This window comes from Talpa occidentalis, unplaced genomic scaffold (genome assembly GCF_014898055.3).
Source record: "Talpa occidentalis isolate TD23 unplaced genomic scaffold, MPIMG_talOcc4v2.1 talOcc4.10, whole genome shotgun sequence".
Classification (NCBI taxonomy): domain Eukaryota; kingdom Metazoa; phylum Chordata; class Mammalia; order Eulipotyphla; family Talpidae; genus Talpa; species Talpa occidentalis.
In genome coordinates, this window is record NW_023600993.1 from 69016431 (window position 1) to 69304788 (window position 288358).

Consider the following 288358-nt stretch of genomic DNA (forward strand, 5'->3'; position numbering starts at 1 on the left):
AAATCCCTCTTCCTGCAATTTTGTTAGTTAAACCTGTCTTTTGATTCCATGAGGCAGTAACTTCTTTTTGCTAAGCCGGTTTGTGCTACATTCCTATCCCTTGCAAAGGAAAGACTACAAACAAATAGGGAACTGCACAGCTTTATATATCTCTGCTAAAATTGTTTTACATAAGAAAGATACAAAAATTGGAGATTTGGGCACTCAGAAAATGGTGGGGGTGTGTGGAAGGGGAGGTGTAAAGTAGAAAGGAGAATGAACCTGAAAGGTGTCTGGAGGATTATGGCTAAGGCTTGTGACACCCTTCCCAGCCGGTGTTTCCAGTAAAGTCTACCAGACTCAGGCTTGGGATGAGGTTTGTTGTAGAAATCAAAAAAGAGGGTGAGTCTCATGTTGGAATCGCTGTGGACAAGAACCACAGAGCTGGACAACATCACGGAGCTCAAGAAGCAAAAGAGATAGAGATTTTATAAGCATTGAAACTTAGCAGGATAAGTAAAATAAATCAGAAGTAGAAATACAAAAATCAGATGACTTCACTATGTGGAATATAAAGAAACAAAGCAAAGGAAGAAACAAAACCAAGCCAATACAAACCCTTGGAATCTTTCTACAGAACGGAGGTTGCTAGAGGGAGGATGTGGGTAGAGTAGGCAGCAGAGGGTAAAAGGGGCCCAATGGACTGTGGCAGTGGCTTATTGGTGCTTTGGTGTAGGCATGGTATGATGTGAACCCATACCCCTAAAACACCAACACTACCTCAATAAAAAAAATTAATTAAAAAGGTCTATTCAGATCTGCCTATTTTAAAACCAAATTGTTTATGTTTTTGCTATTGAGTTGTATGAATTATTTTAATTTTTGGAATATTGATCCCTTGTCAGATAATATGATTTGTAAATATTTCCTCCCATTCAGTAGGTTGCCTTTCAGTTTGTCAATGATTTCTTTTGCTGTGGGAGCTTTTTAATTTGATGTAGTATCACTTGTTTATTTTTGTTTTTCTTGCCTTTGTTTTTGGTGTCAGATTAAAAAAACCTTTGCCAAGACCAATGTCAAAGAGCTTTCTGGTTATGTTTCCTTATAGTATTTTATGGTTTCAAGTTTTACATTCAAGTCTTTAAGATATTTTTTTAAAGATTTATTTATTCATGCATAAAAGAACAGGGGTACAGGACAGATGTGTGGGAGGGTGAGAGGATTCACCAGAAACAGAGCAGGGAACACAACAGGTTAGACTGCTGAGGGGGGCAGTGGGTGAGACAGGAGAGGTCTGCTGCACCATGTGGGTAGTTCCCCAGCTGGCCGGGATCGAACCCACACTTCAGAGGCTGCAGACAGCCCCACAGTGCTGTGCTCAACCACCTGCACCACCAGGGAGGCCCCTTTAAGATATTTTGAATTAATTTTTGTGTCTTGTACAATATAGTGGTCCAGTTTCAGTCATTTATATGTGCCTGTTCTGTTTCCCCAATACTATTAATTGATGAGATTGCCTTCCCAATTGTATATTCTTGTAATAAATGCATGAATATATTTATTCATGATATATATTTATATATTATAGGCATATGTTTATATGTATTATATATGTATATGCATATCTATGTATATGTAACATCCTATAAGTTTGTTAGTCTGGAGAACCCTAATATGGTTGTTTCATTTACTTGTGAAGTGTCATGTGCACATTTGCTATTTCATGTGTGATAAGCTCCCGATTAATTTGCTTTCCACTCAAAATCTACTTTTCTTAGCTTTGGCACAGCAAAAGAGACATTAACCAAAACAGGGAGACACCCCACTGATTGGGAAAAAATCTTTGCACTCCAGTCAACTGATAAGGGCCTGATTGCAAATATATACAAAGAACTCACACAACTCAACAAAAACAAAATAAACAATCCAGTCAAGAAATGGGCAGAAGAACTTAAAAGACATTTGTCCAAAGAGGAAATGCAAATGGCCAATAGGCATATGAAAAAATGTTCAACATCCCTGATAATCAGGGAAATGCAAATTAAAACCACATTGAGATACCACCTTACACCAGTAAAAATGGCACATATCAAAAAAACAAGCAACAACAAATGTTGGCAAGGATGTGGTGACAAAGGAACTCTCCTACATTGCCGGTGGGAGTGCAAATTGGTCCAACGGCTATGGAAGCTGTCCGGAGGTTCCTCAGTCTACTAAAAATGGAGCTACCATACAAGCTGGCAATTCCACTCCTAGGGATCTACCCAAAGGACACAAAAACATTGATCCAAAAGAGCACCTGTACCCCTATGTTTATTGCAGCACTATTTACAATAGGTAAATCCTGGAAACAACCCAAATGCCCCAAAATAGATGACTGGATCAAGAAGATGTGGCATCTATACACAATGGAATATTATTCAGCAATCAAAAAAGATAAACTAATGCCATTTGCAGCAATGTGGATGGAGCTAGAAGGAATTATGCTCAGTGAAATAAGCCAGAAGGAAAAAGAAAAATATCGGATGGTTTCACTTATAGCAGAAATATAGCAGAACCCAGTAGGAATCAGTGTAAAAAATAATAACAGTACAAAACACAAGCAAAAATGGACAATCATAAATCATACTGCAGGGGAGGAGGAGGGAGAGACATCAGAGGGAGGGAGGGAGGAGCACAGGGGACTGAGGTGATGGCGCAGGAGTGCCATTGGTGAAGGAAACTATGGGGACTAGATCTGAGGGGGTGGGAGGAAGCAAATATTTTTTAAAAACAATGATGTAAAAAATAAAAAAAATATTAAAAATAAAATTTATCTACTTTTCTTGAGTTGAATGATTTTTTTTCCTTTGCAGAATTTTGTTTTTAATCCAAGTAAAACAAGTTTAGGACTTAGAAGTTAATGTATAGTTTGCTGGAGAAAGGATGTCATCTAAATTGAGAAATAAGCCTGATGAAGCTATAATAATTAAGACAATAGTGTATTTGGTGCAGCAAAACACAAAGGAACCTAGAGAAAATTAGCCCCCAAATAGACCTGCATATGTATGAACACTTGATAAATGACAGGAGTTGCACGGTAGAGAAGTGGAAGGAAGAACACTTTTTAAAAGTACTGATCGTAGAGTAATTCCTTATCAATAAGGAAAAAAAGAAATTGTATATCCTGCCTGAAACTAAAAGCAAAAAGCAGCTCTTGGGCCTCCCTGGTGGGGCAAGGGTTAAAGTCAGTGCTATCATGCTATTGACAGCCTCTGCAGCATGAGTTCAATCCCGAACCAGGGAGCTATCCACACGGCAAGGCAGACCTCTCTAATCTTGCCTGCTGTTCCCCTCAGCAGTGTATTTCGGTGGATTTGCCTGTTCTGCTCCCCACTCTGTCTCTGCTGTATCCTCTCACTCCTGCATCCCGCACCTCTGGCCGACACACCAGTTCTCGTATGCATAAATAAAAATAAATCTTTAAGAAAAAAGCAGCTCTTATTAGATTATTGTCCTAAATATGAAAAGCAAAAGTATGAAACGTTCAGAAGGTAATGTAGGAAAATATCTTTATGACATATGGATGGGAGAGAGATAAAAAAGCATTACCCATAAAGGAAAGACTGATAAAGTTAATGACACTATAATTAAGAATTCTGTACCACAAGGACATGACAAAGGCAATAAAAGGACAAGCCATCCACAAAGTTAGAAAAGATTATTGCAACACATATAACTGATAAAGGACTAATAGGCAAAATTCTTAAGGAAATCTTACGATCAATTAGCATAAGACTGAAAACTCAAATAACAATCAACTGAAGGTTTGAATAAGCTCTTCAGCCAAAAGTAAATCCAAATGACCCATAGTGCTTAATCAATGAAAATTGCTTAATCAGAGAAATGCAAATTAAAAACATGAGATCCCTTTATATATCCAACAGATTAGCAGAAATTAGAAAGGTGTGGAGCAATAAGAACTTTCGTCTATTGCTGATCGGAGTGTAAAGTGGTAAAATCTCTTTCAAAAACAATTTGATGTGATGTGCTAAAGTTGAAGATAGACATACTGTCCTACCCTACCATTTACTCCTGGAGAAATGCAAGACTATTCATAGCAATGTTCATATTCATAGTTCAGACTAGCCTAAACATGAACCCATTCTAACATCTTCAACAGTAGAACAGATAAATAAGTTGTAATTCCAAAGGTCAAATACTCTACAATAGTGAAAATGAATGAACTGGATCCACATAAAAATATGGATCCTTATTCTCTGTGCGGGTTCAGGCATGCACAACACAGTCTGTATGTTATTTGTCTTTTGCATTTTCCTTGGCACTTAAATAATTCAATCATTCCTTCAGTGAACATTTATTGAGCATCACCCGTGTGCCTTTGAGATGGCAAATATTTTCAACGAGAAAGAGAGGGAAAGAGGAAATTACATCCTCCAGACTACTTCTCCCAATTTTCCTTAGCCACCACTTTGCTCTTCCACAGTCATTCTTCTCAGCTTCCACATCTCCCTTCTCTACCTCCAGGGGGCTCATTTCAGGATAGCTGGGCCTGGACTTAGCTTCATCAAAAGGTTTACCAGGATACCAATTATGGGGGAATGTTTCCATCCTTTTGTATCAGCTACTTTGGAATCAGATATTTTAAAAGGAGTTTCCTTTTTGAGTCATGTTATGAATAGCCTAATGCTCTCTTACAATATTGGAGAAAAAAAGCTTCGAGAAAAATCCAGATTAAATGGTTTAACAAAAAAGAAATATTCTGTTTCAATTTTACCCTCTTAGGACTTCTGCAAGATACTGTTGAAGTGACCACAGTCACATCATTTTTCTCACCTCTTTACATTTTATTGACAAAATTTTGAATTTATGTGGTGTGCATTTCAGAAGAAAGCATCTTTGTACTTTTGGACCTATTAGGGAGCAGGACTCGACTCTTCTTTAACATTGCTGTTCATTGAATTTGAGTGATTTGCTGACATAGACTCAACTCAAATCTAAAATTAACCTTGGTCTGTTAAGGAGTTTTGTGGTATTGGAATCAGAGAAATTTGAAGTCTAGACCTAGGTTTCTTGGATGTGATGGTTAAAATTAGTTAACTTAGCCTGACCATGGTATTCAGATATTTGGTCAAATATTATCCTGGATATTTCTGTAAAGGTGTTTTTCACATGAGATGAACATTTAAACCTGTGGACATTGAGTAAAGAGGATTATCTTCCATAATGTGGGTAGGTCTGACCCAATCAGCTTAAAGCCTTATAGAACATAGGCTCTGTCAAGAATGAATTCTGCTAGCTGACTGCCTTTGGACTCAAACAGTAACTCATTCTTGAATCTCCAGCCTACCAACCTACCCCACCAATTTTATATTTGCCAAGCTCCTACAACCTTGTGAGTCAGTTCCTTAAGTAAATCAGCCAATCTCTATCAATCTGTCTACATGCATGCACACACACACAGAGTTGCTTCTCTGGTGGACTTTGACTAATATGTTGAGATAGATGCTTAACATCTTTATTTTATTTTTTTTTTTGATGCTTAACATCTTTAAACTTTGGTTTCTTCATCTGTAAAGCCAGGATTATACACTTCACAGGTTTGTTTTTGTTTTTGTTTTTTGTGGGACCCTCGCCAGTGGCCGGGATCTGGCGCTGCAGAGGCTGCCGGGAACCTCTCAGCCCAGCGCTCAACCGCTGCGCCCCCAGGGGAGGCCCTACACTTCACAGGTTTTCTGTGAAGATTCAGTGATATTGCACTCAGTGTACAGTCCAAAACACGATAAGCACCTTGCAAGTGTTAGTTGTTGGATTATTATCTGTTGAGTTCCACATTTTTGCCTTGATCACAATCTTATTAGCATGTTCCACTTAAGATTTTAGATAGTTTAATAATCTAGTGACCCCTCATTTTTCCAGTCCCCATCTAGTGTTAGCTTTCTGTCTTAACAGGCTTAACAATGTTAACAGGCTGTCTTCATTTTCTCCCTATGTTTCCCACTCATTACCACCTTACTGGATTTATACCAGTAGTCTTCCCACCACCTTTCCACCTATTCAAACTCTACTCATTCTCTCATGCCATCTCCATAAATCTCTCCCAGCAGCTCACTCCCAGCTGACTCCTGCCCTTTCTCATATTCCACAGCACTCCTCAACTCCTAACATACAGTATTGTATCTTAAATTATTTCTGATTTCATTTGTAAATATTCTCTTTCCTCTAACACATCAGGAAAAGTTAGGCTTTGCTATGATAATAAGTCATGTCTGAAATCTCACTAACTTCCCATATGTTTGGTTGAGCTACTCTCTAGGGCTCTCTTCTATGTGGTGACTCAGCCTCCAACTGCATTCAACTTAAAAGGCTCTGATCTGCCAGATCAGCCTTGGACCAACACCCTTGCCACCTGAAGGGGAGACAAGGCAGAAGGGCATCACTGGAACTTTTATAAGACCAAGTTTGGTGGCGACTTAAATTATTTCTACTCACATCCATTTGGACCAAACCCAGTCATATAGTCCCAGCCCACCTGCAGAGGAGATTGACAAAAAAAGTCTTCCTGAGTGTCCAAGAATTAGTTAAGGAAACAGAATTGGTGAATACATAGTATTATTGCTGCCACTCTCAATTACAATGCAAATAAAATTATTAAATATCTATTTAAGACCCACAATTTTACTATATAAATTGGGTACCATCAGCAAAAAGAGAGCCCACCATCAGTAGAAAGGCCCAAATACAACTACAAAAAAAAAAAAAATATATATATATATATATATATATATCTCAGTAAGTCTCACACTGCAGCAAATCTTTAAAATCCCAAGCTAATTGTTTTGACAATAATTACTAATGATATTTTAAAAAGATAGAAATCTAATCATCAGAGATGATAGGGAGGAAGTGTTACAGGGCCACCTAGCCAGGCCTTGCTGGTTGAATGGTAGGACATGCCAGCTTAATTGGTGCCATGCTGTGGGCCCTGTGGTACAAGATACTCTGCAAGTGGTTACAGTGGTGGCAGCTGTAGCAGCCGCAGCAGCAGCAGTGGTGGGCAGCGGGAGGCTCTGGCAGCAGAGACAAACCCCAAGAACCACAGCTCCTGGCACAGGGTTGCTTGAAGGAGTATTGGACTCCACTAGGGCAGCTCCCACACTGTGGATTTCTGAAGTCAATTATCTCACAAGCCTACCCTGCAGATCTCAGTGCAGGTCAGGTCTGGATAGAAGTGGAGCTTTTCCCTTTTGTATCGAGAGCCAGGATTGTAAATAGGCCAATCCAGTTCAAGCTCTCTGGCTGTCATTCAAACCTTAAGTTAATTACGTCAATTGAAAATGGAGTGACTTTGTTGCTTAAAGGCACCAATCAAATGCTTAAGATTAAAAATTGGTCTAATCATTATCACAAGTGAATTTGAAATTGTAGAGCAAATACACAAAATATGTTTGTTTATCTGCAGTCCTATATTTTCATTGAGCTTTACACTAGAGCTCAGAAATATAGATACATTTCAAACAGAAATGCAGGTAAGTCAAAATGCATTTTTAAAATTTATTTTTAATCATGCTTATTAAGAGGTAACACTATGTATTTTAGCAGTATAGGTTCACATCTCTACAGATGTCATCACACCAAACCCCCAATAGTTTTTAAGAATTCAATATGTACATGGTAAATATATTCAGAAAGGTTATTTATGTCCAGATTTCTCAGTTTACTCTCACACCTAAGATAACCAAATACATATAGCAATGAGTAGTGAACCCCAAAATGTGTGAGAAAGGGAATCTTTGATGAAATAATAGGGAAGCTTTGGGTTAAATTGAACTGAGCAGACTGCTTTTCTGGGGCCATCTTAGAACCTTTTTATATGCCCTGTCTCTAAATTTTTCTAGCCATGAAAACTTTTGTAATGCATTTAATAGGTCTTGTATCCCTTAGATACTCTGGGAAATGATGCTATATAATTGTAAATGTATACAGCTGCCCCTGATGTTTTAGAAGCTTTGGTTGTATGTACTTAGTGCTCAAAAAAAAAAAAAACAAACCAGGATTTGACCAAAACCACACATCTAAATCCATACTTGTTATTACATGGATTTAGATGACAAATCCCCATGCTCTAAACATAACCCCAAACAGTGAAAGCCTGCTGGAACATGATTCGTTTGTAAAGCAGGTAGAAGACATCCAAGATCCAGTGGCATGAAGGAGTCCTACTACATTTTATTCCCTAATATGACATTTGAGAAAATTCTGGCAGATTTCTGTTTAAGGTTGCAGGTTGTATTGTCTCCTAAAGCAAAAGACAGGAAGTTGACAGAAGGCACATGTGTCAAAGAGTTGAACTGTAATAATTCCCTCTGGGAGAATAAATGGAGGGAGCAGGATGGAAAAGACCTCGTTTAAAGGATAATAAAGTAGAAAGCACTCAGAAGTGTTGAAGGTAAGACCTCAACCCTAAAGCTGATAAGCAGGCCCAGACTTTTATTTATAGTGACATGAGTGACATTTATCTCCTTTCACTAAAACATCTAATCCACTTGTCAAGGTGTGTCTTAAACGGAGACCTGATTTCTGGCCAGAGTTGGCAGGCTTTGAATACAAATGTGAATGCCCTGGCTGAAATTCCTGATTGAAAAAAGAAATCATTGAGATATGAAACTATTTGGGTAAATATATCAACTCAATTTCAATTTGCTTCAAAGAAGACATTGTTTAAGAGGGTCTTGGCTTTGCTTTAGAAATTATAATCTATCAATTAAAGTAGAAGTAGAAATGAGCTACTGAGAGGTTCCCAAATCTCAATATCTCTCTATTTAGTCCCTGAGCACAATCATAATAGAATTGTACCTGCATCTTTCTTACCTCAAATTGTTAACACAGTCCACTTTTAGGAACCGAAAATAGGATGAATTAAGAATATCTATAGAAACTGCCCAGTTGCTACAGTCCAGTAACTATGGGAGATCTAGGGTACATTTGTCTATTAAGAAGCTTATTATAGACAATGAGATAAGGCCTAATAGCATTGAAAATTAAGTGGGTAAGAAATTTGAATACTAGTTCAAGGGAAAAAAAGACAATGGTATACTACCAAACTAACTGAACAGAATTTCATAGTTCAGAGGATAGAAAGAAGAAAAATTCCTGTGGGTAGGGAGTCAAGGAAGAATTATGAAGTGGGATTATGAAGTGGGAAAATATGTCTTGGAAGAGTGAGCTAAATGAGATCTTTACCAAAATTAAGTGTCATTAATTCCAGGCCATGGTGATACCCTCATGTCCCACACACACCTCACACACACATGAAACAGATCCCCTTCTTTACTACTTTGGTCACTTAAACATACTACCATCCACTGTTCTTTGTGTCATAGGGCTGCATCTTGTTTTCATATGAGATCACCAACACCATAGAGTAGTCTCTCCCATTTCCTCTCTGCCTTGATGATTATGGAAATCACCTCCATGTGCAGTATTGTCATTGCACAAAGCTTGGAAGCCTCCCTGATTTCTATAGAGTGGAGTTCATCCTCCTTAGTCTAACATCCTTGGTTCTCTACCGTCTGCCCTTATTTTGCTTTTCAGACTTTATCTTCCACCTCTCTGGCATGTGCTTCATTCATTCACTCACATACAGTGAGCTCCACTCATCCACAACTGAGCCACACATAGTGACAGTGCTGCCATGACTGCAAATGGATTTGTTCTAGTCCGTTCTCTTCCCCTTACCCCACATTGTCCATGTAAACAATGGCACATACTTACCTACCAAATGGTCAGGTTAAGGTGCAACAAGGTCAAGATCAGGCACCAAATTATACATGTGACTCACCATATTCTTAAGATGAATTTCACAGAAATTATTAATCTTGAAACTCATGTGGGTCTAAACAGGTCAAACATGTATTTAAGCTCTCAGAAATACTCTTTTTTGAAAGGCAGGGAAAGCAGAGGACATTCTCGCTTCACAGATTCAGTCTGCAAACGTTTAGTCAGCATCTACTATTCGTAAAGCTTTGTGGGAGATTCAAATAGGTAGTGTCTCTGTAAGATGGATGTGAGTCACTGCAGTGGTCTAAACAGGGGAAATAGCAGATGGCTCCTAGAGACTGAAGTAACTAAGTGGGCTGATGCGATTTTAACTGAAGCACAAACTGGAAAATTGGAATGTACAGTTCATGACAATTACAAAGAGGAAGAAGAGAGAAAAAGAAAAATGCAGCCTACCCTGTCTCATTATTCATTCATTGCTTAAGCAAATAAACTTAAATCATCCATTTGGGGATGCTGAATTTGAATGAAGTCTGTTGCTATTAGAATATTTGTCATGAGTGAGATCTGGCCCCATAACGTCTCTTGGGCTCAGCCTGTGGTTTCTACAAGGTAATGCTAAGCATGAAGATGAAAACAAAGAAGGAGGGGCAAAGAATCATGCATTTTAAAAATCACCATTGGCCAATTTTGCTTGTAAGATGATGATATCAATTTGAAGGGAAAAATACGTTAGTAATTTAGTGTGGAAAGCGTTCAGGCACCATTTCACAATTTTCTCTATTTTTAAAAAATCTGATTCGTGCTGTTCTCAGAATCCCCATGTTCTTTTCTGAAATGAATCTTCCACCAGGAGTAGTGCGTTTCTTTGTCCCAACACACATAGTTAAATAGAATCATTCAAAAACCTGAATAAGAACTAAAACACAGAATTGGATACTTAGGTTATGCAAAAACAAGTCATTATTTGGCTTGTGGCTGCACAATGTGGGGCTTGCTCCCACTCCAGAATCTAGTACAGCACAATGGAGAGATGTCTTAAATCCACCAACACTTTCAGAAATGTAACAAAGGTAAGAATCCAAAAGGTTTTGTAAGAATGAGTGGCAATAACCTGTTTCTATTTGACTATCATGGAATTATTTACTTAAGGAGAACAGGCTTAGAAATCTCTACCTTTTACAGAGAGTACTTTAGTGGATGATTGGGGATAGGGGTTGGGGTGGGGAGAATATTTTATGTCACCAAAGAACAGGAACAGTTTTCATGCCACTTATCCTACCACCTAAGATCAATCAAATGAGCTAAAACTTCAATGAAAGTGCATTTCCCTTTTGTAAGTAAACAGATATTCCACAATGGGTGGGCCTGACTATTATCGTCCAACTTATAGAATCAGTCTCACTTCTAAAACCTCATTCTTTTTGTCAAACCACTGTCAGGCTTGGAATACTCCTTTCCTAAAATATGTTGCACTAGAGAATGGGGCAGCCCTTCTCCAAAGGAATAAGACACCTGGAGCTTTAATTTTACCTAGTGACCCAAGCATGGGGTCTGGCTCCTAAGCCTGCAGCTGTGTGACCTTGAATGAGCCTCTGGCCACCTTGGAGTCCACTACTCTCACCTGCAAAACAGGAACTAAGCTGTGTCACTTCTAGGGATCCCTCCAATTCTAACAGTCCACGATTAGACACTGCTCCCGCCCCTGATGCCAGTGACATTTGTGATTTGCATTAAGGGTATTGATGTTCACAGCCCTATTGCCACTTGTTTTCAGTTGTGTGGGTCTTCACTTTCCTGCCTGGAGCCTTCAATACATCCAATAACATTTGACACATCTTGACTGAGCAGCTGCCAATTTCTAGATTCTATTGTAGGGGCTGAGTGTCTGAAAATCCTCTGGCACTATTCCCATATCTCCCTTCCCTTGAATTTTTTTTTTATAAAGATTTATTTATTTATTTATTTATTTATTTATTTATTTATTTATTTATTTATTTATACAGCACTGGGTACAGTCAGAAGCGCGGGAGGGTGAGAGAATTCACCAGAGTCAGAGCAGGGAGCAGAGCAGGCAGGAGGACCGAGGTACACTGCTGAGGGGAGCAGCGGGCAGCAGGGGAGGTCTGCGCGCCATGTGGGACCCTCCTCAGGTGGCTGCTCTGGTGACCGGGGAGCAGCCGGGATGGAGCCAGCGCTGCAGAGGCTGCGGGCAGCTCCGCAACCCAGCACTCAACCGCTGCGCCACCGGGGAGGCCCTCCTTCCCTTGAATTTGGACTGGTCTTAGGTACTTGATTCCAGTTCACAGAATGGAATGGTATGACATGGTGTGACTTCTGAGGCTAGGTTAGAAAAGTCAATACAGCCTCCACTGCCCGGCTCATGTGCTCTCTCTTTTCGTCCTCCCCATTACCCCACCCCATCAACCAAGCAGCCCCATGGAGGAACTATGTGTAAATGTTCTGGCCAAGAGCCCAGCTGAGGTTCCAGTCAACATCAACATCAATGACCAAATATATAAGTGAATGAACCTTCGGATAATTCCAGCCCCAGGCTTGAAGTTTTCTAGCTGAGGTGCCAGCCACCACAGAATAAAGTCTCCACTGTGGCCTGTTTAAATTCCTGTTTCACAGAAACTGAGAAATAATAGTTTTGTACAATTGAGTTTAGGAGCAGTTTGTTACTTGACAATATACTGCTACCTCCTGAGTTTGATCCCTAGTCAGGGAGCTAACCATGGTGCAGCAGACCTCTGCTGTTTTTAGCACTGCTCCACTTAGCAATGTATTTCAGGAGATCTTTTTGTTCTGTTCCCCACTCTGTCTCTGGTGAATCCTCTCACCTCCCATACCTCTGGCCTACACTCCATTTCTTCTATGCAAAAATAAATAAAATATTTTTAAAAAAGGAAGTCTGGAAGTTCTAGATTTTACAGTCTTTGACACAAGTGGCTAGGGAGACCTTCAGGAACTTCTCTTTTCCTTATCTTCTGAACAAAGTACAACTCAGAGTTGACACTGGTAGATCTGGGAGCTGGGCAGGCAAAAGGTAGAGATGGCATGTCAAAATGTGGTAAAAGAAATTGCATGTAGGTAGGATGAGTTGCCCCATAGCCTCTCTGAACAGGTGGACTAAATCATGGACTGGTGAGCCCTGTGCAAACTATTTGTCCCTCCACACTGACTGTGGAGCTCCATGCTAGACAAAAAGTCTTACACCCTGGCTAATGATTATCTCACAATTTCCTTTGGGGAGAAGGCTGACAGCAGGAATGTGCAGTTGGAGTATAACTGGTCTGCGCATGCCCAGGCATAGGCCAGCCCAGAACAAACTATGCTGCTGCTCTCCTCTCTTCCTTTCACCTTCGTATGGATTTATCCTGTAAATATCTTCTCCTAACTGCCTTGGAGGAGTCAGGTTAATTATCCTTTCTGGCATTAGTTCCTTCAAGCATGAGACCCTAATAAAGCCTTGCCTGGTTCAACCACACTTTGTTCTCCCTGGGAATTCTCTTTTGTGGGTAACAACAGGTCCAGGCTGGTAAGACAGGGTGGAAGCAGGAGAGGGTAGTGAAGTGTGCTGTGGCCAATGATGGAACCCAACAACTAAAGACCTTCAGGAGCAAATGCAAAGTCCAACAAAGTTAGCTTTGACAAGCAGCTTTGATAAGCAGGCTGCAACAAGAGAGAGCTTCAGGGGAATTACAGAGTCACTGGCAAAACAAAGGGAGAAATGGGAATATTCTAAAATTGGGGTAACAAGCAATATTTTGATAGGTTCAAAGTGAATTTGGATTTTGTAGGAAGGAGTTAGTATTTGGTCTGTATTGAGAAGAAGACCCAGGAGCCTATGTTCTCTTAAACTACAAAAGTAAGATAAATGGTGACATTGTATCCAGTGCAAATGGAGGGGTCCCCTGTCTGTGTCAAGGTGACCTGCAATGCTCATCTTGCAGGCCAGAGGCAGTTGCCACGTTCTGACTGATAAGGTTCAAAGAGTAGAATATCTGTTTTAACAAAAGAATGATTTTAGAGGTTTCTCAGCACCTAGTCCATTTTGTTGATTAGCAAAGCAGTTTTTTCAGGTTCTTTAAAAATTCTTTAACATAAAAATTCTTTTATCATAAAAATTCTTTAACAACCATTTGTTGGAATAGTATGGAGAAGAGAAGGCAGAATCTAGATCATCTCTGGTCTGCAACTATTAATGAGCATCCTGGTTGGAAAAGAATAAATGAAACTATCATTATTTGCAGATAATACTACCTGTAGGAAACCCTGGAGACTCCAAAAGGCTATTAGTAATAATTAGAGGGGTCTCCCTGGTGGCCTAGGGGTTAAGTCTTAGCACTATAACTGCTATGGCCTGAGTTCAATCTCCAACCAGTGGAGCTAACCCACATGGTGCAGCAGACCTCTCCTGTCTTGCCTGCTGCTCCTCTGAGCCGTGTATTTCAGTATATCTGACTGTTCTTCTCCCCATTCTGTCTTTAATGAATCCACTCACCCCTACATCTCTGGCCTACACCCCAGTTATTCTATGCATAAGTAATAAATAAATAAACCTTTTTTAAAAAAGAAATAATTGGTGAATATAGCAAAGTGGCAAGTTACAAAATCAACATACAAAAATTGCATTTTTATATGCAAATGATTATTAAAAAGAAAAAGAAATAAAACAAATAATTCCATGCATTTGGAATCAACCTAACCAAGGAGAAGTGGATTTATACAGTGAAAACTCTAAGATGTTATTAAAGGATTTTAAGGTGATAGAAAGGCATTCCATATTCAGGGGTGGGGAGAATCAATGCAGTCAAAATCCTATTATATCAAAAGCGATATATAACCTCAGTACAATTCCTATGAAATAGCAATAATATTCTTCAAAGGGATTGAATAAAAAAATGCTGAAATTTATTTTGAACCATACAAGATTTCAAACAATACAAGTAATCCTGAAAAAAAAAGGTGAGAAATGGTGGCACCATGCTATCTGAACTTAACCTATATATAAAACAATGTAATTAAACAGTTTAGTACTGAAATAAATATAGACACATGAATCAATGAAACAGATTAGAAAGTCCAGAAATAAATCCAGGTATATGTTAATGCTTTTTTCATGGTAAAGAAAGCACAAGCATACAATGAGAAAAGAAGTGTCTCTTTAAGAAATGATGTTAGAAAAACTGGACAGCCACATGTAAAGAATGCAGTTGAATTACTCTCAAACTCTATGCATGAAAAAAAATTCTAAACTGATTAAAGACTTAGCCATAAGACTTATGAGAATAAGATATGTAGAAGTTATTGGTTCCATGACATCAAAAATAAAGATGTTGTAGACTTCCCAATGGCAAGGGGGATAAGAGCAAAAATGAGCACTTGGTATTGCCTCAATCTAAAAAGCTTTCACACAGCAAAAGAAAATGCAAGAAGATTAAAATGACATTCTATTGAATGGCAGAAATATTTATGTACTACGCAAACAACACGTAATCCCCATCAATTGTATACCAAAATCTTAATCAATTTAACAATAAAAAAATGACCCAAATAATATATAGGCAACAGATCTGAACATATTATTTAGCAAAAGAATACCCAGAAGGCCAACAGATACATGAAAAAAATGTTCATCATCAATTTTAATAAGGAAAATGCAGGTCAAACCCACAATGAGATCATCTCATTCCCATGAGAATGGCACATATTAAAAAGATTCCCAACAGTAAGTGCTGGAGAGTCTTTTTAGAAAAGGATGCTCTATTAAGCTGTTGGTAGGAATGTAAACTTGTGTAGCCATTTTGGAAAGTGATCTGGCTTTACTTTAAAGTATTAAAAATGGAAATAATATATGACCCAGTAATTCCACTCTTGTGTATCACCCTGAAGAACAGGAACTACCAACTTAAAAAATTATATGCTCTTCAATGTTCATTATAGGATGTAATACACCTCCACACCCCCAACTCTGACTTCTCCAACCCTGGATTCTAATGGTCCTTGTTACATGTTAATTGATTGGAGAGCTTAGACTTTGTAGTGCAGAGGTCAGAGTGAGAACCAGAGAGTTTATTTGAGCTGTGTAAACAGAACATGAGGTCTAAGAACTAACCTTCCATTTGTTAAGACCTGGTTCCTAATCCAGGTCAAAGACCAAAAAAAGAAATCCGAGCAACTAGAAGGAAGTTTGCACTTCAAGCTAGAAAGATTCAAACAATGTCCTGGTGAAAAGCAAAGAAATTGCTAATCGGGGATACATTTATTCCATCTGGAAGTGAGGAGATGACACTTACACTGACCTATGAGCACAAGAAAGAGCTAATGGTGCCTACATTAGGAAAAAATAAAACCCATACTTTTATTTTTACTTTTTTATTGTATTATTTTCTTATTGATTTAATTTTGGTTTACAACACTGTGTATGATTCAAAGGTACAGGATCACACCTCTTCAGATGTATGTTACCAGACTATACCCACTATGAAGGCACCCCTAGGTCTCCACCCTAGTCCATTGGCCCCCTTCCCATTTACTCCCCACTCTCTCTGGTAGTTTCAGTTCCACAGTCAGATTTTTAGGGTTTGTTTGGTTTAGTTTTGTCTGTTTTTATTTTCATTTTCCTATATTTCACAAATAAGTGAAATCATCTGGTATTTGTCTTTCCCCTGCCTTATATTGCTTAGCATAATTCCCTTTAGTTCCCGCCATATTGTCACAATGACAAGATTTCTTTTCTTTCGGATTCTCACTTATTTTTTTTTTTTTGGAGATTTATTTATTTATACAAGAACCAGGGTACAGGCCAGATGTGCGGGAAGGTGAGAGGATTCACCAGAGACAGAGCGGAGAACAGAACAGGCAGACTGATGAAATACACTGCTGAGGGGAGCAGCGGGCGCGACAGGAGAGGTCTACTCACCATGTGGGTTCCTCCAAGGCCGATGGGGATTGAATGGGCACTGCAGAGGCTGCGGACAGCTTCACAGCGCTGAGCTCAATGGCCTGCACCACCATGGGGCCCTCTTTCTTTCTTTCTTTCTTTTTTTTTAACTGAGTAGTATTCCTTTGTGTTTATATACCACATCTTCTTAATCCACTCATCAGCTGTTGGGCACCTAGGCTGTTTCCATAATTGGGCTATTGTATATAGTACTTCAGTGAACATAGGAGTGCATCCATCCCTTCAAATTACTGGTTTTAAATTTTTTTTCAGGTAGATATCTAAGAGCAGAAAGTCTTGATCATATGGTGGATCTATTTTTTTTTAACAAGATTTTTTTAAAATTAATTTATTTATATATACAACCACTGGGTACAGTCAGAAGCACGGGAGAGTGAGAGAATTCACCAGAGCCAGAGCAGGGAGCAGAACAGTCAGAATGATGAAATACACTGCTGAGGGGAGCAGCGGGTGGCAGGAGAGGTCTGTCGTGCCATTTGGGACCCTTGCCAGTGGCTGGGGATCGAACCGGCGCTGCAGAGGCTGTGGGCAACTTCGCAGCCCAGCGCTCACCGCTGCACCACCAGGGGAGGCCTATGGAGGATCTTTTTTTAATATTTTGAGAAAACTCCATACTCTTTTCCATTGGGGCTGGACTAGTCTACATTCTTACCAACAGTGTACAAGCATTCTTTTTTCTCCACATTCCTGTCAATACTTGTTGCTCTTTTTGATATGGGTCATTTTCAGGTGTGAGGTGATATGTCATGGCACATTTGATTTGTGTGTCTGTGATAATGACCAATTTTCATGTTTCCATTGGATCTGTATGTCTTCTTTGGAGAAATGTCTATTTAGCTCTTCTGCCCATTTTTTTTGATTGGGTTATTTGTTTTCTTTTTGTTGATTTACATGAATTCTTTGTAGATCTTTTTATTAGCCCTGTATCAGATGTATGATGTACAAATACTTTCTCCCATTCATAAGGATGTTTTTTTTCATTATTTCCTTTTACTGCACAGATGTTTTTTTAGCTTGATGGAGTCCCATTTGTTTATTTTTGCTTTTTTTTCCCCTTCCTGTTGGAGTAGAGTCCCCAAAGAAATTCCTGAAGCCAATCTTGTGGAAAGTTTTGCCTGTTTTCTTTTATGCATTTTGTTTCTGGTCTTACATCGAAGTTTTTAATCCAGTTTAATTAATTTTTGTGTATGGTGTGAGAGTGGGCTAGTTTCATTCTTTTGCTGTCCTGTTTTTCCAACATCATGTGTTGAAAAGACTTTCCTTTCTCCATTATACTTTCTTGGCCCTTTTTTGTAGATTAATGTTCCATGTAAGTGTAAGTTTATTTCTGGACTCTTAATTCCATTCCATTTGTTGGTGGGTCTATTTTTATCCCCAAACCATGTTGTTTTGATTACTATAGCTTTGTAGTATGATTTGAAATCTGGGAGTGTGATACTTCGGGTTTTTTTGTTTTGTATTGTTTTGTTTTGTTTTGTTCAGGATTGCTTTGGCTATTTAAAAGCCCATGTATTAACTCAGATTCTAGACTTGCAAACATTTTGCCACATTTACTTTCTCTCTCTCTCTCAACCCCCCTCTCTTGCACACACACACACTTGTCTGAACTATTTGAGTAACTTACAGATCTCATGCTCTTTTCCCCCTCAATATCTCAGTGTATTTTCTGAAAATAAAAACATTCACTTACACAATGAGCAAAATCAGGAAAAGTATTTATTTATCCAATATTATTACTAAATAAACTTTCCTTGCTTGAATTTTGCCTTCTGTCCTAATCGTGTCATGTGTAGCAAATGTTTTTCAGTCCAGTATGTAATCTAGGATTGTACACCTGCATTTGTTGTCTTGATCCTTTAGGCTCCTTCAGTCTAGGGCTGATCCTTCTTTTGCATTTGTCATCTTAACCTTAACAGTTTTTAAAAGTACAAGCCAGTCCTTGTGTAGGATGTCCCTTATTGTGGTCTTGTCTGACATTTCCACAAGATTAGTTTTATTTTTTATTTATTTTTTTTTAAAGATTTATTTATTTTTTTTATTTTTTAAAGATTTATGTATTTATTTATACAAGCACTGGGTACAGTCAGAAGCTCAGGAGGGTGAGAGAATTCACCAGAGCCAGAGCGGGGAGCAGAGCAGGCAGAAGGACTGAAGTACACTGCTGAGGGGAGCAGCGGGCGGCAGGAGAGGTCTGCGTGCCATGTGGGACCCTCCTCCGGTGGCCGGAAGCAGCTGGGGATCGAACCGGTGCTGCAGAGGCTGCAGGCAGCTTCGTAACCCAGCGCTCAACCACCGCGCCACCGGGGAGGCCCCAAGATTAGTTTTTAGATTATACATTTTTTAGGAGGAGTAGTACAGAATTGACGCTGTTTTCTTTTCTTAGGCCTAAATAAGTCAAATTGCTGGTGACAGTAACATTGACCTCTGGTTTCTCCTTTGTAACATGACTATCTTTATCCTGTAATTAATAAGTAATTTAAGAGTGAATATTTTGATAATATGTATAAGTCTTATTTCTAATAGAATGTTCATGTCCTAGTTTTAGCATCCACTGATGATCCTTGCCTGACTCAATATTATGATGGCTGCAAAACTCCTAACTATGTCATTCCTTCTACATTTATAAGTTGACATTTTGTAGAGATATAAATGGAAGAGAAGGGGAAGCTCTACATCATAGTAGAATGCCAACTAATAACGTAAACTACTATGCAAAGGCACAAATACATATGATATACTAATAATGTATATGTATATATACTTCATTTCAGTAAAGTTTATACTATTGACACTAATATATTTTTCATATTCTATATGTACATTCATATACACTGTATATATGTAATAAACAAGCTGGTAAATTCTTATTAGTAGTTAAAATTTATTATTGTCATTATTCATTTTGATGCTTACATTGTCTCAAATTTGGTCAATGGGAATCCCTTCAAACTAACTCCTGCTTTCTTTGGATATGTTTCCATCATTTTTAGAGTATGTGCTTTCTTTGGCACAATAAGATGTCTCCAGTTCACCTTCAACTTTTCCTGCTTCAGTTCTGGAATCATCCTCTAAGGTACCCTGAAAGCTTACATGTTCTGAAATGAATCTGGGGATGATAAAGAGGCAGAGTTGTCAGTCTAATACTCTTGAAAGTTCCTCAAATGTTCCACTGTCATATCTAGTAATAGCCCCACCTTTTTGTAATAAAAACCATCCCTCAGCACTAACATTCCATATGAAGTTAAATTTTATCTCACTTAATTTTTTTTTATGTCATAATTATTTGTAGCACGACACTGAAATTCCTTTGCCTCTGTTTATCTATAATTACCTTTAATTAGAAACCAACTCAAGGCCCAGGAAGAGCAGTTGGTAGAAGTTTCATTTTAGCGTATGACTCAGTTTTGTATTCCTTTCCATATTCCAGGGGTCAGTTCAAACGAACTTCAGGGAGAAAAGCATTTTTACCATGTTACATGTTAGGGAGACATGATTTGCCCATAGTGCGTGGGTGTGCATGGAAAGCAAAGTAAGAGTATAAGCAGTGACACTACAGAGCTCTAATGGCAGTATCCATCTCCTGGGAACTGATAAGAAGTGAAGGTTCCCAGTTTCCACTTAGACCTCTCAACCTGAATCTCTGAAGGATTCTTATCTCTAACATACGTTCCAGGGGATTCTGATGCCACTCAAGTTTGGGAACCACTATTCTAAGAAAGGTGCACTGTCTAACAAAGCTAGCTGACTTCCCAGCAGGCCCAGGGAGCAGAAAAGGGAAGCATCTTATACTGGACAGTAGGTTTCCTGCAGTTCTGGCTCCAGCAACCACAAGTTTGTGCACAGCCAGGTGTCCAGAACCACAGGGGAAGCTACAGGTAGTGAGTCCACTATGTTCACTGAAAATTCACAACAGACAGTGTTAAAAACTAAACTGAGGCACAGTGAAAGTTTTAAGAGATTATTTGAGCAAAAATTGATTTCAATTGGCAGCACTGAACTGGAAATGGTTAGGAATACTCCATGACAAGAGCTAACGGAAAGACTTTCATAGAGTAGAGACAGAAGCAAAACAATTATTTGTTGGTTACAGCTTAAGCAGTTGCCTCATTTGGGAAAGCCTAGTTCATTTGGGTTGTCCTTAGGTTTCAATTTCTTAACATTGAGGCATTTCCAGCTTAGGTTTTGGTTTGCTTACGTAGGCTAATGAGGTATTAAAGTCACTTTAATCTAATGACCTCCTTGCTTAATTAATTTAACGATGGTAAGAGCAAAGATGTGCTTAATTTTTTTGGTCTCCAATAAGTCCTCATTCTATAGCTAATTCCATTTTTAGTGCAATCTTTTTTTTTTTTTTTTTTTTTTTTTTTTTAGTGCAATTTCGAATCTACCTAACAGGTGAGAACGTGGGAAATCTAAGACAGAACATTCATATGGCAAAAGGGTTGGGGGCCAGGGACTGAGGGCTGGTTAATGGAGACAAAGGTGGAGGGAGCTTCTCTTCACCCTTATGGTCTCATATCCGTTCCCACCCCATCCCTGAAATGGGACTGTGGTCAACCTAGGGTTACTATTCATGGCTACTGCGCTAGGGGAAATGGCCATGATCCCCAACTAAAGTTATTATAATATTTGACATTTATTTAAAATCTCAGAATATAGTTTTCTGCTGCCCTAGAAAAGTGACTGATTGTGTTTTGCAAATAAACATAGAGTTAGAGTGTTTAGAAGTGGTTACATAAAAGTTTTGTTTTAAACGACCTATGCAAACAGGAACCAGTGTGTTATTGTGGAATCATGTGGACCAACATCAGTCACCATCCACTTTCTGAGAGAATGGATCTAAAAATTAAGTCTTTTCAGGAAACTATAAAGCTAGGAGCTATGGCAGATGATTTTCTCAGCAGGGCAGTACCAACAGCATAAAGACTGAAATATTTCATAGTTAACAATGAGCGCTGGCCAAGAGTGGCCTCCAAGTGGAAAGCACTGAGTCCTTTTTCTGTTCACTCAGAACAGGGTTTGAGAGTCCTACTAGATTGAGAGGCTCTTCAAGGCTCTCAAGTTTGCCCAGCAAGGACAGTATTTGACCTTCCATTTTGTATCAACAAACAGTTCTCCCTCTGAGACTACACAAACAGGAGATTCAGTCTGTCCTTTCAGCTTCCTTTCTCTAAAGTCTTCTCCCAGTTCTTGCAGAGTTATTTCCTGTGAGAGAAAGAGGTGAACATTTATACATGACTTCCAAGGTCCTAGTTATAGCCTGTGGGGTTCCTGTAGCATTCTATTTTGGTAAGATTTCCTGGGGTAAAGTGTGAAGGAGGAAAACTATCTAAAGCAAACTTAAAACCTTTCTCTCCCAGCAGAGGTCTTACAGCAAAGGCAGTTTCACCTTACAAGACTGAGATCATGAATATATCTTCCAAAGTAAATAATGACTCCCCCACATGATGTAAAGCAAGGAACTTTAGAATTCTTCCATGAAATATCATCAAGAAACTTGGGGATTTTTTTGGCTTTATGGGAGGTAATGTGTAAACAAAGGATTACTACTGTGTGTATGTCTGGTTCTTCATTAAAAAAAAATTTTTTTTAAAGACGACTACAGTTGATTAACTCCCACAGCCTAGACTCCCCTCTTTTTCTGCAGTTGTCCTACCACCTCTGCTGCCAACAGATACAGGAAATCCCTGGTTTTACTTACTTTCATTCTCTTGACACTGTGCTCAAAAACTCTTTCCCCTGGAGTGAAACTTTTTTTTTAATTTTAATTTTATATTCCCCATACAATTGCAACCCCCTTATTTTGACCCCAATCACTTCTTTCCCCCCCCCCCATAGTGTGTCTCTGGTTCGTAGTTGTGTGTTGATTTTTATTTTTTCTTTCTTATAGTTATTCTTTTTCCTGTTCCTTTATTTAGGTTTTCTAGATTCCTGCTATGAGTGAGACCATCCAGTATTTTTCTTTTTCTTTCTGACTTATTTTGCTGAGCATGATCCCTTCCAGTGCCATCCATGTTGCTGCAAATTGCATGTGTTTATCTTTTTTGAATGCTGAGTAATATTCCATGGTGTATATGTACCACATCTTCTTGATCCAGTCATCTATTTTTGGTCATTTGGGTTGTTTCCAAAGCTTAGCTATTGTAAATAGTGCTGGAGTGAAACTTTTAAGAACCCCCTTCACAGTGATTCACCTTTGCTCAGAAAAGCTTTGTCAAAGTGAGCATGGAAGAGCTAGACATTCCCATGAGGGAAATATACAGCTTGGAATTACTATACAAGAAAATAATGACACATCAAGAAATACAGTAAGAGCATAGACAAGGCTCATGAAGAAATAAATACACCAAATAGCAAGGATCCCAAGTGGTGATGTATGAGTATAATTGAAAATTATACATGTGAAGTTCCTTTATAAGGACTAGTTTACAATAGTGTTGACCTCAAATAAATAATAATTCTTCCTGAAACATTACAACCTATGAAGTAGGTAGAATTGGTAATGTTTCCCACTCTGATAGAAGAAAAGAACTGCCCAGCTAATAGCCACATATTTTGAGACACAAATAGCTAAGTCAAAATAAGGACTATATATGGGATGGCATTATTGAATGAATGCTAATCACCTTAAATATGAAAACAGTATGGTGATTAGGTAAAAGATGCTTTTATTCTTCAAGCAGACTGGAGAGTTCAGGGCATCAGGAAAGAAGAGGAGACCCTGGAAGAGAGGAGAGTGAAGGTATTGGAACGTCTGGCTGGTCTGCTCAAGATCCCCCCAATCATATGGAAAAACACTGTTTTGAGTATCTATTGTTGCATAATAAAGCATCCCCAAACAAAGGCTTAAAACAATTGCTTATTTACCTCCAGTCTGTACTTTGGGAGTGCAGCTCATTTCCACTACATGTATCATCACCAATGGTGCTCAAAGGGTTGGGGGCTAAATGGAATAGTTTGCTGTTGGTCAGGATCTTTGGGTCTCCATTTGTCTCTTCACATTGTTAGCTTGGTATTTCTCACAGTTTGGTGGTCTCAGAGCATGTGGATTTCTTACATGGCAGTTGGTTTCCTTCAAAATGCAAAAGTAGAAGCTGCCAGATCTTCTTAAGGCTTAGATCTAGAACTGGTTCTGTGTTAATTCTGCTGCATTGGGCCAGGCTAGATTTAAGACTTAAATACCAGAATAAGAGGCTCACTGGGGACCACTAAATAAATAGTTTACCACACACAGGGATAAGGAGTTGTGTAGGCAACAACCACAGGAATGGGGTCTAATAGAGGGGACTGTGTTTCAAAAATCTTTAACTCTGATTGTACCAGGTCACCTGAGTTAAAAAGCAGTGGTCCAACTGTGCTATGAAAAAAGGAAAAACAAAGGTTTCTGGATTGCAGTACCTTTCCAAGAATTTAAGATGTTTGGATAAGTCGGGAGTATAACAGAAAGTGCTTTTCAAATCTATCTGGCCATGGTGCACAATTTTTAAAAGAATATCATTTGAGACATTGGGATTATAAGGATTCCAGTTTGGATTATTTTTTCTACTTCAATAATGCTTTATTAAATACATACAATGTGAAATAAAGTACATATAATATGAAATTTACCACTGTAACCATTTTTAAATGGACAGATCAGTGGTGTTCAACACTGAATTTGGCATTCGCATTGTTGTAGCACCATTACCACTGTCCATCTCCAATACTCTCCATCTTGTAAAACCAAAATTATCTACTCATTAAATAAACCCCTAGCAACAATCACTTTTATTTTCTGTCTATGAATTTTTGACTTTTCTGTGCCATGAATGGCATCATTCAGCATTTGTCAGTTTGTGACTGGCTTATTTATACTCACCCTAACTTTTTGGGTTACAACACGCATGAAATCTCTTTTTTCTGTATTTTTAACTTCAATCTATTTGTGAGTCTCTTGTACAGAGCATATGTTGAATCATGATTTTGAAATCCATTCTGTCAATCTCTGTATTTTGATTGCAGAGTTTAATCCATTTACATTTAAAGGAATTCCTTATAAGGAGGGACTTATGTCATTTTGCTATTTGTTTTCTACAAGATTTAGTTTTTTGTCTCCCATTTGCTGCAGTACTGTTTTCTGTGTTTAGTTGATTTTTTTTGCAGTGAAATATTTATTTCTCTTTTAATCTACTTTTGTGATAATTTGTAATGATTTTCTTTTTATTTACCATGAGGATTATGTTTAACATGCCAATATTATAACACTCCTTTTTGTCCGGAGCCGCCTGGAGCATGCGCCGTGTTGCGCAACACACGTGCCATTAATTAGTTTTCGCTTTACCGTTTTTGCCTGCTGAGAAACCACAGGTGTTTCCTATTAATCAAATGAGACTGGGAGGTAAGATGGGAGGAGCTACCAGGATATAAGAAGAGAACCACGAGAAGGTCGAGAGGTTATTGCAGGAATGATTGGGAGAGGTCATTGCGAGAGGTTATTGTGAGAGGTTATTGCGAGAGAGGTTATTGCGAGAGGAGCAGAAAGAAGGTCAGGGAAGTAAGAAAGTCAGGGAAAAGAAAGTTATGTAAAAGTAGTATAAGGAAAAATAAAGAAGTAAACGCTAGCGTCAAGTCGTCAAGCCCCTCATTTCAATCCTCAGCCCTTCTCTTCCCGTGCCTCTGAACCCCGCGGGCCGGGACACCTTTTGACTTCCACAATATACAAAAATTGCTCCTATAAAGCTTCATCCTCACCCCTTTCAGCTACTGATGTTACAAAATTAATCTTTATATAATGTTCAAAACCATAAACTAATAATTATTTTAATACATTTCTCTCTTAAGCTATATAGAAAACAAAATGTGGAATTACAAACCAAAGTTATAATAATGCTAGCTTTTAAACTAATTAAGTTTTTTAAATGTGTTAATCTCAAATCATATAGATTATAAAAATTGGAATTGTAAATCAAAGTTAAAATGATACTGACCTTTATAATTGTCCATGAACTTATTTTTACTGGGATTTTTTTTTTTTGAGATCTTTATTTTTTACTACAACTTCAAGTTATGATCTACTGTCCTTCCATTTCAATCTGCAGGAATTATTTAGCATTTCTTATAGGGCAGATCTAATGGTAGTCAACACCCTCAGCTTTGATTTATCAAGCAATGTCTACATTTTAGTTTCCTTTTAGGCTTCCTATTGAAATACCTTTATTGATATTTCCATCATTTTCACACATTTCTTTTTTGTGTCCCTTCATGTCTCCTTTTAGGTCTTTGTGTGTATTTATGCCAGTTGTTTTAAAGTCTTTATCTAGCAAGTTATCATCTGATCTTTCTCAGCAACTGTTTCTGTTGAAATTTTTTTCCTTTGAATGGGTAATACTTTCCTATATGACTGTGACTTTTTCTTTTGTGAAGCTTTGCTGAAAACCAGATATTTTATTTTATTTTTTTTTTTTTTTTCATGGTATGTTTTTTTTTTTTTTTAATAAATTTTATTGTTATATTCCCCATACAATTGCAGCCCCCCCATTCTGACCCAATCCCTCCCCTCCCACCCCCGCCCCCCTAAAAGTGTCTCTGGTTCATAGTTTTTTGTTGATTTTGATTTTCACTTTCTTATAGTTATTCATTTTCCTGGTCCCTTATTTAAGTTTTCTAGATTCCTGCTATGAGTGAGACCATCCGGTATTTTTCTTTTTCTTTTTGGCTTATTTCGCTGAGCATGATCCCTTCCAGTGCCATCCATGTTGGTGCAAATTGCATGTGTTTATCTTTTTTGAATGCTGAGTAATATTCCATGGTATATATGTACCACATCTTCTTGATCCAGTCATCTATTTTTGGGCATTTGGGTTGTTTCCAAAGCTTAGCTATTGTAAACAGTGCTGCTATAAACATAGGGGTGCAGGTGTTCTTTGGAATTGATGTTTCTGTGTCCTTTGGGTAAATACCTAGGAGTGGAATTGCTGGATCATATGGAAGCTCTATGTTTAGTAGGTCCAGAAATCTCCATACAGCTTTCCACAGTGGTTGGACCAGTTTGCACTCCCACCAACAGTGCAGAAGAGTTCCTTTTTCTCCACACCCTCGCCAACATTTGTTGTTGCTAGTTTTTTTAATATGTGCCATTCTCACTGGTGTAAGATGGTATCTCATGGTAGTTTTGATTTGCATTTCCCTGATGACAAGTGATGTTGAACATTTTTTCATATGCCTGTTGGCCATTTGCATTTCCTCTTCAGAGAAGTTTCTTTTAAGCTCTTCTGCCCATTTTTTGACTGGATTATTTTCTTTGTTGTTGTTGAGTCTCATCAGCTCTTTGCAGATTTTTGTGATCAGTCCTTTATCATTAGTGTTGGGTGCAAAAATGTTCTCCCAGTTGGTGGGGTTTCTCTTTGTTTTTGTTATTGTCTCTTTTGCTGTGCAAAAGCTCTTTAATTTGATGTAGTCCCAGCTGTTTATCTTTGCCTTCACTATCACTGCTTTGGGTGATGTGTCTGTAAAGATGTCTTTGATGTGCAAATCACGTAGTGTTTCGCCTATATTTCCTTCTATATATTTTATGGTTTCAGGTCTTATGTCTAGTTCTTTAATCCATTTTGAGTTGATTTTTGTGTATGGTGTGAGGTGGTGGTCAAGCTTCATTCTTTTGCATGTAGCGACCCAGTTTTCCCAGCACCATTTATTGAACAAACTTTCTTTGCTCCAATGCATATTCTTTGAAAACCAGATATTTTAATCTAAAAATGTAGTAGCTCTGAAACTCAGATTCTTTCTTCTTTCCACAGGGTTTGCTGATTTTTTTTTTTTGGTTGTTTAAGGTTGTATAAGGTATATATTAATGTATATATTAAAGTCTTGTCAGGTATATTTTAAGCTTGCATATTTTCATGAACCTGTATGGTGACTTGAAATTTGCCCACATATGTGGTTTCTTTTTAAGGTCCTAAAATTTTACATGTATTTCTCCCAAAAATGAAAAGAAGAAAAATGAAGGGAGGAAATGAAAAAGGAATGTCTTTTTAATCCTCCTGGAAGTTGCTTCATCTTGGAGGGAGGGGTTTGCATTGTGAAGAAGGGTGCTACAATGACCACCTGTCTTATGTTTCTGTACCTCCAAGATGAGAAGTAACAATCACAAATAGTCAGGTTTTGGAAAATAAGATCTTTATTATCACATAAGGGGTTAGAGGGGATTAGTATCCACTGCCATGCTAGGAGCCAAATTAGCTGACATTAGCAGTTTACTATCCAAGTATGCCCCCAGAAGTTTTTAACCTTAAGATAAACTCCAGAGTTCCAAAATAGGTGCACTAGCTAGATTCTGTCAGTACAATTATTTTCTTTGTGGGGAGACAGATTCCTGAGGCTTCCTGCTCTGCCATCTTCCCAGAATCTACGTTCTTCAGTCTAGATGCCTCTAGATGTGGAGATAGGGTTTTCATTGAATCCCAGTACAATGTCATATACATAGTAAGTATGCAGTAAATATAGCTGACAGAATTATTATTTGCTATTCCATGGAAATACATTCAAAGAATTAGACTACCTGTGCTTGTGTCCTATCAAGTTTTGTTTGATAAGGAGGCAATCTTTGGCTAAGGCTAAGTCTTTGACTTAGCCTGGCTTTTATGCTACCTGTCTCAGCATCAAAATGACACCTAATTCTCATAAAGTATATTGATAGTTTCTCTTCATCCATATTCTCCCAAGGGGATCTGCTTCAGTTCAGTGTTACCATGGAGTCAGGACGTGAGACTCAGTAGCCTAACAAGTTCCTTTGGTATGAGAAAATTCTAGTTGCCTACAAGTAAAAATGATTGTATGATCATGTACATCCCAGAATGACTGAAACCCTAGCTAGCCACTTGTTAAGACTTAGCCGAAGTCAAAGACTTAGCCTTAGCCAAAGGTTGCCTCCTTATCAAAACCTGATAGGACATAAGCGCAGGTAGTTTAATTCTTTCCATGGAATCGCAAATAATAATTCTGTTGGCTATATTTACTGCATACTTACTATGTATATGACATTGTGCTAAGTACTGGGATTCATATCTAATCTTGTGTGACTCTTGAATTTGGATGTTTAATCATTGCATGGGTCAGTCTCCTAGAGATATTCCTCCGTCAATATTTAGCATATACACTATGTGACAAAAACTGCCAGTTTTCTAGCAAAATTAATTTTCTTCTTCCTGGGAATATGGTTACCCAGGTGGATAATGTTTTCCAAATTACTCTTTGGCTAGGTTTGCCCAAGTTACTATTCACCAATGGAATGTGAGAAATACCAACATCACTACTAAGAAGGAAATCTCTTTCCTAGGAAATCCACTCTCTTCCTCCACTAGTGCTTACCACCCAGCTAGGCCATGCCCACCAAGATAACTCCCTGGAGATGCTGGAGGAACAAAATTAAAGGGACCTGGATTTCTGGATTCTGAATATAAGAGCAGAGCCCTTGCCAAACCTGGGGCTATTAATGACAGAGAAATAAGCTTCCATGTTCTCAAAGCCACTATATCTTGAAGCATGTTTGTTGTAGTAGCTAAAACAGTATACTAGACAGCTTGCATTTAGATGATCTGTTTCTTCCTTATTAGGGAGAGAAGTCCTTGAGGGCAGGGATCTTGCCAAATTCGTGTCCCTGGGTATTTCACCTGGCATAGAGGTTGGGATATAGCAGGTACTCTAGAATGAAAGCACTTGTTAAATAAATGTTAATTCCTATATTATTACAAAAAATGCCAATGAGAAATGTTGGAGCATCGAGCATGAATGCAGGCATATCTGAAAAAGGATAAAGAATTGGTCCTCAGCAAGAATTGGGACTAGGATGCAGGACTAAAGCATTCTCCTGGCACTGGAGGGATGTAGCTTCAGTTTGGTTGATTTCACACCAGAAGTGTTCTTGCAAAGGCTTAGCTAGTGGGACCCTGTGAAGGCCATTTCATAACTACCATGGTGATTAAACCACAGGATGCTGCAGAGTAGCTTCCTAGCTCTTTTCTCTATCATGTTTCCTTGGTCAAGATTCATCCGGCTTTAAATTTGGGAAGGCAGGAGATGGCAGTCCTACTGTCCATCAGTATCATCTGTCCCCATCTTAGAGCTGCCAGAGTGACAGCTGGGGAAAAGCAGGATCAAGTTGACTGGCAGAATGTTTTACATCTAATGAGTTTGTGCACAATAATAGTATAATAAATAAGGCTCTAGAGGAACTTGGTTATCGCTTGCATTCCAAAAGTGAGATATGGCCTTACCAGAAGCTCACAGAGCCATCTGTCATCAAATATTAGTCTTTGTGTCAATGGCTGGACTGGCCTGAGGAAATGGAAAACATCAGCAGAGGGAGGCAAATGACAACACCATGTCGTTCAAAAAGATTTAAAGGGAGCTACCTTAAAGAGTCAGAGATTTCCAGAAGATGTAGAAATATATAAAACCACTACCAAAAGCAGTTAGACTTGAAATCTTAGCTGCTGAATGCTGATGAGTCTTTCCATTGAATGAGTGCAGTTTCTGTCAGTCAGGGTAAGTTCTTGAGTAATATAATCCTTATCTGTTTGAATTTGGGGCTGGAATTATTGCAATCTTCTTTAATGTGTTTTTTGCCAGTTTGATACATCAAAATCTGATTGTCACTGAAGCACTCTGCTGATGACAGAACTGCTAGTGACAGGAATACTGAAAGTGGATGAAAGCTTGAGAATTGGATAAAAGTTGTTAGGATTTGTGGTTGTTTGACTTCCTCGTCTTTTGTTGAGGAAAAGAAGGGGAGAAATCACAAGCTGTCACAAATAGAGAATTGGGCCTAAACACAACTAAATGCTGAGTGTCTCAAACACCTGGTAATGGGGCAGAGTCTGGGAGGACACAGGCAATGGACCATTTAGAAATATGGGAATTAGAAAAGCAATACATGAGATGAAAATTTTAAGGATAGCCAGTCCCCAATGGGGACATGGAGATGTAGGTGGTTTTTGGTGCCGTATCTGCGTGTGGCCTCAGCTTACGTTGGGTTTATTCATGTGATTTACCATTGTTGATGGGAGGCCCTGGATTGGCCTCTTTTGGGAGTTATGAGGATGGTTTGCCAGAGACAGAGTTCAGGGAGGTTGACTTTTGATGGTTCAAACTCACAAAAATAACCTCCGGATTTAGAACAATTCTCTCCAAGTATATTCCAGGACAAGTAATGGTAGACGTCTACAGGTGATATGGTAGAATGAGGTCACCATCTACCCTAGCCCCTTGTTGTAGGCTTTGCTCTACTGCAGATTCTGGAAAGCTAATGTCTCTATTTTCTACATTCCCTTGCAGTAAGAGCCTATGGTGATTTAGTCGGTTCTAAAATCAGGTGTACTTGTGTTGATTTGGGGAGTTGGCTCATTAAAGTGGTCAGACATGGGGAGTTATTTTTAAATGGGTAGAGAGTTTCAGTTGTACAAAATGAAAAAAATTCTGGAGATGGGTGGTAATGATAGTTACAAACAATGTGATTGCAGCTAATGCTACCAAACTGTACTCTTAAAAATAGTTGAGAAGTTAAATTTTATGTTGTGTATTTTCGTTTGCACACATACAAAGGAAAATATGGCCAATAAAGTAACTTAATGCTTTCCTAAAACTCATTCACATATAACGTACCTCTTTATAAATCACTTTTAAAAAAAGATTTTTATTTATTTATGCATACAAGAACTGGGGTATAGGCCAGAGGTTTGGGAGGTGAGAGGATTCACCAGAGACAAATTGGGGAGCAGAACAGGCAGATTGACCGAAATACACTGCTGAGGGGAGCAGTGGGTGAGACAGGAGAGGTCTGCTGCACCATGTGGGTACCTCCCTGGCCAGCCAGGGATAGAACTCAAGCTGCAGAGGCTGCGGATAGCTTCATAGTGCTGTGCTTAACCGCTTGCACTACCAGAGAGGCCCTATTTCAGCTTTTTAATAAGTTTCAAAGTTGGGAATTGTGAGTATTCCAATTTTGTGTTTCTTTTCAAAGACTGTTTTGGGTATTCTGAATCCCTTGAATTTCTATATGAATTTTAGGATCACCATGTGAATTTCTACAAAGAAATTAGCTTGAATTTTAATGGGTGTTTTATTCACAACTTTGCTTTTTGATACACATAAAAAGGAAAATGCCAGGTAATAGTTAAATCATGAAATTTCACTTGAATAGCAAAGTGGTTTCAAATTTTCCTACTAAACAGAAGTCATAAAAGGATATGTTTATTTTGGACATCACATATGAACACCAGCTTTCAATTTGTTCAAAGTTTTTATTTCCAACAGACATTACAACTTGTTAGTCATAAAAATCATCAAAATCATCAGTGGATGTGTTATGGTTTCTAGGACGTAAAGCAGCTTCAATTTCTGAGTTACTGTCATCAGACTCACCCCAGAAGGCTGGAAGAGAAAACCAGACAGTTATTTAACATTTCTGCACTCTGATTAGTTTGGTTTAATCAGCAGACCTGGTTAATTGGAGTACTTGTGGGCAAAAGGTTACTAGGGACACCACATGATGTGTCTGATCAAATACATCTGCAATGCAGGTCCACAATACACCAATCTATACATTTCACAGTGTGCTCTGTACATTGTTAAAGAAAACACTTTGCAGAATACCTCCTTTTCCCTTCTATTGTGTCCTGCTCTTTATTATAGAATAGGGATTTAAAATCAGGATTAACACAGAGGTAGGGTTACCTGGGGGTGTTTAATCACCTCTGCTGCTCCTTCACTCTGACCTCCCTTGGTCTTTATAAGAGAGGGCCAAGACAACACGGTGGAGGGGTAGTAGTGAGGTTTATATTGAAACAGAGGCTCAGGTATACATGGTTTATTTGGGAAATGATTTTGAGGATGATGTGGAGGGGCTGGGAGAGTGATGCAAGGAGAAAGGAAGCCAGGAGAGGAGGTACTGAGTGGGCTGGCAGTGGCAGTGGGGCTCAGACATGTAGGGGTCCTCTGAGAGACATTAACTCTCTTCAGATTGTCTCTGAAGAATAAGGAACTCTCATTTCTCATTGGCTAAGGGTTTTTCTCAACCAGGGCATCAACTTTCTGGCACTTTGGGCTGCCCTGGGAGGGTGAGTATGTGCCATGTCTGCTGAAAGCGCTCAGGGAGAGGCCTGATGTAGAAGGCCATGGGCATGCCCATGAACTACACTGAGGTGACATTCAAGGTGATTCAATAAGATGTGGTGGGCACACTGTCTGTGACATTGACATCTCCATGATTACTGATAACAACATGGCAGGCTTTGTGATGACTTCTTATGTGTGACCCTATTTAATCCTTGTACCAACTTTTTAAGTTAGATAAGTATTAACTAATGTCCTTGTTTACTGAGCAGATCGAGGCTCAGAGGGGTAAGTGACTGCCCACAATCACAACATTAGGGGATGGCATCAAGTCAGGACCCACATCATCTGACTCACACCCACATTCTCAATTACAGTCCTTTGGAATGGGGTAGCATTTTCCCTGTGAGCTGGTGTTAAAGGAGCTCGCTGAGCAGAGGAAATAGGAAAGAAATGTGACAGCTCAGGAACAATAGGAGCTAAGGAATGGAGGTACAAGGGTGGTTTATCTGGAAAATGCTGTCTGTGTCTAGACCCAAAGAAAAGAATTTGGGAAGAACTGACTGGAAAGCAGGACAGGGCTAACCTATGAAGGGAGAAAGTTGTAAACTCTGTTTTATAGGTGGCAGGGAGACACTGGCAATTCTTAGATGGGTAAGAAAGTCAAATGATATTTTATTTATTTATTTTTAAATTTTTTTTAATTATTATTATTTTTTTAATAGAGGCATGTTTTATTTATTTATTTATTTGTTTGTGTTTGTTTTGTTTATACATGCACTGGGTACAGTCAGAAGCACGGGAGGGTGAGAGAATTCACCAGAGCCAGAGCGGGGAGCAGAGCAGGCAGAAGGACCGAAGTACACTGCTGAGGGGAGCAGCGGGCGGCAGGAGAGGTCTGCGCGCCATGCGGGACCCTCCTCCAGTGGCCGGGGAGCAGCCGGGGATCGAATCGGCGCCGCAGAGGCCGCGGGCAGCTTCGCAACCCAGCGCTCAACCGCTGCGCCACCGGGGAGGCCCTCAAATGATATTTTAGATGTTGGTGTCCAGGTGGAAGCCAGTCAGGTGTTGGAGAGTGGTTGCTGGTAAGGAAACTGGTTTGCGTCCACTACGAGAGCTCTGTCACTTCTGAGGATGGGGACAGAGGCAGGAAACACTTCATAGGTAGAATATACTAGTGCTGGGAATCAGTTGGCCACAGAGGCCAGGAATCCTTGAAAATTCAAATGCTCTGCCACTCTGGTCTACAGTGTTCATGTGTTCTCAGTTTGCAGCTCTGTCACTGAAGAATGGGGCCTCAGAAGCCCCCAGAACCCTGCAGATACTACAGGCCCTAGGGGAATAGCAAGGGGTGCCCTGTAAGCACAGCATACTGCATATCTCGGGTGTGGCAAAGACATGTCACTGATTATTCTTAGTTAAAACACAAACATCTGGTCTCCAGTTATTTCTCTTACCTTTAGACTTTAAATTGGCAGTCAGTTTCTTTTTGTTTTCATGCCTGTAAAATAAAGAAACAGACTAAGTCCAATATATATTTTACAATGAGTGTATATGAGGAAAGAGACCTGGGTTAGTCACTGAAAGGCCAGGAAATTTATACTTACTCCCTAAATTTTAGCAGCATAAAGAAAATGTAAGAACACTGTGGCCAGAGGTATTTGCTTAATCTTTGGTGGGGGTCTCCCTACTGAGACAGCATTACCATAATCCTTGAGTTTCTAAATCAGACCCAGCCCTGCCCTCAGCGTAACATATGGCATGGCTGGACTGTGAGGGCATAGCAGTGAGGCAGAAGACCAAATTTAAAGATTTATTTATTTATGCATACAAGAACTGGGGTATAAGCCAGAGGTGTGGGGGTGAGAGGAGTCACCAGAGACAGAGAGGGGAGAAGCACAGGCAGATTAACTGAAATACACTGCTGAGGGGAGCAGCGGGAGAGACAGGAGAGGTCTGCTGTGCCATGTGGGGTAGCTCCTTGGCCAGGGATCAAACTCATGTTGCAGTGGCTGGAGATAGCTTGACAGTGCTGTGTCTTTAACCCCTGCACCACCAGGGAGGCCTGGAGGACCAAATTTAGACAAGCTACAGGTGAAATACCTAAAGCAGAGAATTTAAGAAGGTAGAATGCAAAAAGAAGTTGATAAGGTAGTTAAAATAGCAACTGTAGTCAAGCCAGTGATACCAATACTTAATGATTTAACCAAGAAGCTCAAAATTAACTCAGTTTTTGTACTTAAAAATATTAATATGCAGTAAAAGAATAAAGCTAATACCCTGGGCACCAAGTGTAGATTTTTGGGTACCACTCACAGACACTGAAATTTAAAATTCATAATTTCATGTGTCACGCAACACTATTCTTTGTATATCTTCCAGCCTTTTAAAAACACACAAACCACTCTCAACTGCTGGTTTGCACAGAACCAGGCTGGGCTTGGCCCCAGGGCTGTTGTTTGCCAAGCCTGTTACAAAGCATGGCCTTCACACACTGCACAAACAGCAAACCAAAGAACCTGCCTTTCCCTGCATGGTCTTTCACAGATAACTCTTGGAACCTCAAAGAGCAGACTTGGTATTCTTTCCCTGTAAGTATACAACTAGACTTGGTATTCTTTCCCTGTAGTAATTTTGAGAATCTACTTCAAAATTAATCATTTTAAGTAAGACACCATGGATATTTGATTTGATTAAAATGTGACCATATTCTATTGGTCTTATTATAACAGGACAATGATCTCTGCAGAACTTCCCAGGAGATTTGGTTTTCTTTTCTCCCGGATGTACAGTGAACACCATAGTCTCACCAGGGAGATGCTCAATTGCAAACATTTTGCCATTCCTGCTTTATCTCATATTTTCTTTGTCTACCCATTAAGTTGTCTTATTTCTTGGTGCATTTAGGCAGTTGTTGATAAAGTCTCCTGTTATTGACAAACCAGATCAGTACAATTCTGATTGGGGTTGCTTTTGTTCTCATCCTTGCAAATTTTTAGATGTTATAGACAGCCAGGGTCTTATCAGAGGAGTTACATTCTAAGCATGTAGCAGAGTGAACACCCTATGTACGCCAACATGATGACCCCAGAGCACTAAAGGAACAGTGGGAATTATGCGTGTCAGTTGTTCATCTTATATGAGCAAAGGCTAATGTAGCTAGAAACAAAACATAAATACAAAATTAAATGGGAAGAACTTTTGCAAGTGTGGAAGCAGCAAGTGGCCACAAAAATGATACGTGGAAATATTAATTAGAGCAGAGCATTTTACAGATTAACAGTTCAGTGTCTTTACTGTATGGGTAGTAGAGCCTAGAGTGGCTGATTGTCCCAAGACACACAGCCAGTGGCAGAGGGGAGGCAGCAGAAGTGAAACAAAATGCTCTTCCAGACACACTGATACAAAATGCAAAGAGCTGTCTCTACCAGGCCTTGTGAGAAGCAGTAAAACAGCAGGGCAGGGGAAACTTGGATCTCAAGACAACTGGTCCCTGTCAAGACAGTGTTAGCTCCAGGGACAGAGAGACTTTACCCCCTTGCTCAACTCTTCCCATTATATGGCCCTGAGTAATTTCTTTACCTCTCTAAGCATCTGTTTTCTTGTCTGTAAAATGGGTCGACACCCCTTCCCTCAAGTGTTTTAAGCTCAGAGGAAATCCTGCTTGAGGTTGTACACTGCAAGTTACAGGAAGCCCAGCCAGGGTATTGGGATGAATAAGGGCACATGCTTGGTTAGGTGACATGTGATCGTGGGTTCTAAGGAGCGATGATAACTACTCAGTGACGAGGACCAGGATAGGTACAGATAGAGAGGACACAGGCCTGACATGCATGGAGTTCCCTCCTTGAGGAGGCTGATGGGCAGGAACACTCAAGGAAACTGCATCCCCAAGACCTTCCACAGGCAGGGGGCAGAACATCTTGTCTGCAGTGTTTCTTTCATTCACTCATTTCTTTTCTTACCCATTCCTTCAGCATATACCTTAGAGGTAACACTATAAAGCATCAGGCTCTGCTGGGGCTGCAACAACTAGCAAGAAAAGCTTGCTTTCTCTTCCTGGGGCTCTCAGGCTCCAGCAGGGAGACAGACAGCAAAACAGCTGTGCCACAGGTCAGAAAGACACTTGTGGAGTGGGCTGGGAATTGACAGCAATGGAACTGGGCATAACATCTTACAGCCCTTATATGTCAAAGGTCCACAGACCCTCGTCAAGTTCATGACCAGGAGCAAGACACCCTTTCACCAGCAGACAGGATGGGAAGGACCCCCCTGAGACACTGTAAGCGTGCCTGCCAGGGCCTGACTTTCTACAAATGAATGCAGAATGCACGAGCAGACCGTGAGAGACTCTTTGAAAATATATATATGCATGTGCCTCCCTGTCCAATACACTCATGCAGAGGACTTTATGGAAAACAGGATTCTCTGCAGGTCAAGTATGCCATGCCAATAGAGAAGGAAGGTCACTCGTGCAACTGATTTTTATAAAGAAAAATGCCTGAGGGTCTCCCCGGTGGCGCAGCGGTTGAGCACTGGGTTGCGAAGCTGCCCACAGCCTCTGCAGCGCTGGTTCGATCCCCAGCCGCCAGGCGAGGGTCCCACATGGCGCGCAGACCTCTCCTGCCACCTGCTGCTCTCCTTAGCAGTGTATTTCGTCAGTCTGCCTGCTCTGCTCTCCCCTCTGGCTCTGGTGAATTCTCTCACCCTCCCACGCTTCTGACTGTACCCAGTGCTTGTATAAATAAATAAATAAATAAATAAATAAATAAATAAATAAATAAATAAATAAATGAATGAATAAATAAGAAAAATGCCTGAGTGGTACAGCTGTGGATTGATGGCTCCTCACCCAGAAAGCCCAATGGTTACTGAACACTGGACATGGAGAAAAGCCCCCCACCAGACCACAGGGAGGAGTTCACAGTAGGGAGGGGGTACCTGTAAATAATGTCCACCCCTGTGCTATAGATGATAGATATAGCCACAGACCATCGAAGGGTTATCTTGTATGGCCAGGTTCTCTGGTTAGGAAATGTTTAGAAAGTTAAGAGATAAGCTTTGACAATCTGGTAGGCATAAGGCAGGTGAAAGACGGGGTAAGAAGTATTCCAGTCAAACAACAGGAATAAGAGCCAGGGCACATGACATCACATTGTATGAGGGCATGACATACATGGCTATGCAGTGAGCACAGGGATGTGGGGAGCAGGCTGAAAGGCACTGCAGAGTGTAGGCCTTGCAGTACCTTAAGGCAGGTGACACAACAGGATCTCAAAAGAGTCTCACAGCTGCAGAGGTGAAATAGTTGTTGGGTTGCAGATACTCATGGCACTTGGAGAGGAATTATTTGGAAACAAGTAGACCTGAAGTTAGTAACACATTGACTTTTCAATTTCATAGTCAATTTCCATAGCTCATTAACACAAATACCCAGGTTACTGTGATTTTGAGGCCATGTCAGTTGAGTTTGGCAATGAGACTCTGAGGGTCCTCCGAAGAACATGGTCTATGGTGTTGGGGACAGTGGGGAAGCGTTCCCAGAGAGACATATCTTTCCAGTTCTATGGTATTATTATAAGCCTTAAAAATAATGAGCTTAGGAGAAGCTGTGGTCTCAACTAAATTCTGTAATTTCTAATGATTTTTGACTGCTAGCTAAAAATCAGTAGTAAAATGTCTCATGCAGCATCTTCAACTAGAATTTTTCTCAAAACATACATATGTATTTCTGGGAAAAAGAAGGCAAAATCAATCCAGAAGTTAAAAATCCAATGAATGTGTGAACAAATTTCTGAATACACTGATTTTAAGTTTTAAAGGCAGACCAGTCTTTTAATTTGACAAAGTCTGAGCGCCCCCTGATGGTTAATTAGGGGCTCTGCAGCCCATGATATTTTTTAGTTTCCTAAGATCAACTTAACTCCTTCCCTGCAACTAATTAAGCAAATGATTGTTCTTTCGTGCTGTCTAGAAAAAATAAAGTATTTGAGCTTACAATGAGAAACAGTGAATATTTAGGAAGCTGCTAACTCAACAGAATTTAAGGAGAGTACAGATTTTCTAAGGCAGAGAAAGATGGGTGTTTTTTTAATGAGAACCTAAAAATTTCCAGGAAAATCTTATTTTTATCTCACTGGACTATTGGTTTCTTGGGGAAATTGCACAGTGACTAGGCAAGGAGAGACGCCACAGCCCCCACCTGAGCATCAGTTGTAGCCTGGCGCCCTCCGCTGTCCATTCCCATGGCTGCAGAGAGGACACAATGCCACCCACAGCGGCCTCGCCAGGGTGCGATGGCTGGGTGACTTCTGTTACCTTTCCCCTGAGCAATTATGTCGCAAGCACACATCCTTTTCTTTTGGCAAAATGTTATCTCCATCCTAGCAGTAAACTGAAGTTACACTGCAGGCTGTTAAAATATACTCTCCATTGAATAAATGATCCTGGAGAGTGGAAACAGCTTCCTGGGGAAGGTAAAGGAGACAATGTTTGCAGAGGAGAGGAAGCTGTGGCATGCACCCCCGAACAAAAGGGAACAAGTGGTCTTTACTCGGAGAACGGCTTCGCATTAGGACTCACTCCTTCATACATTATGCCTTTCATCCCCACTCAACCACAAAATGATTTTGCTGAAGCAAATACAATGGTAGAAAAAGATTTACACTGAAAGAATCTTTAATAATAAACTGTTGCCGATCTGCCTACTTGCCCGTGATTTATAATACAATAAACATCGGATTCTATTACCACTCATACACTGAAAAACAGAATATATGAAAGCACCCGAACCCTACCACCATCACAATGAAATGAGCAAGTATAAATGTGCTAAGAGTATCTCTTTGCATCTTTTATAGCTTGTGTGTATTAATCTGTAACGCTTATTAAGAAAGTCATTGCTATGCAAAGCAGCACCCAATCCCTTTCTCTGGCTTTTCAACAGAGTGCACTGTTTAGCCAATAGGACGGACCCTCTGGCCCTCATTCTGCATTCATCACAGGCAACATTTGCACAATGTATCTCTCAAAGGCGGCTGAAAAGAAGGCCTTAATACTCATGTAAACAACTGCAAACCAATTACTTAATGAATCAGGCCCACACATAATGAGGTGCAGACAAAGAGCTATAAATGCATTTTTGCGCCCAAGCCGCTGCTTTAAAGTAAAATCCCTCAGCTGTAGTTTGGGCTTAACTAGCACATCATAATTATTGTCTCTAGGACATCAGAGGAAGCCATTTTTTTTTTTAGGTCCAGAAGGATCTTTTTTTTTTTTTTTTTTTTTTTTTTGAGGTTGCTCATCAGCTCACTGACAAAACAGAGCAAAGAAGAATTTTTAAAAGTGCTACAGCAGCACTGCACTGTTATGTTTATTCTCAAGTACTGGGTTTCGAGACCACTTGTAAAAGCAATAAAGCACGAGGAGTGACTGCAGTAAGTGGGATCCTTAAATGTAAGCCTCTAAGAAATTTCAGTGAATCCAGGCACAAACAGCAAAACCAGAGCTCTCCAAAGTCCAGGGTGGCGTATTAACAACACCAAACCCAGCACAAGAACCAAACCGTGACAAACAGCACGCCAAACCCACACACTCGACACCCAGACCTTTTCAGCACTGGATTATTATCAAGTGTCTAGAACCAATGGTTTCTTGAAGACCTGGGTTTTTTTTTTTTTTTTTCCCTTAAAGGGGGTGATGAGGTTTCTTGTAATTTATTTAGAAAATTAATTTCATATGGGAACAAGAGTAATAAAAGGCTCCCCTGCCTCAAATTGAAGGAGAAATTTTTTATTTTAATTTAGTAAGATATGGATGAAAGACATGAAATTATCAGGCTGAGAAAACGTTCCATATAATCCAATGACCTTCTGAATGTACTTAAAAATTGACTTAAGAGAATATTGTGTGTGTGCACAAAAGTTTAAGAAGATTGGGCTTTTTAAATGCCTCTTAAATATAATGGAAACAAGCACTTCTAATGTTTAAAAACTAAAGGGATGTATTACTAAGCAACATGGTCACACTAAGCCCTGAAAACTACCAGTTGGATAGATGGTCTCTTAAAATTTCTTTTAGAAGACCTAAAACTTGAATTTATACTCTAATTATAAAACAATCATACTCTTAAACTTTTTTTATCCCATAATTCATTATCTCCCATTTCATTGAAAAACAGGGATGAAAACCCAGGGATTAAAGATATTAATTTCTAAATATTAAATAATTCCCTAAAAGTTAATTTGTCAGTTTTCAAAAAGAAAGAATTTTAGAAAACCCCATTTTAATACTGAATTCCAGGTCTTAAAATTATCGTGAGGTTTTCCAAAATATATATGAAAATGGAATTTTTTGATTTACAAAAATATTACATTTCTACATCAAATCATTTTGTTTTGTAGGACATTATATGTTAGAAATGTAGAGTTTCCTGTTTAAAATTTCATCAGGGCAAGCAGTTAATTTATATGTAATGCAATCATCTAAAGGACATCTTTTAAATGAGAAATATTATAAAAAAGACACTTTTGTGTTGTTTTAAATGCAGTTAGCCTAAAATAAAGGCTAAAATAAAGGTAGATATTTAATCAGATCACTGCTTCTATTCCAATCTGTATATTTCTAAGTGACTAAATGCCACTGCATAATTAGTATTTTATGTTGATGACAAATATAGCATACAACTCACTTATTATTGCTTGGAAAAACTTGCAAGAAGTGCTACTGTTTAACAAATGTGAAAAGATAAATTTTGTTCTTTATGGAAAATAAGCAAAAAAGTATGAGAAAAGATAAGCATCAACAGGCCCAAATACTTGGTAAAAAGGGGGAATATGAAAACAAATATCCAGCAATTGCTAGTATATATATCAGCCCTCTCAGAAAGAAAAAACAGGCCACCTTATTTCTTTTAGGGCCTGATGTTTTCTCTCTGCCCTTTTCCGACACCCTCCATTGTGTGGTCTCTAAGCAGCCCTACTGAGAGCAGCTGTAGACGCTAATTTGTGGTTCACTGAGGTGTCAATTGAGTCTTACACCAAGGAAACAACAGCTGCAAAACAATACTTGGCTCTGGTGCAAATATTTTCAAAGGTAGACTAAAGATTCAACTGTTATTTTAGATAAACAAAAACCCAAACCATAACCTTCCATCAAGTCACACAAAATAATCTGTGGCCAGAGCTGAATTCATTGCATAGTGACATTTCTTATCTTGTTGTCACTATTTAGAAAGGCTTCCACAACTTTACCTTGACAAAGGACTTCCTTCACTAGATGAAAAACTAGTTTCCGAAGTGATTTTGTTAGTTGTCTTTGTCTTGGATGTACCGCTGCCAATATTCAAACCTGTGATAAGTGCAAACACAGAGTGAGCATTAGCTGTCACACAGCAATAAAATGTCATGAATGAAGAAGCGGCCTCACAATAACTTTGGCAAAACAAACATCAACACATAAAGATGCTGTTCAAGCCAAAGAAGGCAAGGGAGCTTCTGAGGCAAGGACAAGTATGTTGGTAGAAAAATGGAAGGAGTAGGGGGCAGGTCTCCTGTGATACTTATAGAGAAAACACAAAAAGTAAAAAATAAAATCAAAGAACTATTTTAAATGACCAAGATGCACTTGTGGGCACATGGGTCTGTACTATGGCACTAAGCACTGGATAATTCACATTATTATAAGACACAGGCAATGACAGATTACTAAGAGAGTGGATATTGGGAACCAGGTTTCAGAAATAACTGACACTCCTGGATGACTGTTAGCCAGCCACCCACCCATCTTTAAGTTCTCTGCCAAATCCTTCCATTTTTCTACCTTCTAAAGGAGAATGAATCTCCACTGAAAAACCCTCAAGGCCACTCTTCAACCATTCTGAAAAGGCTGAAGGGGAAAATGCACAATCCACTTCTTTCCCTGGAGCTGGGGAACTGACTATGCCCTCAGTACTCCCAGCCTGCAGGGCAATCCCTGCCCTCTGTCTCCTGGGTGTCATCGACCTTGGGTGTTTTTGCTACAAGCTGTTTTTTAACTTGTTGAATAGTGACAAGAAGTCACTCGAGATCATAGACAGAGTGCCTGGGCATCTCTGCAAAAGGCATTTGCTGAGTTTCTAACCTGTAACCTGCTTGCCTTGCAATTAACCTCCACAGCAAAGCAATCTCTTGACAGTGTGTCCAACCCAAAGAGGGTCTCCATGTGCTGAACAGGACCAGGCCTTTTTCACACATGAAAATGAAGGCACAGGTTTAAGTGACTGGTCTATAGACAGAGACGGAAGATATCTGACACATAAAGGAACTGAAACATGAACTGCTTCTTCCATAGTTAGATTTGGGGGTGACTCCTGAGTTCAGAGCTCGCATTGCCATTAACAGTGATGTAAGTTTAACATGGGGTACGTGACATCCTGTCCCTTCTGCCTTGCCGGTCCACTTCCTGCTTTGCTTTGGAGCTCAAAAAAAGTCCTAGGATCAGAGTGAGAGTAAGAGTGAAAAAGTAATGTGTGACCACATTAAAATAAATACCAGAGGGATCTAATTACAATGACAGTCAAGACCAGCAGAAGCACTCCTATGATCTCAGTATAGTGTAAGTCTGAGTGTAGAGTGAGGGGATGGAATCTATGGGTGCTTAACAGCAGAACCTATAAAGTCTCACATTAATTATGAATAAATTAATAGACGAATATGTAAATTATTAGTATATTAATAGTTCCATAATTTTGGATACACATAAAGGGGACAAATTTACTCACCCTTTGAAGTTGTACAATTAACTATCCAGAATATACTTACCAAACCAGATTTATGGAGTCACCTTCCAAACTGTATGCTAACCAGCTGTGATGCTCTGAGAGAAGCGTTATTCTCTTGGGGCCTCATTTGTAAAAAGAGAGGATAGATAACTAAGACATCTCTGAATGCTAACTCTGTGACTCAAATGTGAAGTCAGTGATGAAGAATAGTTAAGGGCTCACAAGTGCCGTGTCTTTCCCAAAGTGATGAAGACTGCTAGCAGGACAGAGGCCCTGTTTTCTACTTCACAAAGTATAACACCTTGTATTTCTGGAGATAAATCACTATCACCACCACAGCCAGCCCTCTCTAAGCACTTTTCTCTAACAGGCACTGTGCTGGGTATTTAACCTTCTGTGACTCACTGAGGCCTCTAAACAACCAAAATAACTGAATTGGGTAGCAACTGATCTCAATATTATCTAGAAAATGGTTCTTCAAAGACAGACCAGCTAAGTGCGATGCACTGGCTGCCACCTTGGGCAACCTGGACACTGCCTTCCAGTGTTGAATCTGCCTTGCTTACCTGACAGTTGTGATGCAGAAGCATCCCCCTTGTGGAATCTGTCTTCAGCTGGATTTGTATTATCCTGAAGAGTAGACTGCTTCAGCAACTGGTAGGCTTTTGTTTCTACAGATTACAAAACAGCATTGGTAACTGGATAGTCACATGCAAAAGAATGAAGATGGACCCTTATCTTATGCTATATAAAAACATCTACCGAAAATAGATTAAAATGTAAAACTATTAAATTCCTACAAGAAAACAGAATAAAGTCATCAAGATACTGGGTTTGGCAATGATTTCTTAGATATGACATCAAAAGTATAATCAACAAAATAAAAAATAGATGATTGGAACTACATCAAACAATGACAGAAAATAATTGATATCATATACTTGATAGGGAATAAATATCTAAAATATATAAGGAGTTTCTACAACCTGTCAACATCAAAATAATCTGATTAAAAAATGGGCAAAAAACTTGAATAGACGTTTCTCCAAAAAAGATAAATAACTGTAATAAACACATAAAAAGAGGTCAAAATTACCATTCATTAGAGAAATGTAAATCAAAACCACAATGAGATACCGCCTCATACCCATAAGGATGGCCACTATCAAAAGAACAGAAAATAACTAGTGTTGGCAAGGATATAGATATTTTGGAATGCTTATGCACTGCTGGTGGGAATATGAAATGGTCAGCATAGAAAATGGTATGGTGCTTCCTCCATACTTAAAAATACCATATAAAATTATAAACAAAATACAAACTACCACACCATATATAAACACACACACATATATACACATATAAATTGAAAACAGGATTTTGTAGAAATACTGGTACACTGGCATTCATTACAGCATTATCTGCAATAGCCAAGAGATAGAAGAAACCTGAATTTCCATCAATAGTTGAATGGATAAATAAAATGTGGTACATACACACAATGGAATACTATACAGCTTTAAAAAGGAACTCCTGTCACATACTACAGCATAGATGAACCCTGAGGACATTATGCTAAGGGATATGTCAGTCACAGAAAATAATGTATGATTCCACTCACATGAAAAACTGAAAGTCAGTCAAAATCATAGAAAAAGAAAAGTGGAAAGGCTAATAGCAGGGAAGAATGAAGAAAGGGCACTATGATTTATTTGGTATAGTGTTCTAAAGATCTGTTGTATAACAATGTGAATATACTTAACACTATTGAATTAAACACTTAAAAATGGTTAAGATGGTAAATTAAAAGCATGTATTTTTTTAAAACTACAATTTAAAAAAAAAAAGGAGAGTGACCAGACATCCCAATTTGTTTATGACAAATTTCTCTTTACTTCAGACCTTGCAGAAGCCACTACAGGACTAAATCAAAAGAGACAGACTTAATCAAAAGAGACAGATTTCTCGATCTATCACATGGTCACTCTGGAACACTCCCTGCTTTGGCTGAGGCTCAGGTTCTTATATTTCAGTGTGGGGACTCTGGCTAAGTGGGCAGCCAGGAGGGTGAGGAAGGTAAGTAGCAGCAGGATGAACTTAGAGACCCACTGCTGAGAAAACTGAACTGAAGCTTCTTATGGGGACTGTAAAAGAGCGTCTGTAAGGAGCAAAGCCAAATGCCCCAGAGGGATGAACAGCAGCTTGGGCCTGGCTAGAGCCCACAGGATGCCTTTGGCTCTGCAGGGCTTTTGTTTACAGAAAGTTAAAGTGGGGAAGATTGTTGGAAAAAAACAGTAAGATCACATAAAGGGCCCAAGTGATACAACCTTTCCCATTATCTCAAGTCTCAAGGATACCTGGATGGGATAGAGGATGGAGAATTAGAGCTTTAGCACAGACCTAACAAAATAGCATGGATACCCACATTTTCAAAGTGGCCACAAATAAAAGGATTCCTGCTGTCAGTATCAGGAACTGGCAATCAAGTTGCATTCCTGCTTTTGCTGACTCAATTGAAGAACTTAACCAGGAGTCCCTTATTATGGGATTAAACTACTATTACCTTAAGAATAAAAACGAAACTTGTTTTGCCCTTTTGAGAATCAATCAAGATAAAAAAGTATTTAAAACAACCATCATATTTAGGAATTAAATGCTATATAATTAAAATACATACCTATTAGGGACTCTTAACTTTGAAAATAATAAATCCTAAGGCAAAATTTTAAAAAATTTGCTGGTGCATTGGAACCAGTATTTTAAAAAACTATTAGGAAAACACCAGGTGTAGTGCATGCAGAAGGAGAAAGCCACATTTGCATGTATGTTGACCTGAAATAGAAAGGGTTTCTTGTAGGTTGGTCCCTAATATCCTAGAGTCCCAATGGATGTCACAATAACATTCTCCAACTAATCTTAATGTCCATATTACTTCAGATTTGTAAGGTAATTTTGGGTGGGGGAGTTATTAATAAAATCAAAGACAGAGCATGTGAATTTTTAAAAGGTAAAAATGCTCTGCTGTTTTGTTTTTCTTTTAACAAGATCAACCAAAAAGTTTTCTATCATTTAGGATACAAATTCAGATAAAAACAACCACATGCTATTTCTGTATTCAATTAAATGTTATCTGGTCAAGGAAAAGCATTTTCTTTAAAGTGAAGGAAAGAAAAGGTAGCTTCTTGATAAACAACAACTCTTGTTGGTTGGAACCTGGATTTGGGGGTTCTGGATTTGGGGGCCCATCTGTTGTTTTAAGATAAATCATTTCATTGTGGGACAGCAAGCACTGAGGGTCCTTGGTGCCTTACAAAAAAAGAATTTCAGGAAGCAACAATAATAAAGCAAGTGACAAGCGTTTATCTGAGAGTGAAAAGTACAAGATACCACAGCAGGTCCTCTCTGAAAACTTGAGGTGTGCCCACAGACTCTAGAGTAGCTGGACTTCGACGCTTCTTTTTGTCTCGGGTTGGGTGGGGTCCCTGATGATTATGCTTACCTTGTTCCCATCATTCCTCTCAATCCCTAGATTTGAACTCACCCCCTCCCTTTCTCTTTTTGGGTGGAGAGAGAGAGAGAGAGAGAGAGAGAGAGAGAGAGAGAGAGAGAGAGAGAGAGAGAGAGAGAGAGAGAGAGAGAGAGAGAGAGAGAGAGAGAGAGAGAGAGAATGAGAGAGAGAGAGAGAATGAGAGCGCCATAATGGAGATGGAAGTTTTTTAATGCTGAATGTCAAAACCACAAGATTTGTTGCGTAGTTAGTTGTTGTTAAAAAAAAAAAAAAAAAGGCTGTGAAAAGGATAACTGTGCCAACCTGCAATAATTGTTTTTCTTAGCAATAGACCAGGGCTACTTGATGGGATAAATGCAGATGCTTCCTGGGCTCCCAGACCTGTCAGTTTATCTTGAAGTGAGATGATAGTGCCAGCCAGAATGTGGGAATGAAGGACTGTGGGAGTACTCCTCTGGGGGAGTGTGTTAAAAGGGGTCTCCTCTCTATCCCTAACAATTTGACTGTGAAACTAGGGGGTGAAATGTGCTGATTTTCAGGAACGGATTTTTCTGAAAAATATCAAGCTAGAAGTTGTGAAGTAATTTATGATTGGGGGGGATTAAGAATCCTGTACAAATATAAGACAGTACTGATTACTACTGGTCTGAGTATAACAGAGGAAGAATGTGAAGAGAATTCATTCTTAGCAGTACCATGGGAGTACTCTCATCACCATTTTACTGTGGGAAAAGACAGTCTATTTCCATGTTCCACACACTTTCCATTCTGGTCTCCTCCCTTTCTTCTTGAAGGACTTGGACTCTAGCTGAATGGTGGGCTTTCAAGGCTGTCCTGAGTCTCTTTCAACTGTACAACAGTTTTGAAGGGACATATATTATCTTCCTTGTCTTATTCAACCAGAACCCATGGTATCTTACTGGCATTTTATCTTTAATCCTTCTGTGGCCCTTTTCTTAAGGGAGAGTTGCTGAAATTCACCTGGACAATTTTTGTCTGGGATGAGGCTGCCCAGACTTGAATAACAAAGGACTGGTGAACTCAAGTTGACTGTTGTTGGACACATGGCTTTTCCTGGGCCCTGATATATGCTTCCTACAACGGGCATAGTAAAGTCTCAAAGGCAAAAGGATTAAGTGCATTCACTTGCAGGAATAAACACTGATATAGGACTGAGACACCAAACCAGCCAGAGTAGTTAGAACAGATGGCAGGAGCTGCTTGTCTAACCCCAGGAGATCTGTGTTGGAGATCTGATGCTGACAACTGGGAACATCTCCCATAGCATATATCATACTCTTATTCACCCTTCTTTTGGTCAGAAGAGCTGCACAAAGCAATATATGGAGACCTGGAGAAGACCCAAAGAATAAAAAAATTAAGGATTAAAAGACAAAATCATGAAAGGTTACAGGCTGCACTCTTGCATAAAAACAGGGGAAGAAGGGCTCAAGTACATAGATGCTACAAATAGACTAGAAGAACAAGAATGTAAATGCAGGCACTTTCTGGGTCCAAGCAGGGGCCCACATACAGCTGGTTGGGTGGGAGCAGTGGAAGGGGCTCCAAGTGGCAGGCTGGAGAACAAATGCCTTCCCTAGAGGGGACAGCTGTTTTCCTAGATACAGCCAATGGCTGCATGGCAGGAAAGTGGACCTAGTCTACCTTAAAAAGCAACAGAGTCAGGGCCTCCCTGGTGGCCTAAGGGTTAAGTCTCAACACTACCACAATGGCCTGAGTTCGATCCCTGGCCAGGGAGCTAATCCACATGGCACAGCAAACCTCTCCTGTCTCTCACTGCTCCCCTTAGCAGTATATTTACTGTGTATTTCAGTAGATCTGCTTGTTCTGCTCTCCAATCTGTCTCTGGTGAATTCCTTCACCCACCACTGGCCCCCCGCCCCCCACCACTGGCCTACAAAGAAGAACCCAGTTCTTCTATGCAAAATAAATAAAATCTTAAAAAAAAAATCCCAACAGGGCCTCCTTGGTGGCACAAAGGGTTAAGCACAGCACTGTGAAGTGATCCACAGCCTTTGCAGCATGAGTTCGATCCCTGGCCAGCCAGGTAGCTACCCACATGGCGCAGCCGACCTCTCTTGTCTTGCCCACTGCTCCCCTTAGCAGTGTATATGAGTAGATCTGCCTGTTCTGTTCCCCACTCTGTCTCTGGTGAACCCTCTCACCCCCCATACCTCTGACCTATACCCCAGTTCTTGTATGCATAAATAACTAAATTTCTTTTTTTTTAAAGATTTATTTATTTATACAAGAACTGGGGTACAGTCAGAGGTGTGGGAGGGTGAGAGAATTCACCAGAGACAGAGTGGGGAGCAGAACAGGCAGACGGACCAAAGACACTGCTGAGGGGAGCTGCAGGCGCGGCAGGAGAGGTCTGCTGTGCCATGTGGGATTCTCGCCGGCCAGCTGAGATCGAATCCGCACTGCAGAGGCTGCGGACAGCCTCATAGCACGGCGTTCAACCCGCTGCACCACTGGGGTGGCCCGAATAACTAAATTAAAAAAAAAAAAAACCCTAACACATTCAACACAATCCTAATAAAAATATCAATGGCATTTTTTTTTACAGAACTGGAGCAAACACTAATGAATTTCATATGGAATTACAAAAGACCCTGAACAGCAAAAGCAATCCTAATAAAAAAGAAAGAGAATGGTGGTATCACACTTCCAGACCTCAAATTATATTATAAAGCCATAATAATTAAAATAGCCTGGCACTGGAACAAAAACAGACACACTAACCAATGGAATAGAATTGAGAACCCAGAAATAAACCCACACTTTTATGGACAGTTAATCTATGACAAAGATGCCAAGAAAATATACTGAAACAAGGATAGCCTCTTCAATAAATGGTGTTGGAAAAACTGGACAGCAACATACAAAAGAATGAAACTAGTCCACTGTCTCACATCAGACACAAACACATAAATAAAAATATAGGCAAAACATTTCATGACATAAGCTTTAGTGAAGCCTTTAGGGATTCATCTCTCACAGCAAGGAAAATAAGAGAGAATATAAGACTGCCTCAAACTAAAAAGCTGCTGCACAATGGAAGAAACCATAAATAAATTGTAATGGGAGAACATATTTGCATACTATGCATTTGACAAGGAGTGATATTAAAAAGAGCTCATAAAACTACAAAAACAAAACAAATAACCCAATTTAAAAAATGGCAATAGAACTAGACAGATATGTCTCCAAAGAAGACATTCATACTACAAACAGGCACATGGAAAAATGTTCACCATCACTTATCACAGAAATGCAAATCAAGACCACAGTGAGATACTCTCACACCAGTGAGAACAGCCCTGATTGAAAAAACCAAAAACAGGGCCCTCCCTGGTGGTGCAGTGGTTAAGCGCTGGGCTGTGAAGCTGCCCGCAGCCTCTGCAGCGTCGGTTCCATCCTAGGCCCCGGCGAGGGCCCCACATGGTGCAGCAGACCTCTCCTGCCACGCCTGCTGCTCCCCTCAGCAGTGTATTTCGTCAGTCTGCCTGTTCTGTTCCCCACTCTGGCTCTGGTGAATTCTCTTACCTGCCTGTGCTTCTGACTGTACCCAGTGCTTGTATAAATAAATAAATCTAAAAAAAAAAAAAAAAAAAAAAAAAGAAAAAAAAAGAAAGAAAGAAAAGACCAAAAACAAGTACTGGCGGGGATGTAAGCAGTGTAAGGGAACGCTCTTACACTGCTGGTGGGAATGCAGACTGGTCCAGCTCTTTTGGAAAGCTGTGTGCAAGTGTCTCAAAACATTACAAATGGATCTGTCATTCAACCTGGTAATTCTACTCCTAGGCATCCACTCAAAAAAATTAAAAAGATTAATTTGAAAGGCAACTTGCACTTTCATGTTTATTGAAGTGCTATTTACTATAGCTAAATTATGAAAATAAGTGCCCTAGAACAGATAAGTGTGCCTTAGAACAGATAAGTGGATTATGAAGATGTGGTATATATATATATATATATATATATATATATATATATATATATATACACATACACACAGTGTAATACCATTCAGTGATCAAAAAAGAAATTCATGCCATTTGTGGCAACATGGTGGGGCTGGAAGGGATAATGCTAAGTGAAATAAGTCAAAAGGAGAAAGATAAATATAGGATGGTATCACTAATACAGGGAATATACAATAACTAAACTAGAAGTCAGATAAAGGCAAGTTAAAAACTAACCCTTGATAGCTGATTAAAGAACTGAAGCTCCAAGGCTGGGAGGGAGGAAGTGAGGGGTAAAAACAAAGAGGGAGGGAAGCACAACAGACTATGGTGGTAGGCTATGACTAATTTGGTGGTGGATGCACTGTAGTGGTAATACCTGGGGGTATTCAATATTACCACAACTAAAAATAAGTATATAAATTTATATAAAAATAAAATAAAAGCAGAGACGGGCAATAAAAGGGGTAAAAGAGGCACAGGCCAAACAGAAATTAGATGGTGATGAGCAATTTTCAGAGTTTTTACTAAAAGTAGCACAAGAACACTTGAAAAACTTCAGCCAAAGGATATAGGCTGGATGTCAGGAAAAGCTTTCTCAGTTGAAAAAGTTGAAACAATGGAGGCTGCAACAGCTGTATGGAGATTTTCAAGGAGCTGTCTGTAACAAATGAACTAGCTTTCAGACTCTTTGGAGGCTAGAGTATACTTTTTGCCAGGAAGTGCGCAAACTAAACATCCTTCTGGAACAGCATAGAAGACTTGCCCAGAACACCAACTTTATAAAGCAGGGTCAAAGCTACATACTGAGGTTTGTGGCAACTCACGCTCAGGGGTTTTGGGAAGGAAGAAAGAAAAGAATCAAATGGTGAAAAGTTATACTATGTCACCCTACAAATTCATAATTATTAAATGAAAGAAGCAAAAGCAACAAATCCAGAGATTCAAATTAGCCTGTTATAAGCAAGGTGGGGGCAAGGTTCACGTAATTCCAAGGAGGAAGGATTTTCCAGTCTTCCAAATAAATTCTGCAAATACCAGGAGTGGGTGGCCCCTGAAGTCTTCACTTTCTAGCCTGGTAACTTAAGACTCCAGGAAAACACTTCCTCTCATCAGCAATGTCAAAACTCTCAGGAAACTTATTAAGTAGTGAAAACAGCTAGACAAAACAAATATTGTAAAGAATACAATTATTTCCAAACAGAATATTTTTGTACACACAGAAACAAATACACATATACACTCAAGTTTCCATTTCTGGATCTTTCAGTCAAGAATCTGTTATATACTCAAATCTCTGTCAAGATTAAATTTAAAAAATAGAAAAACATTGCAGTTTAAAACATAAAGGCAAGGGGTTCAGGGGCTTAAAAATCTATCCTCATCTATTAATTCCAGACTGATGACACAATGAGATAGAGGCTTTCTGAAACCGGTCATCTATCTTCTTGCAAAGTGGTGAAGGATCACTGAAATTGTTTTTTTCTTTTTGATATGTATTTTGTGTCTAGAAAATGGAAACAGAGAGAAAGTGAAAACATGTTGAATAAAGGGGGATAGGAAAGATGAAGAGGGGAGGAGAAATAAAAAGCCTCAATTTCTTATCTTTTATTCTCTTTTATATGCAAATGTACACCTGCTAAAATACTTCTAAATCTACAAATAAAAAGAAAATATCTGATGAACAAGTGCTTTTAACAACCCATTACAAGAGTCAGATAAATGCGTGGTTCACCAGCCTCTAAGGGGTGTCTCCAAGGCAGAGAATCTGCCCATGGCTTTTGCAGAAATCCCTAATGAAAAAAAAAAAAAAAAAGGAGTTGGGCCTAGAAAAGGAATAACAAAGGGAGATGCAAACAATACTATCCCAACAGAAAGAAAAAAATGACCTTGAACCAACAAAGAACTGGGCATACTTGAGTAAGGAAGGATAATTATTAATCCTATACGTAATGTGTTGAAATTTTAAAATTTAATTTGAAAAATATTTTTTATCCACTGAGTTTCCCAGCATTGTTATTTTTCACATATTTCTACAACCATGAACCACCCCCCCCCATATTGCGTTAGATGTATTGCTGATGTAACAAACCTAGTTGTTTTTACAATGTAAAATAAAAATTGTGGGATAGGCTGCTAAAATAAATTCCAAAGATAAATATCATCACTTAAAATCCAAAAATCATTTGTTCAGTAATCTGCTCAAATGAAAATAAGAAAATATTAGGATATGGGCATCTTTACAATTCTGAAAATACAGAAAACTCACACTTAAGTGTCTTTTTCAAAGGCATGAATCTAAATGAATGTGAGATATACATGTTGAATACATAGAAACCATAACCAGAATCACTTTTCATGTCCAAACTTTCTGTCATAAACTCTACACCCACAGTAGTCCTGGGCCTATAAATCTATTGATCAGGTTTCTCTCTGATACATAAGAGAAAAGAAAGTGCTAATTTATATAACTTGACCAGGGTTGCCTCAGAAAAGGGTTATTTACATCACATTCTTATTTTCTATGGAGCAATTCACAATTATACCTGAAAATAAATGCCAGGCTTGTAACTGACCTGTAGTGAACATTCCAAAATGGAACATACTGTTGGCATTACATCATACCTAAATTTACAAACACAGTGCCTGCCACCTATCATTGTTCAAACCATGGGAAGTGAATTCTTAGCTTTCAAGGTCACTGAATTTTACTTTTCAAAGTCTGAGAAATCCTGACCAAGAAACATACTTCATTGATAACTAATTTTAAAATCACTATTTATAGCAACTTACATTCTCTCTCTCGCTCACTCTCTATCTCTCTAAATATATATATATATATATATATAGTAAGAAGAACAAGAAATATAGACAAGAATATTAATATTATAATTATCATCATTTATAAGGGCTAGAAGTAACAACTGTATAAGCTGAACTGAATGCTAGAAATGTAAAATGTGAAGTTTACCCTCCTATAGTGAGTTGAATAATGTCTCCCTCAAATTTCATGTTAATCCAGAACCTCAGAACTTTCCATTCTTTGCAGATGTACTTAAGAATCTCAAGATGAAATCATTCTAGATATATGTTGCACCCTAAGTCCAATGACTGATCTCCTGATAGGAAAAGGAATGGATATAGAAACACAAGAAGGAAGGCAAAGGCAGAGACAGAGACTAGAGTTATGATTCCACAACCAGGAACCAGCAGAAACTGAACTGACAAGGAAGGATTCTCCCTTAGAGCCTTTAGAGGGAGTACAGCCCACTGACCCTTGGTCTTTATACTTACAGCATCCAGAACTTTGAGATAATACATTTTTGTTCCTTTAAGTTTGTGGTACTTTGTTATAGTAGCCCTAAGAAAACAATATACTCCCTGATCCTTGATTAAAAAAAATTATAATCCAATTTCTTCTCTCTCTCTGTTTGAGCGTTTCACAATATGACTTGTCAGGGCTATTCCAGCTTTGAGACCCCCACGCTCCATGGTTGGTCCTCAAACCTGGTTACTCACCTGGGTGTTATAAAAGACTGATGCCTGGGTCTCGATCCTAGAGGTTGTGATGTGGCTGGTCAAGGGTAGGGCTGAGGGATGGGTGTGTTTTCAAATTCTACATAGAGTCTACTGTGCAACCACTGAGGAGAATTTCTCTTGGGTACATTTCTTTGAACACAGGAGCATCCAATAAAGAACACACTTCAGAAAAGTGCCTTTTATTCTTTCATGACTATTAAAGAAATAGCAATCTCCTGAAATAATCACGAGTGAAGAATGTTGTTGCTGCACTGAGCAGTGGGAAGCAGACTCCACGGGTAAAACCCTGGCAGCCTGACCCTGCCATGTGGAATCCAGCAGCTTACAGTGGTTCCTTGGTTTTGCACAAGTCAGGGGCTCCCTGCCTGAGTTGCAGCGAGTATTATGTCTCAGCTGATTCTCATGTATTTCTGGGGTAGCACTGGTGAGGCACATTCTTAGTAAAGTCCTGGGAGTGAAGGTATTATGCCACTACACTCTGGCCGTTCAGAGTTGTCACTAGTCTTTCTCCCAGAATAAATTTAGTTGCCAATGACAAGATGGCCATTGTCTATTTCTAGCCCTTTTCTAATTTGATGTAAAACTCACGGAATAATGCTTTGGGAAACACTGCTCAAAACCCCAGGTAGCACCCTTCACATCTATGCTGACCTCCCACAAAGCTTCTAAATGGACATACCTTAGGATGGCCCTGAATATTTCAGCTTGCTGAAGAATATCAGTGAGAAATGGCACAGTCAGGCAACCACTTTCAACACAGCTTGACCAAGAGAATTGGTGTCAAAAGAATGAGAGGCTGAATGGACATTCTTAGAGGCTTAATCCTCTTGAGATAAAAGCTGAGAGCCCTTTTCACATGGAGCTTAAGGAGATGAGTTTTGCCAGGATGGGCACGTGGGGTGGGAAAAGTACTGCTGGAGTGAATGACTGAAAGAGATAGTATTCTGGCCTGAATCAACAAGCATTTAAGGAAACTCCTTAAAACTCTCATTTTTATTCATTCTTTTGACATAATAAATGCCAGATACTGTGTTAGGTGATGAGTTCTATGATGATTAGTATAAGTAACATTAACTGCTATAACTAAAACTCACTTAACTTTCAAGGGCAAATCTAGTGTGACTACAAGTAAAATTGCCAAGGTTGGAAATTGCACTTTGGGGACATACATAGTTCAGAGGAGATTTTTTTCTCATAATCTAGATGAGCTATTCTTTAATCCTGGCATAAGCATTTCAGGGATACTGACCTGAGTATCTATCTGACTACCTGCACATTATCTCATCTATGTATATTCAGGAATGCTCTACTTTATAAAAAAGGCATTATCTCTGGGTACAATCTGCACTCCAAAATCCTTTCAAGCTGTCTACCTCTCTAGATGTAACATGAGGGATAAGAAGGTATGGTGCTGTTCATCAGTGCTTTCAAAGCATCCTTATGGAGTTCACCTTTTGTTGTGAGAAACACTGATCTAGACATCAAATGAAGTTACCTCTCTTGCAAACCAAAAGAGGCAGGGTGGTAGAAAGGAAGGAATCAGGGTTTATATCCTTAAGGCTGAGTTTGATTCAAGAGCGAACACACTAGCTATATGGCCTTGAGCAGACTGATAACCTTTCTACGTTTCCACTGGACCATTGTAGAATGAGTTACTAATATTTACCCCACAGGACTGTTGTGAAGATTAGAGATGATGGGCACGAGGACAGGCACCCAGTCTTGAGCTGCCCCTGGATTTAACCCAAGTAGACGTATAATATACATGTGCAATATACATGCAAAGGATGCAGTATTTATTATATACAGAAAACCACAAAGTCTTCATACATGTGTATATGTTTCTGCATATGTGTGTGTGTGTGTGTATATATATATATATATATATATATATATCTCCACAGATATCAAAATTAATCTTTGCTTTCTACCTGGAGTCTTCAATTGATTAAACTTTTCATTTTCTTACACGTTATTCATTTTTGTGTAGTATTTGATTTTTCCACTTAGGTGTAGTCCCCATAAATCTCCCACTACATCATCTGTGAACTGTTACCATAGTCAAGATGCTCTTCCCCCCCGTTTTGACCCCTCTCCCTCTCCTGCTGTATGCCTCAGATCTATAGTGTGCCTGCAAATTTTGTCTTTTTTTGGCCCTTTGTTCAGTTTCCCTATATTCCTCTTAAGTGAAACCATCTGATATATTTCTTTTTCCTTCTGACTTATTTCACTGAGCATAAACCCTTCCAGCTCCATCCATGTTGCTCGGAATGGCATGAGTTTATCTTTTTTGATTGCTGAACAGTATTCCATTGTGTATATATTCCACATCTTCTTGATTCAGTCATCTGTTTGGGGCATTTTGGTTGTTTCCATATCTTAGATATTATAAATAGTGTAGCAATAAATATAGCAATGCATGTTTCCTTTCAAATTAATGTTTTTGTGTCCTCTGAGTAGATTCTTAGGAGTGGAATCACTGGGTCATATGGTAGATTCATTTTTAGTAATTTGAGGAACCTCCACACAGCTTTCCATATTTCTACCTGCATTCTTAGCATAAACAATTAGACTAATATATCACACAGGCTATAGGAATACTTACTCTGGTTGTGTGTGTGTTAGAATTTGTAGGGAACAGATTCTACATAAATCTTAGTACATATTGCAGGAGCTAGAGATATAAAATACACTCTCCATAATGATGATTAGCAAAGCAGATACTTTTCAGATGACAGCAAATTTCTTAAGGATAAGTCCCTCTGCTAAGAAGACCTATGTCTGGTTGGCGGGGGTAAGGGGAGGAGATAAGCAAATCAGAAAAGGAAAAAATAGAAATGAGAATGTTGGCATATTTGGTTCCTTTAATATGGAATGAGAAACACTGTCTCTCAGCATTAGAAGGAATGTCAGAGTTTGAAGATACATGATTTCTTCTGGAGTATTCTCCTGAGCACAGGTTCCCACCAGGGTTTAAGCACCCAGATAGAAACTCATACCTGGAAGATACTCAGTTTGATTTTGCTGAAATGAAGAGTCAGAAAGTTTTCTGTTATTGAGCTGTGAATTCCTTTCCTGCAAAATTCAGACAAAAAGGGCCCCCTGAACTATACTCTGTAAATGTGCTTGATAAAAGATATGCCTTGTATATGCCAGTCCTGCATAAAGATACCTTTTGTGCCCTTCTCAGGTTAAACTTCTCCAAGGCCCTCATCGTTATGAAAATGGTGCAATTCAGAACTTCCCATCATCCTGCCCAATACCCTATGTCTGAGATTTCACCTTGGCTTCTTTCTCTTCTATATGCCTTCTAAGGTAGCCTTAAAGCAATAAAGTAATGAAGGCCCATGCTGAAGAAGAGTGTTTCTTGACAGTCAAATATTACTATTGTAACCTGTAGGTCATCTGCTCAGTGAGCAGCTTTAACAAGTAATTTTCAATCCATAACAACATCTGGAGTTTAGTTACACATAAATATCTCAAAGTTTCATTATAGAGTAATCTCATCTACAAGGGAGGTTCCACATAAAGGAATCATAGGAAACATTAACAATAATTTTAGTTTAATGAGAAAACTGGGGCCCTTTTTAGACTTAAGTTTTTAAAAAATGTTCTATGTCTGTGTGCTGATTTCCCAAAATTTCTGCCAAGAAAATTCTGTTAGCTATTTATAGGAAGGATACCATTTTTCAAATAGAAAATGTTATTTTTTGACTATAGGTTCACACTGTTAAATGGTTCATTGACTGAAAATATTTTCAAAGTCTTCAATGAGCTCCTGTATGTTGGGCAATCCACAGAGGGAAAGAGAAATTGTGCAGGGATTGGCCACAAAATATGTATTCCTTGAAATATTTTCTTGGGTGGAATATTGCATAAACACACTTGAGGAAATGTTTGTTAGCCCATCAACACCTCAGGGGTCCTGCAGTGTACTCCCCTGTGAGCACCTACGTACAACAAACAGGATCTCACAGGCAGGGATGGTCTGGCTTTTACCATAAGATCCCCAGGGGCCAATCAGCTTTTTATGACTCTTTCTCTTAGGGTTTCTTCATGGCACTAGTCAGGCATTCCAAAGTATCATGAAATGCTTCAAGATTCCTTTTTGATAAGGTAAATAGCTTTCTTGATTAAAATCATCAGCTGAGTTCTAAGTGGAAATTTCTTTTTTTTTTTTTTTTTTTTTTTTTTTAAATAGAGGCATGTTTTATTTATTTATTTGTTTGTTTGTTTATTTTGTTTATACATGCACTGGGTACAGTCAGAAGCGCGGGAGGGTGAGAGAATTCACCAGAGCCAGAGCGGGGAGCAGAGCAGGCAGAAGGACCGAAGTACACTGCTGAGGGGAGCAGCGGGCAGCAGGAGAGGTCTGCGCGCCATGTGGGACCCTCCTCTGGTGGCCGGGGAGCAGCCGGGGATCGAACCGGCACCGCAGAGGCGGCGGGCAGCTTCGCAACCCAGCGCTCAACCGCTGCGCCACCGGGGAGGCCCTAAGTGGAAATTTCTTGCAGAAACTAATTTAGCTGTAATGTCAGGAAGTGCTTCCTATGAGGAATTATGGCAGCACAGGGCCTTGGGTGGTTCTTGGTCCCAAGTGGATATGGCAACTCAGGAAGGCCAGCAGCTGCCAGAATAATTGGTAGAGAGGGTCAGATTCCCTTCTAGGACCCACCTGAGGATTATTCTTTCTGTGGCACCACACCCCACTTCCTGCCTCTTTTCTTCTTTTGAGTTTGCTTTGTGAAATTCCTTTTATCTAGGTGTCACTGGTTTGAAAATGTTTGGGATTGTGGACTAGTGCAAATGCTCAATACTGCTATTAACACTCACTTGAATATAATTATAACAAGTGACAGATAACATGTATCAAGTGTCTGGCATATGCTTGGCACTTTTCACACACATGATTATTATTTAAACTTTAAGACTATTTTGCCAGGTAGTCTATTTCTGTCCTAACACAGAAGCTCAGAGAGGAAGACAAATAGGGCAGGGAATAAAGATATAGAGCATGCTGGATGATGCCAAAGCCTAGGCTCAACTGCCACATATCAGCTCTTAGGGATAGCCTTTGGGATATTTGGTTTCTTTGGAATATTCATGAAGGAATGCAGCCCATACAAGCAGGAAAGCCTCAACAAAACTATTATAAAAGAAAAGGCAGACCCTTTCTTAACTCAAAGTAGACAGATGCCTTATTCTACTAAAGGCCAAATCTCCAGATAATTATGCCAAATGATATAAAAATTTAATAAAGAGATGATGGTCAAAAACTTAGAGACAGGGCCTCCCTGGTGGCGCAGTGGTTGAGCACTGGGTTGCAAAGCTGCCTGCAGCCTCTGCAGCGCCGGTTCGATCTCCGGCTGCTCCCCGGCCACCAGTGGAGGGTCCCACATGGCCCGCAGACCTCTCCTGCCGCCTGATGCTCCCCTCAGCAGTGTACTTCGGTTCTTCTGCCTGCTCTGCTCCCCGCTCTGGCTCTGGTGAGTTCTCTCACCCTCCCGCGCTTCTGACTGTACCCAGTGCATGTATAAACAAATAAATAAATCTTAAAAAAAAAAAAAAAAACAAACTTAGAGACAATGATAGACACAAAAGTATTAAGTAGAGGCAAGGTGCATGTGGCCCTCAAACATTAACTCCATGGAAGGTACAGTGGATGGGGAGCAAAGAAGAGAGAGGATGGGGTGGTTAAGGACAGGATAGCAAAACTTGAATGAAGTCAATGGTTTTGAATGTTAAGTTCCAAAATCATACAGCAGGCACAAAGCATATTGTTCTTAAATTGTCCACTGCTGATGGACTGATAACAGGTTATTGGAATTATAATTTCTTTAAAAATCTTAATGGCAATAGCACTATTATTTCATGGTAAATCGTATCTCTTTCAACATAAAAAGAAGATTTGAAACTCTATTACTTAACTATTTCTTCTCTTATAAAAAGAAACATTTGCACTAATTCAGAGGGTAATCTCTTACACCTAACAAGGGATGATTGGAAACAATACTCAAAAGAGAAGAACAGGCAACTAAGTCATTTACTGTTTTCTCATCAGAATGCCTTTATAATTTTAAATAAATTCAGAGGTCATTAGATACTTCTGCATTTAAACATGAATAGAAAAGCATTCAAATGACTTCTTAGTTATTGCAGCTTGAGATCATCTACATTGCTCCTACTAATAAAAAAAAAATAAAGAGTCTATCAGTTTTTTCAAAATGAAGATAAAATTGCAATAAATATATCACTGATAAATGTTTAAAAGAAGAGAAAAACCTCCATTTTGGAGTGAAATACTATCTGATGCAGAAAATACACAATAATTGCTCTACAATAAACTCCTTTCTCAAAACCAGAGTTCATCACAGAAGCATGGGTTTAAAAAATTAATCATACAGTCATGAATTGTATTGTCATAAGAGAAAGCTATTCTTTTCTGCTTATAAACAACAAAACTATCACATATGCAGATGCATGCCTTTGTAGCTTAGTGCAATCGAGTATTTACTTGTATAAATATTTAAAGCCAGACCTTTGAATTTATAATGAAGTAGTATACCACTTTACAAAATATTAGGTACTAGTAAATTTAGATGTATGACAAATAGAACTCTGTTCAGAATACTAATTCCTGCTGTTGATATTCTAAAACTAAAAATCATAATGATATTCAGACTCCATCTAAACAAGCTTAATATATGTGTAGAAATTTTAATAGGTCTTGATGAAACCATATGGTTAACATTTTTAAATTGTCAGATAGGCTTAGTAACTGAGACACAAATAAGTTTCCTGTCTGGCACTTTTTTCTGCTCTTATTTTAATGATACACATTCAATTATCACAGGAAAGAAAAGAGTAAAATCAGAAACATCTGTAGTTTGCCATATAATGACTGGGTGTTCCAGGAGACTGTTCCATGGAGACTGACCTTTTAACACAGACGCAGGTGCTGAAAGGCTACGTGATGGGGGATGCTCACATGTGTAAATGGATAACATGATTATGAAGAATTCAATAGAAATGCTTATTTTCCATCTTAGTTTATATTAACAGAAGCTCACATATTATGCTCTTATGATTAATCTCCTGCTCCAGCATACAGTAGTTGAATATACTTGCTTTCAGCAAAGTCCTCAAACCACTAGCCAAAATGCTCTGATAATATAAGGTTAAATCTTGTGTTTGAAACTCTTAGGCAACCATTACTTTACCTGTGATTGGAATCTTTGCTGCCAGGCTTTCTTCCTTGCTCACATTTCCACAGCTACTTGAAACTTCTAAAAATTGAACACATGATAATAAAAATGCATTTCAAGGTTATATTTATGGACAGGTGTTTATCTGACTTTCAACTGTTATTCCTTTTATTTTTACTGCTTCCCTCTTTATTTTTTTGTTTCATTTTACTACCTCCCTCTTTTTTTTGCTTGCTTTGGTTGGTTTATTTCTTGTCTGAAATGATACTACTATTTCTAAAAGGAAACCTATTAAAAAACTAAGGTATCTTGATGTTGCTTTAATGAAAATATAGTCTGCCATTTGCCAAATTTGGGTGGAGTTAAAAATCAATGAATCTCAAAATCTGTTTGTGTAGATCAACTTATAAATACATCCTCACAGCTGTTTTGGTGATACTATAATAGCGGTTTACTGGTGTGTTTTAACAGTAAGGCTAAAATAGTCATAATTTCTGGATATTAAAAACTGGTTATTAAATCTGGGAAGGCATAATTTCATTCTTAATCATCTGTTTAGGCTTTTAAGAATTTCTACTATAAGAATGTTTATAAATTATTAGTAAATTCTATTATGTGCTATAAAAAACTGTAATTCTTTATTGAATCATGTTTATCTTTATGGGGATGATCAAAATTGTCTACTGCCAACTGATTAGCTTTGTTAGGATTTCATTACTTACAATAACTTATTTTACTGGGAATTAAATGTTTTTCTAAACAAAAATACATATATTATTGGAAAATGTTATGAAATATATAACACATTATACATATTTAAACCAGAAGTATTTACTAGTCCACTTTATTTTATAGGTATACCTTGAGAAAGAGGGTGTTGTCTTGACTCTGAATGCATTTTTGCTGTGACAGAACCTTTAACAATAGTTACCTTGTTCCCTTGTAAGAACACTGTTGAGCCACAGAGCGGGTTCTGCTTCCTTTATTCGACTATTGTCATTCAGAATAGATGGCAAGCTGCAAGATGATTCATTACTGTGAATAGCTGACCTATCCACACACTCTTCTGTAAGGGCTTTTTTCAATAAAGCTGTTGCCTACAGTGTTTAAAAGCAAGCACAAAGAAATAAAAACAAACTAGCCACATTCCCCTTGGTTTCAAAGACCCAGTCTTTAAATATGATTTTAGGTTAAGCTTTACTTAGGATTTAATTTGCTTCCGATATTTAACTGAAGTTAAAATATCTTCAAGACAAAATAACATCTGATTATTTTCCAGCATAATTTAATTCTTCTCAACTTACATTTATAATAACATGTTTTTGAGGAATGAATCTTAGGCAATGCAGAAATGTTTTTCTATTTGTGAAGTTTGTGTACGAGATGTGATTACCTCTATTAATCTAAGCTAGTTTATCCAAGATTTACACTTTCATTGTATGAATCCTGTTTTGTGCGTGGTAGACAGTGGATTTGGATTGAGAAAGATCTGGAAAAATGTCACCTGACCCCTGAACTGCAGTAAAACTGGGTGGCTGGGGAGGGTACACTAAGCAAAAAGAGAACTGACCTAATTCTAAATGATAATCTTCAATCAGGCATAAAGATATGCACTGCTTTGTCTCTAAATCTGCTGGGGAGATCAGGGAAATTCACTCACCACATTGCCCATCTGTTTTTAAAAGGTACTAAGTTGTCTTACATATGATCTCAGGTGTTCTATGAAGGGTGGTAAGCACAGATTTTATAAGGACCAACTTGAGAGGTAGAGAAAAAATGGCAATTAAAACCTACATTTCTAATTTCCAGGTCAGCACTCTTACCCCAACGAGTAAAAATATACTAGGAACAAAGTGAAACAACTAATGATGACATCATCCATCAGCCAGAATGTGTATTTCTTTCTCACTTTCTACTTGGAAGTGCTGATTTGATCAGGTGGTTGAGAGAGAAAAACTTGGTGGTGATGCTGACCTTTCACTGATATCTGACAACAGTAGTAAATAAAGGACCATGTTCAACCCAGCCTGTGGGAAATGGACATAAAGAGTGAAACTGGACAAAGTCTTCTATGTTATCTTAAGCACAAGAGCGAAGCAGTAACAACACAATTATCTAGTGAACACGGGGAAAGATAGTAATCTTTCCTTGTGATTAACATGAAAGGTGAAGACGCCCTGACAGGAAGAATCACTGAGGCAGAACACAGGAGACGCAGCCCTAAGAATTTGGCTTTGAATACCCTTTGAGGCTACTGATATCTACCTTGACATCCCTGCAAAGCTCTTCCCCTCTGCATATCCCTAACATTGGCTGGCCTGCAGTTCCTATGGCCTATCCTAGGGGCTGGAACAACTGATTTTAGGGAATGTAAAGGAGTTCTATTCTCCTTGGCCAAAAGAATTGGTATCACGTTAGCCTTGCTGCTAGGACCTGTTTGTGGTTCAGTTCTAATATCCAGGAGCTTTTCCTCTCTATATCTTTTGTATAAAGTAGCCCTGGATTTTACTTGAGTTGTGCTCTCTGTTGGGTGACCTACATAGAAGCCCTGATCTGCAGATTGGGTTTCTGGTATAGTGTCCTGGCCATGAAGCTCAGTTCAGAACTAGGACTCATCACTAATGGCTGCCATGGCACTCCTATCCCAGCTGCCGACAACAGCCCACTAGTCTATATTGCCTCCAGAATCTGTCGGGGAAGAGAAGTGTGAAGAGTAAATCCACCTCTTGAACTGCCGCCTGTCAGTGTGCTCCCTAGATTATCTTGGCATATCTCATTTTTAGATCTCTACCCATCCTAATCTAGTTTGTTTCCACAGAGGGCTAAGCTTTTATTCTGTGTGCCCAATAACCCTAGATGTATCAAATATTTAAGATATGAACTGGCCCACATTCTGTACTGAAAACTATACTTTTCTTTTTTCTGATATTTAAAATAATCCAAACATTCTAACAGGGCCCTCTTTCTCTCTCTCTCTCTCTCTGTGTGTGTGTGTGTGTGTGTGTGTGTATACACACATATATATCTTCCTCATATTCCCTTACACAATAGCTGTTACTAATAATTTATTGGCATGATTTTATAATAGCAACTGACTTAAAACACATTTTAAGAATAAAATTATTAAAGGACCATAGAAAATTTCTACATGCAGGATTTTCAAACAAAGGAAATTGTTTTTAGATGGTCTGTGACTCATATTACTTCTCACTAGTCCTTCAATAATGACACACAATTTATCTTGTCATTTTGCATATCTTCTTCATAGAAGACCCTCTTGTGTTTAGTTGTGTTCTAAATGGGCTTCAGAAGAATGCTATAAAATGCTATAATAATTTTGCAAATGTTTTTCTAATAAATCCTTATATGCTTGATAAAAATATTACCACTGGCACCATTTCTATCCTGAGCCCTCTTTTTTTTTCTTTTGCCCCAGTGATGTTAGGAAGGCAGTGGGAATACTGCAGGTTTTCATTTATTTCATATATCTTATCTCATTTATCTTTACTACTCAATACTCGTACCTATAAGGTGTGTGTGTGTTTTTTTACTTTTTAAATAGAGATATTATAAAAGGATTCATCTTATAAGATAACTCTGTAGGTATCTTCTCAAATATGCGTATTTTGTATCTATAAGGGTTTCTAGGGATGGCCAAACAATAACGAGAATGGTTGGCTTGACTCTATTGGATCATGGAGGGGAGAGAGGAGTGCAGGGGGTTGGGAGGGAAAGAGAAAGGGCAGATCTGTCAAAGTGTCATCTGTAAAGGATACATAGTATAAAATGCCTAACAAGCAGGGAATAACAATAAACAGGGGCAGAAACAAAAGTGAGCCTTAGGCAAGGAATGGTTAGGCAATTTCTTGTCAAAAACTTCTGCCGACTCAGGAAAAACATCTATACTATATTCACAAGATACACTGCTTGCAGATCTTATAGGGAGGCATTTTTCTAAGAAAGCACTCAATTTGAAGGAACTGGTAGTCTGAAGTTGACAATACTACCCATACCTGCAAAGGAACAAAAGCCCTGGAAAAAGTGAAGAAGCTGCCTTACCTCATGCTGGGACTGAATGGGCTCTAAAAATTGGAGCTCTGTTTCTAAAAAATGCCACCAGACAGCAAATTTTCCAAGGGCTTTTGATGCTATTTATGAATGGACTATGCAAGGGTTTCAACTTATCTGTTAGCCAATAAAAGCTCTCTCTCATTTTATATATTTGAAGACTAGAAAGGAAGACTGGAGACCATTGCATAGTTCTCAGCAGCCAGAAGCCTAAATCAATACAAAACAAATGAGTCCCTGACTTCTTTGCTGAAGACTTAAATAATTCAATGCCAACGCATACACTATTTACAGAATGACTGATAGTGACACCTCCATATTTCAAATCTTAAATCATCCTATGAACTACACCTAACAGAATATGTAGAATTATTGGCTCAATTGTACTAGAATTTTTCTCCAAGTTCAGTTTAAATATGGATCCTACAATGTCTAGAACCCCAAGTTACCAAGGCTAACTCTTAATTTATATTTACAAACTTACCAATTGTGATATTTAAAAGCATAAATAGATAAATAAAGGTATCAATGGAAAAGACTTTGTGTCTAAAACACCACTAAGGAAAATGAAAGGTGAAAATTAAATTGCTCAAAATGTTACACCAATTGTACAAATCTACTATTTAGTTTATGAAAGACTCCTTACAAGTCAATAAGAAACACATATTACTAACCTAATAGAAAGATGAACAAAGAACATGAGCCAGCAAATTATAAAAGAAGAAATATAAATGGATAACAAATAGGTAGGGTAAAAATTTGACTTCAATTGTATTACAAAGGTCAAATGAACAAAAAAAAATTAGATGTCATTTTCACTTCTCAATTTAGTACTCCAAAAATGTTGATAGTATCCAGTTTCATAAATAGCCCAGAGAAATGACATTTCATCTCTCTGGCACTCTCCTGACCCTTCCAGAGTGAGATATGGCAGAGCAGAGCAAAAGCCTGACAGGTATAAACACTTTGTGACCTAACAATTCTACATCTAGGAATCTATTTGAAGGAAATAGCATTATATTTGTAAAAACTGAATTGCTCAGCTGTTCTTTGAAAATTTTTACTATATGAAACATTATAAACAGGGGCCTCCCTGGTGGCACAGCGGTTGTGTGCTGAGTTGCGAAGCTGCCCGCAGCCTATGCAGCGCTGGTTCATTCCCCGGCCACTGGGCGAGGGTCCCACATGGCATGCAGTCCTCTCCTGTCTTGCCCGCTGCTCCCCTCAGCAGTGTATTTCATCAGTCTGCCTGTTCTGTTCCCTGCTCTGGCTCTGGTGAATTCTCTCACCCTCCCTTGCTTCTGACTGTACCCAGTGCTTGTATAAACAAACAAACAAACAAATAAATAAATATTTTTTAAAAAGAGAAAAATTATAAACAACTTAAATATTCAACAATGGGAGACTGGTTAAAGAGACTGTGGATGATCCATGCCAGGGTGTTTGTTACAGACACCTGAAATGAGTAGAAAACAGGAAATGGTATGAGAAAACAGGTAATGTCTTACTTATGACAAGTGAGAAAAACACCCATGCACACAAAAAGCACAACCTTGTTTGTCAATATATTAAATATTAAAAACCACACACCATACGGTCAAAGAGGGTTACATGTATGGAAAGTAGGATCACAGGCAAATTCTTTTCTTTTTCTTTACCTTAATACTCCAAATCTACTCCCATATTTATGCCCTCGGTAGTTTCCTCAAAGAAGACATGCTAGCTCTACAAGAATCTGATCTCTATGATGGGTGGTGCAAATACAAAGAAAAACTGAGTGGAAAAGTATTTAGTAAAACTAAATTTCCTTCTATATGTAAATCAATGTTATAAATGCAGATATAGAAAAAGCAAGAGAATTAAAAACCAGGGATGTAGATATAATATTTTCTCCAAATATAGATATTCAATTGACTCTTCCTTGAGAACTAACTTTCCTCTTTCACGCTAGAAGTAACTTTCAGTCATTTTTTTAAAGCATTATCACTTATGTTATATCTATGTAAATGATAGGAGAAAGGGTTTTATCTATGTAGCAATGATAAGAAAGTGACTATATTAGCCAGCAAATGCCTATTCAAAAGATTAAAACAAGAAATCAGCACACTGTTTAGGGAGAGGTGAAGGGATTTCCATGACCAGTCACGTCCTTAGGGGGGTGGAGAGGGGAAGGCACCCCCGGCAACCAACATGGTGTGTGGTAAGGGACAGGACCAACATACTCTGTGAGTAAAACCAGCAAGCTGCTCCACTTTGCATGGAGAAGTTCTTCTGTGTAGAAACAGACTTCACTTAAGAGAAAAGGAGTATTAAGGCACTTTGTCTTTTTTTTTTTTAAGATTTATTATTTATTTATTTATGCATACTAGAGCTGGGGTATAGGCCAGAGGTGTGGAGGGTGAGAGGATTCACCAGAGACAGAGTGGGGGGGGGGCAGAACAGGCAGACTGACGAAATACACTGCTGAGGGGAGCAGTGGGAGAGACAGGGGAGGTCTGCTGCACCATGTGGGTTAGCTCCCTGGCCATGTGGATCAAACTTGTGCTACAGTGGCTGCAGAAAGCTTCATAGTGCTGAGACTTAACTCCTTGTGCCACTAGGGAGGCCCAAGGCACTTTGTATTTTAATGAAGCACCCAACTAATTTTTTTTTTCATATCAAGTAATTATAAGTTTTTCTGATTTAAAAGCATGTAGCTCAATTATGTAATTGCCTAGTAGGTTATTCGGGTGCTAAGGATCTTATCTGGTCTCGAGGGGACATAATATGAGTTTCTGTGGCTCTAATGATATATTTACTCAAGAGACAGGATTGACTGACAGCTAGGGGACCCACAGGTAAACATCATTTACATGTGGCTGTTTAATTAGTCATTTACCCACAAGATCAAAGTAAATATTTCTGAGCTTCATTCAACTCTTAATCAAATAACTTCTAGTAGAGCTTTCTTAAATTTTGAAAATCTCTTCCTTTTAAGATTTTATCTACAGAAAAATAGTTAACCGATATTACATATTAAATGGTATATTTTTTCTACAGGGAAACAATTAAAATATACTTTGTTTTGCTAAGTATAAATGGATGATGCATAAACTAAAATAGCCCAGAAGCAACAAAAGCATTTTGTCCTAAAGTGTGCAAGGGTTGCCCTGCCTTTTAGTAAAACATTGTCCTTTAGGGCTATACATCTCTTCATTCTCAACCCAACTGAGACACTGCCTGCTTATTTTCATTTTTAAGGAGAGATTTTGTCATTAATTTATTGGTAATGTTTATGACTGTCACTTAGATGAGATCATTATGATTTAAAAGGGAACAACAAAACTACAAGGGGATGCAGAATATTATTTGATCCAGAAGTTATTAACTGGGCAGCTGCCTACTTGTTAGTAATGGAGTTATTATTTGAAAATTATGAGTAGATTGGTTGTCCGCAACACGGAATATGTTTTCTAATATAAACAATCCCTTTAAAAAAATGATTAGACAGCAAAGAGAATTAACCAACACCTATTTTACCCTTGACATGGCTGATACACTGCACTTGCAGTGAACAAGAATGGAAAACAATTTTGCAAGATAGTAATAAATGAAATAGACAATAGAACCTAAAAACAAAATCCTTCTTAAGACTCACATATATCAACAAATATTGAATGGATCTAAAAAAATCACAGGTTCTGCTTTTCTTTTATTTTTTGTAAGATTTATTTAATTTATTTTTTTAAATAAATTTTATTTTTATATTCCCCATACAATTGCAACCCCCTTATTTTGACTCCAATCCCTCCCCTCCCCACCCCCACCCCCTATTGAGTGTCACTGGTTCATAGTTTTTTGTTGATTTCGATTTTCACTTTCTTATAGTTATTCATTTTCCTGGTCCCTTATTTAAGTTTTCTAGATTCCTGCTATGAGTGAGACTACCTGGTATTTTTCTTTTTCTTTCTGGCTTATTTCGCTGAGCATGATCCCTTCCAGCGCCATCCATGTTGCTGCAAATGGCATGTGTTTATCTTTTTTGACTGCTGAGTAATATTCCATAGTGTATATGTACCACATCTTCTTGATGCAGTCATCTATTTTTGGGCATTTGGATTGTTTCCAAAGCTTAGCTATTGTAAATAGTGCTGCTATAAACATAGGGGTGCAGGTGCTCTTTGGAATTGATGTTTCTGTGTCCTTTGGGTAAATACCTAGGAGTAGAATTGCTGGATCATATGGAAGCTCTATGTTTAGTAGGTCCAGAAATCTCCACACAGCTCTCCATAGTGGTTGGACCAGTTTGCACTCCCACCAACAGTGCAGGAGAGTTCCTTTTTCTCCACACCCTCGCCAACATTTGTTGTTGCTAGTTTTTTTAATATGTGCCATTCTCACTGGTGTAAGATGGTATCTCATGGTACTTTTGATTTGCATTTCCCTGATTACAAGTGATGTTGAACATTTCTTCATAAGCCTGTTGGCCATTTGCATTTCCTCTTCAGAGAAGTTTCTTTTTAGCTCTTCTGCCCATTTTTTGACTGGATTATTTTCTTTGTTGTTGTTGAGTCTCATCAGCTCTTTGCAGATTTTTGTGATCAGTCCTTTATCATTAGTGTTGTGTGCAAAAGTGTTCTCCCAGTCGGTGGGGTTTCTCTTTGTTTTTTGTTATTGTCTCTTTTTCTGTGCAGAAGCTCTTTAATTTGATGTAGTCCCAGCTGTTTATCTTTGCCTTCACTATCACTGCTTTGGGTGAGGTGTCTGTAAAGATGTCTTTGATGTGCATATCACATAGTGTTTCGCCTATATTTCCTTCTATGTATTTTATGGTTTCAGGTCTTATGTCTAGTTCTTTAATCCATTTTGAGTTGATTTTTGTGTATGGTGTGAGGTAGTGGTCAAGCTTCATTCTTTTGCATGTAGCAACCCAGTTTTCCCAGCACCATTTATTGAACAAACTTTCTTTGCTCCAATGCATATTCTTTGCTCCTTTGTCAAAGATTAGTTGACCATAAAGCTGTGGGTTTATTTCTGGATTTTCTATTCAATTCCATTGGTCTGAGTGTCTGTTCTTGTTCCAATACCATGCAGTTTTGATGATTATGGCTTTGTAGTATAGTTTGAAGTCTGGGAGTGTGATGCCTCCATTCCCTTCTTTTTTTTTCAGGAGAGCTTTGGCTCTTCGGGGTTTTTGGTGATTCCATATGAATTTCATCAATAATTGTTCTATTTCTTTGAAGAATGACATTAAAATTTTTACTGGAATAGCACTGAATCTGCATATTGCTTTTGGTAGGATGGCCATTTTAATAATGTTTATTCTTCCAATCCAAGATTTATTTTATTTATACAAGAGCCAGGACACAGGCCAGATGTGCAGGAGGGTGAGAGGATTCACCAGAGACAGAGCAGGGAACAGCACAGGCAGACTGATGAAATATACTCCTAAGGGGAGCAGCGGACGAGACAGGAGAGGTCTGCCCACCATGTGGGTTGCTCTGAGGCCAGCGATCAAACAGGGATCAAACCAGCATTGCAGAGGCTGCGGACAGCCTCACAGTGCTGCACTCAACCACCTGCACCACCAGGGAGGACCCAGGTTCTGTTTTTCTTAAAGAATATTGTTTTCTTCTTAAAGAATATTCACACAAATAGTATCGTACATCAAACAAAACAAAACTGTAACGTTATTTATTGGGTCACATATAATGTAGTTAAATGAAAATGTATGTGGGAAGAATACACACAAGACATCTCTGAAAAGGGGCATGGGATCCATGAGAGGCACGGGGGCCCCCTATCTGTGTCTACAATAACTTATTTCAGAAGAAGGAAGAAGAGGAGGTGTTTAGAAGGGGAGAACAGGGAGAAAGGACAGAAAGCGGAAATTGTGAGTAAAAGGAAAAGAGAGAAGATGAGATAGGGATTTGAGGTGAGAAGAGGTGGGGTACAGAAATGGGGCAAAAAGGAAGAGGGGATAAAGAGGGAGGTTTGATACAAATGTGGTATGAAGGTAACAGCAGGTGTGAATTTAGGTTGGTGGGTGTAGGATTGGTGGGCTCATTATATCACTGTATGTATGTATGTTTGAAATGCTTTCTAAAATGTCCTTTTCTCTTTTAATTAAGGGGACAAGGAAAAGTGGGGATATGGCATGCTCTAGAAGGACCAAAGTGACTCCAGAAATGATTGAGGGGTGAGTGGACTGCAGAGGTGTCTGATTTTGATACAGAGGTGGTAAGGCTTGCCTCCAGGTGGGGCACACGTAGAATCCTTGGACTATGTCCATGATAAAAATTAAAAACTTAAAAAGGATCAAAGCCAGAAAACTCATATTGCATTTAAGGATTAAAAACATACTGTGAAACCAGACAAATTCCTAAAATACTAAATGTTGGAGAAGTAAGTTCATCACTCTGAATATTAAGACTTTTCCAAGGAATCACTAAGGCTAGATAGACCTGGGCTTCTTGGTTCTTCCCCATTCGCTCTCCTTGGGAATTGGTTCCATCAGTTTCTATTTTCTGTTCAGCACCTTCACACTCTGAGGACTGGTTCCTGAGTCAGGCCCCTCCTTGCTTTGTCTGAACTTATGCAGGGCTCTCTCCACTTCAGTCTCCTTGCCAATCTAAGCAGGTAAATTTCCCTTAGGTGCTGCAGGAATCCTATGGTAACCCTGCTCAAAAAGCTCCACTGGCTTTCCAGAATCTACTAAGCTAAATACATACCAGCTTGCCTACACTGGATCCTGCACAACAGGGCTAGTAACTACTTTTAACTTTTTTGCCACCTTCCTGGCCTGGCTCCAACATGGTAACCACAGTGGATGGCTCGGTTTCCTGCACACTGTTGGCTTTCCAGGTCTGCTTTTCATTTCATAACAACACTTCCATGTTGGCCCTGTCCTCCTCCACCTTCCACCCCACTCATAGTTTTTGCTGCCAAAATGTTGTCTGTCTTTTAAGGTTCACTTCATATCCTATTTACTCCTTCTATCACAAAGTCTGCCCTCATTGCCTCTCCAAATACAATAGCTTTGCTTACTTTTCTAAGAATACATATCCTTTGCCATTTTCTTCTTACACAGTTCCCACTATGCCATTCCCCAGAAATGATGGGGGGGGGCACATTTTATTTATTTCCTTACCTCCAGTGGATCTGGGCTGGTGCCTGTGTAGAGAAATGGATCAATATATATCTGCTAAATTGACATGAATGACATTATATAGAGTGGAGAGAAAAAACCAAAATGCTACAAGAAGCTTCTAAGTTCCTCAGAAAATGCTGTGGTAGACATAATTAATTTGGTTACTCTATGGCCTGATTTAATTTTATATAAGAAGTTAAGACTCTTATTTATAACACTAAGAGATCGGTAAATCGAAGCAAACAAACCACAAAGTCTCACTTATCATTTTTTTCAAATATGTTCATCATTGTTAAGAATCTGTTTCCACAGATGAATAACTTATACATCTTGAAACTTACTTAAGAAAAATAAAAATTACTAACCATTGTGCCCTGGTCCTTGTTTTCTGGAGTAACTTCAGACAGCTTAGCTACCTCTTCTTGGATATAATTATCATGTTCTTTTAAGGTGGCAACATGCTGACCCAATTTTTCCCTCAATAAGCCTGAGGATGGAGCTTGTTCAGATCTACAAAATACAAACAGAAGATACACTAGAGTTTGTAGTGCTTGGTAACTCGTGATATTTCCACATTTTAATTTGTTTTTAAAGATTGATTTATTTTTATACAAGAACCGGGGCACAGGCCAGATGCGCGAGAGGGTGAGAAGATTCACCAGAGACAGAGAGGGGAACAGAACAGGCAGACTGGCGAAACACACTACTAAGGGGAGCAGCGGGTGAGACAGGGGAGGTCTGCTTCGCCATGTGGGATTCTCGCCAGCCAGCCGTGATCGAATCCAGGATGGAACCCGCGCTGCAGAGGCTGCAGACAGCTTCACAGTGGGGCGCTCAACCGCCTGCGCTACCAGGGAGGCCCTTTCACATTTTTAAATCAAGTTTGTAGAGGACAGATTATCCAGAAAAGTCTAGAACCTATTATATTCTGGACAAAGGAACTTTCCAGAGTCCAGGTATTTTCCCCCCAATTTTTATTTTATTTCAATTATGAGTTCATCACTAGGTAAAAATTCTTTTTTTTTTTAAAAGATTTATTTATTTATGCCTAAGAGCGGGGGTACAGGCCAGAGATGTGGGGGGTGAGAGGATCCACCAGAGACAGAGTGGGGAGCAGAACAGGCAGACTGACTGAAATACACTGCTGAGGGGAGCAGCGGGTGAGACAGGAGAGGTCTGCCTCGCCATGTGGGTTTCTCCCTAGCCAGCTGGGGATCGAATTTGTGCTGCAGAGGCTGTGGATTGCTTCATAGTGCGGTGCTTAACCCCTTGCATCACCAGGAAGGCCCACTAGGTAAAAATTCTTAACTTTGGCTACATACTGGGACACCCTAGGGTGGTTTGTAAAATTTAGATGGCTTGTGCCTTCCCCACAGAGCCTAGTAAAACTGCTCTGTGAACAATCTTACCAGTCATCAAGAATTTTTAAATCTCACACACTGATTCTAATATGTAGTCATGGTTTTGAATCACTGCATAGATGGTCAGGTTTTTCTTAAATGTGATTAACAGAAATAGATCACATGTCTACCTCGATGGTTCATTCCTGTTATAATCTTACCACTGTCTACTTATAATTAAAATAGAAATTCCAAAATATAATGAAGCTCAGTAGAAAAAATTCCAAAATATAATGAAAACCAAGGTCTTAAAAAGGAAGTAAATCTTATCACATGCTACAATATGGATGAATCTTAAGGACATTATGCTAAGTGAAGGAAGTCAGTCACAAAAAGAAATATTACATAATTCCACATATATAAAGATACCTACAATAGTCAAATTCATATAAAGAGAAAGTAGAGTGGGATTTCCACTCTAGGGCTAGGAGGAGGGAGAAATGGAGAGATGAATGGCTATAGTACAATGATGTGAATGTGTTCAATGCTACTAAATTGTACACTTAAAAATGGATAATTTTTGAGTTATCTATTTTGTTTTTGCCACAATTAAAACACAAACCTTTAAGACTACAAAGGGCAACAACTTGGTATTCTGAAAATTATTAGGTAAAGATGCTAGAATTAAGGATTTATTCTGCCTTGATGGAATTAAATGGATTTCAGTTACCAAGTATTTGACAGGAGAAGTTCTTCCAAATAATAAATGAAAAAGAAATGAAGGAATTAGAAAGTGAACATTTTGTTAAGTCTAAATTAACAAATACATCTAGAAAATGATCATGATTCTGTGAAAACTGCATTTGAAACTTTATGTTAGAGGCATCAGTCTTAGTATCACTAACCATGGGGTAATCAGATGTCATGTGATGCCTGAGGAGGGATGATAAGTACAAGCACCACCAAGATACCCTCTTGCTAAAATGCCTGGCCTAGAATGTAATCACATATCTGGAGTGAGCCACCAGTTTACAGATAATATCATTTGAATCCTGATTCCAACAAAGCAAATGTAAAAGACTTTTGAGATAAGGCAAACTGACAAAAACAAGGTGTTAGACAAAGTAAAGAATTTTGTTAAGTAGTAATGTATTAAATCCTTGTAAGCTAGGTATCTGGGTAGTTATAAGTATTTGTGAATGAAACATATTGCGTATTTTAAACTACTCAAGAAGAAAGCATAAGTGTGGGAAAAGAGATAAAACAAGATTGGAAAAATGCTGACAATTGGTGAATCTCAGTAATGATTACATGGGACTTCATTATACTGGTATATCTGCTTTGTGAATGCTTTAAAAATTTCCAAGTAAAAATTTTTTAAGGGTAATAATGCATTAAAAAAAAAGTGTACAGGGCCTCCCCGGTGGCGCAGGCGGTTGAGCGCAGCACTGTGAAGCTGTCCATAGCCTCTGCAGCGCGAGTTCGATTCCCGGCTGGCCAGGGAGATATACATATGGCACGGCAGACCTCTCCTACCTCTCCCACTGCTCCCCTCAGCAGTGTATTTCCGTCAGTCTGCCTGTTCTGTTCTCCCCACTCTGTCTCTGGTGAATCCTCTTACCCTCCCACATCTCTGGCCTGTACCTCGGTTCTTGTATAAATAAATAAGCCTTAAAAAAAAGTGTACAAAGCACTAAACAAAAGAGATTGAGACTAAAGGTGAATGGAAGAACATAGAGATGCATTTATATGCTAAGGAGAGAAATAAAATGCTAAGGAGAGAATCTGGGTGGATGTCGTATGGATGTTCACTATACAGTTCCTTCTTTACCAAAGTTTAGTTGTTAAAACATTAGCCAGACCTAACCCTTGTCTGCCCCAAGACTTGAATAAAGTCAGATACTTCATTGGAATCCTTGAATTTATTTAAAAACTTCCCAGAATGATTCCAAGGTTCATGACTGGTTTCCTAGAAGCCCCAAACACTTTCTTTTCTTAGTTACATGCAGACTTCACTGATGTCAAAAAACCACCCTATTCCTTTGTTCTGATTCTATGTCAATGAAGCAACCTTTGTGCCTGCGTTTGGCTCACAGATCTTCTGACAGAGAAAATACACTATACATGAAAGCATCTATAGTTAGGTTCAATTAAAGTTAGAAACAAGTTTCATCAGGATGAATTAAATCAGTTGTTAGTTGGGAGAGAACAAATGACTAGAGACGAGTCTCTCTACAAACCCAAGGCAAGACTAGTTTTTAATACCGCAGCCAACTGTAACCATGCCTTGGGTCATGGCATGAAAGAATTAACTAAGGTTTCCTATCATTATAATACTTACTTCACAAAAGGACAAAACCCATTAATTGACTTGCATGAGGTCAAACAGCAAATGAGCTATTGAAGGAGGTATAGCATCAAGTTGTGATCTGAACAGCTAAGCCAACACTTTAAGCACAAAATCAGGCTTTCTTACAGATTGATTTCAAGATGGATTGGGCCAGGAATACACGAGCCATGGTTGTCCTGCATGGAGCCTTGCCCATGTTCTACATAAACACACTGAATCAGAAAATTTGCAAAGTGACTTGGAGGATTTTTTTTTCTCTTTTGTCCACTTTACATTGGAAATTTATAACATCATGCCACACAGGGGGGAAAAAGTTTCGTATCAGCTAATTTATATACTCCTCCAACTGAAAATATTTTAAAAATACACTTTAAATAGTCTATAATTTATCTCATATACTTGGACTGGCTTCCAATCAGAAAACTGCAATTTAAACAAATGTACCAGCATTTCCTAACTACAACTGATTAACAACAGAATGGTAATTAGACCAAAGTTTTAAATGCAAAGAAAGTAATAAACACCTGAATTTTATTCATGGCATAGGCAGGATAAAATAAAGAGGCTTTTACATATTATAACACAAACAATATAAAGCTGACTCAATATTTCAGCTTGAGTTTGAGAGCACAATTGGGCAATTGAATCTGAAAGTAGCCATAACAGAAACAATCAGTTGCACCTGGAAATAAATAAAATAATAAGTAGTTTCATTATGGCTTTCAGATAAATAGAACTGCTTACTAAGTAATCACTCTTATGTTACCATGTTTTCCAGAAGGCAATAATGAACATAATTATCCATCAATTAGTCTAAATGACATGAATCATTTTAATAATTCATTATAAGTTAAAAAGACTTGGTTCTCTACCTAGTAATAGTAAACCTTTCATATGAAGGTCTTTGAACATGTAATCCTTGATAGAGCAGAAAAACAATAATGATGGTAAGAATGGTTTTGTTCTTTTTTCTTTTAATATGTTCTGTTTTGGAGGCCTCCCCGGTGGCGCAGCGGTTGAGCACTGGGTTGCAAAGCTGCCCACAGCCTCTGCAGCACCGGCTCGATCCCTAGCCGCTGGGCGAGGGTCCCACATGGCTCGCAGACCTCTCCTGCCGCCTGCTGCTCCCCTCAGCAGTGTATTTCGTCAGTCTGCCTGTTGGGCTCTCGGCTCTGGCTCTGGGGAATTCTCTCAATCTCCCCCGCTTCTGACTGCACCCAGTGCTTGTATAGATAAATAAATAAATCTTAAAAAAAATGTTCTGTTTTGTGATCAGAAATGCAGATGTCTTCACTCTTTTTAGGGTATGCTATGGGACACGTACCCCATTTTACAGATGAGATTAAAGTAAAAGAGACATGTTGACTGCCATTGCTTGGTCAGGACCTCTATTCAATAAGCTTTAAGGAGTTCATAACCTGTTGAAGCCTTGCCACTCTGCTTAGTTCAGAATTATATGACATTAGAGTCTTTACCAAATAAAGAAGAAAGGTAGATAATTCTTTGCAAAACTGTATTTCTGGGATGGTTTATCAAACTGACCAGAGAATTGCTTCCATCCAAGGGAAATCACAAAGCAGACAGGAATGTTTCACCTAAGGGAACACTCAGAAATAACACTGGATATTGAGGGACAAAAGGGATGGTTAGGGCAAGGAGGGTGGGGGGAGCTTGATGCCCTGATAAAAAGAATCTATAAAGACCTGACTGCTTGTCTCTCAAAGGTCCTATAAATATGTGGCATGTTTCCAAGGCTAAAGATGAACCAGTGACAATCAACATACATTAAATAGCAGCCCTAGTCACAACACACAGGGCAAATCTAAATGTAACAGAACATAACACTGCATTAGTAACTATTCCTGACTTTTTTATCTGGCTTTAAAAAATGATTGTGGCAAAGAGACAGTCTTGAAGGCTCCAGATATTAATTTTAAAATTTGTGTTGGTCATAAAGAAGGATCATTTCTTATGAAAGGCTGATTTATAATGACTGTAGATCAATAGCCACGCAAAATGCAACCTTTCATGATGGAAATCAATGCTCTATTATGTGTGTTGAGAAACTACAAGGAACGTTAGTCTAGAAGGTGTAGATATCATATCTTATCACCCACAGTTTGGCAGCCTAGGTTAAGAGAGTCACATAATGAATTATTTAGTCTAACAAGTCAGCTTGCACAGAGCATTATAAATATATATAAGCTTTCTATGCCACACACTACAACTGTGGTTTATGCCAAACAGTATATCAATAGATATAAAAGGCAAGGAGAAAGAAAGGGGGATCTGATTAAAGAGCCTTACAACCCATAATTACCAAGTGACCTAGAGAGCTCAGAAAGACTCCTCCCAAGCTTGCTTCTTCTACCACCGTACAAAGGAGTATGTTAAGATGACATTTTTTATTTCATAAAGTAAGATTTTCTTGCATTGTCTTAGGCTGAAAAGCGACTGACCAGGAAGATTGTTTCCAGCATTTTCTATGGCTTTGAGATCATTATTATAGATACATCAACACATTCAGGACTTGTGAACCTCATCATGTGACCTATAAAATGGTAGCATATGATTGAACTAGTTTTCCTGTGACAAGGTCCTTCTAAAGACCATTATCCTGTCTTCTCCTAGGCCTTGATGGGGTCCAATATACACAGGATTTATGCTGAATTCTACTCTAAAGAAAGTCATTACATAAAATAGCCCACATGGCATGTTAAAGGTAGAAAATATGAGGTTGGATATAAGATAATCAGACCTAAAGCCCCTCTCACTCTCTCAGCCAAGTAAGGTCCTTTCAGGTGGGCTTTCACATATACTCATCTGCTGACCATTTGTCCTCCGCTAGTAAATAGTGGGGACATATTTTAATAAAAGGAAATATAGTCAGTACCCAAAATAAAAGCCAGGGTTAGGATACTGATAATATTTATGCAATATGAACTAGGTACCTACCAGGTACCAGAACTGGATAAATTAATATACATATTACACATTTGTAATTTATATATTCAGTAAGTAGTCCAGATGTCACAAAGTTCCTAGGCCATGGAAAGAAACTCAGACTGCCTAAGGTGGGCTGAGAGTATAAAATATATTTCTAATTTATAGTTAGGAAGGATGTACCAGAATCATGGTTCACATGTCCCAACTACTCTACAATTAACCTTTTCTGTTGTCCCAGCTTTATGGTCATTTGAGGCATATCCTTGGAGTGATGGCTTTCAAACTTGGGGAGCCAGAGCACTTTTAAGGGCTCATTAAAACCCAGATGGCTGGATCACACCTTCAGATTCTTGATTCAGTGAGTCCTGAGTGTTTCTAACAAGCTCCTAATTCTTATTGGTGCTGTTGGCGTGAGAAGTATACATCCTATATCTTTTAGATTGGAGGGCCTGTAGCATTTACATAACCTTGGAAATTAGGAAATAATCTGGGGTTTGAACCACCAAGGACATCCCTCTAGGTGATGGCTACCCCTGGATTGTATACTGGGTTGTTCTCTAAGATATGCTATTAGACAAAGTCTACCCACATTCCCTTCCTCCCAGTAATTCCTTAAAATACTGCTACAAGAAGGGGCTGAATGAATATATCCAATTAACAATCAGAAACAAGTATACTTACAAAGAAGCAGATGGTGAAGTTCATAAAAAAGTTAAAGTGATGACTACAAATGACTACTAGTGTTGACTGTGGACTAGTGTTTTGCAACTCTGTGACCCTTTTCATTTGGAAGTGTCTGGGAACAAGAACAGCCATCCCAACTTGCATCCCAAGCAGCAATTTCATGACAGTAATACCTGATTTGTTTTTCACTGCTTCCAACTCCAGGGAAGAGTCTCGGAAGCTGGTGAAGGACAGCTGCTCTGCAGGCTTCAAGGTCTTCTTTCAGAATGTCACTGTGATTATAGAACCTATAAAATAAAACAGGTGCTGCATGAAATGTTTATTTAAGCACAGACGGTCAGCTTCTAGAATCTACGGCAGTTCTTTGGAGTTTATTGAAATGTATCTGTAATATAATCTAGACATAAAAATGCAGCAACTAGACTGTCTCTTGACAAAGATGTAAAAGGGGGCAGTTTGAAAAACTTATGTGTATGTGGCAGTTTAAAATCCATCAGAGGAAGTAACTTTTAACCCTTTAAAGACTTTAATGATGCTCAAATCCACAGCTGTACAATCTCATTCCACATTCCACCTGATAGGAATGCTAGATAATCTTAACAGCAGGAAAGACTAATTTTATATTGTCAATCATAACAAAGTTAGATCTCCACAACTCATATGAAATTTACTTAAATTGTCACTGCTAAGAAATTGAAAACTGCTGGCTGAAGTATAGGTTACGTCCTCTATTTCTGAATGCAGAAAAAATGACTATTATTTCTCTATTCGAATCCCACCACAATAAAATTTTCTTTATTATTAATAAGAACAGGAAGACATGAATACATGGATTTAAAGTTTGTTATCTGTTGCCAGGCTACTGAGGGACTGGTAAAGGCTACAATCTGGCCACTATTTAAGCTTAGGTCCATCATGGTATCACAGTAGCCTCTAAAGAGACTGTTTAGTCACTACCTTAAAAAAAAGATGTCTATCTGGAGAAAAGGATGATTCTAAAAAACTATGGGAGATGATATAAAAAACCAAACAGTATTTCTACTTTAAAGGAGTTGATCACTCATTATAGTCAGGAATATGTAATACATACCCCCAAAAGAAAATGAAGGTTATTTACAAAGCAATTTATAAAATACGTTAATTAGCAAAGTATTATTCCATAATTGGTATGAAAACTTGTTAAGTTACTGGATCAAGCTGATGGTATGTGTCTGCTCTTTCAGTGGTGCAGGAAACATGCTCTGTCCATTTATTGGAGGGTTAGTGACAACCATAGGCTCAAGCTCCACCCACTCTGAAGCAGGCTGTTACCCTAAGCAGGGAATAAATGGTTCCCCCAAATTCAAGCCTTCTTCTGGACTCTGGGGCACCTTCTGGGTACTCTAACTCCTTTCCAAGTCCCTGCCAAGTCCCAAGCTCTTATCTAAATTCTGAATCTGGATTCTTAGTCCCTGCTGGCTGGCTTTAGTCTCTACTTCTCAGCTCTGCTGCTAAAAACCTTCCAGATTCCTGACCTATGCACACCTTTTTTTTTTCTCCCTCAAACAAAATTTGGGCCCTAATTCTGCCTGGAAGGCTCTATCTTTTCATGACTTAATTCACAGAATAATACCTGCCCTCAAGTGGAGGAAGATAAGGAAAGAGTAATATGGCAGCAGAGGGAAGGTGCCAGGCTCTCCCCCCTCTACATACTCACAGCTAAGATTGCAGCAGAACACAGCCAACAACTCCCGAAGGAAAAATGGATGATAACAGCACACGCTAGGTGCAGTGTTCCCTGTAGGGAGGCCCTCACCTCACCTCAATGATAAGCACAGCAGTGGAACTTAACAGACACTCCCTAATGCTGGTGTACAACGGTAGGGTGAGGGGGTGCCACTGTGGCACTGCTTTTCTCCACAGGAAGACTATTTTATTTCCACCATTTTTAGGAATTGTGATAAGGGAAAGCAGGTGAGTTTCAGGGGCTAACTATTATTTATAATTTCTCTGTAGAATATCCTGCATCTGCATCCTTCCTGTTCCACCATAAGACTATATTTATTAACACCTGAATGTCTAGTTGAGACAAATGTTCTTGTCCAGTATGATCAACCCACATGTCAGGCTTACTTAGACTAGCTCATCTCACAATTGTTTAGAAGCTTCTCTATCTCATTCATAGGAATATTTCTTCCTTTAGCACATACAGATCTGACAATCTTTAACACAAATGCAGACAACTCCTACAAGATTCTGTGCTCTAGTTATTTCATCCTTGCCTAGACTTCACAAGACCAAAACTCACTGAGAACAGCAACTGAATGTCTACATTTTTATCTTAGAGTCTAAGCTTCTCCAAGCACTCAGCACAAAGCTGAAAACACACCTAACAACACTATGACCCTATGTGTTGAACAACAGACCAAAATTTAAGCCTAGATTAGAGAAATTCACGACACCTATTTTTACAGTATCTGTTGAAATGGTTGTTATACCAGTCCAGAGCTTCAAGGGCTTGGCAATGAATGATGAATAAGATGGCCTTACAGAGCTTATGGTTTCCTTAGAAAATTCTCTGGTTAAAACATCAGTTCTGTGCTGAGGGTTTCTAAAAGTTATTTCCCCACATGATACTAGGCTTTAGTTTGCAAAATATCCATCAGTCTTTTGCTGAACACACCATTATAGAATGCAAAACTTCAATTTCTTTCATGTTTTCTACTTGCATTCCTACCCAAATCATTTCAGGTCGAGGGGCATTGGTCTGACAAGCACATGTCCAGTGTTCAAGACTGTGTGGATTGGCTTGGTACCAACAATGCCAGGTCCAACCATAGGCTTGTTCCCTGTGAAGCCCGGCAAGTGGACAAACCTACTGGATGACAGACAAGTAATTCTTAGAAATACCAATGGCACTTTAAGGAGGCATGTTTTATTTTACCTAACAAATAAGGAGTAGAATACATATTTGGGGGGGGGGGAACTGCTAGTAGATGCTTCATTTTCATCTTTCAGTCACACAGAATTTAGGAGATAATTTAAAAGAAAAAACTCCACTCCAGACTAATGTGAGGACTCAAATTAAATTACTTTTTCTTTTTTTTTAAGTACAGAAGAGAGAAAAAGTGCTATGCTTTTTCTTTCAGTATCACAAACTAAGAATTACTTTTCAGCAAAAATAACCCTATATGAGGGCTATAGAAAATAAACTTTTCTTTACCAGATAACTTTCACACGTTCCTGTGGGTATTACCCTCTGGGGAACTGGGAATTTATATTTCAGTTGCAGTACTATAGGCTTGACCTTCAGGTTTTATTTTCTTTAGGGAACAAAGGTCTCAAAATGTGTGGTAATCAGTGACCATAAATAGTAATGAGTTTACTTAATTTATATAATGTGTTACTTCTAAAACACTTTATAAAATATGTTTACTATATTTTTAATGAGACTGAAAAATCATAAAGCACCATAGCTGGTCACATACAAAAAAATTTTGGAAGGAAATTGTATTTTAAAATGAGCAACAACAAAAAGACATTATTTGTAGAGATGGTCCATTAATTTGTGATGAACATGTGATTTAGGAATAGCACATGTACAGGAAGGTGGGAAATTGGCTTTTGTTTCCAAGTCTAGTGCCCATAGAAACACTGGTTGAAAAACTCAATTTCTGGGCCTCCCCCGTGGCGCAGCGGTTGAGCTCTGGGTTGCGAAGCTGCCTGCAGCCTCTGCAGTGCTGGTTCGATTCCCAGCTGCTCCCCAGCCACCGGAGGAGGGTCCCACATAGCGCGCAGACCTTTCCTTCTGCCTGCTCTGCTCCCTGCTCTGGCTCTGGTGAATTCTCTCACCCTCCCACGCTTCTGACTGTACCCAGTGCTTGTATAAATAAATAAATCTTAAAAAAAAAAAAAAGAAAGAAAAACTCAACTTCTTCCTCTTCAGGTTTGACCCTGCCTTTCTTCCAAAACATAAGAAGGCTTTGATCTTTAAGGGAAGGACACATGACCAGGATAGAAAATACTGCTTTTAAAACTATCACTTTAGGGCCTCCCTGGTGGCGCAGGGGTTAAAGACAGCGCCATCAAGCTACTGCCAGCCACTACAGCACAAGTTGCATCCCCAGCAGGTCAGGGAGCAACCCACATGGCGCAGCAGCAGACCTTTCCTGTCTTGCCTGCTGCTCTCCTCAGCAGTGCATTTCAGTACATCTGCCTGCTCTGTTCCCCACTCTGTCTGGTGAATCCTTTCACCTCCCTCACCTCTGGCTTACACCCCAGTTCTTGTATGCATAAATAAATAAATCTTTAAAAAAAATAAAACTATAGCTTTATCAAGTTCTAGTTCTGGATTTTTACATTTAATTCCCAAGGAAATGAATTGATTATAACTAACATTTAAAGTCCTCCAAAGATTTATGAGGGTTCTTAAGTGTGAAGAAGTAACAATGCATTCATGTACCAAACACTCAAAGCCAACAACTGCTAAAAAATATCACTAACAGACCAAAGCTGACTGATGTCAGTCAAAACCTGAGATTCAAATTCAATTTGTGTAGTTTGCTTGTCATCCCGAAGCCATTTAGCACCTTCATCAATAAAAGAAAACCTCCAATGACCTCCCATCAACAGGTACACAAACACAAGGAGAAGCAGAGAGGTCTATAGTAGCCCTACCTCCATAAAGATGCAAATTAAGATTTAAACAGTGTAACAATTGGCTAGCGCTAATCCTTTTACAGAGGTGTAAATGGCTATTGAGAACTGAATTCCGGGCTGCTAGCTTTTGTGAAGTAGCATTATAGACAAACTTCACCCAAGAGCAATGCCAAACCACCAACTCTGAGGACTGTTACCAAAATAGTTTAACAAAACCTGTGTGATTTGCTTGCTTTGATATCAAATTTCCTGACCATAAATCCAAAAGTGTAAATATAAACCACATCAAGAATCAGAGCCCTGGGAAAATAAACTGGAAGCAACTAATTCAAGCCTGACACCCTATGGCAGGAACAGCTGTATGTGCAGCCACAGCGAAGTTTGTATATGGGGTTTTGTTTGCCACACAAAACAGTTGTAGAAAGGACAAACACATACATAGTTAAACAGTATTTTCCTTTTAACAGGCTGTCTAACAAGACCTATGTTTTGGTGGCTACCTCAGTGCCCATTGTGCAGCCCCCTGGGTGGTCCTTTCCAGGGGGCCACTTGAAGGGAGCACAATGCCAAAAAGGAGGGAAGGAGGGGACCGGGACACAAAGGCCAACAGAGCAGGGCGGTCTGCGGCAGGCTGCAGACCAGGGGTCAGCAAACAAGGCTCCTTCTCTTTACCCAGGAAACAAGGGCTCCTTCTCCCTACCTGGAAACAGTGTGATTAAGCTGACAGCTTGAATTATGGGCTACATTTTGCAGGGGACCGTCTGTCTGTGTTAAGGTTCTTTATTGTAGCAGAGGCCACTCAAGCAAAACCCTTGCCTTTCCTCCCTCTTTGGCCTCAAAACAGACCTCATCATTCTGTTCCATTTTAATTCTCAGACCTATTCCCTCTCCCATACCACCTTTTTAAAAAGTTCCTTAATGAGGCGCTGTGAGGCCTAGAGAATTTATAATAGGTGTTTCCCTTCACTGTTAAATAGAGGTAACCAACCTGAACCCATAAATTATGAGGAGCCAGGAATCCTTAGTGACGGGTAGATGTCTTGTATGAAATGGTTTAAGTATCATTTGTCCATTTTTCCTTGATAACCTACTTAATATCTATGTTGGTGAAGTTGCCGAGGGGGTTAAGACTGGAAACATCTGCTCTTGCTACCTAGGTTTTATTTTAAATCAGCACTGACAGGTCACCAAAAGGGTGCCATCATTAGAGTGCACTTAATAGAGGCAACAGATTTATGGAGCCAGTTCCCTAAAGTGACCTTTAAATATCCTCTGCATAAAAGAACATGGAAGGTAAATTCTTGTTATCATCTAGTCCTTTCAAAATATAATATAGTCAGGCCCTATATTGTGGAAAAAACTTTTTTTTTTTTTAAATATGTGAACACGGTGTTACAGGACAGGGAGAGGGGCAGCCCAAACCCTGTAAACCTGCCTATTCTAAATGGGTTCTGCCATCTGCCGCATCAACACAAAACATATGAGACTTTAATGGGAAGGAACTTTAATAAAACCAGGAAACAATACAGGAAAGGCAAAGAATTTAGTTTCTAAATCAAGAACCCAAAGTTACCCGTCCCCTCTTGGGTAAAACTCCATCCATATGGGATTGGCCCAGAGCAAGGCCCCAAAGCCTGCCACAAGTCTAAAGCATCTTCCAGTGGGGACCCACAGAAAAGGGTCAGAAACAACCAGACAAGCCTGGAAGGAAAAGAGCAAAATCAACATCAAGATAAAAGCTGCCATTGTCACCTCCCCACGGGTCACACCCACATCTGTGTCACCCAGTCCACGACCAAAAGACAAGCGCAGTTTCTTCACGTGTCTCTAGGCTCCATGTGCCTCCTCCAGGTCTCCTTCTGGCTCCATCCTGGGTTAAGTACATCACTTTAGAGCCCAATTAACTCTGATGAATGCTTATGGAAACCAAAGAAAAGTCATCCTTCACTAAGAGGGAGCTCAGATGACTAGGACAGATCCTTCCCAGGGTGTCAAGGAAATAGGAGTGGCTTGAAAAGGAAGTGGATCCCAGGGAGGGAACCTGCCAGAAAGAGATTAAAACACTTGGCTGTGGGGCCTCCCCGGTGGTGCAGCAGTTGAGTGCTGAGTTGCGAAGCTGCCCACAGCCTCTGCAGTGCCGGTTCAATCCCTGACCACTGGGCGAGGGTCCCACATGACGCGCAGACCTCTCCTGCCGCCCACTGCTCCCCTCAGCAGTGTACTTTGTCAGTCTGCCTGTTCTGCTTTCCGCTCTGGCTCTGGTGAATTCTCTAACCCTCCCGCACTTCTGACTATACCCAGTGCTTGTATAAATAAATAAATAGTTCTTTAAAAAAAAAAAAAATACTTGGCTGTGATCATTTGCCACCTGCTGTTTGAGTATGGTAGAAATCAAATGTAGGACTGCTGAAAACACTGCTGGTTTGCCAATGGGCCCTTTAGAGGGTCACTATTGTATTAAAAATAAGTTGGATCAACTTATCATTCAAATACTCACTTACCTAAGAACTGCTAAAAGGAAGTCCAAGACAAAAAGAAGGAAGAAATAAAAAAGTGGACAATACCAAATCATTATGGATAAAGAGATTAACTGTGGCAGAGAGGCAGGCTGGATGAAAGCACATCTGAGGCTGAGCTGGACGACTTCAGGCTCTGCTGGGTACTCACTGCAGCACCTACACATGGCCTCTCCCTGAGGCTTATTTGCTGTTAGTCACATTTTTGGAAACCTGAGTTTGTTCCAATCTCCCCTACCTTATTTGGGTCTTAAACAACCAGGTATACCTCCCAGAGTCTCCTCTCCAACTTCTGAAACCAGGAATAAATTTGTTCCACTCAGAATAAATTACTTTTTGATCCAAAATTTGTTCTGAAAGATGTAGTTTAACTACACTCCTAACCGGATTTGACCTGACCATTGGCCCCTTCCAGGGCATAGGCACAGGTCTGCTGTTCTCACTGGCCTCCCGAGTCTTCCTCCCCTGACCCCTGTCCCTCTCAACCCTTTCTTCTTCTTCCTCTCCCACTCTATCTCTTGTTCTGCTCCCAGAGTGCTGGATGGGACACTTAACATTCCACTGGAAGAAATCCCCCCAAAGGTGTAATTTACTTAAATATCAAATGGCAAAAAGAAGTTTAGGGAAACAGTGGTAGCACAGTCTATCTATTTCTTTTTATTCTTTCTGAATTCCCTTACTTAAAGAGAGAGTGCACAACTAGGAAAACAATCCAAAAACTCATAGATAATATCTATTACAAAATTAGGTAGGACAAACTACTGATACCAACCAAATCCATCTGCAGTTGTATAGAAGGAAGTAGAGATGCTGCAAAAAGACAAAGGATATTCCTGAGAATGCGAGAACAGCCAAATCATCAAGTGTTACTCACTCAAAAGACTGGCAAGCCTAGGTGAGAGCAGCTCCCTTGGGAGGGGGCCTGCAGGCCATTTCAAGGGTGAGAACAAAGACCGCAGCAGGCTGCAGGATCAATCTTACAATTTGCCAGTCTATGTGCTCTTTCAGCAGAGTTCTGCACTCTGTCTGAGACTGCTGGGAGTAAACTCTAAATTGAGTTGAACTGAGACTATAAGAAAGAACCTTTCCACTTAACTCGGAAGAGGAACAAGAGCTAAGAGATGTAAGGGAGTAAGAGGCTACACATGTAAACATTCTGAGAGAACAACAGAAGAGGGAGCTCCGGAGCCATAAAACTAGGAAATCAAGCCTGGCCTACCTGCCCCTCCAGAGTGCAGAACACTTCAAGTCTCACTTGAAGGTAACCCCAGAGAAGATTCTAGGTACTCTTATTAGCAATATGTAGGTAGTGACACCTTGCTGCATAGAGTTGCCGTAGTAAATGAGATAATGTGCGTAAAGTGGCTGGCACAGCATCTGGTACACAGTAAGCACTCAAAGATATTAGAAATATGTGCCATTATTATAAGTATTAGCATATCAACTTTAAATAATAACCACAAGCCTAATCCTAACAAAATATTAAAGATTTCAGGTAGACAAGGGTAAAGTATGATAAATCAACACTGTCCCACTCCAGAAAAAGTCTCTCAAGTTGTCCACCCCTGGACTCAGTGCCTTTCTCCCAAGGTCTGTATTGGATGCTTAACTACTCGCTTCTGCCTACCTTTCTAGTTCCTGGGCTGCAGGTTCACCTTGCTCATACACTCACATGCATATACCTTGCTTCAGGGAGTCTTCACAGCTGACTGATAAGTCTGTGGTGTTACTTTATGATAAAGTTCCAACTCTGGTCATCTTACTTCCGGAAAATAACTCAATTTTTAGGAATACTTTTTTTTAAAGATTTATTTATTTATTTATACAAGCACTGGGTACAGTCAGACATGCAGGAGGGTGAGAGAATTTACCAGAGCCAGAACGGGGAACAGAACAGGCAGAATGACGAAATACACTGCTGAGGGGAGCAGCGGGCACGGCAGGAGAGGTCTGTCGCGCCATGTGGGATCCTTGCCTGGCGGCCCAGATCAAACTAGCGCTATAGAGGCTGCGGGCAGCTTCGCAGCCCAGCGCTCAACCACTGCGCCACCAGCTGAGGCCCAGGAATATTTTTGATCATACCCATTTAGATGATGATTTCCTGGTTGAACTTGCAAAATTCTGATGCCTCACTAGTGATCTGATATACTTATGTTAAGTACAAGTTATTCTTAAAGCCTATCATACCCAGCATTTCTCAATAAAAAGGTAAGTAAAACAAAATTCGCTTTTTGTCATCATTCTACTATGCTAGGAATTAAATTTATCAAATTGCCAAAAATCTGAAGAAGGGAGTATATTTCTGATTAAAAAAAATTGATTATTCCTGTTTCACCTCATATATATAACTACATCTTGACTTCTAGAAGCACCATTTCAGGTTACCATTAACTGATTACTGTATGCCAGCTACTATATCAGGTGACTGAGCTGAAAAAATGAATATGATGAAGGTGGTAAATAAGAACTTAGAAGTCAAGTTCAGTTAGTCAACTGTGATACCAGCCAAAGGGAAATTCAGGATCATAATCACAAAAGGTAACAGCTCTGCCATCTTGCTAATTTTACATGTCTGGAACAAGAAGAAAACAAGAGAACATTTCAAACCAAACAAGTAAGTTCCTGACTTCTTTCTAGATAAAGTAAGGGAGTTAGTAAGGAGTAGGGTTAGCCTGACATAAGAGATAAAAGAAAGGGAAATGGGTCATAATCTGGATTGTTTCCCAAAAAGTGTATATAACATCATGGAAGAGCATATTTTACATGTCAGTTCCACAGTCATGAGTTTGGAAGCTTTCTAGTAATCACATATAAGAAAACAAGAAAATAATGTATACAATCTACAGAGACATTGTTACACATTTTGAAATGTAAGGAAAGAAAATCTATTCCACAATAGATTTAACAGGTAAAAGGAAAACCAAATTAAAAATGAGTTGGCCAAGAGCAATAAGACAAGAGAAAGACATCCAAGGAATCCAAATAGGAAAAGAAGAAGTCAAACTATCACTATTTGCAGATGATATGATAATATACATAGAGAACCCCAAAAACTCCACAGAAAAACTAATTCAACTCATCAATCAGTTCAGTAAAGTGGCAGGATACAAAATCAACACGCAAAAGTAAGTAGCCTTCCTATACACAAACAAAAAATCTGAAGAAGAAGAAATCAAAAAAACCATCCCTTTTTTTATTGAAACAAAAAAAATAAAATATTTGGGAATAAATCTAACAAAAGAGGTAAAGGACCTATACAAAGAAAACTATAAAACACTGTTAAAAGAAATAGAAGAAGACACAAAGAAATGGAAAGACATCCCCTGCTCATGGATTGGAAGAATAAACATTATTAAAATGGCCATCCTACCAAAAGCAATAAACAGATTCAATGCTATTCCAATCAAAATTTCAATGTCATTCTTCAAAGAAATAGAACAATTATTGATGAAATTCATATGGAATCACAAAAAACCTCGAATAGCCAAAGCTCTCCTGAAAAAAAAAGAAGGGAATGGAGGCATCACACTCCCAGACTTCAAACTATACTACAAAGCCATAATCATCAAAACTGCATGGTATTGGAATAAGAACACACATACAGACCAATGGAATTGAATAGAAAATCCAGAAATAAACCCACAGATTTATGGTCAACTAATCTTTGACAAAGGAGCAAAAACTATGCATTGGAGCAAAGAGAGTTTGTTCAATAAATGGTGCTGGGAAAACTGGGTCGCTACATGCAAAAGAATGAAGCTTGACCACTACCTCACACCATACACAAAAATCAACTCAAAATGGATTAAAGAACTAGACATAAGACCTGAAACCATAAAATATATAGAAGGAAATATAGGCGAAACGCTACGTGATTTGCACATAAAAGACATCTTTACAGACACATCACCCAAAGCAGTGAGAGTGAAGGCAAAGATAAACAGCTGGGACTACATCAAATTAAAGAGCTTCTGCACAGCAAAAGAGACAATAACAAAAACAAAGAGAAACCCCACCAACTGGGAGAACATTTTTGCACCCAACACTAATGATAAAGGACTGATCACAAAAATCTGCAAAGAGCTGATGAGACTTAACAACAACAAAGAAAATAATCCAGTCAAAAAATGGGCAGAAGAGCTAAAAAGAAACTTCTCTGAAGAGGAAATGCGAATGGCCAACAGGCATATGAAAAAATGTTCAACATCACTTGTCATCAGGGAAATGCAAATCAAAACTACCATGAGATACCATCTCACACCAGTGAGAATGGCACATATTAAAAAAACTAGCAACAACAAATGTTGGCGAGGGTGTGGAGAAAAAGGAACTCTTCTGCACTGTTGGTGGGAGTGCAAACTGGTCCAACCACTATGGAGAGCTGTGTGGAGATTTCTGGGCCTACTAAACATAGAGCTTCCATATGATCCAGCAATTCCACTCCTAGGTATTTACCCAAAGGACACAGAAACATCAATTCCAAAGAACACCTGCACCCCTATGTTTATAGCAGCACTGTTTACAATAGCTAAGCTTTGGAAACAGCCCTAATGCCCAAAAATAGATGATTGGATCAAGAAGATGTGGTACATATATACCATGGAATATTACTCAGCATTCAAAAAAGATAAACACATGCAATTTGCAGCAACATGGATGGCGCTGGAAGGGATCATGCTCAGCGAAATAAGCCAAAAAGAAAAAGAAAAATACCGGATGGTCTCACTCATAGCAGGAATCTAGAAAACTTAAATAAGGGACCAGGAAAATGAATAACTATAAGAAAGTGAAAATCAAAATCAACAAAAAACTATGAACCAGAGACACTTTTTGGGGGGCGAGGGTGGGAGGGGAGGGATTGGGGTCAAAATGGGGGGCTGCAATTGTATGGGGAATATAAAAATAAAATTTATTATTTAAAAAAAAATAAAAAAAAAAAAAAGAAGGAAAACCAGTCAAACTCAACATGTAGAGAAAATCATTTTTGAGCACCCAGAAAAGGGATCTGGGTTCAGGTCCTGCTAAAAATGTAAAAATAAATAAATAAATAAATAAATAAATAAATAAATAAAATAAATAAAAATGAGTTGGCCAATGGGGCCTCCCTGGTGGGCAAGGGGTTATGCTATGAAGCTTACTGCAGCCACTACAGCACAAGTTCGATCCCCGGCCAGGGAGGTGACCCCCATGATGCAGCAGACCTCTCCTGACTCGCCCACTGCTCCCCTCAGCAGTGTATTTCAGTCGATCTGTTCTGTTCCCCACTCTGTCCCTGGTGAATCCTCTCACCCCCCACATCTCTGGCCTGTACCCCAGTTCTTGTATGTATAAATAAATAAATCTTAAAAAAAAAATGAGATGGCCAAAGCTATGCATTTCCAATTAAAAATGAAAGAAGCCAAATGATATGTTTTCCTTGTTCTTCAGAAAGGAAGCAGTAGCCAGGTGGAAGTGATCAAGAGGGAGAAGGAAGGAAGAGGCACATGGCATCCTTCAAGGTGCTGATAATATTTTTTGACTGAATAGGGATTACTGGATGTGTTTATTCTTTAATTAGTCAAGGTATACGCACATGATTTGCTATAATTCAATAATAAAATTTATTTGGAAAACAACATAAAGAGGATTTCAGATTCTCATAATTACACACGAGGGGATGCCAATCTTTGCACTAAGACCAACAAAAAATATAAAAGATATCTCCTCTTTGATAGCACTAGAGAGATAATGTGATAAAGAATTATGGGATGAAACTCAGGAGAGAAGGAAATTCAGAGATGAGCCTGACACTTGGAGCAACTTTTCTTTGTTGGGGTAGATAAAAATGACCAAAAAAGGCAGCTGAGAGTTTAAAAAGTTAAGCAGAACTTTGGACAACCTCACAGAGTTGGAGAATAAAAATTGAAGTCTAAGTCAACCAAGGAAGGAGAATCTCAATAAATCACTCATCTTTTGAACTGGAACCTCAAGGAACTACTTCCTACATATAAAGGGGAAACAGAAAGAGTCTAGCCCTCACTGGGAACAAACCTCATATCTGAATGATGCAGGACTGCTTCTGCCCCAAACACCTGCTAAAAGCAAATGCTTATTCACCTAGGAGGAGAACTTCTGAGGTCTCAACATCATTCTTTTTTTTTTTTTTTTTTTTTTTAAATATTAAATTTTATTTTTATATTCCCCCATACAATTGCAAACGCCCCATTCTACAACATCATTCTGAGACTACAATACTCATTAAAAAATGACTAGAGATTTGAGAAAAATAAGACAGAGTGATTACAAACCAAGGGAAATAAAATAGAAGGAGAGCCACAAAGAGTAAATGGAGGGCCTCCCCTGGTGGCGCAGCAGTTGAGCGCTGGGTTGCGAGGCTGCCCACAGACTCTGCAGCTCCAGTTTGATCCCCGGCCACCGGCAAGGGTCCCACAAAAAAAAAAAAAGAGTAAATGGAGATATACAGTTTAAAGTACTTATATTGTCCAGAAGAATAGAAAAATACTAATTAACAACATTTGGAACAAAAAATAAGAAAATATACAAATGATTACTATTTAATTAATAAGCTTGAGGTAATGGAGACATTGAATAACCCTATACTAACAAAGACTAAATATACATTCTTTTCAAGCATAGATGGGCTTTTATGAAAATTGACCACTGTGATGACCAATCAACAGAGCTCAAAGCACAGATCTTGTGAACAGCACATTCTTTGTATGACATTCTCTGCACAAAATGTGATAAAATAAGAAAGCCATAGGAGAAATTTAGTCCCTTTCCCCCCCCAATATGTTTAAAACCTTTAAAAATATTTCTAAATAATGCCTGTCAAAGAAAGTATAATATTTATAAACATGCTGATAATTAAAGTATCTAAAATCGAATGACAGCCATAGCGTTACTTGTCAAAACCAGCGGGGTGCAAGTCAAGCAGTACTTAAAGGAAATTTAAAGACTTAATAGCCTGTGCTCAAATATGAGAAAGATTGAAAATTAGGCACCCAATTCAAGTTAGAAAAAGAACCACAATGTTAAACCAATGAAAGCAAAAAAAGGAAATAATAAAGATATGAACAGAAACAGAAGATATTTTTAAAAAGGCCCAAATGAAGAAATTAACAAAATAGAAAGGATTAATGAAGGTAATATGGCAGATATAAAATTACGAATGAAAAAAGGGAACATAGTTATTAACATAGCAGAAATCCTAAAATATAGCTATGCCTACAAAGTTTCAAAACTTTAAAAAATCAGTAATTTTCTAGTTCACCAAATATTTTCGAAATTGGCTCAAGATGAATAAAAACTTGGAGATATATATGAGCATTTGTGAACTGGAATAGGTAAACAAAAACTGAAGGTAAACCTGTTTTACCAGAAATGTTAAAAAAGTTCTTTAGGTTGTAACCTTCACAAGTACTTCTCAGTCTACCCCACCCCTGCCTTTGTTCCAGGTCATCCAGGGATTCTGACCTACAGTGAGATAGTTGGCAAAGTTTGGGGAACCAGGTTCAAGCTGACCAATAGAAACTTCTTTTAATATTTCCTTTCAAGGTCGCAGGACTATTGCACTCTTGGAAACCTATCTGTGGACTTCTGAAAATCTAAACCAAAGTAAAGATTAAAATATAATGAGCTAACAAAAGAGGCATAGGCAAGGTGGGGAATCAAGTGCCAGGTCGAACACAAAGGGGATATAATGATGGCACCAGCTGCTGGCACTAGGTTATTTTTTCAGAAAGTATAATACACAACTACCCTTTAGGAACAAGGACTAGAATTGTTGGGTAGGAAGTGTGGAACCAAGCTTAGCCGAGGTTTCGCCATTTTGTATATCCTCCACCTTGCTATGTTAGTCCTTGTCCAGCCGCATTCCGGAGATAGTTTCAGCAGTCACAACCCTCACTCCACTTGGTGACGAAAAAGCAGACCACCCCAGCCACCAATGAGGGCAGTCCTATCCATAAATGGGACAGCATCTCTAACTGTCCAATGAGTTTGAAACTAACCGCGCGTGCCAAAATGCCTTTGTAGTAGCCAATGAGTAATTGCCAGCTTCTTGCAAAGTTCGCGTCACTCGCGACCCAATAAGATACCCCTGCTTCCTCTGTTCGGGGCTCTCGACCTCTGCCGTTGCATCGGTGCGTGTCGAGGGCCCGGTCTCGAGCCCGTAATAAACTCCCTTTTGCGTTTGCATCAGCTGTCTTTGGATTCTTGGAGGCTATGCTCGCCGAGTCTGCTGATCTTGGGCACAACATTTGGGGGCTCGTCCGGGATCGGCTAGCACAGACCCCAACCACCAAACGGCTGAAGGGAGCCATTAAAGCGCACAGGTGAGTGGTGAAGTTTGAGTCTGCAGACCTGTAGTATTGAGTACCTGTATTTGTATTTTTTGTGCTCAGTACCTGTAAAATTGTTTGCAAACCTGTAAAAGTACTGAGTACCTGTATTTGTATTTTTTGTGCTCAGTACCTGTAAAATTGTTTGCAAACCTGTAGAAGTACTGAGTACCTGTATTTGTATTTTTTGTGCTCAGTACCTGTGGAATTGTTTGCAAACCTGTAATTTTGGTAGCCAGACGCTTAAGTGGATGCGCTGGTAGGTGTCTTGGTGTGGACCAGGGGAGACGTCCCCGGACCACCTGAATGGCTATCCCCTGTGGGGCAGCACTGGGGTAGCATTTGTATGGGGCCCGTTTGAAAAATTTGTTTTTTGGTTCGTTTAGTGTGTTTGTTCTTAAAACTTTGGTGTTTGTCTCTACCCAGGGACCTCTAATTGGTTATCCGTACCCCTTGTGGGGCAGCACTGGGGCAGGTCCCCCTTTTGGGAAAAGTTCAAAAAAAAAAAAAAAAAACTAATTTTGTTTTATTCCTGGTGTTTGTTGTCTTTGTTGCGTTTGTGTGTTCGTAACCATGGGTCAGGCAATGCCTACTCCACTGTCTTTGGACACAGTCAAGGCAAAAAGTAAAATACTGGGGACTAAAAAGTCACAACAGCTGGCTGGTAAGAAACGCTGCCTCTGATCTCAACAAGCAGCTGCCTGGACATTTTCTCCAGTGTTGAGATCACTGGTATATCTCTGCTGCCTTCCAGCTGTGGGAAAATTAGTCTGTCCCTTTGTCCACCTTAAAAAAAAAAAAAAAAAAAAAAAAACTGAAGTTTACTAAATTGTAGTTTCTCAGTGTTTTTGCAAATATCGGTAAAAATAACTGTTTCTTAAAATTAGTGCATGTGGCAAAAAAAAAAAAAAAAAATTCAAATAAAAATTAAGAAATCTCTTTGTTCTTGATTTTTGCCTCCGGAAAATTAATTGTAAATGGCGCCTATAAAAAAAAAAAAAAATCCTAAATTTTGAAATTGCGATCTAAAATTGTAGTAAACAAAAGCTAATTCAAAATTTAATGGTTTAAAGCATACATGCCTTAAGGTTTAAGTGTTAAAAAAAAAATTGGTACTTTGCTTTGTTTAAATATGTTTACTTGTGCTGTACGAAAAAAATAATAATTAACCTGGCCTATGCTAACAAACAAACTTACTTCTAGGCTTTTATCTAAACTTCTCTTGATAAGATCTTGTTCCAGGAAGACTGATCTACTTGTCTTTTCCCTTGGAAAAAAACAATATATTCTCCCAGTAAAGGACTAGACTTCTTTGCAAAATTCAAGGTAACATCTAAAGCCATATGGACAAGTTACTGAAAAAAATGTATATAGTATTAGGTGTCTATTTTTTTTCCTTTTCTTTCTTGCTTTTGTCAATCTATCTGTAACAGGGTGGTCCCCAGGAAAGGGGGAAATTCCAGGTTCCCTGCCCCACCCAAGAAAGGGAGGAAAAAAGCAGAATTAAAAAAAAAAAATCCAGGAGACCTGGAGGAGGCCCATGGAGCCTAGAGACACATGAAAAAAACTGCGCTTGCCTTTTGGTTGTGGACTAGGTAACACAGATGTGGGTGAGACCCGTGGGGAGGAGACAATGGCAACTTTTATCTTGATTTTAATTTTGCTCTTTTCCTTCCGAGCTTGTCTGGTTGTTTCTAACCCTTTCCTGTGGGTCCTCACTGGAAGAGGCCTTAAACTTGTGGCAGGCTTTGGGGCCTGGCTTGGGCCAATCCCATTTGGACGGAGTTTTACCCACGAGGGGACAGAGTTTTACCCACTTTGGGTGCTTAATTTAAAAACTAAATTATTTGCCTTTCCTGTATTGTCTCCTAATTGTATTAAAGTTCCTTCCCATTAAAGTCTTGTATGTTTTGTGTTGATGCAGCTGATGGCAGAACCTATTTAGAACAGGCAGGTTTGGGGGTCTGGGCTGCCCCTCTCCCTGCCCTGTAACATATCTAGTGCTTGCCTAAGGAAAAAGACTTGGTATATAAAATTGTTACAGTGGCAACTCTGAAGTTGACTTAAAATTCCAGTTCTAAGGAAAAACTAAAACTAAACTAAGGTTTTGCTAAGTTTAATAATAAAAATTTGCTAACCATTTACTGAACTTTCAGGTTTACATTTTGTTCCTTATTGTAAGGAGACTAAAGTTTAATGTCATCTCAACTAAAAAAAAAATTTTTTTTAATTAAAAATGTGTCTAAATTGTGCATTCTAAAGAGATAATAAACAGCTATTATGGTGTCTTACATGCAGAGATTAAAAACTAAAATGTAATAATTCTAAATACAAGTAAAGTGAAGGTAGTACCTTATACTGTTGTGCGTGTTTTAACTTCTTTTCCCAGGAGTCCTGTATCTCTGTATTTTGGCCTTGACTCTATAAACTGTATAATGTTATAATTGTTTTTAATAGTCTGGACTCTGGTTAAAAATTAGTATAAAAATTTTAGCTTCTTAAGTAAATCTAAAAATTTCAGTTTTGTATTTTATGAAATCCCTTGCCTTTTTGGTAATGCATTGCTGGATTTTGGCAATTGCCTATTCATTGCTTGGTTGAAAAAAACCAACTATTTTATCCCATGTGCCCCTGGCAAAGAGGTGTTATATGCAAAAATGTGTATGTAAAAAATAATAACATTTTAGACACAGGACAGGTAAACAAGGTAAAGTAAAATAATTTATATCAACCACCTGTTTTATAGTTAATGACAGAAATGGTAAAAAACTAGTTAGCTTCTTCACAAGAGAGGCAGCATCATAACTTTTGTGTTTCCTGTATTTTTCTCTCCAGTATTATATGTAGACACTATATAAAAAAAAATATAATGTTTAATTATTCAAAATTGAGAAAATATTATTCACTGTTTTGGTGTCACTTAATATCCAAGTGGTCTCTAGTCTCTATTTTATAAAAATTGTATAAAACATATAAAAATGTGTAATTAAAATATATATCTTTCAGCCATCCTTGTTCTGACATCAGGTGCAGGCTCCGAAGACTAAATCAAGGGCCTAAAATCCTTTTAACACTTTTATTAGACATAGCCTTCAAGGCCTACAGTAATATGGAGGGGACTTACTAAAAAAAAAAAAAAAAAAAAAAAAAGGGAGAGAGGCAAGAAAAGGGCCCAGTAGATGGCAGTTGCCATCACAGTATTCTGCCACCTCAGACTCACCCAAGGCCCCATGCGCCCTAGGGCATTCGGGACCTCAACCTCTCAATGGGCTGCCAGCTTGCATCCACTGCCAGCAACCAGGATACCTCAGCTGCAAAAAGCTGTCCCCAGGGCCATGCCTTCAGTGCCATCATACAAGGCTCTGAAAAGGGGGACTGTCCCACTCTCCAGAGAGGGAGGGGGCCAGCCCAAACCACGGGCCAGGATGGGAGGACAGGCTTGACGGTCAGCTGCCTCTGATGAAGAATCCAGTGCAGGAGAAGACCTCTGAAGAAGCCCAGAGGTGAGACAAGCTCCCCTGTTTACTGTTTATATGGATAAGCCTCGGGTGACCCTAGAAGTGGCAGACAAAAAGATCATCTTTTTGGTAAATAAGGGGCCACTTGCTCTGCCTTACTCCAATTCTTTGGATTGACCTACTGGTCGATTGTCTCCCTCACTAGTAAAGATAGCCAGACTGAGCCAAGACACTTTACAGCACTGCTACCTTGCTCGCTACGAGGCTACTTGTTTGTACATTCTCAGTGGTTAAATAAAATAAAAAAATAACATTGTGTTTCTTTGTCATTGACAAAGTTGCACCAAAAATGTTTATGAAAGTATTTCTTTAAGACCGTTTTATAAAACATAAAAATATAATTGTGAAAATTTTTGTTTGCATGATCATGGTTGGCCAGGTCTCATTGTGCATTGATGTTGAGCATCAATTCAAAGGAACTGTTCATTGCAGATTTTGATTGGTACCGGTGAGTCTGTGATTTTGCAACTTGTCTGTTCACATTTAAAAAAAAATTATCATGTAAAATTTCCATTTTTCTGTAAAAATAGGTGCAATAATAATCAAAGTTTTGATGTCCTGAGTCTTCATCTTGGAGAATTACCTTATTCTGTTTAAACTTAACATTTTATGCACTAACATTTAGAGGGCCTCATTTTGATAACTGCAGTAACATTAAGTATGTATAAAACCCTAAAGCCCTAGAGCTGTTAATGGCTAAAGTTAAAAAAAAAAAAAAAATTTGTAACCTCCTTACTCTTGAACTGAAATCTTTTGTTTTTGTTTTTCTCTTGCTTGGGCCTTACATCCTCAATGCCTTCATCGAGGTCATTTCTCGCCTGGAGACCATCGAACTATGAAGCCTCCACTGTCCTTTCGAGGTCCCTTAGATCATCGCCCTGCAGTGGAGCCCTGACTGTTTCCCCTCATCGCCCACTTTCAGCAGGAAGCAGTTACTGATCAGAACGACGCCCCTTTTCCTAACTGCAGTTAGGGGCTCCATTAGCAGAAGGGGAGGAATAAGACATAGGACAAGTTAGGGTAATTAGGCAGTTTTAGGGACAGTGCAGGAGGGGACCTCTGAAGAGTTTAGGAAGGCTTCAGAGATAACAACTAAAGAAATGTGTTAACGTTGGCCTTGGTTTCCTTCAAGTGATAACAGAGAGTGTTTTAATTGGAGCAACAGACTCATTTATGCAAGGAGAAAATAAAAAGGGGTTAGTATTAAAACTGGTGGGCAGCAACCTGTTTTATTCAATAGCTGATGTTTAGTGACCAAATGAATAACTCTGTGACTGGCTAACTGGAGAGAGATCCCTTGTTTGAGCAGAGTAATTCTCATTTGTTACTGAAGATAATACCTCTTGCTGACTAGATAGATGGTTTAGAGTCTGATTTTCAGAGGTCATGGTCTGAGATGACCCAGAAAAAGTCAGTGTTTTGTATAAAGATGGCAATTTTAAATTTTCCTGTACCTATAAACCTGTGAACACATTATGTGGCTGAACATAACCATAATTCTGAGACTGACTAACGGATAAAAGGCTTGGTAGCTGTTGTTTTCTTAGCTGACTAGCCGTTTTTCAGAAAAAAAAAAAAAAAAAAAAAAGGGGGGAATGTGGAACCAAGCTTAGCCGAGGTTTCGCCATTTTGTATATCCTCCACCTTGCTATGTTAGTCCTTGTCCAGCCGCATTCCGGAGATAGTTTCAGCAGTCACAACCCTCACTCCACTTGGTGACGAAAAAGCAGACCACCCCAGCCACCAATGAGGGCAGTCCTATCCATAAATGGGACAGCATCTCTAACCGTCCAATGAGTTTGAAACTAACCGCGCGTGCCAAAATGCCTTTGTAGTAGCCAATGAGTAATTGCCAGCTTCTTGCAAAGTTCGCGTCACTCGCGACCCAATAAGATACCCCTGCTTCCTCTGTTCGGGGCTCTCGACCTCTGCCGTTGCATCGGTGCGTGTCGAGGGCCCGGTCTCGAGCCCGTAATAAACTCCCTTTTGCGTTTGCATCAGCTGTCTTTGGATTCTTGGAGGCTATGCTCGCCGAGTCTGCTGATCTTGGGCACAACAGGAAGAAAAAGCTCAGTGGATCATCTGTGTTGCAGAGCAAAGGTCTTGTCTAGGAAAGACAAGTTACAGTGGTGTGGGAAAAAAGAGCTGAGAAGAGACATCTGAAAGTATGATCACATAGAAAGAAACACTAAGTTTATAAATACGCTTCTAGCTCCTCTTAAAGTGAATTCAGGTAAACTCCAAAAGAACACAGTTGTAACTTATTTCAGGCAATCTGATTTCAAGTAGCAAATCTTTCTCAAATGCAAGAACTTCCCACACTTGACTTTGAAGAGGGACTAAATTAAAATTGCTAGATTGAGATTCAATCTATGTGGTCACATTTTTATGTGAAAAACTAAGCTGGACTTAGCTTTAAAAGCAGCATTATGTTTTGTTTTCAGTCATACTCCAGGAGGAGAAAGAACAAAGCAACTTTGCTCAAGCTTGAAGAAAGGCACATAACACTTCATATACTAGATGGCACAAAAATCAATATGGACAGAGCAAAAGGTCAAATTGCCATCACTTAGCTTTCTCCTCTTTTCCTAATTAAAGAATATAATTTTCTTCTTGAGTTTCCTTATTCAACCTTATGAAATTTTATCCTTGAGGACACTCTAGTTACACAGTAAGTAGAGAGCAACTGGGAGACAGGCCAGGATACCAGTTAAGAATGCAGACTCTGGGCCTCCCCTGGTGGCGCGGCGGTTAAGCGCTGGGCCTCTGCGGTGCTGGTTCGATCTCTGGCCGCTGGTGAGGGTCCCACATGGTGTGGCAGACCTCTCCTGCCATGCCCGCTGCTCTCCTCAGCAGTGTGTTTCGTCGGTCTGCCTGTTCTGTCCCCCGCTCTGGCTCTGGTGAGTTCTCTCGCCCTCCCGTGCTTCTGACTGTAGCCAGTGCTTGCATAAATAAATAAATAGGTTTAAAAAAAAAAAAAAAAGAATGCAGACTCTGGACCCAGAAGGTGAAATTCAAAGTGCACTGAGCCACTTTGTGACTCTGAACATAAATTCTGTCTCAGCTTCTTTCTCTGTAAAATGGTGATAATAGCAATACATGGATTATAATAAATTAAGATCTTAGAACAGTATCTGGCACAGGTTTGTGGGTTGGTGCTACTGAAAGGTAAATCACCATAATAATTGTGATTTTTGTGATAGAGCATAGAAATTAAGAGCATGAATTCTGGTATCCAACTGTCAGTATAGATGTTAGCTACATCTTTGATGAGCTTTGTTTAACCAGTTTATTTAATCTTTCAAAATCCTTCTACTTACTCTACTTGACATCTGTAGCCCAATTCCTTCTTGCTTTTCTCTTTCTTCCCTTCAATCTCTTCTCTGACTCCTTCCCCTGATTCCTTCTGACCTTTCTAACTTCAGCTGTGGAGTCAGGTCTTGGGCTATTTTTTCTACTAAAACTTACTTCTTAATAGTCTTTTCAGGTTCCTTGACTTTAAAAATGCAGTCAGGTTAGAGCATGTGAAATCAATACACAAAAATTAGTTGCATTTCTATATAACAAATAACCCAAAAAGAAAATTACAAAAATATTCCACTTACAATAGCATCAAAAAGAATACTTCAAAATAGGGCCTCTCCTGATGGCGCAGCGGTTGAGCGCTGGACTGCAGAGCTGCCCGTAGCCTCTGCAGCACCGGTTCGATCCCCGGCCGCCGGCGAGGGTCCCACATGGTGTGACAGACCTCTCCTGCCACGCCTGCTGCTCCCCTCAGCAGTGTATTTCATCAGTCTGCCTGTTCTGTTCCCTGCTGTGGCTCTGGTGAATTCTCTCACCCTCCTGCACTTCTGACTGTACCCAGTGCTTGTATAAATAAATAAATAAATCTCTAAAAAAAAAGAATACTTCAAAATAAACAAAATAACAATATAAGCAATTAAAGAAGATGCAAATAAGTGGAAAAATACAGTGTTCATGATTTGGAAGATTAATGATGCTAAAATGTCCATTCTACCCCAAGTGATCTACAGATTCAATTCAAACCTTATCAAAATCCCAATGTTTTTTTTTCAAATAAACAGAATTGCTAAATTTCATATGGAACAACAAAGGATTCTGATTAGCTAAAATTATATTGAGAAAAAAATAACAAAGCTGAAGAACCTGAATTCTCTGATTTCAAAACACACTACAAAAGTAAGTAATCAAGACAATGGGGTATTGGCACAAACACAGACATATAGACAAATGGAACAGAAAAGAATTCAGAAATAAACCCAAGCATATACAGTCAATGGATCTTCAACAAAAGTGTCAAGAATATTCAAAGGAGAAATGTAGTCTTTTCAACAAATGGTGTTGGGGAAAATGGATAGCCACATGCAAGAAAATAAAATTGGACCCTTGTCTTACACAATACACAAAAATCAACTCAAAATGAATTAAAGACTTAAAAGTTAAGACTGAAAATGTAAAACTCCTAGAAGAAGAGAACAAAGGAAAAGTTGCCTAATACTGATTTACCAATGATATATTGGATATGACACCAAAGGCGTAAGAAACAAAAGCCAAACTAGACAAGTGGGACTAGATCAAATTAAAACATTTCTACACAGCTAAGACAACCAGAGAGAAAGGGGAGAAAATATCTGCAAACCACATACCTTATAAGGATTTAATGTAAAAAAAAAAAAATAAGGAACTCCTACAACTAAATTTAAAAAAAAAAAAGGTTGTGATTAAAATATGGTGAAAGGACTTAAAAAGATATTTCTCAAATAGAAGAAGATACAAAGAAATGGAAAGACATCCCCTGCTCATGGATTGGAAGAATAAACATTATTAAAATGGCCATACTACCAAAAGCAATATACAGATTCAATGCTATTCCAATCAAAATTTCAATGTCATTCTTCAAAGAAAAAGAACAATTACTGATGAAATTCATATAGAATCACCCAAAACCCCGAAGAGCCAAAGCTCTCCTGAAAAAAAAAAGAAGGGAATGGAGGCATCACACTCCCAGACTTCAAACTATACTACAAAGCCATAATCACCAAAACTGCATGGTACTGGAACAAGAACAGACACACAGACCAATGGAATCGAATAGAAAATCCAGAAATAAACCCACAGATTTATGGTCAACTAATCTTTGACAAAGGAGCAAAGACTATGCATTGGAGCAAAGAAAGTTTGTTCAATAAATGGTGCTGGGAAAACTGGGTCGCTACATGCAAAAGAATGAAGCTTGACCACTACCTCACACCATACACAAAAATCAAATCAAAATGGATTAAAGAACTAGACATAAGACCTGAAACCATAAAATACATAGAAGGAAATATAGGCGAAACACTATATGATATGCACATCACAGACATCTTTACAGACACATCACCCAAAGCAGTGATAGTGAAGGCAAAGATCAACAGGTGGGACTACATCAAATTAAAGAGCTTCTGCACAGCAAAAGAGACAATAACCAAAACAAAGAGAAACCCCACCAACTGGGTGAACATTTTTGCACCCAACACTAATGATAAAGGACTGATCACAAAAATCTGCAAAGAGCTGATGAGACTCAACAACAACAAAGAAAATAATCCAGTCAAAAAAATGGGCAGAAGAGCTAAAAAGAAACTTCTGTGAGGAGGAAATGCAAATGGCCAACAGGCATATGAAGAAATGTTCAACATCACTTGTAATCAGGGAAATGCAAATCAAAAGTACCATGAGATACCATCTTACACCAGTGAGAATGGCACATATTAAAAAAACTAGCAACAACAAATGTTGGCGAGGGTGTGGAGAAAAAGGAACTCTCCTGCACTGTTGGTGGGAGTGCAAACTGGTCCAACCACTATGGAGAGCTGTGTGGAGATTTCTGGACTTACTAAAGATAGAGCTTCCATATAATCCAGCAATTCCACTCCTAGGTATTTACCCAAAGGACACAGAAACATCAATTCCAAAGAGCACCTGCACCCCTATGTTTATAGCAGCACTGTTTATAATAGCTAAGCTTTGGAAACAACCCAAATGCCCAAAAATAGATGACTGGATCAAGAAGATGTGGTACATATACACCATGGAATATTACTCAACATTCAAAAAAGATATACACATGCAATTTGCAGCAACATGGATGGCGCTGGAAGGGATCATGCTCAGCGAAATAAGCCAGAAAGAAAAAGAAAAACATAGGATGGTCTCACTCATAGCAGGAATCTAGAAAACTTAAATAAGGGACCAGGAAAATGAATAACTATAAGAAAGTGAAAATCAAAATCAACAAAAACTATGAACTGGAGATACTCAATGAGGGATGGGGGGCGGGGAGGGGAGGGATTGGGGTCAAAATAAGGGAGTTGTAATTGTATGGGGAATATAAAAATAAAATTTATATAAATTAAAAAAAAAGATATTTCTCAAATGAAGACATACAAATGGATGAATAGGCATATGAAAAGATGCCCAATACCATTTATCGCCAGAGAAATTCAAATCAAAAGCTCAATGAGATATCATTTTATATTATTAGAATAGACAGTAGAAAAACACCAACAACAACCACCTCACTGGGCCCCCCTCCAAAAAAAAAAAAGGAGAGAGAAAATAAGTGTTAGGGAGAATACTGAGAGACTGAAACCCTTGTACATTATTGGTGGAGACTATAAAATGTTACAACTACTATGGAAAACAATATGGAGGTTCCTCAAAACATTAAAAATAAAAGTACCATCTGATCTAGTAAACCCAGTTCTGGGTATTTACCCAAAGAGTTGAAATCAAGATCTCATAAAGATAACTGCACTCTCACATGAAGAGCAGCACTGTTTACAATAGTCAAGAGGTGGAAACAAACTATATGTCCCTTGATGAATGAATGAGTACAGAAAATGTAGCATATACATATAATGGAATATCATTCAGCCATAAAAGAAGGATATCCTGTCAGATGCTACAAAATGGATAAATCTTTAGCACATTATGCTACATGAAATAAGCCAATCAAAGAACAGACACTGAAGGATTCTATTTATGTGAGATCAGTAAAGAAGTCAAACTCAGAGAAGAGAAAGTAGAACTGTTGCCAGAGGCCAAGGTAGAGGTGTACTGGGACTTGTTATTGAATGACTGTGATGTTTTAGTCATTCCGGATGAGTAAGTTCTAGAAATATGCTATACAACATTGTGCTTATAATTAGCAATACTGTATTGTACACTTAAAAGTATTACATTTTCAACAAATGGTTTTGGAGTAATTGAACATCTACTTGACCAAAAAAAAGAAGTAAAAGAAAAAGAAAAAGAAAAGGAATCAAGGAACAGATCTTATGTCATTCACTAAAATTAACTCAACATAGATTATAAACAGATGTAAAACACAAAATTATAAGATTCCGAGATGATAATACAAGAGAAAACACAGGTGATCTTGGGAATGGCCAACTTTTTAGATACAATCGCACAGGTGTGATCCATGATATAAATAACTGATAAGCAAGACTTCATTAAAATTAAAAACTTGTGTTCTTATGTACAAACTACGTACAGTGAACTCAAGCCTCAACAAATAAGAAAATTAAGAACCAGATTAATAAACCAAAGATTTTGACACTTGACCAAAGAAGATACATGGCAAATAAAATATGAAAAGATGTTCCACACCATATGTTATCAAGGAAATGCATATGAAAACAACAATAAGATGCCACAGCCCACCTATTAGAGTGGCCAAAATCCAGAACACGTTGGTAACACCAAATACTGGTGAAGATATCGAGCAATGAGAACTCTCATCCATTGCCCATGGGAATGCAAAATGGCACAGTAACTTTGGAAGACAGTTTGAAAGTTTCTTACAAAACTAAATGTATGTGCATGTTACCCACCATTTGCACACCTTACTTAGTATTTCCTGAAGTGAGTTGAAAACATTCAGCTACACAAAAACCTGTACATGGATGACTATAGCAACTTAATTCATAATAGCTAAAATGTACAAGCAACCAAGATGTCCCTCATAAGTGAATGAATAAACTGTGGTACATCCAGACAACAGCATTAAAAATAAATGAGCAGTCAAGTCACATAGAACTAAATATATATTACTAAGTGAAAGCAGCCACTATCAAAAGTCTGCATACTGTATTATTCCAAGTATAAGACATTGTAAAAAGGCAAACTATGGAGACAGTAAATTTATCAGTGGTTACCAGGGGGTGGGGAGAGAACATGATCAGGTGGCACACTTAAAATTTTTAAGACAGTGCAAATACTCTACAAAACCACAAAGTACATACATATCATTTATTACACACTGTTCAAACCTTTAGAGTACAATACCAAGAGTGAACTGTAAGGTGAACTATGCACTTTGGATGATTATGATGCACGGTGGTCCATGAATTGTAAAAAACATACCACTTTGGGTTCAGGATATTGATAATGGGGGAGCCTATGTATGTGAGTGGTCAGGGGGTATATGGGAACTCTCCAAATCTACCTTCAGTTTTGTAGTGAACCCAAAACTACTCTAAAAATGTTTAGTCATGAGTGACAGTGGCACTCTGAACATTGAGTGGTCCTACAAAGTCCTTCCCCAGAAACTACTTAGCTATGTTTGAAACTGTCTGGTTCCATTGAGGAAAAAACATGAATATTTATTTATAAAAATAGTATTGATATACTAATCAAGGTGATATTGCCTTGTTTTGTTTTTGTTTGATTATAAATCTGAATGGTAATATTCAAAATTTTAAAAAGGAGGAAAGTTCTTATAATGTATAATATAGTCAAACCTTGAAAACATGCTAAACACTAAAGGACAAATATTGTAAAAATGTCACTAAAATAGACAAATTTATAGAGTCACAAAGTGGAGTAGAAGCTACTAGGGCCTGGGGAATGGGAAGAGTGCAGTTACCACTTAATGGCTATGAAGGTATATATGGGTTGATGGAAAACTTTTGGAAATAGTGGTAATGGTTGCATAATATCACAAATGTAATTAAAATCACTAAATTGTACATTTAAAGATGGCAAATGTTTAGTATATATTTTAACATTTTATTTATTTTTTTAAAGATTTATTTATTTAGGCATACAAGAGCTGGGGTGCAGGCCAGAGGCGTGGGGGGTGACAGGATTCACCAGAGACAGAGTGGGGAACAGAACAGGCAGATCGACCAAAGTACACTGTCAAGGGGAGCAGCAGGTGAGTCAGGAGAGGTCCTCTGTGCCGTGTGGGTAGCTCCCGGGCCAGGATTGAACTCGTGCTGCAGTGGCTGTGGATAGCTTCATAAGTTGCATCTTAACCCCTTGTGCCACCAGGGAGGCTCTATTTTAACATTTTAAAAACAACTAACAATACACCAAAACTCCCTGAATTGTACATTTTAAATGGGTGGGTTGTATGGTTCATGATATATATCTCACAAAACAATAGCCAAACAACATCCTCCACTTCACTTTTCTCCTCATATAGAAATTATGCACCTTCACTGCTTGAAGCTTAAGACCAAGTTTTGTGTTAAGCACAGCAACTCAGCTGGCACACTGACATGCAAAAACACAATAGCTATCATCATCATTCTCATCAAATCAGAAGTTCCAGTTTCCTGTCAATATCATTCTGTGTCTTCCTCTGTCCCACCTCTTCATCTTTGTTAACTAAATTCATTCAGCTGACTCTTCTCCAGGTCCCTGGAAGACTCTAAACTTAGATAATGAAATTTTGAGGTCATAGTGTTAGCTCCAAAAACATGATACTATAGCCTCAGATTAAAATTTCACCCTCAGAGCAGAGAAGAGCTCGTGCTAAAGAATATAAATAAGGTAAAGTAGGGCTTCAGAGGCAGTGGAATGTCACAATCACCCAAAACTACCTTTAACCTATTTTTAGGGAGCACTTTTTAACCACAGAAAATCAATAGATTCACACTGCAACAAGGAAAGCCTCTTCAATAAATGGTGTTGAGAAAACTGGACTGCCACATGCAAATGAATGAAACTAGACTACTCTCTCACACCATACACAGACACTGACTCAAAATGGATAAAGACTTGAATGTTAAGATCAGAAACAATAAAATATATAGGGGAAAAAATAGGCAAAACACTCCATGACATAAAGGTCAGAAATATCTTTGAGGGTCCTCCCTGGTGGCACAAGGGGTCAAGACGTAGCCTATGAAGCTGTCCGCAGCCAATGCAGCACAGGTTTGATCCGCAGCCAGGGAGGTACCTAAATGGCACAGCAGACCTCTCCTGACTCGTCCGCTGCTCCCCTCAGCAGTGTATTTCAGTCGATCTGCCTGTTCTGTTCCCCACGCTCTCTCTGGTGAGTCCTTCCCCACCCACCTCTGACCAGTACCCCAGGTCTTGTATGCATGAATAATTAAATCTTTATAAAAACAAAAGAAGATGTGGCACATATAAATAATGGAACACTACTCAGCTATCAAAGAAGATAAACTCACGCTATTTGCGGCAACATGTATGGCTAGAAGGGATTATGCTAAGTGAAATAAGTCAGAAGGAAACAAATAAATATTGGATGGTTTCACTTATATGTGGAATATAGAGAAACTGAACAAAGGGTCAGGAAAAAGGTAAAACTTGCAAGCTGACCATAGATCTGAGGCATCCAGCAGGGGAGGGAAAGGGAGGGAGTTCAAAAGAGGGGAGGGAAGAGCATAGGGGATGCAGTGATGGATAACAGGTGCTGTGGTGGTGGAAGAACTACAGGGGCTACAGCTGAGGGCAGAAATCAAATACTGTACAAAAATGAACGATGTAAAAAAATAAATTGAATAAAAAATAAAAGTGAAAGCTATTTTAAAAAGAATAATAAAATAAAGAAAATCAATAGGCTCAGATTTGTTAACAGACACAGAAAAGAATTATTGCTGATTAACCTTTCATTCTGTGGGTATTCTGTGAAGATAAACATATAATGATTCTACATATTTCCCAGTAAAATTTTAGAAAACCATATCCTTAGATTACCAGAAGTTTGGCTTTAAAGTTAGGAAAAAGTGACTGCATAGAAGGATGGGAGACAGAACATTCCTAATAATACATAGCTATTCAACTTCTTTCATCTCAGAAAAAGACTAAGTCCTGGTTAAAGTACATTGGAGCCTCTTAGTCTACTAGAGTACTTAACTTGTCCAATTATTTGCTATAAAAAAATACAAAACCCAAATGCACACATTCTATCTCTGGTAATAAAGTTTGTGATGATGTAGTATGTAAAAACTGTGTTCCTTTGATGAGAGAGAAGTGTTATTACTAGAAGAATGAATTTGGCTTGTTTCTGCAATAAATCAAATTTTCTATAAGTCTATTAGTTCCTCTGTTCACAGTGCAAGTACTTTGTACTTGGATGTGATTTTAATAAATACTTCTTGAACATCAGTTTGCAATCATTTAGATTATTAAACTTTTCACCATAAGTGGACAATGAACAGTAAGAGGCAATATGTTAAAAGGTACAATGGCACTCTAAGAGAATATATACTTGCATATACAAGAATGCCCACTGGCTTCTCACTGTCTCCAGGATTGCTGGAAAGACTTACAGTATCAGAGTTTAACAGAAAATTCTGGAAGGCAGGCTGTATGGAGGGCTTGCCCCAATGGCCTATGTGTCACTCCTATGATCCTGGCCTTGGTATCCTCATTTTTAAAAGGTGACCTTAGTTTGTTTACTTAGGTTCTCCCTATCCCTAAAAGAGAACTGATGCCATTCTGTTGTTTTTCTTTGCAGAATTGGTTTTCAATAGTTTCCATGTTTTCTATACAATTCCTACCTAGTATTTCAACCAACAGTAAAAAAAAAAAGTAAGTTTTATAAGTTGGATATTATAAGTACTCAAAATATATAACATTGATGTTCCTATTTAACATGTAATATTCCAATGCCCTCATATTTATATTTAGAAAAGGAAAACTGACTTAACACATAGAATAACTTATTAACTCATATTTCAGCATATAACAAAAATAAAACTGTTGTAGGCATGTAAAAAGTAAACAAATTAATTAGATGCAAAGTTTGTAGTTTCTCAAATTGAATCCCTACTAAGTTTAACTGTTTGTCACCTTCTGTGTTACCAAGACTTCAAAATCATTTATTTTATTAAAATATGGAGGGTAGGAGGGTGATGGGGTTTGACCTATGAATTAACCAGGGAATGTCTGGACAAAGTTTTAAACTGTTATTTAACATGATTCAATTATATCAAGACTTTAAAAGCTATTTTGTAAAAAAACAAACAAAAAAAAAAACCCAAAAAACAAAACTGAACCTTATCTGAAAGACTATGAGACTTAAGAAACTTACAAATTCATGGCTGAGTGTTCAATAATACATTCCCAATAGAATGGTCTCAAAAAATGTCTATAACTAAAAACAGAATAGTAAAAATATTGAATGGCTTACTGTCTTGTTGGTGAGTTAGTGGAGGATTCCTTTTTTGAATCAGGAGAGCTTAGAGTTTGCAAAATACAATTATGTTTTTCAGTGGATAAGGCATCTTTTTCCTGCTCAGAGTGGATTAATTTTAAGGCCTCCATTCCATCTTCTCCCTCCATCTTGTCACCCGGATTTGGCTGTGGTTCTGGACTCTTGAAAATCAGATCATCTTCACTTAAAGAAACTGTGAGGTCACTACTGCTGCACAAACTTTCCTCCTCCTGCTCTTCCTGCATTTTTCTGAAGGGCTTCTGTGACTCTAGGTCCCCTTGAAGAGCATGATCTGTAAGATGGGATATGAATAAATTACTGATCAATAACTTTAGGAGGGGCGAGTTACGATGTTCCACTTCACAGAGCAGAAACTAACTCACCAGCTAAACAATGGAGAAACAATCTGAAGTCATTACAGAGTTTAAAAAAAGCATTACAATATTTAATAAATGCAACACAAGGTTTAAAAATCAGAGAATTCACTTGCAAAAATATCTGCATGTATATATTTAAAACCTATTAAATAGAATTTATTGGTAAAGTCACTACTTTGCTTTTTTGAGAAAGAGAAAATGAGAGAGTATATTTATTCTTACATAAGACCACAACCACCCAGAAAAACCAAATACTAACAAAAATCAGCAAACAATCTCAGCCTCTCACCATACCTGAGAAACCTTCCCAAGTAGAATGCTTCTCTTGAGAACACTTCTTTTCAGATGTACAGTAGTCTGTGACTGATATGGGAGAGACTGGCGGTCTGGCTCTTTCTTCCTTGACTTCTATATGTTCCTGTGTCAGTATTTCTCCCTCTGATCCCTCTGATCTGCTGGAACTGTCATGCTTTAAATCAGTGGTTCTGTTCTCTGGACTTAATCTTTCCAGTAACGGGGAATGGAGTTCAGCAGACTTTTTAACTTCAGATAAATTACTCCTGCCATGATGCGTTCTACTTCCTATCTCCAAGCAGTGAGTTTGTTCCTCCTCAGACAATACAGTGACTGTGACTGGCATTTTCTCACCAATCTGAAGAGTTGTCTTTCCATCTATTTTGTCAGACTTATTTAAGAACTGTGTGTCACTATTAGTTTGTACTACATAGCTGTCTGTCACATTACTGCTCGGGGCTGTCTGTTGGTGTGAATGTGGGTCAGGAATTGAAAAGTTCTTCGTGGGTTGGGGAGATTTCCGCTCTGTACTGAAATCTCCAATGCTTGAGACTGCTGACATTTGGCGGCCCATAAAGATTGTGGCTGGTTGATACAGTCCTCTTGACATGGCTGTCCCAGAGTTAATTTCTGCCTGCATTGCAACCTGCAGTACCAAAAGAGATGCGTGTATGTACAATTAGGTTCATCAGCTGTTCGTCAGAAATGCAATGAGGTAAAAGAAGCATGACCATTGAAATCAGTGCCGACCATGTTTTATTAAACTCAAGGCTTCTACAAAACAAGCAAAAAAAAAGTACAGCCCTATTTAGTTTTAATAACAATGTTGTTTATGAAGCAAATATTGTCAAAGAATTGTGGAGTCTATGTTTTTCAAAAAGAAAAGCATACATTGCACAACTATATGAATGAAGTCACCTAATTCTACTAGTTGCACACTGAAACATAGTCGAAATGGTAGATTTTATGTTACATATATTATAGCACAATTAAAAGGAAAAAGTAGTGAATGAGATGTTCATAGTAGGCTTTGAAAATAGCACATTTTCCGGGCGTTCTACTTCAGATTAGTGAGTTCTAACAACTTACAATAGAGAATTTTGTATTTGATGGAGCTAGGAAGGTACTCAAAAAAAGAGAGAGATTGAGATTCATACAAGGGACTATTAGAAGTTTCAAAACTTATTTTTAGTATTATGTATAATATAAAAAAATTCCAATAATTACATTTAGGATTGCATAAAAATATACTTCATATGTGTAAAATAATCTTAACTTCTGGTCAAATTACAAATAACAACAGCAGTTTTTCCTGAACATATTCAAGTAATTTTAAAGACATTTAAAACTATTTAAATTCATCAGCATGTCTATGTAGAGAAAAGTGAGGGATAAAAGGAAAGGGGAAAAGGGAAACAGAAGCAATTGGTTTATAGGCTTGATCAAGGGCATACAGTGGGAAGCAGAACCAGAACTAACAATATGAAGTCTTGAGGAAGATAAGTGTTTTTCTTCCAAAGGTACCAAAGCATGTCCATATACATCAGCATTCAGTGTGTAAGTCCTATATAGTAGATGTGGGAAGAAGTTCTTTCATCCATCCTTTGAAGATGGAAAAACTGATATCTAAATTTTAAGAGTGAAAATGCCATACATATGATTGAAACAATCCAGATCTAGTTTACCTTAAAATACATTAAGATATTTTTTTGAAAATAAAAGACAACTTTGAAGGTAAAAATAAATGATCAATGATGCCTGAGAAAATGGTGGAATAAGGACCTCTCAAACTCTCTGCTCTATAAAAAAAACTAATAACACTAGAAACCATCTTTAGAAGAATTTTTTTCTGAACTTTGGAAATTAATCAATGTCTTGTGACAATTTGGGAAGCATTTGTTCAAGAAAAATAACTGAATCTCTGTGTGAACAGTGCACTTTTTGTGTTTTAACTTGTTCTATTCCCATTTGTCCTCTCCTCGAGTCTGTAGTAACCTTGAAAACCAACATGTTATAATCACAACCTGTAAACCAGCAGACTAACAGTCAGAAAGGAGTAAAAAAGGGGATGAAATTCTTTCAAAGCCCCATTCCCAGAGAATGACCATTTTTTTGGCCTGCTTGGTATTTCCCTAGAAGACCACACTCATAAGACTGTCTTTATTTGATCTGACTTGGATCTTTTCTTCTGAGGACATTTGTTGAAAATAATTAGAGACAACTGTTTCTGGCTACATAAGTCAGTAGATAACTGCTGGGCAAACAATAGATTAGCCAAAAACAAACAAACAAAAAAATTTAAAAATAAAAGCTAGGGAATGAGATTTCCACAGGATGCTTTCAAAATCTATTGCTTTCAAAACCTTTTCCTGGAGATCTAGATGACCAAGTGTATGCCCAGGGTTGTGTGCATACTCAGCAAAAGTTCTGAGAAGAGCCAAAACTTTTACTTCAGGTTTGTTTAACCTTCAGGCTATTTGCAAGCAGAAAGAGAAGGCAAATGTGGAGTTATAAACTATTTGGATGAGTGTTGAAGGTGTGCTTAACATACATCCAAAGCCCCTTGGTAAAAAGATTGTGAGAATTAGTGGTTTCAGGTATAAAGAGAGTCCTATCTAATTATTCTTTTTTTTTTAATTTTTTTTTTAATAGAGGCATGTATTATTTATTTATTTATTTGATTGTTTTGTTTATACATGCACTGGGTACAGTCAGAAGCACGGGAGGGTGAGAGAATTCACCAGAGCCAGAGCGGGGAGCAGAGCAGGCAGAAGGACCGAAGTACACTGCTGAGGGGAGCAGCGGGCGGCAGGAGAGGTCTGTGCGCCATGTGGGACCCTCCTCCGGTGGCCGGGGAGCAGCCGCGGATTGAACCGGCGCCACAGAGGCCGCGGGCAGCTTCGCAACCCAGAGCTCAACCGCTGCGCCACGGGGGAGGCCCTCTAATTACTTCTTGATCATTAAAGTAGCTAACCAGAAATAAATTCTAGTGACCACATATGATAAAGTATATAGGTTTTACTAATTAGTTCAGGAAGTCACTAAATAAAAGTAACAACAAATTCTGGCAGGAGGATAATCTGATGCACAGAGTTGCCACACCTTCTTCTTTTAAAAGTTCAAATTTTAACAAAAACTTATGACACACAAAAAAGCAATCAAGATACTGTATTTACAATAAAATAGACAAACCCCTAGCCAGGCTCACAAGGGAAAAAAGGGAGAAAGCACAAATAAACAGGATCATAATGAAAGAGGAGAAATCACAACGGACACAGCAGAAATCAAAAGAATAATCAGTAACTACTATGAATAGTTATATGGAAACAAGTTCAACAATCTAGAGGAGATGGACAAATTCCTACAACTCTACAATCACCCAAAGCTAGATAAAGAAGAAATAGAACACCTAAACAGACCAATTACAAGCAGCGAAATTGAAATGGTAATCAAAAAACTCCCTAAAAACAAAAGCCCAGGACCTGATGGATTTACAAATGAATTCTACCAAACATTCAGAGACGAATTAGTGCCTATCCTTCACAAACTCTTCCAAAAAATTGAGAAGGAAGGGACAATACCAAACACGTTCTATGAAGCCAACATTACACTAATACCAAAACTGAACAAGGACAACACAAAAAAGAAAAACTACAGGCCAATCTCCCTAATGAACACTGATGCAAAAATCCTCAATAAAATTTTAGCTATCAGAATCCAACAATGTATCTATAAGAAAATTCACCACGACCAAGTAGGATTCATGCCAGGGACACAAGGATGGTTCAACATCCAAAAATCAATCAACGTTATCCAACACATCAACAAAAAGAAATATAAAAACATATGATAATATCAATAGATGCTGAGAAAGCTTTCGACAAAGTGAAACACCCATTCATGATAAAAGCCCTTGAAATTCTTGGGATGCAAGAAACATACCTCAACATCATAAAGGCCATATATGACAAGCCAACAGCCAGTATCATTCTCAATGGTGAAAAGCTGAAAGCAATTCCATTAAGATCTGGAACAAGACAAGGATGTCCACTCTCACCACTGCTCTTCAATATAATACTGGAAGTCCTAGCCAGAGCAATAAGACAAGAGAAAGACATACAAGGAATCCAAATAGGGAAAGAAGAAGTCAAACTATCACTATTTGCAGACGATATGATAATATACATAGAGAACCCCAAAAACTCCACAGAAAAACTAATTCCACTCATCAATCAGTTCAGTAAAGTGGCAGGATACAAAATCAACACGCAAAAGTCAGTAGCCTTCCTATACACAAACAATAAATCTGAAGAAGAAGAAATTTAAAAAAAATCCCTTTTATTATCAAAACAAAAAAAATCAAATATTTGGGAATAAATCTAACAAAAGAGGTAAAGGACCTATACAAAGAAAACTATAAAACACTGTTAAAAGAAATAGAAGAAGACACAAAGAAATGGAAAGACATCCCCTGCTCATGGATTGGAAGAATAAACATTATTAAAATGGCCATCCTACCAAAAGCAATATACAGATTCAATGCTATTCCAATCAAAATTTCAATGTCATTCTTCAAAGAAATAGAACAATTATTGATGCAATTCATATGGAATCACCAAAAACCCCAAAGAGCCAAAGCTCTCCTGAAAAACAAAAGAAGGGAATGGAGGCATCACACTCCCAGACTTCAAACTATACTACAAAGCCATAATCATCAAAACTGCATGGTATTGGAACAAGAACAGACACACAGACCAATGGAATCGAATAGAAAATCCAGAAATAAACCCACAGATTTATGGTCAACTAATCTTTGACAAAGGAGCAAAGACTATGCATTGGAGCAAAGAAAGTTTGTTCAATAAATGGTGCTGGGAAAACTGGGCCGCTACATGCAAAAGAATGAAGCTTGACTACTACCTCACGCCATACACAAAAATCAACTCAAAATGGATTAAAGAACTAGACATAAGACCTGAAACCATAAAATACATAGAAGGAAATATAGGCGAAACACTACGTGATATGCACACCAAAGACATCTTTACAGACACATCACCCAAAGCAGTGAGAGTGAAGGCAAAGATAAACAGCTGGGACTACATCAAATTAAAGAGCTTCTGCACAGCAAAAGAGACAATAACAAAAACAAAGAGAAACCCCACCAACTGGGAGAACATTTTTGCACACAACACTAATGATAAAGGACTGATCACAAAAATCTGCAAAGAGCTGATGAGACTCAACAACAACAAAGAAAATAATCCAGTCAAAAAATGGGCAGAAGAGCTAAAAAGAAATTTCTCTAAAGAGGAAATGCAAATGGCCAACAGGCATGTGAAAAAATGTTCAACATCACTTGTAATCAGGGCAATGCAAATCAAAACTACCATGAGATACCATCTTACACCAGTGAGAATGGCACATATTAAAAAAAACTAGCAACAACAAATGTTGGCGTGGTGTGGAGAAAAAGGAACTCTTCTGCACTGTTGGTGTGAGTGCAAACTGGTCCAACCACTACGGAGAGCTGTGTGGAGATTTCTGAACCTACTAAACATAGAGCTTCCATATGATCCAGCAATTCTACTCCTAAGTATTTACCCAAAGGACACAGAAACATCAATTCCAAAGAACACCTGCACCCCTGTGTTTATAGCAGCACTGTTTATAATAGCTAAGCTTTGGAAACAGCCCAAATGCCCAAAAATAGATGACTGCATCAAGAAGATGTGGTACATATATACCATGGAATATTACTCAGCATTCAAAAAAGATAAACACATGCAATTTGCAGCAACATGGATGGCGCTGGAAGGGATCATGCTCAGCAAAATAAGCCAGAAAGAAAAAGAAAAATACCGGATGGTCTCACTCACAGCAGGAATCTAGAAAACTTAAATAAGGGACCAGGAAAATGAATAACTATAAGAAAGTGAAAATCAAAATCAACAAAAAACTATGAACCAGAGACACTTTTTGGCGGTTGGGGGGCGGGAGGGGAGGGATTGGGGTCAGAATTGGGGGGTTGCAATTTTATGGGGAATATAAAAATAAAATTTATTATTTAAAAAAAATAAATTATAGCTAAATGAATGCAGTATCTCTCAAATTTTATTACTGTATCTAATGTTTTCAGAATGCTGTTGACTACAGGTAGTTAAACCACAGGTAAGGGGGGACCATTGTACAATGTGTCCACACCTTTTATAATTGAAAAGTTTACATAATAACAAGAACAACTATGAAATAGGTAAAAATCACCTACAACCACTAGTATAATTTAACAACTACTTTCAGTTTTCCCTTTCTCAAGAAATGACATTATTTAAACAGATGGTCCAAAATGATGGGCTACTATGGAGAGCTTCAGTTGGCTACATACTGAGGACTCAGAGTAGAAACATAATAATGGTAATTTAGTGAAAACCTGAAGCAAATCCGTGATCAGACTTACGAGCCTAGGAGGTCTTTTATTCTTTATTTTTAAATCCAATTCAGGGAGGAGTATTAATGAACTAATTATTGACCCAGCATAGAGAGTATACAGCAGTCCTAAGTAACTCTCTCTCTGTTGATAGGCATGTGTCAGATAGGAAAACAATCTGGGAAGGATCAAATTTCACTGAGTTACTTCTTTTAGCCAGTAATTCTCAAATCTATCTGACCCATTGAGAGAGGCAGGCCTATTACTACTGGACAAAGAACTCAGAAACAACCACCATCAAATGGTATCCTGCACAATCAACAAAAGTACCAGCAACCAGGATTTAACTTATAGTAAATGCTTCCTCACTTTCAGGAAGTGCAAACAAATGACTAATTTTAACCCTAGTAACAAGGGGGTACTTCCTAAAAACAGGAAGTTACAATTCTCTGTTATAGCAAGTCAATATATTAAGTGCCAATTTTGTCAAGCATCCACACTAAAAAAAAAAAAAAAAAAAAAAAACCAGAATTCTGTAATACACTGAGATCATTACATTTTAGTGACCAGTAATAAATCAGGAGTTAGGAAAACGTAGTCCTTAATTATGCATAAAAATAAAAATCTATGAACTGGTATATCATTCACCTATAAGGATTAAGATAGGCAGCATGCATTTGAGAATCCACTGATTCTAGTAGGAAGCTTTTTCTGCTATAAGACTAGCTGACTTTTTTTCTTGAGGGGGAAGGGTACTTTTTATTTTGATATCATTTTAAAATTACAGAAAAATCACAAGAATCATTTAAGAAACTCCCCTAACACCCTCTGCTAGATTTCCCAATTTTTTATAGCTTGCCCCATTTGCTTTATCACTATTTCCCTCTACATATGAATATACATAGGTTTATGTGCACGCTATTTTTCCCTGAACTGTCTGAGGGGAAATCAAGTCACCCTGTTTCTTTCCCTGCAGCACTTCAGTGTGTATTTCCAAAGCACAGGGACATTCTCTTTCATGAACTGAGTAAAATGATTAAAGTCAGAAAATATAACATCAATACAATTTTATTTTTTAATCCCACAGTTCACATTTAAATTTTGTCAACTGACTCAATAATATCCTTTTTTCCCAATTTAAGATCCAGTCTAGAGTGACGTTTCTAGAATCTCCTTTAATTGGGAACAACTTCTCAGTGATTGTCTTTTTTTTTTTTAAGATTTTTCTTTTTTTTTTTTTTTAAAACATTTATTTATTTATTTATACAAGCACTGGGTGTAGTCAGAAGCGCGGGAGGGTGAGAGAATTCACCAGAGCTAGAGCAGGGAGCAGAGCAGGCAGAAGGACCGAAGTACACTGCTGAGGGGAGCAGCGGGCAGCAGGAGAGGTCTGAGCGCCATGTGGGACCCTCCTCCGGTGGCCGGGGAGCAGCCGGGGATCGAACTGGCGCTGCAGAGGCTGCGGGCAGCTTCGCAACCCAGTGCTCAACCACTGAGCCACAAGGGAGGCCCCATTGTCATTCTTGACTTTGACTTTTTAAAAAGAATACAGGTTGGTTACTTAGTAGAGGGTCAATGTTTGTCTGATGTTTCCTCATGATTACATTCAGGTTGTACATTTTTAGCCGGAAAACCACAGAAGTGCTTCCAGTTTTTAAGAAACAAGGATAATATTTTGACAAGGTAAGATTCTTGGGAAGGAAATTAACTCCCAATTTCACCACTACGAAACTAAATATTTAGAAATAGTCCCTTTAAAACTTGGCTTCTAAAAAAAGGGGGGGGGACAAGATTGACAATAATGTAATATCCATTGCATTAAATTTAAAAGAATTAAAATAGTGGCACTCAATCCCAGATTGGATTCTGGAACAGAAAAATAGCATTATTGAAAAACACTAGTGAAATATGAATAAAGTCTGGAGTTCAGTTAATTGAAATACCTATGTTAGTTTCTTAGATTTGACATGCTTGGCACTGTAATAAATGACGGAAACTGAGTGAGGGATCCAAGAGAATTCTCTGTAGTATATCAGCAACTTTTTTTGAAAATCTTAAGATTATTCTAGAATAAAAAACTTATTTAAAAATAATTCCCAGGGAAAGTGGAGGATAGGACAGAGAGTGTTTAAGGATGCAAACTTGCAAAAAGTAATAAATAAGTTCTGGACATCTAAGGCACAGTAGAGTGAGTATGGACTACAAAACTGAATTAGAATCATCAAATTTGCTAAGAGACTAGAACTCCATTTTACCAACTACTAACAAGAAATGATAACTGTGTAACCAATAGAGGTTGGAAATCTACAATGGCAATCATAATATGTAAGGTATCAAATTAACACGTTGTACACCTTAAATTTATACAATGTTATATGCCAAATATATTTCCATTAAAAATAATAAAAATAATAATAAAAATGAAAACATGTAATCCCCAGTGTTGATGAAGGGTGAACAGAAAATTTCTCTGTTATTGGCAGAATAAACAGGCCGAATTCTCTTGGAAAAGAATCTGGCATCAAGAATCCTAAACATCTTATTGTCTTTGGGTCTCTAATTCTCCATGAAGTAGCTTAAGTCAGTCAGTGCAACAAGAAAAAAAAAAAAAACTATATAGACAAACAAGTTTATTTGAAGCAATATTTATATCATGAAAAGTTGAAGGCTTTTGCATATATTCAAGGTTTATGCATATTGTAGGAGATACAAATATTTCCTTAATGAGTGAATAAAATGCCATTGCATGGATTTACTATCTTTTGTGTATACTCATCAGATGATACACATTTGAGTTGTTTTTGTTTTCAGGCTAATATGAATACTGCTCCTATAGCATCTGTGTACATGATTTTGTGTGGACATGTTTTCACTGCTCTTGAGTATACAACTAGGGTGGAAATGTTGGGTCATCTAAGTCAGAATAGTTAACATTCTGAGAAACTGTCAACCTACTTTCCAAACTGGCTATATCATTTTACATTCCCACCAGCAATTATTTAAACTTTTATAACAAAAATATGTATAAGAAATCTGTAAAACTTAACTGCTGCTCACTGTAAGGCAATACTAAACTTGAATTGGCTCAACATTTGCAAAGTATAATATTTGTTCCAGTAGAATACAAGCTGGGTTTCTGCAGGTTGGCAGCTTTCCCATTTGCTGAGATCAGACACTAACATAGGTGTCTCTTTTCTTTTTTAAAATAGTCTATCATTTTGTTCACTTAGCAACAGGGAATTCTGAACATTACTAGTATCTTCTCAAGGTGATTTCTAAGCCAGAGATGCTGAGAAGAAAATGCACGTTACACACTATTGTTGACATTGGAATATCAGAAACTGAAAAATTTTTGAGAGAAGGATGTTATTGCCAAAAGATGGAGTGTCTTCCTATCATTTTCTGTAGCTGAGTGCTTGAGGTAAATTTATAATCCAATATTTCAGTTCAGTTCTTCCTTTTCCTGTCAGTTACTCATCCTAACAAATATTGGGAGTTGGGGAAAATGCTAACAAAGCAAATGAAAATGACTGAAAATGTTTATTAGTGAACAGAGGGTAACTTAAAATCAGGAGTTCATCGTCACTAGAGAAAAGGAGAGATATAAAGAGATAACAGCAAGTTTGAAATTACTGTAATGATGTCTTAGCTAATAAATCCTAAGTACAATTTTCAAAGCAGGCGGATCTTGACTATTACCGTACCTTGAAAATATATATATATTTATATCAATTGCTATTTTATTCATTCATTCATTCATTCATTCATTCATTCATTCATTCATTCATTCATTCATTTATACATGCACTGGGTACAGTCAGAAGCGCGGGAGGGTGAGAGAATTCACCAGAGCCAGAGCGGGGAACAGAACAGACAGACTTGACGAAGTACACTGCTGAGAGGAGCAGCGGGCGGCAGGAGAGGTCTGCGCACCATGTGGGACCCTCGCCCGGCAGCCGGGGATCTACCGATGCTGCAGAGGCTGCGGGCAGCTTCGCAACCCAGCGCTCAACGGCTGTGCCACCGGGGAGGCCCCCTTGAAAAAATATATTTATGTTATACTTCATGTTCTGTGACATGCTTAGGAAATTTTTACTTTCTCTCTTTTTTTTTTTTAGATTTTTATTTATTTATTTATTTATTTATTTATTTATTTATTTATTTATTTATTTATTTATTTATACAAGTACTGGGTATAGTCAGAAGCGCGGGAGGGTGAGAGGATTCACCAGAGTCAGAGCGGGGAGCAGAACAGGCAAAAGAACTGAAGTACACTGCTGCGGGGAGCAGCCGGCAGCAAGGAGAGGTCTGCGCACCATGTGGGACCCTCGCCCGGCAGCCGGATGGAACCAGCGCTTCAGAGGCTGCGCGCTGCTTCGCCACCCATCGCTAAACCGCTGTGCCACCGGGGAGGCCCCAGTCTTTATTCTCTCTTAACGTCATTTTCACAGACAAGAGAATGGAGCTGTCAGACCAAATTTTGTAACTATCACTTTTACTTTCTATGTAAATTTATATGTAAGCAGGTCCTTAAGAAGATTATATTGACATACAATTATTCAGAATTATTTCACCTTACCATGTTATGAAAAATTGGTTGTGTCTACAATATATCACAGTGACAAAAATGAAAGAAGAGTGAAAAATAACACACCCCAAAACTCAATTCTTATGTTGAAGCTGTAATCCCCAATGTGACTATCTTTGAAGATAGGACCTTTAAGGAGGTAATAAAGATTAAATAAGGTGATACAGGTAGAGTCTTAATTGGAAAGTACTGGTGTCCTTACAAAAGGAAGACACAAGAGATCCGGCTCTGTCCATACACATGCACAGAGAAGAGGCCACATGAGGACACACCTGCCAAGGGGACAGGTCTCACCAGAAACCAATCCTGCGGGCACTTCGAATTTGGACTTCCAGCTTCCATAACTGTGAGAAAATACACTGTCATTGTGATATTTTGTTTGACAACTAAGAAAACATGCCAGTGTTATTTTTTACTCTTCTTTAATTTTGTCACTGTGATATATTTTAGCACAACCAATTTTTTACAACAGAGATGACGAAGAGACGTCTCTGTCATTAAATCTGAAAGTTGCTGGAACTATGTAAATTTTAAAATGGAGTCATTAAATTTAGACTTCAAAGATATGTTCTGTAAGTTATTTTATAGGATTAATCATGATAAAAATTTATCTATTGTTGAATCGTCACCACCATCTGGCTTTACCTCTCATTTCTCTAATTCATAGGTAGCTACTCTATCTCCACAGCTGCCTCTCCACTATCCTAGAGAAGCAGCAAGAAGCCAGGATCAATGCACATCTATCTTAATGGAGAACAAAGATGGTAATCACAGTGATGGTGGTGAGAATGGAGGTAAGATTGGTGAACATTTATCAAGCAATTACCAGATGCAAAGTAATTTATTGTCATTATCTTTTTTAATCCTCAAAGCAACAATTACTATACTTAGTCTTTTTTTATTATTTTATTTCATAAAGGTATTTAATTTTATTAAATATTTCTTTTGTTCTTTTTAATTTTTTTATTTTTTATATTCCCCTTACAATTGCAACCCCCTTGTTTTGACCCCAATCCCTCCTTTCCCTGCCCGCCCCCCATAGTGTGTCTCTGGTTCATAGTTGTTTGCTGATTTTGATTTTTTCTTTCTTATAGTTATTCTTTTTCCTGGTCCCTTATTTAGGTTTTCTAGATTCCTGCTATGAGTGAGACCATCCGATATTTTTCTTTTTCTTTCTGGCTTATTTCGCTGAGCATAATCCCTTCCAGCTCCATCCATGTTGCTGCAAATGGCATGTGTTTATCTTTTTTGAAGGCTGAGTAATATTCCATTGTGTATATGTACCACATCTTCTTGATGCAGTCATCTATTTTTGGGCATTTGGGTTGTTTCCATAGCTTAGCTATTGTAAATTGTGCTGCTATAAACATAGGGGTGCAGGTGCTCTTTGGAATTAATGTTTCTGTGTCCTTTGGGTAAATACCTAGGAGTGGAATTGCTGGATCATATGCAAGCTCTATCTTTAGTAGGTTGAGGAATCTCCACACAGCTTTCCATAGTGGTTGGACCAGTTTGCACTCCCACCAGCAGTGCAGGAGAGTTCCTTTCTCTCCACATCCTCACCAACATTTGTTGTTGCTAGTTTTTTTAATATGTGCCATTCTCACTGGTGTGAGATGGTATCTCATGGTAGTTTTGATCTGCATTTCCCTGACTGCAAGTGACGTTGAACATTTTTTCATATGCCTGTTGGCCATTTGCATTTCCTCTTCAGAGAAGTTTCTTTTTAGCTCTTCTGCCCATTTTTTGACTGGATTATTTTCTTTGTTGTTGTTGAGTCTCATCAGCTCTTTGTAGATTTTTGTGATCAGTCCTTTATCATTAGTGTTGTGTGAAAAAATGTTCTCCCAGTCGGTGGGGTTTCTCTTTGTTTTGGTTAGTGTCTCTTTTGCTGTGCAGAAGCTCTTTAATTTGATGTAGTCCCAGCGGTTGATCTTTGCCTTCACTAACTGCTTTGGGTGATGTGTCTGTAAATATGTCTTTGAGGTGCATGTCATGTAGAGTTTCGCCTATATTTCCTTCTATATATTTTGTGGTTTCAGGTCTTATGTCTAGTTCTTTAATCCATTTTGAGTTGGTTTTTCTGCATGGTGTGAGGTAGTAGTCAAGCTTCATTCTTTTGCATGTAGCGACCCAGTTTTCCCAGCACCATTTATTGAACAAACTTTCTTTGCTCCAGTGCATATTCTTTGCTCCTTTGTCAAAGATTAGTTGACCATAGATCTGTGGGCTTATTTCTGGATTTTCTATTCGATTCCATTGGTCTGTGTGTCTGTTCTGGTTCCAATACCATGCAGTTTTACTATCTTTACTCTTAAAGGACTTAGCAAGGTTGAACAATTTGTTCAGGTTACATAGCCAGGATTCAAACCCACATACCAAGGCTCTGTGTTCATCTTTTATGCTACAATATTCAAAACTGATTCATTCCAACTCAAATTGTGTTACTGAACCACAGTTTTGAAAACAATATATATATATATATATATATAAATTCTGATTAATGAATCTGAAGTATGTGTCTAATTTCTTACTAAATTCAACCAGTACAAAATCAAATCTTTTAATATAGCTCTTGTACTCGATAAACAAAACCATGTAGGTTAAATAGGAATGGTAGTATAAGTTTCAAGAGACATGCAGTATTCCTAAAATTGTACCAGTTAATGACTTTTTTTTAAAAAGATTTATTTATTTATTTATACAAGCACTGGGTACAGTCAGAAGCGTGGGAGGGTGAGAAAATTCACCAGAGCCAGAGCAGGGAGCAGAGCAGGCAGAAGGACCGAAGTACACTGCTGAGGGGAGCAGCGGGTGGCAGGAGAGGTCTGCGCGCCATGCAGGACTCTCCTCTGGTGGCCGGGGAGCAGCCGGGGATCGAACTGGCACTGCAGAGGCTGAGGGCAGCTTCGCAACCCAGCGCTCAACCGCTGTGCCACCAGGGAGGCACAGTTAATGACTTTTACAAAACAAATCACCTACACACGTAAGTCTAAGCAAATACTTTGATGAAAACAATACAAAAGTAAGTTATAGTTTCCAAGTGAGCACAGTAGTTTAACAAGTGTGTGAGAATACCAAGGCAACAGGCTCATATCATTTTATTACAATTCAATATGTCCTCTATATGCTTCACAATTCCCAAATAGGGTGACCAAGGATATGACTGTGTCTGTTAGTTTCCTGTTCACCAAAGAAATGCTCTAAAGAAGTGTTCAAAACTACATCAGGGAGATAAAATGCTGCCTCTACTGGCTAATTCTGAGACACATGAGTAAGAACAAAAGCAACCATACCCTACCCGTAATAAAAACAACAATCTCATCCACAGGCCAACTCCTTCTTCCCAAAACAGGTTAACCACCTGCCCATAACTTTCTCATAAATGTAATTTTTAAAATTCATCAACATTTTAAAATTAGGAATAAAACACAGAAATAGAACTTTTACATCTAAACCATAGATTACCAAAAGTTGGACTGCTGAGATAAAGTATATGTGTATATTTGTGATAGTTATTGCCAGATTTCTTTTTCCAAAAAGTATAGGCACGAACACATCTTTTTTTCCCATACTGCATGAAGAAGACTGTTCTTTTCTAAGAATACGGTATTTCAGCAAATATAAGTATATTAAGTTTAGGAAGTCTTATTTGTTCAATCAGTATTTGTTCTCCTGTGGAGGCTTCTTAATCCCTTGCAGTATCAAAAAGTAGACAAGAGGAGCAAAGAAAGTTTGTTCAATAAATGGTGCTGGGAAAACTGGGTCGCTACATGCAAAAGAATGAAGCTTGACTACTACCTCACACCATGCACAAAAACCAACTCAAAATGGATTAAAGAACTAGATATAAGACCTGAAACCACAAAATATATAGAAGGAAATATAGGCGAAACTCTACATGACATGCACCTCAAAGACATATTTACAGACACATCACCCAAAGCAGTGATAGTGAAGGCAAAGATCAACAGCTGGGACTACATCAAATTAAAGAGCTTCTGCACAGCAAAAGAGACACTAACCAAAACAAAGAGAAACCCCACCGACTGGGAGAACATTTTTTCACACAACACTAATGATAAAGGACTGATCACAAAAATCTGCAAAGAGCTGATGAGACTCAACAACAACAAAGAAAATAATCCAGTCAAAAAATGGGCAGAAGAGCTAAAAAGAAACTTCTCCAAAGAAGAAATACAAATGGCCAACAGGCATATGAAAAATGTTCAACGTCACTTGCAGTCAGGGAAATGCAGATCAAAACTACCATGAGATACCATCTCACACCAGTGAGAAAGGCACATATTAAAAAAACTAGCAACAACAAATGTTGGTGAGGATGTGGAGAGAAAGGAACTCTCCTGCACTGCTGGTGGGAGTGCAAACTGGTCCAACCACTATGGAAAGCTGTGTGGAGATTCCTCAACCTACTAAAGATAGAGCTTGCATATGATCCAGCAATTCCACTCCTAGGTATTTACCCAAAGGACACAGAAACATTAATTCCAAAGAGCACCTGCACCCCTATGTTTATAGCAGCACAATTTACAATAGCTAAGCTATGGAAACAACCCAAATGCCCAAAAATAGATGACTGCATCAAGAAGATGTGGTACATATACACAATGGAATATTATTCAGCCTTCAAAAAAGATAAACACATGCCATTTGCAGCAACATGGATGGAGCTGGAAGGGATTATGCTCAGCGAAATAAGCCAGAAAGAAAAAGAAAAATATCAGATGGTCTCACTCATAGCAGGAATCTAGAAAACCTAAATAAGGGACCAGGAAAAAGAATAACTATAAGAAAGAAAAAATCAAAATCAGCAAACAACTATGAACCAGAGACACACTATGGGGGGCGGGCAGGGAAAGGAGGGATTGGGGTCAAAACAAGGGGGTTGCAATTGTAAGGGGAATATAAAAAATAAAATTTAAAAGAAAAAAGTAGACAAGAAACAGTGTTTCCTACAAAATTTGTCTTCCTCTTTCTAAATCAACTCGTTTCCTGTCCCCATTGTCATTCACTTTTCCTAACTTCCCCATCATTTCATTACAAGATGTGCACCTACCAAAATGAACTCAATTTTCTCACCTGTTAAAAGCGTTTGACACAGATCACACTTGTCACATAATTCACCATAAACAAGAGTAAAGGAATGATGATAATTGGGTAGCCAAACGTCTCCACAAAGAGGAGGTTAAAGAAAATTGTTATATTCAATCTTGACTATATGAGAGAGGCTAAATTCTTAGCTTCCTCCCACTATTTTCCAAAATGAAAACCTTTTTAAACAGTAACTGAGAAGTAAGTTGGTATATTTATTAAGGCCCTGCACCAGTATGCTGGGATTTGAGTTCCAGCTCTACCACAGACCAGATGTATGATCTGGGGACAAGTGACTTAACTTCTTTAGGACTCCATTTCCTGAACTGAAAATGGGGATAAAAACTGACCTTACTTTTTATTTTATTTTATATATTTTTACATCATTTTTCATTTTTGCACTACGTATGCATTTTCATCTTGGTTATAGTCCCCATACAATTCCCACCGCCCTTGTTTTGATCCTACTCCCTACTCCCCTTCCCCCAATAGTGTGTCTCTAGTTTATAGTTGCTTGTTGATTTTGAGTTTTACTTTATTATAATTAGTCTTTTTCCTGGTCTTGTAATGAGTGCATGTGTATATTTAAATATATTTATACAAATATATTTACTTGCACTTGCATACTTATATGCATAAGTACATATATGTATATCATGATATAAAGTTTTTACCTGAGACAGAGTAAGACCAATGTGTTAGCAGTTAATCAGAGTCACATTCTCCATTACCCCCAAAAGAACGCACTCCCAAAAGAAAGCTGGATATGTACAGTTCAAACTTCATCTGTGTTTTAATCACATGAAATGGGACACATGGCTGGCTCAAAGAAAGCAGCTCTCTCCTCTTCCTCTTTGTAGGGTGGCAGGCTGCTATCACTCTCCAGGTGTAGCAGGGAAAAGGCCCTGTCCTGAGAGGCTCATGATCTAATGAGAAGAGTATATTCTACCCTCTCCTGAAAAAATATATGCAGATCTAGTTTTAGGACCAGGACTTGAAAAACTATGTGGAATTCAGTTTGATTTCTAATTGTTTTCTTAATAGGAACACATTTAATTAAGTTAAGATAAAGGAGAGATCTGGCTGAATGCAGAGGTTAAGTTGTCACAACATTGAGGATAGCAGAGCTCAGGGTCACCAGGCCTGTGAAGGTACAACAGCTCATTATTAGAAACCTCGACAACTGCTCAGAGTTCTACTTTAGGGAGATTCTTACACTGTTTATAATTGAGAAGTGATTCAAGGAGATTTTTGGTGAAGGAACAAAGTAAGTATAAGAAACTGGGTGGTATATAGGTAACTTTAGTACTAACCCACCCCTTCACAAACCACCCACCCCACCCCTACACACACAAATACTGTTCTTTCCTATAGCAGGTATGACAGGGCCAGGCTCATATCCCTAGGGGCCTTACCACCTCACTACAAGCCCCTGCAAGCAGCTATGCCTCCTAGCCTGAGTGATTTCCTCGCTGCTGTGCAGCAGTCAGAAGTGGAGCCAGATGCAACAGTCAGTGACAGAGGGGCAGTGAAGGGTTAATACCTCCTTCCCCCCTCCTAAGCACAGTAACAGCATAAGGCATTTTCTGCAGCCTTTCTTGGGGGCAAGGGATTGAACTCTAGCTGATCACAGTGGTGACCTACCTAGTCACACACTGTTTACTGGCCATGACACTTTCCTCTTCCCTCTACCTAGGCTTCATGGGACCACCTCCCAAATAAACTACTTAACTCAAATCATTAACTTAGGATCTGTTTCCTGATTTACTTCCTCTTTAAATATGAACACTTCAGGATAATCTTATGATTCCTTTCCCCTTGCTGCCAAGTTTATTTCAGTGTTCCCTCCATAGCGCAGGTTGCTTCACCCCCTGGAGGTGAGCTTGGGCCCAAGCAACAGTCTGCCCTTTGCATACAGCTCAGGTCCTGGTAGTTGCAGTCTGTTCTCTGGGAAGGGGTTACTTCCACTTTGTTAACACTGGGATGTCTTCTTCTCAGTCAGCTGTCTCTCCTGCAGCAGATTTGCTCCTGATCACAGCTCTGCCACTTCCTCTGACACAGCTCAAACCCATTGTTGAAATCATTGCACACCAACCACACACTTGTCTTCTCACTTCAAGCTCCTCTTCAGTTGAGTTTTTATGGTATTTTTTGCCCAACAAAGGCAGAAACTCAAGGGGACTCAAATAGATGTTCCCTTCATTACAAACATGAACAGGCTCTCTGCTTCCTACAGCTCACTTGATTCAGCTGTAATATTACAGTAACAAAAGTGACCATTGTACTTTCTTCCCAAGATTAGGTAAAAATGCAAAATCTAAATGAACAATTGAAATGTTCTGGAGGCTATAGCCAGGAATCTGTCCCAATTTTTGAAGAACATTTCACTCATACTAGCTTAGAAGGCAGTGCAGCAAGATTGCTAATGCATGAATGCTGAAGTCAAGTGGACTCGGCTTGAATTTTGGTTCTGCCTAGCTGTGTAGTCTTGAGCAGGTTAACTGACCTCTCAGAGGTTTCCTATCAAATGAGGATAACAATAGTATCTACTTGTAGGATTGCTGAGAGGATTAAATGAGTTGATGAATATGAAGTGCTTAATGTAGCATCTGGCACAGAGAAGGTATACAACAATCATTACCCACTGTTAGTATTAGTATTAGAAATTAATAACTTTATGGCCATTCTCCACATGATCCTTGTAGGAAGGGTGACAACAGGGGAAGCAGAAGTCCCACCTAACCTTAGCACTCAGATGAGATTCCATGGCCCCCAGCCCTGGCAAAAAAATCACCTTGCCAATAAGTATTCAGTTTACTTCCACTTTAAGTAGAATTTATTTTTCAGCACAAACTTCAGAGAAACTTCACAACCCTACCCCAAAATTTACACTCACACTCATAAATATCTCCATGTTTTGGGGTAAATTTTGATGACTCTTATGTATAGTCTCCAGTTACCGCTCATACAAAAAACTGAGCAACTAGAAAAATATGCCTAGAGACCAAAAGAACCAGAGTTTACCCCAAAATAAAAAATGACAATACATGCTAGAGTGGGGAAGGATTGAGTAAAATCTGTGAGGATTTCAAGTGGGGCCTGACCTTTTTCGTATCTGTTAATAACAAAAAAATGTTGACTCAGTAAATTAATACTAGAAATAACCTTGGGGGATGAGAAGATCAATTATTAATTATCTTAAGTTAACACATGACTCTGAAAAGCAGCCACTGGATGCATGAAAACACTGTATGTTTCACTATAAAACTGAGCTAGTTTTATATAGAAAAAACAGACAACCACTACTTAATGACTTCTCTTAGTAAAGCATCCAAGTTACTACTATGGTTGAAAGTTGCACAAACACTTTTTTAAAATAATTCAGAATTAGCATTAATTTGACAGATCCTCTGTCCTCATTAGTGTTTTTCTATTTCAATGGCCATCCCCAATTCAGGTCCTTGGTTTATTCCTTCTTCTGAATCAACCCTTATTTCCTCAGTCTTATGCACTTCTTTCCCCAACTCATCCTGCATAGCAATGTTAATCTCAGCTTACTACAGCTGCACACTGAGATATAAGTACTCCATTCACATGTGTTTCTTCCTACACTTGCTGCAACACACACACACACACACACACACACACACACACACACACACACACACACACTATTCCTGGAGGAAATATCAAGTCTTGAGCCTGGTACTCAAGAATATGATGTACCTTTTCAAGCTTAATGTATACCACTTTGCTACAAGAATGTCAGACTGTAGCCAGACTGGACAACTACCCACTGGCTTCCCTCCCTCTATTCCTTCACTCATCACATCTCTTAATCCTAGAACATCTATCAGATCTACACTGACTAACATCCTACTCCTTCTTCACACCAGCTCAAACCCCACCTCCTCCTCTCAGTCTTTGGTTACATACTTCAGAGGAAGCATATTCTCTTTTTCCATGTAGCTCATGCCTGCCTATGTAACAGGCACTTATCACATACTATCAAGTGCCTTGGAAAGAAGATCAACTTGCAGGAAGCACCTCAAAGGCAAGAACTGTGTCATTTGTAGGGGGACCTGCTGTAGTTTCTCAAACAAAACACTTGATGGATAACCATTTATTGAATTCAACTAGTGAGATGACACTGTGCTTGAGGCCTGTACCTGGAGATCAGTAACTCTGGGCACAGAGGCTAATTCACATGACTGTCTAAAGATCAGGAGCATGGATTTCCAGTGGTAAATATAATATAGCGCACATAATAAGAAATTGTTCCTGAATTAGTATATAATAAGATTAACTAATTCATGAGTTTGCTGAAATGTATTTAACTTTTAATTGATAACCATCAATGAAAAAGGCAAGATTTAAATTCTTCAAAACATACATAATTGATTCTTACACATAGCCAATAGTCAAACCTTTTAAAGAGAAAACATTTTTTCAGTGTAAAGGAAACACTTCTTTCCTAGTTATTACAGATAATATTTTAAGGGACTGTCAGTTGTATATCTTTTGCCTTAATTTTAAACATGGCTTAAAAGGAGACTATATTACTGCATGTAAGGTAAGGAATCAGTAGTCCAAATAGGAAAACAAGTCTCCTGTTTTACGTAAGTACCACTGATACTGCTGTCCTGAGAATGTGCCTATCAGGAATGGCATAGAAAGAACAAACTAGTTTACAGATTAAAAAACATGTCAATTATTTCATGACCAAATGTCAAACAGAAAAACTGCCTAAATGATTTAGAAGACTATCACATCATACCACATTTTGTGTACATTTAATGGTACAGAAATCATTTATCATTAAAGGCCTTTTTATATAGGTCAAGGTTACTGGGCCTGGTGTTTCATATCTTACAGGTTGAAGAATGCTCTAAATTTTAGGGTTTTTTTTTAACTTTTTAATCTTTGAGAAGGAAAACTAAAACTTCCTATAAACTCAGATTAATGCCTGCTAATGCACAGAAAAAAGAAAAACTAAAACCTTCCTCCTACTATAAAAACAAAATAGTGTGGCCTCTGTTTCTTTTCTGATAAGAGTCTTAAATACCAAACAGTTAACTGCATAATAACATTTACTGGCAGCCAGGCAGCCTGCTTAGCAGATATATAAAGCAGGTAAAAGGAGAAAAAGTTAATTTCTTGGCTGAATGATTCCATCGGTAGCTATAGGGCAAACCTGAAAGTCTTTTAGTAAAGTAGCAGTTGATTCTTCTATCAATCTGTAGCACACATACTCTTCCAAGGAAAGCATTAAATATGAAAATCATATCCCGTTATCATCTGTTTCCAGCTTTCAGCCCAGTAAGCTTTTCTTAATGAATGCTGCAGCCTAAGGAACAAGCACGCTGTTGGCTTTTCTGAATAATGGAGTGATGCTACCATTTTTGCTTATTACAATATCGACTGGCTGAGGGGGTTTCACACATAGTCACAAGTGACTACTCTTGCCAGCATGCTCCAAGTTATTACAAGATGTTTTTAGACATTTCATCTAAAAGAGCTTTACTGCTTTTAGTGAAGAAAACATCTATGGTCTTGAACAGAATCATTTATATGGAGATAGGCAGGAGGATTAGAAGCCTGCATTACAGCAGATACATGGCAGAATTTATTTAAGTATTCCTTGCCTGTCTTTTTGTCTGTTGCTTAGATATGCAATCTTTTCTTTCCACTTTCTCTAAGAAAGGTTAAAATGTACAAAATTATATATATAAAAAAGTGAATCAAAATGCCACATTTTGTTTACTTTTCATTTTAAACATTTCTGGACTATGAAAATGTAGTCACAAAGCATTATTTAGCAATTTCACCTACTAAAAACACTGTATTTTTCTGTAGGATCTCCCTCTTTTAAAGCCACAGTGACTGCCTTTCTACAAATTTAATTGAATTAGACATTAAAACTATACTCTATTAGCAAAAGTCTTTAATCATTTAAAGTTTATAAAAAATATTTGGATCAAGATGGCTTTATATAAAATACTATCTTAAAAGATGAACACTCCAGAAACCCTCTGTTAACAGAAAGCTTATCATTTCATTACCTTTTCTCTATCTTCATCTTTCAGTTCATCTTTCATTCCCAGGCTGTCTTTTGAGAGTAGCTGCATCTTCTTAATTTGAGTCTCATATTCACTCTAAATATAATCAAAGTTTGATATTGTGGTTGATATTATTACAAAGAGACCTGCCCATATATTTTAGTCTATATACTATAAAAGAAACAGTTTTTACACCATAGAAGGAAGAAGTAAAAAGTAAAAGCTGATCTACTCAAGTAAACTTAGTAAACAATTTCACAAATAACATATATCAAAAGCAAAATTCCACAAAGACTTCTATATGTTTTAAGTATAAGAATATTTTAAGGATTTTTACTTGGTCTGTCATCAATTTAGGGAATAAAATCTTGATATAAGAAGCTACTGTGAAAATCCAGTTATGCTATTATGAAAGTAACCATTGGGCACTGTTTTCTCTGAAAAGTTTTATCCTAAACAAAGGGTAAAGAAATCAATTCTAGTGACTTATCTGTATGGTATCTATGTACATAATATTATGGTTCTATTAGTTACAGTTATCAAATATATTATTTGCTAGATTATCAACTTAAAATGAATTTCATTTTCTATGAATAAAAATATGCTGCAGTCATCAATGATTAGCACCATAGGAATCAAGTTTGCTCCAACACTAATAACTACATAGAGATGTCTGCATCATTATCACACTATACTTGATGAAAGTGATTCCACCATAAAATGATTTTTTTCTTAAAAGCAAGCATAAAAAGCACTTTGATTCACTATGTTAGTAATTAAAGCCTCAAAAAGTCATTGATGGTGTCCCATCACAGATAAGCATCTGAACACTCACTAAATTAGACAGTGAGGCAGTGCAATTAGAAATACACCCATGAGATCATGATGCTAGAAAATGGTTCCCTTTTTATTTTCAGCTTTGTTTTGATATACGAAAAATGGACATACAATAATAACCAAAATGAACTTGTTTTCCTTAAAATATCTTAAAAGGTGTTATATACTTTCCCATTTTTAGTAACAATTAAGGTGGGCTTTTCCCCCCCTCTATATTAGAACCATATTAATAAGACAGATGGCAGTAAAGATCTGAATAGATGCATAGTTAAATAAAAATTTTATATGGTCAGTAAAAATGATGAAAAAGAAACCAGATAAAGAAGTAAGGTAAACAAACAATTTATATTTGCTTGCTTTGTATCTATTCCTTTGAACTAAGATATATTTAATTTTTATTTCCAAGAGATTTAAACAGGCATACTTTACAGATCACAAGGGAACGTATCTTCAAGAAGATATAGAGGGTGGATTATTAAATTAACAAAAAAAAAAAAAAACATAGAGGTTAATTAAATAATTAGAAGCCACACAAAAAAGCCTTTGTTCTTGTGGCTGAAAATGTAGTCCTATGCTCTTTGAGATTAGTTCAAGTGTGCAATGGGCATTGTACAAGCTTTCCTCACTATGGAATCATTTCAGAGCTATATCTGCCAAAGACAGAGCACTTTCACATAGAAACAAGAGAGTTTTATTCAATCCATTTTAATGAATTAAAAAGTACATTTTGTAAAGAAACACAAAGACTTATATATAAAGAAAACCTACTTTTTAATAATAAAGAAAACCTACTTGTAAAGTAAGAAAGTATCGTAAACAGTCCAAGTTCTCAATGTATCTGAAAAATCTACTGAATTGCAGGTACTCCTTTAAATTAATGATGTAAATAAAAAATACAATGTATTTGAAGTAAAAAAGCTACTGTAATAAATTGATAATTTGATACAAACCATAACTGTTTCACTTAGGACCATGGATTTCACTTAAAATTGCTTTGGTCTCCTATGCATTTATTTATACATATGACATGTAGTCATTATCCATTAAATCCACCTCTGAAACATTGGAGAGTAGGGGTATTCCACTATGCCTTACAATTATTATGAAGCTCCCTAGATCCACTTCCTTGTCTATCTGCATTTAAACAAAGGGTTCTACTATGTTTTAAAGTCTTTTTTTAAAGTTTGTAAAACATCATATAGATAAATCTTTCCAAGACTTTCCCAGATGAAATGTCTAATGAAATAGCACATATCCTTCTGTGCATCTGCTTCTCTAAACATCAGTCTTTCCAGTTTTATTCCCAATTTCTTTTAGGATCAGATCCCATGTGTGTCTTCAATTTCCACAGTATATCAGGGCTTGCACAGTACATCAGAGAGGAAGTACTCCTTCCTGTCTGGTATAAACTTGAGCCCCTTGTTCCCTACTTGCCATGTATCCCAGATGCTTCAGTCATAACTGCTGCTTAAGGGGCCAAATTATTTATGTCCCAGTAGTATCTGCTGGTCCAGAGCTTCTCTAAGGAATGAAAAAGAGCTCCTCCCCCAATTTCCCTAAGAAAATGTTTCAATAAGCCCAAGAGCACTGAACTAACCCATCAAGTGACTTGTCCTCTTTGTTACTGTACTGCGAAGAGGACTGTTGATGGTCTGGTGTTCTGGGAAGAGGAGGAGTTTCTGAGAATTCTCTCAGGTCTCTCTCGTGCTTATAACACATCTCATTTTCCATTATGTTTCATTTTATTTTTCTGTATTCTCAAATTCTTTCAATTTCTTCTCATCACATTACCACTTGCCTGAAACATACCACCCCTATCTTGTTTTTCACAGACTTCTTTTTTCTATTAGTACTTGGGATTGTACAGTAATTCTCAGTTATATAACTGAATAGAGATTCTTAAGACTGGCTCAGCCTCTACACATTAGTGTGGAAGAAATGGGAGTAAAGATACATAAATTGCCTGATTTGATTGTTGGATGAATATGAGAGATGGGACTAAGATTCAGTCTTTTGTTTTCTCTTCTTCCATTTTTTCCTAGTACATGTGCTTCCTCTTATATTTGTTAACAGGCAAGAAACTACCATCAGAAAGAAAATAAAGGGGGGGATTTGTTACAGATTGTGTCCTCTAGGACTCTAAAGATCATGTCCCGTTCACTGTGGCTGTTAAAAGATTTAGAAGGAACTGAATGAGACCTCAGAAAATTTGTTCTCCTCAAAACATTTTCCTCAAATTTTATACCCTATAATCATCAGTAACCTTGGCTGAATTTTCAACAAGAATTACATCTTTTGTATTTATAATTCTCAATCCATGATTTGTTGTTCAAATGCATGGATAAGAAATATCCTCCTGACTTTTTGAAGAACATCTTTATATAAGCCAATAAATTGAATAACTTAGAATACAGATGAATTCTTAAAATCATACAATGTTCTGAGACTGAATAAAGAAGAAATAGAAAACCTGAATAGACCAATTACAAGCAAGGAAACTGAAACAGTAATAAAACTGTCCCCTAAAAACAAAAGCCTAGGACCAGATAGTTAGACCAATATTCCTTATTAAAGTAGATGCATAGGGTCTCCCCTGGTGGTGCAGTGGTTGAGCGCTGGGCTATGAAGCTGCCAGCCTCTGCAGCGCCAGTTCCATCCCTGGCCACCGGCGAGGGTCCCACGTGGCACGCAGACCTCTCCTGCTGCCCGCTGCTCCCCTCAGCAGTGTATTTAGGTCCATCTGCCTGTTCTGCTCCCTGCTCTGGCTCTGGTGAATTCTCTCACCCTCCCGTGCTTCTGACTGTACCCAGTGCTCGTATAAATAAATAAATAAATAAATAAATAAATAAATAAATAAATAAATAAATCTTAAAAAAAAAATAAAATAAAATGGATGCATAAACCCTCAACAAAATCTTAGAAAGCAAATAGAGCAATACGTTGAAAAGTTCCTACACTGTGGCCAAGTGGGATTTATTCCAGGGATGTAAGAATGGCTCAATATCCACAAATCATTCAGTGGAATTCTTTACATCAACAACAGGAAAGGAAAAAATCTTATGATCAGATAAATAGATGCAGAGAAGGCATTTGACAAGATTCAGCACTCATTTATGATTTAAAAAAACCACCCAATAAAAAGGTGATAGTAGAAACACACCTCAACATAATAAAGGATATACAGCAAAGCTATAAAGGCTATATGCCAAGCTCAAAGCTCCACAACTAATGTCATACTCAGTGTGAAAAACTGAAAGCTTTTCCTCTAAGAACAGATACAAGACAAGGATGTTTCATTTTAACCACTACTATTCAACATAATATTGGAAGTCCTAGCTAGAAATAGGCAAAAGAAAGATATAAAAGGACTCCAAATTGAAAAAGAAGTAAAGCTATTGCTATTTACAGAAGACATGATAACATACATTAAAAAAAACCCAAAGACTCCACAAAAAACCTATTAAAAGTAATAAATTAGTACAGTGAAGTGGCACATTACAAAATCAATATACAAAAATCTTTTGTATTTCTATATGGAAACAATGAACTAGAAGAGAAACAAATCAAGAAAACAATCCCATTCACAATCACATCAAAAAGAATTACATCCCTAGTAATAAACCTAACAAGGAGGTAAAAACCTGTACAATGAAAACTATGACATTGCTGAAAGAAAGCGAAGACACATATAAATAAAAAGATATTCCTTGCACATGGCCTGGAAGAATTGTTAAAATATCAGTCTTACTCAAAGCAATACACATTCAATGCAATCACTATCAAAGGTTCAACAGCATTAAACATTACTGAAATTCACATGGAATCATAAAGGACCACAAACATACAAAGTAATTCTGGCAAAAAAAAAAAAAAATAATGGCAGCATCATATGCTCAGACTTCAGGTTATACTACAAAGCTATAGCAATCAAAACAGTATGGTATTTCACTAAAACAGACACAGATCAATGGAATACAATTGAAAGTCCAGAAATAAACCTACACTTACATGGACAGTTAAACTACAACAAAGGGGACAAGCTGTACAATGGAGAAAGTATTTTCAATAACAGGACAGTCACATGCAAAAGAAAGAAAGTAGTGTTGCCAGTCTCTCACACCATACACAAGTTGGATTAAAAAGTTGGATATAGGGCCTTCCTGGTGGTGCAGGCAGTTGAGCACAGTACTGTGAAGCTATCTGCATCCTCTGCAGTGCAGGTTTGATCCTAGCTGGCCATGAGGATACCCACATGGCGTGGTGGACATCTCCTGTCTTGCCCGCTGCTCCCCTCGGCAGTGTATTTCAGTCAGTCTGCCTTTTCTGTTCCCTGCTCTGTCTCTAGTGAAGCCTCTCATCCCCACCCCCGCACACCTGGGCTGTACCCCGGTTCTTATATAAATAAATCTTAAAAAAAAAAAAACTTGGATATAAGACCAAAAACCATAAAATACATAGAATAAAACATTCCATGACACTGGCTTCAAAGATGTCTCATTTCAAGAGTAAGGAAAACAAAAGCAAAAATAAACAAATGGAACTATATCAAACTAAAAAGCTTTCTTACAGCAAAAGCATCATGAAAATGAAAATTCTACTGAAAGGGAGAAAATATTTGTATAGCATACATACAACAAGGGGCTAATATTCATGATATACTCATATAACCCAATAAACAGGAAAAAAATAAAAAATGGGTAGAAGAGTTAAATAGACACTTCTCCAAATAAGACATACAGATGACAATAGGCACATGAAAAAAAGGGTCATCATCACTTATCCTCAGGGAAATGCAAATCAAAACCACAGAGACACTGTCTCATACCCATGAGAATGGCCCATATCAAAAACACCAGAAACAACAGGTGTTAGGATGGGGGAGAAAAGAAATCCTCAAACACTGTTGATGGGAATGTAAACTGGTCCAGTTCCTATGGAAGACAGTGTGAAGGTTTCTCAAAAGACTAAAAATAGATTAGCTATATTATTCAACAGTTCCACCCCTCAATATCTACCCAAAGAATACAAAAACACTAATTCAAAGAGATACATGCATTCCGTTCATTGTAGCACTATTTGCAACAGTCAATTATAGAAAAAACCTAAGTGCCCAACAACATATGAGTGGATTAAGAAGAAATGGCATATTGTGCATACACAATGAAACACTATTCTGCTATAAAAAGATGAAATCTTGACATTTGCAACAACATGGGTGGAACTGGAAGTGATTATGCCAAGTGAAATATGTCAGAAGGAGAAAGACAAATACTAGACGATTTCAGTGAAATGTGGAACATAAAGAAACAAAACAAAGAAACTGACAAAACCAAACCAAAATGAGCCCTTGAAATCTGTCTGCACATTTGAGGCCAAGAGAAGGGGGGAATGCAGGTTGGGACAGTCCCCAAAAGGATGATGGGTACTTTGGTGGTATGTGTAGTGTGTTAACATACAGCTGAAGAAGTGTGATCTATGTACCTACATTATACACAGTGCTGTATACCAATACTACCTCAATTAAAAAAAAAAAAAGGATACAGGGCCTCCCTGATGGTGCAAGGGATTAAGACGCAACCTATGAAGCTATCCACAGCCACTGCAGCAAAAGTTTGATCCCCAGGCAGGGAGCTACCCACATGGCGCAGCAGACCTCTCCTATCTTTCCCATTGCTCTCCTCAGCAGTATATTTCAGTCAATCTGCCTGTTCTGTTCCCCCCTGTCTCTGGTGAATCCTCACACCTCCCACACCTCTGGCCTGTACCGCAGTTCTTGTACGCATAAATAAATATTAAAAAAAAAAAAAGATACACTCCAGAAAAGAATGATTAGCAGAGGAGCCAAATTTGCCACAGGTTTTTATATACTTCATCTTCATCTTTAAATTCTGGTTTTGCAACAGGATGACCAGGTTTTCCTGATTCTCTTGGAGATGTTTACAGGGGTCATGTCTAGGGTAAGTACCACAGCAAATATTGGTGGTGCCAGGAATCTGCCTTTTATTTGGAAATTGGTGATTGAACAGTGGCTCCTGGAGAGCCTTATGAAAGGAATGTTGCTCTATTACAACTTTCCCAGGTCAGTGTACTCTCACAGGGTTCAATGTTTAGAACATAAAATATAGTACTTTCTTAATGGGGATACTACTATTGAGAGAATGAAAATAAGCAACACACAGCAGTGCTAGTTGCTACAATGTCCATTCTTCTATTTCTTTCCTAGACACAAAACCTCTGATTTTCAGGCGGTCACATTGTGGCCCAGTACAAAGACCACTTTCCCAGGCTTCTTTGTGGCTATTGATGGCTGTATGATTAGATTCAGATGAATGGGATGTTAGCAAGATTAATGTATACTTTAAACGAAGGGGCAGGACCACTACTTCCTATTTCCGTTTTCCTGGCAGAAATATTGATGTGATAGCTGGATCTTGAATAGCTCTCTGAGACTATGAGGAAAAAACTAGAGGTTGAGAATAATATTGCAGGAATATAGAAGGAGGCTGAAACCATAATGATGGTAGTGCCACCATTCTGCCTGGGACTCAGATTTAACATCTCAAAGAAACTTCTAAGTTGTTTAGGCCTATAAATCTGGGGGACTGGGGTCTCCCTGGTGGTACAGGGGTTAAAGTCTCAACACTATCAAGCTATCACTAGCCACTGCGACATGGTGTAGCAGACCTCTCCTGTTTTGCTCTCTGCTCCTTCAGCAGTGTATTTCAGTGGATCTGCCTGTTATGCTCCCTACTCTGTCTCTGGTCAATCCTCTCACACACCCCCACACCTCTGGCCTAAACCCCAGTTCTTGTATGCATAAATAAGTAAAAATAAATCTTAAAAAAAATAAAATCTGGGGACCATTTTGAGATGGCATCAGGATACTTATATGTGTATGTGTATGTTTTTCTATATGTACACATGTATGCACACTCACAGTGCACACTCACAGTCACACAGAAAGAAGATGGGAAAAATATATACCAAAATGTTTGTTTTCTTCTTGACACGTTGCTATACTCAAAACTTTTTACTGAGCATGTGTTATTTCGAAACTCAGCAAAAATAAAGTCTAAGGAAAAAAAAGTTCCAGAAGTCAGTAGTCAGAATACATACATTTTTGATGTAAATATTAATAATTACATTTTTAACTAATTAATACAAAGTAAAAATAAAAATCAACAAGCAACTATAAACCAGAGACACACTACAGTGCGTGGGGGGAGGGGAGGGGAGAGGAAGGACTAGGGTCAAAATAAGGGGGGGGGGTGCAATTGTATGGGGAATATAACCAAAATGAAAATGCATACATTGTGCAAAAGTGAAAAATGATGTAAGAATTATATAAAATAAAATATTAATTAAAAAAAATTTAAAAAGAATACACACACACACAAAATAAAAACATTTGATTTCTCTCCCCCCCCAAAAAAAATTGCATCTTTAAATAACAGCATCTTCAAAATGTCTCTGCTATTAAACACAAATATTTCTGGGAAGGTAGACCATAAGGTATAATTAATACCACAGTAGTTTCCACATGGCTATTCATGATGCAAAGAAAACAAGACAAAAAATATGGAAGAGTTAATTTTCAGGGATGTCTTAATGCTTAGTGAGTGCTTATTATGTACCACATTAAAGATCAGATACTGTGCGCATTGAAATAATAAGACAAGGAGCTCATGGTGAGGTGGGAAAATAGACACATAAACAAAATACCATAAAGGACGTGTTTACTGAGATAAACACACATCTAAAGCTGGACAGAGGGAGAGGGGTCTTCTAAATGAAGGACCCAGGAGACAGTGTGGTGCTTTCAAGGAAATACAAATTAATCAACATGTTCATAATGTGGTGGTACATGTGAGTGAGTGAATGAATTGTGTGTGTGTAAGAGAACACAAATGTGTGGGAGATAAAGATACACAGAGACAAAGGAAGACATGGGAGTGGAGAGAGTAGAAGGGAAGAGATGGTGAATCTGGAGGAGACTGTGGTAGGAAGATCTGAGGGTAGGAGCAAGAGAAACAGCAACAGAGGAGCAAGGAGAGATGAAGAAGAGATGGGGACAGAGGGATAAGGTGGAAGGGGACACACTGGGGAGAGAAAATGTGCATACATCTGTACTTGTGTGAGAGACTGTGTACGAGTGTATTGGAGAGAGTGGGGGTGTGAGTGGGTCATAAAGCTGAAGCATCAAGGTTGTATACAGGCCAGCATCTGGGCTTTATTTTGATAAGGCTGAGCAAGCACTCAAGGATTTCAAGCAGAAGAGAGATAAGACTATCCTTTCCCACTTGAGGACCTTCCTTGACGTCCCTGATATGCTAACCCCATGCCTGACCCTTCAACGTGGGAGGTTAAAGCAGACATCATGTAAATCTTATGAGAAAGGTATTTTGTTTTTTGTTTTTTTTGTTTTTTTATAATAAATTTTATTTTTATATTCCCCATACAATTGCAACCCCCTTATTTTGACCCCAATCCCTCCCCTCCCCGCCCCCCACCCCCCATAGAGTGTCTCTGGTTCATAGTTCTTTGTTGATTTTGATTTTCACTTTCTTATAGTTATTCAATTTCCTGGTCCCTTATTTAAGTTTTCTAGATTCCTGCTATGAGTGAGACCATCCAGTATTTTTCTTTTTCTTTCTGGCTTATTTTGCTGAGCATGATCCCTTCCAGCGCCATCCATGTTGCTGCAAATTGCATGTGTTTATCTTTTTTGAATGCTGAGTAATATTCCATGGTGAATATGTACCACATCTTCTTGATGCAGTCATCTATTTTTGGGCATTTGGGTTGTTTCCAAAGCTTAGCTATTGTAAATTGTGCTGCTATAAACATAGGGGTGCAGGTGCTCTTTGGAATTGATGTTTCTGTGTCCTTTGGGTAAATACCTAGGAGTGGAATTGCTGGATCATATGGAAGCTCTATGTTTAGTAGGTCCAGAAATCTCCACACAGCTCTCCATAGTGGTTGGACCAGTTTGCACTCCCACCAACAGTGCAGGAGAGTTCCGAGAAAGGTATTTTGAATGATGATGTTCATAGCATATCATCAATGGATTCTAAGATCACTAGGTAAAAGACTATTGAGGAACAATTACGCAATGCTGGTCTACACCAAATCCCCAGTTTACAGGATTACAGGGGATGCTATACAATTTAATGATACCTCAGAGAAATAACCAGTTAAATTCAGAATGTGAGTCATTCTATATGGTTGGACTGCCTTCTTCAAAAGAGGAAGACTATGGGATACTAAAGTTTGAGTAAGAGATTTAAAAAGACACAATAACCAAATGTAATATGCAAATGCTAGTTGACTCCTGGTCAGGAAAAATAAAGGGACTTTTTGGGAGAACTGGAAAAATTAAAATATCAGCTAGATATCAAATGATATTATGGAGTTGTTACTAATTTTCCTAGGTGTGATACAGTATAATGATTATATAGGAGACTATCCTTGTTCTTAAGAGATATATACTCAAGTATTTAAAGGGAAAAACGTGATGGTGTCTGTAACATACTTGTAATGCTTCAGGAAAACACACATACGCACACACAGGGCAAATACAGCAAAGTAGTACAACTATTACATGTGGGTAGAAAGTATATAAATTGTATTAGTCCATTTGAGCTGCTCTAACAAAACATCACTGAATGGGTGGCTTATAAACAGAAGTGTATTGTCCATAGTTTTAGACTGAAAGTAAATGAGTGTGTGTGTATATATCTCAAGGCAGCAGCATGGTCACCTTCTGGTGAGATCTTTTTTCCTGGTTCATAGTTGGCACCTTCTCACTGTCTTTTTTTTTTTTTTTTAAGATTTATTTATTTATAAAAGCACTGGGTACAGTCAGAGGCACAGGAGGGTGAGAGAATTCACCAGAGCCAGAGCGGAGAGCAGAACAGGCAGACTGATGAAGTACACTGCTGAGGGGAGCAGAGGGCGGCAGGAGAGGTCTGCGCACCATGTGGGACTCTTGCCCAGCAGCCGGGGATGGAACTGGCACTGTAGAGGCTTCCGGCAGCTTCCCACCCCAGTGCTCAACCACTGCATCACCAGGGAGGCCCCGTCTTCTCACTGTCTTAACATGGTAGACAGGGGTAGGGATTCTTCTCAAGGCCCTTTTGTAATTCCATTCATGAGAACTTTATCTCCCAAGGATCCCACCTACTAATACCATTACCTTTAGGAGTTAGGATTTTGCATATTAATGGGGGATGGGGTGGAGAATGGGAGGAATACAAACATTCAGACCATAGCATGAATGTTCATTATAATAATTCTTTTAATTTTTCTGTATACTTGAAATTTTTACAATAAAGGCAGGGAGTAAACTACTAGTGTTAAAAAAAAAAAAAGTTGGGTTTTGTTCATTCATTTTACTTATTTACCACACATTAGTGAAAACAAGCTCTTTGACTGCCAAGAACAAAACAGTGGTTACCAGAAGGGAAGATGCAGTTGGGGGGGGAGGGGGGAGTAAACTGGGTAAAAAGGGTCAATTCTATGGTGATGGATGAGAACCAGACTTAGATGATGAGCATAATGTAGTATATACTGATGTTGAAATACATGTCTGTACATCTAAAACCTCTATGTTATAAATCAATGATATGTCAATATTAATTAACAGAATTTATTAAAATTCTGATAACAGAAAAAAACGAGAGGGGTGGGGGCTAGAGCCAACTCCTTAGTAATCAGTATTCAGTTTATTCAGTTGGGTTAGCTTGGGCAGCAACCCCTGACCAGTGCAAATGGTGGAACCAAAAAAAGGCCTGGCTCTTCATACTTGGTATGGTTTATGAAGCAAAAGGTTGCCAAGTGCCTTAATGGAATGGCGTGCCAGAATCAGAGAGGGCTGTAAAACTGAGGAGCAGGAAGACTAACTAGTTGGAGCCAGTTCTATTCCCCCAACATACTGCATGACCAGGGCACAGGAGCCCAGGCCACAGAAAGAGGCTATTTTAATGAAGGCAGGAAGTCTAATGTTGCTCAAACTCAATCACAGACAATAAATACTACATGCTTAGTGCTAAGCCAGGTACTGGTTAGTGACAATGCTTATTTTAAGTTAATTCTGCATCTGGTAAAAGTATAGATATTCCAACAATTCCTCAACTCAAGTAGCTATCTGAGAAAATACAATTTCATGTTCTCTTATCAAAATTTGGCCATGTGGTAATTGGTGTTGAAAACTCTCAGTTAATCTTATAGAAGAACAACTGAACATTAGTGATTGCTAGTGATCTGAACCTTACTGCCCACTGTTTCCCATTTTAACAACAACAATGAAAAAGATTTTTAAAAAGTACAAAACAGGATGTCACCTTCAGTTTTTGAAGCTTCTCTGTATTTGTGGTAAAGTGTCCAACATGAGCTTGGAAACGCTCAAACCGCTTCAAATATTCCTGATTTCGAATACGTGCCTTCTTTTCTGAATCACTTATTTCCTTCAGGTATTTCTTTAGTTTCACATACTTCAGTTTAATTCTAGAAAAATAAAAGTAGATTATTATGCAGTGAGGTTAGACTTTGACAAAGCTAAGGAGAATTTTCTATAACAAAATTGTTAATGAGATGATGTATTCTAAAATACTTTACCCAAACACTGACTGAAAGCTAAAGGATAAAACATATACATATGTTTTAGAGAGAAAATTAATGCAACATCACCGAGGTATCATATCTAGGGATAACTCTCCTGAAAAATGTATACAAGATCACATTATAACATTCACATAGTAGAGATTTAGATGGATTTCTTTCTCAAAATTAAATTAATTTCAAGAGCAGAGTCTATGTGGGCATGTTCAGGTGAGTAGCAGATTAGCATTATTTTATATCACAGGCAATTTCAAAACTTCCTGTTCATAATGAAATAGAAACAAACCATAAACCATAATGCACAACACTAAGAAATTTTGAAATTTAAAATACCAAAGCAGCTCTTATTTAGATAGTATAAAACTTTTTTCTAGAAATTGCAACAACATAATAAATTATTAACATCTTTTATAATAATATATGGACTATATACTTCCATTTAAATTGTGAAAAATCTTTAGACACTCTCTTCCAAAGTGTAAGATTAAAAGACACAGTGGATAATTCCTCCATTCTTCTCATGGAACCAACACTAATTCTAGCTCTACCTTTACAAGTATTTAAATAATAAAAGGGTACCAGGTATGTATGATTTCCATTATTGGCCCAATAAATATTTTGACTTTTTTTATCAAGCAAAAATAAATTAAAAATCACAAAAATCTTCACCCTCAAAAACAAATTTGCAAAAGGTACCAGAAATGTTAAAAAATAATCAACAACAGGCCTTAAATTCTACCCTTAAGATGATAATTTAAAAAAAAATCTTCCTTTGGGAAAAATCAGATTGACACAGCCATGTTAGAAAATCCTGTCTTCAGGAAACAAGAGGCTAAGAAAGGGAACCAAACTGGTAGTTTCTTTTCTTACTCCCACCCTTACCACAACCACGTGCCAGGAAGCGTACAAAAACAGTTGCAGGAAAAGTCTAAACTGTCTTCTGGCCCTTTAGCTATATACTAGAAAAATGGAAACTGCCATGGAGCCTCTCAGACTTGGACCCAAGGCTAGGGCATCATAACACTGCTAGTTCTTCTACCATATCAGTGGCTCCTCTAGTCTCTTCCAGAGTTATTAAAGACATATGGCTATCTGCCCTGACTGATAACTATGGAATCACAAATCTTAAAGTCAAAAAATAATTTTAAAGGTAAGTGGATGTGATGGGGGATATAGTTTTAAAGTATTCTTGGCTTCTTTCTCTTCTGGATGAGATAGTCTCATTTCTCACTCATATTATGATTGTGGATAAATCACAATTTAATGCTATCATAGCCAGACAGTTTTCATGTGAATAACATTGGAAGTAACACTATAAATTTAACTTAAAGATATTGATAAGTTCTCATAAAACAAAATTAAAGACATTAAAAAGTTAGATTTTAATGTTAAAGTAAGTAATCAAAAAGGATAACATGCATATTATCCACCCATCATAATCACATTAGTAGTCATTGTCATATATCCAAGAATAAATAAGACACCACATAACTTTCTACAATTTGTGAAAGGTCAGTTCCTTTAATTATGCTTTAATTGCTCCATAGGTTCCATGTGTTTAAGCTGTGGCCAAAAAGAGAAGACTTTAATGTATCTTACACCTAAGAGATTAAGCAGAATAGATTCCTAAAATAACATAAATATCAATAATAAGAGAATTTTTCTTATACTAATTTTTACCAAATTTATTCTTACATTTGATAGTAATAATATTAAATTACAGTGTTGCAAAATAAGAGGCACATTAGAAATAAGAAAATGGTAAAAATATTGTAATTATGGTATTTATAATACAAATTAGGGTTAAGTTTTTATTAACATGCAAATTAGCTTTGAAATGGTTGTCACCATTGTCATCTCTTACCTACATACATCAGACTGCTTATATTCATAAAGTTTCTTTTCCAGGTCCAATCTCTTCTTTTCACTGTAATACAGAAAGAAAATATTGTATGTATAATTGCACTGATAAGAAATAGGCAGTCAGATTTAGAACACGATCTCCTTTGAAATCACAACTTTGTGAGAATATTTCTTTAGTCTAAGAAACAGAAAATGCCAGCTGCATTTGAATCTCAAGATACAAAAATACTTGGCAGTCACCAGGGCAGTCTAAAAAGCAAAAAAAGATACTGATAGGAAACAAAAAACCCAAGATACTCAAAGTAAATAGAGAAATGCAGAAAGGAAAGACTGGAAAAAAGGTTTATTCATTCAGAAAGTATTTCTTTCTTTCTTTTTTTTTTTTTTTTTGTGGGACCCTCGCCTCGCAGCCCAGCGCTCAACCGCTGCACCAGCAGGGGAGGCCCCAGAAAGTATTTCTTGAGTGCCAAGAACTATTGGAGGACTTGAGACTAATCTGGTGAACAAGCCAGCCAAGGACTCCACTTGTCAGGGTAATATTCTAAGAAAAAGGGCAGATGATTAAAAAGAAATACAGGCAGAAGAGAGATGGTCAGGTTTCTCTGAGTTGCTGGAATTTTGAGCAATGGGTGTTCCACCAAGTCTAGACACAAATCTACCTTGAATTGAAGCCTAGTGGCTTGTTCTGTTCCCAATGGGACAGACTGGTTGGAAGGAGGTAGTATGATCCAGGTAGGAAGAGCCATGTAGGAAGAGGTATCTGAACAGTAGATCTAGCCTCATTCACAATTAGTGAAGACCAGAGGTCCCCTAACACAGTCATTTTAAATTTGGGGGAATTCCTTTATACAACTTTATAACAGCTAGATTTGTCACTGACTGCTATTCCCTGAAGCTACTACCAATAAAGAAAGTCTATGATGCTTAGGTAAGTGTCAGCAGTAAGCTGGACGTCAAAGCTTACTCAGCTCACCCAGCTGCCTCAGCAACAGGTAGAGGAAACTGGGGATCAGAGGATGTAGCAGCAAACCAATGGGCTAGAAGGTTAAACTACTGAATAGGAAGCCATGCCAAACCCCAAAAAACAGTCCTTGGGAAATTTAACCACAGAATGCTCTACTTGGCCACCATAAAACCAGTAGCCTCAATCCTCTCTAACTGAAGCCAAATTGCTAATACAAATTAATAAAGGCCAGATGAGGTAACAATGTGTGAGAGAAAATTGCTAAAATAAAGCAAAAACTGTGAATCAAAGGCAAGGAATCCAATAGAAGGTAAGCTCAGGTTGGCCTCCTATGGGAAAAGGACTGAGGCCACATTCTACTTGGGAGCTCTTAGTATTTTCTATTTTCCTTCATATATATTTTTCCCTTTATGAAAAAATTCAAAAAGTTATTCTATTAATTACATCACAGGTTAAGTTTCTTTACTTATCATAATCTAGAATGGAAGCACCATTTAACCAAAATTCTTTTAATGGAAAATGGGGCCCAAATCCAAACACCAAATCTTTGCTTGGGGAACACTATCTCTTCATTGGCTGGGGTATGTCTATGTTAAAAATGCAAAAAAAAAAAAAAGGAAAAATGATATATAAACAAAAAATGTTAATACCTTCACACAGGTATTTCTCATTAATAAGGCTGAATTTAGAAGTAAAGGGAATAAGGCATAATTGCTCCCATGTTAGAAATTTTTATTAATCACATTTCCCCCTTTCAAGGTTTCATGATCAATTGTCTACTCAGTCCACGAAAAATGAAATATGCACAATTTGTCATTAGATTATAAGGGAAGACAGACCCTTAAGCGCAAATGACCTTACGCCCTGATGTCATTCTTGCTAAGAAAGCAAGACCAAAGTCTGGCCATGAGTAACCATCAGATGAACCCAGCTAGAGAATAACTGCTAGGAACAGGAGAGAGACAGAGAAAGACAGAGGAATAATTCCAGACTGGGAGATACTGAAGAGACAACGGCAACCCCATGCAACATGGGTTCACAGATGGAATTCTGGACCAGAAAAGGAAAAAGATAGTACGACAGGTGGTGGAACTTGATTGGGGTCTGCGGACTGGTATATCAATGTGGACTTCCTAGTTTGGAAAGTTCCATGGTGATCATGTAAGAGAATATCCTTGGTCTTTGGAACTACACACTAGGAGTGATGGTGCATACCTGCATTCTCAAATGTTTCGGAAAAGACAAATAACTTTAGATAGCTAGGATGATAGATAGAAAGAGAAAAAATAAAATGTAATGAAAAGTTAAGAGCTGAGGAATCTGGGTAAGGAGAATATTAGAGATCTTTGTCCTATACTTAAAACTTAAAGTTTGAAATTATTTCAAAATAATTTCTAAAACTCACCTATGACTCATAGTGAAAGGGACCACAGTCACTTTGGGAATCTACTGCCTTCTATAAGCAGCAAGTTCTCTTAAATAATAAAAATAAATTTTCCTTGTTTTTGCTCTCCCTTCAATAGGTACAGATCCATTGGTCACATTTCTTCACTATCAAGATGCTTTATACAATGAAAACCCAGAATCAAATACCCCCTGGCATTCCATTCCAGGGGAAATAATGTTAATTTCATTAACTTCATTTCAAGCCCAATTTCTAACCTCTTCCACATGGTGCCTCATCCACATGGTGCCTCTTTCACATCTGTTTTAAATTTAATACTTAACACCAGATATTTATCCTAATAAAAAGCCACAGAAGGATCACCTTGCAGTTCTTACATATTAAAACTCTATTTCAGATTTGAAATATCTACCTCAAGGATGTGTACTCATAGTCTAAGGTTTCAGTCCCCTGACCCTCTTTCAAAGTTTTACACAGCTGGACAGTAGTTATGGGGTTAGGTTTTTCCTTTTAAGCCACTTATTCTGTTTTTGCCTCAATATCATCTTCACCTTTACTCAATATATTAACGTCGATTTCTGGACTATTTTTCCACCCCGAATTAATACTGGCATTGAAAAAACTGGAGCTGGTTAATGGGCCTTTTAAAGGGATGTTTTTATATAATTGCAAGTGTCAATTCTACTTAAATGTTTCTGCCATGCTTGTGGCACTATGCACACCTGAACAAACCATTCCATCAGGCTCTCTTAGATTCACTGACCACAATTCAGTGAACCATTGTAATCATATTGAGGATATAAAATTATATCCTACAACAACTTGAACAAGAAACATACCAGTTACAAGGGAAAAATCATTAGACTAGCTAACAGTTTAAAGACCCTCCTCTAAGAAGGCCAGGAAAGGCAAGTGTTATGATATCTTTCACTCTCTGGTAATTTCTGGACTGATAAGGCAGCTGTGACTACTCAGAGCAGCAGTCTTTGAAGTGACTCTGGAATTTTAGGGGAAAATGGTCCTTGTGGTCACTGGAATTGGTTGGAAAAAACCAAATACCTTCAAATAGGACAATGATATTCATTACTTGTTACTTTGCAAAACTACAACAGTCAATGTTTTTATACCTTGAGACTCATTACTACAGAAGCAAAGAAACAAAAATTTGTGGACTTACTTTACATATTAGTCAAGGCCCCTCATTTCTGGTAAAGAACCAAGGTTTAGAGAAGCTGAACAACCTGCACAGGGTCACACAACTGTTCCTGGACTAGAAGCCAAGTTTCCACATCTCTACTACAGTTTTCTCTGTATCCAAAGTTATTTGCTTCTATATTTACTAGCAATGCACTAGAGTTAGTTATGGACTTTTTAAGTGAAAAATGAATACACACAGCAAAGATTTATACTGATTTAAAAGCAAAACTAACTTTCAAATGCAGAACCATGATGAATAGGCTATAAAATTTGGTTCAAATTCCTTACATAATTTCAACAGCTTCATCTTGCTTTATAATTAAAGCAATAAGTATTAAATATAAAGTGAGTAATAATCATTACACAGTTATTATACCATAAGGACTATAAAACAGCCAGGTGTTGCCCACACAGTAAGCAAATATGCTAACTCACAATTAACTTAGGTCAAAAAAGAATGCCATTTGAACCAGTTAACATTTTTAAATCAGTGCTTGAGCTAAAAGATACAAATAACTTAAAGGCCTGGGAGTAACTAAGAATAAGCTACTCTTCTAACAGAACAGAGTCAAAACTTGAACTATACTGATGCACAGAGCAAAGTCTGTCTTTTAATTATCAGATATGCATGGATATTTAATACCATCTTTGAAATATCACACTATCCACTTTTCCTGGTTTCTGGAAAATGGTCATTATTAAGGGACAGTGTATGACTACTAGGTTCTATATAAGAAATTAATAAATTCTGCAAAATGCTGGTTGACTTTGGGATTTTTTTTTCCAGTCATTCAACCAACATTTATCAAACACCTCCTCCACTTCAGACATCCTATTAAGAGATTAAGAACCAACTAAATGTGGTTCCTTTCCCATAGGAATCCTCAGTCTAGGCAGGGAACAAGTAACTTACCATTAGAGTGCTGTAAGAATGCTGAGGTAGCTTAAGTTAAGGAATGGGTTGAACAATACTTGAAGACACAGCAAAGGCACCACAGGAAGTAATTATTTTTTTAAAGTTGGAGGTAGGAATTCACTGGGTTAGGTGAGTGGTGGTATGTCAAAAAAAAAAAAAAGATGTATAAAAGAATTAAGGGGTAAAGTATGATGAGGACAATTGAGGTCTGTTGTAGATATTTTTTAAATATTTGACAAGAATTAAATCTGGCATAAGATGAAAATAATTCCTTTTCAAAACCATTCACTTCTGCCTTTCCCTTAATGTTACTTTTGAATTGTCACATATATAGCTGTCCCCTTCACTAAAATGATTTTGTAACTTTTAACACTCACTAAATGTGTCGTTTATCAAGAGATCCAAAAATCTATTTCCGAAAATCTATTTCAACAAATGAGATTTCCAATTCCACCTAGTTTAGCGGCTAAATAATAGTTTCAACAACTCAGCTTTCCTGTGATTATAGTAAATAGCGTTATAATTTTCTCTATGTTTCTTAGATCTAGCTGTTTTCAGTGGTTCTCATATTTCATATCTTAATCAAGGCATTATGAACCCTGTGGAAGCTGAACTCCGGCTAGAAATGTCAACTCTTCGTTGGCAATCTGGCCCCCCCAAAGTCTCCTGCATTTAAATAGGGACATATGTTTGACATTTTCTCTCTCTCTCTCTCTCTCAGTACCTTGCACTGTAACTGTCAGGTGGGATGACAAATGATAATTTTAAGAGACTGGGGAGGAGGCGTGTAAAACGCACTAGAGAAATTCACCAGGCTTGATTGAAAGTGACAGGCTGGAAGGCAAATTCAGTGATGCGGGCCCCATCCTCCAGCTGGAGGCTTCCAATCAGCCAGGAGTCTATGGTAACCTGTGGTCGAGGCCCCAGCGGGAGCCTGGGCACCTGGCGAGACAACGCGGCCCACAGGAGAAGTAACAGGGGTAAGGCACCAGCAAACCCGCGTCGCGGGCCGACTCCCGTCCCCGCCCCGGGTAGGCCGTACCTGTCCCTCAGCCCTTGCTGGAGGTGGCCCAGCCTCTCGTAGTAGTCGGGACTCGTCTGGGGCACGGACGTTGCGGCGGCTGGGTGCATGCCGCCGCCCGGCTGGCTACGCTCTACCTCCGGACTTCAGCGGGACCGAGTTGTCCAAGGCGACCGCCCCACCATGCACCGCGGGTAAACACGGCAGCAGCCGCAAGCAAGGGGCGGGGCGGGGGCGGGGCGCCGCGAGTGGGCGGGGCGGGAGGCAGTAAAGGGGCGGGGCGCCGTGGAGGGGCGGGGCGGGAAGGGACGCCAGTCATCCCAAGAGGGCAGAACGAAGCACCTCTGCGGTGCTGGGCTGCCCTTGCTCTAGGCTCGGCGCGGGTCGTCTCCTGCCTGACTCTTCCGGCTCCCTTCGCCTCATCCTTCGGAATTCACACTGGAGACGCTCTAGCCCGCCAGCAGACAGGCACTTCTCACGGAAAAGTCAGAAGTCGGTTTCTTATCGCCCCACCCCCCCCTTTTGGGTAGAGGATGGAGCTTGACTGAGCAATTCACGTGATCATTTTCTCCTTCAGTCTCAAACAGCATTAATTTTACAAAGTGTATTCTTTCCTTTCATCTCACCACCTCTTGGCCCCTGTCTCCCCAGGTTTCGCTGAGTGCCAGGCACTGTGCTAAGCTTTTATTTCCTTACCAGCACTTCAAAACAAAACACCACAGAAAGACAAAACCCAAAACACTAAGCAGCTATGCTTAACCCTGTCTGTAGAACAACCCATTACTGGAAAATCTCTGGTGACTTTAACTCTGCGGTTAATGCTGCAGGTCACATTACTGTTGGAGACCCCAGGAACCTGCAGTCCTGAAACAAGAAGGCCATTGAGATTGTGGGAATGCTGGTCAGCATGGGCCAGAAAGCTGACCCGTGTGCAGACCATGATGTCCGTCCTTGGATCAGCGAAACTGAGCGTGAGAAAAGAGCAATTTGATTATGCAGACCCTTGACCGTGAATGTGTGTCAGAACAGTGCTGAATACTAAGAAATAAGAAAATAAATCATTGTTCTGTAGTTCTGCTTATCCTGTATCTTACTTTCTAACTTTGTTGTTTCTGCTAATAAAAGCTGTGGTGGGCTGAGGAGGACAGAGGAGATCTTGAATCTCTCTCCCCAGCCGCCCTTTCAAACATCTCAAGACAAGACTCAGGCCCTCATCCTTTTGCCTTGGCTATCGGTGACACATTACTGATTGGTGAAAAGGGAACGTTGCTAACTATTTGTTTATGAAGCAGATACTTGTTTGTGCGGACATAGCTCAGTGGACAAACACTGTGTAGAAACTTTCAGCAGGGATTCTGGCGTTTGACTGCCTGGACTCAAATGTTCTTGTCTTCTGCCTCCTCTGTGATCCTGAGCAAGTCACCCCTCCAGAAGCTTGGGGTTCTTCATATGTAAAAATGGGGAGGCTGCTAGGACTCATCAGCGCCATTTTTCAATCATTACATTAATTATGTGTGTAAGTGTTTATAAGAGGGTCCAACACATAATAAGCATCAGTTTTCTTCTTCATCGTTATCATCATCACCCTAACTTGGGAGGAAAGTTTGCTGAAGAAAGACAACCATGTTCTAAAACCCAAAGGGCAGGAAAGGAAACAAACAAGCAAACAAAAAAGCAACTATAATGTTTCTTTAGTCTCTTATTCTTCTATGGTTTCTTGTCTCAGTCATTAATTGCATTTACTTATGTGCAAGGTGTTATTTAAACTTAATAAATTGATCATTTGCAGGAGAGATGCACCACTCAATGGTCAACAATATAAAATTATGGTATTACTCAGTCTTTCCTCCACTTTGCCAGGTCCAGGACAAGAGTACAAATGGAGACCCTCATACCATCTTTCAAAAGTATTTAAAAACTATAAATCAAAATGACAAACTTTAGATAAAAATAGGTAATCTTATCCTATCTTGTCCAAAGTACCTTCATAAGAACCTGGAAAGCCAGTCAGTTCAGTTCTCTCTCTTCTTCTCAGTGCACCAAATTATTTCCCACTCAGCCAACACCTCAGACTTCTACACTGAAAATGGGAATATGTCTCCCCGCAGTCTACAAGTCCCACCTCTGTCCTCATCACCATCTTAGCCTCCTTTTCACCATGCCTCAGGCCTAAAGGTGAGTGCACTTATGTACTTTGGAAAGGCGCTTGGGTCCTTCTGAGCAGGGAATGTCAGTGTGGTGGGTATACTAGAGGAGATGTGTGTGAGTCTGGAAGTGGACTAGAAGACAACAATGTCCCCTGGCCCTGGGGCTGCCTTGGCTTGTGTTAAGTGACATTACCAGAAAAGCCTCTATGATGATGTACAGAAGCCAGAGAAAGAGCCTTCCTGCTGTGGACTAAGGGTAGTACTGATGATACTTTTATTTAGTCATTATGACAAATAATTATAAGAAATTGGTTCCATGATAGCATACAAAGGTTTGCCTTATTGATTTTAATGCAAACACCATTTTGCTACTACTCTGGCTAAAAGAAATGTATATTTTGGGATATTTTATTTAGGTTCATTCTCACCCAGATTAATTTTTTAAGGGAGAAGAAATCTTCCAAAGAATTAATTTAACTAATTATTTTCAGCAAATACACAGAGTAAGCAGATGAAGCAGTCATTTAGAATTTCAAATTTTTATTATGCTATTTTAGGAGAGTCTAAAATTAAAAATAATTAAACAGTAAATAGATAACTTATAATAATTATAATCTGCATTATGTGGTTGATTTATTAATGACATATGACAAATCTAGATGGAGGACACCCTTTATTAACAGTAACACAGAGCAAACTAAATGAATGTTTCAAGAGTATTTATGCTAAAATTATGCATTCTAAATGGTGACAGACTTTCAACAAATGCAGTTTTTTCACTTTGAATATATAATTTTCTGGGACACTCACTTTTAATATTGCCCTTAAATATATGGGCAGAACTGATTTCTGTAAGCAGCATTGCTTTTAACATGTCTGGACCATGGGCCATAAAGTCTGATTAGATGGACGGGTGTCCTATTAGAAGGCATATAGGCTTATTTTTTAGAGGAGAAAAGGTTCAGGGCATGTATGGGACTTGGCCAAGGCATAAAGCTGGTAACCTATGTAATATTAATTAATCTACATCCAGAGATGGGTCACTAATGAAGCAAACAGCAATAAAAGCTAGTAGTTATATGGATCTTAGGATGAACCATATGGAATTGCTGTTTTTGTAACTCAAAAACAGTTGAATCACTAAATGAATAATTTGTATTGGAAATTTGCTGAAATTAGAATTTTACATTTTAAATGTAAGCACCATACAATTTTAAAATGAAATCTAGTATATTTGAGTTGACAGTTGCTTGGATATCATGTTGGTTTGCTAGGATTGTCATATTAAAGTACCACAAACTGGGTGACTTAAGCAATACCCAGGTTTGAATCAATGTGTTAGCTTAGTTGGTTTGTTTGAAGGGCTGTAGGGAGAATCTGTTCTAGGTTCTCCCCTAGCTCCTGGTAGTTTGCTGGCAATTTTTGGCCTTTCTTGGCCTATGTGCACGCATCCCCAAATTTTCCTTGATGTGAGGACACCAGTCATGTTGAATTAAGAGTCTCCCTTCCTCTAGTATGACATCAACTTAACTAATTACATCTGCAGTGACCTTATTTCCAAATAAGATCACATTCTGAGGGACTATGTGACTGGGGCCTGTGTTTGTGTATAGAACTCAACTCTTAACAGATATGAACACGGGAAAGAATTTCATTTTGCAATAACTCTGGAAAAATATTATACAATTTACTCTCTGCTATTAGAAAATTTGGTTGGTAGGTAGACTCAAAGTAGAAGGTAGGGGGAAAGTCTGCAATGATGTCATGTGCATATATGATATAACCCCTCCTGTCACTGAGCATTTGCACTGATGTAAGATTTATTGCCTCATTTATACCCTGCAACAATTCCTGAGGACACCACAAGTTCAAGCATCTTTCCTAAGATTATACTACCAGCATGTTTGTTGGCCAGCTAATGGTAGCACTGGAATTTGAACACAGATATGTTCTAATTCCAAATTCCATCCTTTTTTAAAAAAGATTTATTTATTTATTTATACAAGAACTGGGGTACAGGCCAGAGGTGCAGGAGGGCAAGAGAATTCACCAGAGACAGAGCGGGGAGCAGAATAGGCAGACAGACTGAAAACACTGCTGAGGGGAGCAGCAGGCAAGGCAGGAGAGGTCTGCCTCACCATGTGGGTATCTCCCTGGCTCACTGGGAATCGAACCCTTGCTGCAGAGGCTGCAGACAGTTTCACGGTGCTTCACTCAAACTGCTGCGCCACTGGGGAGGCCCTCCATCCTTTTTTTTTTTTTTCTTTAAAGAGGCATGTATTTTTATTTATTTATTTATTTATTTGTTTGTTTGTTTGTTTGTACATGCACTGGGTAGTCAGAAGCGCGAGAGGGTGAGAGAATTCACCAGAGCCAGAGCGGGGAGCAGAGCAGGCAGAAGGACCGAAGTACACTGCTGAGGGGAGCAGCGGGCAGCAGGAGAGGTCTGCAAGCCATGTGGGACCCTCCTCTGGTGGCCAGGGAGCAGCCGGGGATCCAATCGGCGGCCGCAGAGGCCGCGGGCAGCTTTGCAACCCAGCACTCAACCGCTTCGCCATCGGGCAGGCCCCCTCCATCCTTTTTTAACATCCATTCTCTATAGTCTTGAAACTCATCATTTGGAAGCCACTGATATTTTTTTATTTTCCTTGTATGAGATGTATAAAATATATATCTAAATATATATTATTATATACTGTATATAATATACATCTAAATAATATACATTTAAAAACCAGATGGGTTTTTAAATATACATGGTTCTGGGTAAAGTATTCATTAACAAAGAGTGCCTTTTTCTACATGATGTGTTATAGTAGTAAGTATTTGCCATTCTGTAACTCTCCCCCCACACACCCATTCTGTTAACCCCCACCCACCCATCCACCCCCAGTACTCAGAAAGATTATCCTTTCTAGCAGTTAGATGGGGCTGTATGACCATTCTGGTCAATGACATATGAGCAGAAGTGAAACAGCCACTTCCAGGCCTGGCTTCAAAATATCCTATACTCTCTTCCCAATTTTTCATTAGTTGCCCAACTAGATGTGGAGGATCCAGTGAAAACTTGGAGACCCTGGAAGATGAGTGAATGACTACAAACAGCAGAGACCTGTGAATGGGGTCAGAAATAAGTCTTTCCACATCAGTGTGAAAAATAATAACAATACAAAGCACAACAAAGCAAAAATAGACAATTATAAATCAGAGACATCCTGCAGGGGAGGAGGAGGGAGAGGGATCAGAGGGAGGGAGGGAGGAGCACAGGGGACCGAGGTGATGGTGCACGGGTGCCTTGGGGAAGGAAATTCTATGGGACTACACCTGGGGTGGGGGGAAGGAAATATTGTTTAAAAATGAATAATGATGTAAAAAATTTAAAAAAGAATTAAAAAAATAAAAAAAGAATTAAGTCTTTACAGACAGCAGGGATATGGAGAGAGAAATGTCAAAACAGGGAAGGGAAGAGTACAAGGGATGGGGGAAATAGATTATGGGTGCTATGATGGTGGGGGAACTATGGGGACTACCCCTGAGGGGAGAAATCAAATACTATCCAAAAATGAACAACAATGTAAGAAAATAATTGAATCATTTTTTAAAAATAAATAAAAATATAATTCACTTTATGATTTAATATTCACATTATGATTGCACTGATTGTTAAAAATTTTGTTATTGAAAGATATTCTAACCTGATATAAAATAACTAATCTGAAATAAATTAGAATTAAAAAGTGAACTGAATTTCAAAAAAAAGAAATAAGCCTTTATTATATCAATCTACTGTTTCTTAAAGTTGTTTATTTCAGCAGCTGGTGTTACTTATCCTAATATACAAACATTCCATGCAACAATTACACACATGCATCAAAACATTCTTGGTAATGATGTATGTGTTTATCCAGATAATCAAGGAGACTGCAAATGTGGAACTCTGAGATTAAGAGTCAATGTCTGAGGAGAGAGGCCTAAAGAGTAAAGACAAAGTTTGTTTGTTTGTTTGTTTATACATGCACTGGGTACAGTCAGAAGCGCGGGAGGGTGAGAGAACTCACCAGAGCCAGAGCGGGGAGCAGAGCAGGCAGAAGGACCGAAGTACACTGCTGAGGGGAGCAGCGGGCGGCAGGAGAGGTCTGTGCGCCATGTGGGACCCTCCTCTGGTGGCCGGGGAGCAGCCAGCAGCTGGGGATTGAACTGGCGCCACAGAGGCCGCAGGCAGCTTCGCAACCCAGCGCTCAACCGCTGCACCACCGGGGAGGCCCAAACAAACAAACAAATAAATAAAACATGCCTCTATTAAAAAAAAAAAAAAAGAGTAAAGACAAAGACAGTGGAGAACCAGCTGAGGGCCTCCCCTGGTGGCGCAGGCGGTTGAGCACAGCGCTGTGAAGCTGTCCGCAGCCTCTGCAGTGCGGGTTCATTCCCGGCCGGCCAGAGGGAGAGGATCCCACATGGCGCGCAGTCCTCTCCTGTCTTGCCCGCTGCTCCCCTCAGCAGTGTATTTCGTCAGTCTGCCCGTTCTGTTCCCTGCTCTGCCTCTGGTGAATCCTCTCACCCTCCCGCGCATCTGGCCTGTACCCTGTTCTTGTATAAATAAATAAATCTTAAAAAAAAAAAAAGATCCAGGTGTTAAAGAACCATCTGGAGCTGATGTGCCCAACTGGTCTTTCTGTGATGATGGAAATGTTCTGTTCTGTGCTGTCCAATATGGTAGCTACTAGCCACATGGAGTATTGAGCAATTGAACATGGCTAGTGCAGTTGAAGAATTAAATTTTTAATTTAATTTAATTTTAATAAATGTTTATATTTTAGAGTCATATGTATCTAGTGGCTACTGTTGGGCAGTACCAACCTAGAAATAAAGTAGAAAGATGGATAAGCATCCACCATGGGGAAGAGAGGGAGATCACCATTCATAAGTTACAGGAAAGTGGAAAGGTAGGAACTAGAAGGTGAGCTGCTAGCCATGGTGGAAGGTGATGGTGGTTAAGAGGAAGATATTATCATTAATTTTATGTGTCAACTTGACTAAGTCACTGTGCACAGTTGTTTGGTCAAATACCAGTCTGGATTTGCTGTGATTTTTTTTTTTACATATAATTAACATTTAAATCAGTAGACTTTGAGTAAAGCTGATTGCCTTCTGTAACATGGGTGGCCTCTTCCAACAAGTTGAGGGCTTAAAGAGAGAAAACAGATCTCCAAGAGGAATTCAGACCTAAGACTGCAACATCAAACTCTTGCTGAAATGTCCAGCCTGCAGTCATGTCTCATGGACTTTGAACTCCCAAGCCCCTATAATTACATAAGCCAATTCCTTAAAATCAATCTCCCCTCCTCTCATCTTTCAGATATAGATAAAGACAGATATACCTACCTTAACTATTGATGGGTCTGTTTGTCTGGAGAATCTTGACTGATACAGGAGGGCATGAGATTATTAAGAGCATTTTGCATTAATTGAAACAATAATTTTGCATTTATAGTTTGTAATTAATTTTGCATTAATTGTTTGAAATTAATTTTGCATTAATTGAAATAATTTTGCATTATTGAAACAATAGGAATTAGGGGCAAATTGTAATGAATAAAATGAAACCATAGATTCCTTCATTTATTTTCATGTCTTGTAAACCAATAACTAATGTCTGGGCCTCTAAAATATTCAAGTTCTAAGAAAGCTAACTAACCAAAAAATAGGATAACAGAATAGTTGAATGGTATTAACTACAGACTCACTATTTAATGAGATGTACTCACTCTGCCTCACAGCTCTTACATGCCTGTGATTTCCACTGAAGTCTTTGAATTTACACTTCCAGGAGGTTTCCAGGATTATCCCTTTGTTGACAAAGACGAATCCACAGAGTTGAAAGATTTAAAGCACCAAATCTTGTGTTCCTTTTTCCCTGCAGGACTGATGGTGACTTGGTTCTGCCTGGCAGGGACTGTTCCACAGCCGCAGAACCCTGGGTCCATGAGCAGCAACCTGCATCCCTGCAGGTGTTGATGTTACATTCGAATAATCTTTGAAGGCTAACAGTCTCCTCAAAACTCATTTGATGGATTTCATAATTGTTTGCCACTTGGATGTACTTCTCATCAGGGTTCAACAAGTACTCCTAACTACAAGGATTGGAAACAAAAGGATGCTTTAGGCTTGCTCTTATAACTCTCAGGCAGATTGAAAGGATTTTGTGTAATAAATACCATTTAATTTGACTGCTACGTGTTTATGTTTACAAGGTGACAGGGCAATGGGTGTAGAATGCTCCACTTCTCAACGCCTGCAATTATGTATGGCATGTCTTTGTAGAAATGTTGGTTTCATTCATTCCTAGGGCACCATGGATGGTGACTGCCACACTGAATACCCTTGCTGCTCCACAAACACCTGCCATTGTGTCCTAGAGAAGTGGCGTACTACAGAGATTGAGAATTTTGGCTCAGTTCCCCCTCTGCATGGCATTCTACCTCTCCCTCTTACAAGCTGTGTGACCTTGGACAGATTACTACACCTTGTTGTGCCTTAAATTCCTTGTCTGTAATATGGTGAAAGTAGAAGTGCCTTCCTCTCAGGCTTACCGAGCATGAAATGTGGTAGGATGTGTGATACCCTTAGAATCATGCATGGTAAGCTAGCCTTCAGTAAACATAAGCTAGTATTACTTCTTCGGAAGGCAAGAAGAATATCATTTTGGGAAGCAGAGAGGGTTGTCAGAGAAAAGAGGCTAAGTTCTGCTTCTTACTACGTGTCCCTTTCACATAAAGGCATTTCTGAAGCTGCTTCTCCATCCTCCTGTATCAGCCCTCCTGGCCTTGACTCAGCTGGTAACCATCAGTGGGGGGAACCTCACTGTGTGATTCAATTTCAGTCTTAGTTCCAATTCTGGCAGTTGGAGGGATCCCAGTCCATCACCCCTAAGGTATAGAAGTCAGGGTCATGAAGGGGGCACACAGCACCATGTTGTCAAAAGATCACCTTTGGAATCAGAAGAACTAAGTTCAGATCCTGGCTCTTCCCCATACCTGCTGTGTGCCTCTGAGCACATTTGTGAACATGTTGAATGCCTCAATTTTCTCATTTCTTTTTTTAAAAAGATTTATTTATTTATGCATGCAAGAATGGGGTTACAGGCCAGAGGTATGGGGAATGAGAGGATTTACCAGAGACAGAGGGGAGCCAAACAGGCAGATTGACCAAAATACATTGCTGAGGAGAGCAGCAGGTGAGTCAGGAGAGATCTGCTGTGCCATGTGAGTTGCTGTCTGGCCTGGGATTGAACACGTGCTGCAGTGGCTGCCTTCAGCTTCATAGGTTGTGTCTTAACCCCTTGCGGCACAGGGAGGCCCCAATTTGCTCATTTCTAAAATGGGAGTAGTGATAACTTTTTATGGCATTATTGTGAAGTGTGAATGAATTAACATTTGAGAAGATCTTAGCAGAAGTCTGCCTTATAGAGTGCAAGTGGTGCCAACTTTTACCTGATGACAAGAAGCAATATTTCCTAGGATTTGAAAATGTAACCACAGAGGACTGGTGACTGGTTCATTCTGCTAATGGTTCTGTGTGCTCACAAACATGCACCAATACATTCATCAATTAGCTAATTTTAATTAAGTTTTACTTTTTTCTAACTCTTTATATGTATTATCCCTAGTTTCCTGATGAGGGATTTGGGGTACATCAAGTTTGAGCATTCAAAAAAGATAAGCACATGCAATTTGCAGCAACATGGATGGCGCTGGAAGGGATCATGCTCAGCGAAATAAGCCAAAAAGAAAAAGAAAAATACCGGATGGTCTCACTCATAGCAGGAATCTAGAAAACTTAAATAAGGGACTGGGAAAAAGAATAACTGTAAGTAAGAAAATATCAAAATCAACAAATAACTATGAACAAGAGACACTCTATGGGGGGTGGGGGGCGGGGAAAGGAGGGGTTGGGGTAAAAATAAGGGGCTTGTAATTGTATGGGGAATATAAAAATAAAATTTAAATTAAAAACAAAAAAACAATATGTGCTTCTCCCAGCCCCTCAGGTGTAGTCCCCAAGGAGTTTCCTTTACCAACGCACCCATGCACTGTCACCTCAGTCCCCTGTGCTCCTCCCTCCCTCCTTCTGATCCCTCTCCCTCCTCCTCCCCTGCAGGATGTCTCTGATTTATAATTGTCCATTTTTGCCTTGTTGTGTTTTGTACTGTTACTATTTTTTCACACTGATGTCTTACTTGGTTTCACTACAAGACATAAATCGCAATAACACTTTTAAACGTTAACCTAAAGCAGTGATAGTGAAGGAAAAGATAAACACCTGGGATTATATCAAATTGAAAAGCTTCTGCACAGCAAAAGAGACATAAACCAAAACAGAGAGAAACCTCACTGATTGGGAAAAAATCTTTGCACTCCTGCCAACTAATAAGGGACTGATCACAAAGATATACAAAGAACTCACACAGCTCAACAAAAACAAAATAAACAATCCAGTCAAGAAATGGGCAGAAGAACTTAAAATTTTGACATTTGTCCAAAGAGGAAATGCAAATGGACAACAGGTATATGAAAAATGTTCAACATCCCTCATCATCAGGGAAATGCAAATTAAAACCACACTGAAATACCACCTTACACCAGTAAGAATGGAACATATAAAAAAAACAAGCAACAACAAATGTTGGCGAGGATGTGGTGAAAAAAGAACACTCCTACATTGCTGGTGGGAGTGCAAACTGGTCCAACCATTATGGAAAGCTTTCTGGAGTTTCCTCAGTCTACTAAAAATGGAACTACCATATGACCTGGCAATTCCACTCCTAGGGATCTATCCAAAGGACACAAAAACATTGATTCAAAGGAACACCTGTACACTTACGTTTATTGAAGCACTATTTACAACAGGTAAAACCTGGAAACACCCCAATTGCCCAAAAATAGATGACTGGATCAAGAAGATGTGGCATATATACACAATGGAATATTATTCAACAATCAAAAAAGATAAACCCATGCCATTTGCAGCAACGTGGATGGAACTAGAAGGAACTATGGTCAGTGAAATAAGCCAGAAGGAAAAAGATAAATATCGCATGGTTTCACTTATAGCAGGAATATAGGGAAATTTTTTAGCTATTTAATGATTGAATGTATTTTGAAGCTGTATCTCACTACCATAACTCAGTTGTTAGTCTTCTGCCAGGTGGTGTTCTTCAACCCAGCTCCGGGCCCAGAACATAGCCTACAGGACCGCTTATCAATACTGGTTGATGGGTCAATGTAGTTATTGAAGAAAACTGAGGCTTAGTTCATAAATTATAAAAGTCATTCTTTTAGAGTCAGCAGTTCTGTGGTTTTCATATTCACAAAGTTGTGCAACCGCTACCATTATCTAAATCCTGACCATTTTTATCACCCCCAAAAGAAATCTTATGCCCATTAGCAGTCCTCCCCATTTCCCTGGGCCTCCAGCTCCAGCTATGTCTGATCTACTTTTGGTGTTTATGGTGTTTATGGATATACTTTTTTTTTTTTTAAAGACATGGATTTTTTTTTAAAGATTGATTGATTGATTGATTGATTTACACAAGCACTGGGTACAGTCAGAAGCGCGGGAGGGTGAGAGAATTCACCAGAGCCAGAGCGGGGAGCAGAGCAGGCAGAAGAACCGAAGTACACTGCTGAGGGGAGCAGCGGGCTGCAGGAGAGGTCTGCGCAACATGTGGGACCCTCCTCTGGTGGCCGGGGAGGAGCCGGGGATTGAACCGGCGCTGCAGAGGCTGCGGGCAGCTTCGCAACCCAGCGCTCAACCGCTGCGCCACCCGGGAGGCCCTGGATATACTTTTTGGGAAAGTTTCATAAAAAGGGAATTATACAAGATGTGTAATTCTCTCTGAGAAGCCATAATTTAAAAAATGCAATAAGATGATTAGCATAGACTACCTTCCACAATGGCCTGCATTAGTTAGTTTAGGCTGCCATAACAAAGTACCATAAGCTGGATCGCAGAACCACCAAAATAAATTTTCTCACAGTTCTAGAGGCTAGAACCCCAAGATGAAAACTTCAGTAGGGCCGGTTTATTCTGGGACTTCTTGTCTTGGTTTGTAGCTGGCTTCTTCTCTCTGTCTTCAAATGGTCTTCTCTCTGTGTGTTTGTGTCCTAATCTCTTTCCCCCTTAATTGGCCTGATAAAATGCAGAGCAAGCAATCACACTGAGACTTACCTAATCCCAAAGACCAATTACAAACTTCTGGTATTCTACCCCATAATAGGAAAATTCCATTTGTAGATTTCCAATGTTACAGCCTTGCATCATATTTTGTCTTCCTATAGTTACAATGTTTCTGAGTATCATAAAAATATCCTTTCTGGGCCTCCCCTGGTGGGCAGGCAATTAAGCGCAGCACTGTGAAGCTGTCTTCAGCCTCTGCAGTGTGGGTTCAATCCTGGCCGGCCAGCAAGATACCCACATGGCTTGTCAGACTTCTCCAGTCTCACCTGATGTTCCCCTCAGCAGTGTATTTCAGTAGATCTGTCTGTTCTGTTCCCTTCTCTGTTTCTGATGACTCCTCTCACCCTCCCACGCCTCTGGCCTGTCCCCCAGCTCTTGTCTAAATAAAATAAATATTTAAAAATAAATCCTTTCTAAGACAACATATAGTAGTCATAAGTTTCATAATAAATTTACTTTACTTGTACCCTATTAATCCAGATCAGATATTATATGAAGCCAGAAGTCCTAATATAGTGGAAAGAAGTCAACTTCGGGTGGTCTTTGCTGCTCATTCTCAACAATTTAAAGAAGCATTTCTGCTTATCGGAAGCTGTCTCTATAGTAATACCTATTTACAGAAGTATCATTCCCATAGTTATGCTTTAGATTTCTGATGAGTTTTTACTAATGTTAGCATAAAGATTTTTTAATGTTATGTATGACGTTCTAACTAATGTTATGTATAAAGTTATGTATAAAGATTTTTTTAACTCAAAATTAAAGAAAAAAATTTTTCTCAGTAGTTTATTCTCCCTTCCCCCCAGCTATCCCTGATATTCCTTTGACACTTCCCCCTCTCCTTCTCTCCCTTAACCTCAGAAACCTCACTTTATTTACTAGTGCCCAATAGTTTTTATAAGTATTTTGCTTTGTCAATCACCTGCTATATAAATGTCCAGTATTTGTCTTTGTTATTCTGGCCTGCTTTACTACATGCAATTTCCTAAAATTCTTTCTATTTTGCTGTATGTAACACTTTCTTTCCTTATGGCTGAATAATATTCCATCCATGGATATGTCATATCTGCTTGACCCAGTCCTTTATCAGTGGGCACTTAGGTTGTTTTCAAATCTGAATGATTGTAAACAATAATACAATAAACATTGTAGAGCATGTAATACTGCATTGCTGGTTTCAAGCTCTTTGACTCGATGCCCAAGAGCAGACTTGCTGGGTTATACAGTATTTCCATTTTTAATTTTTAAGGTAAATCCAAAGTGGCTGCACCAGTTTATATTCTCAGCGGTAATACAATAGGTTCATATTCTTTGCATCCTCTCCACCACTTGTTGTAGGGGGTCTTTTAAAATTGTGCTATTCTCACTGGTGTGAGATGATATTTCATTATGGTTTTGATATGCCTCTCCCTTTTCAAAAATGATGATGGCCTTTTTTCTGTGTTCTATTGGCTTTCTGAATATCCTCTTTGGTGAATTGTTTATTACTATCTGCTTCTCACTTATTAATTTTTTTAAATTATTAAATTGAATAAGATTTTAAAAATATATTAGATATTAACCCCTTGTTGATTGGGTAGTGTGTGAATATTTTCTTCTATTCAGTAAGATGTCTTTTTAATCTACCCATATTTTCTTTCAGTGTGTAAAAGTTTTTTTAATTTGAGTTAATCCAAATTGTTTATTTTTGCTTTATTTCCCTTGCTGGAGGGGTCAAGTCTCTAAAAACACATCATCGATGTCATGAAATGTATCACCAATATTTTCTCCTATGTGCTTTATTGTTGTAGGTCTTAATATCTAAGTCTTTAATCCATTTGAAATTGATTTTTGTGCATGAAATTCAAGGATGATCCAACTTCATTTTTTACAAATGGACATCAAGTTTTTTCCATATCATTTGTTAAAGAGACTCTCTCCCTTGAACAGTCATGGTTCCTTTAGCATGAATTAAGTATTGATGTATATCTAATCTCCTCTTTTAATAAGGATACCCTTTATATTAGATAGCCACACTGTAATGACCTCATTTTAGTTTAATTATCTCTTTAAAGGTCCCATCTCTAAATACAATCACAGTCAGGGTAATAGGGGTTAGGGCTTCAACTTATCAATTTTGAGGAATAAAATCCATAAAAGCCCCCCACTCATTCCCTCCCACCACAAATCCATGCCCTTGTATAGTTCCCTCCCACACTGAGTCAGAGCTAAACCTGGTTGATGGTGTGTGACGTCCAAGGATGGCCCCCTTCCAGGTAACCAGCCACCGCATTGTGAGGACACCTACGCAGTCATGAGGGAGGGACCACTTCAAGAATATCTAAGGCTTCCCATTAGGTATGGATGGGGGAATGGGAGTAGATCCTCCAGTCCCATCCAACCTCCAGCTGACCAGAGCTCTAGCCAACACCTGATTGCAATCTCAGGATCGACCTCAAGAGAGAGCTGACCAGTCATCTATATTTGGGCATTTGGGTTGTTTCCATAGCTTAGCTATTGTAAATAGTGCTGCTGTAAACATAGGGGTGCAGGTGTCCTTTTGAATTAATGTTTCTGTGTCCTTTGGGTAAATGCCTAGGAGTGGAATTTCTGGATCATATGGAAGCTCCATCTTTAGCAGGTTGAGGATTAAGAAGATGTGGTACATATACAAAATAGAATATTACTCAGCAATCAAAAAAGTTAAACTCATGCAATTTGCAGCAACATGGATGGAGCTGGAAGGGATCATGCCCAGCGAAATAAATGAGAAAGAAAAAGAAAAACACTGTATGATTTCGCTCATAGCAGGAATTTCGAAAACCTAAATAAGGGACCAGGAAAAAGACTAACTATAATAAAGTAAAAATCAAAATCAACAAGCAACTATAAATCAGAGGCACACTACAGGAGGGCAGGAGGGTAGACGGGATTACGGTCAAAATAAGGGGGATGGGAATTGTATAGGGACTATAACCAAGATGAAAATGCATACATTGTGCAAAAATGAAAAATGATGTTAAAAAATATATAGATAGAAAAAGAGAGAGAGCTGACTAGTCAAGCTGCTCTTGAATTCTGACCCATCAAAACCCTGAGATAAAGTTTCTTGTTATCTTAAGCCATTAACTTTTGTGATTGTTTCTTATACAGCATTATATAATAGATATAGCAGAGATGGACAGTAGAGGTTGAAGAAGTCAATGATTAGTATGTTATTATATACATACAGCTCAGTCATAGAGTCATATGTGAGCATCCTCTTCAAGGCTCACAAGAGCTCTATAAAATGTGTTATTGTTGTTTCTTTGAGGAACTTGCTGAAGATTTAAATTGATATGCTTTCCATTATAGTTTCTCTGTATGGTTACTTTAAGATACCATCACTCGGGACTGGGGTTGTGTACACATTTAACTACTTGCTATTATTTAGCAGCAGTAAGAGTGACTCAAAATATGTCTCATACTTACTTTGGGATTCTACCTTGAAAAAGTCATTTTTGCATTGAATATTTCCTTCTTTTTTTTTTCTTTTTCTATTTCTCTCTTTTCTTTGTGTGTTCATGTCTCTGTGTGTGCAGGCACTGTATTTTCAAACAAAATTATTTTTCATAAATCTGTGGGCTAGCTGGAATGAACTTGGCCTGGGTTACATGTTAGGCTGCATTCAGCTGGTACCTCACTGAGCCTGAAAAGTTCAAGATGTCTTCATTCATATCTGGGCCTTGGAACAGCTATTGACAGGACCTCTCTTTCCACATGGTCCTGGATCATTTAATGAGCTAACTTTTTTCTGCAGGGGATGATCTCCAAGAAACTTACATATCATGTTTTTTATTTAAAAGCAACACATGATGCAGAATTCAATTGAAATGATGTACAGTAAAAGCTATCCCTTTAATCCTGCCTAGTTTCTCTTATCAGAATCAACTGCTTGCCACTTTCTTAAATAAACTTCTTGAGTTATTCTGAGCATGTAGTTATGTCTATGTGTATATGCGTGTATGTTTATATACATAGAGGTATATTATCACTAAAAATATAAATTATAGGGGCCTCCACTGTGGAGCAGCAGGTTGAGTGCAGTGCTGTGAAGCTGTCTGCAGCCTCTGTAGCACTGATTCGATTCCCAGCCAGCCAGGGAGATGCCCACATGGTGCAACAGAACTCTCCTGTCTTACCCTCTGGTCCCCTCAGCAGTGTTTTTGGTCTGTCTGCCTGTTCTGCACCCCCCTCTGTCTCCGGTGAATTCTCTCACCCTCCCACACCTCTGGCCTGTACCCCAGTTCTTGTATAAATAAATTTTAAAAATATATATAATGATAGTATTATTTAGATGTTTTTGCATCTTATGTTTAGCTTAATATATCTTGGAGAGCTTTCTATATCAGCAATATATCTACTTCATTCTTTTTTATTGTTATATAATATTTCATTATGTAGATAGTACATGAATAAATGTACCTAGTCAGTCCTCTCTTGATGGACTTATTTTTATTTCATATATAGGCATACTTTGGAGATATTGTAGGTTCAGTTCCAGACCACCTCAATAGAGTGAGTTGCACAATTTTTTTTTGGATTCCCAATGCATATATATACTTACAACATACTCTAGTCTGTTACGTTTGTAATAACATTGTCTTAAAAAAACACAATGTACATATGTTAATTAAAATTAGCAAAATGTGACACAGAGACATGAAGTGACTATGTATATAGATATTTTTTCCAGATACTTTTGAAAAGATGGCACCTGTAAGCTATTAAATGCTAGGTTGCCACAAGTCTTCCATTTGTAAAAACTGTGCAATAAAGTGAAACAATAAAATGAGGTATGCTTGTACTGTGATAGTGGTAGTGGTAGCATGTAATATAATACACCTATTTAATTGTTTAAGTGACAATAACAGCATGGTTGTGGACATCTTTCTGATACATCACAGCACTATCCTACTGTGGCACAACTACTGGGGCATTTGTCAAATGTGTACCTCTGCTAGCCCCATGTTTATGGAAACAGGTGGTACAGGAAATGCTGCTGACCAATATCTATGGACTTTTTAAAAGTTGCATCATTCACACTTTGTAGATATGCTTTAGACCCTTCTCCATTTTCATTATATTTTTAAATATTCCTGCACCACTACTATTTCATTATGTTAGAGAAGTTATCCCTTCTTGACTTTGGTGACCACTCTCTAAGTCCCTCCTTCAATCATTAACTGTTTCTATTGCTACTTGAAATCACACATAGTCAAATCTGTACTTAGTAATACCAGTCTTTGGACACAAGAATAGCAAAGTGAGTAATGCAATATTAGTGTCTAATTAAATGCCATTCAACATTCAGTTCTCATTGTTTCAAGTATGTTATGCTCCTAGCCAGTAAGATTAAAGACTATATTCTAGAGCCAGATTTGATTTTTTTTTTAATTTTTAAATTTAATTTTATTTTATATATTTTACATCATTTTTCATTTTTGCACAATGTATGCATTTTCATCTTGGTTATATCCTCTATACATGTCCCACCCCCCCTCATTTTGATCCCAAGCCCTCCTTCCCTCTCCCCCCTGTAGTGTGTCTCTGGTTTATAGTTGCTTGTTGATTTTGATTTTTACTTTACTATAATTAGCCTTTTTTGATGGAGCTTCCATATGATCCAGCAATTCCACTCCTGGGTATTTACCCAGAGGATACAGAATCATTAATTCAAAAGGGCACCTGCACCCCTGTGTTTATAGCAGCACTATTTACAGTAGCTAAGCTATGGAAACAACCCAAATGCCCAAAAATAGATGACTGGATCAAGAAGATGTGTTACATATACACAATGGAATATTACTCGGCAATCAAAAAAGATAGTCATGCAATTTGCAACAACATGGATGGAGCTGAAAGGGGTCATGCTCAGGGAAATAAGCCAGAAAGAAAAAAAATACTGGGTGATCTCACTCATAGCAGGAATTTAGAAAACCTAAATAAGGGACCAGGAAAAAGACGTTTGGGTTTTAACTCTAGCTCTGATACTATCTAGCTTGATCATTCATTGAATGACCTGTCATGGTTCAGTTGCTAAAAGCAACTGAATGATTTGGGGCACAATTAGCTTATCTAGGAGGTGATCCCAGGAAGTGGTTGAGAAGGAGGGCATGTGAGACAGAGAAGGAAGAAAATATCAGGTGCCTTAACAAGCAGTTTACCACTGTGGCTCAATTTAACTGGGACCTCTAAAGGACTAATCAGAATAGAACAAAATCATTCTGATTAAGAGATGAAAGAGTCAGGTTTTATTATCTACCCACTCCTGTCACTCACTGGTAGAGAGTTTCTCCCAGGTTATTAACTCCCTTGGTACTTCTATTCTCCATGCACTCACCCAAGCACCAGAAAACATCCTCAGGCAGAAAGATGGATGTCCTTGGCTATACAGAAACTATGAAGACAACTTCTGGGTTGGGCCAAGGGGAAATGGTTTTTTTTTTTTTTTAAAATAATAAATTTTATTTTTATATTCCCTCATACAATTGCAAATGCCCCATTCTGACCCCAATCCCTCCCCTCCCACCCCCCACCCCCAAAAAGTGTCTCTGGTTCATAGTTTTTTGTTGATTTTGATTTTCACTTTCTTATATTCATTTTCCTGGTCCCTTATTTAAGTTTTCTAGATTCCTGCTATGAGTGAGACCATCCGGTATTTTTCTTTTTCTTTTTGGCTTATTTCGCTGAGCATGATCCCTTCCAACGCCATCCATGTTGCTGCAAATTGCATATGTTTATCTTTTTTGAATGCTGAGTAATATTCCATGGTATATATGTACCACATCTTCTTGATCCAGTCATCTATTTTTGGGCATTTGGGCTGTTTCCAAAGCTTAGCTATTGTAAATAGTGCTGCTATAAACATAGGGGTGCAGGTGTTCTTTGGAATTGATGTTTCTGTGTCCTTTGGGTAAATACCTAGGAGTGGAATTGCTGGATCATATGGAAGCTCTATGTTTAGTAGGTCCAGAAATCTCCACACAGCTCTCCATAGTGGTTGGACCAGTTGCACTCCCACCAACAGTGCAGAAGAGTTCCTTTTTCTCCACACCCTCGCCAACATTTGTTGTTGCTAGTTTTTTTAATATGTGCCATTCTCACTGGTGTGAGATGGTATCTCATGGTAGTTTTGATTTGCATTAAGGGGAAATGGTTTTTGACAGAATCTTTTATATTTAGAAACACCATGTCCTTTAGTGAAGAAACTGGCCTTTGGCTCCTTAACAAAGTATTTCATGGTAGGTCAACAAGAAAGAACTTTTTGAGCATTTACTCTGGGTGTACAGGGTACTTAACATTTGGAGGCACAAGAGAAATTTCCATAGGGAGCTTGGATTATAAGACAATGAGCACTGACATGTATTGAGTGTTTGCCCTGGATGGACCTTTAACATATAAGATTCCATCAGTTGTGGCAAGGTAAGCATTATTACCAGAGGTGCATAGAGGTCTATTCTCTTGTTCATCATCCCACACAGAGAGAAATAGAGAAATAGAGGCCAACCCACAGTCATCTACATGACAAACATCCTCCCAGCTGGTTAAAGTTGAGCAGAGAGAATAGGCTGTGTCTGGTCTCTGATTTCTTCTTCCTTGCTGTAGGGTAAAGAAAATATCAGGCTTTTCTGCCCTTCCGCCATCAGGATAGATGATGGATCCTTGTCCTGAATGCATGCCTGATGGTGGGCACCTGGAATAGGGTGTGGGCATAGGTAGATGGGATTCAGCTGAGCTAAGACTGTGCTTTTAAGGGCGGCGTCACGGGGGGACGCCAGCAGCACCAGCACCAGCAGCAGCCGCAGCCGAAGCCGAGAAGCAGCAGAACGAACGCTAGAGAGCCCAGATAGAGTGAGGACTTGCTGGGGGCTGGGAGGCCTGCCAGCCTCCCAGCCCCCCAGCCAGCACCCCTGCCTGCCATATGCCTGGTGAACCCCAAATAAAAAACCTGCAAAACTACTGAGGACTCTGACTCCTCCTTTACCCGATCTGCATGGGATCAGAAAACCTGCACTGTGTCCTGTCCTGCCCTTACACTTGCTGAGCAAGTTTTAAAAGTTGTGGAATGTGAGATCAATATACAAATATCATTTTTAGTCCAAATACCAGCAACACACAAAAATCAATATTAAAAAGTACTAAAATTTTAAAATATATAATTAAAAAAATAAGAAATACTTAGTGACAAATCTGACAAAAGATGTCAAATTTCTATAACTGAAACCAGTGAATGATACCAAGAGAAACATAAAAAGATATAAATAAATGGAGAGGAATACAGGTGAAGGTATTTAACATTGTTAAGATGTCAGTTCAGGGCCTTCCCTGGTGGCGCAGGTGGTTGAGCGCCGCGCTGTGAAGCCGTCCACAGCCTCTGCAGCGCGGATTCCATCCCAGTCTGCTGGCGAGGGTCCCACATGGAGCGGCAGACCTCTCCTGTCGCACCCGCTGCTCCCCTCAGCTGTGTATTTCCTGTCAGTCCGCCTGTTCTGTTCCCCGCTCTGTCTCTGGTGAATCTTCTTGCCCTCCCGCGCATCTGGCCTGTACCCCGGTTCTTGTATAAATAAATAAATAAATCTTAAAAAAAAAAAAAAAGATGTCAGTTCACCTCAAATTGATCTATAGAGTCAAGAGAATCCCAATCAAAATCCCAGCAGACTTTTTGTAGAAATTTACAAGCTGATTTTAAAATTCTTGTTGAAATACAAATGATCTAGAAAGACCAAAACAACTTAAAAAAAAAAAAAGAAAGTTGGAAAAAGCAGATTGATTTTTCATTTTATTTTTTAAATGTCCTTGCTTATTTTTTCACAATAAAGAATTTCTCCCTTCAGGTGCAGTCACCATAGCTTTCCCAACACCAAAGGGCCCACATTCCTCCACCACACTCCACAGCACTGTCCTTACCTCCATCTTCTCTACTTGTCCCTTCCCACTGCACTCTTCCTGTGTGTTTCAGACCTACAGTCTGCTTTCTAGGGTCAGTCTTACAGTTTGTCTTTGTCTGATCTTTTGTTTTCTCTAGATTCCACATATTAATGAAACCATCCAATATTTATCTTTCTCCTCTGGCTCACTTGCTTAGAATAAGCACAACAATGTACCACCTCATACCAGTGAGAACGGCCCATATTGAAAACACACACACAAACAACAAATGCTGGCCAGAATGTTGAGAAAAAGAAACCATATTACACTGTTCTTTCCAGTCCCTATGGAAAGAAGTGTGGAGATTCCTCAAAAGATTAAAAATGGATTTACCACATGACTCAGCAATTCTACTCCCAAGTACCTGTCCAAAGAGCACAAAAACACTAATTTGGAAGGAAATCTGCACTCTATGTTTATTACAGAACTATTTACAATAGCTTGTATATATGGAAATAACCTAAATTCCCAAAATGGGTGAGTTGGCCAAGAAGATGTGGTATATATACACAATGGAATACTAGCCAGTGATTTAAAAAGATAAACTCGTGCCATCTGTGGCAGCATGGATGGAACTGGAAGGCAGACTGATCTTAAGACTTATGACGGTTTATAGTAATCTAATCCTGGCTATAGAGGTTCAGCTACCATTCCATGATTTGGGTTGAAGAACTCAGTGGATGTACTCAGAAGCCAGAAGGTGAATGGGATTGGACATGAATAGGTCTCATCCTGAACCTTAGTCTTGAGTCAATTGGTTGCCCTATGACATTAGTTCTCCAAAGTTCATGAAAATGATTTTTTTAAAGATTTATTTATTTATGCATACAAGAGCTGGGGTACAGGCCAGAGGTGCAGGGATGGGATGTGGGGGTGGTGATAAGAGGATTCACCAGAGACAGAGTAGAGAACAGAACAGGTAGACTAACTGAAATACACTGCTGAGGGGAACAGCAGTGGGTGAGACAGGAGAGGTCTGCTGCGCCACATGGGTTGCTCCCTGGCCAGGGTTCGAACTCCTGCTATAGAGGCTGTGGATTGCTTCTTAGTGCTGTGCTTAACCCCTTGTGCCACCAGGGAGGTCCTGTGAAAATGATTTTTTAAATTTGCTGATTATATACTTGCTAATTTGTTGGTTACTGTTGTAACACTGGGAGCAATTTTCCAGTTCTCTTTAGCACTGAGCAAATACCATAAAACAATGGAATGAATTTTAAATAAACAGCAGAGAGGATGAAATGACTTGGTGGTCTAGATGTGACAATAGGAAATGAAAAGAAAGACTCAGTCCAACTGAAATTGAAAGGTGTGCAGAGAAACTAATATTGTCAGGAATTCGTAGAACATTCATTTAAAGTTTGCCATCATCATCATTTCCCCACTTTCAACATCCCATCAGATTCCTTCTCCAACATTCTCTAAATTGTTGACATTTCTTAAACTTCCTTGAATATTTCATAACTGAATTTCACAATAGGAATAAATTTTTATCAAACATGTTATAAATTGGGACTCATTGTCTTTGGACAATTAAAGAAGAGAAAAAAATTTGTTCTGAGTGTGAAAGAGAAATATAAATATTCCCCATGACCCTTCTAATCTCAGAATGCATCTGGGCATTCCCAGAATAATTTGACTTTATGCTACTTACATTAATTGCAACTATATCTCCAGAACATTTTGGTTATATCACTAAAGAAAATTATTGCCTCTGTTCTCTAGAAAGCCTATAGACAATGTCAGTGTCATTGTGTTTCATAAAAGCATCAGATAAAATCTTCCTTGTCATAAAAACAAATATTTTAAGGTTTATTTAAGTGACTTTCTAGAGAAAGTCAAAGCCTCTTTCACCTTAACCTATTAACTATTTAAATCTGTAATTCTTCAGATCCTACAATTTTTATAATTTATTAATTGGTTCATTTGATTTTATATAATTTTAAGCAATTATTTCATATTTTACTTATCTGGGTATTAAAAAATGTATTATCAATTTAACAACAGTATCCATTTCATTAATGAGTCTTGGGAATTTGAGAATAAGAAAATTTAAATGACCTAAAGGGTGAATCTAGAAGATACTCACTATAGAGATAAAAGTGAGACCCAGAGAGGCTGAGTATAGTAGATAATGTCAGTTTCTATTCTGACTATTTATTGCTGGATGATAAATGATTTGTTTCATTTCCTTTCATGATTCTGTGGTTTGACTGGACTCAGCAGGTTGGTTCTTGCTTGGGGTCTGTATCCCTTAGGTTTCTCCAGAGAAACAGAACCAAATATATAAACAAATATTTAGGAGATAAACACTATCTCATATATATGCATATATATATGTGAAGATACATATGTATACTTAAGGAATAATTATATTTAAGGAATATATATTCAAGAAATATATATTTAAGGAGTTGGCTGGGAATTCAGGCATACATTGAGGCAAAAGGAATTTCTTCTTTAGGAAACTGCAGCTATTAATGCCTTTATGATTGAATGAGACCCACCCACATTATCAAGGATAATCTATTTTACTTAAAGTCAACTAATTTTGGTTGCTATCTTACTCTCCAATATACCTTATAGCAACACCCTGATTAGTGTTGAAATAGATTCCATTAGATTCCATCTAATGAAATAGATTCCATTTCTCAAATTCTCATCCTGCAATGACAGCACTAACATTTCTTTGAGTGTCAAATTGGATATTTACAAAAGCAGGATTGTGAAGAAAATTAATCAAATGAAAGGAAATAATTAATTTTTCTCTTGTAAGTACTCCATCCAATAAAACATTTTTTTCTCACATTTTCTCATGCAGTCTTTTTTTTTTTTAATAAATTTTATTTTTATATTGCCCATACAATTGCAACCCCCTTATTTTGACCCCAATCCCTCCCCTCCCCGCCCCCCACCCCCCATAGAGTGTCTCTGGTTCATAGTTTTTTGATTTTGATTTTCACTTTCTTATAGTTATTCATTTTCCTGGTCCCTTATTTAAGTTTTCTAGATTCCTGCTATCTCATGCAGTCTTGACAGGCATTCCATCGTTCAGATGTATACAATTATTTAGTCCACCATCTGTGCAGTTTAATTGATAATGGGGTACTATACCCTAGCCAAGTTGACACCAAAAACACCTAACCTTTATAGGGCCTCTGTGATGCAGCTGCATGTTAGCTGGACAATGGTCTTTCGGAGGTTTGACTGGGCCGGGTGTCCAAGATGACTCACTTCCATGACTGGTGGTCAGTGCTGGTCATCAGCCAGGAGCTCACGAGAGCTATTTCTCAGCATGCCACCCTGGTTTCTCTCCTTGTGGTTTGGAAATATCTCAGCATGGTGGTTGGGCTCTGAGAGGGAGAGTCCTAGAAGTCAGCAGTTCAAGAAAAAGGAAATGGAGGATGCTAGACCAATTACGGCCTCCACCTAGAGCAACCTATCAGTATTTGTGTTCTCTTAGTGAAAGCAGTCACTGCGCTCACCCCGACTCAAAAGGGCTGAGAAATAGATTCCATTTCTCAAAGAGTGTCAAGGCCACATTGCAGAACGTGTAGGCTGGGAAATTTAATTGTGGACATTTTTGGAAAATATAATGGTGCTCAACATTTCCAGGCACACTGGCTGTAGTGGCAGGAGGGGCACGGAGCAGGATCTCTATGATCCAAGCAGACGGATAAAGGAGAGTCCTGGAGCCCTCGGTGGCTTTTCAGGCTTTTATTGGGATTTTACCAGGTACTTGGCAGGCAAGGGGGCCAGGAGACCAAGAGGCTGGCAGGCCTCCCAGCCCCCCACGAATCTTCCCCCTTTCTGGGCTCTCCAGTATTCTCTTGTGGTCTCTGCTCATTCTCATTCTCTTTCTGCTTTCTCTCTTCATTCTTCTCTTCTGCTGGTTCTGTTCCTCTGGTGTCCGGTGATGCTGTGCTTATGAGCCCAGTCTCTCAGTCCAGGTGTACCCACCTACACATGCCCACACCCGACTCCAGGTGCCCGCCATGAGGCATGCATTCAGGACTGCAGGATCCATCATCAATCCTTATGGTGGGAGGGCAGAAAAGCCTGACATTATTTACCCTACACTGGCCATCCAACTGCCAGAGCCTGCAACTCTGCCTCAGCTTTCTCTGATGACCAGGGTGTCTGTTGCGGGTCTGTAGTGCTGGGAATTTAACACTCAACCAATTAACTGACAAGAATTGGACACTATAATTTCCTTGTTTGCCAGAACTTCTCTTGCAAGATTAAGTTCAATACCGGTTAGATAATTCATTGTTTATTGAGACCTTTCCTTCCCCATGTCCGCGTTCCCCCCTTGTAGGGTAAGGAAAAAAATGTCAGGCTTTTCTGCCCTCCAGCCATCAGGATAGATGATGGATACTTGCAGTTCTGAATGCATGCCTGATGGCGGACACCTGGAATAGGGTGTGGGCCTAGGTAGATGGGATTCACCTGGGCCAAGACTGGGCTTTTAAAGGCAGCATCACGGGGACGCCAGCAGAAGCTGAGAAGAGAAGAAGAAGCCAAGAGAGAAGCCGAGAGAGAAGCAAGAGAAGCAGAAGCTGAGAGAAGGCCGGAGAGCCCAGGGTGAAGACCTGCTGGGGGCTGGGAATCCTGCCAGCCTCCCGCCCCCCCAGCACCCCTGCCTGCCATATGCCTGGTGAACCCCAATAAAAGACCTGCAAAAACCACTGAGGACTCTGACTCCTCCTTTACCCGATCTGCTGGATCATAAAAAAACTGCACTGTGCCTATGTCCTGCCCTTACACCCCTACTGTGTTGCTTCCTGAGATCATCTCCTGGAAATTTTACTTGCCCTCAAATCTTTGTCTGAAGATCAGCTTTTGGGGAAACCCAACATAAGTTCTAGAGTAACTTGCTCAAGGTTGGAGCTAAAACTAGGGGTTGAGCTGATCCTGCATTAAGTATACTTTGTTAGTTTCTGAAAAGGTTCAGAATATTAAAATGCTTAACTCTGCTTTACATGATGGAGGACTTACAAAAGAAAAATTCAAAGTGTATATGTGAGCTTTTTCAAAAGATTTTTTTTTTTTAAAAGAGCACTGGACTAGGAGCAAAAATGCATGGATTCTCACTTTTGCTCCGAGTTATGGATGTGTCATAATACTTCCCTAAGCAGGGATTAAATTCTCATCCTGCAACGACAGCACTAACATTTCTTTGAGTGTCAAATGGGATATCTACAAAAGCAGGATAGTGAAGAAAATTAATCAAATGAAAGGAAATAATTAATTTTTCTCTTGTGAGGGCTCCATCCAACAAAACATTTTTTTTCTCACATTTTCTCATGCAGTCTTGACAGGCATTCCACATTTCAGAAGTATACAATTATTTAGTCCACCATCTATGCTGACTGGGTAATTCAGGCCATGTTGAAAGTCTCCAGTTTTAAAACCCAGTCTTCAGACAGGGATTTTTAGCAGGCAGATGCCAATGGCCCACTTTAACTAGAAAGAGCTGCTGGGACAGTCTTGACAACAATGTCCCTATCATTGCTGAACATACATAGGCATGAACTGCCTGGATAAAGATAGTCAAGATATTTTTTCTCTGTTGATCTATTAAAAAAAAAATACACACCATATTATGCCATTCCACCCTTCACTCACTAGCTTCTTCAGGATTTATGAATTCCACCTGGCCGTGTGTGTGTGTGTGTGTGTGTGTGTGTGTGTGTGTGTGTGTGTGTGTGTGTGTTGAGATTTTGATCCCTATCTCTTTGTATGTTAGTGAGTAGGGCAGAAAAATGCAGACAACAGATTAACAGGAAAGAAAATATCAAGAATGGTCTTGGACACATTTAATGATATGGATAATATTCTGTGATAAAACATAACCACAAGGTTAGGATTTATGCACTTATTTGCTTACTAAATTGATCACACTTTCTGGTTGAAAATCCTTAGCTGCCAAGGATTTTGGTCATACCCTGAGTTCACATTTGTTTTTATGTTATACTTTTTAAAAGGGAAATTATTTGATTTAATTTATAATTAAATAAAAATGCAAAGAGAACTGCTTGTCAGTTCAACAGAATTCACAACCATTTCCTACAGAAACTAGTCCTCACTTACTACATATTAAATCCTCGCTAATGCTATGGTGGGAAAAGACTTCATTTGGGAATTACATTTCTTTGAAAGACTAATTTCTTTGAAAGACTGGTGATTTAAAAAATAGTGTTGGTTGACAGATTCATATATGTCACCCCCTCTAGAGGTGGGGGATGCTGTTGCTTATGTTTATTGTTTTTGAAGTGTGAGCCCCAAAACGCTGAGAACTAATTACCCTCTTTTGTGGCACTAAGGCAACTTTTTTATGAGCATTGCTTCTTCCATTGTATGGAATCAAATCTTAAGAACTTTCATTTAATAGGCTTAGGTGCGTTTTAAAAACCCATCTACAAGAAACAGGGACATAAAAAACCCTGGAAAATAAAACGAGTTTCTAAGGGCTTTAGAGTGAAACATGGATTATTTTAAAAAAGAAAACCTCAAATTAAGGATTTAATTGGGAAAAGTCCTTTATTTCCCTTCTTAACTAATATGTAGTGTGCAAAAGACAAGGCGCCCCTCTGAGTTGGGGAGGACTTGTCCTGTGAAATGACTTCAGTGATATGATTTCATGTGTATTTCAAACACAGTCATTTCACAATGTCCACAGCAGGTAATGAAGATGCACAGATTCGGGTCAAATTCACCCGCCGGAAAAACTGCAAATTAAGATACTGTTGATTGATAGGTGGCCGGCTGTCTTAATTGTCGAGATCAAAATCCAAATATTAAGGAAAGGGGCCAAGGAGGGATGCGTTTGGGCTTTTGACAAACCCTTCACCAAACTCGGAAGTCCCGTCTGCGCTTTTCCAAATCTTTAACCAGGCAAGAGGCCCCACCAGCCTGATGGGGCTTTCAGTGTTCCTCAGAAGCGGTTCGAAACCCCCTCCCCTCTTTCCCCAAACCCAGACCTTGAGAATGGGACTGGGCTGTCAAAACACACCGTGGCGTGCTCAGTCCCAGCAACTCGCATGATGATTAATGAGCGGCTTGATAATTTAATATCGCGTGTGATTAAATTATAAGGCGGGGTGTGAGTGTGTGTGTGTGTGCGCGCGCGCGCGTGTAACTCGGCTCCCTTGCCCGCCCGGGAGGACGCGGCGGAACCAGCGGGTCTCCGGCTGCGCGAACTCGCTCTTCCTCTTCCTTCGCCCTGCGCCCGACTAGGCTCGGTGAGCCGCCGGTCCGCCCAGCCCAAGGTCAGTGGGTCTAGGGAGGGGAGGGAGGGAAAATTGGGGGCCGGGAGGGGAATAGGGTGACTGGTAGACGGCAGGAGGGAGAGATGGGCTTAGGGCAGCTGGGATCTGAACAGTGCGGCCGGGCAAGAGGCCGCTTTCACACCCCCCTCCAAGCAAAGGCGCAAAGAGGGGCGAAATGGCCCCACGAAAGGGAAGATCTTTACCCCATTGTCTCTCCGCCACAGAGGTTTAGAGTCTCTGGGGCCCCTGAGAGCCCTGGGAAGAGAAGGCGCGGGACCAGGCCCCTCAGGCTCTCCTCCAGGCCCCCCTGCACCTCGGAGCCTGGACTTTTAAGATGGTTTCCCTGCAGATGGGACTAAGGCGGCGGCCCAGTCGAGCCACCCAAGGCCCTTTCTGATCCCCAGCCTTCGGATCCTAGCTTTATCAGGTGCCCGGCGGTCCTCGACAGCCTGGGTTTCAGGCACGTCCGGGGCTGGAGAGGAAATATAAAGCCGCGCCGGAGCCTGGAGCCTCGGGGAGGCAGTGAAAGGCTAACAAAACTCCAAGGGCAGTCTCCGGGGTTCCCAACTTGATTTATTGGGGAGGAGGTGCGGGAAGCTCATCTAAGTCCCTTTGAGGTTACCGAAGGCCTGCCTGCCGTCACACTCTTCTTAAGGGGTAGAGGATAGACTCGGGCGTGGCCACCCCTTCCTGCGGGAGAAGTGTGGGCGCGGGTTTGGAGGTGGCCGCCTGGAATGGGCCCGCCAAGTCCAGAGGCCGGCTGCCCTCACATTGTCCCTGCCGCCATGGTGCAGTTCCGCCCCGAGCGAGGTAGGTGGCTGCTTTTGCTGCAATGCAGAGCGCTGGGTCTGCGCGGGAGACGACAGTCGCGGAAGGGGACCCCAAAAGGCCGCTCGCGGGTCGGAGGAAGGGCTTACCATTCAGTAGAGCGAGGGCAGGCCGTGGACAAGCAAATGTTCCTAGAAGACTCTAGGAAACTGCGCCCGAGCTGCTCAGCCCGTGAGGGTCAGAATGAAAGCACCATCAGTAGGGTTCTGGAAGGCCAAGTGTTCTGGCCATATCCAGACCTGGAGGGAGGGTCGCTGCTGGCTGGATTTTCAGTTAGGCAATCACACCCTGGAGGGGATGTGGCAGGCTGATGCTGGCTACCTGCTTTGCTTTAGCCAGAGAACAGACCAGAGAGCTCCAGGAAGGGGCCTCCTGCAGTGTGGCGACTTGTGGCACTTTGGCTGAACCTCCCTGGAGAAAGAAATAGAAGTATCCTAGGCTGGCCGTGCCGATACGGCGGGATTACCATTTCCACCATCCTCACTAGATACTTGGAAGAAGTGCCAAAAAGAGGAAAAATGAACAACCAAATGGGCTTATACACAGAGGTCAGGAAAGGGTTATATGCGTATTTAGATCTAGATGTATGTATATACCTATCTATATGTATATAATCTCCAAAGAGAACATAAAAGTAAACCTGCTACCCAAGGCAAAAACAAGCTACAAACTGACTCTGGGTTCCAGGGGGCTCTGTTGGAAATGCCCCATATTAGCAGAGGATGCAGACCGTACATACAGTCCAGGATATTTGGAACACATAAAAATCCTTCTTAGGTAAAAAGTTTGAAGGGGATATGGGGAGGATGTGGGAAATTCTCAGAGGCAGCATCACATCCTTAGCCCAGGCGTGACCCTGAAGGCTCCTTTCTCTGGGTTGGCTTAGCTCAGACCCTCCTCCCCACTGCACCCGCCCCCCCCCACCCCAGTTTGTCCAGGCCTGCAGGCTCTAAAGAGGGGGCTGCTCTGTTCAAGGTGCCTTAGTAATGAGTGAAAAGGGTTCATGGTAAGGCTTGCTGCTTGCGGTGACATCTGCAACCCGGCCTAATTCTGCTAAGAGGTAGCCCATGGATACTGACATGCTTCAAAGTTAGACCAGAGGACAGGTACTGCCGTGTGGTCCCTATTCTTAAAGTCATTCCTTAAATTTGCTCCTCATCCGCACTTCTCTCAGACACGAGCTTAACCCCTAAATCTGGTTTCCATTAAAAACAGTGGCTGGACCCCCCAGAAGGCAATTTAAAAGCTCAGGACCAATATTGCCTCCAAAGGTGCCACATATTAGGTAAAAAAAATAAGCACCTCACAGACACAGTATCTTTCCCGGAATTAAGTTATGGCAATGGGACAGGGAAGTTCCTAAACAAAGCATATGGGGAAGAAAGGGCTCCGCATTCTTAATATTAATAGGGTGCCGAAGGGAGAAGGAAGATGGGTAGTGCCCAAGCTAAGTTTTATTTTCCGTTTTATCAATCTGTAGTCTGACTAAATCACACCAGGGGACGGTGAGGGGGTGACGGCGGTCTCCAACTTGAAGCCACTCCCAAAGTTGCGAAAAAAGGAAGTTAGTTTTATTTTCTCATCCACGAGATCACTCGCGTTTAATGATGTCAACACCTGCAAAATGACGTCCAAATCAGCGGTGCATTGGTTGGCATCGTTGATTCAGTGTGCCAGGACTCATGCCTTTGCTGCCTCCAGAGTGAGAGTTGGCGCATTGATTTCACCCCCACACTCAGCCCTGCTGCCGAACACCATTTAGGCCAAGATCGGGTATAATGGGAAACACCATCAGCAGACAATTACCCTTTCAGAGGATTCACTTCTCCTCACAGACACTGTTATTTGAGAAATAGGATCATTTGATTTCATATTGCACTAAATAACACCCAGCCGGTTCAAATTGCCAGCTTCTTAAAAACCGCCCATTGGAATAAATTGCAGCGGCCTCTTTTGCTTTTTCAGGGCAATGTGATGGGCACGGAGCAGAACTTGTAAAATAACTACAAAGCCAGCTCCGAGCCATCGCTATTGGTAGGAACAACCCTGCCACCCCGAAGGCTAAGGCGTTGGGCACCCGGTCTTCTGTCTTCTGCCACCGCCCCCTCTGCCTGCCAACTTAGAGATGGTTCAGCCACTTGGCTTTGGAATTAAAATGTGCAGCCCTAACCATCCCGAGAAAATGTTTCGGGCCACACGGCGCATTTGTATTGAGTGGGAAAAGATGCGTGGGTGAGCGGGGCGCGGATTTGGGTTTCCTGTCTTGCAGCCCGTGGGGTTAAAGGCTTTGGAGACTCCGCGGGTCAGGGGAGAAGCCGTGGGCTTGAGCACCCGCCAGGCTGGAGTGCACCCGCCTAGCTGGAGCGCGCCACTGTCCGCCGCCATCTGCTTACCCGTGCGCTCTCCGGGTGTGCGGGTCGCAACACCCTCTGACCTCAGCTCTCCTCTTCCCATCTCCTAACTGTCACTGCAGCGCAGTGTGGAGCGGAGGAAAGAGGACGTAGGAGAAAGGGGGATTAGGGGTGAGCTCGAGTTTGCTGCCTATTCGCGGCCAGAGACATTTCAGAAAGAATTAAGCTTTTTGAAGGCGGCCACGAACTGCGATTTGTAATTGACACTAATTTTCTTGGGTGACAGTTGTTCAGCTCGATGCGGGTGATGCACCCCTCCCACTTGTATATAAAACAAAATTTGACTCCTTGATGCTTGGCTTATTTGTGATAAGGGGCAGGGTGAATTTAAGGCCGTCTGCCTTGGCGAATTAGGCCGAATTAGATTCTCTCTCCCTCGGGACAACCGCAGGCCTCATCCTGGAGACTCATTTCTGCACCCGGACTCGGAGTGTGGCCCGGGAGACCCCATTTATTGGGTCCCCAGATGCAGAGGGAATTTGGGATTTTGGGGTTCGGTGGGTGCTGTTCCCTTCCTAGACACTGGGAGGAGCCAGGGAGCAGAGGGTCGTGGGTATTTGTTCCGAGCAAAGGTTGCAAGTCGAGAGTGGGAAACTAAGTTCCTCTTACTGGGGTGGGCGCAGATTTTACCTCCCAGGCTGCCGCGAAGCCGTGAGCGCCCGCTTAACCTGCGATGATGGAGCCCGAGCTTGCCCTCACTCAGCCAGGTCCCCTGCGTCCTGAGCTGTCCTGTCCCTGAGCATGTCGCCCACTCTTCGCGCCGGTTAATAAAAACACCGTCGTCAAGGCTCGCGTGTGCCCAAATCAAACTCTGGGCCAGCTTGCAACGCCGACTTTGGGTGCTGCCCTCTGAGCCTAGGGTAGAGACCGAAGTGCAGCTTTCCACGCTGACAGTTCTGCCCTTGCGTATCGGGATCCAGGGCTGACCTGAGACTGCCCACTGGGGTCAGCCCGGGAGCCTGCTCCATCCACGTCCTTACCCCGAGGCCCTCGCACGCTCTCCGGGCGCCACTCCCAATCTGCCCTAGCGCGTTGCGCTTCCCGGTTCGCCGCCATCCACCCCGCTGGCAGTTAGGGGTGCTTCCTCCCAACTCCTCCCAGTGGGGGCGAAGCCAAGGAACCCGTTTCGTGTCTAATACCAAGCCCTAAGGCGGCAGCCTTGCCAGGAGGCAGGAACAGGGCGATTAGGTTTGGGGGACTCAGAGAACTCGCTTGACCGGCTCCATCTCCTCAGTCCCACTCTAGTGGAACTGCACGGCCACGGGTGCAACAGCCGCGCCACTCGCACAGCAACTCTCGCTCTGGGATGCAACCTTGAAGCTGGCCGAGGTTCCTGCCACAGGGGGCTGAGCCCCTGGGTCCCGGCCGGAGACCCTGGGCACGGCGTGGGTGGGCCTTGCTCTCAGTCCGCACCTCTTTCACTCTTATGGACTCGAGTAGTGGCAGCGCGTAAAAGCCGATCTCCAGCACAGTGTGGGGAAGCCTGGTGCCGCGAACCGGCCTGGAGCCCTAGTTGGGGGAGTTGAGAACCAATCGTCCACAACTTGCGTTGACTCCAGCCTCGGATTTTGGCAGTGCATGGCTAGAAGGTCATCCCTTTTGCTCACTGTTCCCGCCCCTACCCTCACATCGCAGCAGTGTGAGTTCCTGACCCACCCTCCCTCGCCTGCTCTCGTTCCAAGTCGTCGCGTTTACCACCGCGTTTTGTTCCCCTGTCGGATTCTGGGCCGAGGGGCTGCAACCGCGCTCTCCTCCGACGGACGCTAATCAAGTAATTTCCCCATCCCAGCCCCATCAAATTGCTCTTTAGCGGTTGAACCGCGGAGTTTTGCTCGTCTTTTCACATGCTAATCACGCCCATTCAGCTGCTCTCGGTGGGGCTGTTTGTCGCGGGATAAATCTCCTTGTTTGCCGGCTGCATGATTAATTGATATTGTTGTCTGGCTTTTGTGGGGGCTGCGAGAAGCTGAAAGGCGGCGCGTCGTGACTGCGCCGGGGGCCGCTGGCGACATCGTCGGGCTGCCGAGGTCCCGGCGAGGTCGAGCCGGGGCTGATGACATTATGCGCCCGATTTGGTCCTCCTTATTAAAAAGATGATGAAAGACTCCGAAACCCAGTTTTACAACCTACCCACGGGGCCCAGAAACCGCACGGAGTTTAAGCCGAAGGAGCAGACAAAGCCTGGGCGTTTGTTCAATTCAGAGAAAAGAGTGGGAGTCACTTCTCCATGCAGGAGAGAATTAAATCAAATTTCGGCCCACCCGGGATTTCAGCAGGAGTTAAAAATGCGTACGCCGTCTTGTGGTTTTGTTTTTCAAACGAAAAAAAAAATCTTAAAATAAATTGGGAGGTGGTGGTGGTGTTTAACACTGGTTAAAACCCTTAGAAGAGAAGTTAAAGGCAGCTACAGCTCATCTGTAGACCTTGCTGGACAGCGGTCGACGAAAGTGTCGAAAAAGAACTGTCAAGCCTGTCTACGGTTTGCAGAATCCGCTGCCAACGCGAAACCCCCCGCCAACGATGAGCTCGCGGGATCACCCAGGTCCGCGTCTGCCTTCAGGCCAGTGTTTAATTGCCGTCCCTGGTTACTGATCATCGCTGTAGTTTGCCGCAGTCGGCAGGTGTGCAGTCAAACCAACAAATTCCTCCGCCCTCTGCACCCCTCCCGCCCTCTTCCCCTGCGTCCTGGGGTTTTATCCTCTACGGACATCCCTGAAAACTTGGAGATTCAATTAAATAATTTCAGTTACGCGGTGCTCCTACCGCCGGCTTATTGCAAATATTTCCTTTTTTCGAGTTCTTAAAAAAAAAAAAGCAAAGAGAATAGGAGAAACTGTCGCCTTCGTTTTCACTGCGCACAGGGTAATTGATAGGCGCCATCGGAGGTCAGAATTTGCATAAGAATTAAGAACAGTAAATTAATTTAATATTCCATGCACATCTCCAATTATTCCTGGAGACCTTTGTCTCCGCGGCTGCCAGAGAGGGGATTCAGCTGCTCTTCAGCCAAACAACATCTGTGCGGTTAATAATTTGATAAACAGCTCATACAAATAGTTTCTGAATTATCTGGCAGCCCAACGACTATTCAGTTTGGAAACGTTTTGGCAGGGTCTTCCGTCGTCCTCCGAGGGCCTCAGGCGTCTGCCCAGACAAATGTCTTCTTATCTTTTAAACATCAGCAGACGACAATGTGTAAAATAAGCCATTATCATTAAGTAATAACCCTGATCCTTAAAAAAAAATTAAAACACCTGGGTCGTCATGGTTCGGGTAGGTCCTCTATTAAAAGACCCTGACTGAGGTCTGGGGAGGGAAATGAATGAAGAACAAACTGAAAGGGAGGGAAGACTTGGGTGTTGGGAGGGCCTGGATATGGAGGGGTGGGGGACAGTTTCTCTCTATATTGGGAATGGAAACTGAGTGACTGGAGCTGTGCATGGAAATATCTACAAGACAAGGTCACAGTGATTGCCTTAAGGAAGAGGATAGGTGGGTGAGAATACTAACTTTTCACTGTACTGCTACTCATACCATTCAGTGTTCTCCCTGCATAGGAAGTTTATTCCAAAACAAATACATAAAAGACAGTTACCAGAAAACAGGGATGAATTATTTTGGCTGGATATAGTCCTTAGCTGACTTCTCCCTATTCCTCTTCTTGACCCAATCCCTCCTTCCTGCTTGGACCCCTGAGAGTGCTCCCTTGTCTTGATAGCAACTGCCCACAAAGTGCAGATATATCAACCAAAATATTAGGGATGGCCTGAATTTGGAAGGAAGCACTTGAAGAATGATGTCTTCCTGTTGTCATAATAGGCCTGAATTTGACACTTTTCCTGTGCTAGCCCTCTCTCTACACTAAAGATTTCATGGCTGTGATTATGTTTCTTTATCTTTCTGCCACCCACCACAGAGCCCTGTTCCTGATAGTCTAGAAAGGAACCATTTGATCTTGACTGAGACTCAGACGGCTCTAATTTTTGCAACCTGTGCATTGCAGCTCTATTTACCACAAGTCTGTATCTACCGTGGAATTGTTCTGCACCAAGTTCACTATAACAGGATATTCAACTAGGATTCTTATCTCTGTCTATACATTCCTGCATGTTTGATGTATACACCTCGCCCATTCAATATTCTGCTTTCTATTTCCTACACTGCTGACAATCTAAGTACTTGAAGCCACTGAAAACTACCCTGAAGATATGATAGAGCTTTGTCCTTGTACTCTAATGAACCTGGGGTAGCACTGAGCTTTAAATACAGGCAAACCCTTCAGGCTATAGGTCTAAAATACAACTTTACAATGAATACAATGCTTTCCTGGACTCAATTGAAGATTTATTTTTCCAGAAAACAAGTCATTGTGTCACAAGAATATGACAATAGCATTCCTACAAGCACGTTCATTTCTACTTTTAACATTTTCTTTTGTGCATTTCATTAGATTTTTTTCTCCCTGTACAACTATAGACACCACTGGGTCTTGCAGGCTTTTATAAGCATACAAATTGTTTCTGTTATTTATGATTGGGGTCTCTGCAATTTTTTATTAATTTCTGACTTTGATTCAGACTTCTTTAGTCAGTGGAGAGACTTGAAAACATTTCTTTTCTTAAATGGAACAATATCAGTTCTTTTGGGAGTCATTCTAATTTTAAACACCAACATCTTCAGTTTCTTACTCTGCTGTTCTGATGTTACTCATTTTTATGCACACAGCCTATCCCCTTTGGCGGTAGTTTGTTTATGCTTGATATTTATCTTCTTTACATTTGTGTGACTATTTTTCAAGGCAGTGTAGGAGCAGAAAATGACTATTAAACAAGGAGGCAGGGAACTCTATGTTTTTGACTATGTGAGTAAAGCCATAAAACATTGAAATTTTGAGGTTTTTTTTTTTCCCTCCCTTACACTAATGAGCACTCTCTAGAAAAACTGTCTGGATACCATTAAAGTTGATGAGTTTGGAAGGATTATCCTGATAAATGCCTGGTTTCTTGGTGATTAGACACATATTTTCAATACAGTCTCCTAAGTGAGACTTAGCTCTGCATTTGGGGGGAAGTTTGCTGAATATAACTGGGAATTGTTGGAGGGAAGCTCCAAGTAGTTCCTTACTTTGTAGAGTTAAAACAGAGGTAACTGTGGGCCTCCCCGGTGGCGCAGCGGTTGAGCGCTGGGTTGCGAAGCTGCCCGCGGCCTCTGCGGCGCCGGTTCGATCCCCGGCTGCTCCCCGGCCACCAGAGGAGGGTCCCACATGGCGCGCAGACCTCTCCTGCCGCCCGCTTCTCTCCTCAGCAGTGTACTTCGGTCCTTCTGCCTGCTCTGCTCCCCGCTCTGGCTCTGGTGAATTCTCTCACCCTCCCGCGCTTCTGACTGTACCCAGTGCATGTATAAACTAAAAAACAAACAAACAAATAATAAATAAATAAATAAGACATGCCTCTAGAAAATTAAAAAAAAAAAAAAAAACAGAGGTAACTGTTACTCACATATATCTGCACTAAATATATTGGAAATATAGCAATAGCAATAATATATAACACAAACTCTTGTTCTATCTAACTGTGAAAGACAGACTTTCTATCTGGGGAAAAGTGACAGAATGGCCAGTGGGTAGATAATGATTTCAAAACTCAGTGTTGTTTCTATTGAGAGAAAAAGGATTTTTTTTAAAAAATTGACAGATTAATACACAGGCATTAAACAAATTCCTCCAAAAAATATATTCTTTCCATTCATTTGTTTCCATTGCCCTTTAAAAAGAGACAATTTCTATATATAGTGTAAACCCAAGTACAGTGGACCTCCCTGGTGGCCTAGGACTTAAGTCTCTATGCTATCACTGCTACCACCTGAGTTGAATCCCCGGCCAGGAAACTAATCCCCATATGGTAGAGCAGACTTCTCCTGTCTCGGCTGCTGCTCCCCTCAGCAGTGTATTTCAGTAAATCCACCTGTTTTGCTCCTCTCACACAAGGTCCCTTGCTCGCATACCTCTGGTCTACACCCCAGTTTTCTATCTAAATAAGTAAACACAAATATAGTAAAATACTGACTTTAAAAATTGTGGGTTAGCACATAAAAGTTATAAATAGGATCCTCTTATATAAGTCATTTTGCTCTTATTTCTTTGATTTTAATATTTAAATGAACTATGCTGGGTGCTGATGCTGAGTTGGTGTCTCCATCCCTGACACTAGGTTGAAAAATAAAGTGCTTTAGCATTCATTCACCTGTGGATAATTTCAAGTCCCAGAAACAAGTTTATGGTCTTCAGAGATGACTATAAAATATCTCCGATCATCAGCAGGCCTCATGGTTCTTTCTTCTCCCTCCTCTGACCAGGATTCATTATTGTAATGAGTAGGTTGTACTTTACCTAACTCCAGAGGTACACTTCACACCACTGTAGACATGTATAATTTTAAAGATTCTGTTCTGGTTTATGAAAGTAAAGTTCCCTGAGGAAAGACACCTTTTTTCTTTTCTTTTTTTTTTTTTTTTGTACCAAGGGGCAACATGGGCTAGCAGTGAGGCTGACTGGCTGTTTTAAAGGAAAAGTCCTGGCCAAAATGGCTGTGGACCTACTATGCTCTTTGCTTTGATCAGAAAGTCCAGTCCAGCAGCCTTGCAGAGACTGAAGTTGGGAGAGTTTCCGAGGTTTATTTTGCTTTGCTAAGTTTGTGATGACAGGAGATGGACCCTCCAGAATATCAGAGTCTTAAACATGACATTTGAGGCCTGGCACAGTCTGAAATTAATATGGTGGGGTTGTGAGTAAAGGGAAATATAATGAGTAGAAGGCATAGTTTTAGTTATCCACTAACTTGCTGTCAGCACTTGGGTGCTAATCTCTCTGTGTTAGAGAGTCCTGTTTGCCACTTTTCACCAATTTATTCTCTCCTTGCTGGGTACATGGCTGTCCAGTTGGATTACATTTCCCAGCCTCCTATGCAGTTGCTGGGCATGTGACTAAGTAATCACCAATGAAATATAAGTGATGAGAGTAATTATCATGTCATTTGCACCTTCCAGTTCCTTTTTGCTGGCTTGAAATGCTGCTAATGGAAGTCACATTGAGGATACAAAGTCATTCATGACATGACTTCCTCTTATTTCTTCCTCTTATTTCCTGGAGCAGAATCTGCCCTCTCACTCTGGACTATTACATGGAGGGAAATAAATTTCTATTTTGTTTGAAAAATTTTGTATTTTGGTTTACTTTGTTGCAGCACTCACCTAAAATAACACACATCCTGGCTGTAGGGTAAGGTAAAAAGTATCAGGCTTTTCTACCCTCCTGCCATTAGGATAGATGAGGGAACCCTGTGGTACTGGATGCATGCCTGATGGCGGCACCTGAAGTGGGTATACCTGGGCTGAGAGACTGAGTTTATAAGGGTGGCGTCACGGGGACGCCAGCAGAAGCCAAGAACAAACGGAAGCCGAGAGAAGAAGAGAAGCAGAGAGAACGCCAGAGAGCCCAGATAGAGTGAGGATTTGCTGGGGGCTGGGAGGACTGCCAGTCTCCCGGCCCCACAGCACCCCTGCCTGCCATATACCAGTAAATCCAAATAAAAGACCCGCAAAAGCCACTGAGGGATCCAGAACTCCTCTTTTACCCGGTCTGCTGAATCAGAAAACCTGCTCAGTGGTCCTTCCTGCCCCGACACTGGCTTTATTTTCCTTAACTATGAAGTGAGAGTATCTTCACTTGGGTTTCCCCAAAGCAAGCAGTTTACTGGGAGGTGATCTCAGAAAATATCAGTTGTGAGTGGGGTTGAGAGACGGGGAAGGAAAGGACATCATGAAAGTGACTATTACCACTGTGGGTAACTGGATTTAATCCTACTAAGGGAATTCTGGGAAATAGCATTTAAGGCCTGTGTTAGAGTAAGTCCACCTGAGCTAAGACATTTATATACCAATTTGCATCAGTCATTAGCTCTGGGTTACTCTTAATGGGCATTGTTTCCCCAAAACTTGTTGCCTGGTGCATAGTCAGAGTGGGCTTTAGAGGCCAGAAGTAGCACCCAGACAATGGAACAGAGATGTGGTAGTTGGACACAGAGCACTGCAGTACAAAGGCAAGGATTTACTAGTAGGACATTGATGGCATATGCTACAGAGGGTATTGGATGACAGTCTTGAAAAATCCCTATCCCATGTTAAATTGATCTAGGCCCAATTATCAATCTGTACTCTTCTAATCGCTAATCTGAAATGCCTGCTCCAGTCAAATAGGTTTACTCAATTTAGGGCTCCCCAAATACCATGTAAATTCATTTTCATTTTACTTATGTTATCTTTCAAGTGGAATACAGTTCATCCCTTAAGTACTTTCTTATATCCCCACTCTTAACCAAGCGCCCCAAAACTCAGTGGCTTCAAACAATAATAACTTACTGTTTTCACAATTTCACAAACCAGTAATTCATGCAGGACTGTGGGCCCTGGAGTGTCAGCTGGGCTTATTCATGTGGAATGACCAAGATGACCTCTAATTATTCAGTAGACTTCTCGGGACTTGCCTACAGCATGGCAGCTGGGCTCCAAGAGAGAGAGATTAAGTGGTAGCTGTTAGTCATTATAAGGTCTGTATACCCAGAAGTCTCAAAATGTCACTCCCATCTCATTCTTATTGGTTAAAGCAGGACACAAGGTCCACCAGGATTCAAGGGTTGGGGGTGGGAGGAATTAGGCTCCTCCTTTAGATGGAAGTTGCTGCATGTGTATGGAGGAATGGGAGCAACTGTTGGTGGTCATATTTGGATATGCTACCCACCCCTTTCCACTTATTCGCATCCTCAAGACACAGTCCTATTTTCATATAAGAAGCCTTTTCCATCATTTCCCTGGTTCACTGGGGTCTTCTACTCCCATCCAAAATTTACTGTCTTGTAATACTTTGTTGTTTATTTTTGGCTCTTTGAGGGTAGAATATGCAGGTTAGAGTTTCAAGAACATCTTTGTACAGTTCAAAACACATAGTGGATTCTCAATGTATTTGTGCAAAGACAAAAGGACAGAGATGTAGGGCTAGGTGGAGGGCCTAACAACATGTATATGCCCTTGGGCTAAGATTTGAATCAGTAGAGCTTATTTCCAATAGATTTATCTAGTTTCTCAGCTACATATTCTGAAAATAAATTAATTCTGAAATCCAGTCTGAGGTTTAGGTGACACACACATCTACACTCAGAGTGGCCATGTTTATGACTGGAATGAAACAATTGGAAGGTACCTAGAAAATTTCCCTTCTTAAACACCTCTCTGTGATGTACTGTTCCCTGGTGTCAAATGTTGTCCTCATTTAAAACACCAGTATACTACCTGTTGGAGATGGACCGTGAAGGAGGAGAGTGAAAATTTGAATCTCCAGGGCCTTATTGCAAATTAACTAATAAGAGCAGTGTTTCTTTTTCTTCCCACAGAAAAAAACTGGGTCAGCATGAATGCCCTGGAAGATTTGAGGCCGCTGATGCTAAAGGAAGGAGTACTGAGGAGGAGTGGTTCCTACAGACAAGGCATTCCACTTCATTTCAGCCAGAACAGTTGTCCAGGAGACATTCTGAATAATACATTATTCTGGGCATTGGAAAGTAGCTAAAATTCTCATGGAATGAGAAAAATGGACACATGAACCAAGAGAAGATTCCAGAACCCAGGGTTTGCTGTTAACAGATGGACATCCCTTAAGTCTCTGGGATCCAGTCTCTTACCTTGTGACTTGATTCTTAATCCAAAGGCAGTGAAAGCCTGTGGAAAAAAATGGCCTTTGCCATCCACAGCAAGTGGATGGTGGGTGGTTGTGCTTTAGTAGAACCACTAAAGGGAGATCAGTTGTCTAACTGGTATAAATACTAAACATAGGAAAGACTTTCTCTGTTGCTTCTACTGACTAGTGAGGGCACTTTTATAGATCCCTGAACATGTTCTCCTTGCAACCCCTCCCTACTTATTATGATATGCCCTAAATTGCCCCTTTGGATCAAACTTTTTTACATCAATCAGAGAAGGCTTGCTTCAGCTCATCTCACCAATAAATACATCAGATAATGTAAAAGACAGTAGTTTCAATACATTATCATGACTAACAACTTTTTATGCATTGATGTTGGTTGAACTGTTGAAAGTGTACTGTACTGGGTTCAAGGAAATTTGTAATGGATGTAGGTCCTAGGAGAAGCAGAACAGAGTTTGAACCTAATACATGTCACATCTGGGTTTAAATTCTGCTTCTGTCACTATTCATGTAAGCTTGAGCATATTTGAAAACTGTTGGATGTATGAAAAGTACACATCTGGAAAGCAAGTACCTGAGTCATGGATGGTTATTATTAGTAATGAGTAAAAGTATGCTGAGTTTCTAGAAAGGCCCTAGGCACGACTTTTAAGACAAGGTTCTTTTTTATCACCATCTAATGATGTCACTACATTGCTGTGCTCGCAGACTTATGTATACAGTTTCTTTCTTTCTTTTTTCTTTTTTAAGATTTATTTTATTTATACAAGAACCAGGGTACAGGCCAAATGTGCGGGAGGGTGAGAAGATTCACCAGAGACAGAGTGGGGAACAGAACAGGCAGATTGACCTAAGTACACCGCTGAGGGGAGCAGCAGGCAAAACAGGAGAGGTCTGCTGCGCCATGTGGGTTGCTCCAAAGCCGGCAGGGATCGAATTGGGACAACAGAGGCTGCGGAGAGCTTCACAGCATTGTGCTCAACCACCTGTGCCTCCAGGGAGGCGCCTTATGTATACACTGTCCATTAATCACTAGTAAACAAATACAGATGAAGGATTCCTAAAGATGGAGAGGAAATCCAGAGGATTTGGGATTGACACCCTGTTAATCGAAGAAAATCTTTTGGTGTCAATTTGGAGAATTCATAAAGAAGATGAGGTGTTAAAGCTATAACAGAAAGAAATTCTCTTTCATGATTGAAATAACTGATTTGCTGCTTATAAAACTGTCTGAAGCCCCTGGATGGAGCTCTTCATTCTGCCTAGAACATCTAACTCCAAATTGCCCACTGACTGAGCATTCCTACAGCTTCATTGTTATAATCTCTAATAAGTGTGCAAAGAAATCTCTTTCCTTTTGGAGAAACCCTAGTTATTGAGAGTCATCCTTTTTGGCATTCTCTGAATCCAAACCACATTGAGACTTGCTCCTCAGATGGAAACCTTGGTAAACAGTTCTGCTTGTTCCATCTTTATCCCTTGAACGAACTTCTCCATGAGCAATCATGTCTCCAAAAATAAATCAAGAGTAATCCTTTTGATTATTTTCTTCTCTTCCAAAGGCTATTTGTTGGTTGATGACACTACAGAATTTGCAGTGTCCTCAAATACTTGGTGGAGCAAACATCTCTTCACTGAAGCTATAATTGAGTTGAAGCACCCCATGAGGCGTCTTTACTTAGCCTTTTCAGTTAGTCATTTGTCAGGAAGCCAGAACCCAGAGATTTCAGAAAGAATACAAAGAACTTAGTTCATAAAACTTCTATCTAAAAATTGGAAAGAGGAAAAAAATGCCCAAAGAAAATTTATTTAAAGATAAATACAAGACAAATCTGGGAAATTGCTGGAAATGAGTGTACTTATAGATGTTGCAGGGTAGAAGGCAAGTTGATTCTTCAGTTTCATTTCACTCATTATCATCTCTGCCCATTGCTAAGGATGTATTCTTCCAAGAAAAATGAAGGCAAATTTCCTGGCATTGCTTTGCTACATTCCCCAACTCAAAAACTCACTACAGAGCTATTTCTGATGGCAATTGGAGATGAAATGGGGCCTCTTATAGGATTTGGTTAGAGGCCCCCAATGTTTGATGGTCCTTAAACTTCCTCTAAGCAATAGTCATAAGAACAGATTAAAGTTGTTTGTACACAACATCATTAAAGTTAAACCAGTAGTTACCCTTTGGAGGTGAATGGAAACTAAGTTTACATGGCAGAAGGCACTCAGTTAGAAACTATGGCTCTACTTATTTTTTTGGTGGGGGAGGCTGCACATTCTTTACTGAGTTTTTAATCGAGTTGCTATTCCACTCTTTCTTTTATGGAGCCATAGAAGTGTCTGTAATGAAAGATTAAAATGGTCCAGTGCAGTGGCTATACCCACATAAAATATGACAACTTTCTTGTAGGGTCTATATGGAAGCTGAGAGAGCCCAATAACAAGCCACATTATACTCTCTGCCATGCATACTGATTACAAATTGTGTAGTTATCCTTGAAGCAATAATAATAAAAAAAATGGGTGTGAGAGTGTGTGTGTGTGTGTGAGAGAGAGAGAGAGAGATTCTTCCAGCTGATTATGTACAGCAAGCAATAAACCAACAATGCTCAGATTTCCTGTAGTATAGGACACACACGCATGCGTGCACACACACACAGAGAGACACACACACACTGACAGGCTAATGGCTACTTTCCCAAAGAGTGGTTAGAAAGAAGTAGTAAATGGGACCGTGTTGATGCCGGGAGAAGACCTGGGCAAAGATCAAGATACCCAGCCACATATCGGATAACACATAATTGGCGGGTCACAGCCAAATGAGTGTAGTCATGCATCGCCGGGCAGGCCTTTGCTGGTGATAAAGACACTTGTAAACAATTCAGTCCCAGAACATGGCAATAATATGTTGATCCGGCGTGTAATGAGGTGTCCCTGGAATCAATAAGCAGTCCTGGAGAGCAGGGAGCAAGGGCAGTGGCTGTCTTTTTGATGACCTTTCCTCACCACCGAGGACCTCATCTCCCCTGAAGAGGACTTTTCTCATTTTGCAGCCAGCTCCGAGTGTCAGAACTTCCATTCGCAGCCAGCAAATGAACAGCCAAGCCCTGCATGCTAATGAAGTCCAGGCTATTTTGCACCTTTTCATCCGCACATTATGCTCTTGACTCTGGAGAAGGTGGGAATTAGGCCGGACCCCGGTGTCAGACTGCCTGATGGCTCGGCTCCGGAAAACTGGTAATTGAGGCTGATGACTGATGCGAGGGAGGCCTGAATTTGGAAATAAACAGTTTCAAGCACTGCATGTCATTTCTAGAGAGACTGCTGAGAGAATGGAAATGAGCTCTGTTTCTTGAATCTAATGCAGTTTCTCAGCAGGAAAAACACCGTCTTTTAGACAACAATGCCAGTCATTAAGATTTAAATGTTCTAGCGATAATAGAAGAACTGGCCTCCCTGTTCACAAACAGCACTTATGTAAATGTCTTTCAACACCCAGATCTACATTTAATCCACGCCCAAGAAGATAACTGTGTCGGAAAGCGGAACCAAATGCAATTCTTAGTCTATAAATATCATTCATAAGGAGAGAGGAAAACAGTAAAATTGTTTGCCAACATGTCACATAACATTGCCTGTCAGCACAGCGAGGACAGCAATTCCCTGGTGAGACAATGAAAGGACATTTGGAAGTCTACAATAAAACACCCAAAGCCTCACTTTTATTGCTTATTTTTGTACTGCTGTATTTTGCTCTGCTGTATTTCATTCCAAATAAATACATTCTAGCTTTTTATGTGGAAGTGGCATGAATAGTACCGACCTTATATGCAGAATCTGTGTTTAGATTTTGAATCTGTACATTTCATTTTGCCACAGAAACCCAAATCTGGACCCATCCATTCGTCATCTTTTATAAGAAGTTCTTTATTGAGTATTTATTTCATTTTCTTTTATTATTACTGGATTGTCACAAAGCCCCAGACCAAACAGGATAAGTTGTTTTACTGTCCTCACCTTACTCTGCTGAGATTAATCAGGGCTTTACATTGCTATATGTAAAAAGAAGGGCTCATAACCTACACATAGTCTTTATGCTTTAAGAGGCTTTAAAAATCACTTTTACTAGACATCTCTCCAGCCCAGTTCTTCCTGTGCAGGTGAAGAACCTTCAGGGAGAAAATTATGTGCTTGGAGGAGAGGAGAAAGAGGCCAGTGGTATTTATCATGGCAGGCCAGAGTGATTCATGAATAACCATTGGTTTGCTCTTTTCTCACTTGTCTTCCCCACCAGAAGTGAGATTTTGGGTATTGTGGGCCTTTTTCAATTTCACAAGGACATACAAGATTCTTACAGACAAGATTCTCAGGTTTGTTAGAGACATCAAGGGTATCCGTGTAACTTGAGAGGAACTGCGGAAGGCGGGAGTGGGGGTGGTGGTGTTATTGTCACTTCAGTTTAAAGGCAGCAAACCTATCTCACAAAGGATCAACACTGAATTATTTCAACATTTCAAAGATATAGATAAGCAATGCATTTCTAATAGTGTACTTGTGGGTACTAGATAGATCAATGAATATTCAGCAATCCTTTGCATGAAATATGTGAAACACAACAAGAAAAAGGTTAAATCTTAAAAAAACACGCACAGGCACACCTGCATTTCTCATCATGATGATGTTGCCCCATTTCGACATTATTCTATGTCTCATGGGGTCTTCCATGACATACTGGCTAAAAATGAGGGAGAAGATTGGGACCACTAAAACATAATAATGATAACCTTGCGACTTTCTGCATGATGTACACACTCACTGAGAATTCAATATTTATATGATTCCTTCTGTCTCCAAAGTAGTGTTGACTTTTTTGGAAAAGCTTTTATGTGTATTTCCTCACTGGACTATCATTGCAAGCCTCTAGCACAAAGGTCTGTTTGCTTTTTTTTTTACATGTAAGAAAAGGGAGGTGAAAGAAATGATGTGATTTTTCTAAAGTCCCAGAGTAAATACAATGGTGAAACCAAGGATTTGAACTTTCTCTTTTAAACATTTACCATGTTGTTCTTTATAAATCCTTGTGTAGATAATATCAGTAAAGAGAGTTATGCATTATTAGGTTACTTCTACTTTTATCTTTCACAAGCACTACCTCTGCTGTTGCTGTTAAAGGTTGACATTGTTCTTTTATTTTTTAAAGATTTATTTATTTATGCATACAAGAACTGAGAGCATTCCCCAGACTCTGAGTTGGGAAAAGAACAGGCAGACTGGCTAAAATACACTGCTGAGGGAAGCAGCTGGTGAGACATGAGAGGTCTGCTGTGCCATGTGGGTAGCTTCCTGGCCAGCTGGGATGGAACTTGTCCTGCAGAGGTGGGGATAGCTTCACAATGCTGTGCCACCAGAGAGGCATTGTTGACACTGTTCTTATTTGGAAATAGGACCTTCTACTCCATTTTTTTCTGCGAAAAAATAGCCAAGGGCCTCCCTAGTGGTGCAGGGGGTTAAGCACCACACTATGAAGCAATCCACAGCCTCTGCAGCACAAGTTTGATTCCCGGCTGGCCAGAGAGAAACCCACATGCTGAAGCAGACTTCTCCTGTCTCTCCTGCTGCTCCTCTCAGCAGTGTATTTCAGTCAGCCTGCCTATTCTGTTCCCCACTCTGCCTCTGGTCAATCCTCTCACCCCCCAAAACTCTGGCCCAGCTCTTGTATGCATAAATAAATAAATCTTTTTTAAAAAATAAAAAAAAATAGCCAAGAACAAGATTTTTCCAGTCTTTAATGGTGACTGCTGGTGCCTATTAATAACATCCCTTGTGTGTGAACAGTGTTGTTTGGACAAGAAGTAATGATTCAGTATAGTTAATGGATTAAGAACATGGCCTTAACTTTGGCTCAAGTCCTGCTCTATCACTTTATCAGCAGTAACAAAAAGCAGAGTGGTTATTTGTCACTCAATTCTGGGAATTCTAGAAGCAGGTAGCATAGGGTGGAAGAGAAATAGCCCCATGTTGCTATCAGTGTCACAGCTTCCTTTTGTCTTTCTGCTACACCTTTTTAAGAACAAAGATTCCATCTCAAGGTTGCCTTATGGCCATATCACAACTGTGCAATTTCAGTCATCTTATCAAAGAGGAAGAAGAAAAGGAAAATGGCACCAATTCACTATGCTATAATGTTTCTCCCTCTTTCACTGAAACTATTTTACATTATCAGATTGTCTGCTCTATAAATGTCTAGTATTTGTTTTTATCATTTTGATTTACTGTGCAGCATATAATTTTCTCAAATTCCTTCCATTTTGTTGAAATGGCTGCATTCCAACATTTCCTTTTTTATGGCTATATAATATTCTATGGTGTGTACAAACCACATCTTCTTGATCCAATCATACAGAGATGGGTATTTAGCTGCTTCCATTGTAAATAATGCTTATATGAGCCTTGTGGTACATCTGGATTTTTGTGTTAATGGTTTTTATTCTTTGTATTTCCATTTTTAGTTTTTTAAGTTAAATCCAGATTGCTTTCCATAATGGTTGCACCAATATACAGTCACACCAACAGTATAATAGGGTTCCTTCTCTCTGCTTCAAAACTTGTTGTTGTGGGTCTTTCTAATATGTGCCATTCTCACGGCTGTGAGATGGTATTTTATTGTGGCTTTAATCTGCATCTCTCTTATTAAAAGTGATGATGAACATTTTTTCTATGTCTTTTGGCCCTATGCATATCCTATTTGATGCATTGTCTGTTCATATCTGCTACTCATTTATTAATTGGGTTGTTTATCATTAAATTGTATGAGTCTTGGATATTGGTCCCTTGTCAATTATATATTGTGTAAGTATACTGTTGAAATTGGTTTGCTAGAATTTTGTTGAAGAGTTTTGCATCAATGTTCATCAGGGATGTGGTCTATAATTTTCCTAAAATACTCTTAACACATTTTCATTAAATTTTTTTTTCTTAGCAGTATTCTATTCATGTGTTCTCCAACATTGCATATTTGAGCTCATTATTTCTCTCCTTTGTTTCTGTATGTCTGCTACTGAGGCTCTTAATTGTATTATTGTATAATTGTATAGTGTTTCTTACCTCTGTTACTTCTAACTGTTGTTGCCTTATCTTTATCCTGTTGTGGTTTTATATTCCTTTTTTTTTTTTTTTTTTTGCATTCCATCAGCATTGCCAGAGCTGTTTCGTTGACTTCCCTTTCATTCCCTGAAGTTCTAGTCAGTCAAAGGCCATTTTAGAGTTTTTGTTTTTGTTGTTCTGGTATTTGTGGTGTATTCTTCTGTCTCCTGCTTTTAAATTTGTTATGGGTTGTAATATCAATAGGAATAGATTTTTAGATTGTTCCCTTTGCCTCGGTTGAAGTGATGTGAGGACTGTACCGGAGAGGGGCAGTTGGTATAAAGAGGATGGGGGAAGTAGGGCCCCAAAGATCACCTTCAATAGGCTCAGGAATCTGAACTTTCTATTGTGCTGTGGTTGCCAAAGTTGCATGGAAAGGATTCACAGGGATCTCCTCCTGTAGGCCGGTTCCTCAGTCTTTGTGTGTGTGTGTGTGTGTGTGTGTGTGTGTGTGTGTGTCCACTTCCACTTAGGTTATTTATTTATTTTTTTAAAATATTGGTTTTTAATTTTTTTTAAAGATTTATTTATTTATGAATACAAGAACTGGGGTACAGACCAGAGGTGTGGGGGATGAGGGGATTCACCAGAGACAGAGTGGGGAGCAGAACAGGCAGACTGACTGAAATACACTGCTGAGGGGAGCAGCGGGTGAGTCAAGAGGGGTCTGCTGTGCCTTATGGGTAGCTGCCTGGCTGGGGATTGAACACATGCTGTGGTGGCTATGGACAGCTTCATAGGTTGTGTCTTAACCCCTTGCACCACCAGGGAGGCCCCACTGTAGGTTATTTTTAAGCACCAGGTATAGAACGGGGCACAGAAATCGAGTCACAACCCACGTTCTAGTTTCATTTCCAGCACAGAGCTTTATCCTGGGGTCTTTGCTCCTTTTATTGGTCTCTAGTTTGTTCAAGCATTTGTTTGTTTTTTTGAACACTGGTGTGGGAGAGGTACTCATTTTGAATGTATCTTTTGGGGTTTTGAATAGTAGCCTCTTCTTTAAAGAGATCCAGGTGCTCTGATAGGCTTTTCTTTGTAGATTCAGATTCCAGCTATTCTACATTGAGAGGCTCAAGTTGAAGCCCGCAGTCCTTGCTTTGTACTACACCCCCTGCAGGTCTCCAACAGTGTATCCTCTTCCTCGGTGCCAGCATACCCTTATTCAGTGCAGTGACCGGGCTCAGGAGCTCTGATGTTGGAATGTGCCCAAGTTAATAACTGTAAGGGCTTATGCGCAGCAGCTGCTCCTCCCATTTGTGTTTGTAGCACCCTATTATCACTCTAACAAAGTCCAGTTGAAGTTTCCTACCCCTTTCACTGGACCATTGCACTTAGCATGTGCTGTGGTCATCTGTTTATCTCCCAAGGGTTTTTGGCTTTGTCTTCTTCACTTTGCTGCCATCCATGGGACCTCCTCTTACCTTTTCTTCTAGCTGAGTAGTGTACCATTGGGTATAGATATCTCATCTTCTTTATCCAGCCGTCTATGAGTGGGTGCCCATGTTGCTTCCATATCCTAGCTATTGTAAATAATGCTGCAGTAACATTGTGGTGCATGTAATTTTTGGAGTTGATTATTTCATATTCTTTGATTAGCTCCCAAGCAGTGAGATTGCTGGATCATAGGGTAGTTCTATTTTTAGTACTTTTTTTTTTAAGATTTATTTATTCGTGCATATAAGAACCAGGGGTACAGGCCAGATGTGCGGGAGGGTGAGAGGATTCACCAGAGACAGAACAGGCAGACTGACTGAAATACACTGCTGAGGGGAGCAGCGGGCGAGACAGGAAAGGTCTGTTGCTCCATGTGGGTATCACTCTGCCAGCCGGTATGGAACCCCCACTGCAGAGGCTGTGTACAGCTTCACAGCACTGCACTCGACAGCCTGTGCCACCACAGGGAAGCCCTGTTTTTAGTACTTTTGTGGAAAGTCCATACTGCTTTCCAAATGCATCAATTTGCATTCCTATCAGCAGTATATTAGAGTTCTTTTTCTCCAAATCCTTGTCAGCTCTTGTTAGCAGTCTTTTTGATGTAAACCACTGTATTGGTAATCCTGCAGGCAGGGTTGGGTAAGGAAGTGGTGGGGGGTCCTGCCCCCAGTAAATCTTTACACTTTCTCTGGGCTCTCTCTAGAGTTCTCTAGTGGTCTTTCCTCTTTTTAGTCACGCAGCTCCATAGCCATCGTCCTCTCTGAGTGATGCTGCCTTTAAATCCCTGACTTCTACGTTCAGGGGTGCACACTTACCCACGCCCACACCCATACTCCAGGTGTCCACAACCAGGCACATGTGCCCACGCTCCCAAGTGCCTCCTGCATTAACACAATCAAGGTCACAAGTAATAGCCACAGAGGCTAATGGCACAAAAAACCTGATCAAATTAATTTACTTTTTATAGCCATTCTCAAAGGTGTGACATGAAATGTTGTGGTTTTGATTTGTATTTCCCTAATAAGAAATGAAGATCAACACTTTTTCATATGTCTATTGGCCATCTGTATGTCCTCTTTGGGAAACTATCTATGGGTTTTCTGCCTATTTTTTAAATTTGGTTTTGTTGTGAAATTGTGTACATTTTTTATATGCCGTAGATATGAATCCCTTATTGGTTGTGTCATGTGCAATTATCTTTTTCTATTCTATAAGGTATTGTTTTAATCAGCTGATATTATCTTTTGCTGTGCAAAAACTCTTTTAATTTGATATAGTCCCAATTGTCATCTTCCTTTCCATGGAGTTGAGTCCCTAAAAACATCTCTAGCATTTATGTTTTGCAATGTATTGCCTGTTTTCTTCTATATATTTTATGGCTTTGAGTCTTACATCCAAGTTTATAACTCATTTGAATTGATTTTTGTGTCTGGAGTGAGAGTGATCCCTTTTCATTCTTTCACATGACTGTTCAGTTTTTTAAGCACCATTTGTTGAAGAGATTTTCCTTTGCTCATTGTGTGGTTGTGGATCCTTTGTCATAAATTGTCAATATACATGTAGATTTATTTTTGGACTATCAATTCTGTTCCGATGATCTGTATGTCTATTTTTATTCCAATCCAATACTGTTTTAATCACTCTGCTTTATGTTAGCGTTTAAAATTAAGTAATGTGATCCCTAAATTTTCCTTCTTTTTCTCAAAATTGCTTTAGCTATTTTGGTGCATTTTGTGGTTCCATCTAAGTTCTAGTATTTTTTGTTCTATTTCCTTAAAAGATAACCAACTGGGATTTTGAGAGGTTTTGCATGGAATCTTTACATTGCTTTTGGTAAGATGGTCATTTTAATGATATTAATTTTCCCCATCTATGAATATGCGATCTCTTTTGTAATATATCTTTTAATAGTGTCTTACAGTTTTTGTTGTATATATTTTTCACTTCCTTTAGTATTTGTTTCTTTTTGAATAATTATAAATGAGATTGTTTTCTTAATTTCTTTTTCTTCTTGCTCATTATTTGTATATATGCCACAGATTTTTGTGTATTGTTTATATCCTGCCAATTTACTACAAATATTTATTATTTCCATTTTTTTTGTAGAATTATCAGGGTTTTCTAGACGTATTATCTTATTATCTACAAATAATGATAATTACATTTCTTCTTTTCCAATCTGGGTTCTTATTATTTCTTGTTGTCTAATTGCTCTGACCAAGACTTCTAATACTAAGCTAACAGAAGTTGTGAAAGTGGAAAATCCTTGTCTTGTTTATGATGTTAAAGGAAAATTTTTCAGTTTTTCGCTGTTAGGGTGATATTGGCTATGAGTTTAGAGTATATGATGTTAATTATGGTGAGTTATGGTTTTTCTGTACCATTTTATTAAGAGTTTTTATCATAAATGGTGGAGGTATCTTGTCAAATGCTTTCTCTGCCTCGACTAATGTGATCACAGGACTTTGTCCTTCCTTTTGTTGATGTTGTTTGTTACATTAATTGATTTATATATGTTAAACCATATTTGCATACCTGGGGCAAATTTCACTTTTTCATGATTTATTTTTTTATTTTATATATTTTTACAGCGTTTTTCATTTTTGCACAATGTATGCATTTTCATCTTGGTTATATTCCCAATACAATTCCTACCCCCTTATTTTGACCCTAATCCCTCCTGCCCTCCCCCACTGTGGTGTGTCTCTGGTTTATAGTTGTTTGTTGATTTTGATTTTCACTTTGTATTAATTAGTCTTTTTCCTCGTCCCGTCCCTTGTTTAGGTTTTCTAAATTCCAGCTATGAGTGAGACCATCCTGTATTTTTCTTTTTCTTTCTGGCTTATTTCACTGAGCATGATCCCTTCTAGCTCCATCCATGTTGCTGCAAACTGCATGTGTTTATCTTTTTTGAATGCTGAGTAATATTCCATTGTGTATATGCACCACATCTTCTTGATCCAGTCATCTATTTTTGGGCATTTGGGTTGTTTCCATAGCTTAGCTATTGTAAATAGTGCTGCTATAAACATAGGGATGAAGGTGCCCTTTGGAATTAATGTTTCTGTGTCATTTGGGTAAATACCTAGGAGTGGAATTTCTGGATCATATGGAAGCTCTATGTTTAGTAGGTCCAGAAATGTCCACACAGCTCTCCATAGTGGTTGGACCAGTTTACACTCCCACTAGCAATACAGAAGAGTCCCTTTTTCTCCACATCCTCGCCAACATTTGTTGTTGCTAGTTTTTTTAATATGTGCCATTCTCACTGGTGTAAGATGGTATCTCATGGTAGTTTTGATTTGCATTTCCCTGATTACAAGTGATGTTGAACATTTTTTATATGTCTGTTGGCCATTTGCATTTCCTCTTTGGAGAAGTTTCTTTTTAGTTCCTCTGCCCATTTTTTGACTGGATTATTTTCTTTGTTTTTGAGTCTATCAGCTCTTTGTAGATTTTTGTGATCAGTCCTTTATCATTAGTGTTGTGTGCAAAAATGTTCTCCCAGTCAGTGGGGTTTCTCTTCGTTTTGTTATTGTCTCTTTTGCTGTGCAGAAGCTCTTTAATTTGATGTGGTCCCAGCTGTTTATCTTTGCCTTCACTATCACTGCTTTGGGCTCTGTGTCTGTAAAAATGTCTTTGAGGTGCATGTCATGTAGTATTTCACCTATACTTTCTTCTATATATTTTATGGTTTCAGGTCTTATGTCTAGTTCTTTAATCCATTTTAAGTTGGTTTTTGTGCATGGTGTGAGGTAGTAGTCATTGCTTTGTATTTTTTTATGCGATGTCCTTGTTTAATTTTGTTATTAGGGTAATATTGGCATTGTGGAATGTGTTAGAAAATACTTCTTCAATATTTTGAAAGAGTTTGAATGAAATGAACTTAACTTCTTGGAAATTTTGGTAGAATTCATTTGTAAGGCCATGTGGTTCTGGACTTTTGTTTTTGGGGGAGATTTTTGATTACTGTTTAAATTTCCATAATTATGATCCATTTATTCCAGTTTTCTATTTCTTCCTGGTTCAGTTTTAGTAAACTGTATTGTTCTAAAAATGTACCCATTTTTTCAACATTATCAAATCTACTGGTATATATTTGTATTCATGTGGTATCTCATGATCCTTTGTACTTCTATGCCACTGGTTGCAATTTCCCTTCTTTTATCTCTAATTCTAATTTTTAAAGTTTCATCTCTTTTTTTGTGAATCTGGGTGAAGGTGTGTTATTTCATTGGTTTTTTTTTGAATCAACTCTTTATTTCATTCATCTTTTGTAGTGTCATTTTGGTTTCTATTTCATTTATTTCTGCTCTAATTTTTATATTCCCTACTGGACATTCGGTAGCAGCACTGGCTATGGTGAGTGAGAGTCCATGCTTGGGTCCCTTGATACTCATACCTGTCATCATGCCCATGTAATTTACATACCTATATTTGCCGTCATTGAAATGGCTAGAGATAGAGGACTGAGTCATTTTGACTGCCTGATTTTTTAGTGTCATTTATGGGTGGGTATTAACATGAAATATGAAAACTATCTCCAAGTGTCCACATGCATGTCACACACCTGAAGCATATTAATCTATTGTACAGACAGCCCATCTAATATAGCAACTGAATTGCAACTATGACTTGGTTCCATTTGCACTTGCTCTATGATCATCCTACAGTGCCTGCTTTGTTTTTGTAGGACCAGATTAGTGAATTGGATGAGAATATAATGGGGACAACACCTCCTTTCTTTTAAGGAGGTCTTTTAACAGTGTCTTTTAAGGTCTTTTAAGAGTGTCAGCAATTTCTGCCACTGCCCCAGAATATGATATTCTCTTCAGAATATAATATTGATTACAAGCAAAGACACTATTTTACTTGACCTTCCTCACCTTGACAGCTCTCACAACATAGACAGAGGAACCAAAGTGGGTATGATGCCAAACAAACAAATATGCCCATTATATAACATTAGGTAAACCCATGGATCCAGTGGACCCTCTGAGACACTTGCTAGGACTCTGCTTCTACCTGGCTCCCTCAATCTAATAGGGATTTCCTGATGTTTTGGTTTCTTGGGTATCAAAGTCACCGTAGACCTTGTGTCCAAAGGTCCTGAATATAGTTGGAAAGCATTATCTTTTCTGGAAGGTCAACCTATAGGAGATTTGCTGTGGATACATTATCCTTCTCGAGGAAGGGTAAAATTCAAGTCCTAACCTCATTGTTAAGACTGGCTTTTGGAAAGATTCTTGGGAAAATACTCATTGTCCATGCGGAGACAGGCAATTTATTAGCTTTCCATTTTTATGGGAGAGCTTTTCTGTTTTACCTTTTACTGAAGTGTAGCTTTTGGGAGACCCAGTTTACTGTGAGGTATTTCTGAGTTCCTGTTTAGAATGGGCCCTGCCTTCTGTCTCTATGGGCAAATCATCACAAGGAAAGATTTTTGCTATCATAATGACATCTGGCCTCAGGTGAGCTGATGGTTTCATGCTTGCTTGTGTCTTTGGATTCCGGATTTCACTTTTTTGTTTTTTCTAAAGATTTTTATTGCTTTCTTACTGTGTGTTATAGGTTGAATTGTGTCTCTTCAAGATTAATATGTTAAAATCCTGATTTCGGGCTTCCCCTGGTGGCGCAGTGGTTGAGCGCTGGGCTGCAAAGCTGCCCGCAGCCTCTGCAGCGCCGGTTCGATTCCCAGCCACTGGCAAGGGTCCCACATGGCGCACAGACCTCTCCTGCTGTGCCCTCTGCTCCCCTCAGCAGTATACTTCATCAGTCTGCCTGTTCTGCTCCCTGTTCTGGCTCTGATGAATTCTCTCACCCTCCCGTGCTTCTGACTGTACCCAGTGGTTGTATAAATAAATATATAAATCTTTAAAAAAAAATCCTGATTTCTAGTACCTCAGGATGTGACTGTATTTAGAGACAGGGCCTTGCAAGAAGTGAAAGAGGTAAAGAAATACCTATTAGGGTGAGTTCTAATTCAATCTGACTGGGGTCCTTAGAAAAGGAAATTTGGATACCAGGGGCGAACACACAGAGGAAAGCTCATGTGAGGATACAGTGAGAAGACTGCTATTTGTAAACCAAGGAGAGAGGCCTAAGGATAAAGCATAGATTAGTTTTCCTTACTTTTTTTTTTAAAGATTTATTTATACATACAAGAGCTGGGGTACAGGCCCAAGATGCGGGGGGTGAGAAGATTCACCAGAGACAGAGTTGGGAACAGAACAGGCAGACTGACTGAAATACACTGTTGAGGGGAGCAGCGGGTAAGTCAGGAGAGGTCTGCTGCCCCATGTGGGTTGCTCCCTGGCCGACTGGGGATTGAACTCTTGCTCCAGAGGCTGTGCATTGCTTCATAATGGGGTGCTTAACTCCTTGAGCTACCAGGGAGGCCCTTGTTTTCCTTACTTTTTGGTTTTTCATTTCAATGTAATTATAGAATAATCCATTCTTTTCTAACTGGTTTTTAAGTTCAATTTTTAAAAATTAAGAATGGATGCCCACAGCCCTCTTACTACATGAAGCATCTCCTTTAGGTACAGGGAGTTCCCAGCTGAGTATCTCTGCAGGAATTGTCCTTAGTTGAAAAATGTAGTTGGACTCAAGATGTGTCATTGTGGTTTTCAGTAACATTTCCCTGATAAGTAATTGTGTTCAGTTCCTACTTGTAGGCTTATTTGCCATTTTGATATTTTCTTTTCAAGATGTCTACTCATGTCTTTTGTCCATTTAAAAGAGTGGGTTACTTGGCTTTTTATTGATTTATATGAGTTATTTATAAATTCTGTATGAGTCCTGTCAGATATCACTATGGTCTGAATATTTGTGTTTGCCCTTGCTGCCCCGATTTATATGTTGAAATCTTTGGTCTAGAACCATGAAAAATAAACATCTGTTGTTTATATGTTTTGGGGGTTGATATCCAGAAGTTCTGTTTATTGTTTTATTAGTTACATTTTATGACTTTGGAGATTCAGATGTTTAAGAGGGGGTTAGAGACAACCAACCAGTTAATTAAACTTTCATTTAACATCATTGATTGTTTCTTGGAAACTGCTACTATAAATGAAAGCATCTAAAACAAAACCAACTTGGGCCTTCCTGGTGGTCCAGCGTTCTTATTTTATATTGCACATAAAAAAATTAGTGTGGATTTTCAGCATGTGTTAAATAGAAAAAAGGGAAGGATACTAGATGCCTTACCATGAATTTTCTAACAGCTGAAGCAGGAGGGTAGAAAACAAAATGAGAGGGGTGGGTGATGGATGAAACCAGGGTTCTGTGGGGAAAAGCCTAAAGCCCCAAAGGAGGAGGATTAATTTATAAGGAAGACTCTTTTTATAATGAAAAAAATATTTTTGGTTCCTTGATAGTCATATGTTAACAAGATTTTAATGTTGAAAATTATTAAGAAAACTTGCAAACAATTAATAGGAGATTTAATAATATATTAGTATCCAAGAAGAAATGGTTGGCTTCAGTTATCTTAATCTTAACATAGAGGGCACAAACATATCTGGAACTTTAATCATTTGGCAAATGGAATTTATCTTCTCTATCCACTGATTTAACTTTGATGAACAATGGGATGTTGGAGGACTAAAGTTCTACCTTGATGCTGTCCAAAAGATATATAGTACAAATTAAGCATGCAATTTAAAATTTTTATATGTAAAAATCATATAAAGCCATATCATAAACAAAAAGAAACAGGTAAAATTAATTTAAAGATATATATTTCATTTATCTTAACATTAAAATATTTTCATTTTAATACACAATATAAAATTAATGAGATACTTTACATTTCTATGAAATTTTGAATTTCAGTGTGTAGTTCACATGGTACATCTTTTTTTTAAATTTTATTTTATATATTTTTACATAATTTTTCATTTTTGCACAATGTATGCATTTTCATCTTGGTTATATTCCCCATACAATTCCCACCCCCCTTATTTTGATCATAGTTCCTCCTCCCCTCCTCCCCACAGTGTGTCTCTGGTTTATAGTTGCTTGTTGATTTTGATTTTTACTTTATTATAATTAGTCTTTTTCCTGGTCCCTTATTTAGGTTTTCTAAATTCCTGCTATGAGTGTTACAGCACATCTTAATTGAGTCACAAAATTGAAAACAGTTGGAGGGAACTATATCCCTACTAAAACAATGAAGCTGTGCTTATTTTTATTTTCCACATAGCTGTATTTATTTTTAGTTGTGGTAATTTGGGTTGCATCATTGTTTGTGTTTTAGAAGTATAGGATCTCCCCTTTCAGGTGTTGTCTATTCCACACCCACCACCAAACCACCCACAGTCCATCCCCATGGTCAACTGTGCTCCCTCCATACTTAGTTCTCACTCTCTGTCTTCCCTTCTCACTCTGGTAGCCTCAGTTCTACAGTCACATTTCTATGGTTTGTTGTTAGTTTGGCTTAATCTGATCCTTTGTTTGGTTTCTCTATATTTCACATACAAGTGACACCATCTAGTATTTGTCTTTCACCTTCTGACTTAATTTACATAGCACAATCCCTTCCAGCTCCATCCATGTTATTGCAAATGGCAAGAGTTTACCTTTTTTGATTGCTAAGAAACAGACAAACTTTAGATTTAAAACTTTAAACTGATTAAACTGAAATGAAATTAAAAATTTGCTTGCACAGTTGTACCTGTTGCATTTCAAGTGCTCAATAGACTCTAACAATTGTGGGCTACCATTTTGTATAACATAGTTCTCAACAAAGGATGCCCTTAAGATTTTCATGTAGCCCAAATCCATATCTCCCAGTGAGAATTCCTTAGGTAAGAATTTTCATAGTTTGTGAACATCCTGGCCTTTATTCTCCCCAAATTCATATGTTGATGCCCTAACCCCCCTACTCCCACCCCCAGGACCTCAGGATGTGGCTGTAATTGGATGTGAAAACTTTGAAGAGGTAATTAAGGAATATGAGGATTTACGGGTGTGTTCCTAATTCAATATGACTTGTGGTCAATTCAAATTGACCTAATTCAATATTTCCTCCTCATAAGGGGAGGAAATTTGGACATATGGAGAGATGACGAAAGGCCACGTGAAGAAATGATGAGACGGTAGCCATCTACAAACCAAGGAGAGAGGAAGAAACTAAAACTTCTGACCCTGATCTTGGACTTCCAGACTCTAAAAGTGAGAGAAAATAAATTTCTGTTGTTTAAGCTACCCACTGTGTGGTATTTAGTTCTGGCTGTCCTTGAATATGAATACACTGGCCCAGCACATGGAAGGTTAAAATGGGTAAGCTCTTCTCCATTTCAGATGTGTTCCTCCTAGTTCATTACCAGTTTTATATTTTAATAAATTGACAGAAACTGGATCTCTGAAAACCAATTTAAGAAAGGTAAGGATGTATATGTGTGTGTTTTATTTTTTATACCAATTTTCTTTTGTTTTTTACATCATTTTTCATTTTTAAACAATATTTGCTTCCCCCCACCCACTCAGGTGTAGTCCCCATAGAGTTTCCTTCGCCAATGCACCCGTGCACCATCATCTCAGACCCCTGTGCTCCTCCTCCCTTCCTTTCCCTCCTGCTTCCCTGCAGGATGTCTCTGGTTTATAATTGTCCATTTTTGCTTTGTTGTGTTTTGTATGGTTACTATTTTTTTACACTGATGTCTTATTTGCTTCCCCTATATTCCTGCTATAAGTGAAGCCATCCGATATTTTTCTTTTTCCTTCTGGCTTATTTCACTGAGCATAATTCCTTCTAGCTCCATCCATGTTGCTCTGTGTGTTTCAAACAGAGCTTGTATAAAATTTCTTTAGTGGCTGGTTGGCCAGAATGTTGTGTGTGTTTTCCATTTGGAAGGTGGGAAATGAATGAGTCACATGATAAATCATAAACACATGGTTTCGAGGTTCAAAGTGAAGTGTCTGTGCCCATAAAACCAATCCTCTTGCCTTTGTCCATCACAGACATCAAGCCTCTTGGTGATCGCCAATGTTCATTAATAGCATTTGTGTCTATGCTAATACAATCAGAAAATTATGCACACTGTCTATTTTTTCCCAGAGAGAACAGGGTGATCAGCCATTAGTGATTCACACTGATGAGCCTCCACTAATTGCGCAGAATGTAATTAGTGATTATATAATATTTGAGCTCTTGCAACTATCATTAATGTCCACGATTCACCAGAGATGGGCTCTACTGAATGAAGTATGATTGCTGCATGCTAAATCTAGTTAATCCGAGGTATGTTAATCAGCAAGGGATGCACTTTTGGCAGTGGTTAAAAGCTCTGGTGACCTTAGAAAAAAACCCTGCCTCCCACCAAAGTCTGAATTGCTTACAATAGGAATCCCTTTCAAACAAGAAATTTAATAATGGCCCGGAAAACCTGAGGGCAGAGTTATTGGATGGTATTAATGCATTTAGATTTTCTGTTACAGATATAGTTTTAGAAGTAATAACATTACAGTGATATTTTGCTTCTTGTAATAGAGAAATATGGATTCACATAATAATTCACTGTGTCCTGAGTCATGATTGGACTTTTAAGACAGTTGTAGCAGATGCTATGGATACCCCACCCATGGTGGACACTTCCTGTATTGACTGTGAACTTCCTACCCCAACATCTTCCTTTCTCTGTTTTTGTTCCCAAAGCTTATCTTTATCACCCATGAGCCAACCCACCTGTAGAACAATTTGTAAGTTTTAATGTTGGGGAGAGCCTCCACCAAAGAGGGTTGGGAGTTGGTAGTTAAATACCTCAGCTTCTCCCTCCTTTGGGGGGACAGCCCACATGATTTCTCTTAGAGTCCCCGATGTCACTGAGTACTGTTTGTCCATAGTGACAACTCCTCATTAACTCCATCTTTTTTTGCTCTTTGACTTTCCTTGTTCCCTTCCTGATAACTTCACTTGTAGTTTTTGGGATCACCTCTGTAATGCTTAATTTTATGTGTCAGTTTGACTGGCCATGGTCTAAGTAGACTAAATGTTATTTCTGGGTGCTTCTATGAGGGTATTTCCACCCCATTCAGATGAACATTTGAATTATTGCCTGCAGTAGATTGCCCTCTCCAATGTAAGTATCATTCAATTCATTGAGGACCTGAATAGAACAAAAGGCAGAGGAAAAAGAAAATTTTGTGCCTCACTGTTGGGCTGGGGTAACTTCATTTTTTCCCGCCCTCAAACTCAAGTTGAGTTACACCACCAGTGTTTCTGGGTCTCCAGCTTGTAGATAGCAGGTTTTGGGACTACTTAATGTCTTCATTATAGTGTGAGACAGAGGCCTCCCTGGTGGCGCAAGGGGTTAAGATACAACCTATGAAGCTATTTGCAGCCACTGCAGCATGAGTTTAATCCTGGGCAGGCCAGGGAGCCACCCACATGGTGCAGCAGACTCCTCCTCTCTCGCCTGCTGCTCCCCTCAGCAGTGTATTTCAGTCGATCTGCCTGTTCTGTCCCCACTCTGTCTCTGGTGAATCCTCTCACCCTCCCACACCTCTGGCCTGTACCCCAGTTGTTGTATGCATAAATAAATAAAAATTAAAAAAACATAAAAAATATAGTGTGAGACAATTCAATATATATATGCTGTGGGTTCTGTTTCTCTGGAGAACCTTGACTAATAAATGTCCCAAATAAACCACCGTACCCAAGTACTTACCCAAGAGTTGGCTTTTGGAGGAAGCCAACTAAAGAAAAACTTTTTTTTTTTTTAACTCTCCCTTTAATCTCAGTAGTTCATCACTAGGAGAGTACAACCAGCTATGATCACTTCCAGTGACCTCTGTATGTGTTTCAAACCCTGAGTCATTGCCTCCTGGTAGTTTTTATTAATGAGTTTGGGTGAATTAAAATCTTTTAAACCAAACATCATTTGTGATTTAAGTGATAGTACATATAAATGTTTCCAAAGTGGAATTTGTACAGGTTTACAAATTTCCAAGGCCTGAATAATATGATTCAGATTTTCATAGAATAAAAGAGTTGTTATAGATCTCAAGAAAAATAACAACCTATGCTTTATGTATTTTACATAAATGATAAATACACTGGTATCTTCAAAGGTGATATCTAGTGGCTTTTAAACCAGTTCAAAGTCCTTTAGGTATTGTTTGAGAATATGATAGGACCTTGTATCATAACTTACTCTGTGCCTGGCACTGTGACAAGTTTTCTGCTGTAAATTATTACCATCCTATAGAGATGAAGAAAATATAGTTTAAAAAGTTTAAGCAATGTTTTGCTTAAGACTATATCACCTATAAGTGGTGGAGACAAGAGTTAGCTGAGACATTCTTTGCTTTAAGAACAAAAATTTGCTTCATCACTGAAAACTAAAGCAATTAGAAAATTTCCCTTATTTGTCCTTCATTGGTCTGCACTGGGTCAAGGTCAGAGCACTATAGCAGATTCCTGACATGTCACAGCTGCTGAGACATTATTTCCCCCAAATCACTGCCTGTGTCTCTTTCCACAGGCAGCCCTTAGGGCTCTTTCAGCCTGAGGGCTATATGAGGTGCTGGAATTTATGTATTCATTGGGACAGCTGGTAGCAATGTCAGATAGGAGCAACATTATTGCCTTGGTCAAGACATGCAGAGGAGGGATTGTGCTGTTTTAGGTGTCCCTTGTTGGGCTGAACTAAAGTCACCCTCCCAGGTATCTGGCTTGGTTTCCTTCCCTGCCTTCCTTCCCTATTGTTCTACAAGTTTATCCTGGGATCAAGTCCTAGTAAGGTCATGGAATTCTCATCTCAGAGATTGCTTCTGGGAAATTCAACTTAAGACAGAAACTATGAAAGGGTTTTTCAATTTTTAGAATCAGAGTAGCCCAGAAAGGTAAAGCTATAATAAAAATTTGAATATAGGGCCTCCCTGATGGCACAAGTGTTAGGATGTGGCCTATGAAGTGGTCCACAGCCACTATAGCACGAGTTCGATTCCCGGCCAGCCAGGGAGCAACCCACATGGCACAGCAGACCTCTCCTGACTTGTCCACTGCTCCCCTCAGCAGTGTATTTTGGTCAATGTGCATGTTCTGCTCCCCACTCTGTCTCTGGTGAATCTTCTCACCCCTCACACCTCTGGCTTGTACCCCAGCTCTTGTATGCAAAAATAAATAAATCTTTTAAAAAAAACTTGAATATGGAAGTATGAACATGGTTTTTCATTATTTGAAATAGAATATAATTAGAATGAAGTTGAAAACAATGGGAATGTCTATAACAATGGATGTATTATGTAAATTATCTCATACTAATATGATGGAATACTATGCAGCCACCAAGACAGTGAAGAGACTCCATTTTAAATCATGAGGAATAAATTTAATCTATTGGATAAGAAGGATAAAAAATATGAGAAAACCACTAAAGAGAAAGTATAAAATGGGAAGGCAAACTAACCTCTAATATCATGGTAATTATAATAAATAAATGTGGATTAAAAACAAGATTTCAGACTAGATTTAAAAATTCAATAATAGGGGCATCCCTGGTGGCGCAGAGGGTTGAACGCAGTGCTGTGAAGCTGTTGGCAGCCTCTGCAGTGCAGGTTCGATTCCCGGCCAGCCAGGGAGATACCCACATGGCACTGCAGACCTGTCCTGTTGGGCCCACTGCTCTCCTCAGCAGTGCTTTCTGTCTGTCTGCCTGTTCTGTTCCCACTCTGTCTCTGGTGAATCCTGTCACCCTCCTGCACCTCTGGCCTGTACCCCAGCTATTGTATAAATAAAAAATAAAAAAAAAATCTTAAAAAAAATTCAGTAATATACACAACAGACATACTTAAGTAGAAAGATAAAGAAAATATGAAAACAATAGGATGAACATGCTATACCAGGAAAATATGATTAAAAAAAATCTTGGTATAGCAATTTTTTTAAAAAGATTGATTGATTGATTGATTTATACAAGAACTGGGGTACAGGCCAGATGCATGGGAAGGTGAGAGGATTCACCAGAGACACTGTGGGGAACAGAACAGGCAGACTAATGAAATACACTGCTGAGGGGAGCAGTGGGTGAGACAGGAGAGGTCTGCCGTGCCATGTGGGTTGCTCCGTGGCCTGCAGGGATGGAACTGGCGCTGCAGAGACCGGACAGCTTCCCAGCACGGAGCTCAACCACCTGTGCCATGAGGGGAGGTCCTAGCAACCTTAATAATCAATAAAATTTAAGGCAAAACATCATTAACAGCAAAACAAGCTATCATATAACTATAGAACAAAAAGACAAAAATACATATCCATCTTAACTACATACAGCTCTAATATACCAAATAACAAAGTATATAATGGCAGGAAGAATTAGATAAAGCATCAATTACTTTTGGAGTTTTAATACAGCCCTTTCAGAAATGTACAGTGAGTAGATTAAAAATAAGCAGTTAAAAAATCTGCACAGCACAGTATATCTTGACTATGTATATATATGTATACATATGTATGTATGTGTGTGTATGTGTGTGTGTATATATATATGTATATATGTATATATATATATATATATAGTGAGAGAGAGAGAGAGAGAGAAAGTATATAAATGATCATGCATGAAACAAGTCATGTATTAGGCCATAAAGGAAATCTTAATACATTCCAAATAACCAATGTCTATTTTCTCTGCCATAATAGAACCGATTAGAAAATAATAACAAATGAGAGCTAAGTATATGTTTATAAATTAAAAACCTATTATTAATTAACCCCTTTTAAAAAAATCAATGAAAAATGAAGGAATATTTAGAATTTGTTTTTAAGCTCTATTTTTCAAAATTTGTGTTTTATAGCTAAACATAGTACTGACAAGGAATTTTTTAAGCTTTTAAATATATTAATTAAGAAACCATGAGGTTTACAATAAATAAATATTCAATTAAAAATTTGGAAGGTTAACAGAGCAAGCCCTAAGAAGAAAAGAACAGAATGAAATAGAGAGAGAAAAAAAGAATTCTGAAATCAAAAACAGTCATTGAACATATTGATAAGATGACCTCTAGCCTTTGCCAACAAAGGAAGACAAAAAAAAAAAAAAAACCAAATACAGGCAATCAGAAATTTAAATAAAGTGAAAGAATATTATTATATATATTAACGAATTAGAAATCCTATATGAAATAATTAAAATCTTAGAAACAATATAACAACCCATAATTGACACAGAAAGAATAGATGATTTGAATAACAAATAAAAGTACATAACTTTAAAATCATGGCCCAAAACCTCTTTTTTCCCAAAATTCACATGCCTAGGTAGCTAAGGACAATTTTTAAAAAAATTCAAGGAAAGCTACTTCTCATGTTAAACAAGCTGTTCTAGAAAATAGTGAAAACAGTACAGGAGGCTTGATCCCTTTTATGGCATTATTTTGATTCCTAAATTTGAGGAGGACAAAACAAAGAAAGAAGATCATAAGTCCACTTCACTTATGAATATAAACACAGAAATCCTAAGTGAAATATCAGTTAACTGAATCTGATCAATATTTCAGGATCAACTAGGATATATCTCAGGAAAATAAGAATGGGTTATTCACCATAATAATAAGATGCAGGACAAAATAATGATATTTTCTTTTTTTTTTAAAGATTTATTTATTTATTCATACAAGCACTGGGTACAGTCAGAAGCACGGGAGGGTGAGAGAATTCACCAGAGCCAGAGCGGGGAGCAGAGCAGGCAGAAGGACCGAAGTACACTGCTGAGGGGAGCAGGGGGCGGCAGGAGAGGTCTGTCGCACCATGTGGGACCCTCACTGGTGGCTGGGGATCGAACCGGCGCTGTGGAGGCTGCGGGCAGCTACTCAGCCCAGTGCTCAACTGCTGTGCCACCAGGGGAGACCTGATATTTTCTTGATTAATGCAGAAAAGGCACTCATAAGCTTTAACATCTATTTATGATAAAATTAAGAAATCAATAATGAAGGTAACGTCATTTTGTTGATAATTATTTTTATACCAAAAATTGAAGAAATTGGTTTACTTAGTGGGAATTTTAAATTTATTCCCTTAAATATGAAGACATTGTTTGAGAGTGTAAAATGTGGTCCTTGGGCTGAAGGATGCCAGGTACAATTAATACAATGTATTAGAATAAAATCAGAGAGATTGATTGACCAAATACCTAAATGAATGTTACATGCTGAGATTCTCACTTCTCTTTTGAAGTTTCCCAGAAAACTAGAAGTCAAATCTTCTCCATGCAGATAAAAGACTAGAAGACTCCATTCCTGGAAAGCTGAACAGCCCAAGTATCCCAAAATAGAAATATTAAACATTTGTCAACGAAAAGCCCACTAAAATTGCCTAGAAGTGCGGTTGAAAGTCAATAACCCCCCCACAAAAGCACAAAGGACATATAGGATAGAGTGAAATATCTAAACATATGAAGTCCCAGAAGAATGGAAGAGAGAAAAGGAAGAGGCATTATTTGAAGAGATTGTAACTGAGAATATTTCAAAGTTGATAGATTATGTCAAATCACAGCGTTTAAGAAGTACTAGAAATCTCAGACATGATAAATTCAAAGAAATCATATTTACAGATATGTGAAAACTTTTGAAAACTAAAGACCAAGAGAAAATCTTAAAGGTTATGTGGGAGTGGTATCTTGGTGAAGGTAGAGGCAAATTAACATCACTCCATAGAGCTTATTGAAAATTATAAGTTAGGTTATTGCTACTTTGAAGGTAAAGCTCAGAGAAAAAATAATTGTCAATCTAGAATTTATACCCAGTCAATATTTAACAATTAATGCTAGAAGGCAATGTTTTCAGGGAAGAAAAAACTGAGAGAATTTGTCCTCAAGAGAACTGAAAAAGAAAAGATAGAGGAAAATTATCCTGAAGAAAAGATATGAAAAAGAAATTAAGAACTTTGGAAATGGTAAATATTTTTGCAAGTTTTAATTAGTATTTCCCAGTTCAAAGCAGTTTTGTCCTGTAGGAGCATTTGGCAGTACTTGGAAACATTTTTGGTTTTGACAGCTGGGGGAATGCTACTGGCATCTGGTGGGTAGAAACCAAGGATATCAGTAAACATCTTCAAATATATAGAACAACCTCAACAGAGAATTACCAACCCCAAATATCAAGGTGTGTGTTGGGTTTGATAAACCCTGATTTGAATAAATATTGATTGTACTATATAAAAATACATTGTCTTATAGGTTAAAATACTCAATTAAAATAAAAACCAATAATAGCACAAAAATTGAAGAGAATAATGGAGTTTACATGTTCTGTAAAAAACATTCCATGCAACAGTAATAAAAAGTGCACTGGACTAGCAACATTAATGCCAGATAAAACAGATTTTAAGACTAAGAAATTACTAGAGACAAAGAAAAACATTTTATCATGATAAAATGTTTAATCTAACAGGAATTCATGAAAGTCCAAAATTTGTGCACAATGAATAACACAGATTCAACATGTATAAGGCAATAAAATATATAAAGCAATAGATTTTAAAATATTTCTCTCAGTAACTGATAGGATAAGCAGATATAAAAATCAGAAAGATTCTAGATGCAGACAACAGGACTATCTAACTTGACCTAAATAATGTATATTGAATACATTATTAAGCAGTTACTGAAGATTGACTAATTTTTTGGGTGCATTCATATGGATCACTTACCAAAAATGACAATATCTTGGGTCATAACTCAAGTTTCACTTGAAAACATTAAAAGTACAGAGAGCAATTCTTTGACTGAAGTGGAATTCAGTTAGATGTTTTCTGGTTGAAGCTACTCCTGAAAGATGAGGTAGGGCATTTTGAGATTCAGTTAGATATTAATAACTAAAGATAATTAGGAAAATCTTTATTGGAAATTAAGCAATATCTTTCCAAATAAGCCATGTGGTAAAGAAAAAACCACAGTGGACGTTGGAAAATACTATGTACTAACAGTGAAAATATGACATAAAATTTGTGCGTGGTAGCTAAAGCTGTTGATAAAGGGACATTTGTAGCTCTAGATGTATATGTTATGAAAGAAGGTGGTCCTTGAGCCAAGTGTCATTCCCACTAAGTTCGAAAAATAAAACAGTAAGTTAAACCTAAAGAAGATAAAAAGGCATAAGAAAGATAACATCAGAAATTAAATACACAATGGCATATGCTAGAGAAAACACAGCAAAGAGTGCTAGTAAAATTAGTAAAATTCTAAAACTTTACCAAGACTTTTTAAGACAAAGATCCACAAATTACCATTTATCAACAATAAAAAACAAATCAATGCAGATATTTTATATATGAAAGAATATATTGAACAACTTGTGTCAAGTTTGAAATAGAAAATGCAGAATTATCTGTGCTTATTGACCATATTCTGGAAATCATCCAGTGCTAGTCACAGTTGAAGTCCTTCCAGATGCCTTGACCATGCTGAGTTCCAAGTTTGCCAGGCTTCCACTCAAAACCTTACCATCTGATTTCTTCTAAAGGTGTTCTCATAAACCACTGGAATAGCTGACTATAAACTCTATCCCGGGGAATCTCTGCAGCTTCTTTTCTTTTCTTTTTTTTAAAAATATATTTCTTACATCATTTTTCATTTTTGCATAATATATGCATTTTCATCTTGGTTATATTCCCCATACAATTGCACCCCCCTTATTTTGACTCCACCCCCTCCTCTCCCCTGCACCCCCACCCCGTAGTGTGTCTCTGGTTTATAGTTGCTTGTTGATTTTGATTTTTTCTTTATTATAGTTATTCTTTTTCCTGGTCCTTTATTTAGGTTTTCCAAACTTCTGCTAAGAAGATGTGGTATATATACACAATGGAATATTACTCAGCAATCAAAAAAGATAAACTCATGCAATTTGCAGCAACATGGATGGATCTGGAAGGAATCATGCTCAGTGAAATAAGCCAGAAAGAAAAAGAAAAATACCAGATGGTCTCACTCATTGCAGCTTATTTTCTCTAGAAGCCAGCATCTCCCTGTGCTAACACTGTCCTTTGTTGTATATTGAGAAATTCCTACCCAGTTAAAAGAAAAAATGGCAATGTGTTGTAATGAAAGACATTAGGAACATTAAGATAAAAAATAAAAAAGAATTGGTTAATATGGAAATTCTGTTTGTCTCTGAAAAGAAAGAAGGGAGTGAAGATAATAAGATATAGGAGCTGTGCGCAGTTATTTCTATATCTTAACCTGGTGATTGGCACAAGGATGCTTAATTTATTAAAATTCTTTTTTATTGAAGTAACATTACTTTGTAACATTATGTAAGTTTCAGGTGTGCATGATTATAACTTATTATTCTTTAAATTGTATGTTTTAAATTTTGTGCTTTTACATTTCATAATAAAATACTATTTTAGAAAAGAGATCAATAGTGAGAACCAGGCATTATTGCACAACTCTATCATAATTTTACCAAAAAAAAGTCTGAATTTGAGCAAGTTGTATATATAGCCTACTATAACTTTTTTTCCCCCTGGAAATGCAGAGGTATATGATAAACTACACCCATGGAGAAGGGTTCTGCAAAATATAAATTGTATAAAGTTATAACCTACTTTAAACATGAAAATACTTAACTTCCATGTTAACCTACTTTCTTCAATGAATAAATTGCGAAGAAAGAAAGGACAGGTGTGGGGAATCTGCAGAACAAACTAGACCTATAAGACCTAACAATGAAATGGACAGTGTGGGTATTATTTGTTTCTTATTTAAAGAAAAGAACTAGGATGTTACAAACTGATGAAACAAGTGGAAATTTGAGCATCTAATGGTGATTTGATGATATTAAGGAAAACTAGAATTTTGTATGTGGTATGAGACATTTGAAAAACCCAAGTTTAATTTATTTCAGTTCTTACCATTAACATTTCAAGAAAGCAATCTCATAAATTTTTATATGTCCAAATGGAGGAAGTACATCATGGTTGGATTAAGACATAAAACATTTTCATTCTCAGCCATTTTCAAAAACTTTTATTGGACTTTGTCTAGTAAACTTTGATCTTTCTTAGTGTTGATCTTGCAAGATAATTGGAAAACACTGTATTTTTGTATTTTTGAAAATTTGCTCAGAATGAAGATAAGTACTGTGTTCAGAAGATTTTATGACAAGTTAAAAATTCTTTTTGGGAGAGTGTAGACAATATATTTGATAACCATGACTTCATACTATCATTAGCTAACATTTTTAAACTGCAACTTACACATACAGTTAGGTTCATTGTAAGCAATAATGATTGGCTGTCCTTTCCACCAGTATAGTCTTCTTTATAATGTCAATATTTTTTGGCTAAATTCTTGTCATATTAATTGGACCATTATAGTTTTTAGCTTGTAATGAGGTTAATGGGGTATAAGAGAATGAAAATGTCAGTGCTATCTTTTTTTTTTTTGCTTCTTTGTGCTTGTTATACTAGGATTATCTTTAAATGTGATTTCTTGGCTAGACTAGTTTAAAGTCCCTTTCTCAAATTGGGGAAGTTAATTTAGTTAAAGCTAGAATTATGTAATCTGTACATTCATTTAATGGGGCTCATAAAATTTCTATTTCTATTATAGTAGCTGGAAAGCCATGAAGCGAGTTTATCTATAGCAGCTCTTTGGTGTGGTGAGGTTCCCACATTCTCTTGGGGTACTTCATCTACCAGTGATGGAAAATTCTGACACACAGACCCAGAAAGGGCACTAGTATTAATTTTCATAATCACTGCACACAAAGCTTAATCAATTTGCCATTTTTATATAAAAACTTATAATTAGAAATCCTAATTATTTTTTCTTCACCCATTCGATATCCACTCATACTCTCAGTTTGGAGACCTTGGCTTGAGGTTGTGTGTGTGGTGTATGTGTGTGTGTGTGTGTGTGTGTGTATCTATATAGCAGGAAAAATGAATCAATATTTACAGACCACCTTCTACTGCCAAGCATTGTGTTATGTGAATTACTTAATATTATGTTAGCAGGTCACACTGATTATCATGGATGTCACTAGGCTAAGTCTTGACTCTTCTACCATAGAGCAACTCTAGCAGTTAGATTTCATTACTTACTGCTCTCTAGGTGAGAGAGGTTAGGTATTTCCTTTGTTCATCTGGAGATCTGCTATTAGGAGAATGATAGTTTCCTAGTACTAGTTATAGTTATAACTTATAGTTATACCAGGAGAGTATTTAACGGAGAAGTCATGCATGTATTTGTTGAATGAATGAATGAATTGCAAGTTTTATTTCTATACATTATTTCCAGTAACATAGACTCCTGTCTAGAAAATGTCAGCTTATGTCTTTTATATAAGCATCCTTTAATACTTTTTGTCAATTAAAAAAGTTTTATATGACCTTGAAAATAACATTGTCCTTTATATTTGACTAATTTTACTAATCTTGTCTCGAGGAAGATTTACCTTTATAACAGCAATTTCTAAATAGGTGGGCACAATACCAGCAGAAACAGCAGGCTTTGCCTCTTGGATAAATTAAATTTTAGCTTTAGGATGTGTGTTAATTGTATACACGAGCAAACAATGGTTACTCAGAATACTGAATGTTTTTCTATGGCTGAATCACTAAGGATTTTATATGAAGTTTTGTGTGTTTCTGAGAGTATTTGCAAAAATATTTTCTCTGAACAAGGACTCAACTTACATTTTTTCTTTTCTCACTTTAAAACTCAGCATCACTGGATCAGTCCAAGAGTTTGTCTACCTGCCAGTGGGGAAAACTGTTATTTTTAGCAATGTCGAGTGATTTTCTGCCAAACTAAATTGGCTCACCTGAAACTCACTCAAGAAGTTTTATGGATAGCAAAAAATTTAAGGGATTCCTTTCACAGTGACCTCTGGCTGCTAGGATTATTTTGTGGCATATGCATTTTTTTGGTTCCTCAGTTTTGTTTTGTTTTGTTTTGTTTTACCCTAGCAGACATTCTGTGCGAAGCCACCTCACAGAATGAGAGGGTTCTATTTTACCACCCTGCTAGCTGCATCTGTGATTTACAACTTAGATTGAACCCTGGTGAGATTTTCCCCTAAACTCACCCAGATTTATACTACATATATGCTTTTGCTAAACCTAAGATTGTGAATAAATTGATAACAAGCAGAAAAGACCTTCTTGGCATTGCAGCTTCAAGGATGGAGGTATGTCGGTCTCATGCAACATGGGAAGGAAGGTGTTAAAATCAGTCCGACTGGATTAAGTGTCTCCTGGCCAGCGAGCTCTGCCAGCGAGGATATTTCCTTTGCAGGGATATTTCCTTTGTCTCAGCATGCCCCCAGCTGGCAGACGGGGCTCAGAATTTGTTTTCAAATACCTTGGCCAGGCCATAGGAACTGGTGTTTAAAAGAAAAAGAAGCACATGAAGATTTCCCCAGCCTGTGACACTCTGGGCAAATAATCATCTTTGTGTGGTGATCTTTGGCTGTTGCAACACGTGAGGATTAAACATTCAAATAAAGTTCCTTCTCTATTGAGAACAAGCAATTCATTCAAGCCCAGTTTATCTGCCCTGAGCGGTAGTCTTTTGCATTTGTGCATGAACATTTTCCCACTCTTTCCATCCCTCCCCCAACCTCTGGGGTGACAGAGGAGGGAACATAAATTACAGTCAGGGTCCCATTAGCTGCTCTGACATAATCTGAATGGCTTAGCCAGTAGCCACTGATGAGCAGGAGAAAGTCTGAATTCTGAGCTTCTGGAGCACAGCAGGTGCTGACAATACCCTAGTCATACCCCCTTTATCTACCTTAGAGGTAACCTCACACAGCCCCCTAGCCCTCTAGGAGTTCTTCACCATGCATGGGGCAGACCTTAGGTGTAAGGGAGTTAACATCTCAGGAGAAAGCCTCCATCAGTGAGGGGTAGGCACCAGTATCCAAGCCCCTCAGAGGAGCAATTTCCCATAGCCTCTCTGAGGGTCCCTGGGAGATGGAGACCTGGTCGCCACTTGGTAACAAGCTCATTAATGTGCATCAGGCTCCCTCCTGCCTGACTTTTATCACTTCCTTAGAGGACCATCTGAATTCAAATTCTTGTTTCAGGCTCTGCTTTGGGGGAGGCCTAACCTAAGTCAGGCAGATGTACCATTAGCTGAAGCAGCCGAGGGCAGGTCCAAGAAGCACTTGGCAGGAGTGACAGCCTTGTCTGTAGCCTCCACCTGGGTGCTATTTACCACATCTCTTCCCACTTTAATTTGTTCTTGCCACTACGGTCAAAGCAGGATAGTCTCTGGCAGGGCTTCCAGGGCACTGAAGCATGGGTTAGTCCTTCAGTAAAGTGAAAGGCTGAGATTCAGGACTTTCTGTTTCTATCTATCAACCCCGCGTCAAAGCAAGGGAGAGGAAGGGGAGCTTTTGCTGTCATATCCAAAGCAGGGTGTGGGTACCCAGCATCTCTCCATAGGGGCAATATTGTTAATTTGCCCAAAGAATCTCTAAATCTAGCAGCCATGGCTAATGGAGCATCACCAACTGGTTGCCAATTATGGCCTCTTCTTGGGTTCCTTTCTTCTCAAAAAAAAAAAGGACATTAAGCCCAGGGTGAGATCCTAAGACAACCCAAAACCCTATTTCTGGAGTACTCTGCCTCCTAGAATTTATAACCTCTTAGGGAAGAACTGTGACTAAGGTCACCTCTCACAAAATGAACACAGGGGCAATACATATAGATGTTTGTTTGCTTTTGATTAAGCTGATTTGTATAACATTATATACCCAAGTTATTAAAAATAAATAACTTCTATAAACTATTGTGCAGTTTCTACTAAAACTAAATATATGTGTGTAGGCAATTTCATTTCCAGGCATAGACTCAAGAGAAATGACTGGATGTGTCAATAAAAAACATGTTAAAACTCATGCTTCTGAGTCCTAGGGCAAGTTAAGGATAATTAGGTGTCTTCAAGGGCAGTGCAGGGACTTCAGGAGAGTCAGGGAAGGCTCCAGAAATAAGGGCAACAAATTCCAAAGGGGACTAATAAACACCCCAGGACTAAGGTCAACAGGACATTCCAAATCGAGGACCACAAAGAAAAAAGATAAGGGCTGGGACACAGAGACTTAGTTCTGGACACAAACACATTTAGACAGTGAGTGAGACCACTGAGGACTAACCAATCACAGACACTGGTGGAGCTTTAGAATAATTAGGGAAAGAAGGTCTATATTCCCTGAGACATGACTCCACTTCAGCTTTCTTGCCCCACCCCCGCCCCTTGGCCTGGTTCTACTGACCTAGGAGTCCCACTTTATTTCTATTCCTTCTCTCTTCAATAAAATTTTTCTTCTCTAAACAAACCTGCCTCTTCTCACTTGCTTGCCAGAGCGTCTGCGAAGTTCCTGCTGTGACTTCATGAGACACCAACCCACAGTGGTCTAGTGGCTGGGACTCAGCGCTGCCCCTGCAGCCTGGGGTCTATTGCTGGCTGGGAGACTAGGCCTGAAAACCTGCAATTCTGGTATCACTTCTTAATTTAAAAACGTATACAAAACAATAGTAATCAAGACAGTGGTATGTGCACAAGGACAGATATATAGATCACTGGATGGAATTGAGAGTCCAGATATATAGCTCTGTTTATGGTCAACTGATTGTCTACAAGGATGCTGACACCATGCAAATGGGAAACTAAAATTTTTCCAAAAAATGGTGTAGGGACAATTAGATAACCACATTCAAAAGATTGAAGTTAACTTTTACTTCATACCATATGCAAAAATTAACTTAGAATGGATGAAAGACTTAATAGTAAGAACTAAAACTATAAATCTCTTAGAAGAAAACAATAAAGATAAACTTTCATTATCTCAGAATTGGCAATGGAGTTTTAGACATAATACCAAAGCATAAGTAACAAAAGAAGAAAACAGATAAATTGGACTTCATAGAAATTAAAAACTTTTTTTTCCTTAAAGGACACTATCAAGAAAATGAAAAGACACCTCTCAGAATGGGAAAAAAGTAATCACTAATCATTCTAGACTTTATTTAGAATATACAAAAAATTCACTAACCTCAAGCCCTCGCTTCCTCTTCCTGTGTTTGTTTTTCAAAATTGCCTGCAGGCAAGTCCTTGTTTCAGGCTAATCTGCAGAGGAGAACCATATATGCTAAGACATTCTCTGTGTGTGAAGAAATGCATAAATGAATGAATGAGTGACTGTGCAACATCAAGTAAAGGCAAGTATAGACAATGTTCACTAACCTGAATTTGTACATTCTAAGTCAGTAAAAAGATGTTTATTTCCTGATTTCTATTATCTGTGTATTTTGTTGTCTATGCCATGCTTTATCTAATACATTATCTGGTTCTACGTTTTGCTTTCCCACATGTAACTCCACCTTTGAATGAAAATAAGTCAGATAATTTCTAAAGTATTGCACTGTAGGAACTAATCAGTCTTAAGGATTCCACTCTGGTAACTGGAAATATATGTGCTACTGTTACAGGGAAGGGAGAGGGGCAGCCCAGACCCCGCAAACCTGCCTCCTCTAATTAGGTTTTGCCATCCGCCACATCAACACAAAACATATGAGACTTTAATGGGAAGGAACTTTAATAGAAGTAGGAAACAATACAGGAAAGGCAAAGAATACAGCTTTTAAATCAAGCACCCAAAGTTACCTGTCCCCTTGTGGGTAAAAGTCCATCCAAATGGGATTGGCCCAGAGTGAGGCCCCAAAGCCACAAGTCTAAAGCATCTTCCAGTGGGGACCCACAGAAAAGGATCAGAAACAACCAGACAAGTCTGGAGGGAAAAGAGCAAAATCAAAATCAAGACAAAAACCACCACTGTCACCTCCCCACGGTCTCTCACCCACATCTGTGTCAACCAGTCCACAACCAAAAGGCAAGCGCAGTTTCTTCATGTGTCTCTCGGCTCCATGCGCCTCCTCCAGGTCTCCTTCTGGCTCCATCCTGCTTCCTTCCTCAGTCTCCTCTGCAGCTTCTTCTCTCTCTGCTCAGCTCCACCCTTCTTTTTGGGTGGGGGAGGAAACCTGGAACCTCCCCCTTTTCTGGGGACCACCCTGTTACACAACCTCATCAGTTAATATTAAGTTAAGATATGATTCGTGCCTGGAATTCAACCTCAGCCCTTCCCCATCTCATGTGTGTGAATTGTACCATGGAGTTTACGCCCTTCGAGGCACATATGAATTCTTGCCACACTGTCACTGGACACTGGCTACCCTAGAAATGGGCTCATAACTCCCTGGGTGAGGTAACTTCCCATTTGGCTGAGGATGACAAAAGAAGGAGGCAGCTGAGAGCTGTGGGGTGGTGCGTGTCTGCTAAAGAGGAACCCAGCAGGGAACCAACAGTGTCCTCTATACTCAGGCAAAGAATATTACCTAACTGAGAAGGATAGTACATTCTCTTCACAATTTCCTCTCCTCTCCTCTTTTTCTCTTTTCTGTCACTACAATTTTAAACCCACACTTTTGCTATACACTCAGCAGACCACACCACCTATTCCATTTAAAAAATACTTAATGATGTTGCATTAGAATAAATTTCAATTAAGTGACAGGAAAACCAGCACTTTAAGACCTAATACTCCATTAGGCACATCACAGTAACTAACAGTCCTTAATGAGCCAGTCTTTCAAAACTATAAAAAACAGTTCCCAGAGTCACATGAGGTCCCTGGAGCTCTCTGACTTCACTGTGACTGCAATATATTTCATTTCCCAGTGCCCTCTGGCCACGCTACCCACCTCCTTTCCTCAGCCCAAACTTTCAGGTCATATTTTGCTCCTTGGCTGTGTTCACTGCCGAGCTCTAGAGAGCGCGCTGGTGGGCATCAGCGTAGGTGCCCTGTGGGTCCTCCTGGAAGCTCCTGGCATAGCTCTAAGAGGGCGTTCTAGCTATTCTGGGACCTGCAGGAGATAGTGGAGGAAGGTTTTACTCTGCCTTTTTTTTTTTTTTTTAAATCTCTGGACATTCTAGGGTTTGCTCGTGTTCACCTCTGACCAACTACCTCCCCTGCCTCAGTTTCTCTACACACCATGCATCGGGGCTCACAGAAGCTTTGTGAGTGAGCTTCAGGGGGGGACTTGTCTGTACAGGAGCAGTTGTTAAGAAGCAGCAGCTACTGAGAGAAACACTGTAGCCCCAGCCCATTCCACCTCCCTGCCTCTCTAGGACAACAGTAATATCGGGGAAAGTATGGCCTCATTAGCTTATGAGACCTCAACTTGCTGACAAATGGAAGGTGCCAGAACTGTGCCTGCTTTGTTGTAGGGACTTAATAAATATTTGGTATTACTGGCATAAGGTCACTCAACCACTAGGCTTTGCACTCTCTCACCAAGTTTCAAGGTAAAAATGGATTTTTTTTTTTGTTATATCCTGTATTGATGAAAAGTGTTTGGCTTGACAAGGGCAAGCCCTGGTGGATGCTGGGCCAGTCTTGTAGTGGAAAAGCAATACCTGTATCACAAGGTTATTAAATGAGGAAGTAGAATGTGGTGATTGAGAGTGTGGTTAAGTTCTAAAACCAGACTGCCTGACTGGTGTTCCATCATCTATCAGTTGTATTATTGTGGGCAAGCTACATAATCTCTCAGTTTTCCCCCATCTATTAAGTGGGGGTAATAATAACATCTACTTTGTAGTAGATTAAATGAATTCACATGTATGCTGAACATTTGTTTATGGTAAACATTTATAAACAGAAAGTTCTTTACAAATATATTATTATGTTATTACTATTATATTATTAGTAATAATAACATAAGAATTATTTATTGACAAAAATGAGGATGACAGTTATGTACGGAGGACACATTTTATGAGTTTAGTATAATATAAAATATTGGTGATTTTTAATTTTTGTCCCAAATTTAAAATATTGCAAGACTCCTTGAAATAAAAAAATTAATCTAGAATTGTGTAATTTCAAAGTTGACAGGCCAAGGGAATTATATATTGGTTTATAATGTGGTCATATTACTGGTAATCAGAAATCCCTCTTTCTTGGGATTAAGGTTGAATTATGCAGTCTTTGCATTGTGTAATTTCTTCAGAAATAATATTCTTTGCATAAAGTGCCACCACCTTGCTAAAAAGAGCCTTTAAAAGATGCCTGATGGTAAAGACTCTGGATGAGTGGCCATTACTATGAGGATTCAGGGTTCACTAGGGTATCAAACAAATTAATTGGGTTTCCACGAATTTGTGCCTGAGTCCTCTTCCATCAACAGGGACTCCTGAGGAGTGGAAAGGCAGGCGATATCCTGCTATGAAGCATCATGCCCTAACTTACTGCCTTGATCACTAATAAATCATTGTATCACTGCTCTTGATTTCTGAGGGTTCAGAATTCAGTAAGGCTTTGCTGGGGACTTCTTTCAGGTGGTTGCTTTTAGCATATGGCTAGAGCTAGCAGAGCAGATGGATAGCCAGAGAGGCTAGACAGAGCCTCTCCATGTAGTCTATCTGCCTGCGCTTGTTTGGGCTTCCTCACAGTGTGGTTGCCTCTGGCCCCAGGGGATGCTGGCCTGAGACTGAAGTCTGCAAGAGCAGGTTTAAGTGTTCAAGCTCCTGTGGTGGAAGATGCAACCTTTTTTATGAGCTCATTTTGGAAGTCACTCTGTTAATTACAGGCTCATTCACAAGCCAACCCACATTCCAGGGCAAGCGGATTAGACTTCACTTCTTGAAAGGTCTACAAAAGCATTTTAAACAGGTAATAGTGAAGTGACCGTTTGAAAAATACAAACGGATAAGTGTGTGTGTGTGTGTGTGTGTGTGTGTGTGTTTATAGTAAATGATGCCATCTTTTAATACAATGAAATGAAGAGTAGTCACAGAATAGCAAATGAGCATGGCTTAGTATAAATACTTGGACATGCGGTACATCTAAGTTTGGTAACTGTCTGAGGCTGTCCACACATCCATTGGCTGGGGTTGTAGTGGAGCTATTATATTTTGCAGCCAGCTGGAGTGGTGTGTGTGTGTGTGTATGTGCGTGTATGTGTGTGTGTACGTGTACACACACAGGCAAACACACATGCATTCTTAAATGAGACAGTATTGGCTAATGATTATCAGTAACTACTGAAATGAAGGAAATCAGTGACACTATAAAAACTAATTGCTTAGCAACAGTGTTTAGGCTTCATTAGATAGATTTGTAACAGCTTCAAGAGAAATAAACTCCTGTGTCATTAGATAACAGGGCAAGAAATAGGTTATTTCCTTTTTGAAAGGTATGAAAGCTTCCAATTGCCTGATATGTTCGCTTAGTAGATTATTTTCTGTCATCTCAGTTAATTGAATTTTATCCCTTGCTCTTAAAATGCTTTCCTTCAAAATAAGGTTACAAAGTTCAGAAAAGTCATATTTTAAATCATACTCATAAAAGGCAGAAATCAACTTTATCTAGACAAAGTGCTCCAGGAGGAAATAAAAATCCCCAAACCTTTAGAATATCACCTTTTTCCTATACACTTGGGAGACTTAGCATTCAAATAATATTTTGTAAATCACATCTGTGAGGAATAGCACCCTATTTAGATTTTATTGATTGATTGAGGTAACATTGGTTTAAAATACTATGTATGATTTAGAGGAATAGGTTCATACCTCCTCAGATGCCCATTCAGCTTTTAAAAGAAAACTAAAAAGTATTTATCCTTCCATTCATATTTTTTCTTTGGGAATCCACTTGAAGCTTTCATTGTCAGAAAGTTTTAATTTTAGTTAAAAAGGACAAAAATCAGAAATCAGATTTCGTTTCAATATACATTTGACTTGCAATATGGTTGGTAGTATCACTCTTTCAGTCTGTGTTAGGACATATTTCATACCTGCCTCCTATTTGTAAACTCTCAAGTCTTTCCAGAATGCGTGTGTCTGCACACACATGCACACACACACACTACGCTACACAGTCAGGTATAGCTTACATAAATTAGCTCACCTTTTCTTTTTAAATGCTCAGAAGTAGACCAAATCACTGTAGCAAAAATATTCACATTGTCTTTAGTCTTGATTTCCAAAATGCCCTTAATTACTTTCACTACCAACATTTAAATCCATACTGTCTTCAGCAAAACAAGTGCATGTGTGTAAGTCTCTTTGCCTACCCTGTGTATGGTCCCTAGTTGATTTTATTCAAAGTCCCTTTACCCCAGGTGCTCAGAAAGTTTTAACCACACATAAAGAAGTGGGCAGAAGTCAGCGCCATGGGAATTCTCCCTCATACATTAGCTCTTTGGTGCCAGATGATGTCTCACACAGAGGGGCTCTAATTTCCTCCATCTCTCACCTGTGGAAATCTGAAAGGGTTCAGGAAAGGAAGAATCTTTTATATCAGTTATTTATGATTGCATGTCCTTGGCCAGATCAATTTTGGTAAAATATCTCTGTGAGGAGAAGTGATTGTTAAATTAGAAGCCAAGAATATTTTTGTGGATATATATATATAGTGAAGCAAATACTGTCAGTGTCCACCCATATTCCCACCCCCATCCTTTTGTACATGTCAGTACTGTAAAAATTAATACAAAGTGCCCAGGAATTAATTCTCCATGCCCTTAACTCTTGGCAGACAGGAGATGGTGGAGACAGAGCCCAGATGCTTAGCCAGGAGTGGGACAGTACCGAAGCCTGACTTGTTCAACATGGTCACCAACTGTCCCCAGTAGGAATGAGTACCACCTGTCACAGTGGGAACACACTCAGCGGTGAGCTTGAATTGGCTTCATTTTCTGCCCTGTCTCACTTACCCATTCCTCCACTATCCTTCCTGGAATTATCTACTAATAACCCACTTGTACCCAAAGTCTTGTCTCAGGGTCTGTTTTTTGGGGGAAATCAACCTCCGTCTATGAGGACAGTGAAGTCTAATATTAGCGGCTTTTATTTAAAAAAAAAAAAAAAAAAAACAAGGTCAGTCTAGGTGAACAGTTTAGGGATGGTGATGCAATCCTAGTCTCCTATTCCCCTCTATGCGCTGGTCCCACCTTGTTCTTTTGGATGCCGAACTCATACTCTGAAGTTAGACCATCATGTGCTTCTTTCCAAGTTCAATCACCTAGATCAGGGCAACCTTGGCCTAGTTACTTAACTTCTCTCATCCCAGTTTCCTCACTTGGGACTGGAGATTGAAATAGTTTTAGATCATAGGATTGTTGCAGGAAATGGGTGACAAAATGTTTGTAGAAGACTTAATACAATACCCAATACACCAAGTGCCCAGTAAATGTTAACTATTATTATGTTAGCAGTAGTACTGTTATTATTACTATTTATTCCAAATTTACTTCCTACATTGCATTTTTATCCATAATTAGTTAAGAAGTTTGCCAATTATTTCTTTGGCTTGGAATTTAAGGTAGATATGTCACAAAGAATCTAAAATGGTAATGAAATCTTGGCTCAGAATATTTCTATGGCATAAAATATCTGAATTTTGGAGCTTGGCTTTTGCAGATTCCTACAAGTGACAAGCCAATTAGTTTTCCTTAAATGGAGAACGTTTCATCTGACAATCTCTCCATAGTATCTAGTTCATCTCCCAGAATATTTCTAATTGCGTTTCCAATTTGGTGGCAGCATGATTGGAAAAAATACCCATCTATGGACTATGGGGGAGTTGGTGGTGGGTGCACTATGGTGGTAAAACCTGATGAGGGTATCCAAATAATACCTCAATTAAAAATAAAATAGATAAGGGCTTCCCTGGTGGTGCAAGAGGTTAAGACGCAAACTATGTGTGCAGAGGTTAAAGTCTCAGTGCTATCAAGCTGTCCACAGCCACTGCAGCGTGAGTTCAATCCCCAGTCAGGGAGCTACCCACATGGCACAGCAGACCTCTCCTGTCTCACCTGTTGCTCCCCTCAGCAGTGTCTGCCTGTTCCGTTCCCCACTCTGTCTCTGGTGAATGCTCTCACCCCCCACGCCTGTACCCCAGTTCTTGTATACATAAATAAATCTTAAAAAATAAAATAAAACAGATTAAAAAGACGTCAATCTAAAAAACAATTAAAAAGAAAGAAGACTCTAATCCCATTGCAAGACAACATGTGAAAGCCTGGGGGGAGTGTGTCTGTCCCCTGTGTGTTAACACAAAGTGGTTGTCACTGTTGTGCAGTGGGCTAAGTGTTCAACTGCAGTCTCTGTTTTGGTCTGTCTTTCACTGCCACCTCATCTTTTAGGTGCTTAATCTCTTCCATATTATTTCTTCATGGTTTCCTCTCTGCTACCAATGTTTAGGAAGAATCTGCTAAGTTAGGCACATCTTAATATTATTAAGCAGAATTATGGGGTTTTCCCATTATTAGGATGGTATAGGAGCCTGGAAAGCAAGCTTTTCTGAATCTGACTTGAACAGCAACTATTTCCCCCAAGGAGGCCATTAGAAACAAAAAGGGTGGGGGCAGGGGGGAGAGAGAGAGACAGAGAGAGAGAGAGAGAGAGAGAACATGTGCAACCAAGGAGACTGAATGCTTCGTTGCTGTCAATCATGGGTGGGCCACCAGTGTACAGAGCACGGAGCTCTGGTATACTGAACTAAGGAAGATGGCCATCGCTGATCCCCCACAGCAAACCCAGGACTTCGCAACACTCCCCACACTGGCTAGGGGGCCCACAGCAGGAAGACATCATTAGGAAGAGAAGAACTAAAGCAACTTAACCAGAACTCCTCCCAAATACGAAAAGCCTTAACTCTCTTTCCCATGTTGGCTATGGGGAGGAAGGAAGCAGAAGAGACAAAGGGGTGTTCCAGGAAGATGAAGCAAGAGAATCAGGCCTTCTTCTTGTGAGCAAGGCATTGGGTTAGATTTTGCTTTTGACCTTCTGGGTGAAAAAGGACAAGAGATCACACAAATAGGGTCTCCCTGGTGGCACAGCCTCTGCAGTGCAAGTTCAATCCCTGCTGGCCAGCGAGGGTCCCACATGGCATGGCAGACCTCTCCTGTCTCGCCCGCTGCTCCCCTCAGCAGTGTGTTTCGTCAGTCTGCCTGTTCTGTTCCCCACTCTGTCTGGAGAATCCTCTCACCCTCCCGCACACCTAGCCTGTACCCTGGCTCTTGTACAAATAAATCTTTAAAAAAAAGAGAGATCACACAAATAAACATGCCCTAATTGGTGACTTGGAAACTAATTTTCATGGCATAGGAAAAAATATAGAGCCAGAAGGCAGTAGAGTGGAAAAATCCCCATCTCTAGCACTCTAAATGAATATAAAGTATTTAATACCTTCTCCCAAAATCATTTGCATTTTTAAGATTCAATTAAAGGAATTTCAGGTATCATTGTAGAAGTAGGGAGGAGGAATTGGGGCTCATTGATAGAGCTTTCTACTCTGTCCTGGGACTGTAACCCCAGCTTGAGTCAACAAAGACCCAACCATCAATTAAGGGCCATTTAGTGATTTACAAAGCTGTGGCTGAAGAGATCTGTGTCAGCCTGGAAGTGCTTGGAAGGGTGGACAGATTAGTGCCTCTTATCTCCACATTGAATTGAAGGTCAATACCTTGGATTCTCCCCCAGCAAGCAGGTGTCTAGAGAGTATAGATTTTCTGCTGCATAGCTTGACTCTCCCTTATTGTTGACCTACATCAGGCCAATTTAAAACCCATCATAACATATTACAAAGAAGCCAGCTTTTTACAAATCCTGCACATGAATTTTCTGGAATTTAGGGCTGGTGTTGCAAAACATCCCCTCACTTCCCCCACATCTCATCCTTTTCCCCTTCATTTCTGGATGACAGTAGATCCTGATCACAGCATCACGAAGATACACATCCTAGAACAATTCACACTTAGAGTTTTGTGTTCAACTATTTTTAAGAACTGTTCTGAAAAGTGATGGATGGCGGGTGAGCCACCTCTGCTTTGGAGAGTCACCACATGGAGAGAGTACATTTAAAGCATGTTAATATGCATAAAGCCAGTATGATGGTTAATTCATGTCAATTTGACTGCACCCAGATATTCAGTGAAATATGATTCTAAATGTTCCTGCAGGGGTGCTTTTCGGCGAGTTAATCAGTAGATTGAATAAAGTTTATTGCCCTCACCATAGTGAGTGAGCCCCTTGCAATCTGCTAAAGACCGGGATAGAACATAGACTATACTCCCCAGAGTAAAAGACAATTCTTTCGGCCTGATGGTCTTGAACTGTGACATGGACTGTTTCCTGCCTTTGGATTGGTACTGAAAATGTTGGTTCTTCCTGAGTCTTGAAGTCTCCAGATTGGAATTACATCTTTGACTCTCCTGGTTCTCAGGCTGGAACTAAGCCTTCAGCTCCCTTAGATCTCCAACTTTCTGGCTCACCTTGTAGTTCTTGGGATCTTGTCAGCAGCCATGAACTCAAAAGCCAATTCCTTAATAAATTTCTTTATGTACCTACATATCTATTGGTTCTGTTTGTCTGAATAACCCTCACTAGTGCAAGCAGCAATTCGAAATAGGCATTTCATGCTCTTTCAGTGTTTTCTTTTGGTTCTCATGCATTAATTCACTTTTCTTTTCTTTAAAATTTATTGTTGTTTATTTATGCATACAAGAGCTGGAATGTAGGCCAGAAGTGCAGGGGGTGAGAGGATTCACCAGAGACAGAGTAGGGAACAGAGCAGGCAGATTGACTGAAATATACTGCTGAGGGGAGCAGCTGCCCAGAGGAGAGGTCTGCTGCACCATGTGGGTTAACTCCCTGGCCAGGGATCAAACTCATGCTGCAGTGGCTGGTGATAGCTTGATAGCCCTGAGACTTTAACCTCTGTACCATCAGGGAGGTCCATTCATTTTTTTTCCATTCACTTAACAATTACTCATTAAGCATTATTATTTCACAATGCTGTGATGGGTACTGGGTATACAACAGTTAGTAAGAGAGATTTCTACCTTCACAGAGTTTAGAATTTATCTGGATCAATTAGGCATCACATATACAATGCATGGCTCACAATCACAGCACTCAGGGCAAACAACAATAAGCATTCATTCAATTCATCTATTTATGGGTTGGCTGGGGGGATGGGCTGATCTTGGCTGATCCTGCAGGGCAGGATTACATATCTGGGTCTTTGTTGGTTAGATTGGCTTGACCAAGCAGCTTTACTTCACAACATGGATCTGGCTGAGCTTTGTTCACTCGTGAGGACTGGGCTTAGACCTGGTTTGCATGTGTCCATCTGGAGCACTGAATGAAGGGGCAGCAGCTATGCCAGGGGTGTGATTCTCAAGAGAGCCAAGTTGCATAACCAATCGTGTGAGACTTTTCAAGCTCTTGGTCTTTCACTTCTGCTCACATTCCATTTTCCTAAGCAAGCCATGTGGATAAAGCTGCCGTGATGGCGGGCGGTGTGGGGGAGATTATATTCTTTTTTTTTTTTTAAGATTTATTTATTTTTATTTATTTATTTTATTTATTTATACCGGCACTGGGTACAGTCAGAAGCGCAGGAGGGTGAGAGAATTCACCAGAGCCAGAGTGGGTAGCAGAGCAGGCAGAAGGACCGAAGTACACTGCTGAGGGGAGCAGCGGGTGGCAGGAGAGGTCTGCGCGCCATGTGGGACCCTCCTCCAGTGGCCGGGGAGCAGCCGGGGATCGAACCGGTGCTGCAGAGGCTGAGGGCAGCTTCGCAACCCAGCGCTCAACCGCTGCACCACCGGGGAGGCCCGGGGAGGCCTGGGAAGATTATATTCTGCTTCGCTAATGGAGGAAATGCTCAGTCATAAAGTGAAGAGAGTCACTGTTGATTTTGATTTTTACTTTGTATTAATTAGTCTTTTTCCTGGTCCCTTATTTAGGTTTTCTAAATTCCTGCTATGAGTGAGACCATCTGGTATTTTTCTTTTTCTTTCTGACTTATTTTGCTGAGCATGATCCCTTCCAGCTCCATCCATGTTGCTGCAAATTGCATTGTTTATCTTTTTTGATTACTGAGTAATATTCCATGGTGTATATGTACCACATCTTCTTGATCCAGTCATCTATTTTTGGGCATTTGTGTTTTTTCCATAGCTTAGCTATTGTAAATAGTGCTGCTATAAACATAGGGGTGCAGGTGCCCTTTGGAATTAATGTTTCTATGTCATTTGAGTGAATATCTAGGAGTCAAATTGCTGGATCATATGGAAGCTCTATGTTTAGTAGGTCAAGAAATCTCCGGGGTGGGGGGGGAGGGCCTCCCCTGGTGGCACAGAGGTTGAGCGCTGGGCTGCGAAGCTGCCTGCAGCCTCTGCAGCGCTGGTTCGATCCCTGGCCACCGACGAGGGTCCCATATGGCGCTACAGACCTCTCCTGCCACCTGCTGCTCCCCTTGGCAGTGTATTTCATCAGTCTGTCCTGCTCCCCGCTCTGGCTCTGGTGAATTCTCTCACCCTCCTGTACTTCTGACTGTACCCAGTGCTTGTACAAATAAATAAATAAATGTTAAAAAAAAAAAAAAGAAATACCCGGGGGGTGGGAGGGGTGGGGAGAGGAAGGATTAGGGTCAAAATAAGGGGGGGACAATTGTATGGGGAATATAACCAAAATGAAAATGCATATATTGTGCAAAAATGAAAAATGATGTAAGAATTATATAAAATAAAATATTTAAAAAAAAAGTGAAGAGAGTCAGGCCAATAAAAACAATTTACCACACCCAAGCTCCTCTTTTCATCTCTCAGTGGGGACCCCAAGATCTAGGCAATCACTTCTACCAAAATAGTCTGAGTTTAGCAAATGACTGGCTTGGGTGCTGGGGCATGTATGGTTTCCAGGATGATTTCAGAATCATGGGCCTTCTGGTGAGGATGGCTCTGGGGGAGTCAGGAGAGAGATCTGTAGGACAAAGGTAGAGAAGACAGAATGGGTGAGCCTCAAGTCGGTGGGAAGGCTGAAATTTCTCATGACCTGGGAATTCGTATGACGTTGTGTATGCACACATGTGCCTGTGGTGGCGGATATGTCTGAGTGATGGGACAAATGGGGAGGGATGCTCCATTATACCTATTTTGGGAAGTACTGTAGATGCCCCTCTGTCAGCCTGGGATGTGAGCCACTGCTTCTCTCCTGCAGAGTGGCAACCTGCTTCTCAGCCTGGCCCTGCCAGAAGGTTCCTCCAGCTACAGCCTGGACAGGGTTTTACCCGGCAGTTGGGGAATGCTCCATCTCAGTCTACCTGTTTTCAGCCCGCTTATTTTTTACCCCCAAACCCCCCTTCTACCTTTTCCTGTCTTCCAGAAATATGTTGAAATCTCAATAGCAGTTAATGCTTCCTTTATCTCATATGTTTTGCTATTATTGGGTTTTATCTCTTTAAATCCATTATTCCAATTTTAACAGGATCTCAGAAGGGTGTGGAAACAAAAAGTATGTGTTCACTCATCATTTTGAGTGCAAAATCTTAGGATACTTAAAAATATTTTTAGTAGTTTTTATTTTAAAGTTACCTATGTGATAGTGACTCACAGTCATAAGCATGTTTCTATATGTCAGAGAACCATGAAGACAATGGATTTCTCTTCCCCCCTCTTAGTTTTACTGAGATGTAATTGACATATAGCATTACATACATTTAAGATATACAACATGTGATTTCATATATGTATACGTTGTGAAATGATCATCATAAGTTTAGTCAACATCTATGGTCTCATATTGTTGCTTGTGATGAGATTTTTCCTTGTGATGAGAAATTTTAAGATCTATTCTCTTAGCAACTTTCAAATATACAAATAGTATTGCCAACTATATAGTCATCATGTTGTACAATACCTCCCAGATCTTACTTTTATAATAAGTGGAAGTTTGTACTTTTTACCACCTTCACCCATTTCCCCCTCCTCCTTCCCTCCCCTCTCCCAAACACAAATCTTATAATGAATTTATTGAGATTCATTGATGTTGCTTGATAACATCTACCTGGTGGACAATATGGTTGTTTAATCACAAAGCGGGTAGTAGGGAGAATGTGGTCTTGGAATCCTAAAGCTGTATGTTCCAATTCTAATTTTGTGCAAATTTTCTAATTCTTCCAAAGCTCAGTTTCATTATCTATAAAATGGGGATAATGAATTTGTTTTCAGGATTGTTGTGAGAATTTCATTCTCTCTCTCACCTGGAAACTCCTGGTATTTTCCTTCCTACTTCAGAACTGCCCCTGGGATTTTGCAAGTGGACCCAGACTTTCTGCCTAAATAAATGTTTCCCTACTTTATTCTCTGATAATGCCAGATACAACAACTTGGGAATCTGTGTGCATTTTTCAGAGGAATTTAATGGGCAAATGCAAATGTAACAAGAAATTATTATTTTTTCATGGGCAGGACCCAAATGTCCCTTTCCTCTTTTAAGGTATGCTTGGCCATGTACTAATTTTCTTAGTAATGTGATTTCTCTCTTTCACTGGCAAACCTGAACAGATGTTTTTACCTTCTCGGTTACCTCTGGCATATGTTACTCATTCTACTATTTTGTTTCAACTATTCCAAAACATTCTTTCTGCCTTCCCACACCATTATAAAGAAAAGGTTCAAAGCAAACAAAGGTATTTCTCACCAACATGCATATTTCATGAGACACAGCTGTTGCTCCTTGGTGATAAGTTGAGAAGAAGAAAGTTTCACAGGACAAATAATGCTGAGAGAATTCACTGTTAACAAGCTGATATCCATATATTCCCTTAGCCAGGGGGAGTGGGGCAGGGTGGGGCTTACCTAGACAAGCCAAATTCTACTCTTAGTCATCATTCCTCCTCTTTTGGTTATGTGTAGCATTGCCAATGGCTTTGGAGAAGCAAATGGAATTCTAGTGGGCTTTTGTAGGGTAAGTGAATTGGTCAGGCTTTTTATGCCACTAGGCTCTGTGGCTTTCATCTGCAACTTTGAGCATGTTGATGCAGAAGGCCCTTGGGAGTGTGGGTGCAGGGCATGCATGCCTGATTGTGGACACTGGCAGTATGGGTGTGGGCATGTGTAAGTGTGCACATCTGAGCCTAGAGGCCAGATATATAAGGGTAGCATCACTTAGACAGAGGACAGCTAAGGGTGGACAGCTATGTGTAAGGTCAGGAATGACCACAGTGCAGGGTTTCTATGATCCCGCAGGCTGGGTGAAGGAGGAGTCAGAGTCCTCAGTGGCTTTTTGCAGGCTTTTATTGGGGTTTACCAGGCATATGGCAGGCAGGGATGCTGGGGGGCCGGGAGGCTGGCAGTCCTCCCAGCCCCCAGCAAATCCCCACTCTATCTGGGCTCTCTGGCTTTCTCTCTGCTTCTCTGCTCTTCTGTTCATTCTGCTGCTTCTCGGCTTCTTTTTCGGCTTCTGCTGGCGTCCCTGTGATGCCGCCCTCAAAAGCCCAGTCTCAGCCCAGGTGAATCCCATCTACCTATGCCCACACCCTATTCCAGGTGCCCGCCACCAGGCATGCATTCAGGACCACAAGGATCCATCATCTATCCTGATGGCGGGAGGGCAGAAAAGCCTGACATTTTTCCTTACCCTACACTATGGATTGATGACTATGAGAGGACGAGTGATTATAGAAGAGGCGAGGCCAGGAGAGAACTCCAGAGAAATCCCAGAGAAAGAGTAAAGATTCATAGAGGGGCTGCAAGGCTCAGTTGCCTGCTTGCCTTCCACTCCCCACTCCTATCCCCAACCACCTGGCCTGGGCCTGCCTCCTTTCACACCAGCCTGCCTGCCTGGTAGGCCTGTGTACCTGGTTCCCTGAGAGCATTAAAACCTGAAGAATACACCAAAGGCTCCAGGACTCTCCTTATCCTTCTGCCCGAATCCATAGTAAACCTGTCCTGTTCCTGTTGGCACTAGAGCCCTTTATAGCATGTGCAATACATTATAGACCAAAACCATCTTCATAATTTTTTAAAATGATTTTTGACAGAAAATGACATAATAAGAAAAAGTTAAAGCACCCTCAGCTTTGATCCACAAGATTAGAAACTACCTATGGGGGATTGTAGAGTAAATGGAAGTGATCAGGTTTTTTTCCACAGTCCTTCCATTAGCATCTATGATGGTTTAAGACCACCTGTGGTCTTAAACGCATGCCTGATGTCTGCACCTGGAGTGTGGTGTGGGTATGTGTAAGTGGGCACACCTGAGCCAGAAACTGTGCATGTAAGGGCTGCAGCAGGGGCATGAGGGGCAGAGGACCTTGCGGCAGAGTGCAGGAGAGACCAGCAGAGAGACCATGAGAAAACAGAAATGCCAGAGAGCCCAGAAAGAGTGAAGATTTCTCTGAGGCTAGGAGGCCTACCAGCCTCCTGGCCCCCAGGCCTTCCTGCCTGCCCTGCACCTGGTTGCCTCACTACAAATTGTGTAAAAAAGATCATTAAAAGCCTGATAAAAACCACCGAGGGCTCCAGGATTCGTCCTTTACTCATCTGCCCGGACCATAGAAAACCTGCTCCATGCCTTGCTGGCACTATAGGAATACAAAAATTAGATGTAGATGCTGTAATAATTGTAATAGGCAACATTCCTTAAAACACTTTTCCTGGCCTGCCACTTATTACCTCATCGGGACTATCTTGTAGGGATGGTAACCTCATAAAGAAGATATTTTTCCTGAACCTATTTACAGACAAGGAAAGTGAGGCCCAGGGATAAATAGCTTCCCCAAGTTGTCACAGTGTGACAGAGCCTGCCATGTGGTCACAAAGTCTGTTTCTTCTCCCTCCTAAAGATCTAGCTAGAATATATTTTCCAGTGGACCTTGCAGGTTAGTATGAACATGTGAATACATTCTGATCAATAGGGTGTGGTCACAAAATCCTCTTATGTTATCCTCAGCAGTCAGCTGGGTACAGGGTGTGAAATAGAAGACTTGGAGACTCTGGGTTATGGTGGAGCCACAAATGGAGGGCAACTGGGCTCTGAATGACCACATGGAAAACATCTCCACTTTTTTCTCTGTGAGCAAGAAATCAACTACCATTAAGTTAAGGTGCTGTGATATAGGACTTTGCATGTACTATCAGCTGGATCACACACCTGCCTCACTCATGTACACAGTAAGATGTGGAGCCAGAATCCTCCCAGGCTGTCTGTGAACTGACCGCTGCATCAGGCTACCCCAAAACAGTGAGAACACACAGGAGAAAGTGGCCAATGTGTTTTTAAATCTTCTTGCTCCCACTCTTGGCACTCTTAAGAAATCTATGTATACCTTTGTTTTGACCTTTAGAAGAATGACCAGAGATACAGGAATGGGAGGAAATGTCTTTGAGAACAGGAAAGAGAAGGGGGTGCAGAAAGGGAACTGAGGTGAATCATGTGATCAGGAAAGGAAGGTGCTTTATGGGGCAAGTTATAGCTCAGCTGAACACTTGGCAGCCCTAGGCTGGGATGAATTTTTTAAAAAATAGTTTCTATTTATTGAGATTCCCTATTTGTTTCCAATTACAATGTGTTTTTTTTTTTTTTAAACCTTGGAACATGTTTGTAATAGCTGTTCTTGCCTGTTAATTCCAATGAATTTGTCATCTGTGTGTCTGATTTTATTGACTGATTTTTCTCTTCTGATTATGGATCACATATTTCTATTTTTCTGTTGGGCTAATTTTTTTTTGATCGTATGCTGTTGAAGTCTGAGTATTAAGTACTGAGTATTCTGGCAAGCAGTTAATTTACTGTGCAACAATTTTTAAAAAAAAATTCTGTGTAGAAGAACTGGCATCTGGGCCAGAGGTGCAGGGGGTAAGAGGATTCACCAGAGAGAGTAGAACAGGCAGGTTTACTGAAATACACTGCTGAGGGGAGCAGTGGGTGAGACAGGAGAGGTTTGCTGCGCCATGAGGGTTATCTCCCTGGCCAGGGATGAAGCTCAGGCTGTAGAGGTGATAGTGCTGTGACTTAACCCTGAGGCTACCAGGGAGGTCCTTGTACATCAATTTGATCCCTTGGAAGCTTGTTTTTAATCTTTGCTATCTTGGGTTTAGAGTTGCCTCTACTTTAGAATTAGTTAAACTCTGCTCTCTAAGTGTGACTTTTCAGGGAACTTAACTAAATCAATGCCTAGTACATTCAGTGCTTCTCTCTACTCAGGTCAGTAGAAAGCCAGTGTCTCCCCATCCTATGCAAATTTCACAGAGCTCACAGCTCCCCAGTGATTTCTCTTTCCCAGGCCTTATGGATTCTTACTCTGCACATCTACAGGTTAATATTTGACCAAAGGTTTAAGACGACCTCTATGCAGATTTATGGAGATCTTTTTCTGCACAATTTAATCTTGTTCAATGCCCTATCCCTAATATTCCAGCCACCCCAATAGACTGAACTGTTGATCTTTGGCTTCTCAATTTAGGGGGCCACCCTCGTGTGTTTGGCTTTCAACTTTTTATAACGTGGTTTGGAAAGTGCCTGCAAGTAGATAGTCAGGGCAATCATGGGTCTCACTTTGCATGTTTCCTCTCCCTTCAGTGCTATACAATTTTGTGCTGAATTCCAATATCTGAAAACTTTTTTTTTTTTCTAGTTTCCTGGTGGTTTACAGCAAGCGGGCTAATCCTGTCCATATGACAGGAAACAAGTTATCTTCCTGTTATTCTGATGATCTTGTATTTGAAAACAATCAATTACTTCTACTCCCAATATTTGCTCAATGTCTGTTGTTGCAAGCAGACTGAAGGGCACGCCAGTGGATGTTCTTGGGGGAGCAGCCATTCTGTGCTGAGGATGGGATCAGGACCACAAAGGGGCAATGAATGCAAGGCAGAGGGTGTGTCCTGCCAGCTGGGGCTAGTACTGGTTGGAGTTGGCTGTTCAAATCGCTTCACTTGGCAGGATGTAGGCTGGTTTTTGCTTTGTTTTGTTTTCTTAATGAGGGGTGGTGGTCGATGGAGCTAGGAAAGTGGAAGGAGATCTGGAACAAGAGATCTGAGGGCCATACCAGTTCCATCACTTAGACACTGTGGAATGTAGAACAAAGAATCTAGACTCTCTGATCCTCCATTTTTGCATCTGTACAGCATCAATGAGTTCCTATATGTGAATGCAGTGTGTAAACCATGAAGCATCTCAAACACATGAAAAGCTTTTACTCACAAGGAAATAAGTGAAGTGGAGACTATGATTTTTCCAGGGCCCAAATTGCTGCTGAAATTCCAGATTGCTGAAAGAAGCAACTAAGAGAAAGAATAAGGGAGAGACTCCCTCTCCTACCATCCCCATCAGGCCGAATTGGTCTGTTTGTGAAATCAAGTCCAACCTTGTGTGTGTGTGTGTGTGTGCATGTGTGCATGTGTGTGCTTGTACACATGCACAGTGTGGATTCTTGGTCCAGAATATAAACAGGCAACCCTGAGGCCTGCAACTAGCTTGAAGAGCCTTCCCAAGACCTTCCTGACCTGTCTCTGTGCTGTGGGGCCTCTGCTCAGCTAGAACCCAGGCTTGCTGCCTTTAGGAACCTGCAGAAGTGACAAGCCTTTCTCCTGTGTGGGTTTTTACTTCCCTCCCACCAGCCCACCATGACCCACAGGCTGTCGCACCAAGGTCAGATGTACAATCGCCCGAGAGTCAGATTTTGGTAATCTCCCTGGGCCCCAACGCTAAACAATGGAGACCACCAGGGGGAGGTGCTGATTTGGCCTCCAGGGCTGACCCCAAAGGCTTTATCAGCAGGATTGGGCCATATGTCCTTGTTAATCCAACATTTGGGTCACAGGGTAGAGAAGAGTATAGAGCCTGGCTAATGCCACAGCTTAACTCCCCTCCCAAATGATAATTCTGAAGACTCAATGGCAGAGGAAATTTAGTTACTGTGAGATAGTGGCTGGGAAGGCAGAAAACAAAGCAGATTTTGGAGTTCTTGAGATCATACTGCATTAATTTTAACAGCACCCCAATCCTCCCCCCACCCACAAGATTAAAGTTGAAAGAGTCTGGGTGGGGTGAGAGAGAGACCAGAGTTCTTTTTTGGACTTCTGATGATGATGTGGGATTTTGCAACTTTTCTATTAACCTTTCTTGAACCCAAATGAATCATAACATACCCCCTTCTAAATGCATTTTTCTCTTGTTTCAAAAGTAAAATTTAAGCCTAAGTTCAGGTAATTAAACACTCTTCCCAATGTTTAAAATACAGCCCAGGGTAGCTGGCACATTAAGCTGACTCAAAAAAAAAAAAAATCTGTGTTTTCAAATTAAAAAGATAATCAGGATTTGAAGAGGACAAATAATTGAGTGAGGGCTTTTAGATCTAGTAATTTTAATTATGAACTCATTCTGCCATGTCCACTGATACATTTTCAAGTTCATTTTCCACTGGGTGAAACTTCTATATTCCAGAAAAAGCACTTTCCTTCCTATTTGATTTAACAGACAGAGGTGATGGGGCCAAAAGCAGTTGGCTTTTTTTCTGTCTTTTTTTCTTATAAGCAGTCTTGATGAGACTTCTGAATCATGCTTTCAGAACCATACAGGCAAGTGAGAGGCCTGCAGAATAGGTGACTCGAAAAAATCTGCCTGAAATATCTGTATGTAGGTTCATTTTGCTTTTTGTGTCTTCCCTGAAAACACAAGAAAACAAGCAGTGCAGTACTTGATGGGTGTGTGTTTCTATTTAAAATCCAGAGTTTCTACTTAATTATATCAAATACTTTTATTAAGAATAGGGGGGAGCTACCTTCACGGAACTGGACACTTGCTCTGCAGAGGGGCCTGGTTGTTAATGAAGGCTGGGGTTTGGCCACCCATATTCCACAGTGACCCCAGATGGCTCCAACCAGTGGGATGTTAACCACTTTTGAAAAGGTAAGCTCCATTTTCTGCTTTGATGAATAATGATTGCCTACTAGGCATAGTAGAATAAATCACACCATAGGTACCACACTGTTCTAAATTTCCCAACTACCACCAAATAGTTTCTAGCTGAGCATTTTTTTTCCTGGGCCAGTGGGGTGGAATGATTATGGAAAGCAATATGTCAATGCAGAAATGAGCTCAGCCTTCTTGTTTTGTGTTCTCCACGTACGCTTACTTGTGTGCAGATAATTTGGAGGGATTTGTGTTTAAATGGTCAGAGGGAAAAAGTTTTCAAAGGTGTACAGAGATACCACCAGGATGAATTCTTTTTTTTAAAAAAAGATTGATTTATTTATGCATACAAAAACTGGGGTATAGGCCAGAGGTTTCGGGAGTAGGGATGAGAGGATTCACCAGAGACAGAGTGGGGAACAGAACAAGCAGACTGACTGAAGCACACTGCTGAGGGGTGCAGCGGGTGAGACAGGAGAGGTCTGCTGTGCTATGTGGGTAGCTCCCTGGCCCTCTGGGGATTGAACTCATGCTGCAGAGACTGCTGACAGCCTCACAGCGCTGTGCTTAATTAACCCCACCAGGGAGGCCCCTCCAGGATGAATTCTAGGGAAGCAGAAGAACAGCGAGAAAAGGTACCTTTTCCTGCACTAAACATCACCCAATTAGAGGGGTGGGAGGGATAGCAGTGGCACTTTAAAAACATCCTCTCTAACATGTTGATTTAACATTCTTCTGTGTCTATCTTAAATGTCAGATTGGTATCTTGGGATCTTTATTAAAAAATTCTGAGCCAATGGGGTGATTGCAATTGTATGAGGAATATAAAAATAAAATTTATTAATTAAAAAAAATTCTGAGCCACATAGAGGTTCATGTACTAGTGTGAAAATATTGACTAAAAGGATTGTTAATGGAGCATCCTTTGAGCTAAGCTAATGTGTCAAACATTCCATGAAATAGAATGAAGTGACTTGGGATAAAGATTTAATTGGGAGAGAAATTTGACTGCCCACTAAACTAGGTTGGGGTATAGTTAAGGGTCAGCCTCTCTATCTCATGGAGAACATTGCTATCTTCCGACATGGAAATATAATTGGAAAGGTATTTAATTTATTTTTTTTCTTTCCTGAGCGTTTGCCATATGACTTAAGGTAACACAAGATATCAAGATTTAAAAAATCATGACCCTTGATTGTTTGGGCTCATAAATTTATCATTATCAGCATCATTATCATCATCCTCATCCATAATAAATATTCACCATTTATATGTGGAGTGCTATATGAAACACTTTATATACGTTAATTCATTTGATTATCACAGTAAGACTCTGAGTTCAGCACTGTTACTATTCTTGTTTCAGGGAAAGTAAGGCCTGGGTAACTTGTCAAAGAGTACAGAGTTGGCAAGCGGTAGAGCTTGACTGTAGCACATGTATGCACAGCACTAGGCAGAATGTGGCAGGATCTGTAGGAGAGGCAGAGATGAAATGTGAGGATGGCACACTGGGTTATGGACAAAGGCAGGCTTCAAGAAGGAGGTGGCAGTTAATTAGGGGATTGGAATGGGAAAAGGGATTCCATCAAGTGGAGACCAAGTGTAGTAAAAGGAAGACATGTAGTAGTAGAAACTTCCATGGGTGGACACTCGGGCAGGACTCTCCCCTGTCACAAGAACTCTCCAAGTGCTCAGTATTGGGGTGGGTGTACTACATGCTCTGATGTACTAAACAGCGATGATCTTATCCAAAAAGTGGGTTACTGTACCTAACACAGATTTAATCAAGTCAACACCAACTTGGAAGAAAATAAAAGCAGAAGTTTCCAGAGATGGCTGTGGTGAGGGTAAGCTGGGAAAAGGATACATAAGGCAAAAATGTTGGAAAGTGAAGAGAGAACCAACAATTGTTGGGGGCTTGTGGAACAGATCTCCTGTGGGAAGGATGAACAATAGTATGCTTTGGAACACTTGAAGTGGCAAAGAAAGGTTGAGGAGTTAGGGGGATATGGGAGTCAGTTGGGAATGGGAATATAAAGTTGAGATGGCAAGAAAAAGAAAAGAGGAGGTCTAATTCTAAACAGAGTTTAAAGTTAAAATCAATAAACAGGTCAGTGGTTCTCAAAGTGTATTTCTCTGCCAGTAGCATCAACATATGTTGGGAACTTGCTAGAAATACAAATCTACCTGCTGAATCAGAAACTTTGGGGGTAGAGGCCAGAAATCTCTCTTTTACCAAATCCCCAGCTGATTCTAATACTTCCTTATATTTGAAGGACTGTACTAGACTATGGTGGTGAACTGGATTGGAGAGTTTAGGGGTAGATATATATTCTTTTTTTTTTTTAAAGATTTATATATTTATGCATACAAGAGCTGGGATACAGGCCAGAGATGCGGGGGTGAGAGGACTCACCAGAGACAAAGCGGGGAATAGAACAGGCAGACTGACTGAAATACACTGCTGAGGGGAGCAGTGGGTGAGTCAGGAGAGGTCTGCTGTGCCATGTGGGTAGCTCCCTGGCCGCCCAGGGATCGAACTTGTGTAGCAGAGGCTGTGTATTGCTTCATAGTGCAGTGCTTAACCCCTTGTGCCACCAGGGAGGCCCTAGATGTATACTCTTATGCCACTTGTTTTCCTGTGTTTTTCTTCCCTCCTCTCAGCACCTGGCAACCAATATCTCACTTTCTGTCTTTATGACTTGGACTTCTTTCACTCAGCATAGTATCCTTAAGGCTCATCCATATTGTCACATGCGTCCCCATTTCCTTCCTTTTAAAGGCTGAATAATAGTCCATTCTGTGTATACCAGCATTTTGTTCATCCATTCATCTGTTAGTGGACATGGTTGCTTCCATTTTTGGGTATTGTGAATAATGCTACTATGAACATAGGTATTTAAGACCTTGCTTTAGACTCTTTTTTTATTATTATTTTTTATTTATTTTTTACACCATTGTTCATTTTTAAACAATATTTGCTTCCCCCAGTTCCTGCCCCAAGTTTAGTCCCCATAGAGTTTCCTTCACCAATGCACCTGTGCACCATCACCACAGTCCCCTGTGCTCCTCTCTCCCTCCCTCCTTCTGATCCCTCTCCCGCCTCCTCCCCTGCAGGATGTCTCTGATTTATAATTGTCTATTTTTGTTTTGTTGTGTTTTGCTTTAAACCCTTGTGGGTATATAACCAGAAGTGGGATTGCTAGATCATATGGTAATTCTATTTTTAATATTTTCCATAGCAGTTGCACCATTTTACACTCCCAACAATGTATGAGGATTTCTCCACATCCTCACCAACACTTATTATTCCTTTCATCTTCTTGTTTTTTCGATAGAAATCATCTTAATAGATATAAAATGGTATTGCACATTTTGATTTGCATTTCCCTAGTGATTAGTGATGTTAACCCTCTTTCCATGTAAGAGAAATAGTGTATCTTCTTCGGAGATATGTCTATTCAAGTCCTTGTCTCATTTTTTATTGGGTTTCTTGGAGAATTCTCATCATTAACCCTTTTCAAACACTGTGATTAGAGAGGTATAGAAAGGGGCACAGGTATTTATGGGTAATAGAAGCATCACAGATGTTTCTGAAGTCACTCAGGTTTGAGTTACATGGCAAGAGCTTTGCCTCTGCCACCTTACTGAAAAATACACGTTTATATGAATAGTCCAAGAAAAAGTTTAGAGCATCCTTATGTTGCCCAAATGTCCCTCTACATCAAATAGAGTCACTGATTTTCATGTTGTAGTTCATAAATGATTTTGCTCACTTCCTTTTTTTTTTTTTTACCTCAAGGAAGTTAATGCTGATTTTCAATGACTGAGGATAATAAGGAAAGAAGGAGGTCTGAGAAAGTAAGAGCTTTGGTTAGGGAGGAGGCTGAAGCTATTCCCCACAGTGCTATGAATTTCCTCTTATATTCTTCTCAGATCATGTACCACGAGTGGGTCAAGAATAGGTTTTCAGAACCCCGGAGAGGAAGCATCATACCAAGTTGTGACTGATGATCCGCCAGAGCAAGTGGGTTCAGCCACTGGTTCTCACATAGGACAGGGTGTGGGAAATCAGGAATCCAGAGTAATTACCAACTGTTGGTTGCAGGTGTCAGACACACACCTCAAACCAACTTGGGATAAAAGGACCCATTGATATCAGGTAATAGGGGCTACCTCCCCACACATTCCTGTTGGTCTCTTTGAATGTTAAACTGGAAGGAAACACAGTTGCTGAGAGTTTTCTGGTATAGCACTTGCATTTCTTCAGATCCAGTTTAAAAAATCCCAAGACAGAATTCTAGCTGGTCCTATTTGGGTCATTTTCTTGTTGACAGATCAGTTAGCTGTGACTGGGGTAGAGATGGCTGGGAGGATCAGTGCATGAAATCTCCATGTTGGGTTGGATGAGAAACAGTTTCTCTCGCAAAGAAGGGAATTTGTTTGTGGAAGGAGGAATGACAATAGGAAAAAAAAAAGAAGAAAATGAGTCAATTCTCTTATATCATCTCTCATATCAGTCTTCAGTGCTGACAGGTGATGTGCTAGGATTGCACATGGGCATGCAGGAGAGTGTGGACATCAGAACATCTTGTCCAAACAAGGGATGTCTCTGACGCATGGAGTTTCTAGGCCAGTTTAAAGCTTCTTTCAGGGGCAGGAGGGAACAATTTGAGTCTGGAGGAGAAAACAGTTCAATTAGATTGGTTTTCCAGCACAGTCCCTGAAACAAAATGTAAGAGATTCATTAAGAATTGATTCTAGGAAGATCTGGTATAGAAGGGGGAGAGTAGGGCCAGGAAGGTTGAGCCAAGACTTGGACACCAGCAAAGCCCCTTGGAAGAAAATGTTGATTCACTTCCTTTCATCTCTGGCATCAGGATCACATCCCAGAGTTCTCCCTGTTTGCAAACAAAGCAGGCTCTACGAGGTCAAGGACTGTGTGCAGACAAAATTATGCAGGTGCTGTCTGTTGGGGCTGAATGCACACAGGGAAGTGGGTTGCAGAAAGTGATATAGACTTGCATGGGACATGCAGAGTACTGACAGCATCTGCTGCACCCACACTCTCTCATTCAGTTTTCAAAATATTGAAAATACAATTTCTAATATAGTTGCCTATATAGTTAAGGGCCAGCTTTGTCAGACGGTTGGCATTATTGGTGGACAATCAGGACCACCAAGAATGTCATAAATATGTCATTGAGTTTCAGTAGCATCTGTAACCATGTATATTACAACTTTGATGGAAAATAAAATGGAAATAAATTATTTCAATGACTCAACAAGAAGAAAGTTTTTATAAAGATGGACCTAGATCTCCTACTCTGCACATATAGTACCTTGAGTGTTAGATTTAATTCATGATTCTGTGGGATGGTGGGGGACTCTCCAGGGTGGGCTGGCTTGGCTGACCCCATAGAAAATGACCTCAGTCACAAGTCTGATGGCTGGCAGGTTGCCGGGTCTTCTCCAAGTGTCTCTCATCTTCCAGTGGTGTAGTCTCGTGGTGATCACCACTGCAACAAGTGGGCAAGTGCAAAATGCTTTTCAAGCCTCTGCTGTGCCACATATGTTGTTCATTGACCAATTGACTCATATGAATCATCTCAGAGTCAGGTCTGAAGGACACCAAAGGTCAGGGGTGAATGCAAGGAGGGGAAGCATTTGTGGCAATCTACCTCTGTTGTGTGGGTGCTTGTGCAGTATACATAGCTTTTCTGAAAATGTGCCCACTTTCCACAGCAACAGAAAAAAGAGAAATGCCTTCGTCCCTTTGTGGAAAGTATTTATTTGATGCCTTGGAATATATATATGCTACTTTAAAATTTTAAATCCATAAGTAGGTTGTCAGGATTTTAAGACATAAAAACAAGTGAATATATAGGTTAAAAGTAGATTTTGAGTGGAATTGCTGGATCATATGAAGCTCCACACAGAAACATTAATTCAAAAGGGCACCTGCACCTTTGTGTTTATACCAGCACTATTTATAATAGCTAAGCTATGGAAACAACCCAAATGCCCAAAAATAGATGACTGGATCAAGAAGACGTGGTACATATACACAATGGAATATTACTCAGCAATCAAAAAGATAAACTCATGCAATTTGCAGCAACATGGATGGAGCTGGAAGGGATCATACTCAGCAAAATAAGCCAGAAAGAAAAAGAAAAATACCAGATGGTCTCACTCATAGCAGGAATTTAGAAAACCTAAATAAGGGACCAGGAAAAAGACTAATTATAATAAAGTAAAAATCAAGATAAACAAGCAACTATAAATCAGAGACACACTAAGGGGGGGCAGGAGGGATTAGGGTCAAAATAAGGGGGTAGGAATTGTATGGGGAATATAACCAAGATGAAAATGCATACATTGTGCAAAAATGAAAAACAGTGTAAAATATATAAAATTATAAAAATAAAAAAATAAAAAATAATTTAAAAAAAGGTAGATAAAAAAATGGTTTTGTACATTCCAGGCTCTTTATAAATATCAGTGTTTAGATTTCTCTAAAAAGGCATAATAATTAGCTGGGAGACAAGGATTTCTTTCTTTCTTCTTTTTTCCATTGAGATCATTGACCTTTCCTTGTGCTTGTTCTCATTTGGTCAATAAACCTATGCTTTATAACATTCCTTAAACTAGGCGGTCATGGTCATGGTTACGGCATGCATACGACTCCTTTATGCTCAACTTTCCCTACATTTTCATTTGACTTTTAATTCACTTATGAGATTTACCCATTTTAATATGACAATATTCAATTTTTTAATTTAAAAAATAAAAGTAACATTTGGATCTCAATCTGCTAAGGACTCTTTCCTCACTTGAAGTTAAAGCCTACTCTTTTCTATGTAAGAGGGTAGTTTGTGAGGCATTTCCTTTTTCTCTTGGGGGGAAATGTGTAAAGTTTTCACATTTTACATGCTTTGCTGATTGCTTGAGGCAAATCATTGCACTGCTTCTGTCAATGAATGGACAAGAATCTGCAAGGCAAAATCATTTGGAAGCAAGAATCACTCAGTATTTGTGAGCCTTCCTTCATTCACTTGGGTCTGTCCTGCATTTTTTGAAATATAATTTTATTTTATTTTTTTTGCATAGAAGAACTGGAGTATAGGTCCGAGGCATGGGAAGGATTCACCAGAGAAAGAGTGGGGAGCAAAACAGGCAGATCTACTGAAATACACTGCTGAGGGGAGCAGCGGTTGAGGCAGGAGAGGTCTGCTGTGCCATGTGGGTTAGCTCCTTGGTTAGGGATCATATTCAAACCATAGTGATGATAGAGCTGAGATTTAACCGCTAGGCCACCTGGGAGACCCCCTTGTCCTGCATTTTCCCCCTGATTACTCGTAAAGTGTTTTGATTATGAAGCAACAGCAAAAAATAAACAAATGGGACTATATCAAACTAAAAAGTTTCTGTATAGAAAGAGAAGCTGTCAACAAAACAAAAGGCAGACTACTGAATGAGAAGACATTTGCAAATCATATATCTGACAAGGGATTAATATCCAAAATATATAAACAACTGGTACTCAACAACAGCAAAAAATAAGCAACCTGATGAAAATAAGGGCAGAGGATCTAAATAGACATTACACCAAATAGACACATGAAAAGATGTTGATCACCACTTATCATTAGGGAAATGCAAATCAAAACCATAATAAGATGTTATCTTGCACCAATTAGAATGACTGTTATCAAAATGACAAGAAACAACAGTTTTGGCAAGGATGTGGAGAAACTGGAAATGTGGATCGGTGCAGCCATATGAAAAACAGCATGGAGACTTCTAAAAAATTAATAGAAAAAGCATATGTCCCAGCTAACCAATGTCTGGATATTTATCTGAAGAAGGTGGAACACTAATTTTTTTTGAAGTTACATTGCATTGTGATGTAAGTTTTAGGTCTGCATCATTAAAAATCAAAATATGTATATACACTAGATTTAGTTTACCACTGACAGTTCAATTCTATACTTTATCATATAATTGACCCCCTTTACATGATTTATCCACTCCTCTCTTCTGTTTTGGTAGTCACTAACTGATCTTATGGTCCAAAAGTTTATTTTTCTTTTATTTAGTCCATCCATTTGTTTTGTCTATTGTTGTTTATTCTATGCTCCACCACATACGAATAATTCCACAATGTGAATGAACAGTTTTTTTTTTCTCTCCTTGACTTATTTTACTAAGCTTTATACCCTCTAGGTCATTCCATGTTGTTGCAAATAGCAGAATTTTGTCTTTTTTTATTTAAATATTTTATTTTATATAATTCTTACATCTTTTTTCATCTTTGCACAATGTATGCATTTTCATTTTGGTTATATTCCCCATACAATTGCACCCCCCCCTTATTTTGACTCTAGTCCTTCCTTTCCCTGCCCCCCACCCCTACCCCATAGTGTGTCTCTGGTTTATAGTTGCTTGTTGATTTTGATTTTACTTTGTATTGATTAGTCTTTTTCCTGGTCTCTTATTCAGGTTTTCTAAATTCCTTCTACGAGTGAGACCATCCGGTATTTTTCTTTTTCTTTTTGACTTATTTTGCTGAGCATGATCCCTTCTAGCTCCATCCATGTTGCTGCAAACTGCATGTGTTTATCTTTTTTGATTGCTGAGTAATATTCGTCTTTTTTTTAATAGCTGAGTAGTATTTCATTGTGCATATATACCACATCTACTGATATATACCACATCTTCTGTATCCAGTCATTTGTTGTTGGCCATGTAGTTTGTTTCCAGCTCTTTTTTATTCTTTTAAAGATTTATTTATTTATGTATACAAGAACTGAGGTACAGGCCAGAGGTGTGGAGGGTGAGAGGATTCAGCAGAGACAGAGTGGGGAACAGAACAGGCAGATTGACTGAAATACACTGCTGGGGGGAGCAGCGGGCAAGTCAGGAGAGGTCTGCTGCGCCATGTGGGCAGCTCCCTGGCTGGGGATAGCTTCATAGGTTGCGTCTTAACCCCTTCTGCCAACAGGGAGGCCCTGCTTCCAGTTTTTAGTTCTAGTGTTTAGTGCTGAAATAAACTTGGACGTGCATATATCTTTTTGAACTGGTGACAAAACTCTGATTTGAAAAGACAGAGGCACCGCTATGTTCATTGCGGCACTATTGACAATCACCAGGATGTAGAAACAACCTAACTGACATTGAAGGATGAGTGGATGAAGATGTGATTATAGATACACAATGGGATAGTTCTCAGCTATAAGAAAAATGAAATCTTGGGCCTCCCCTGGTGGCGCAGCGGTTGAGCGCTGGGTTGCAAGGCTGCCGGCAGCCTCTGCAGCGCCGGTTCAATCCCCAGCCACCGGCGAGGGTCCCACAAAAAAAAAGAAAAATGAAATCTTGGTATTTGCAACAAATGGTGGACTATGAGGGAATTATACTTAGTGAACTAAAATAGATTAAGACAAATATTGTGTGATTTAGCTCATGGGTGATGAAGAAACAAACAAATGAACAAACTAAATAGGATCCTAGGATTCTGACAATAGAGGGGAAGGGGAAAGAGACAAGGGCAAGTTGAGTAAAGGGGTACAGTGTGGCATGGAAATTATCCTTTCAGTGTTGATAATAATGTAGTATATACAAATGTCAAAGCAGAAAGTTGTGCACCTGAAAATGAAAACAAACCAACAAAACAAGCTCTTAGATGATGAGAACAAAATTGTGGTCACCAGAGGGCATGGGGGGTGGGCAACCAGGTAAGGGGGGATCACTTGTACAGTGATGGATAGAAACTAGACTTTTGGTGGGGCTCATAATGTAGCATATATGGAGGATGAATTATAATGCTATGTACTTGGAACCTATGCAATAGTATAAATCAATGTGACTTCAGTCGTTTTTTAAAAGTTTTGGTCAAAAAATAATTGACACATGTCAACAAATGTGTGGCCAGTAATATTCAGCAGAAAAGAAACCTAGAAAAGCTCTTTATGATGCCACAGGCAGACTCTAAATAACAAAGCTCCTTTTTCCTCTCTTCTGGTTAAATGCAAATATACTTTTTAAGGTGTAGCAATGTTCCAGTGCCTTCTTTACCCTGGGAGGAACAATTTCTGCTTATTTGCCCTTGTCCAAAATTAGTGCATGTAATTTTTAAATGAGACACTTCCTTTCCCACACACTCAACCCTCAGAATCTATCTTTTTTGTTTTATTTCTCTATGTTAAACGGAGTCACCTGCCAGCGGTGGAGCCTGCATCCAGAAAGGAATGATACTCCATGTGTCCTCAACCAGCTTCGCATGTGGTCCAAGTTAGAATTGATTTTGGCTGCCCAGCTTCAGTAGTTAGCATGGCACATGACAGAGTTTCTCTGTAATCAACCAGTTTGGGCTTTGCCTTGAGTAAGATTCCACCTGGTTCCAGAATGACACCACCTGCTCTACTTAGGTGCTCCTTTGGGATGTAGGGAAAAGGCTGAAGCTACAATAGTCCCAGGAGAGAGTGGACTATCTAGCTCTCAATCTCTTGGCAGAAATGCTGGTACACTGAAGACTGCAGCTCATGACAGACAGCTCCTTATTTGTAAGTAGTTAATGTTTCTTAGCAAGCACTTCTAAAAGAAATTGGTATGTAATGACAGCACTCACTGGAAAACAGGCCGATTAGAAAATGCACTAACTTATCTGGTATTCATTTGAAAAGTAAATGGATGCGCAGCAAGGTGAGAGTTCACTATCAATTCAAATATTTCCCCGTAACAGGCTCTAGCACTCCTGCTTTAATTCAAGCAGAAACACAAGTATGAATAATCAAACTAGATGACGCTCATCAAGAACCTTTGTGCCTTGCACCATTTCAAATGGTCATTGAAGCTTAATGGCAAAAAATTTACATTCTTCCTTTAATTTGTATTCTATTCCTTCCTTCTGAGTGATGTGATTGTGGCTCACTGCTGCCCGCTGTATTATTTTGATGCAAATGCTGTGTTGTGTGTGCCTGAGTCCAATTTCCTGGCTTTTGCTAGGAAGAGGAATGACTGCAAAATAGTTCAAAATCAGGGTTATTTAAAGAGTTTATAACTACTGCTCCTAATGAGCGAAACAATGCAGTTGATGAGCTCACTGTTAGGAGACATCTTCATGGACCTAGGTTAACAGATCCCGGCAAAGGAAAATAAAATCAACAGGAAAATCACTGTTTATGTGTATCCCTTTCCCCAGCCCCAATATTAGACTTTATTCTGGTTGTCATCTATAAAAGAATTAAATAATTTGTCATTCAAGCAAGATTCCCTTTCCTGCAGCATACCCACTGGGGAAGAATGCTTTATTGAGATACAGGGGGTTGCTGGCCAAAGACTGCAAACATCAGACCCAAGGGCCATCCTGCAATGTAATGTATGCACAAACTAATTTATGATACTGTGACTAATTTCCATTTCTTGTGCTTGGAGTTGCCTGGCTAATTACAGGGATGTTTTCTTAACTTTAGTAATTATGCTCTGTGCTTCCGCCAGCAGACACAGCAAATGAGTGAGGGCGGGCTGCGCAGTACTTGGAGACCAGCGCATCCAGGAGAGAGGGGACCGTGTGCCCGCTCAGTGAGGCCAGCATCCCTGATCAGAAGCCTCGCCAGCTTTGACCAGCGCCCACAAGCTGCATCAGAAGCATCTGGAGAGATATTTGATGGAACGCCCCATAATTAGATGGACTGGCTTAATTAGGAGAAGTTTGCTGGCAAAGGGAAGCCTGCGGATCTGCTTTAGGATCTGAAGGTTTGCAGCCTCCTCCCAGGAGGCTTGGAACACAAAGCTATGCCCGCTGAGAGTGTCCATGCTAGGGTGTCTGTTCTTCTAAAGCAGATTGCTTGGGGTCTGCGAGCCCAGGGCAGGAGTCCCCGGAGGCCTGCCTGCCTTTAGTATCCTTGCCAAAGCAACAATAATACTATTTTATCGCTCCCCCCATTCAACCCCCTCCCCCAAGGCAAATGGGAAACTCAGATGTGCTTGCCCTGTTGAAACTGGCTTAGCAGGCATTTTTCTGAGATATGGGGGCGGGGGGAATTGTGGACCATGATATTTCTTATTAGAAGGTCCTACCCCCTGCATATAATTCGATGTCTCATGCAACCACTTAGCTTTTCAGGAATGAGGTCTTAGTTATTTAATCCTATTAGATCTTTCAAACAAACTTAGAAACACTAGTCCTGGTCATATAAAATTCATTTGCCCAGCTCTGATGGCAGTGGGCACAGCACACTTCTGAGAGACATCTACCCACCCTCCATTATCACAACCATGTGTGGTCAGCAGGAGAAAGGACAAACAGCAGTCACCAGTGCATCTCAGACTCACCATATTTATTTACTCTGCTCACAATCTGGAACCATCTTTCTTTCCTCCCACATGCAGAAGAGCAAGGGAGAAACTGAAGGTGTATGTGATTGTGTGTGTGTGCATGTGTGTGTGTGTGTGCTTCAGCTCAGCAACTTTTGATTTCTGGAATATCAATGCTATTTATTTTTGACATGATTTCAGAAAACATGAAAAGATTCCAATAATCTCTTCCCCCTTTACCAAATTAAAATGGTTCCTCAGCTTCAGAGAGAGATGAGGGGATTTGTACATCAGGCCATTCAAGATATAAAAAGTGATCTGTCCCCTAAACAGCTCATTAGATATAAACATTTGATGAAATGCACTTCAAGGCACTCATGGTATCAATTTTTTTTTAATTTTCTTTTATTTTTATTTTTTTTAATTAAATAATAAATTTTATTTTTATATTCCCCCATACAACTGCACATGCCCCATTCTGACCCCAATCCCTCCCCTCCCGGCCCCCACCCCCCAAAAAGTGTCTCTGGTTCATAGTTTTTTGTTGATTTTGATTTTCACTTTCTTATAGTTATTCATTTTCCTGATCCCTTATTTAAGTTTTCTAGATTCCTGCTATGAGTGAGACCATCCGGTATTTTTCTTTTTCTTTTTGGCTTATTTCCCTGAGCATGATCCCTTCCAGTGCCATCCATGTTGCTGCAAATTGCATGTGTTTATCTTTTTTTGAATGCTGAGTAATATTCCATGGTATATATGTACCACATCTTCTTGATGCAGTCATCTATTTTTGGGCATTTGGGCTGTTTCCAAAGCTTAGCTATTGTAAATAGTGCTGCTATAAACATAGGGGTGCAGGTGTTCTTTGGAATTGATGTTTCTGTGTCCTTTGGGTAAATACCTAGGAGTGGAATTGCTGGATCATATGGAAGCTCTATGTTTAGTAGGTTCAGAAATCTCCACACAGCTCTCCATAGTGGTTGGACCAGTTTCCAGGTAACTTGCATCAAAACAGACCATAACCATGCTGAGGACAATGATGTTGAATTTTTAATGTACCATTGAAAAACATTAATGGACATTATTTTGAAATTCTACACATGAATTTTAAATGCATTTGAAAAGACTTCTTCACAAAACAATGACCCCTACATCAGAGCTACTATTAAATACCCTTTTAAGGTTTGGCTTCCAAGTTAAAAAGTAAACATGTCATAGGACATCAGCTTTAGTTAAACAAAAAGAAATGCATAGGTATAAGTATTGACAACATTCCGAACATTAGATGGGACATTTGTAGGGTAAATATTCCTGCCAGTGTGACTCCTAATCAACAGAGAAAACAGCAGCTTGAGCAAATCCCAAATGCTGGATAGCATTAGCTCACACCGCGCCCAGAATCCCACTCAGCCCTGAGAGAACCAAGGATTCCTTACTGTTGGGAGTGTTTTCCTCTCAGAACAGCCCTCACTGAAAAGAAGTCCTCCTTTCATGCATTCAAGTGAGGCTGATGTGCTTGCTCATGTGATGTGAAAGAAAGGAAAGCAACAAGAAATGTAATTATGATGACACATTCTTTTAAAAAAGGTTATTATTCCTACTTAATGCAAAGTGGTTTATACTGCCATTATGAAAGGGAGTCCACTGTCCTTGGTCTCTAAACTGTGAGCACTCTGGAGACGCAGTGCCAGACACAACCGGCAGTCACTAATAGTTTGATGACAAACTGCCTGGGAGGGAATCATTTCAGAGCGGTGAGAAATGCAGACCTTTACTTCTTCCTTCCACCCAGCATCCTCTGTGCCCTACATTTTACAGGGAAAAGTTCATTTTTACATTGGTAGGGTCTCTTATTAATCTGTCATTTTCTCCCCAAATGACTTTTATTTATTTTGAAAGGCGGTGGCATGAGATCTGGGTTGTGTCATTTCTGCAAAACAAGTCCTGGAGAAGAATCATACTTTTGAATAGTCACGATGCTGTCCTGTTGGGAGAAGGGTAGTGGATGACTGTTAATCACTGTATGTGTGAACAAACAGCTGTTTGTTTGTGGGGAGATGTGGCCCCATTTCTGACCCCATCCCATTTTGTCTTGAAGATGGTTTGATGCTAGGAAATGGACACCTCAGAACCCCCCAAAACTCCCTTTTGACCACTTTGCACTCTGGAGGGGGCCCAGATGTCTCACCACAAAATAACATTGCTAGTAGGAGATCAAAGTCAGTCAGATAACTCAGCGGCCTTATCATGCTCCTCATAGCAGCCAGGGAAAGGAAGATCAAAGTCATAAATATAGGCCATATCACTGATGAGTAATTTACATGCACAGTAGGTGGGAGTGAGTTAGTACATAAAGGTCCTTTTGAAGAGATAAAAAAAAGTGCTGCCTTTTCAGGAAACATTGACTTTGAGAGAGGAAACCTTTCCATGGGAGGGTTTGGCTTGTCTCTGACCGTGACCACAGCCCTCTAGGGTCACCTGTGTGCACAAGGGAAGGACTCACAGGCTGCATTGGGTTTGGAAACACACATCTGTTCATTCACTGTCTAAGTGGTAAAAGGACTCAAACTCTGTGTTGGAGTTAGTAACACAAGCCGGAAGCCTGCATTGAAAGAATTTCAGCATGGCTAGTTTTTCTTATCATGACAACTACCTTTCCTTCCTTTGTCCACTCTCATCTCTAGGGTTCTGAAACAGTTATTTGAAATTAAAGACAAGCTTACAACCTCACCAAATCAAGAGAGTTGCACCAGATTTTCCTGCAGAGTAATAATTATATTCAGAACAAAAGTGCTTTTAGGTGTATGTATATCTGGATTAAGTGAGGCTGCTGGTATTCTATCACAAATGGAAATTTCTCTTTTCAGGACCTAGGCATAAGAACTGGCTTTTGAAAGCAGTCAAATTCATGTTTCTGAAAAGAGAAAAAACACAGAAGGAAATAAAGATGCATTTAGCTTTTTATTTAAGGACAAGCATATTGCTCTCCCACTCTGTCTTAATTTTAGATGCTGACATCATTCATGCATTTTAAATTGTTAGACTGATAATCACTTCCTTAAAATAATTTCAGCACTCAGACACAATAAAATAGATTTCTTTCAAAGATCCCTTAGTTAAATGCGCTCAGTGCTACTTTCTGTATCACGCAGGTCAATTTAATTCAGCTCGGCTCTCTCTGCCCAGCTAAACAATTGCTTTTCAGTCTCTGGAGAGCATGGTGAATGCAGCCAAGAATACCCATCTAGAGACGGCCTTGGACACTTTTGCTTGTAAAAACTTGACATCTGAAGTCCCACTCTTTATTAATCTCCTGTCAAAGAGTTAGTCAAGATTTCTGAAAAAAAAGTCAATGTCATATAAATCACTATTAATGATTCAATAATGAGTGACATTAAAAATGGAAGAATGAAACATTTTGAGAATGGTAGCCAGGCATCCAGTTTACAAGCAGCCCCTCTCACGGTGGCTTCTCTGTATCTGCAGCCTGCTTTTCCCTGCATCTTCAGACTGGGTGAACCCCCTTATATCTGATGGTCCAAGTGACAACAACATGGTGGTCTCTACCTCTGTATCTCTATCCAGGCCTGCCTTCTCTCTTTTATGCTTCTCTCTCACTGATGAAGCCTACCGCTTGTTTTCTTATGTCTTAGTTTACCATTCTCCAAAAACAGATCCTCAGACAAGTTTTTGAGTGCAAGTTGTTTCTTTGAGGGGTGACTCCCAAAAGCACAGATGGAGAGGAGTAGAAATGAGACCAACATGTCTGTATGAATGAGCTGGTTATAGGTGTGAGCAACTGGGGTTTGCTCCTGCTGGTGAACTCAGGAAGTGATAAGGAACATGTCTCAGAACTGTCTTACCTGAGCAGTGAGGGGGCGGGGACAGGTATCCATCAACTCTTGTTTGTCATTGGTTGATGGACCAAGTACAAGCCCTCTCTGAAGTTGCTGACTTGTATAGGAATGGTGAGTGCTGAGAGAAAATGGAAGCACTGACTGCTTCTGCCAAATAAGGTAAGCCAAATTCTATAGACCGTCAAGATGCTCATCAATTGACCTGACTCTTAGCCTGATTCTGTAGCTACCAGGGTATGTGTGACCTCCAGAAATCATGTGCTCTCCTTTGGCTTCTTGTGTAAAATTGTCTAAAGGATTCCTTGGTGGTAGTGCAAGCTGTAATGGGAGCCCCTGGTGCATTCCCCCATCACTAATGTATTGTTCTAAGGATTTCCACCAGAGCTGCCCATCACAGTGGTGCCCCACTTCTATGGGGCAATATTCTGGATCTTGTCCATCTTCTGTTCTAGACTATAGTTACTTGGGTCAGGGTGGCCACCTGATTCTAGGCAACCAAGAAACCTGGTTAGAAATATTTTGTATTTTGTCTTGCAAAGGCAAGCTGGACCAATCAGAGTGCCTCTTTCAAGGATGGAAGCTTAGAGGCAGGGAAAACGTGCCAACAGCTGGTGGTCATGGTAGCTGAGTCATAAGGTATAACTTCAACAGTAAGGAGGATGACGGAATCAAGGTCAGTGAGATTTAAGGATATTGATTTGATTATTCCAGTGCTATAGCCTACAACAGTGCTTAACACATAGTAGGTTCTCAGTAAATATTTGTTGAATAATGAATGAATCAATTGTGCAAGGTGAAGTAATGAGGAAACGGCAACTGTGAGTCACCAAAAGAAACCAGTTGGAGAGAAAACAGTCAGAGGTGATACACATTCATGGAAAGCTCTATAATGCAGATAAAAATAGTTAATGTATCATTTTAATGACCTTAGATTACAACTCCATGTAGTAAGTAGTAATATTGTCCATATATCTAAAAGTATAAGGAGGGGCCTCCCTGGTGATGCAATCTGCACCCTCTGCAGCACAAGTTCTATCCCCGGCCAGCCAGAGAGAAACCTACATGGTGCAGCAGACCTCTCCTGTCTCGCCTGCTGCTCCCCTCAGCAGTGTATTTCAGTCGGTTCTGCCTGTTCTGTTCCCCGCTCTGTCTCTGGTCAATCCTCTCACACACCCCCTCTCTGGCCTGTACCCCAGCTCTTATATGCATAAATAAAGGAATAAATCTTTTAAAAAATTTAATTTAAAAGTACAAGGAGATTAAGCTATTGTCCTGAGACAACACAGTAGGTAGGACCAGAACTTGAAGCAGGCTGTGTGTCTCAGGAAATTCTTCTGTTAGTATTATGTTTTATCTCTGCTAAGGTCTTATATTCAAAATAGACCTCAAAGTCAACTGCTGTGAGACCAACGCTAGTTATGTGTTTGGCTCAGAGTTCTAGTTTACTGCATCCCTTTGCTTCTCCCAGCTAGTCTTACAAAAGCTTCCCCTTCTTATCTCTCTAACTGGAGACAGCCTCAGTAGATTCCATTTCTTGCAATCAAAGAGAAAAATTAGAACAGGAAATCTGAGGTGGCCCTGAACATACTGACTCTGAAATTCCTTTCCGGGTGGGTGACTGTGGATTTGTCTTAGCTCCATCCTGCTGTTAGAGAGTATTTGCTGAATAAATTCTGAGACTTATTCACCTCACCTCACCTAGTTATCTTTTGCTTTACAGCAAACCACTCCAAATCTCAGTGGCTCAAAGCAATGACAACATTTAATTTGCTCATGAGTATGCATTTTGAGCTGACATAGCAGTTGATATAAACTGAAAGTGTCCCATAACATTCTTTTTTAAAAAAAGATTTATTTATTTATGCATACAAGAACTGGGGTGTAAGCCAGAGGTGCAGAGGGTGAGAGATTCACCAGAGAGAGTGGGGAGCAGAACGGGCAGATCTACTGAAATACGCTGCTGAGGGGAGCAGTGGGTGTGGCAGGAGAGGTCTGCTGTGCCACATGGGTTACTCCCTGGCCGGGGATCAAACTTGTGCTGCACTGGCTGGCGATAGCTTGATAACTGATAGCTTGATAGCACTGTCTTTAATCCATGCGCCACCAGGGAGGCCCCAATCCCCTAACATTCTTTAGAAGTTTTAACTCCTAATACCTCAGATTGTGACTATACTTGGAGATAGGGCCTTTGCAATGGTAATTAAGTTAAAACCAGGTCGTTAGGGTGGACCCTTATCCAACATGTCTAGTGTCCTTCTGAAAATGGGGTGTTTGGACTCAGTCAAGGACAGAAAGGAGGGGATGTGTGTAAAAGCATGGCAGGGAGAAGACAGCTGTCTCGAGTCAAGGAGGGAAGTCTCTGGCACAGAGTTTTCTTTCCAACTCTCATAAAGAACTAACCTGCTGACACTTTGATGTTGGATTTCCAGCTTCCAGGATGGTGAGAAAATACATTTCTGTTGCTTAAACCACCCAGTCTTTAGCACTTTGTTATCAACACCACAGCAGATTGCTAGGGCAGGGTGGCTCATTCACGCTCCGTGTGGTGTTCACTGTGCCGTTTGAAGGCTGGGGGCTGGATTCACCCAAGTGTCGCTCACACATATGTCTGATAGTTAAGTCTGACTGTTGGCCGGACCTCTGCCAGCATTGTCAGTGGGCTAGAACATCTCTGTGTGGACTCTCTGCATGCCTGGCCTTTCTCACATAATAGCATCTGAGTCCTGAGAGTGGAACCCCCACGATAGTGCACCTTTTATGACCTAGCTCAGAGACATTTTCACTACATTTCATCCTTCAGAAGTGAGTCACAAAGACCAGTTCATATTCCACAGGAAGGGAATTAAACTCTCTCTGCCTTTTGATGGGAAAGGGGTCAAAAATTTTCAGACATGTGTTACCAATCATCATATAGACCAAACCGAGCAACATCTTTGAGCAACAACCCCCATGGACTATAAGTCACACCACAATCCTACAGAATTCTTCCTGATTTGTTCATGTAAGTATAGTTTGTAGAAATGGCACACTCTAAGGGTTGTACAGGGGAAGTCATTGTATATGGTCAGCATTGAACTTGACATTAGCAGATATTTAAAGGTAATATGGATGGCATAAATCCAAGTTCTGTTAATTTATTCACTAGTCATTACCCCAACCAGTCCTGTGTAAAAGCGAATTGTCATGTTTGAACCGTTACATCACAGGAAATTCAGCCAGTCAGACACTGACAGTGCCCTGACCCCTCCACACATGCTTGGTTTATTTCTACTGTCTTAACTTGATAATTAAATCTAAGATGGAAGTGGATGTATTATTTTATAGTTAATGTGGCTAATGGCTAATGATACTTAAGGTTCTATGCATTGAAGAAAGTTTATGAGTAGGAGACAACATGTCAAGGGCAGAGAATTGGAATCTGGATGTGCAAAGAGACAAACTGAAGACTTGGGTCATATGTAGTTTGCCGCTGGAAGAACTTTTGTCACTGGCTTCATAGAAATAGGGAAGCTTCAATCTGGAGAAGGAAAAAGGAGCTCTCTTTTCTCTATCTGGGGTCATGAGCTACTTCTCCACCTCCTTACTCCAATATTTCCCACAACAGTAGTCCAAGTTAGTAATCTCCATGATAGTTAGAGATTACTCTGTGAGGCTGTGAATATTTCCCTCATCAACTCAAATCTTTCCTAGGACTGGAAGACTGAAAGCTGCTATTCCCCAAGAGAGGACTCCTACTTATTCTTCCATTAAGGGCACCTGCTCATGCCTACAAATCACTGGGACACCCCATCACTCTCAGGAAGCATAAATATTAATGGGTGTGTGGCCCAGGCACTAAGGGCCACCTAGCTCTCATTATAACAGAGAAGAGAATGCAGCACGACCGTGGAAAGCGTCATTAGTGACATCCATGGTGTATGCATTAAACAGCGTCTTCGCTATAGAGACAGATGATTGTGAGGGTAAATTTGAGAAGTGAGGGCAGCATAGGCATTTGACGAACTTCAGGCCCATAATTTCCAATTGCAAAAGTCTCTTTCATCTGGGTAGTTGTCAAACCCTCTGATCAGCCTAGTAGGGGTGTAAAAATGGTAGTGCATGTGTCCAACTCATCATTTGAACAACATCTAAATTAGCAAAAAGGACAAAAGACAGAAGAAACACAAGCTCTCATCAATGGAGTAGAGGCACACAAAAGTATATTATACCACAAACTACATAACTTTCTTGGCAAATGCCAAGAAATCTATACTAAGAGGAGAAAGTGAGCTGACAGCTGACCCTTGCTGCCTTAACTCTGGTAAGGACATGAATTTTCTTAAAAGTGCTCAAAGTCATTGAACTCCAAGGCAAAAGAAAAAAAATTATAAAGATATTAGTGTAGAAATATTTCAATGTTCAACATGAGTCTTGAAAGCCTACTACGGGTCAGGCCCTGTACTAAACCTTGGGGATTCTGTGATTAACAGAATAATTAAATTTCCTTCCCCATGCACTTTTCCAGGGTAAGCCTTGGGTTGGGAGTGTTGGAAAACAGAAAATAAACAAGTGAACACATAAGGATATTTAGTAGACTCTCCCTTAATAAACGCGTAAACCGTACTTTGAATGTTTGAGTCATGTAAGTGCAAGGAGAAATATCTAGGAGGTTGTTCACCAAATGTTAAAAATTCTGATTTGTAAGCAGAAAGGTTTTGCTCTTTTTCCTTGTATTTTTATGGATCACTTGAACATGAGCATTTATCTCAAAAAGTCCAAATAAAACACCATCTTAAAATAGCAGGAATCTAGAAAATTTAAATAAGGGACCAGGAAAAAGAATAACTATAAGAAAGAAAATATCAAAATCAACAAACAACTATGAACCAGAGACACTCTATCGGGGGTGGGAGGCAGGGAAAGGAGAGATTAGGGTCAAAATAAGGGGGTTGTAATTGTATGGGGAATATAAAACTAAAATTTAAATAAAAAAATAAAAATAAATTAGCTACTGCACAGCAAGTGGAAAATGTATTATGCTATAGTGAATCTCAAAAAATCTTGAATAGCAGTTTCACTTATCAAGCATCATACCCTTTGAATTTCAATACCTAGCATATTTCCAATTTACTAAAATAAATGTGGATTGAAAATGTGAAAATAAATAAATAAAACATTAAAATAAAATAATTATACTCGAAGTATACAAATTTGATATTTTCAGCAAAATGTAACTTCCAGTATTGATATGGGGCACCTGCGTGCCTTAACTGAGGACAGGATTGTTCAGTATTCCTAATTTTAAAATTGGCAAAAAGAGGTGATTATTGCCAGGTGATTGGCTTTTTCCTAGTGGAGTATTTTTTTATTTATTTTTATTTTTGTAATGAAGTACTGCTGTTTTACATCCTTGTTAATATTTTGACAGTATGGGAAACAAAACAAAACAAAACAAAAAACAAAAAAAAATCACAACCTAGATCTGCTGGGTAAACACTAAATGTTTTTGTTGTAGAAACATAGCTCAAGAAATTAATAACCAAATTTTTGAGTTCTCACTATATAAAAGGAACATCATTTGATTCACTCCTCATCAGATAGAATGGGCATACTATTTATACGTGAGGGAACTGAAGTTCAGAGAGGGTAAATAAGTTACCAAAGGTCACAAGGCTACTGAATGACAGCTTCAAGAACTGAAATCAGGTCTGTCTGCTAAACTAGTATCTCTTAATCAATAAAGAGCCTCCAGACAAGAAAGACTTCTGTTTGTAAAGGTAAGGGTGTTCTGGGTGTTAAAATCCTTCTGATTCTATAAGTTACACCATCTTAAGAGATAGAGGGAGAGGGAAAAACAAAGAGCTTAATTGGTGTTACTAATACTAGTATAAATCAAAGTGATAAGTCTTATGACACAGGAGTCAATGACTAAGGGGATCCTTCACCGCTTGAACCAGTTTGCTAGGAGCCAGAGGATCATGAGATAGGAAAATAGAAAAGCAGCTTTGCATATCCCAATCTGTCTTTCTGCAGATGCTCAGATTCGAATGCTGGGTGAGACACCCAGGTGTCTAACTGGAAGCAAACCCAACTATGAATCAGAGTGAGAATGATTAAATAAACTATAGCCATATCTCTGCAGTCATGGAAAAGAATTATAGCCAGCCCTATGTGCTAATGCAGAATGATCTCCAGGACATATAGCTGAGTAAAAACCTAAGCTGCAGACCAGTAATGAAAGATGTAGAGATGTATTACTATAAAATGATGATACTTCTGTATGACAAGAATATTTCAACATTGATAATTTCATATGGTTCAATGCACTTTATATGTGAACACATACAGATTTGCTTATATAAGCATCTAAAACATAAGAACAAATAAAAGGGGGTACATCTTGGGCAGGTGACTGGAAATTCAAGGTCTGGTGTAAAAAGGACGGGGAATTTACTACCAAGATGAAGAACTACTTTTGTAAAATAAAAATGATTAAAAGGCAAAAATACATACCTGACACTTTTAATCTGAGGTTATCTTTGATAATTTATGCTATATTTTGATCTAAAAATTTAAAAAACTTGAGTCATATTCTCATTTCATCAAATCCTGATAAGAGAAATGAAATATATTTCCTCTTTCACTCTGAGAACACTTTAAGCAAAAAGGATCATGTAACCAAAATGGGCTCCACCTCACTGATGAGAACATGGCATGGGTTGGAGGTGAGAGCAGAGGTTTAAAAATGAAAGGGGGGAGTTAACTTTACACACAGTTTTCTCTCTCCTTTAGTTCTTTTCCTTTGGCACAAACCTCTTCCAACACTCTTTTTTTTTTTTCCCAAGAGAAGAAATATAATGCAAGATGACCATCAAAACAGGTAACACTAACCACATATCGCTTAGTTGAGTCAGAGAAAAAACACACTTTGGATTCAGTGATTTTATTGAATCATAAAGTTGGGTGACTACTGGGGTCACAATTCTTGTGGTTCAATTTTGCAGTGACACAAATTCAACTCATGGAATATTTGTCCTACAGAAATGTATTGGGATGTCTTATATAAACTGAGATCTCAGAATTGTCCTCTTCATACCGAATTCTACTGCCAGAAAGGATAATATCTATGGTAGATTAATTACAGTAATGGTTCCAACTTGATCATGTCTCCCTATTACCTGTCTTTTGCTAATTTTTATCGCTTTGTCTCTAAGTTTGTTCATGTGACTTGTTTTGGCCAGTGAAATAGTAGTGGATATGATGTAAGCAGAGACATGAAAAACTTGAGTGCCAAACCTCTTGCAGTTCTTGAAGTCCTGTTGAGCCGCCATGTTGAATAAGCCTGGTGGAAACAGAGATCAAATGAAGTTGAAATAAGCCATCCCCACTGAGCTCTGCAGACCTGGCAACTGACAGCAAACATGTGAGCGTTCCCAGCCAATCAACTGGTCTAGTACTAAGACGCAGGCTCACGTAGCTGAGCTCAACCCAAACAGTCATTGTGCAGGATAGAGACTAGGTAAATGATGGTTATTTTAAATCATTAAACTTTGGAGTGGTTTATCATGTAGTAATATCTAGTTGATAAAACATTCTTGCTTTTTAATATTTGATAAAAATATCAAGGATAATAAACTTCAATTTAGCACTCCAGAAGTAATATTTTACCTAGTCTAGCCAACTCATGACTATCTGAAAAAATGGGTAATAGGGATAAAATGAAAAACCAAAATTTATAGGAAACTCAAAATACTCAATCTATTGATAAGTTCTGGAGGCTATGTTTGCACACAATCCAATGTACTTAATGCCCTGAATTGTACACTTGAAAATGGTTAAAGTGGTGAAGTTTATGTTATGCATATCTTGCCACATTACAAAAATGGGGAAAAATCATATCTTTTATTGGCTTTTACTTCACTCTTCATACTGGTCTGAATTAAGTTTTTTTTTTTTGTTTTTGTTTTTTTTTTTTTAAAAGACTCCTGTGGCTCTGATTCACCCATTGCTCCTTTGCCATGGGTGCTAATGAGCGGTAAAGGAAAAAGGAGGGCAGCTGTGGGGTGTTGGGGAAAGAGAGATCTAGGTAATCAGTTTCTGGTTAATGAGTCAACTAGCACCAGGGGTCTACCATAGGTGAGCACTTTGCTCTGCTGCAGACTTTTGATCAGCTTGGATCATAATCAGCTAAGATGTGCTGTGGCTGCTCAGTTACACACATCCAAGGATGACTTCTTCCATACACTCCAAAGTAATATGTGACCAACTCTAATGAATGAATCTTGTTTTTGAAAAATAATGTGTACTCTGCCTACTTCTAAAAAAATAATTTGATGTAGTGAAAAGTTGCTATGGGAGAGGCAGGAAAGACTCATTTGTGCCAGGAGTGGGCGGTTGGACACAGCCTGTACCCTGTCACATTCCTTTGACTAAGCATGGAGTTCTCCTGTGGATAGTTCCCAGACATGACACTTTCTGTGTCTTTCTAGGTGGGGCAACCCAGAGGAGAGACTTCCAACTTCTATGAAGGGCAGGAGATAGTAGGCAAAGGACCAAATTTCTTGACGGTTGGCCGGACAGTTAGACATGGTTCTACGTGGTCACTTATGGGCCCTTGGTCCCATCAGTGATGGCATGTTGATCACCACACTTTCTATTATCTCTTTTCCCTTCCCTGTGTCAGTTCCCTGCTACCTCCAGAGCTCCCTGGGATCTGTTTCGCAGTGCTTCACTGTAAGCCTCTTGCACCCAATTCCTCATTTCAGCTTTTGGGAGAGGAGAACCCACAAACAACAGACCAAACAGTATATTCATTATCCTCTTACCTTCTTAGCAAGTAGGGTTAAGAAAAATGCAAATGATAACTCTTTAACAGAGTCAAGATTGTATTTTTAATTACAATATTGTCTGTTTTTAAATAATAACCTTGATATTACCGTGTTCATTTCTCCTGCAGGTCATTCTCTGGGAGGCGCTATCCTGCTAACTGGAATGAGTCACCCTAGGATTAAGGCCCATCTTAGACTCTGAAAGAATTTAATAAGGATTATTACCCTTGCAAGGGGTGAAAGTGTCTTGGAGAGAAAACCAACTTTCCCAACAAGGAGTATAAGAAGTCTTGTGGGAGATCTCTCCCAGCTCATTCCACAAAGGGATAAACAGCTATTTTATTTATCTAGAATTCACAGTGGGAGCAAAATACACCAGCTAGGCTATTTTGGTGGTTTAAAAATATTGAAACTCCTCTGTTAAGATCTAGAGTCTATGTCTCATCACTTCGAATTAAAGACCTGACTTTGTGACAAGGTGATGAATAGAATGTGATGAAAGTGAGATTACTTAACCTTGGAGATTTCTCTTGGAATATTCTTTGTGGGGCCGTTGCTACCATGTGTGAGGTCTCACTTTACTTTTCTGAGACCCCCAGATAAAGATAAATAATGGGATACAGAGATGGTGGATAGATCAATAGATGTTATGATAATAGACAAGAGAGTGAGAGAGAAACTTGGGAAGTCCCATTTTCTAACCCTTAGCTGTTGAGTATAGCCCAGATGCCAGACATATAGAAGTAAAAAAAAAAGTGACATTTTTAAAAGTATTAGTCAGAAGGTCAGTGTGCTCAGTATCCAAAATCACCCTGAAAAATAAAATAGAATAAATAACCTAACCATGCTTCCAAACACTGAAGGAAATTCTGGAATTCATAGAGCTGAGTGAGCACCTGATGACCACGAGCCTGGAGATTACAGAGCTGCAATCATGCAAAAGAAAATGGGTCTCAAAGCTTTTGTTGCATTAGTTACCTTTTTTTAAAAAAAGATTTATTTATGCATACAAGAGCTGGAGTATAGGCCAGAGGTACAGGGAGGTGAGAGGATTCACCAGGGACAGAGTGGGGAACAGAACAGGCAGATCTGTTGAAGTACACTGCTGAGGGGAGCAGCAGGCGAGACAGGAGAGGTCTGCTGCACCATGTGGTTCAGCTGCCTGGCCAAGGATCGAACTCATGCTGCAGTGGCTACCGATAGCTTCATAGTGCTGAGGCTTGATTCCTTGAGCCACCAGGGGGGCCCCAAATAGTTAGCTTTTGTTTAAAGCCAAAAAAAGAAAAAAACAAAACCACCTTCAAATTATGCTAACTACAGCCACCATTTGACTATGACATGCCACCCACTCTGCAAGAACCTCCCAGGTGCACCAAGTCAACCACCAGTTTCATGAGACAAAGTGAAGGCTTGTTTTTCTTGTAAGTCACAAGTTTAGCAAGGCTTACTAGACAACAAAACATTCATTTGGTGGCAAATACCAGAATCTCCAAGTAAAATGTGGAGCTTTATTTTCTCTTTTCAGGTCTAGAGGTAGGTTTTTCTGAGATTTATTATTTAGCTGCTCAGTGAGGTCAGGATCCTGAGTTAGTTTCTCTGTGAACATTTTTACTTTCTCCTCATGATAGCAAGACCACAGCTAAAAGTCCGAGAAGCATGTTCTCACACAAGACCCAAAAGTGGGCAAGAAGGGCACTTCACACTACGTGTCTTTTTATGCAAAATCTCTCCAACATTCCTTCTGGGATCCTATTGGCTGCATCCAGCTCCCAGGGAAGCTGAATAAGTAAGATCTTATCATTTCAGTCTCTAAATTTTAGTTTCCATGGGCTCTGTCATCACAGAAAAGAAGGTTGGTGGTGGCTGACAACCAACAGTGTTTTCTAAAAGTGGGTTTCCGGATCACTGAAGTTACCTTGGCAAGTGCAAAAGTTCTGTGTTATTGCAATCATTTATAATGAAAATCTTCCTAAAATAGTCCTGGTTACATTTCCTTCTGGTTCCTTTAAGCTGTCTGTCCTTATTTGGGGCACTAATTCTAAACTGGAAACAGGTGTCCATTCAATAGCATGGCCCTCTACTGAGTCCCTCTAAGGCTGCTTTGTTGACATTGCCACTCATCATGACCCTGTCTTTTCACCCTGGCTCAGCTTTGAAGTCCCCGCTTAATTGGTGTTTGGATTTGTTTGGGTCCTAGCACTTGATGTCAGTCATAAGGGCACAGAACTTACTTTGAATTTATGCTTCATGCTTTAGTTGTCTATTGCTGTGTAACAGATTATTCCCAAACATAGTGGTTGGAAAGAGCAAACACTGATTATCTCCTACTGTTTCTGAAGGCCGGGAATTTGGGAGTGGCTAAGATCATGATTCTGCCTGAGGGTCTTCTTATGAGGTTGCAGTCCAGATGTTGGCAGGGGCTACAGCCTCCTGAAGGCTTGATGGGGCTGCAGGATCTGCTTCCAATAACTTACTCACATGACTATTGACCAAAAGACTCCGTTCTTTTTCTCTCTATGATGTTGCCCCAACTCCTCAATGTGGTATGTAGCTTCCCTAAGAGGGAAGCAGAAACCGTAAGTTTTTTTATAGCTAGTCTAGTGGAAGTAGTGAATCATCACTCCCGCCATATTATATTGGTCACACAGACCAATCATGATGCAGTGTGGGAGGAGGCTATAGAAGAACATGAATATCAGTCACACTGACAGTCACACTTTGTAACAAGTCTAACATTACTGCTGGCACATGGTGCTGTTTTGACTTTTTCCTCTGATTTTTGAAAAAGTTTATTAGTTTTTCTCCCTATCACATTTTCTCTCACTTTTTGCTTCCACTCTCTTAAGTCTTGTGCCTCTTAAAGGTATCTGCTATAGAAGAAGCAGCTAGAACTTTGCCAATATCTCCTCAGACACCTTTTCCCATTGTGGTATTCCCCATGCTTTGGGGGTCTTTGAATCTTTGCCCCAGGTTGAGACAATTCTGAGATGCCACCTATGTCCCCAAGTCCCCTACAAGGTCAGGCTCTGACTGTCCTCTTGCACACATCTTAGCTTCATCTCCTTTCTTTCTCTTCCTTGTTCTTTGAGCCCTTCTTGGTTTTCCCTGGGAGCACTTTTTAAGAAAACACTAACTTGAGAATCCCTAAGGCTTAGGATCTGCTTCCGGGGAGACTGCCCTGCAGAGCTGATGTTATTTGAGTAGACAGTGTCCTTGTTTCATAAGCTATGCGTGTGCTTGTAAACTCTCTGTGAAATGGAACGAGAAAGAATTTTCTTTTAAAATTACTCAAGATTTCAAAATCACTAACATTTAAAATAGATACACCTACATATGATAAAATACTAAAAAGTATGACCAAATAACAGAAACATGTATTGTTCATTTATTTCTCTGTGAAACCATGCCTCACTGTCTGCTCTGCTCAAGCTCTGAGGATCCTGAGAGCTAAAGAGGGTCAGAGAGCCCAACAGGCTGCCTAACGATACATTAGTAGGGTCATTAACTTTTGAAGGGCATATGCTAAACCTATTCTGCAGTAAGGAGCTATTAAGCTCACTTCAAACCTTTTTCTCAGAGCCCTCTTGGCTGCTCCCAAGTCTCTGGAAATATGAAGAGGGAGATCAAAATCACTGCCTCCAAAAATAGGCATGCATTTGGTTGGTGACTGGGAAGCCTTGATCATCTGGCACTTGTTGATTTATTAAGAATTTAGCTTCTCAACAGAGGCACGAGGAAAGGCTCAAAAGAATTCTTCATTAGCTTATGAACAGAGTAAAACTGAGCCCTCTTTATACCTGCAGTTTCTGGTGTTTCTTTAATGTTCACGAATCCTTTTCTGAAGGAGTAGAAGCCATATAAGCACTTTATTCAGACGTTGCCAAGCAAACCTGTGGACTTGGTCCTTCCCGGTTGCTTTATCATCGTCTCTGATCTTCAAAGACCTGGAATCTCATTCCTATCATCATGCTGTTGAGGTTTTGGTGTATGTCTCTTAAACTCATGGTTTATTCTAGGAGTTTGTGGGGAAACCATGCTGATCTGGGTAGGTTCATGGTTGATTTGGGCAACTGGATAAGGAATCTTGAAACTCTCTATAGATTAGACAAACATTTAATGCTGAAGCAGGGGATCATGTGCACAGGCAGACCAGTGAGCAAGGTGGCAGGGAAACTGGAAGGCTGGCAGCAATGGAGCCTCCCAGCCACCCCCTACCCAACCTCCTCGACAGCGCTCTCTGTCTCGCTTTTCTTCTCTCTCTCCTCAATTTCGTAATGATCTTGTCACTCACTTGGCCTGAGCATCTGTCCTTATAGGTGCGCATGCCCCATGCTCATGCTCCCAATAACTTTTTGCAATAACATGTTTTCTGTGTGTGGGCAATGAAACCTGGGAAGAAAACAAGGCTGCAGGTGGCAGCCGTAGAGGCTGGTAGTGGGAGGCGACAAAGAGCCTGAATCATTCCATTTTCCTTAGAGAGTTGTATTTTTTTCCATCCATACTCTGGAACACCCGAAGGGAATATCCTGAACAGGGAAACCTCCCTCAGCAGTGAGACATGTTCACCTGGAGGAAATGTCTGTGTAGGAGTGACCTCCCAGTGTCTTTCCTTTTGGAAAGAGTTGTTTCCGAGAACATTGACGTTCTTTATCCCATCACAGCTGTTCTCTAGGAAGAACTCTCTTTTGAGAAGGTTAAACACAATAGGAAAATTCAGACTTGGTGTGGAAACCTCTTTACATAAACCTTTATATAAACTGGGGAACCCTACTTTTCACCTTCAGAATTAACTCTGTACTATTTTCCCCACCATCTGATGATATATTTTCCACCAGTCATAACTAGCACCACAGCGCACTCAGCCTTAACTGACGCATGTTTCTTCTGTTTTGATCCCTTCACAGATATCTGGAAATTTAAGTTTCTAGCCAGGGCATTCTTTTTGTATGCCATTAGAGTGGACAATATCTTGCAAACAAGGTGCTTATAAAGTCCCTGTGAATAGGAGCAAAAGAGAATTTCCCTATAAAATTACTCGATTTCAAAATCAGTAACAAAACAATTTCCCTAAGACATATAACATGTTTTCTTCGTTTCTTATTCAAATCAAGTTTCTTTGAATTTAGCCAAATTGGTATGGGTCAAAATAGGGGTGGGAAGAGCACAAGGGACTATGGTGATGATTCACAGGTGATGTGGTGATGGGAGATTTATAGGGACTACACATGAGTGGAGAAATCAAATAGTGCACAAAAATAAATAACAATGTAAGAAAAAATGTAATACAAAAATAATAAATACATAAATGAAAAACAAATACATATATGCTTCTTCATTTGGTATGAGTTAGAATTACCAAGTTCGTCCATAGCTGACCTTAGCAAAGGAAGACTGGCTCTCTGAAGTGGTTTTAGACTTCAGAGTAGATAGGGGTTATAGTCTCATCAACTCCTGGTATTTTCCAAGTTATATATTTTTGGATATACAGCAGCATTGCTCTCAAAGAACAAGGAAGGAGCAGATCTGGGTAAGAGTAATTTGATTTGGTTAATGTCCTGGAGAATTACTCAACAATGCATATACTGCTGCTCTATCCTTAGCTCAGTAAATGATATTGGTAGTATGACAGTAGTTATTTATAAGCACCAGCCACCCCTGTCTTCTTGAACAGCACAGACATTCCTGGGAGATCCTTCCAGAGGCAAATTTGTGCAGACAGCTGAGGAATTAGCCAATGGCTATGCTTCTGCAAGAGTGATCCCACCTCTTCGCTCCCCACCCTTCCCTCCTGCAAGGCCAGCACAGAAGGCTCACAATGAAGCTGACTTCCCAATAACTCAGCATCTCCACTACCACCCGACAGTCAGAGCCTGCTCTCCTGGCGTGCACAGCGCCCTGGCTTGCTTGCCAAGATGGAGCGCATAATCATTTCCAAACATTAAAATGGCCCCATTGTCATTACAGCAGGAAGATTGAATTCGCCTCATCAAAGCGGAGTGTGACAGGTGACTCAATAGGACAGTGCCAAGCGCAGAGGCAAGAAGATTAGCAGGGCACTGATATCATTATTTCCGCCTATCACAGATTCGGCAGGGAGGCAATTGTAATTTCTGGGCTTATTAGTCTACATTCGGAGGGAAAAACCGAGTGATAAAACTCACGGTGACAGCTAGGCATTTGTGCAGCAAGTGCTGTCACGGTGACACTTAGAAAATGCCAATGTGGCTACGTCCTCATAATCCTCACTAATAGAGGTTAAAGCCGGGCACAAAGGCACCCTTATCAGTCATCAGTCCACTAATAACATTTGCATATTTAAGTTAAATATAGTAAGTAAAGGAGTAAGTCGTTTTTTGCAGATAGGACAATTAATTTCACACTGGAATTAGAAAGCAAAGCCAAAAATTTCCAGTGGCTTCTATCTCTTCAATCGCTTCCAAGAATCCTCCGAGGAAAGAGATGAGTGAATAGTGTTAAGAACAATGTTACCGGCTGTATCTGTTGCCTGTGAAACCTTCAATAGGAGAACATCACTAAACTGCTGAAATTAGATTTCTGGCCCCCTCCAGTCAACAGACAATGCGGCTGAAGGACTTAAAACTAACAAATGCAGCGGAAAATATCTTTGCGTGCTTAACATATTCCTGTCTTAACGCTTCCTATGTTGCCATCCAGAGGTATATTAAATCACATAACAAGGCTCCAAAGAGCTGGGGAGGGTAAGACAGTGTAACTATTGGCGACAGAGATGGAGTGTCGCCTATTCTGAGGGCCACTTCCCAGAAAAGCCTCCCTAGCCCAGCTGATTTACATAAATCTCCTCTAATTAATACGTTTCTATATCAGCATTTTTCAGGGCATTGGCAGCCAAAGAGAAAATTAAGAGATCCTCTTTGGAGATAATACCAGAACTATAGTTTCATGGCTAATATATATTCATGGCTAGATGATTGAGAAAATCATCTAGCTTGGGGAAAATATTAGAATTCTAATTTTATTTTGTTGGGAAAATATTACAGGTGGCAAGCCATTACTTTTTCACATTTAAATAAATAAAAGACCAATTAAGAAGACTATGTAATTCAATTCTTGAGTGAGTGCCACTGAATTCAATTTGTTTCAGGTCAATGAATATAACGCAAAGTTATTAACGAAAAGGTCAGTGACGGCGCATAAAGCGCGCACGCACGCTGCAACAGGGTAATTAGTACACGTTCGCGGTGCGCTGTTGTGCGGGCATATGGTGGAGAAAATCTTAACAGGATTAGATGTTAATAAATTTTCAAGTCTGTTTTTCCTACCCTATCCCTTTATAAAAAAAAAGGCTTAAATTAACTGCTCTCTCCCCACTTTTCTCTCTCACTAACCACAGGGCAACGAGCAGGGTTAAAGCACACAGTTTTGAGGACCCCACCCCACAGGTTGAAGAAACATTGGGGTCTCATATGGTTGAGGAATTCAGTCTCCCAAGTTCACCGGGGGAGGCAGAAGGGGAAGCATTGTGGCGATGGTTCTATCTTCTTCTTCTTCTTTTTTTTTTTTTTTTTTTTTTAATAGGAGTAAGGAGAACAGCGGGCAAGGAAGAATTTCCCCCCTTAGCCTTCACAAATGTTTAATCATTTCCCAGAATAGACTAGGTGGAGAAGTGCAGGTCCCCTTAGAACAGGATTCTGGGCTTTCTCTGTAACAAAGCAGGACAGTGCCATTAGTTCAGGTCCCGAAAACCACTGAGGCTTAGGAGGGAGATGGGGTTGGTTCTCACAAGTCCCCACCTCAGCTGGAAGCCAGCCTTGCCCAGCACACCTGCAGGTGGGCAGACTGGAGTTAGGCCAAGGTGAGTACACTGTGGGCAAGTGGCCTCCTGTAGAATCCTGCACTCTGTTTGCAAAAGGCACACATCACCTTCTCCAGGAATTGTGGAATGGAGGAAGCTGCCAGGCCTTCCCCACTACAGTCCAAAAAGGATTGAGAAGTTTGAGGTATGCTCCCCCTGCCCTCTCCTGAAAGCTCAGGAGGGCTGGTACCCCTGAGCATGACACTATTCCTGGCCTGTCTTACTTTTCCCTTCCCCACTGGTATTTCCGGCACCACCTCCCTCATAAACTGCCTGCACTCTTCTAGTCTCCGTGCATACTTTCAGGGGAAGCCAAACAAAGACACAGGGTAACCAGGAGGTGAAGGAAAGGCAGAGCCAGTCTGTGGCTGACCCCAGCCCACGTGAGAGGCATCAACACTGGCTATGCCTTGAGTACCACATATTCTTAACCCAGAGAAACTGAATCTGAAGGTGTCCTGGCCGCTGAAATTCCAGCGCCAATAGCACTGCTGGCTTGACTGCCAATTCCCCTGGCATGGCCTCCTTCCTCCTGCTGTCTCACCTCTCCCTCCCCCACTGGTGCTTCCTGGGGTCACCTGCCAAGTGATCACCTATTCGTACCTGAGTTACCATCTCAGGATCTGCTCGAGGAGAATCCAACCCAAGAAAGTGGTCAAGGTGTGTAGTCAATGGCGTGGCCTCAAGAACTAGAAAACTCCACATCCTCCTGTAGAATCCCACAAGTAGGTAATTTTTGAAGTCCAGTCTCATAAAACAGCCTTGAAAATAGGCATGAAATATTTACCGGACTCTGTGTGCGTAAAAAGTCACAAAAACAAAACCAGCCCATTTTCCCCTTCAGAGATAATGCAGGGAAGCAAAGAACAGTAGCAAAAGAAATTCTACTTTCTCCTCTAACAAGGTGTTATCTATAAGGTTATTGGATGCAAACTGAGGCCAGAAATGTTGCTGACACTGTCAGATACTACTTTAGATAAAAAGACTTGCTTTTCATGTGTTTAGATAGAAAACTGGCATTCAGCTAAGTGCTTAGTGCTAACTTCATATTATTTCTAGCTGTGATTATGTGATACTTGCTCCAAATGCTGTTGCACCACAGGGCATTTGTCTTGAGTTGGGAGTGGTAATATGAATCCTCTATGTTTGAGCTGAAAACTTCTACAGTGTGCAGTTAATGTGTGCACAGACACACACATGTGGAGGGCTGGTATAAACACTTTCCCATAAAACTCTATGGGGCACCAAAAAAAAGAGAAAGGTATGCTTTATCTGTCATTCTCAAGATATAGGGATCATTATAGAGAGCAAAGGAATTACATACAGAGAGCAATGTCTTACTTTTGCATCTGAAAAATGGGCACAAAAGTTCTAACTTCTTTAAAAATTGAAATAACATTGCATTATGATATTATTTATATAAGTTTCAGGTGTGCATCATTAAAAGTCAACCTTTGTATGTACTGCATTAAGTTCACCACTAAAGTCCAATTCTGTCCTTCACCATACAACTGACCCCTATCTAATTTACTCACCCCTCTTCTCCCTTCCTTTCTGGTAACCACCAATTGCCTTGTAGTCTAAAAGCTTAGTATTGTTTCATTTAGCTTGTTTTTTGTTTCTGTAACTACTACATATGAGTCTTTTCCCCTATGACATTTCACCAAGCATTGTACCCTCTGGGTTCATTCATGTTGTTGCCTGAGTAGTATTCCATTGTGTATATTTACCACATCGTCTATGTCCAGTCATCTGTCAGTGGGCACTTAGGATCTTCTCAACTCTTGGTTATTGTAAGTAATGTTTCAATAAACATTGGGGTGTATGGATCTCTTCTGATTAATGTTTTTGTAACCTTTGGGTAATACCCAAAAGTGGGATAATTGGATCTACGAAGTTTCTAATTTTAATTTTTGGACTCTCCATACTGATTCCCATAATGGCGGCACCAAGTTACAATCCCACTCACAGCGTACAAGGGTTCCCTGCTCTCCACATCCTCTTCAACACTTGTTGCTTCCTATCTTTTGGATAATAACTATTCTCACAGATGTGAGGTGACAGCTCATTGTTTTGATTTGTATCTCCCTAATAATATGAGAAGATGAACATCTTTTTATGTGCTGTTGGCCATCTGTATGTCTTCTTTGGAGATGTAAGACCCAATTTTGAAGAACTGAATCAGCTTTTGAGTGCAAAATGCTTGGAATATGGAAAGCTCATATTAATGAGAGTGACTATTCAGTACTTTGAGCCAAGTACTTGATTCCCAAGGCAAGAAAATACTCCCCTTTTTAATACGTGTTAATAACTCAACCAGTGCCTATTAAATATTTAAAAATTACACATAAGAATAAAACCTCCTCCAATTCTATCTAGCAGAGGTAACTTCACATTTTGACTTGTATTGTCTACATTCCATTTTGAATATATAACAAATATGAAATTGCATAGAATTACATCATAAAATTAATAAACTGTATTTTTAAGAGCAATTTTATATGTATGGAAAGATTGAGCAGAAACGGCAGGGAGTTTCCATTGTAACCTCTTCCCTCACAGTCTCTCTTGATAACATTTCGTTTGCATTAGTGCGATGCATTTGATACAACTGGTGAACCAATAACCAATAATGTTATTAACTAAATTCCATAGCTTACATTAAAGGTTTGGGCTTTGTGACACGTGAGTCAAAAGGTTTTGACAAATTCTGATGAGATGTATCCCCCATTACAGTATTGTACAGAATAGTTTCACTGCCCTAACAATCCTCTGGGCTCTGTCTATTCATCCCTCTCCTTTCTGCCCACCCAACCATTGACAACCACTGATGTTATCTTTCTCCCTTTCCAGAATGTCATATAGTTGGAATCGTACAGTTGACAAGTTTTTCAGATTGGCTTCTTTCACTTAGCAATATGCTTTACATTTCCTGTATCTTTGGTAGATTTTTAGCTCAGTTTAAAAGATTTCTTAATAGTATTTTATTATCTGGATACACTACAGCTTACCTACCAAAAGGTTTCACTTACCTACCAAAGGGTTTCGTGCTTGCTTCTGATTCTTGGCACTTCAATAAGCTTGCTATAAACATTTACATACAAATTATTGTGCACACATAGTTTTCAACTTGTCTGGGTGGATGAATACCAAGGAGCTTGGTTGCTGGATTGTATGGTAGGAATATATTTAGCTTTGTCAGAAACCACCAAACTGTCTTCCAAAGTGGCTGCACCATTTTGCATCTTACCTGCAATGAATGAGAGATGAGAGTTCCTGTTGCTCCACATCCTTAATGTCAATGTTTTGGATTTTGGCCATTCTACTCCTGTGCGGTGGTATCTTAGTGTTGTATTAATTTCTAATTACCTAATGACATATAATGTGAATCATCTTAACATACACTTATTTGCCATGTATATATGTTCTTTGGTGGGTATTTGTTCATATCTTTTCCCCACTTTTTAATTGTGGGGATTTTTGGCTTTTATTTTTGAGTTTAGGAGTTCTAGTGTGTTTTAGATGTAAGTTCTTTATCAGATATGAATATTGCAAATACCATTTTGTAGTCTGTGGCTTACCTTTTCACTCTCTTAGCAGTGCTTTTCATAGTAGAAGTTTTTAATGAAGACCCACTTATCAAATTTTTCTTTCATTTGATTGTACTTTTGCTATTGTATCTAAAAATTCATTGCTAAGCCCAGGGCAACCTAGATTTTTCACCTGTGTAATCTTCCAGAAGTTTTATAGCTTTGCATTCTACATTTAGGTCTATGATCCATTTGAGGTTTTTTTTTTTTTTTTTTTTTTTTACAGGCATAAATTTAATGTTTACTGCAGATGTGTGATGGTGGGAAATTCTGCTTTACATCTAACTTACTTCTTTTTTTTTTTTAAATAATAAATTTTATTTTTATATTCCCCCATACAATTGCAAACCCCCCATTCTGACCCCAATCCCTCCCCTTCCGCCCCCCACCCCCCAAAAAGTGTCTCTGTTTTTTTGCCTGTGATTTTAGCTAACTTCATTTTTATTTTTTAAATTTTTTTTTCTATTGACATAACATTGGCTTACATTGTTGTTTGTATTTAGGCTGTATAGGCGTCCCCCTTTTCTGGTGATGTTACCATAGCTTCCCCACCACCAAAGCACCTATAGTTCACAACCATAGTCCATTGTACTCCCCCCAACTTTGTGCTCACCCCTCCCCCCATTTGAGTTATTTTTTGAAAAAAATAACTCTGAGGCTTATTTTGCTGAGCATGATTCCTTCCAGCTCCATCCATGTTGCTGCAAATTGCATAAGTTTATCTTTTTTGATTGCTGAGTAATATTCCATTGTGTATATGTACCACATCTTCTTGATCCTAAGCCAGAAATAAAAAGAAAAAAATACTGAATGGTCTTACTCATAGCAGGAATTTAGAAAACCCAAATAAGGGACCTGGAAAAAGACTAATTATAATAAAGTAAACATCAAAATCAACAAGCAACTATATACCGGAGACACACTATGGGGGCGGACGGGAGGAGTGATTAGGGTCAAAATAAGGGGGGGATTGTATGAGGAATATAACGAAGATGAAAATGCATACATTGTGTGAAAATGAAAAATGATGTAAAAATATATAAAATGAAATGAAATATATATCAAAAATAAAATATACATTTCTATTTTCCTTAAAAAAGTTCTGTGTCTTCATTATTATTTCTTTCTCCTCCTCTTTCTGCTCTTCCTCCTTCTCTTTTCTCCTCCTCCTCCTTCTTGTTCTTCTTTGCATAAGGACATTCAGGTATTCCAGCATCATTTGTTGAAAAGATTATCATATACCATTTCATTATTGCTTATTTTCCAATATCAGTTCATTACTTTTCAAATATCAGTTTGACTAATCACGTGGGTCTTGCTGGGCCCTCTGTTCTATTCAGTTGATCTGTCTGTTCTCTCATCAATACCATAATGTGCTAAATACTGTAGTTTTTATAGTAAGTGTTGAAAATAAGGTAGCATCAGTCCCCCAACTTTGTTCTACTTCATGATTATCTTTTTCCTCATAAATTTTGGAATCACTTTGCTGATATCCACAAAATTTGCTCTGGTTTATTTGGAATTGCATTGTAGCTATAGATAGTAAGTTGCATTTTACACTTACCATCAAATTGCAAAAAAAAAAAACAACATTTTTATTCTATAATCTCATATATTAAGAACTTTTAAGATGCAATATATTTCATTATATGTAAGCAAACACATATCACCCAAATTGAGATACTTTTGAGTAAAAAAGGGCTGTTAATTCCAATGACATAGGGACAGCAGGAAAAGTTACGTCATCCTATTGATTGATTGGTCCCCACTTACTTAACTTGTTTCTTATTGTTGGGCACTGTTGCAAACTTAATTTACTCTCTATTACTGCAAACAACATGATGATGGTAAGTACCCATAAAAATGCAGTCTTGAACATTTTTCTAATTGTTTCTTTAGGATTAATTACTAAATATATAAATGATTGGTTAAAATGTACCATTTTTAAAAGTGCAATTTAACAAAATTAAATCTCACTGTATTTTAGAATGAATTAGTTCACATGTGCATAAAAATAGGTCAATAAAGAAAAATCTTTTTTGTATTTTAAAAATATTTTTAAAATACCAATTTTGTTGGCTTACTATTCATATAACAGCTACTGGAATGTTTAGAATAAAATTGCCTTTTCTTGCTGTTGTATTTTTAAAATAAGATTTTATTTTTATCTTCTTACTTCAAGATTACAGTAGACTTTATTATATCAAAAGTAATCTCAAGGAAGATAGAGAACATTTAAAGATATCACATATTTCAAGATCACTTTAAAATGACTACAAATTATCTGTAAACAATTTGTTTAAAAATGTACACTTGAAAGTAAATAACTTTCCCTTTTTAACTGTTGTGAAGTAGGAACTTAAACGTTTGAGTGATTTTTGTTTGTAGTTTATATGTAGTGTATGTGTGTGTGTGTGTGTGTAATAGATGGTTTATATGCAGTGTAAGTATGGTGGAGGTAACTAGCTGTTGACAAAGTCAATACTTTCTAAATATAAAGTTTCTTGTACTTGACAAGTGGCTGTCCAGGAAGGAACTACATTTTTCAGCATTCCTGG

At 39.4% G+C, this 288358-nt stretch overlaps 1 protein-coding gene across 2 annotated transcripts; it reads right to left on the bottom strand.

The window, feature by feature from the left end:
* Positions 1-31906: 31906 nt before the first annotated feature.
* KIZ (kizuna centrosomal protein) lies at positions 31907-154711 on the bottom strand. Of its 2 annotated transcripts, XM_037493899.2 has the most exons (14): positions 154529-154711; positions 149006-149068; positions 146865-147027; positions 134689-134781; positions 112500-113145; positions 111805-112120; positions 80507-80620; positions 73379-73523; positions 62748-62913; positions 61832-61897; positions 44141-44245; positions 42067-42163; positions 34273-34316; positions 31907-32134 (listed from the first exon to the last, which is right to left on the bottom strand). In XM_037493899.2, exons 1-14 carry the CDS (start codon positions 154615-154617, stop codon positions 32031-32033), a joined length of 2211 nt encoding a protein of 736 aa, XP_037349796.1. In that variant the 5' UTR covers positions 154618-154711; the 3' UTR covers positions 31907-32030. The 2 variants fall into 2 exon arrangements, with proteins under 2 accessions (XP_037349796.1, XP_037349808.1); XM_037493911.2 differs by lacking the exons at positions 31907-32134; positions 34273-34316 and adding an exon at positions 43615-43696 and having other exon boundaries at positions 42088-42163.
* Between the last annotated feature and the right edge of the window lie 133647 nt (positions 154712-288358).

What these genes read in the sequence shown, in the direction of transcription:
- KIZ (XM_037493899.2), bottom strand. Translation starts at nt 154,617, where the DNA reads ATGCACCCAGCCGCCGCAACGTCCGTGCCCCAGACGAGTCCCGACTAC. An exon ending in AAGATGAAGATAGAGAAAAG is followed by an intron (nt 113,146 to 134,688) that starts GTAATGAAATGA and finishes TTGGTACTGCAG; the next exon opens with GTTGCAATGCAGGCAGAAAT. An exon ending in ACAAGGACCAGGGCACAATG is followed by an intron (nt 62,914 to 73,378) that starts GTTAGTAATTTT and finishes TAAACACTGTAG; the next exon opens with GCAACAGCTTTATTGAAAAA.